The sequence below is a fragment of the Culicoides brevitarsis genome, chromosome 1, assembly GCF_036172545.1.
Source record: "Culicoides brevitarsis isolate CSIRO-B50_1 chromosome 1, AGI_CSIRO_Cbre_v1, whole genome shotgun sequence".
Taxonomy (NCBI): domain Eukaryota; kingdom Metazoa; phylum Arthropoda; class Insecta; order Diptera; family Ceratopogonidae; genus Culicoides; species Culicoides brevitarsis.
Window position 1 is genome coordinate 463940 of NC_087085.1, and position 214603 is coordinate 678542.

The following is a 214603-nucleotide window of genomic DNA, read 5'->3' on the forward strand; positions in this document are numbered from 1 at the left end:
ATTTTACTATTATTTATTTATTTATTTTATTTCTTCTTTAATTGTCTAAATATTTTTTTAAAATTTAATTAAATAAATTTAAATATTTGTAAAAATTAATTTTTAAAAATTTAAATTTGAATATTTAAAATAAATTTAAATAAAAAAATAAATAAAATTAAAAAAATTTTCATAATATAATATCGCACGCGATATGCGGAAACATTTTTAAATAAAATATAGTAAATTTAGCTAATATTTATTCAAAAACAATTTTTTTCTCTCCTCAGTCAACAAATTATAAATTCATCAAAACAGACAATCGCAAAAATTTCTTCAAACAGCTGATTTTTTTTTCGTTGAAATGTGTTAACAACCTTTAAAGAGGTCACAAACAAAGAAAAAAAGCTTCATTAAACACCAACAACAATCAACATCCCACAAAAAATCAAAAAATAATTACAATACAACGTTGCAAGTCCCATTAATAATAAATACTATTTCAAAGCTCATTGCTTTTGGCCAACACACACGAATAGTACGAGTCTTATGTAACTCATACATTTTTTTGCAATTCCTTCATTCCATAGCTTTTCGTAACATTCGCAATGTTGTCTAACCAGGCGTTCGCTGCGCGTCTTTTTCTCACGTTGAGTGCATGCGAAACGGAGATCAGCATAAGTTGAATTACCATAAACGACAAAGAGATGTACCCATCATCGGAGAAAAAAATCTTTGCATTATTAATAAAGTAACTAAAAATGAAAGTTTTTTTATATTATTGCAAAGAAACTTGTTTGTGGCTTGCCGAAAAAAAAATGCAAGATGCGAAGAAGAACGAGATTAGTTTATTGTAAAGTCAGTCGTTAGTCGTTGCGGATCGTGTTTTATTGTCGCTGCATTATAATTTATTATTTTTTTGTTTCTTCTTTAAGAATTTCGACCTAAAATGGCTTTTTTAAGACGTTGTGTGAAAAGTGGGTTAAGATATAGAAAGAATCTCGAGAGCTTTTCTGGGTTAAGTGTCGTTTTGAGTCACAGAAATTATTGCGCAGAAAAATTAGCGTTAAAATCTGAGCCAAAACACGATTGGAATCGTGCTGTGAGTGACGCCGAAAAAATCGTCGGGTAGGTTTTTGTGTTTTTTCACAAAAAAAATTAAAATTAATTTAAATTAATTTTTTTTCAAAAGATATCCAACGTCATTCCTCAGCTTACGTTGTCTATTGAGCGACGAAATTGCTAACGTGGCTCTGCATTTGCGTCAACTTGTCGGAAGTGATCATCCGTTAACGAAAACGGCAAAACACTTGGTCTACAATGGCAAAACTAACATGCAAGCATGGGGATTGATCGTTTTGCTCGTGTCGAAAGCAGCAGGTTGCAGTCCAAATATTCCCGATATGGAAATGGACAAAAGTGCGGGAGTTTTGCATTCGCAACGTGTCATCGCCGAAGTCACGGAAATGATTCGAACGTCCCATTTGTTGCATCAGGGCTTGATAAATTTGCAACCTTTGGAGAATTTCGGAAATGATTTGTCCTCTGAAAGTGACACAATTTTCGGAAACAAAATCGCCCTTTTAAGCGGAGATTATTTACTCGGAAATGCTTCGGTTGAACTCTCAAAATTACGAAATCACGAGTTGAATGCCTTAATTTCGTCAACAGGACGCGATTTAGCTGAATCTAATTTCATTGGCGATCGTGACGATCAAAATATCCCGTTGCCCTCGGATCCGAAGAAGAAATCGCCTGAATCGCAAGATGCCACGAGCGATACAAATTCCATGGATATCGACAATTTGAAGCCAATGTGTTTGAAAGGTGTCATGGGCAATCCCGAAAAGGAATGGGCAGTTCGTAATATCTTGAGTGCGGGAGGTTTGCTTGGAAAAGGATGTCAAGGCGCACTAATGGTTGCCGGTTTGGACGAAGATATGCAAAAACAAGGGTATCTCTTTGGAAAAAATCTTGCGTTGGCATGGCAAGCTTGTATAGATTTGGAGCCTTTTAAACAAGAAACAATTCCCGCGAAGATGCAATTTAGTCTTGTAAGTGCCCCGGTTCTTTTTCACTTGGATCATGATCATAGTTTGTATGAGGAGATTAGAAAGGGACACAAAAGTGTCGATAATATCAACTTTGAATATGTTCACAGCGAGGTAAGAAAGGGGCCTGGATTGGAAATGACTCGGAATTTAGGAAGAAAATACTGTGAAGCGGCGATGAAAGTTTTGAGTAAATTGGAAAATACTGATGCTCGAGTCGCGTTGGAGAATATTATTTTGGCAATGCATGACATGTGAAATATAAGTAGATTTTAAGAATTTTTTATATTTTTTGGCAACTGGTGTGATATTTATAATTGAATTTAAACGGAATTTAATGAATATTTTTTAACAAAATGACTTGTTTTAATTTTTTTCGAAGGTACACGTTAACTTCGTTCTACAAAAATAAATTTTTCTTCTTGCTTCTTGACTCTTGTCAACTCCCGAAAGTATGTAAAGAAGTTTCTGCTAAAATTAATTAATTAAACATTTTTAGATAATTTTTAAGGTTTCACAAATTTTTTCATATTTTAATATTTTTTTGAAAAACTGTAGAAAATTTTTTAAAATTAATAATTTATTTATTTTGATTTAATTTATAAACTTTCAAACCAAAATCAAAAATTATTTTAATAATAATTAAATAATTATTTTTAAAATTCACATAATATAGTTATTAATAATTTTAAAAAATCATATAGATACAAAAAACAATTTTAAAAAAATTGAAAAATTTTTTTGAGAAAATTTAGAAAATTATTAATATTCAGAATATTTTAAAAAAATAATAAATGATTTATTTTAACAAAAATCAAAAAAATTAGTTAAAATTTACAAAAAAAAAGTTAAAATGTTCTTAAAATAAAAAAGTTTAAAAAAATTTACAGAATAAGAAATTATTTTTTGAGAGTCTTCATTTGAACTTTCAAAATTTCATACAAATTTTGACATACAATAACTCAAGTTATTTTCCTAAGATTTTTCTGAAAATTTCTTTAATGTATCAGAATCAGCTATAAGAATGTTTCTGAACAATAATTTTGATGAAAATGTTAGAAAATCTGTGAAAAATTAAGAAAATGTAATGTAAGCTTCATTGCATACCTCAAGGGCATAAAAATTAATTAAAAAAAAAATAAATTAATTGCATACTTTCGGGTGTTGATTTTTGCTTTAAAAAACAAAAAAAAAAATAATGTCTGAACAAAATCTTCAACTCCCCTATATAAATTTATAGATAGCCACGTGTAAATCACTCGTGCCAAAAATTTTGTCCCAAAATCCTTTACGATTGTACTGAAAATAAAAAGTTGTCTGCCGAGGTAGAGATAAAAAGGACCTTTATTACAAGCATGAGTGAGCTAAATATCAATTACCCGCATCTCCATCGTTTTTTACACACGCAAAAAGTTAACCAGTCCCTTCCGTTTACTTTGTCTTGAATTATTTTTTGTGTTGGAAAATCCATCAACAACACGTGAACCGTGATTGAATTTTGATTTTTTTTTGTCCTTTACTTACAGAGCCAAAAAATTAGATGAAGGCAATAAATTTTCACACAAAATATTTTTCCTCGTTAATGGAATTTACGATGCGAAATTTAATTATTGCGTTAAAAAATGTTGGATGATAGGATGAACTCAGCGTGAAACATTCCAACAAAGGCAGCTAGAAAAACTAAATATTTAATGAAACTTTGACACCCTTTTCGCAAAATTCCCTCCCGCATGCTTTATTATTAATAAATAAATTTTTAAAATAAATAAGCAATCAAAACAAATTTATTTGCCAGAAAATTTTAACAGCGATTTTATTAATATTTAGCGTTGTGCGTATGGCGCGCAATAACATCATAATAATAAAAGTCAATTAAAAAGTTTGCCAGCATTAAAAAGTCCTCTTGTCGAGTTTTTAACGACGAAACGTTATCTCAATTAACCAGACACTCAAGCAGATTTATATATTTTAAAATTTTAGTCTATTTAGCTTTTCATTCGAGAATAATTCACACAATTCTCGTCATTTTTTGAATGTTTCGCCGAATGACTGACAGTAACTTGCAACAAGGCGCGTAATTGTTGTCCTATAAATTCCGCGTTGTTTTTTGGATGCTATGCTCATTCATTAACGTGCTTAAAATATTTTTGTTCGTCTTTTGTGAAACGAAGCAGCGATGATGATTAAATTTCTCTCCACTGGCTTTCAATTGAATTACTTAATTTTGTTCATTATTCTCAGTTTGCTATTCTGTTCTGAGTATTAAAGAAGACGAGTTGCTTTTGTCGTTTTCTGTGAAAAGTAGTGAAAATTGGTTTTTAAATGAAAATTTTAAAGTAGAAAATTTGAAAAATCATTTTTTATGCATTTTTATTGAACTTTGAGTAATTTCTATAATTTAATTTTATTAATTTTTAATTTAAAAAAAAATAATTTTATTTATTTTTTATTAAAAAAAAAGTTTGATTTCTTATTAATTTTTTAGTAAAAAAATAATTTTAATTAGGTATAAAATATATTTATTAATGAAAAAAAAACTTAAAAGTGTCTAAATTTTTTAAAAAATATTTAAGATTTTTTTTTTTAAATATTTCAGAATCTTATAAAATTTTATACAAAACAAAATATTTATTTATAATTCATTTAAGTTTTAAATTAATTATTTTTTTTTTCATTTATTTTTATTCAAATTTTATTTATTTTCTAATTTAGAAAATCTTATATTTTTTTTGAATTTTTAAAATTTTCTCAAATTTTATAATTTTTTTTTAGAAAAACTTAGATTGCGATTTACAGTTTTTTAAATCAAAAAATTAAAAAAAAATTATTATGAATAAATTTCAAAAATAAAAATTAATAATAAAAAAAAATTAAATAAATTAATAAATTTTTCAATTATTTTATTTTTTTTCTTTTATTTTATTTATTTTTTAATATTAAAAATTTAAATTTAATCTATTTGGAAAAAAATAAATATTTTTTAAAATTTTTTAAAAATAATTATTTTTCGAATTTATGTGCAGCTTTTAAAATTTTAAATCCAATTTTCGATAAATTTCTCATATTTACCCAGAAATATCATTACACAAAATAATTTCTTGCAACACGATGATGTAAGCACATTTTCGCATTGTCGGTAATAATAATCGCATTTTCCTGCACTTCCTTTGTTATCATCTTTTCAAGCAAATTCAATTCAATATTTTCCCAATCCTTTTCCATTATTAAATTTTGTGTTTACCGAGTCCCTTTCGATAGAACGAAAATCATTAAATTCCATGTGTTTAAAGTAAACATTGTATCAATTTTGCCACAATTTGCTTGATTTACTTTGTTACAAAACTCCGACATTCGTGACAAAAAAAATTTTGTGTTTATATAAATCATAAGACGTTTTGAGCCATTTCACACAAAATCCTTCGCCATTCAGTCAGCAATAATTCAACTGTGTGTGTGTGCTCGAAATGTTGAGTAAAAAGATTGATTTCCTGTTTTTCTTTACATCTGTAATAGTTGCTTGTGTTCGCTCGCCAAACAATAGAAAAAAATGTTCACATCACAATTGAAACCATTTATTTCTCGTCCATTCATCGGTTTTTTTTGCTCTGTTTGCCTCAAGGGTCTGTCGAAGCACAGAAAAAATGTAATTTTCATGGATTTAATCCGGTTTTCATCGAGATCATTGACACACTGAGAGGAAAAATCAATCACGGAACTGAAACTAGCGATGAAACGGGCAATTATTCATTTTTTTTCTTCGACAATAAAAATAACCTTGTCCCTGATACCGATACGATCGATTTTTTTCGTCTATTAATTCTCCATTACTCGCAAAAACGAAAAAAAAAATTTTTTTCCCTTTCTTCGAACATTTAATAAAAAAGGTAATTTAGCAGAATCACTAATCCGTGCGATACGAGACGAAAAAAAAGCATTTGTGTAAGTATGCTAAGCAGTTGGCAGAGAGCAGTGTCAAAGTATTTAGCATTGATATAGGTCTCGGTCTGACATGAATGAAATTTATTTGAGCCACGAAACGAGAGAACGAGAAAATTTTACGCAAATTTGACTTTTAAAGCGGAGTCTGGGTAAGTCATAAAAAAATAATACAATAAAAAAACCCTCATTTTGCTCGTTTTTCGTCTCACTATATCGATAAAATTTGAATGAATTTCCGGCAAGAAAGAGGGAAATTTTCTGTCAACCCATAACCAGAGACTAAAAGCACCTATTCAAGCATAACCAAATGCCGAAGATAAATAAAAGCGATAAAATATGGAGAAGAAATGAAGACGAAGAAGAGAGAAAAAGAGCAAATCTTTTCTATCAATCAACCGTAAAATGATTGTTAATAACGACTTTTTACCTGAGCTACGCCGGAAAACTTTCCAAAAAAAAACATGCGGAAATTTGAAGTCAATTGTACAAAAAAAAAATGGAGACGATTTTTTATAAAAGTGGCCAATTTTTTTTGTCGATGAGATTTTTAGCTTGCCCATTGAAGTGTAATATAATAAGGGTATCCATGGCAAATAAAACTTTCGTAAATAAACTTTTCTTTTCAAGGCAATTATTTGAGAAGAAAAAAAGAAGGAAGTAGAATAGAACGTTGATTACAATCGCAGCGAAGTGAAATTTAAACTCAAACTTGAATTTGAAAGGAAATAAAGTTATTTTTATGACCAGGAAAGGAAAAGAATGAAAAGAAAAGTTTTTTTTGTAGACTTTTTTGCATTAAAATGGCACGCGAATCAATAAAAATTATATTATTTAAAGGAAAAATTGCATATTTAGCTTTGGTCGTTATTTATTTTTCATAAAGTTTTTTCTTTTGTCGTTTTTTTCATTAAGGTATTTAACAATGAAAATCGATTTTTGAATCGGAAAAAATATTTAATGGAAAAATATGAAGAAGTCGTCATTGAAGAAAAATTACTTTTTTATAATATTTATTTTCAAAAAAAAATTTTTTTTTTTTCATTTTTTCATTTTAAATTTTAAATTATTCTTAATTTAATTTTAAATTCTTTTTTTTTAATTTAATTTTTTAATTATCATTTTTTTCATTACCTAATTATTTTTTTTAAATTTAATTCTCTATTTTTATTTTCAAATAAGGAATTGTTTTAAAATTGTATTTTAATTTATATTTAAATTGAATAATTTAATTAATTTTAAAAAATTATTATTTTATTTTAAAATTTAAATATAATTAATTAAAAATAATTCAAAAAAATTTTAAAAATTATTTTTTAACCAATTTTTTTTTAACAAATAAAAAATGTTTTAAATTTAATTCTGAATTTATTTAAATTTTATTTTAAAATTTTAATTATTTTTGTTTAAAATTATTTTTTAAAAATTTAATAATAATTAATTTTTTTTAAAAAAAAAGTTCAACTTTTTGTAAAATATTTTAAGAATATCATATCAATTTTGATTTTTTTTTTTTTGAAAATTATTTTTTATTCTTTTTTTTATTTATTCTGATTTCAATTATTTAAAATTAAAAATATTTATTAATATTTACTCAAAAATATCCTTTTTTAATCTCTCAAATGTGAAATTTTCTCTCAATACTCAAATCCAAATTGAAAAATGCTCTTAACTTCCATCTCACTCACATTACAAAATTTATCGATAACCACAAAACAGTTGACTCGTTCCATTAATTGCTTTTTCCAAACTCAGAGCAATTTCGATGCAGATTAAATGTCAAAATCTCAAAGGATTTTCAAAGCATTTCGCATCAAAAGCATCTGAAATTCATTAAATCTCAAAACTGACACAAATAACAGCCAATAAAATAGCAAGAAAACAAGTCATCGAACGTCACATGCGATGATGTCAAAAACAAACAACAAGAACAAATAAATACGAGTTTTGGTTGAAAATGTTTCATATGGCGAGAAATGCGAAACACAAGACACACACTCAGCGGTATCAAAGTGCCGTCATCGATATTTTGTAGTTGTCATTTGATGTCCTCTTCTAAAAAGAAAAAAAAATTCTAAAAAAAAAAATGAAAAATCAGAAAAATTATTTTCGTACGTGGCTTGTTAAGAGTCGCTTGCAGTTTATTTTTTTTCGTCTCAAAATCACAACAAGCACTGCGTTTGTTATTATTTTTGTCTCTCCATGTCCGTTTTTCGTTCACGTTTTCCTTTGTTTTGTTGATTTTGTCGCAACTAAATTTTGTTTGTTCAAAAAAAATTTTTTTTTTTTCATTTTCACAAAAAAACGAGACAAAACCAGAAATTTATGGTTGATGGTTAACAGAAAAGTCTTCTGCCATAAATCAAAATCCACTTTATTAAAACAAATTAAGTCAGATCCAGGTACGTTGCTTCGTTGCTAATCACTATCGTGTTTGGCCAAAAGCAATCTTTTACGTCAGAGACTTTTCTTCTGTGCATGTTTCACGTTTGGAGTTTTCATAAACAGACGCAGTCAAAAGCAAAACTCTTTGGCCATGTTTTATCTAATTTCATATAAATCACCTGCGGCGAAGACTTATACGAATGACGACGACACGACGAAGAAGAAGGATATGAAATTATTTCTAGCACACACTAATTTTTGGTCTTTCGCACAAACACACACACACAAGATTTATCATATTCATTTATTTTCATTGCAGAAGTGTGTCCAACTGGTTTTTCCTCGAGCAGACATGTTGCGTTCGTGTCGTCATTGTCTTGCATGAGAATTTTCGTTTGGCAGAGATGGAATTATTCGTAGTTGGTTAGTTCATAAAATAATTTTTTTTCGCTTTTTGGAAAATTTTTAAATGTGCATTGGGACAAAATAATTAATTTTGCATTGGGCATCAGAATTTCTAATGAGCAATAGGTCAAAAAATTTAAATTTGTTTGCGCATTATTTTTCTTATAAAATTTGAGATCATTAGATGTAAAAAGAATTAAAAAGAATTAAATATGCATTAGGGTAAACTTTTTTGGTTAAAAAAATTGATTTAGGATGCATTTTCTTTTTATTTTGGGATAATTAGATGAAACAATATGCATTGAGATACAACTCAAATATTCCTTAACATGAAAGTTTGCAATATTCAGTGGGAAAAAAATAAAATTTTGCATTGGGACAAAAAATTTTTAATATTGAATAAAAAAAAGTCAAAACCAAAAAAAATGCATTGGGATGAAACTTTAAAAATGTGTTTTGGGGCAAAATTATTAAAATGTGCATTGGGCATTTTTCAAAAAATCCGTAAAATTAAAGAAAATTGAAGGTGAATGAGAAATATTTCAATATCAATTCCATCTCTGCCTTCTGAGAAGGAGAAACGAGTATCATGTTGTCCTTTATCCTGCTTTATGCGTTGTACACTTTTGCCAAATTGCAATGTTTATGACTCCGAAACTATTTTCATGTTGAATTAGTCCCACGGGAGACATCTATAAGTTAAATTTCCTTTGAAGACTCGTTCGAAGATAGCTTCGGTGCAGTCACTCATAAAACTTTTGCACACAAAATTTACATTTCAGCTCGAAACTAAACCAAAAACTCTGTGCGGTAAATTATTTTGTCCGACATTTATTTGCGTAACTAAGCAAATACCTTCGAACATCGTCTATTTGGGTGTCGTCGTCGTCTCACATAACAATTTGAAATTTCCCTCAGGTGACATTCCAGATCGAAGCGGGACAACGACGACGACGCCAAATTAGAAGAAAACACGGAACACGAAAGACAACACCCAGAAGAGACAATTAAAATTTAATTGTTTATCACATCATTCCATGACAACAACGAAGAGTGACATTGAGCTGGCGAAGTAGATTATATCATTTTATTCCATTTCTCATCCAACATCATCAGCAAGACAATCTCTCGCAAAAGAAACGGTTGTTGATCGATTTTCACATAAAAAATGGCAATTTCAATAAAAATGAAAATGATACATTCGCATCCAATGGGAAAATGTTTGATAGACAATCACTTTGGAATTTATTGCTTGCACTCTTCTTGCATGTGTCACAATACTGTCTCGCAACTCCCATAAATTTATGTCGGAAAAAAGGGAAAATAATTGCTTCATCATAATAAAAATACAAATACAAGAATATGAAAAAGCAGAGCGAAAACAGAGACGAAAGAAAGGAATAAAAAAATAATAAAAAGCGACAGACAATACAAGAAACACTTAATTTTATGATGATTTGATTTAAAGTAATTAATAGAGTTTTATGGGGTGACAAAATATAATGGAATTTGAAAAATGGATGCAAAGAAGATTTCAAGGATTTTCGTTAAAATATTAGATTTTATGTAAGTTGAAAATTTTTTTTGAATTTTTAAAATTTTTAATCAATTAATTACATTAATTAATTTTCAAAAAAACATTTTTTTGAAAACAGAAATTTAAAAAATTTAATTTTTTTTTAAAATTATTTTAATTTAATTTAATTAATTATTTTTTTTATTAATTAAATTTAATTTAACTTATAAAATAAAAAAAAAATAAGTAATTTAATTATTTAAAAATAACTTTTAACTTAAAACTAACTTTTTTCTATAAATTTTTTAAAATTAAAAAAAAATAATTTATTTTTATTTTATTTTATTTTTTAATTATTTGTAAGAAATCAGTGCCAAAATTGTTAAAATTAAAAAATATTTTTTAAAAAATTTTCTAATTTTTTTAACGAAAAATTAATTTTTATAATAAATTTATAATTAATCAAATTTTAAAAAAATAACCAGAAATATCTTTAAATTATCAAAACTAAAAATTAGTAAAATTCCATTTTAAATATTTGAAAAACAAAAAAAAAAGTAAAAACAGATGGAGCAAAATAAAGTTTTTCTCTTCAAAAATATATTCTTCGTTTGTTATTTCACATGAGAAAATACAATATCTTCTGAGAAAAACGTCTACAAACATCTAAATTCACGGAAAATAATTTAATTTAGTTATTTTTCTTGAATAATTCCGTCGAATGATCAAAAACCAATCAACATATCAATAATCATAACATCAGGCACGAAGCAAAATTTTAATTTAAAAGCAAAATCCTATTAGAAAAATTAATTCACTTCATAAAGTTTCGTTTACCTGCTGCCATGCCATCGTAAGCCTCAATCAAAACCATTTATGCCAATAATCTCCAAAGCTTTATTCAATTACATTCTTCAAATATGTACTTGCTCCGTCGTCTTCTCCTTTCTCCGTGATGGAAATGGAAGTGTAAGTGCATGTGTAAATATCTGAAATTCCTTTTTACTTTTTTTTTTTTTTGAAGTTCACTTGTGTTCATCTTCGACACAAGAAGGTAACGACATACTCACCGCACACACGAAATTAAATCTAATATACTGCTACTTGCCTCACATATCGCATACATATTAAATACCTTCTTGGCTCCTCTTACCTTTTATCTTGTCTTCTTCATGTATTTTTCTCTCAAGTAGGCATTTTACCTTCAAGGGTTGCGTTCGCATACACACGTAAAGTGGAATTAAAATGCCGATTTAGCAAATTCTGCCTGTTTTGATGCACGACGACGACGAAGCTCTTTCCCGTACATTAATTGAAAATATTTTCCATCAACAGCTTCTGTAGTACGAAGCAGGACAAAGTCTTTTAATATAATATTTTCAAGTGTTCAGACGATTTAATATTGAATCAATAAGTTAGTATGTGAGGCCATACAACACAGCATGCCGCATATGAAACTAGATAGAGAACGTGATGAAAATTCCAGTCTTGCAACTCTTTTCATAAAATAATAAAAAATAATTTCTGCTGAATATTAAACTTTTTTTTTCATGTTGTTTTTTTTCGTTGCTATTCACAGATTTTATCGATGAACAAGAAAACTTTTCAATTGAATGGCAGATTTCGAATACAGCAAGAAAAAAAACAGGGAGTCCTTGAAAGTATGATGATGCATTATTATTATCATTTTAAACACACGTTCCGGCGATATATCTAACGCAAGCATCCTCCAAATATCATTAAAAAGTTTTTTCTATTACCATTCAATCAACGTGGATTGCCGAAAAATACAGAAAATTGATTTGAGTTATGGGGAAGAAAAAAAGGACATTAGTGCATTTTTAGATAATAAACTTTCAATTTTTTCTGCTCTTGAAGCTCTTCAAGTTTCTCAGCTTTCAGTTTTTAGTTCTTGAAGTCTTTCAGTTCTTCAGATTTCTCAGCTTTTAATATTTTTAGCTTTTCAAATCTCTTAACTTTTTATTTTTTTACAGACAGACTTGTTAATTATTTCCCATTTCCGCAAAATAATTTCTAAAAAAATATGAAAAAAAAATCCTGATGATATATAGATCGAACAATTCCGCATGAAAGTGCCCTAAAATGACTGTTGAACATGTGTGTCTGTTTGCTCTGTTCTCATTCTCTTTCATGAAGCCAAACCGATAAATTATTGCTGAATTTTTTCCACTAATTTCGTGTGTGTAATAAATTTTCCTCCCGTTTTTTTCTATAAAATAATAATCATATTCAACACACACACAACTCGCAGCTCGACACGATTGTTGAACTCTCCTTGACGCTTGTCTAAGCAAGAAAAGCAATAAAACTATAAAATTAACGTGCTGTTAAAATGCGAGCATTACGTATTAAGCATAATAATGATATGTGCAAAATGTGCCAAATTCTCACTCTTTTTTTTATTTCGTCGTTTAACAGTTTTTTCTTTATTTTTGACTCTCTGGGATGTCAAGAAACGTAAATCTCTGTAACGTTTATTGTTATTGTTTCAGGTTTAATTGCAAAAAATGGCGAAATGTGACATAATCCAGAAACGCTAATTAATTCAGAGACAGACAATGGTTGCCCTATTTTTGTTCGCGTTCGAGGAAAATATTCGCTTGGAAAATTGTTAAATTTATTGGCTCGTTACATGCATGCTCCGCTATAATAATATTGCTCATCCGACACATTTAGCCTTTTGTGTGTTTTGTTTTATTGATATGATAGTGAGATACTAATGGTGGGAAAATTTACTTACACACATCCCGTGTAGAGAGAGATTTTGTGTCGACGATCATTTTCTATTAGCAAAAACTTTATTCTGGCAAGCTTTTGTGTATGTTGGCTTATGCTCTGTGGTTTGAAAATTCCTGAATTTTTCCTTTGAAAAAGTTTAAAAAAATTACAATAAAAATTATTTTAAAAAATAAATTTAAAATTTTAGATTTAAAAATTTAATCTGCAAAAATTAATTTATTAAATAATTAACTTCAATTAATTAATTTATTTATTAATTTTTAATTATTTTAATTAATAATTAAATAAATATTGAAAAAATAATAATTAGTAATCTTTTTTCTTAAGTTGAACTTAAAATTTTCTTAAGTCAAATTAAAAAATCTTAAGTTTTTCTTTTTTTTTACTTTAAAAACTATAATTTTTTCCAAAATTTGATCAAAAAGCTAAAACTTTATGAATTCTTCTTAAAAATAAATTTAATTCGAAAAATTTTACATTTTTTATTCAAGTCAAGTTTAAAAAATTTGAGTTTAAGTCTCATAATTCTTTAAGTCAAAACTTATAAAATTTCTTATGAAATTTATGCATGTAAGAATTAAATCTGAAGATAAAAATTAATCGAGAGACTTAGATTTTACTCTTATATAGTACTTTAACTTAAGCTGAACTTAAGCTTTTGACTTAACAATAAGTTTTGTAACGCTATAACTCAAAATCTATTTTATAAATTACTTTGAAGTTTTTTGAAAATAGTTCTAAAAAGCTAAAAGAAGGTTTATGAGTGAAAAAAATTCAAAAAATTAAGTTAAAAATTATGAAAAATCGCAAATTTCAAATGTGAGCTTCATTGCATACTTTAAAGTGTCAATTTTTTCACAAAATTCGAAAATTAGTAAAATTTTCCCATTTTTCAACCACAAGGAAGCAGCTTGCTGCATCGATTCATACGTAATAATAATAATAGTTTAAACACATAATAATATATTGCCTTCGATATATTAAAAGGCAAGTGTCTCTGTGGAAAGCTGGGAAAATAGTGCAAAAAGCGACCGACCTATTAAATACCAATAGAAAATAAATTGTTGTCGTCTCCCATAAATACGTCGCACAAAATTGATATGGCGATGTAAAAACACATTTTGACATTAAATTGTCGACAACGATTGAATAAAGGCTCCGCTTTTTACGTGAATTTCAGGTCATCTCCATAAATAAGGGCGGCAATTAATCCGAATCGAGCATATGATGTTGGCGATGGATAAGAGCGCAATAAATTCGGTTAGAAGTAAAAACATGTTTACTGCAAATTTGAATGAGAATCGAAGGTGCGATGAATAGAAATCGATTTCGCGTTGACAAGTTTCGTCACTTACCTTCTGCGTGATTTTCGGAAATTTTCTGTGATGAAATAAATTTTTTTGCCATTTTTCATTTTCATTTCAGTAAAATGACAATTTCCTGTTTTGCTGAGAAAATTTTGTGAGGTATTTTTGTTATTTATTGTTTTTCTTTTTTTTTTGTTTCTGCTACAAAATGAAGAAAATATGAAATTCCTTAAATTTATTTTTTTTATTCTATTTTTCATGCACTTTAGTACTTTAGAGGACTTTAAAAAGAAATATTAAATTAAATTAAATATAATTTCTGATAAATTTTTCTTTTAAAAGGAATTTTTTGTAATCAGAGGTTCAATTTTAAATATTTTTTATTTAAAAATAATTTTTAAAAATTTTGTTGTAAAATTATTATGAAAATTTTGAATAATAAATTTTTTTATCAATTAAAATTAAAAAATATTTAAAAATTTATTTAATTTATTTATTTAAAAATTTAAATAGGTATTCAAAAAAATTAAATTATTTCAAATAAAAAAAAACGATTAAAAAAATATTTTTTAAATATTTATTTTAAATTTATTTATTTAATTAAATTTATTTAAATTAATTATTTTTTTAAATTTAGTTATTTAATTTTTATGGAAAAAAATAAAATAATTTAAAAATTTAAAAAATATTCAAAAATTAAATGTTTAAATAAAAATCGTAAAAGCGCTTTAAAAAAAATTCAACTTCTACTTTGAAGTCACAAAATTTTCGTCTCACATATGAACTCATGCAACAAAAAAGACTCACGTGAACACAATGAAAGGGAAAAATAACAATATTTTACCTTTTATTCATTCATATATGTGCGAAAAAAGTAGGTTAATGTTTATTTATTTGTGAGTCATGCTCCCTTTTCTCCCGCTTTCTTGAAAAATTTTTCGAATAGAAATAAATAAAATATTTTCAGGCAAATTTTTGTATGAATTATTACGACAAAAACGACGCAAAATATTTTGTTTATTTCCTGTTTACTCGAAAAATTCGCTTTAAATTCCGCGAAAGGTCAAACTGAACCACAGACAATCTTTTTACAATTGAATTAAGCTTCATAAAGGTAGGTTAGTGATGCGGAAAATATTTATGATAAGCCAATTACTTGCAGAAGCACAAATTTCCTTCCGTCGACTGATTTACCGCAAAAAAGAACAAAAAAAGGAAAAAAGTTTATCTGAAATCTCGAGACAAAGTTCACCGAAAGACATTAAAGTTCAATTTTTTTGCAGTGACAGCAGAAAAAGTGTTTTCTTCCTTGCCACTTATGGTTTGAGCCCATTTTTTATTTATATTTCCATAAATAAACCGACACCGGTAGGCATATTTTAAGTATATTAGCTGGCAGAGTGCAAAAAAAGTAACATCAAAGATTCAAATACTCACATGGAACAAACATCAAAAAAAAAAATGAACGACGAAGAGAAAGGAAGCAAAACTCATTGCAATATGCATGAGTTCATGAGTTTTGTTGCAAAAAGTATCTTTGCGAACGAGGGTGAAAAGTGCATGCCTCGAAGGTGCTTCTTTTAAAAAAAAATTCAATGGAGAAGTTGTCGTAACATGAACGACTGAACTTTGTACGCTAATTTAATTTTTTATGAATGAAACACTTTCCAAGTCCAGAAGGTGTTTGGATAAAAGTGCAACAAATGTGCGCACAAAGTAAACAGAGTTAAAGATATGAGTTAATTTGTGTGTTCGTTAAGAGACTTCATTCTCGATTAATTTTTATGTTTGAAGTCGGCGGATGGAAATTAACCCATTTGAAGGGATATTTTTTCTATTTTCTTTCTGTTTAAAGCTAAAATATTCAAATATGATTAAAGATTTTACAAGCGAAAAAATGATTTTTATTTTTAACAGATATTTTTAAAAAGACATTTTAGATATTTTTGCGATAAATTAATTAATAATATTACGTTAAATTTGGGAAATTTTGTTCAAAATTTTTGAAAATTATTTTAAAAGATTTTTTAAAAATATTTTAATAATTATTTTAATTTAATTTTTTTGATTTAATTTTTTTTTTACAAAATTTCAAATATTTTTTTTAAGCTTTTGACGTTTTTCGAAAAAATATTCATAAATTTTTTTTTAAGGTACCTTTTGTCTAAAAAAGTAATTTTTTCTCAAAAACTCTTTTATTTTTTTTCATTATTTAAATAATTAATTAAAATAAAAATTAATTAAAAATTTTCTAAAATTTCAATTCAAAAATTTTCCGTTAAAAATTTAAAAATAATTTTCTCACAAATAAAAACTTTAAAAACATTAAACATGAACAAATTGAAACGAAAAATACCTGTTACTGCCAACAAAAATCTCCTTTTCCATGAAAAAATTTTTAATTGACAATCTTACTTTTAACATTATGTCCAATTAAAGTTTTTCCTCATTAGCATTTAGAACGTTCTCCTTTCCTTCCCTTATAGATACAAACTTACTCAGATACCTCGTCTATCAAAACCTTTTAAAAAATTAAAGAAGACAAAATTTAATTCTCAAACAAAAAAAATATAAAAGGGAGCACTTAATCATCTTGTTGTTTTTTGTCGCGCTGGCTACGCATAATTTTTAAAAAAATATTTAAATTTTTTGCCTTAAAGAGAGACAAACAACATCATTTACCGTGTTTAAGTGCCTTCCATATATTTTCTGTATTGTTAAGATAATTAATTTTTTTTTATAAATTTTTATTTTTGGACCTTTAATTTATTTGGTGTGGTCAGGGATCTTTCTCATGTGCTTCAATTTGCCAATTTTTTGTCGAGTTTTGTTGAGTTTCGAACAAAAAATGGAACAAAAGGTCCAAAAAAACATGCAAAAAATCATGTTTAATGGGGTTTTTGTTTGTTTTTCATTTTTTTTGTTTGACCAACGTGAGAATTGGGGCAAATTTGGGTCTTCAAACATTTTTTTTCAGCATCTCATTAAACGACGCATTAACTTGTAAGTCTCAAATATTGACATTAACAACTTGTATAACAAATAATTGATGTTATCAGTTATTATCACGTTTTGATAACACGCTACTTCAATAAAATTGAACGATTCTTCATTGTTTGCCAAGCTGCAAGTGAGTCAACATGAAAATTTTAACAGAAACAAGTAAATTTCTGCGAAATTTGTCTTCAGTGCAACTTCAAAGCTTGATTGGGAGCTTGTCGTTTGCAATTGTTGCCGTTGCTTTCATCTTCCAATCCATCGATCGGCAATATTATCTCAGTTACCAACTGATTTTCGGATTTTTTGGAGTAATTTTTGTGGGATCTGCATTCGCGGCGATTTATGGAACTCTGAAATTGGGCAAAAAATGGCTTTTGCATCAACTTTTCGCTTCAATTTTGTATTTGGGACTCAGCGGCATGAATTCTTATCGCTTTTTTGATGATTTTACGGGAAGATTTGGTAAGAAATTTTTAAAAAAATTAATTTTTTGATGAAAAAGTATTTTTTTTTTTAATTTTAGCTGTCTTTGTGATAAGTTTTGGATCAGTTTTTAACCTTTTTGTTGAAATTTTACGTAACGAAGCTCAAGAAGGAGAAACTGTGAACAACGATCCAGCTCCTCCATATACTCTTTATGACGAAAGAATAACAGAAAAGTGTTAAGGAAAAAATATTTCTTTATTTTACATAGCAAAAAATACTGTCATCGCTCTTTTTCACACCGACTGCAACACAAACTTTCTTAAAAAATATGAATTTATTGGTAGATTTGTATAAAATTAATGATTAGAAAATATATTTTGCGGTCTTTTGATTAATATAAGTGACCGTGCCTTACAAAACTATAAAAATTTAAGTAAATTTCTAATTCTAAACGGAAAAAAACAAACAATTAAGATGTTTCCATTACACGCTAATCGATTGCGGATTCTTGCTACCCCAAGCACGGAGCAATGTCAAGGTTTTATTTAAATGGTTGCACCATTCGTCGCGTTCTTCCTTCGTGTCAGCTGACAAAAACCGTCTAAAAAAATTTTTTTATCAAAAAAAATCAAATTTTTTCTTAAAAAATTAAAATCTTACCGTGTAACAGTTACGCGATTCCCTCGAGAGTCTTTCATCAGTTCCATCGTGAGCGACTCGTAATCGCCTTCTTGCGTGGGGCGTTTGAATTCAAGCATAAGAGTGTTCATGCGAGCACACATGTCACGCGGGGCAGTTGTTACCTTTTGTGTGCTGCACGATTGAAGGTCGATGGAGCCCATGGGCGCCTTTTTCTTCTCGTCATCGGGATAGAGCCAGAAATTGATGACATTTCCCTTGAGACGACACCAACGACGATGCCATGCCCCGAAACCGGAGACATCTTCGTACATCGTAAGGAAGCCGCGATAATCGATGTTCACAGACAATTCGCAATTGACACGCATATGCACCGAGCCTTCCAATGGACTGACGCCGCCAACCTGAAATATAGAATTTTAGAGAAATTTGTTAGATTTTTGTTTAAATTGATAAATTTTGAACTAATTAATTAATTTTAAAAAATCTTATATTTTATTAAATTTTATCCTTCAAAGGCTCTTTAAAAATTTAAAGGAAAATTTTTTAAAATTTAATTCAATTGGTTGAGATTTTAATTTATTTTATTTTTTTTTTTAGAAAAATTTTTATTTTTAAGAAATTTCATGTAAATTTTTATCTAAAATAATGAGAAAAATTAATATTTTACTTATTATCAAAGATATTTTTAAAATTTTTTTCTTCAAATTTTTTGAACTAAATTCTTGCAATTTTTTTTTTTTTAAATATAGAAAGTGAAAAATTTATTTATTTTTTTTATTTTTGAAACTTAACAACCCTCAAAAAATTTTTTAAAATTAAAATGTTAATGAAATTATTTTTTCCTTCTTATTTTAAGCAATAAAATTTAAAATTTTATCAAAATTTTTGACTACCAAAAATATAAAAATTTAAATTTTTCTTGAAATTTTAATTTTTGAACATGTAAAAAAAATTAAATGATAATTTAAGATGTAATTTCTTGAAATTTTTATCAAAAAAATTGCACTTACCGAGTTCAAACTCCATGTTGTGCGTTGAATTTCTTTCAAAGAGAAGATTATAAATCCATATTGGATCAAAGCTGGTGTCCTAACAGCGTTCGGTCCTGCCGGAGACTGTACTGGGGGCATAACTAAACGATTATCCTTCTTATTTTTGGGTGTCAACATCTTGCTCGAGCCCTTTTTCCCAACAGAAATGTGATATTTGACCTCATGCGGCAAAACTTCGCGTTGTGCTGTCATTCCATAAATTTCCATTGTGATCTAAAATTAAAAAAAATATTTTTTTACAATCAAATTCAACAAAAAATGTTAAAAATTTCTTACCTTGAAGTCAGCATAAACATTATTCAAGGTCAAAACATCGGGAAATTTAACGCCGAGCAATCCAGGCAACGTCGGGACTGTTTTTGTAGCGAGCACTGTCTCATTATATTTCAACAAACAAACGAGATGATGCCCAGAAATGGCGTCTGTTGCCAATTTTCGGATGTAATCTTGCTTCAAAGGAACTGTAATGTCACGAATTGTCAAACGCCCTTTTTCCGTGGGGGCATTTTCGGGTCTTAAACATCCCTCGACTCGCAATCGTTGAACTTCATCCAAACAAGCTTGACGACGATGCGTGGCAACGAGTAAATGACGTTCGCCTTCCACGGATTCCGTTGATCCGCTGAATTCGATTGTTGCGGCGCATAAATTCAGAGCTTGGCTCGTTTGTGAGATGATCGTTTGTTGTTTGCAGACCTCGTCGAGCAACTTTTTGATCTTTTCCTGCACTTGATTGTCGTTGGCGCGTCCATAACAGCTCTCGTCGTCATCGTCGGAGTAATCGTATTCCATTTTTTTCTCCGCAGCATCAATGGCACTGATGGGTTTTGTGATTTTTCGTACCGGAGTCGCGTTTTGCGTTTGTTGCTTGCGATAAAAACTCACAGTATGAACGAGAGTCACCATATTGTTGTCATCCGAGGGATTCACAGTAAGTTCTGACTTGACAGGACTCTTGTAAGACTCGACATTTGACGATGCATCGCTCTCTTCGTCGATTGTTTGGTAATGAACTTGCTTCTTGGGGTTTTTGTCGTAACAGAAACTGTTGGAAGAGATTGAACCTTTTTTCGGGGTTGAATAATCCTCACTTTCGTCATCAGATTCGTCGAGAGCTTCCTCCAAGTATTGATCCATGTCACCGAGAACGTCGGAAATTTCACTTGCGGAACTCTGGAGACTTTGATTCTTGTTGTGACTTGACTAAAAAAATAAATTTTTAATTAAAAAAAAATTTTTATTGAAATTTTTAAGGAAAAAACTTACTCGACGATTGTTTGAACGACGATTTGTCACAGTATGCATCACTTCACGCCCAAGACTGCTGTTACAAATGTTATCGTCGTCGGCATCAGTTGAATCCATGTAACTAAAAAAGTCAGATTTTCATTAAATTATGAAGAAAAATTGAAACCAAAAAAAAAATTGAAGCCCAATAAAGAAAAAAAAAGAAAGAAAATGTGAAAAAAATGAAATGAAAAACATAAACAAATCAAAAAAAAAAATATTTTAAAGAAAAAAAAAAGAAATGATAAGAAAAGTGGAAGAAATGAAAGATCCAGATTAAGAAAAATAACTTTATTTAGAATTTCTTTCAAATTTCTTACAACAATTCTAACAATATGTCTCTAAAACTATCTATTGAGTATTCTTAACTACGAAAAACGAGATTTTTTATATTTATTATTTTCTTTATTTGAGACCAGATTTCATGCGAATATTCGTTGGGGATTGCACTTTAGAGATAATTTTCAACAGACTGAACAATAATTTGTGATATTTAGAACAAATTTAGAATGAGAAACAATTTTAAGTGAATTTTAATAGAAAAATTCGACAATTTTGTAAAAGAAATATTAATTCTTCAAATTTTTTTAGTCGAAAAATATAATTTTTTGATTTAAAATTGTTAAAAATTAAAATTTTAACAAAAATTTTAATATTTTTATACTCTGAAGTTAAAGGAAAATTTTCAAATGTTCTGAATTTCTTAAAATTATTTAAAATCTTTTTTAAAAATTTCCTAACAAAATTAATTTTAATTAAAAAATTTTAAATGAATTATTTAAATGAAAAAAATTTAATAAATATTAAAAAATAAAAAAAAACTAAAAATAAATTTTAATTCAAAATTTCAAAAGTTAAAAAATATTTTTTTAAGAGTTTAAAAGATTATTTTTTTAAATATTTAATTTTATTGTTTTTTAAATTTAAAAAAAAATATATTAAATAATTTTTACGTAAATTTTTCCGTATTTTCATATTCATTTAATTTTTTTCCATATTTTTATATAAAATTATTTTTTGTCAAATTTTCTCGTAAATTTTTTACGTATTTTTTTTTATTAAATTGCATGAAAAAATTGAAATTTCAACAAAAATTAAAATTTTAATATTTTTATTATGAAAATTTTTAGCTTTTAAAAAAAATTTTTAATTTTTAACAAAAATTTTTTATTAAAAAATTTAATTAAGAGACACGAAAAAATTGTTTCTTCACTGAAAGCCCGCCAAAAACTAAACAAAAACGTAATTTTCAATAAAAAAATTCGTTAAATTCCATTCACAATTCGCTTCATTAATATGCGAACCACACATCTGTTTGCCAGAATTCAACGTCTTTTCATATCTCTCACTTTTTTTTTCTTCGAATCTCAAACACGCACACACTCACACGTCTTTTGTTGTGTCAATAAAGAATAAACGAGATAACAAAAAAAAAACGCAAGTAATTCAAAGTCATCAAATTTTAACTCAAAATTCTTCTGAACTTTACGAAATCAAGTCGCAATGGACTACTGGAAGGACAAAATTGCCGTCGTAACGGGAGCTTCTGCTGGGATCGGGGCTCAAATTCTCACGGATTTGGCAAAATCCGGCCTAATTGTCATTGGACTTGCTCGTCGTGTCGAAAAAATCCAAGAAATTGCCGAAGCGAACAAACCGGCGAAGATTTTTGCTCGCGAATGTGACATTTCCGAAGTTGCCTCCATCGAAGCGGCGTTCAAATGGATCACGGAGACCTTTGGAAAAGTTCATATCATCATAAATAATGCAGCGGCGCCCACGAAACCCGGCGAAACTTTGAGTCCTGCATTATCGCATGAAGAAATTACGCGAGCTATTAATACGAATCTCACGGGTTTGGTAATTTGCACTCGCGAAGCTTATAAATTGATGATGAATCACGACGAAAATGCTTATATTATCAACATGAATTCAGTTCGTGGCCATGTAAGCCCAATTGTTCAGATGAATTTCACGAGCGTTTATTCGGCAACGAAGTTCGCAGTGACAAATCACACGGAAACGATCAGACTCGATTTGGGACTTGCGGGAAATAAACGAATTCGAGTGACAAGTTTGAGTCCCGGGCTCGTAAGAACAGAGAGAGCGGAGAAAATTGCGGGTCCCTACAGTGACTTTTACGAGAAAACTGTGCATTTGATGCCCAAAGATGTCTCAGATGCGGTTTTATATTTGCTTTCGACGCCGCCGCATGTCAATGTGAGTCGAAAAATTTAATTATTTACTAAACTTTTAATAAAATTTTATTTTAAGGTCTCGGAATTGACGATTGAACCAACAGGAGAGGTTTATTAAAGCGAAAATTGGCATGAAATCTGGTACTTGGAGTTCAAAACTGCGCCAAATCGATCAACGATTAATTTTGATTTGTTTATGTTTTTCATTTCAGTCTGAAAAGTTGCATTTTTTTGGTCTAAAACTATGTTACGGTGGTTGTTAGTAAACTTTTTCAATACTTTAACAAGTGGTTTTTGTGCTTATACGACTAACTTAAACTATAAATGTGATTTTGTGTGATTATTAACAAGTTTTTATGATGATTGTTGAGAGGAAAAATGTTTTAAATTTGATATTTGAGCATTTTTTTTTAAATTTTTGAAAAATTTGTCAAATTTAGGCAAAAGTTTATTAAAATTTTATAATTTAAGACAAAAATCTTATGAAATTTTATAATTTAAGACGAAATAATTATTAAATTTTTAATTTCAGACAAAATTTTACCCAAACAAATTTATAAAAGTTTTCATTTAGAGAAAATTTTAAAAAATTTTAAGCAAAAATCAAGATTTTTTTACAAAACGTTGTAAAATTTTATCAATTTCAGGTCAATTTTTGATTTTTATTAGAAATTTCATAAAAAAAATTCACATTCATTTTGATAATTTTTTTTTAAATTTCAGTTTTTAAAAATAAATTTGTTGATTTGAGGGAAAAATTTATCAAAATTTTTCATTTTCAAAAATTTTTTAAAAAAATTTTAAGACCTTAAATAAAAATTTTAGAAGTTTTAGACGAAAGTTGATCAATTAATTAAATTTTGTTAATTTCATTTAAAAAAAATTATTATTTTTTTAAAATTTTCAAAAAGAATTATAGAAATTTATGCAATTTAAGATAAAAATTGACCAATTAAGACATTTTCAATCAAAAATCGAAAAAAAATTGATAATTTGAGTCAAAAAAAAACTTTTTAAAATGATTTTTCAAAAAAATTTCTAAAATTTGAAACATTTTTCCTTCCAACATCAGCAAAAAATTCAAAAAAATTACGACAGATCTTTTCCATATGAGTCCCATTATGAGAGCAGTGCACGATAGAAAGCAGTCAATTAGCACAGAAGCAAAAGAGGAATAAGTCAATCAACTTTTCATACCTGTCGTCATCGTAAGTTACTGTCATCGATTGCCGCCGAATAATTTGTTGCGCACTCAAACGATGTTCGCCAACTTGGAACAAATGCTCGCCCTCATCCGAAGCCGAAGCTGTGGCATATTGCTCATTATCTGACTCCGTATTAGCTGACTCGATATCCGATAATGCCGGATAAAGATGCCCTTCCTTCGGGGGAGCGACACGAATTCTCTTAACGTCTTCGAGCGTGGATTTTACTTCGGGAGAAATTGCGTCGTCACCTAAAAAAAATTTTTTTTTGAAAAAATCGATTGAAACTGATGAAAAATGAAAAATTTTACCACTTCTACGTTTATTCAAGCTCGATCCGGGACTGGAAAGATATCCCGCGGGCGGCAATGGAGGAGCACGAGGCACTGAACGACGTTCTGACGTAGGTTCTTTGTACTTGTGACGATTTAAGAGCAAATCCATTTCCTCTTCGCGCTGTTTTCGGATCTCCTGTGAGATTTTCGCCTCGGAAATTGTCGGGCCTTTCGACATTAAGTTAGCTACGGTGCTTAAAACGCCCAATCCGAGTCCTTTCATTTCGCGCGACGATGATCCATCGACTGTCGAAGTACTTTTTTGAACCGGAGTCGGCGCAATTTCCTCTTCTTCATCAATTTTCTTGTTAATTTCGACGCGAGTTTGAACCGTAGTTGGTTTAATTGGCATGGATTTCGTTGCTTTGACGGGAGCTGCGAGCGTAATTGGTGCTTTTGGCACAGGAATGAACTCTTTATTCTTCTCAAAGATCGCCATGCGTTCCTTGAGTGACAATTCCGTGGGATCTTTGCCCATTATGGATTTCCGTTTGGGTTTATCGAACATCGCAGCACGTCCGGAGACGATTCCTTTGCTGGTTGAAGGAGCTGCTTTCTTTTCTGCGGCTTTTGGCATTTCACGTTGCTCGATATAACGTGATGCAACGGATTTTTTCGCATCGACATCGTCTTTTTCATTTTTTTGTTCCTTTTTTTCATCGTTAAATTCGTATACAAGTCGTTGATGTGTCGTATCGCGACGTTTGAATCCCTGTTGCTCCAAATTTGACATCACTTTCGAGTCCCATTCGAGGTTTTTGGTGCCTGCGCCGTATTTTGTGCGTGCATCTTCGCGTTGTTGTTCCGCATTTTTCGAAGAAATGTCAGGAATTACGCGTCTCGGGCTCACAACGGGCTTCACGGGACTCACAAGAGGCTTTTTCGGGCTCGAAGTAGCCACATTTGGAGGCATTGGCGCTGCTTTCTTCTTACCGTAACTATCTTTGCGGGGACTTCCATTCGCATTTATCGTTTTGCGATGATGTTTGTAGTCCGGATGCGACGGATCGTCTTCCCAACTGTTGATTTCGCTCGCCAAAGCAGCTAAACGGGTGAATTTTGTGCGTGGGCGGGACGAATTTTCACTCAAACCTTCGTGAAATTTGTCCTCGTTGCGATGAATGGGCGACGAAATGTCTTTGTCGGCATATAAAGCGCCCAATCTTTGCAAATGCCCGCGAGGAGTGTCGCGAGGAGCAATTGCTTTCGCCTCAGACGACGTCTCGGAAGATGCATCTTTGTAAATTTCGTTGCCATGTTCGTCAACTTCGCATTCGGAAATCTCTACGTCGACCTAAATATAGATTTTTAGGTAAAAATTTGCTTAAAACAACAAAAAAATTAAATTTACCTGCACATTTGAGGGTGCGGTGATATTAATTTCGACGTCATTCTCCTTGCTTCCTTTGTCTGACGTCGAAAATTGTCGCGTAACTTTCGTTGTTGAACGCGGACTGCTGTTGTAGGTATCGACAGTGCTTTTTTTCACTGCTGCATCGTTGTTGCCATTATCGGAATTTGAATCCGTCAACGGAAGTCGCGGCGAAGGCGCTGATAAACCGAGTTCCTTGCTCCGTTTCTCCGCTTTTTCCAACATTCTCTGAAATTTTGACCATTTTTATTGTGTTTTTTTGAACAAAAGATAAGACGCAGGTAGAAAATTTAGTAATTGTCCCTTTTTTCGTGATAAGGATGCAATGGAGAAATTTTTTAAACGGAAGCCCGCATACTCACCAAAGCAAAATCATCCATTTTTCATGTGTATTTCTCAATTTCTGCACAATTTTTTATATTCCAAATATAAATTCGACACTTTACTACACTTTTACGATATTTTCAGCTAAATTATTCGAGTATTTATCGCAAAAATTGCGAAAATTATGAGAGCTCTAAAAAAACGCGTCTTTTCTAATGTTTCAAAAAGTCTCAACGGTTTTTCGGAGGCTCGTGACGCGGATTTCAAAGGATCCCAGTGTGCAAAATTTAAAAATGTGCCTCGGGTCTGTTAAAATTTTCCAATTGTGCACTGAGAATTCTCAATATTTTGCTTGAATTAGCAAAAAGGCGAATTATTTTTATCAATTTCACTCGTCTCGATTATTTACCTCATGAAATCCAGTTATTAACCTCAAAAATATCAACAAACTTCGAGAATTTTCAGAATCTCCCTAATTTTTGATCAAATTTCACTGAAAATCTTAAAAAATAAATTTAAAATAAAATGGCACATTACAAAGGAGCTGCTTCGGAAGCAGGTCGAGCAATGCAATTGCAGAAAAAGCGCGAAATTCAACAGCAAGATGTCGAATTGCGGAAGAAAAAGATCGAACAAGAGCTCAAAGTGAACAATATCGAGAATAAATTCGCTGCCCATTACGATGCCGTCGAAACGCAACTCAAAACCTCGACAATTGGGCTCGTGACGCTCGACGAGATGAAATCCCGACAAGAGGATATCGTTCGTGAGCGCGAACAAAAGTTGGCATTGAAGAAGGAGGAAAAGTTCAAGGAGAAAAATAAACTTTTGGAAGCCAAGGAAGCGTTAAAGAACAAACAAAAACGCCAAATTCAGACACTTTCCTTCAATTTGGACGAAGACGAGGAAGATCCGGAGAACGAAGAGGAAGAAAGTTCGTGTAGTAGTTGGAAAAATGACAAAGAAACCCATGTGAAAAAGAAAATCAAGAAAAATCCCGAAGTTGACACTTCATTTCTACCTGATCGCGAACGTGAAGAACAAGAAAATAAACTCCGGGAGCAACTCCGACAAGAATGGCAAGCGAAACAAGCACAGCTGAAAGACGAAAACATCAACGTTACTTACAGCTATTGGGATGGATCCGGGCATCGAAAGACTTGCACAATGAAAAAAGGTCATTCCATCTACCAATTTCTCCAAAAATGCCTCGAGACGTGTCGTCCTGAATTTACCGAACTCAAATCCGTCACCGCTGATCAACTGATGTACGTGAAGGAAGATTTGATTTTGCCGCAACATTATACGTTTTATGATTTTATTGTCACGAAAGCACGCGGCAAAAGTGGCCCGTTATTCCAATTTGATGCGTTCGATGATATTCGAATAACAAACGATGCGTCGAAAGAAACTGTGGAATCGCATGCTGGCAAAGTTCTGCTGAGATCGTGGTATGAGAGGAATAAACATATTTTTCCGGCAAGTAGATGGGAACCTTTTGATCCGACGAAAACGTATGGAAATCGATACACAATTAAGGATAATAAGGAATAAAAAAGATTTTAAAAAACGGATTTGTGTGTGATAATTTTTGCATTACAGTTAAATTTTTGCTTTGGATAATTTTTTTTTGTTTAGAACATCGCTTCACTTTTACACTGAGGAATTATTTTTTTAAAGTTTACATAATAATTTTGATAATTAACATTTTAAATTTTGGAAAAAAATATTTTTAAGATTTTAGAAAAATTTTTTTTTTTTTAAATTTCATGAAATTAAAATTTTCTTGAAAAATTGTCAAATTTTAACAATTTTTCGGAATAAAATTTTAGAAATGTCATTTTAAAATAGTTCCGTTGAAAATTTTCACAAATTTCTTGTCTTAAGATGAAAAATACTTAAAAATGGTCAAAAATTTAATTTAATTTTATAAAAAAAAAAAATTTAATTTTGAAAAAAAAAAATTAAATTTTTTAAAATGAGAAAAATTTTTAAAATGTAATTTGACATTTTTTTTTTACAAATTTAAGTTTTAGAATTTTCAAAATTTAGAAGAAATATTTGACAAAAATGGCTTTGACACAGTTTTTGATTTAGTTTTGCTCTTGATTTAGTTTTCAAAACCAAAACTATGTCAAAGGAAATTTTTTTTTGCAATTTCAATTTTTTAGGAATTTTAAGTTAAAAAATTATAAATTAGAGCCCTCTGATAGATTTTTATCCATTTGGAGCAAGATTTGACAAAAATGACTTTGACACAGTTTTTGATTTAGTTTTGCTCTTGATTTAGTTTTCAAAACAAAACCATGTCAAAGGAATTTTTTTTCAGTTTCAATTTTGTCAATAGACAAAAATTAATTTAATTTTGAAAAAAAAAAATTTTTTTTCACAAAAATTAGTTTTTAATAAAAATTTAACTCTTTTTATAGGAGTCGAGAAATTAATTTTTTATATTTTTTTTTGTTGTAATTTGACATTTTTAATAAAAATTTGTAAACGTCAATTTAAATATTTTTCGATAAAAAAAAAAAATTTCTAAATTTTTTTAAAATTAAAAAAAATATCACAAATTTTAAGATGAATTTAACAAACGTCAATTTAAAAAAAAAATCCGTTAAAATCTTAAATATTAATTTTTCGTTAAATGAATAATTTTTAAAAGAAATTTTTAACATTTTCGCAAAGCAAAAAATTTAAATTTTAAGAAAAAAAAATGTTAAATATCAAAATTATTCTGCAAACTTGATGGATCTTAATCTAAAGTTAATTCAACATTTGTACATATCGCTATTCTATTCTACGATAAGCCCTTTTCTGTTATGCGTGATAGTAATTGTGCTGTTGCTTGAAGTGTCGCTATCTGAGAATGACGAGAACTCGTCTGTCGTACAACTAAAGAGACTTGGACTGGAAATCGCGATGACATCTAATTGGTCCATAGATTGACTATCGATTGCCTCCGCGTGCACTCGCCGCGGCTGCCCGAGTTCGTGCATTAACGGAGCGCAATGTTGGCGGTCTTGTGCCTCGTCGCGCTGCAGTTGACGTGGTTGGAGCTGTGACTTCTTTGCGGATTGTTTGGTTAATTTGGGTGACGGGAGGCACGACTTCTGTCGTTGCGGGAGGCGAGGGAGATTTTTTAGCAATTGTTGCGGCGATTGGGGTTGGGGCGATGACGACTTCCTTTTGAGGCGAAGGCTGTTTTTGCTGCAACGCGATAACGGGCGATCCTCCGATGGGAGATTGCTGCCGGAAACTTGTTGGGCTTTGCCTTGCGCGATCAAGCGTTGGACTGTCGCGGATGCTTCCCGTTGGTGCTGCGTACATAGTTCCCTCAGCATCGCGGCTCTGTCGCGATTCAACGTAGCCTGATGTGTCAACGAAGTCCGTGTATTGGCTCGCGAGAGCAGATGACGGCATTGGAGACATGTTTTGCTGGGCGTATGTTCGTGGCGATTGAGGAACGTTTTGTTGCTGTTGATATTGCTGCTGCTGAGACATTTCGGGTTGCTGATATTGCTGCTGTTGAGACATTTCGGGTTGCTGATACTGTTGTTGATGCTCGTACTCGGGAATGTATTGCTGTTGTTGAATTTGCTGTTCTGGTTGCATTTGGACTTGTTGTTGTGTGTATTCGGGCTCTCGATACTGCTGCTGATGGAATTGTTGTTGCTGTTGCTCTCCGCCGTAGTCAGATCTGAGGAAAAAAGGTAATTTAATAAATTTTCATGTTTTTATATTCACTAATAATTTATAAAAAAATATAAAAAGTTATTTTGAAACCTAGAATTTAATTTCAAAAAATAAAAAAATTATTTCGTGCTAAAAAATTTTTTTTATCTAAAGTAAATTTCAAAAAATTAAAAAAAAATGATTTCGAGCTGAAAAAATTTTATTTTTAGATCTAAAGGTTAATTTCAAAAAAATAAAAAATAATCTTTCGGACTTAAAAAATTTATTTTTAATTCTAAAAGTTAATTTTAAAAAAAATAAATTATTTTGAACTTAAAAAAACTATTTTTAGATCTAAAAGTGAATTTTAAGAAATAAAAAAAAAATTATTTCGAGCTTAAAAAAATTTATTTTTAGATCTAAAAGTTAATTTTAAGAAATAAAAAAAAATATTTCGTGCTTAAAAAAATTTATTTTTAACTCTAAAAGTTAATTTTAAGAAATAAAAAATAATTATTTCGAGCTTAAAAAAATCATTTTTAGATTTGAAAGTAAATTTTAAGAAATAAAAAAAATTATTCCGAGCTTAAAAATTTTATTTTTAGATCTAAAAGTTAATTTTAAAAAAATAAATTTTAAAATATTTTATTTAAATTCTTCCAAGAGCTGAAAAATTCATTTAAAAAATAAAAAAAAAATAATTTTAAAATTTTTTCGATTATTCAATTAATATAAAAAAAAATTTCCTTACCGATACTGTTGCTCCTGCGACGAAACATTTTCATATCGTGGCTCTTGATATTGCTGCTGCTGCTGTTGTTGATGCTGTTGCTCGTTTTGATCAATTTGATATCCGGATTGCTGTGGGATTTGATCCGAGATATAACCTTGACTTGTTGCTTGCTGATACTGTGGCTGTTGCTCATATCCATATCCTTGTCCCGTTTCGTATTGCTGCGAATACTGAGGCTGTTGCTGGATATTTTCTTGCTGTTGCTGCACATACTCTTGCTGTTGTTTTTGCTGTTCTTGAGGCTGATAGAATTGCTGTTGTTGTTGTTGCTGCTGCTCATATCGTGGCATTGCATTTGGCGGCAAAGGCGGTTTATCGGGACTGAATCGTCTTTCCGTTTCTCGATTGTACTCGTCTTCGGCTTTTTCGTATCCGTAATCTGGTTGCTGTTGCTGCTGCTGCGGTTGTTGAGTGTAGAATTGCTGTCCTTGCGAATAATCTTGTCCCGCGTCGTACGTTTTTGCGACATCTTTTCGCGTTGGCGATTCATATCGTCGATCCAGCTCAGCACGTGACTTTGATCCGCGACGCCCGACGACGTTCTTGATGCTAACGCTCCCATCCTCAAAGGCCACGTCATGCGTATCGCGTTTCTCCATTCCTCCGTATTCCTCTTGTTTGCTGTAGGGCTTCTCGAAGCCCGTAGCGCTCTGGATGGATTCCGTTGACTTGAATCGTTGGAGGGTTTCGCGGGCAGGACTTGGGGCGCGAATTGATGATTGACTCTCGATGCGTTTGAGGGGTGATTTTGTTGCTTTTCTCGGTGATTGTTCGACGATGGAACGTGCTGCGGGTGCTGAAAAAATAAAATTTTCGTTAAAAAATAATTTAAAAAAAATTTTTAACGAATATAAAGCTGAGTGTTTTGTGTTAAAATGAAAAAAAAATTGAGAGAAGAGAGAATTTTAAAAGTCTCCCGCGACGAAATTTCAATGTTGATAAGATTAACAAGTCATTCGTGGAGTAACTTTTGATACGTCAACATCATTCACGTGAGAAATTTCGCCAAAATTAACAAAATGCAGCTCAAATGGGGAATCGCAACAGTTGGAAATATCGCACATGACTTTGTAACTGCACTTTCAACGCTTCCACGGAACGAACACAAAGTTGTAGCGGTTGCTTCGAGAAATATCGTCAAAGCACAAGCCTTTGCTGACTTGCATTCCATTGAAAAAGCTTACGAAGGGTACCAATTACTCGCTTCTGATCCAAATGTCGGTAAGAAAAAAATTTTATCTTAATAAAAAAATTTTTCATGGTCATCATGATTTACGAATTTGATCATAAAAATATAAATTTTTATCAAATTCGAGAGAATTTCAAATGAGATACCTTAAAAAAATGAGAGAAAATAAAAATTTTTTGAATTTTTTTCAGATGTTGTGTACGTTGGAACCGTTAACGCCGAGCATTTCAACCTCTCGAAGCTCTTTTTAGACGCCGGGAAGCACGTTTTATGCGAAAAACCGCTAACAGTCAATTCTCGTGACACTAAAAAGCTTCTCGAGTATGCCCGTTCGAAGAATTTGTTGTTGCTCGAAGGTGTTTGGTCCAGATTTTTCCCCAGTTACTCGTATTTGGAAGCGCAAATCAAATCTGGCAATTTGGGGGATCTCCAATCGCTTGATTGTGAATTCGGATATCCTTTGGAGTACAAATACACGTCAGATGCGAAGATCATGGGCGGCGGAACTCTCTTGGATTTGGGAATTTATCCTTTACAACTTGCTCTTTTTTTGTTCAAAGAATTTCCTGAACGGATTGAAGCTTCTGGGGGTTTCAATGAGCATGGAATTGATATTTTAATGGAATGTACTCTCCATTTCCGAAACGGAGCTTTTGCGAAATTAAAAAGTTCGGGTAAGGAGTTGTTACGAAACACAGCGATCGTGAAGGGAACCAAAGGAAGTGTTGAATTGGCAGATTTTTGGTGCCCAACGTCGTTGAAAGATGTCGATGGAAGCATGAAACAATGGCCTTTGCCAGAAGCAGTTCAGAAATTTAATTATCCAAACAGTTGCGGGTTGAAATATGAGGCGGAAGCAGTTCGACAGGCACTTATGGAAGGCAAAATTGAAGTTCCAAAGATGAATCACGCGGAAAGTGTGAGATTAGCAGAGTTGGAGGACAAGTTACGGGAAATTATTGGCATTAAATATCCAGCTGATGAATAATTTGGTTGTGAAATTTGATGAAAATAAACTCAGGGAGAATAATTTTTGTTTGTGTTTTTGAAAAAAATAAGAAAAATTAACGGAAAAGATTTTGGAATAATTTTGAAAGTTGAAAATTTGACAGAATTTTTATGAAATTTCAATTTAAAAAATTTTAAAGTAATTAATTAGCTGATTTTTTATTTAAATTATTTTGATAATTTTAAAAGAAATAAATTTTAGTAAACAAATGACAACTGTCAAAATAAAATATTTCAATTTTTTGCTTAAATTCACATTTTATGCAATTCTAAAGTATTTTCATGTAAATTTTAATTCAAATTTTAAAAAATTTACATTAAAAAAATTATGAAATTAGGATTTTTAACAAAAAAATTGACAGCTAAATAAAAAAATAAAATAATAAGATAAATTTTCAAAAAATGACAATATTTAAATTAAAAAAATGATAAGCAAATTTAAGACTATTTTGAGAAATTTTGAGTATATTTCAATTAAAATTTAAGAAAATAAACCACAAATGATATTAAAAATTAAAATTTTAACGAAAAATTGACAGTTTTATTGACAGATGTCAAAATTTTCATTAAAATCTCAATTTAAAGACATTTCAAGGTTAATATTTTATTTTTTTTTTAAATCGAGCATTTTTGATCTAAATTTTGTTAAAAAATTAAAATTTCATAAAAAAATCATCAAATTTTCAACTTTAAAATTAATTTTGCGAATTCAGGACAGAAGCAATGCAACAAAAAAGCAACAATTTTACAACATCAAGAACAAACCTTCAAAAGTAGTTGGTTCTTTGACCACATCTTGCGCATTACTAAGCTCAAAATTGCTAGACGAATTGACATTGGAGAACGTCATTGGAAGCGAATAGGTGTCTTTGATGGCACTCAGTTGATTCGTGAGCGAGTGACTGAGACTCGACATGTTATCAACTGTCGTACTTATAATACTATCGTAGAGATTATCAATTTTACTTTTGTCCTGGCTAACGTTATTATTGGAGTTATTCAAGTTACTCGTTAAGTTAAGACTACTGAGAATATTTGATTGTGCAAGCAAAGATGAAGGCGCAGACGTGATGGAAGGATTTGTCGTTAATTTATTCGATAAGGTTTGTAAATTGCTCTGAATGGAACTTATATCCTCCCTAAAGAAAAGAAATTTTGAAAGAGAAAAAAAAAGAGTTCTTATTAAAAAATTGTTACCTATTACCTCGACGGTTTCGTTCGAAGATGCTATGAGAAATTTATTAGAAGAAGATTCGGGGTGCTGATCGTGATTTTGATTGCTATTAGCGAGTAAAGAAGCGGCTGTCATGCAAGGTTTTGTAATTATGTCAGAGTATGGTGTGATGTGATTGTGCTGTGTTTCGGGATTGATTGTCGTCGATGTGAGACTTGGCGTGTCTGTTGATGAAGCTGCGGCAGCGACAGGATCGAAAACGGGATTTATACTTTTATAGCATTCCCAAAGCTGCTTTAAGCGATCCATTAGTTCGATATTTGTCTGTCTCAGACTTTTTGTTTCCTCTCTGGAAAGTTGGTTGAGTGTAAAATGTTGAATGAGATGTATTGTATTTTATGAAAAAATTAAAAAATGTGCAACAAAAAAATCAGAAAAAATTAAAATGTGATAAAATGATGAGAAAATTTTGCGTTTCGAAAGATTTTTTTTTAATTTTCAATGGGTAAGTTTTAAATTTTGTTTTTTTTTTATTTAATTTAAGAAATTTTTTGAAAATTGTTGATTTGAATTTTCTTAAATTAATTTTCTTCAATTTTGTAAAATAAACTTAAAAAATTTAAAATTCAATTTAAATATTTTTGATTAAAATTAAAAAAAAAGAAAATTGAATAAAAATTTTTAAATTTATATCCTTTCATTTTTAAATTCCTATTTAATTTTAGTAGTTTAATTAATTTTTAAATTTATTTTTATTTAAAAATTTTATTTTAATTTACTCATAAATATATTTCTATTTGTTTATTTCTATATTAAAAAAATTAAAATTCAATAACTATTTTACAAGAAATTCTTCAAAAAAAAAAAAAAAATTAAAAAAAATTAAAGAAAAAAAATAAATTAATGCTTTTAACAAAAGTGACAAAAATTAATATAAATTTTGTTAAACAAAATTTTAATAATTTTTGATTTTTTTTAAATAATTTTATTTAATCAATATTGAAAAATGTTTTTAAATAAAATAATAATTAATTTAAAAATTTTTTGAAATTATTTTTATCAAGCAATTTTACGAAATAAAAAATTGCATATTAAAATTTTATTTTTTTAAATTTATGAATTATTTCGAATTTTAACAAAAATTAAATTTAAGAAAAATTTCATAAAATTTGAAATTTTTATCTAAAAAAATTAAAAAATCTAATTTAAAAAAAAAATAATAATTTTAACATTTTTCTTATTCAACTTAAAATAATTTTCTATTTTTGTTAAAAATTTCCCAAAAATTAAAATAATTTTAAATATTTTTTAAAAAAATCATTTCAAAATTTTAAAAAATTAAAAAAAAAATCTTTCGAAATGCAATAAAAAAAAAAACAAATTTTGTCATGAACCAGATTTTTTTTTTGTTTCAAAAGGAAAAAATGACTCACTACCAACATTCAACACTAAAGTAGATGATTGCTGTTTCAATGAAAGCGATGGAAGGTGCTGGAAGATGAGAGTTGCCTGATGAAACTAAGCAGCAAAGTTAAAATCTTGCCGTCGTTTGTGTTCGGTTACGTGAAAAAATTCTTAAATTTGAAATTTGTTGCTTACTAAAGAAAAGGAATCTCGTCATCGGTTTTTAGGCAGTGTCTTGGTCAGCTTGTTCTACTAATGGCGATGATGAGGTGTTCGGGTGTTCTGTAGTAGTGACTGTCTCTTCGATAATTTCAGCAACAACTACTTCATCATCGCATTCATCGAGTGAGTTCTTGGTTTTTGACGACGACGCGATTTCCTTCGGAGCGATTTTAATGTTAACTTTCAATTTACAGGGGAGTGTCATAAATGGCCCAGCGACGTCGGAAGCTGTCATTCCTTCGCTTCCTGAGGGCAGCGGCAGACTCAGCTGATTGAACAGTTCGCGAGTTCGTGCCTCCAAACGTTGTTTGCGTGCCTCTCGAGCCTCCGTCGACATCGTCTCCGTATCCGTTTGAGACGACTGAGGAGTAGTTCGAACTGGCGACGGCACCGTTTGCACTTCCTGAATCGTGCGTTGAACGATAGTCAACGCCGCCGGAGTGCTCGTTACGATTTCCGTCTCGGAGAAACTCTCTTTCGCTGTCGATGATGGTTTCGTTGTTGCTGCGACGCGCTTTCGCGATGCTGGCGTCGTCGTTAGGGTCGATGTCGTCATGGTAGCAGCCTCTTCCAGCGCTTTCATTGAACGTTTTGCATGCATTTGTGAAGCGAACACGCTTTCGCGTCGCTGTCTCGCCTTCGAAGGCGTCGATCCTGAGAATATTTGACAGGTTCAGATCAAAAACCAAGAATTCAGTTACGCGGAAAAAGAACGAATTTCATGCCAAGCCATGCAAAAAATCACGTGCAATCGAAAAATTACGTGCAAGTTACTCAAAATCCAAAAATTTTGATTTTTCAACTACGAAAACTCTTAAAAATCGAGATATGTACTTATGTTTTAACGTGGTATCCTCTAATTTATGTGTCAAAGTTTTACATTCGGCGGTCAGTTTTTCCATGAGCTCTTTTTGACTCGTTATCATTCCCTCGAGTTCATTAACTGTGGATGCTGCGAACGATATAAATTGTAAGAAATCACACACAAAAGTACAGGACGGCATGCTTTTATTTAAAATTTACTTAAAAAACGAGAAAGCACAATAACAGCTCATGGATAAACTATTGACAACGCCGCGCGTCACTTTTTTATTTTTTTTTATAAAAAAATTTAAAAAATATTTTTTTTTGCTGTACAATTGGAAATTTTTCCAAATTTTTTGAATAATTTTTTATTTATTTAATTAAATTAATTAATTAATTTTTTAATTGTTTATTTAATTTATTTAATTAAACAAAAAATTCCGGGTTTCAATAGCTTACCCATAATATAAGTTATAAATATATTTACAAAATAAGCGAATTTTTAAAAAAGAAAAAAAAATAAATTTTGGATTTCAGACTTACCATGTTTGTGCTCCATGTCGCTGATGATGCGAGATAACTCGGGACGATTGTTTGTGTCACGAGTTGCATCACTAATGGCGAGCTGTAATTATTAAAAAGGTTAAAAATTAATTTAAAAGACTTTTTTTTTAATATTTTACAATTTTTCAATCAATTTTTGTATAATTTCTATTAAAATTTGATTTTTTTTTGTTAAAATTTTTAAATTTATCAAATTAAATTTTTTATATTTTATTTTGTCAAAATTTCTAATTTTTTCCAAAAAAAATAATTTTCAAGCTTTTAAGAGCATTTTCCCTTACTTTTGAGGCATAAATTTCATATTAGACCTTAAAAACTTAATCTTTAACGACAAATTTGACATCTGTCAAAATTTTGAAAATTCATAAAAATGACAAATTAAATTAAATTGAATCTCCATATTCCACATTTTTATGAAACACAATTCTACTATTTTTAAATAAAATTTCACTTCAAAAGCTTTAAAAATTGAACTTTTTCTTCAAAAAATAAACTTACCTCCTTCTCAAGAGCGGAAATTTGTTCATTGAGTCGCAATTGTTCACGTCGCGCATGCATCAAATCCGTATCCGCACGATCCAAACGTGAACGCAACGAGGCAGTTTCATTATTTAAACGCGTTGCTTCTACCTGAGCTTGACGATCTTGACGTTCAAGTTGCAATCTACAAAGAAAAAAATAATTTTTAACTCCTTTCAGCTAAAAAATTTCAAAACTTACTTCAAATGATTATTTTCCGATTCAAGAGTGTCACGAATGGCATGCAACTCATTGATCTCCGATTGGAAATTTTTAATTTTGTGACGATACTCGGCCTTGAGATCATCGATATACAAGTTCTTCTGACTTATTTCGCGTTTCAAATCGGCTTCGACACGCTTGTGACGATCAATTTCGAACTGAAGCTTCGAAGTGTACTCCCATTTGGCGCCAATATCGTCGCTGCTTGTATGATGATCGAACTAAAAAATTAAATTTTTGAGAAAATTTTTTTTTAATGAAATTTGGAAGAAATTACTTTATGATGAGTGCATCCACGAAGTGCAGCTTCACGTTCCTCTGCAATGCGACGCGTCATTTCTTGTTGGAGACTTTCATAACGTTCTTTTTGGTATTCGAGATCCTCCTAAAAATAATTTTTTAAGATTTTTCTTCAAGAAAAAAATTTTTTTTTACCTTCAAGCGACGAACTTCGATTTCAAGTTGACTCTTGTCGAAAGTTTTCTCTCCAAAATCGCGATCTCGCAAATTTTTCGAGTACAAGTTGCTTTCGTAAGTGCGCATATGCTCGATTTTATGTTCCAATCGCTTGACATCGTCCTGCAAACGGTTTTTATCTCGCATCAATTCATCGCATTTCCGTTTGTAGGTTTCAACGATCTCCAAACCAGCGCCCGTTGCAATTTTCGAACGCAAATTTTCGTTTTCTTCCTTCAAACGTTTGACATCCAACTTTTCTTGCGACAATTTAGCCTCCAAATCTGCTACTTTCGACTCCAGCATGACCACAGTGGATGATTTGCCGAAATCTCGTTCAGAATCGGAGTCCATGCGTTGCAAATTTTCGTTTTCGTGCATCAATTCTTGCACTTTGAACTTCAAGGAGCTCAATTCCTCGCGATTTGTGTCAGATTCGCGTTCCATTTGCTTGATATAATTCTCCTGACGTTCAATAAAGCGCAAAAGTTCTTGATGATTGGCGTCGTTCGAGGTCGAAACGGGAGCACAGTGACTCGAAGAGGCGACATTACACGATCCCGATGGCAATTCGTGAATTATTGGTTTGTCCGTGGAGTGATTTGGTGCGGAATAACACGTGGCACGTACAATATTGGTCCCGGGAAAGTATTTGCTGAGCTCTTTCAACGACGGGCGACCCGGAAATGTGTGATGATCGTGATGCGACGTGTCAGAGGCAGCGAAGGAACTCTCGTAGATCGGACGTTGATAGATCGTCGTGAGTTGCGCTGAAGGAGTATACGGTTCTGACAGCAAATTCTTCAAACGATTCATCGCCTCGCGGTACGCGTAATCCGTATAACTGTTGTTCGAGGTGATTTTCCGACGCAGAAACGACGAATCGAGCTTCGAGATGCCTGACATCCTCCTAAAAGGTAATAAAAAATTAAAATTAAAAAAAATTTCATTCATAAAAAATAAAAAAAAAAAAAAAAATTTAAAGTGAAGTGAAATTTACGTTGTTGAATCACTAATTTCTGTTTTTGACGTTGACGGTCTCGGCAGATTATAATAATTTTTATTTAAATCCATTTTTTTATTTTTAAGCTTAATTTCTAACTAAAAAATTAATTTTCATTGAAAAAAATCACAAAAAGTTGTCTCCTTGTTATTTTACTTCAAATTGTTTGTTGTGCCTTGACGACCAACAATCACCATTGTCCAAACAAGAAACGCACTTTACTTCAATTCATTTCACTTTTACACATACGCGCCTTGTCATGCCATTCATTCACAGGAAAAAAAGCGTATTATTTACTTACACACAATAAAAATATGTGAATGTCATGGTTCAGTAGCCATAACAACAAAAAACATGGATTATGTCGGCAAATGAAATATTTTGTGTGTAATATGTAATATTTTGCAGGATAAATTAAACTAATTTTAATGCAGAAGGAATGTGTGGCGAATTCCAGACATGCGTGAGTGACTTTATTAAGTATGAAAAATTTTTTAAGTCATTTTGAAAGCTGAGATTAGGATTTGCGGTTTTTTTTTGCCGTTATAATTTTTAAATTTTTTTCTAAATTTTACTTACTTTAATTTAAATTTTTAAATTTAATTTTAAATTTTTAAGATTTAAAAAAAAGTCTTTTGGATAAAAAAAATTTAAAATAAATTTTAATTATTTTTTTAATATTTATAATTAATTTTCAACTTTTCATGATTTTTTAAATTTTAAATTCTTTAAATGATATTTATTTAAAAAAAATTATTAATTTTTTTCTGATTAATATTTACGTTTAATTTTTATTTTAATTTTTAAAATATAATTTTTTTTTAAATTTAAAATTTTCAATTAATTTCAACACTTTTGGATTTTTTTTTAAATTTATTTTTCGATTATTATTTTCATTTAATTTTTAATTTTTTGAATTTTATTTTTTTTTTCATTTATCTTTATAAAAAAAAAATAATTTTTACATTTTTGGATTATTTGTTGTTTTTTGTAGTTGTTATTTGTAGTTTTTTAAAATTTTTAAACTGTTAAAAAAAAAAATTTGATTTAATTAATATTTTTTTTTATTTTAATATTTTTTCTTGATTGAAAAAAAAATATTTTTTTTATTTTTATTTGTTGGAAATTTTTTTTTAATTATAAATTTAATTTAATTTATTTCATTTTTAATTTTGAATTTCGATTAAATAATTTATTTTTTTTTATTTTTATATTTTGAATTTTATTTTATTTGATTTGATTTATTTGATTTGAGCACTATGAGAAATTATAATTTAATTTTTTTTAGAACCCTTTGACTTAACTATCACTCAATTTTCTTCATTTAATAATTTTTGTTTTCTAAATTTCAGTTAATTTTTTTTTTCAACTTTAATCACTAATGGGCGACGTAATTAAACCTCATGTCGACTCCGAATTTTACGAAGACGACGACATCCAAATATCCGAAGAAATCAAGCAAAAATGTCAAGATCTCATCATCACAGACTCCAAAATGCGGGAATTAATGAAAAAATTCCTCTGTGAAGTGCAACGAGGCTTATCGCGTAAAACTCATGCCGAATCTGAAGTCAAATGTTTCGTCACGTACGTTCAAGATCTCCCCGACGGAAGCGAAAGAGGCAAATTTCTCGCTCTGGATTTAGGAGGAACGAATTTTCGCGTTTTAATGGTCGATCTCAAGGGCGAAGAAGACTTCGAAATGGAGTCACAAATTTATTCAATTCCTCAAAGTTTGATGCTGGGAAGCGGAACGCAGCTTTTTGATCACATCGCGGAATGTCTCGCGAAATTTATTAAAACTCACAATTTATCGGATGAATGTTTGCCTCTCGGATTCACATTTTCGTTTCCGTGTCAGCAACTCGGATTGACGAAAGGACTTCTCGTGCGATGGACAAAAGGCTTCAATTGCGAGGGAGTTGTCAACGAAGATGTCGTTCAATTGCTCCAAGATGCCATCGAGAGACGAGGCGATGTGAAAATTTACCTTTGCGCGATCTTAAATGACACAACGGGGACATTAATGTCGTGCGCATGGAAAAATCACAACTGCAAAATTGGATTAATTGTCGGCACAGGGAGCAATGCATGTTACGTTGAAAAAGTTTCGAACGCCGAAATGTTTGACGGACCCAAAAATAACAAACCCTACGTCTTAATTAACACGGAATGGGGCGCTTTTGGTGACCACGGAGCTTTGGATTTCATCAAAACGCAATACGACAAAGACATTGATCAGCACAGCATCAACCCCGGAAAGCAAATTCATGAAAAAATGATCTCTGGCATGTACATGGGAGAATTGGCACGACTCGCAATCGAACGTTTCACCAAAGAAAAACTTTTATTGGGCGGAAAAGGCTCAGAAAAACTCTTCAAACGCGGAGAATTTCTCACAAAATACGTTTCTGACATCGAAACTGACAAACCCGGGCAATTCTGTTACTGCATGGAAGTTTTGCACGAAATGGGCTTGAAACATGCGACGCTTGAGGATTGCGCGAATGTTCGATTTATTTGTGAATGTGTCTCGAGACGAGCAGCACATTTGGTTTCCGCTGGATTGGCAACTTTAATTAATAAAATGGATGAAAAAAGTGTCACTGTGAGTAAAAAATTTTTTTTTTTTAAGGAAAAATTTTAACAATATTTTTTTTAGGTTGGTATTGATGGTTCAGTTTATCGTTTTCATCCAAAATTTCATGATTATATGGTGCAAAAAATGCGACAATTTGTAAAACCAAATATTAAATTTGAAATTATGTTATCTGAGGATGGTTCGGGACGAGGAGCAGCTCTGGTTGCTGCTGTTGCTTACAGAAATGAGCAACGTGAAGAATAATATTTTAAAATAAATAAATTGAAAATTATATAAAATAAATTTTTAAAAAATGATTAAAATATGTGAGAATTTGCAAAAAGTACTCAAACTAAAAATTTTTGAAAAATTTTGAAATTTTAAAATATTTTTAAACATTAATTTTTATTTTATTTTAATTTATTTTTTTATTTGACGAAAAGATGTCAAAAATTCTTAAAACTTCATTAAAAATTTGATTAATTTATGAAAATTCTTAGTTTATTTTTTTTAACTAAATTTTTTTATTTAATGAAAAAATTTTGAAAATTTTCGAAATTTTATTAAAAATTTGATCGATTTTTGAAAATCCTCAGTTTTAAATTTTTTATAATTTTAAATTTTTTTTTATATTTTTCTATAAATTTTTTAAATATTATTTTTTTTACTTAACATTTTCCAAAAAATAAAAAAAATTAAAACTGTCACATTTTTTTTTAATTTACACTTTTCTTCATCAATAAAAATTTAAATAAATTTTAAAACAAACCTTATCTTTATATAAATTTTTATTTTTAAACACTTTATTTTTTTATTTCAAAAATTATTTTTCATTTTAATTTAATTGAATTTTTTTATATTAGGTACTTAATAATTTTCATTAATATTTTTTTTTTTTTGTTATAAAAATTCTTAAAAAATATTTCATTGAAATACTTTACTTTTATAATTTTGTTTATTAATTTTTTTAAGAATCAGTAGAATTATGAAAATATATTTGAATTTTTTTGCTTTGATTTTTTTTTATTGAGTCTCGTTTAATTTTTTTTTTATTATTTTTTGTAGTTAATTTTTTTTCTTATTTCTGTAGAAAAAAATTTTTCTTTTTACTTCACTTCACTTTAAAAAATTTTTTTAATCCATTTTTGTGCATTTTAAATCCTTGCCTTGGTCTCCCTTTGCGACTCCTTCCGCTGATAGACTCCCGATCAGAGCCATGAATCGAACGCGTTGGCGATCTTAAACTCGATAAACCGCGATTAAATCTGAAACTTGTTGTATCAAAATTATAGGTGCTCATCTTTAATTATTTTTTAAATTTTTTTTCAACAGGAATAAATTCTCAAACAACTAACGAACGATAAAAATTTTCAACTTTAACAAGTAACTTTTTTTTTGCAAAAAATTTTCCAAGTCCAAAAATAAAAATTCAAATTAATATTTTTTTAATTTTTTTCACTATCGCGTGCAACTAGTTTAGCGGTTCCCGAGTAAAAAGTTCAAATTTCCAGTTTCCGCTGCCTTTTATAGTGCCCAGCGATGCTTTCCAGCGACAACGACTAAACCTGCGCATTACTGTCGTCAAGTAAACAAGATCCTTTTCGTTTAAGCGAATTTTCGTTAAAAACACTACTTTGAGAACGGGGCGTCACAGCGATGGCTTTAACGAAAGTTAACCAATTAGACGGATCAGCTGAGTTAGGATGCGCTGGAAAATGCGTTCCAACGGAATTTTTGTCCCTCTTTGATTTATGTCACAGTGCCAATATCGGTTGTTAGGTCGAAGTTACATTGTTTCACATCGAGACGTTACATCGCGTGTCTGAACGCGGTAACAAAACGATTCCTCATAGTAAAATGGATGACTGACGAGTAAAATGTATCATCGACATATCTATCTTGATTGTGAGGCAAAAAGTTTTAAAGTTTCAACAATTTACTGCGGGACCGTCTTCGTGCATGTTGATGAACTTTCTGTGTGAATGGAATCGTCTACAACTAGATTTTTTTTTCGAAAAGTTCCTCAAAATCGATTTTGGCGCGTTCAACTTTTCAACAAAAAACAAAAAAAACTTTGCAAAATGCAATGATTTATTTTTGACACCGAGGCACGTACGAATTTATGTGGGAGTTTCATCTTTATTTTAGCGCGCTTTTTGCGAAAATGGAACAATTGTCTATTTTTGTACCTGCCCGTAGTTGTTGGGGCTTATCTACGCGCCAAAATCAAAGTCACGACGCCTTGCAATGCAAATGCGAAGAATTTTTTGGTGCAAACATGACAGGGACAAGTCAACATTGTTGCCGTTAATTTATTTCAAGTGACATTACTTTGATACATGCTTCAGTGATATTCGGAAATTTATAGCCAGCATTTGCGAGTTCGTCAAATGTCACGGAGACATCAACTTTAAATCCCGCCTTTTCAGCAATACGTTGGGATTTTTCGCCTGAAAAATTATTTGAAGTGACTTTCAAGCCCAGAGCTTTGCAAAGGGGGATCCGAGCACGAAGAATTTCCGTTCCAATGCCAAATCCACGGTACTTTCGACTTACAACTAATCCAAAAGCTCCCAAAAAACGATCAACTTTGAACTTTTCCTTGATATTGACACGTTCAGCTACCAAATTATTTGCGTCAAAAACCTTTTTCCATGGAGCTGCGGTCGCTTTGAACTCTTCTCCGCCTGTTTCGATGAAAACGGCATTAACTCCGACTAATTCTTCAGTTTTTTCGTTGAAACAAGCTAATGAAACGCGATATCGGAAGACTTCTAACCAAAGAGAACACATTTCTTCAAGCGATGCGGGATCAGAAGCGATTTCCATTGACTTAGCTACAGGCTCATCAGGTACAAAATCCGATAAAAAGAGGTTAATTGCGGCTTGGTAATGCTCTTCAGTCAAATCTTGGATGCGAAAAGAACAAGAATTGGCTTCAAAACGACTCCAAATGCTTGGATAAGGAAGATTCGCAGGACGAGACATTTTTTTCAATGATTTTTTGTTGAAATATTGAAAAATTTGAATCAAAACAGAGAACTTTTACGAATGAGTTCTCAATAAATACTGAAACTCTCTTTCATTTACGCGTTGAACAACATTGTGAAATTAAATTATGAGAATAAACGTGACGTTTTGTGTAGATAACATGAGAAATAAAGAGAGAAAATATTCGATGGAGGCTTCTGGTTATTCATAAATCATAAAATTTTGCCAAAAAAAAAATTTTTTTATTATGAAAGAAAAAAATAAGGCAAAAAAATGCAATGCCATAAACATCAAAACAAAGTGCAAAACCACTGAAATCAAACAAAACACAAAATTTTATTAACCAATCGACAGAAATGTTGCAATAACTTGAACTGAAATGAAATTCGTTACAATGTAATAAATCATAAATAAACAATTTTCATGCAATTCCATACGTGAGTATCACAATATTGAAGAAATTGAGGAAAAATGGCAAAAATTTCAATGAAAAAAAAAAACAAAAATATAGGTAGAATGGAAGATTTATTGTTGAAGAGAAATAAGGTTAAAGCGAGTCTGTCCTTAAAGAAAAAAAATATCGTTTTTGCGTTTTTTATGTCAATATGAGAAACTTTTTCCTTTAACTTTTTTTGCATGAATTTTCGTTTTAGAAATAACAAATATTGCTTTCGTTATAATAATAATCATACATATTGTCAATTTTATTTGATTGTTTAATGTTAGCTTTTTTACGATAATCTAAATACGGATTTTTTGTGTGGAGAAAAGGGAGCTTTTTGATAAATTTTGAAAATTAAAATAATTAATTAATTTAAAATTATTTTCATAAAAATAATTCAAAAAAATTAAAAACTAATTTCAAATTTTGAAAATTTTTATTTTTTTTAACGAAAATTTTCAAAAATGATTAAAAATAATTATTTATAGTTAAAAAAAAATAAATAAAATTTTAATTTAAAATTAAATAAATTTAAATTAAACTTTAATAAAATAAATAAAATTAAAATTAATTAATTCAATATTTTTTATTTATTTGAAATTGTTTAAAAATTTTTTTTTTATTCTATAAAAAATAAATTTTTTAAAATTAATTAAAAATTTAAATTTATTTTATTTTTAATTCAATTAAACTTTTGAATAATTTTTTTTTTTCATAAAAAATCGAAAAGCCCCTTTAAACGATATTACTTTTATAGGAAACCTTAACAAAAATTGCCTCAATTCTCGTTTAGACTCTGTGCGTTGTCGATTGCTACATTTTGTCATCATAAAGTTTCCGCGAGCAGTTATAAGTAGCTTTGACATATTTTATTTACTTTTGTTTATTTTTTTTTTCAACTTACAAAAATAGATAGTAAGGCAAACAACACGAAAAAGATTACCATAAATTTCGGTTTTGATAAAGATTTTTTTTTATATCGTGCTCAATATATTTTTTCCGTACTTTCTGCGTTTTCTGTTGTCGAAGTAACTGTCGTCGTACAAGTCATATAATAACGTTGAGTTGAGTTAGCGAACATTGGTGCATGGCACAAAACTTTTTTTTTTAGCTTTTTATGACTTTGCGTTGTTGCGTACTAAAAACGAAAAATTTTCGGGGGAATTTCAAGAATTTTATTTTATAATTGATTGTTAACTTTTAGTTTTTACTAATTTTCCCTGTCATATGTTGACATAAAAATGTCTAAAATAATAATAAACTCTTCCTTATGGAAAATTTTCACGTCGACATGCTATGGGAAAGTTTAAATTGTGGTCGTGAAAAAGTTGTTGAGTGCCTTGTCGTTGTGGTTTTTAGCGTTCCTTTCATTAACAAGTCAACAATGAATCGATTAACATAAATCCGAATGTCAAATAATTCAATAAAAAATTGACACAATGTGATAATTCAATTACATCCACGCTTCTGCATTGTGTCGAGCGCCATGCCTTCTAGACGCCATTCACCTTAACATCGCGCAAGAGTTTCGAGAAAAAAAAAGAACAGAGATTATCAACGAATCGTAAATCATAAATGGTGTCCGTGTATGTTACAAAACGAAGTACGAGACGACAACATGATATGCCCACTCAATTTGTGGCGTTCTTTATTGTTAGTTCCTCGAGCATTATTACATTTTATTACTTTTCCGTTAACATTACTTCACTGAGTCAGTCAATGAAATGTATTGAATATGGATGATCGCGAATAATAACAATAAAAAGCATCAGGTTCGCATGTTTTACAACGTTTCACGAGCTAATATAGCTTATAATTGAAAAAAAAAACAAATATAATAAGAAATGTTGCCTCAAGGAAATTTAATCATTATGTCAATATTAATCAAACGATCGCGTAGTACCGAACACCCTGAAGTAATAATTCGTGAACGTGAACAGAACATGTGCGCATATGATTTTCTCTTTTTTCGATGTCGATCGAAATAAAATTGATTTTAATCCAAATTTTGATCGAAACCCTTCTCAGACAATTACATTCTTTGTTTCTTGCGCGATTTTATTACAACAAAATTTTGTAATAAGCAACTGTCAAGTTTCGAATTGGGGCTACTGAACTCCTTTACATTGACATAATAATTTGTAAAACTGTCGAGATTTCGTTTTTTTTTCATTGCGAATTGACGAAATTCTTGAGAAATTTGATCGTGAATAATTTTAAGATGTTTTTGTAAAAATATGGAAATTTTGCTCTTTGAGGGTTTTTGAAATTTTTATGATGTACAGCTTCAAATCAGTTTTAAGTCATGTTTTTCGTAGAATTTTTGTAATAACGTGTTAGTATATCGATAAGTATCTCCGTTTGAATTTTGATGAATTTTAGGATTCTTTTTCGGGATTCTCATGGCTTTAATATCTTCTCATTGAATTTCTTGATGGCATTCATGTGTTGTAATTTTCTAAAACTTTCAGCTTTTTAATGTTAAAACTTTTTGAAATTTAAAGCTCTTACTTCTTCCAAAAATGCGCTTTCATCACTCAATCTTCAATCCCTTCATCAATATCAAAATTGAATTTCGCATGTTGCTCTGTCGACTTCCATCATTCATCCAATGATCGATGTTATTTGAGTTTGCGGTGACTGATGCAAATGCGTCAACTTCAACAATTGAAACAAAAGTTACGGTTACTGCGAAACCTAAAACAAAAATATGTAGGTTAATGTTCTAATTATTGGTATTATTTTTATTGTACGTACATTAGGCATAAAAAGTTTATGCAGAAAAGAGGTAAATTTTGTGTCCAATTTATAAGTCACGAATGTGCAGTTACGGAAAACAAAATAAACAAAAATGGGACCTGTCTGCAGTGTGTAGAGCAATATTTTACCGTATCATTATCCAGACTGCCTGTATTCACTTAAAAAAAAAAAATGTTGTGCTCCATATTATTATTAAAAAATTTTCATAACAGACGACCGACGAATTTGAACTTTGTTCACTTCTCTTTAATATTAAATTTATCAAGATCTCCTTTTGCTGTTTTATTGTTTTTACGTCTCGTACGCGACCAAATTGAATTGCTTGCAATCTCCATAGAAAGATAGAAAGACACAAAAGCGTGAATAAGTAATGCTTGTAAACATCATTTGCACGCTCAATTTTTTCCTTTATTCAAAAATTGAGCGTAAAAATTGCATTATTCTATACTATAGATACGTGACAATATAGTTTCATGATTACTTACCGTTATTTTGTAGGATATACATCAACATTGTTGTTGAGCTTCTGAAAGGCGATCTAATGTTATTACACTAATAATGAAGTTAAAAGACGTCAAGCATCAAGAATTTTGTATGGGAATTATGCAAACCTGAAAAAAAATAAATTGTAGGCAATAATATTAATAAAAAATAATAATGCACCGGTGCAATAATAAAATAAATAAATAATAATGATCATGAGTCTTTAATTTGATCGCGTGCATTTCATTAAAATAAACTTCTACTTTTTTTTATTTTTTTTCAATCAGATTTAATTTTAATTAGATTCACGTTCGTTAAACTTTGAATCAAAATCTCTAAAAAAAAATTCGAGAAATAACGAAATTGATTGTCATTATTGTTAAAAATTGTTCAATTGTGTGTCATTTCCATTTTCAATAAGCCACGAGAAACTTGACACAAATTTTGTCTTTGATCCTTTTATGTCTCGTTTCAATGATTTGTACAAATTTTTTAACATTTTAATTAAAAACAACAATAATACCGTATTTATTACAACCTTAACCTTGATCGAGTCAACGAAAAATCAACAAAGCAACCCATTTGTTTGTTATTTATTTATTTTTAACCAATTATTACTACTAATTTGTTACACCTCTTTTTTGCGCTCTCTTGATGTTTGCTCTTTAGCTTTACAATCGCGAGCATTTCATAAATTTCACACAAATAAAAATTCATCTTAACACGATCTGGCTGAACAATTGCCACTGAAATAACGATCGAAATTGTGCAGAAATTTAATACACATATTTTTTTTGTGCGAAATTAAACGAAAAAGTAAATTATATGATAATATATTTTCTTATTTAATTCAAGGAGAATGTTATTTGCGGTGAGAAGAATGATGATGACGAAGTTGATGAGGTTTATTACAAATATAATCTTATTTTTATGAGCTGTGCCGAATTGCATTGGCATCCAAAATTCAATTTTAAAGTAATTTCGAATGTTTTGTTTTAACATTTTTTTTTATGAGGAACGATAATTGAAGGCTAGACAAAAATTATGCGTGGAAAGAATTTATTTATGTCTTGATTTATTGGCTTTTAACCCCTTGGAGCAATGCAAAAGCAAGCTGATCGCTGGTCAATAGGGTAATAATATAATAACACAACAATGGAAAGGCATTTCAAACGGTATGTGGTGTGAAATAATAATAAAAATAATAAAGTTATTCTATATATTTACTCACCTAACATTCCTATGTGGCAACATAACTTACATGTGTATTATATGATAATGTTGAGGTTATGTAATATTCAGACCCTTTTTGTTAGCATCCTAACTATGCGACTTGTTAAGTTATTATTTTTAAATATCTGTGAAATAAATAAAAAAAAAGATGTAAATCGTTAAAATTGTCAATAATAAACACACATGTATAATAATAATAATCATGTATATTTTTTTATATATATTTATTATGAGCGATCATTAAAGAGTACGAAAAAGTAAATGTTTTAACATAAAATCGCCTTAAACGTTCATGTTTTCTTGTTTTGTTTTAATTTTTTAAATTATATGTATTATTTATTAATGTTTATTATTCATCCTAACATATATAATAATTATATATATTATATATAATATACATTAATATTTTTTAAAATATATATTTTAACAATAAAAATATAATTACATTAATTAATAAAACTAAAATTTGTCGTGCGTTAAATAAAAGTGTAAATTTTATATATATTTTTTATGTACACTGCAAAAAATTGGTGTCTCGCAAAGTGTCTCGCAACCAAAAATATCCGCGAGACACACTTTGCGAGACACTTTGCGAGACATTTTGCGAGACACCATAAAAAATTTTAAAATTTTGTAAATTTTTGAAGGAAAAATTTTTTTTCGAAGTTTTTTGTAAGGTTTTTGATTGAAAATGTTTAGTAGATGAATTAAGCAACTAACATCGTATTTTGACCAACATATGAAAGAAAAATAAATAAAAATTAAATGAGACATTAAGTAGGAAGTTGTTAGTTGATTAAAAAATAAATTATAAAATTCAATCTTTGGTATATTTTGTAAAAAAAAACTATTAAAATTTAATTTTAAATGTTTTGCGCGATTTTTTACATTTTTTACGCATCATCTTTCCATTTTCAATCAAATAATTTGTTTGAATGGAAATAAAAAAAATAAAAAAAAAACCTGAAATTTTTTGTCCGATTTTCAAATTTTCAACAACGACTTATGTTGTCTATCAAAAAACTAATCATCTCAAATAATGAAGTTACAATTTAAAATTGTTAATGAATTTTATAAAAATATAATTTTTTTATATAAAAACATAATTCACATTGCCAATTTCATTTTTTATTTAATTTTTTTTTTAAATAATTCATTTCAATTTTATTTTGGGTAAAAAAAGAAAAAAATCACAAAAAAACTTAGAAATTTTAGTAAATTTTGCACGAATAAAAGCTTACAATGGTTGATTTATTCACCTGTTTACCATTTTCAATCATAAAATTTTACAAAATTTTAAAATTTTGCATGGTGTCTCGCAAAGTGTCTCGCGAAGTGTCTCGCAAAGTGTCTCGCGTGTGTCTCGCGCGTGTCTCGCGGACTTTTTAGCTTGCGAGACACCAGTTTTTTGCAGTGTATATTAATTCATTGTTATTAAATATATATGTTAAAAATATATAAGAAACATATATTTTTTGTCACAAAATCATTGAAGTAGGACCAAAAATGTAAAAAAAAAGTTTTTTTACTAAAAATGTTTTTATTTATAAACAAGAAAAAGAATTTAACAAAAAGGAATATAAATTAGTGACACGCATTCTTTGATAAACATTAATCCCCAATAACCATAAAAAAAATAACAAGTTTTTGTTTTATTTATTTTAATGTTTTTCTTAATTAATTAATTAATAATGATCTTTATTTTTATATTAATTTAATGTTATACGTGTCTAAGGATTTTAACATAAAAATATTTAATTGTATAAATGCCGGTTCATGATAATTAGAGCTTGACGATATTATCATTGTGTATCACCTACACATAATTCATATGCTTACCAATGCGTACCTGGCATGCATTACTCATGTACCTATTGGGAGAGACAATAATGAGAAAAGTTACAAATTAATGCGAATTGTTCTGCGAGTTTGAAATCTGACGAAAAGACTAAGAATATATTTATAAAATATTAAGTCAATGAAGCGTGGCAGAATATTACTCACCGTTTTTTAAACAAGGCGCGCGCTGGCTGGCAATCAAACTAGTCTATTATTAAAATTATTACATTATGAGTTGAAATTGAAAGATATATTAAGATATAACATGCTTATTACAATCAAAAAAAAAATACTTGAAAAATCTTATAAAAAGTAAATATTTAAAAATAAAAATTAAGAATATTTACCTTGACCTGCCATGCCATGTCGGGCGAGCACGAATCTTTCTTAAATATCTTATTTTGTTGGAAAAAATGCTTTTTATTCATGAAATTTTTTCATTATTAATTTTATTAAAATACTTACCAAACGTCCTTTATAGAGTTCCATGTAAATCGTTGTTACATAACTTCAATTGCTCGTTATTTGGAGAGTACCTAACGAGAGACACAAAAGTGAAACAATAAATTATTGAAATTCTTTTGTCTTGTCTCGAAAGTAGTGCACTAAATTCAAATTAGGTGACTGATGCTCATTACCTTTAAAAAAAAAGCAACTGCAGAAAAAAACAAGAGGAAAATAAATAAAGAGATCATCATCAATCTATTAGTGAGGTGAGTTGTTGAACATGAATCAGGTTAGGTCACGACATGCACACTCCGCACACGTTTCGAGTCGCCTCTCGCTACAAGATTGATGATTGACAAGAAGATGCTGCGATGAAGACATAAATGAAGTTGTTTGATACTTCAAAGAATTGCGCCAATTTTTTTTTCGCTGAGCAAGGAACTACTTTGGATATTTCGAAATTTTCACGTAAGTATACAAAATTTATGAACATGCAAATTTTTTAGAATTATTCACGAATAAAATTATTATTGTTATTATTATATTTTAATGCCCGAATAGTAACAAAATGCATTAGTAAGTCCAATTTATATACTTTATACCTATTTTAATGTGAATTTCAGCATAAGCGACAAAACGTGAACGAGAAAAGTTAATTTAATTTTATGTGTTGAAACACTTCTTTACTCGAAAGCTCGCGAGATATGTGACTCATTTTACATAACATAGACAATAATTTTTATTATTTTATTTTCTTCCTTAACCCTTTTTAATATACAACTTCTCTCGTCAAAAAACCACGAGGGCGAGAGTATGTCAAAAAATCACCGTAAACTCATTACTTTAACATTATGCACGATTCTTTTTTTTATAAAAAGCAAAAAAAACTAATGACTTGATATTAGAAATTTTTGCATACTTGGTTAGCATAACAAAAGAAAACTAAAAGTGATCAAACAAAGATATTACTTTATTACATTCTCTCGTTGGCTTTTTTTCGTAAGGAACGTGCCAAACAAGTCCAAATGAAGTAAAATGCAGTTAATGTTTAGTCTAGCCGAGTAATGGAATTGTACTTTAAGGAAATGTAGAAAACATAATTTTTTTATGAACATAATCAGTGTGTGTGTGTTGTGAACAATAACTACGCGCAGTGCCAGTGTAACAAATAAGCACTTAGTATAATCGTGATCTATCGCAAAAATTGAATATTATTGGGGAGATTTATGATTAACGTTGTGAGATTAATCGATTTTTTTATTTTTATTATTTTTTAGGTTTAATTTTTTTTTCAAGGGGTAGATTCTGATTTTGGTTTTGGAAAAATTTTGAATTTATAGACAAGAGTGAAAGCGTTCTGAAGAGCAAATTTCATTATAATTTCTTAAAAGTAAAAGAAGAGTTCATCATAATTTTTCAATAAACTTAGAAACGAAGATCTCGAAAAAATATAAAATGGAGCAAATTAAGACAAAATAAAGCTTAATGTGTTCTAAAGAATATTCAGTTTCTTAAAATACTTAAATTAATATCGAACCCTTATTTTTATACTATTTTTTTATATTTAGTAATTTTTTTTTGTTTTTGTAATAATAATTTAGTTGAGTTAAAATTGTTTTTGTTCGTCATTTTATTTTATTTGTCTATACTAAATCTGCTTCGTTTAGAAAAGTATTTAAACTATTGAAAAAAGGAATACTTCATGTTTCATCTCTGCTAATTCAAAACTTTTATGTTTCACTTTATGAACTCAGATCGCGTGTTGCTCGAAGATATGGGTTACTAAATAACTATATCCCGGATTTGGATTAGCAATAAAAGCAAAATAAAACAAAACGTCATATTAATTATACGTAGTCAATACCAATTAAATTCAATAGGAAGTTACTCTACATATTTCTTTTAAACATGTGAGTGACTCGTCTGTGAACGATTTGAGATGTAGGTCACGAGACTAACGCACGAGGTTAACGAATGGATGATGAGGGACTCATGACATTCTTGAAGATTATGCAATTTAATTTGAATATTGTGAAAGCAATGGTGAGTGGGTTAGTCACACGTTTTTCTCGTTCCTGATAAGATAACTTTTGAAACTTTAATTGTTTAATAGAGTTCATTCATAGATCACTTTGAGATTAGAATCTCCCAAACAACCACATGTGGTTCAATTCTTAGTTTTTTGAATATATAAATACTTTCAAAACGCTCATTAACCTGCTGCTGCTCTTAAATTCCTCCGTATCCAATATATTAAAATAATAATAGAGGCAATAACAATCAAAACATTGCACTGTACAGTAGTGCATAGTAATAATAATCATGATATCTAAAATAATAATTTGTTCAATAGCTGGCAGTAATATGAATTTGATTGCATTTGAACGAGAGACTGTTCGTTTTTTGTTTAAATATTTGAACAAATATCTGCAATATTCATCTCTCTTGTAATATATTTAAAATTATTATGAATATATTGCAAATATATTTAATTTATTACAAACAAAGAAAATTTTACAATAACAACTTGAACGACACCGGTAGTCAAGTACAATATTTATGCTTATCAACTAAACTGCGAGTAAAAGCATAACGTAAAGAACTGACTACATGACTTGGTGCAACTGTCACTTTGTTTTACATGTCTTTTTTACTAAACCAGTAGTAGTTACGCCAATCGCACTCATTAGATAGAGAGAAAGAATGCTTGTTGTGTGGTTGGTAGTCACAGTCTTTCAAATAATGGGAGGTAATGACTGTTTATGGCTTTCTTGATTATTATTGTTATTATTTTGCATTTCATTCGGGGGAGACACCACACTATTGCAACGACATTTAAACACATGTGATGTTGTTTTAATTGTCGGGACAAGATTAATGTTGACAGTTTTCTTTCTGGTTGTTTTGTATGAAATTGTCGATGTAATCGATATTTTTTGGTGTGTAATTTTGTGTCGATTCTTTTGTTGTTTCGCTGTTATGTTTTGTGTCAGTGGTAAAGTAAATGTATGTCATTAGGTCCTATGGTTTTCACTTTTCATTACTTTAATTGTTAAGTAATTTAAGTTAATTGAAGTAGAGTTAGGTGAGTCTTGAAAAGGGAGAGTTTTGATTGTTTTTTTCTTCTAATATAATGAAATTGATTTTTTTTTTTGTTAGACTTCCTGAATATTTAGTTATTTTTTTGTATATTTTTTTTAAATAAATTTTTTATAATTTAATAAACAGATAGAAATTTCCAATTTTAATCAATTTCTTTTTTTTTTATTTAAATATTTAATTGTTTTTTAATTTTAATATTTGTTTAAAGCAATAGAATAAATATTGAAATAATTTAAGAAATGAAAATTTTATAATTTAATCAATTTAATTTAATTTTTTTAATTTTTTAATAAATAATTTTTTTTTAATATTGAGATTTGTTTGAAAAAAAAATTATTTATTAAATTAAAAATTATTTTTTTATGAATTTTAATTAAATAAAATTATTAATTTATAAAATTATTTCTTTAATTTATCAATAAATTTTTCAATTACTATTTCTTGAATATAATTCAGTTTTAATTTATTTTAAAAGTTGTAATTTATTTTTTTTTTATGGAAAAGTAATTATTTATTTTTATTCAATAAATTTTTAATTCAATAAAAAATTGTAAGTATATTTTTTTTTAATTTTTAATAAATAGAAAAATTATTACAATTTTTTAAATTTTTGATAAATTATTTTTTTTTTAATTTTCAAGAAAATTAGTAACTTTAGATTTTTTTAAAAGGATTTATCTCATTTCAACTCTAACATTTATCTAAAACACACAAAAGACTTCAATGCCTCATAGAAAACGAAAAATCATTAATTTTCCTTTGCAACACAATTCTAACATGTTATTTTATGAACAGTGCGAAAATCAATCACAACTAACAAGTCTCATAAATTTCGTGCCTCTACATCCCTTCCTGGTTATGTAATCTCGTAAAACATCTAAATAAGCACTTTTCAATCTCTTACAATTATTTTTATTATACCCCATTATGATATTTTTCCTAATAGATTACTCGAAACACTCACATTTGCTTGTCGGATTGTTAATAAAATGATTATGTTTTAATCCTCCCACATCGTTGAAGGTAACAAGCAGACAAGACAATCATATATGCTGGATGAAGAAATATAGAAAGAACAAATACATGATTGACTAAATAATGTACTTGTTTGCACATATTTTATGTTTTATGTGAGAAACACTGAAAAATCGAGGAAAAAAAATAACAATAGCGGTGTTCTAGTTGTCTGTAGACATGCATTTATGACAAAGTTGTTGAAATCCGAACGAAGGTTAAGAATATCGTGAAAACAAAAGCGTTGCATGTCTGGATTTTCTCTCGACTGCTTGAAACGCATGACGGAAAGGAAAGTTCGCCAGATGTCCATACAAAAGTTATTTATAGCCATTTTCCTGCACACAAAATAATAATTGTTAACACTAAAACGTCATATATTTTGCAATCTTCAACGCTACACACAATTCGCGCTTGTCTTATGCTCACTTTAAATTAATACACCGAGGAACATTCATTCATCGAACGAGCTGCTGTGTTGCTTACCTGTAACAATAGTAACTCTAAGAAAAAAAATCAGTATAAACATCATAGGAGGTAGATACGAAACGGAGACAGTCGCTCGTTGAATGCACATAACAATAGTTGTAATAGAGTGTATTGTTGAATTTACCTTTATTTGCACGGACACAAGTTACACGCGAAAAGTTGTATATTTTTACAATAAAGGAACTATTTTAATATGTTTGTGGTGCATTATGGTTTCGATATTTGTCGAGTGAACATCTGATCCGCGAGTGCAAAAAAATAATAAAAAATTTCCTCATTATTGTCTTTTTATAATTTAATTGTATGGTAAAGAAATAAAAAAAATGTTTTAAAAAATAATAATTAAGTTATTAGTGCAACAAAAATTGTGTAAACAAATTATTTTATTACAAAAATAAAATTTGTCTTACACAAAAAAAAAATAATAATTAAAAATATAAAAAGAATTAAAATTTGTACAAAATAAACTATAGCAATTATTATTATTGTTCACAATATATAATTAATTTAATAAATGAAAAGATACAAAAAAATATTTATAATAATTATTAAGGAAAAAGGGTGTTTGTGATGTGTAACATAAAATTAATTTTTATGTAATCTAAGTGGTATTTAATTTATTATTTTTATTTAATAAAAAAGTAAGAGTTTTATTTTATATTTTCAATTAACTTTTTTTATTTATTTTCTTTCAAATTATTTTTTTTATTAAAAATATTTTTTATTTTTTTTCACTCGTTTCTCGTAATATTCAAAATCATCAAAATAATTTTTCTTAAAAAAAAATTTTTTTTTTTTTATAAAAATATTTTTTTTTATTTTTTATCAGAAAAAATAATTTAATTATTTTTTTTTTAAAGCAATAAAATATATTAAAAAAATTTAGTAAATTAAATATTAATGTTTATTATTTAATAATATTTTATGCTCATTAAAAATTTTAAAAAATATTATATAACTTTTAATGCTATATTTTTTTATTTATTAAAAAAAAATATTTTTATATTTTTTGAAAAAATCCAAAATATTAAAATTAATGAGCACTCCAATTATTTTTTCCATATAAAAAATTTAAACATAAAAATTTAAATTCAACAAACATCAATCATCATAATAATAACAACAACACAAAAATAATGTTAACAATAGTTTTATGTAAAATTATACAAAAACTATATAATGATATATATGATAAAGAACGAATGTTACCGCCAACAAGGTGAGAACTATTCATATAAAAAATAATTGTACCTACTATTTATTATTTTTTACAACCGTTTTATCTTTCATTCATTCATTCAAAAAAAAAAAAATTAGCAACAGAAAACAATTATTATTATTTTTTTTATTATTTTATAAAAAAAATGTTTTTTTTTGTATTTGTTGCTAATTTTTAGTCTTGTGCAAATAAAAAATTAAATAAAGATCATCTCTGAAGAAATATTGTCTCAAAAAAATTCATGTCACTTAATATATTTTATATAAATTCATTTAATTGAAAAAATATGTTTCACACTTTTTTTGTGCGTCACAAAAAAAATAAAACATCAAGATTATTGTTCACGATAAAATCTTGTATTTTTTTATTTTTATTTTATTAGCTTGAATTACATTCGAATTCTTTGCTATTTTATCCGAAAATCGTTCATGCATATCTGCTTAAAAAATATACAAATAAAATTTTTATTTATTTAAAAACCTTGTAGAAAAAAGCCATGTGTGATATTTGTTTATTTAAATTCAATTTTTTCAATTGTTGGTTTAAAGAACGATATTTCCTTTGAACTTGCATTGTCAATTTATTTTGAAAAGTGTTCAAATCAAATCAAGTTCATTTTTCATAATTTTATGTGGCATGGCAGGCACTTTGCTTCAGATCAAAACAAAATGATATCCATTTCAGTTAAGGTAAATTTTAATTATGTTTGATCAAGCGCAGTCATGACCGTTTATGTCTAAACACGATTTAAATTTTATTTTATTTTATTAACATATATCAATAAATGTAACAAAAAATGAATGAGTTTTTTTTATTTATTTCATGAATGGAAATTATTTTTCATAAGGGCCATCAATCATTGAAAATATTAAAAAAATATTTATCTTGAAATTAATATTAATTTATTTTTTATCGTATGTTGAATAAATAATTAATAAAAAAAATTAAAAAAATAAATTTAAAAAAAATAATATAATTAAAATTAAATAAATTACATAAAAAAAATATTTGAAAATATAAAAAATTAAAATTTATTAAAAAAAAAAATTTTTAATCTGGAAAATTCTGTTAAATCAAAAAAAAAATCATTAGAGTAACTTCTGGATTTTTTTAATTATTATTTTTTAACTTGCAATACTTCAACAATTGTATGAGAATTAATGAATAAAAGAAAAAACTTAATTATTTGCTCTAGATAATTATATTATTTCATACAGAAATTTTTCTTTTAACACCTATTCATCTCTTTTTTTGTGCCTCTAACGTTAATTTTTCTATAATATTCAATTAGTTGTTGCAAAAGATAGCGAGACAGCAGTAATTTACTGGATTATTCATTAAAAAAGAGTTAAAGTTAACAATAATAATAAAATATTTGGATTGAAAACCACTCGAAATATCTTTATTATTGCTAATTTTTTAATGTTTTCCAACGTTTACGCGTCGAACATAATAATGTCACTCCAATAAAATATGCAAAAATGTTGAGCAAAGTTCAATTAAGCAGTTTGCTGAAAAAAACATAAAATCGTTTAATCAATAATAATAATAATAACAAATAGTAATAATAATAATGATTATCATTAACAAATTTATTATCTCGCCGCTAAATTACAAATCTCCATTGCACGCGAGAAAAATTTTATTTTGAAAGTATTTGAATTTATTGAATAAAATTTTGCATACGATGCGAACGAAATAAAATAAAATAATTAAAATTAAATAGAATCCATTGAAAAATCAGCCCGTTTTTATTTACGGTTATGAATCGTGAATTACACAAGAAACGCGAGATGAACAAAAAAGACTGAGAATTGCTTTTGTTTAATGATCCGAGCGCAATCTCATCTGAATACGAGAAGCCGATGAACATTCACATGCTTCAAGATGATGGTTATTGCTTGTCTGACACAGTAAACTCGTTTCTCGCCATAAATTGTAGTTTTTTCGTAAAAATATATGAAGAACAGTTTCATTCTCTTTGAAAATTTTAATTTTTCAATTGAATCATTGTTGAGCATGTAATTTATTGTCCTGTCGCGAACTGACATCGCAAAAATGTGAAAATTAATTTTTTGACAAGAACGAGAGTTGTCTCAGCGGGAAGTTTTGTAAAACAGAAGTTATTTTAACTTCAAACGTGGCGTAATTCAATTATTCAATTTTTGTTATTAACACTTCAGTTGAGAAATTTTTTGACTTTTTTGAAACCCTTTACTCGCATGAATCATCGAAAAATTTGAAAAATTGTAATTTTATGAATTTTTAGAGCGAACGCATCCATTTAATAAAAGCAATTAATTTGCTCGGTTGTTTAATGCGTTTTTCGTGAGGTAAAGTGATTTATAAGGAATTTTTTGAGTAAACATTAGCAAGAAGTCGGTTATGTTCATCTTGTTTGGTTTAAAGTTACATGTTTTTATATTGAGCACTCCTCTATTAATTTTAATTTTTTTTTTATTAAATTTAAATATTTTAATTAATTTTTTAAAATATTAAATTCAATTAATTTTTTAAAGAATTTTAAATGAATTTTTTTTTAAATTCTGAATGAAATTTTTAAAATTAATTCAAATTAATTAATTCAAAATTAATTTTTTCTTCGAAATGCGGTAAAAATTGAATACAAAAGTTATTTAAAAAATTTAAAAAAAAAATAATTTAAAAAATTATTCAAATAAAATAAATGAAAAAAAAAAAATTTAATTTACTTAAATTTTTTAAATTTTTTTTTTTAAATTAAAAATCAAATAAAAAATATTTTGAAAAATCAAAATATTTTAAAAAATTTTAAAAAATAATTTTAAAAAATTAAATTATTTTAAAAAATTTTATAAAAATCGATTTTTGCTTGAAAAAATTAAAAATTATTATTAAAATTCGCAAAAAATTCCCCAAAAGCAAAAAATTAACATTTTAATAAACTGAGCCTTCAAAAATCAATCAAAATTCATCAAGTATGAAAATAATTAAAATTTATTTCAATTCTCCGCACGCTTGTATGACAATCTTTTGTGAAGGCGTACCGCTTTTCGACCCACACTTTTCCATTTTTCGCACTACGTCGGCACCGCTGATGACATGACCAAATACCACATGTTTATTATCGAGCCAATCCGTCCTAAAAACAAAAAAATAATTTAAAAAATTTTAATTTTACTCTTCAAGGATCATCTTACTTTGCTGTCGTAATGAAAAATTGCGATCCATTGGTGTTTGGCCCGCTATTTGCCATTGAAAGTGTTCCAAAGCGATTGTGTTTCAAAGTAAAATTTTCATCAGCAAATTTTTTGCCGTAAATTGATTTGCCTCCTGTGCCATTGCCGGCTGTGAAATCGCCTCCTTGACACATAAACTCGGGGATAATTCGGTGAAATGAACTTCCTTTGTAACCAAATCCTTGTTCACCCGTGCAAAGTTGACGGAAATTTTCTGCAGTTTTTGGACAAACATCGTGTCTCAAGAGCATGATAATTCGACCTGCGTCACTTCCGCCTATCCGGATGTCAAAGTAAACTTGAGGATTTTTGTCTTTTGTTTCTTCGGGTTGTTTTGTTTCCGTAACGCCTCCTGTTTCGCCCGCATTGGGAGCAGCTGGATCAGATTCTTTTTGTTCTTTGTCTTTAAGAGTCGCGCCTGCATGTTCTTGTAACCATTGATCATCCTTCCAAACGGGCTTATTGCTATTCAACATATTTCCCATTCGTTGAGGTTTTGCTGAATTTGCTCGAATTGTCCTTCCACACAACTCAGCATTGTCCATGTTATCAATTGCTGCGCCGGCATCTTCACCCGTTTCAAACTAAAATACGAAAAAACAATTTTAATTAAAGATTTTTAACTTTTTAAAAGAAATTCTTACTTGAATGAAAGCAAAACCTCGATGTTTTTGTGTCTCGTAATCGATTGGCATTTGAATTTCCGTGATATCGCCAAAGGGAATGAACGCATCGTTCAATAACTTTTCAGTTACTTCATCAGCTAAGCCTCCAACGTAAATTGTTCGTTTATCGTTTGCCATTTTACGGAGAAAAAACACAATAATAACTGTTCAAAACGTTTGCCGGTGTTTGTTTACAAAATACAAATTCAAGAATCGAAAAGAGGGTTCTGTTCAGAATTTTTACTCAGATGTATTTGACTCAACATTTGAAAAAAATTACGTTAAACTCAGTGGTTGGCGTGAACTTTAAAAAATTTAAAAGGAAATAAATCAACAATAAAGTCATTTAATTATAATCCGCAAAACTTGAAACAACAATAATTGTAACACAAATGTGAGAAGGTCATGGCACAGCGGTAACATGTAATAAGATAATTCCGTTCATAAATCACATTCAAAAGTGTTTGCTTGAAACTTTTCGTAAGTTTAGTCATATAAGCGCTTTTATGAATTTTTTTTAATAATTACAATTTTTTTATAAAATTTTACAAAAATTAATTCGAATAAAATAATTTATAAGAATTTACTTAAAAATTTTCAATCAAAGAGTTTTTATAGGATCAATAGTAGGATCAATAATTGAACTTTTTTCTAAAATGTTACTTTAAACATTCATACAATATAGAACAGTCGCATTTGAAATTATCTTGAGTAATAAGATCAATAAAGCCACATTTTTGTTAAATTTGTTAGTTGTACATTGAACGAACAGAAACCTCTTTCCTTCAACTTTCCTCAAAGAATGCCCTGAAAAAAAAATAAATAATAACATAATTTTCGTCAACGCCGCACTTTAATCTCATATTACCTTTTTTTATCTCGTTTTTTTATATTTTGAATGTTATATAACACTCATGTATCATGTCATTTAACTATTAGCACTTTTTTTTTCGGAAACTCGACATTTGTTTGTTTAAACAGTGCATTACATGTGAAATTGCGTGTGATTGATTATGCATTGTTAATTTTATGGTTGATTCAAAACAAAACTACACACCGCGAAAAGCGAGACAATTATTTATAATTAATATGTTTATGTCTACTATGCAATTTTTAACGATGGATTAAGTAACATTAAATGTAACATAAAAGCTTCTGCTCGCAATTTATGTGTGACTATTCGCAAATACTTCTCAATATTTATTGGAATCATTGTGCAGCGCGTTTTATTATTTTATAATAATAAACATTAAATATGATGCAAACTAATATTTACGACTTTATACTACTTTACATATTATTACAAATTAAAACTGGATGAACACAAGAATAATTTTATAAAATGTGAACAATAATAATAAAAGCATATCAATACAAAGTTAATAATAATAAACGAAAATCTTTAAGACCATATGTAGATATAATGTAATTTATGATAAAATTACATACAATATAATAATATAGTCATTATTACGCCAGATTTGAATGAATGTAAAGCTATCATAAAAAACTCAACTGACAAAGTATTAATAAAAAAGCGGTGATTACAAACATTTTCGAAGCTCACAACGATTAATTTTACACAATGGAGATACATTGCAAAGTGAATGTTCAGCGGATTATCATCATTCTTCAGGTGAGTGTAAAACAGTAATATAATATAAAGTAAATTAAATAATGGTTAATTATTGTATTGAAAAAAAAAAAACATTAATGAAATAGTTGTCTGAAAGCTTTTTCAACGCGAAGTACATATTCGGTAGTATTTTACAAAATTTGTATTTAATGATGTGATGAGAGACAATTTATTGATGGAATGAAGAAAAAGTGTCGTTTGTTGCTTATTTTTTAGTTAATGCGGAAATTTATACATTTTCATTCCGGGGATGTTTTTATTCAGGTGTATTGAAAAAGTAAATAAATATTAAGTGTGAGAAAAAAAAAATCTTTTTTTTGCAATGTAAAAAAAATCTTAAATAAAATATGTTAAATTTTAATTATTTTTTCAAAAATGTTTGTATATTAAAAAATAAATTATAAAATAAAAAAGTTTAATTAAAATTTAATTTTAAATAAATAAAACCAAATTTTTAAAATTTATTATTATATTGAATGATATTAAATTTATTATTTTTTTTTTATTTTTTTTTGCAAATAAAAGAATTAATTTTTATTTTAAATAATTTTTATTCAAATGAAATATTTTTTAAAATCATTTATAAAAATTTATTTCACGATCCAAAATATTTTAAATTATTAAATTTTAAAAATTTTGTTTAATTTAATTTTTAATTTTTGAGTTCTTATAAAATAAAATAAATTTGGTAATAAATTCAAAATATTTTTTTTTAATATTAAATTTTTTTTAAAAAATTTAAATAAATATTTTTCATAAATATTAATTAAATAAATATTAATAATTTTTCATAAAATAACGGAACGTATAAAATGAACAGCAAAAATACATGTTAAAAAATTCCTCAAACAAACTTGCGATTGTGACTGAGGGTTATGTGAGTTGTCATTATTTACATTCACCTGAATAAAAAAAAAAGTTTAACTCATCACTTTTCAACACGAAACATGATCCTCAATTGCATTTGTTCCCGCATCAAATCCATCTTTCTGACATTTTTGGGTCTTTTTAAACGTGCCCTATGTATCATTAATCGACGACGGCCCTCCGACAGTCATTTCGAGCCATTAGAAACAATAAGTATAGTTCGAACGAACAACTACAGCAACACAAAGGTAAGAATTTTTTCGCAATTTTTGACATAAAACTTACAAATTCTTTTTTATTTTTAGGAAAAAGATTGGAATACATGGGACGACACGCCACGAACAGTCGAAGAGCACATTGAAAAATATCGCGAAAAGTTAGCGAAACCCCCAACGCCGACAGAAGTCGCTCAAGAACCGGATTTCTTCGCAATGGAAGGTCTCGTACCGAAAATCATAAAACAGGAAAAAATCTTAATCGCCACAAATGATAATGAAACGCCGCAGAATAATAATTTTTCACGTTTACAAGCTACTGCCGATATCGCTGTGAATGTAAAAAAATTTATTTTTTGATAATTTTTGTTAAAAAAATAATTTTTAAAATTTTTTCATTAATTTTTAGAGCGAACTTAAAGACTGGGAAGAACTTGAGCAACAAGGATGGGAAGAAGCTGATGACGAAAGTACAAAACAGATGATCCGTGAAAAGCGTAAAGAGCTTCGACATCAACAGAGACAGCAACAACAGGGAGCTTATGGCGGGAGACGATAGTTTCATCCTAATTTTAAATTTATTTTTATTCCTACATTCACTCAAAAATACCCTAAAAATCAATTTTTTAGTCAGATACGATGTGCAATTCCATGTTTTGTTTGAAATATGAGAGTTATGTTCACGAATTAATAAATAATTTGTAAAAATATTGAAAATTTATGAAGTTTGAATCTTAACTTTTAAGAAAATTTAAAAAAAAATAAATTTTAATTTTTTTCAAATTTATTTTTAAAAAACATTTTTAAATTTAAAAAAAATTAAATTAAATTTAAATTTGAAATTAAGAAAAAAATATAAATTTTAATTAAAATTTAATTTATTTGATTAGGTTTTAATTAATTTTTTAAAATTTTTTTACAGATTTTTATCGCTGTAACTTCCTCAATCGAAACTCCCGAGCCATCTTCCGTTCTGAGACCAAGAGAATACAATCCCCATCCTTATGAACATGGAGAGTTTGATCATTTGAACAAAGTTGAAGAAAGTATCGACCACAATCGTTACAAATTTTTGGAAAATTTGTATAAGTAAGAATATTTTTTACAAAAATCACAAAATTTTAATTAAAAATTTATTTTTTTAGTCAAGCTCCCATTCAATTTCCGAAAAATGATCCAAGCCCGCCACGAAAACTATCAAATCCTTATGAGAAAATTGCTTTGAGAGAACGCCCACGCAAAACTCATCGATTTTCAGGACATGTAAGTCAAAATTTAGTCGATTTTTGTAAAAATTTTATAATTTTTTGTCATTTTTAGGACAATCAAATTCTTCCAACGGCTTACAGCGCTTTAGCTCGTCACGCAAAAAAAGTTTTGAACAACAAAGTTGACGGAAATCACATCGACGACTATTACTACGACGATGAATTAACATCACAAGCCTCTCATCAACACCCCGACAAGAAACATTACGCCTTTTCTTACACCGTAAAGGACAAAGCTTCAGGCGATGACTTTTCCCATACGCAACAACAAGTCAACGGCGCCGTTAAAGGCAGTTACAAAGTCCAATTACCCGACGGCAGGATGCAAATTGTCAGTTACATCGCCGATCACAACGGATATCGCGCCGATGTCAAGTACGAGAACGAACACGGGCAAATCGTTGAATCGTCAGCAGCTCCCGCAGCGCCTGTTCATCATCATCCGCATCACGAACCGCAAGAATATTCGTACGAACAACCTCAGGAACCGAATCCGACGGCATATTATCATCACACAGCTCCCGTTTTGAACGTTAAAATTCATAGTTATCAAACAGCGCCGCATAAACAGCACATTTTGAACACTCATGCAATCCCGTCGACGCCAGCACCAACAGTTCCTGCCTATTATGGATCAACTACGGGTGTTCCGTTGCAAATTCAATCGAATCATCTGCTTGAAGGACCTTCTACGACGCCAATTCCGCAATATTCGTACCCGTCACAGCCTTCTTACGTCAATAAAGAGTCGCTTTATGACTTTTACGACTACGATGGGGGCAGCAACGGGTATGTCGCGATACAAGAAACTCCCAAATATCGAAGGTCCAGCGAAAAGAGCGAAGGAAAAGTGCTGAAAAAAGGTCGTGGTTTGCTAAAATATAAAGATACGACGGAAAAAAGTATTTAAAATATGTAAAAATTTTAGATTTTTTTTAAGAGAACATTTTTTTTTAATTTTTCGTAATAAAAAACTCATGACAGCCCACTTATTAAGCAGATAAACCTAAACGTTGTTTCTTTTCATCCTGATATTTGAAGTGCAAGTCCATGCAATCTTCGTTACTGATGTTTATCCATCCGGAGGGCTTGATGTGATAAACACGGACGATACCTCCCGAGTAGGCATCGCGATGTGTGGCGTGATAAATCGCACGGCGACCCAAATCTTGCGCTGCTTCATCCGTCAAATTCCATTTGTAGCCCGAATCTAAGACGCCGTAAGCGTAAATCGAGCCAGAACCAACGGAAAATACTTTGCCAGGGGTTCGGGTGCCTTCAGAGTCGATATAGTACAATTGGGGTCCGCGTTTGTCGTAACCAGCTAACATCATTCCCATGCTCAAGCCAGTTCCTTTATAATAGTAAACGATGTTGCTCATGATTTTTGAGGCAGCAGCAACGGAAATTCGCTCTTTGTTGCGCAATTCGAAGAGACGACACTCTTTGGCGAGAACACGATCCCAATAAACGCAGTCAGCGGCGCCTCCAGCAAGGGTTCCTTTAAAGAAATTCTTTGAAAATTAAGAAAAATTGAATTTAGGCTTCAAAAAATAATTATTTACCTAACAAATACTCGTTAATTTCGACAATTTTCTTCATTGATTGCGATCCGATGAATTGTCCGCCAGTTGCGCGAGAGTCGACTGCTAAAATAACTCCGCCTTGGAAGCGAAAACCAAGAGTTGTTGTTCCGTGGTCGAAATCTATCTTTATTCCGTCTTTTTCGCCGCTCGCTTGGAGTTGGGCGAGGCCTTGCATGGGCTGAAAATTAGTTTTTAGTGAAAATTAAATTTAAGCAAAAGTTTAAGGAAAAACTTACATCTTGAAATGGAGGAGCTGCAAGAACCATTCCGTTTTCCAAGTTTGAGGTTGAATTTAGCATTTCGCGTTGGAAATCGTTTGTTTGGAAACCAAATGAAGGGAAGGCTTCACTCGTTGAGAAGCCACAAACGTCAGCAAGAGCCATATTTTAATGATAAATTACAAATTTAACCGGAAAAATTACTTGCTAGCTGAAGAATGAGTTGCGATTTTGTGTTTTGACAGCTTGTTGGAGTGACAAATGACAGAAAAAGGTTGAATTAGGTAGCGAATTTTGTTAAGGTATGTGTTTGTTAAGGAAATATATTGTTTAATTTTTTAAGTTTTTAAATTAAAAAATATTTGTTATAAAAAAAAAATTGTTCTGAAAACTAAATCAAAAACTGTATCAAAGCAATTTTTGTCAAATCTTGCTCCAAATGGATAAAAATTTATCAGAGGGGATTTATCATTTTTAATCATTTTATAACTTAAAACTATGAAAAAATTGAAATTGAAAAAAATTTTTTTTTGACATAGTTTTGTTTTGAAAACTAAATCAAAAACTGTGTCAAAAACTATGTCAAAGCCATTTTTGTCAAATCTTGCTTCAAATGGATAAATATTTGTCAAAGGGCTCTAATTTATCATTTTTAATCATTTTATAACTCAAAACTGCCAAAAAATTGAAACTGAAAAAAAAATTTTTCTTTGACACAGTTTTGATTTGAAAACTAAATCAAGAGCAAAACTGTGTCAAAAACTATGTCAAAAACTGTGTCAAAGCAATTTTTGTCAAATCTTGCTCCAAATGGATAAATATTTGTCAGAGGGCTCTAATTTATCATTTTTAATCATTTTATAACTCAAAACTGCCAAAAAATTGAAACTGAAAAAAAAAATTTTCTTTGACACAGTTTTGATTTGAAAACTAAATCAAGAGCAAAACTGTGTCAAAAACTATGTCAAAAACTGTGTCAAAGCAATTTTTGTCAAATCTTGCTCCAAATGGATAAAAATTTGTCAAAGGGCTCTAATTTATCATTTTTAATCATTTTATAACTCAAAACTGCCAAAAAATTGAAACTGAAAAAAAATTTTTCTTTGACACAGTTTTGATTTGAAAACTAAATCAAGAGCAAAACTGTGTCAAAAACTATGTCAAAAACTGTGTCAAAGCAATTTTTGTCAAATCTTGCTCCAAATGGATAAATATTTGTCAGAGGGCTCTAATTTATCATTTTTAATCATTTTATAACTCAAAACTGCCAAAAAATTGAAACTGAAAAAAAATTTTTCTTTGACACTGTTTTGATTTGAAAACTAAATCAAGAGCAAAACTGTGTCAAAAACTATGTCAAAAACTGTGTCAAAGCAATTTTTGTCAAATCTTGCTCCAAATGGATAAATATTTGTCAGAGGGCTCTAATTTATCATTTTTAATCATTTTATAACTCAAAACTGCCAAAAAATTGAAACTGAAAAAAAAAATTTTCTTTGACACAGTTTTGATTTGAAAACTAAATCAAGAGCAAAACTGTGTCAAAAACTATGTCAAAAACTGTGTCAAAGCCGTTTTTGTCAAACTTTGCTCCAAATGAATAAAAATTTGTCAGGGGTTCTAATTTATAATTTTTAATCATTTTATAACTTAAAACTATAAAAAATGAAATTAAGTTTTTAAAGTTTAATTTTATATTTAGAATTTTTCTTCGGACTCAATTTCTGATCAAAAACAATGTAGAATGTGCATACAACGAAACTTGACATTTAATTGTACACATCATCAGTACGAAAATTTCATCAACATTCACGATTTTTAGGATTTTACGTGAATTTTAGACCACATACTGAAGATAAAACACACGAAAAATGGTAAAAACTGTTCCTTAAACTTGAAAATGTTCAAAAAATTTATCAACTTAATGAATTTTTCAAAATTTCAAACAATTTTAACCTTGACCAAAATCAATTTTCTCATCTTTCAGGTCCTCATTGCATCCGCTGTCTGCACAAAAGCAGGCAAGACAATTGTTTCAAGACAATTTGTTGAGATGTCAAAAGCTCGTATCGAAGGCCTGCTCGCTGCTTTCCCAAAGTTGATGACTTCTGGCAAGCAACACACCTTCGTGGAAACTGATTCCGTGCGTTACGTGTACCAACCGATGGAAAAATTGTACATGTTGCTCATCACAACGAAGGCCAGCAACATTCTTGAGGATTTGGAAACGTTGCGTCTCTTTTCGAAGGTCATTCCCGAATATTGTCGCTCGTTGGAGGAAAAAGAAATTGTCGATAACGCCTTCAACTTGATTTTCGCCTTTGACGAGATCGTAGCGCTTGGATATCGCGAATCCGTCAATTTATCGCAGATCAAAACTTTTGTCGAGATGGATTCGCACGAAGAAAAAGTTTATCTCGCGGTTCGTCAAACGCAAGAACGCGAAGCGAAACAACGAATGCGCGAAAGAGCGAAAGAACTTCAACGTGCCCGCTTGGAATCGCAAAAGAAAGGCTTGGGAATGGGTCGAAGCAGTGGCGGATACACGACAGGATCATCCGAAGGCTTTGGTAACTCGGGCGGCGGCATGTCAAGTTCAAGCGGCATGTCAGGCATGTCGATGGGCATGGGAGAAATCACAAAACCGGCGCCTGCGAAACCAGCTCCGTCACGAAATGCATTGAAACTCGGCGGAAAGAATCGCGATGTCGATACTTTTGTCGATCAACTCAAGAGCGAGGGGCAACAAGTGACGAATTTGACGCCAGCTGCTGTCGCATCGCAAATTGTCAAGCCAAAAGTCGTTTCGGATGTGCACACGGAAGCTGTTCACTTGAAAATGGAAGACAAATTGACTATTCGTACGGGCAAAGATGGGGGCGTGCAACAATTTGAGCTTTCGGGCATGCTTACGTTACGAATCACGGATGAAAAGTTTGGAAGGATTCGTGTGCATTTGGAAAATGCGGATCAGAGAGGCATTCAGTTGCAAACGCATCCAAATGTCGATAAGGAATTGTTCAGAAATCGCCATCAGATTGGCTTGAAAAATCCCGCAAAGCCATTCCCGTTGAACACGGATGTTGGAGTGCTCAAATGGCGTCTCCAGACAACAGATGAAAGTGCATTACCATTGACGAGTGAGTAATTTTTTGCCTTTTAAAGTTGTTTTAGAAGAAAATTTGAGTTATTTGAATTAAAAAAGAAAATATTAAAATAAAATTGAATTTTTGAATTAATTAAAAATTAATTTTTTAATAAAATTAATTTGAATTAGTTATTTTAATTTTTGATTAAATTATTTTTTAAATTGTAATTAAATTAAATTATTCTTATTTAATTATTTTTTAATTTAATTTATTTAATTTAAATTTATTTTAATTAAAAAAAAAATTCAGTGCAATTTTCATTCAAATAATTAAAAAAATTAAATTTTCATTAAAAATTATTTTTTTTTATTAATAAAAATTCACTTCAAGGTTCAATAAAATTATTTTTTTAATGGAGAATTTTTAGAATTATTTTCTAATTATTTTAGAAGAAATCTAAAAATTTTTAACTAATTTTTTTACACAAAATAAAAAACTCTTTTTTTTTTAAAAATCATTTTTAAAACATTTTTAAGTCAAATTAAAAAAAAAAATGAAAATAATAAAAATTTTCTCAAAAAATTTTAGTATTTTTAAAAAAATTCAACATTTCACGAAACAAATTTTGTCTAAAATTATTTTTAAAACGAATTTTTCATAATTTCAGTCAATTGCTGGCCCTCTGAAAACGGCGAAGGCGGATGCGACGTCAACATCGAATACGAATTGGAACACACGAGACTCGAATTACGTGACGTTTCGATCTCAATTCCTCTTCCGTGAGTAATTTCCTTCCCCAAAAACTGAACAAAACTAATTTTAATTGAATTTTCAGAATGAATTCCACGCCATCCGTTGCCGAATGCGAAGGCGATTACACGCACGACTCTCGCAAACACGTCTTGCATTGGAATTTGCCCGTTGTCGATGCCTCCAACAAAGCCGGCAGCATGGAATTCAGCGTTCCCGCATCCATTCCAGCGGATTTCTTTCCGCTCGAGGTGTCGTTTGTGTCGAAAAATCCCTATGCTGATCTAAAATTGCACGACGTTGTCATGGTAGACGACGAAAATTCGGTAAAATTCTCGAGCGAGACTCTTTTGTACACGGAACGCTATGAAATTGTCTAAAAAAAACTAATTTTTTGTCTGCAATTGTATTCTTATCCAATAAAAATATTACTTCAAGTTTATTGAGATTTTTTACGAACTAAAATTTAAACAGTTGGCAAATTGGTCCATATGTAATTCGTGTGTTCTTTACTGCTAATGCCTTTATTTCGTGTCACCGACGGGTATGGCGTGTCTTTTGTCATGTAATAATCACTCGGAGCATGCATCACAAACTCCATCGACGATAATTTTCGCGGAATATCCTCTTCTGGTCCAATTAAATAGGTACACGGATCAAATTGTTCATTCGGATCGGGACTAAACTTGCTTGGGATGAGCCATGTGAGGAAAGCGCTTTTTTGCAAATACGTATCTGTCAAAAATCCCCGAACTTGAGCATAGTAGGTCTGATCTTTGGAGTCAACTAAAGCCACAATGTCGCCCTTTTGCATGTACATGTTGTTGTAAAATATCGTGTCGCTCGTGTAAGTTGTTGCCGTGATGGTTGGCGTCTTGAAAGGAGTCTTTTTGAAGATGCCTAAAAGCAAAAAAATCAAAATCAGGTTTAAAATATTTTTTGAGAGAATGTCTTACATCGTCGTCCCTTCCCTTTGGGCACAGAACTGTTACTTTTGCCAGCTCGAGTACTGCGGGTGGCTTTTCGATTCGTTTTTGTATTGGTTTCTTCGCTATCCGGCTCAGTTTTTTCCGTTTTCTCCTGACTTTCGTTCTTTTCGAAGCATTCCTGACAAAAAACGCCGAGCTCGAGGTTGCGCCAAAGAATCGATTCGGTTTTCTCGCATTGAACACATTTGGGGGGCTGTTTATATGGCATTTTTTGGAAATTTTTATTGAATTTGATGAAAATTTGGATTTTTAGGTACTTGAGATAAACAAAAGTGAGACGAATGAAAATGATAACATTAGGGATACAACTTTCAAAAAAAATTGTTAATTAAAAAATACGTAATTTTTATCTTGAGAGGCCATTTCATGATTTTAAACCTTGAAATTGATCAAAACTTATGGAAAATCTTTGGAGATGGTTCTCCTTAAAATTGAAAAATAAAAAATACGTAATTTTATCTTGAGAGCCCATTTGATGGTTTATGAGAAATTGAGTGCTTTGGAATGGTTCTCAAGCTTAAAAATTGAAAAATAAAAAATACGTAATTTTCATCTTGAGAGCCCATTTGATGGTTTATTGAAATTGATCAAAAATCATACAAAAGTGCTTTGGATGCCTTTCTGATGGTTCTCAAGCTTGAAAATTGAAAAATAAAAAATACGTAAAAAATACGTAATTTTCATCTTGAGAGCCCATTTGATGGTTTATGAGCTTGAAATTGATCAAAAATCATACAAAAGTGCTTTGGATGCCTTTCTGATGGTTCTCAAGCTTAAAAATTGAAAAATAAAAAATACGTAATTTTCATCTTGAGAGCCCATTTGATGGTTTATGAGCTTAAAATTGATCAAGAATCATACAAAAGTGCTTTGGATGCCTTTCTGATGGTTCTCAAGCTTAAAAATTGAAAAATAAAAAATACGTAATTTTCATCTTGAGAGCCCATTTGATGGTTTATGAGCTTGAAATTGATCAAAAATCATACAAAAGTGCTTTGGATGCCTTTCTGATGGTTCTCAAGCTTGAAAATTGAAAAATAAAAAATACGTAAAAAATACGTAATTTTCATCTTGAGAGCCCATTTGATGGTTCTGATGGTTCTCAAGCTTAAAAATTGAGCTTGAAATTGATCAAAATCATACAAAAGTGCTTTGGATGCCTTTCTGATGGTTTGCTTAAAAATTCAAGCTTGAAACGGTTTATGAGCTTGAAATGAAGAATCATACAAAAGTGCTTTGGATGATGGTTCTCCGTAATTTTCATCTTGAGAGCCCATTTGATGGATGAGCTTGAAATTGATCAAAAATCATTCTGATGGTTCTCAAGCTTAAAAATTGAAAAATAAAAAATACGTAATTTTCATCTTGAGAGCCCATTTGATGGTTTATGAGCTTGAAATTGATCAAGAATCATACAAAAGTGCTTTGGATGCCTTTCTGATGGTTCTCAAGCTTAAAAATTGAAAAATAAAAAATACGTAAAAAATACGTAATTTTCATCTTGAGAGCCCATTTGATGGTTTATGAGCTTGAAATTGATCAAGAATCATACAAAAGTGCTTTGGATGCCTTTCTGATGGTTCTCAAGCTTAAAAATTGAAAAATAAAAAATACGTAAAAAATACGTAATTTTCATCTTGAGAGCCCATTTGATGGTTTATGAGCTTGAAATTGATCAAGAATCATACAAAAGTGCTTTGGATGCCTTTCTGATGGTTCTCAAGCTTAAAAATTGAAAAATAAAAAATACGTAATTTTCATCTTGAGAGCCCATTTGATGGTTTATGAGCTTGAAATTGATCAAAAATAATACAAAAGTGCTTTGGATGCCTTTCTGATGGTTCTCAAGCTTGAAAATTGAAAAATAAAAAATACGTAATTTTCATCTTGAGAGCCCATTTGATGGTTTATGAGCTTGAAATTGATCAAAAATCATACAAAAGTGCTTTGGATGCCTTTCTGATGGTTCTCAAGCTTAAAAATTGAAAAATAAAAAATACGTAATTTTCATCTTGAGAGCCCATTTGATGGTTTATGAGCTTGAAATTGATCAAAAATCATACAAAAGTGCTTTGGATGCCTTTCTGATGGTTCTCAAGCTTAAAAATTGAAAAATAAAAAATACGTAATTTTCATCTTGAGAGCCCATTTGATGGTTTATGAGCTTGAAATTGATCAAAAATCATACAAAAGTGCTTTGGATGCCTTTCTGATGGTTCTCAAGCTTAAAAATTGAAAAATAAAAAATACGTAATTTTCATCTTGAGAGCCCATTTGATAATTTTTAAGCTTGAAATTGATCAAAAATCATACAAAAGTGCTTTGGATGCCTTTCTGATGGTTCTCAAGCTTAAAAATTGAAAAATAAAAAATACGTAAAAAATACGTAATTTTCATCTTGAGAGCCCATTTGATGGTTTATGAGCTTGAAATTGATCAAAAATCATACAAAAGTGCTTTGGATGCCTTTCTGATGGTTCTCAAGCTTAAAAATTGAAAAATAAAAAAAATAAAAAATACGTAATTTTCATCTTGAGAGCCCATTTGATGGTTTTTAAGCTTGAAATTGATCAAAAATCATACAAAAGTGCTTTGGATGCCTTTCTGATGGTTCTCAAGCTTAAAAATTGAAAAATAAAAAATACGTAATTTTCATCTTGAGAGCCCATTTGATGGTTTATAAGCTTGAAATTGATCAAAAATCATACAAAAGTGCTTTGGATGCCTTTCTGATGGTTCTCAAGCTTAAAAATTGAAAAATAAAAAATACGTAATTTTCATTTTGAGAGCCCATTTGATGGTTTATGAGCTTGAAATTGATCAAGAATCATACAAAATTGCTTTGCATGCCTTTCTGATGGTTCTCAAGCTTAAAAATTTAAAAATAAAAAATGGTAATTTTCTCTTGAGAGCCCTTATGAAAATTGATCAAGAATCATACAAAAAATGGTTCTCAAGCTTAAAAATTGAAAAATAAAAAATACGTAATTTTCATCTTGAGAGCCCATTTGATGGTTTATGAGCTTGAAATTGATCAAGAATCATACAAAAGTGCTTTGGATGCCTTTCTGATGGTTCTCAAGCTTAAAAATTGAAAAATAAAAAATACGTAATTTTCATCTTGAGAGCCCATTTGATGGTTTATGAGCTTGAAATTGATCAAAAATCATACAAAAGTGCTTTGGATGCCTTTCTGATGGTTCTAGCTTAAAAATTGAAAAATAAAAGCCGCAAGCTTAAAAATTGAAAAATAAAAAATACGTAATTTTCATCTTGAGAGCCCATTTGATGGTTTATGAGCTTGAAATTGATCAAGAATCATACAAAAGTGCTTTGGATGCCTTTCTGATGGTTCTCAAGCTTAAAAATTGAAAAATAAAAAATACGTAAAAAATACGTAATTTTCATCTTGAGAGCCCATTTGATGGTTTATGAGCTTGAAATTGATCAAGAATCATACAAAAGTGCTTTGGATGCCTGTCTGATGGTTCTCAAGCTTAAAAATTGAAAAATAAAAAATACGTAAAAAATACGTAATTTTCATCTTGAGAGCCCCTTTGATAATTTTTAAGCTTGAAATTGATCAAGAATCATACAAAAGTGCTTTGGATGCCTTTCTGATGGTTCTCAAGCTTAAAAATTGAAAAATAAAAAATACGTAATTTTCATCTTGAGAGCCCATTTGATGGTTTTTAAGCTTGAAATTGATCAAAAATCATACAAAAGTGCTTTGGATGCCTTTCTGATGGTTCTCAAGCTTAAAAATTGAAAAATAAAAAATACGTAATTTTCATCTTGAGAGCCCATTTGATGGTTTATAAGCTCGAAATTCATCACTATTTACTTCTTTTTTCTTCTGAATTAATTTTTTTTATTAAAAAAGTTTTTTTTAACAAAATTTATTATTATTTACGAAGTAAAAATATATTTTGTTCAAATTAAATGCTTTTTGTTTCTCGAGCCAACCATTTCAAAGTTAATTCATCCCCAACGTCTTTCAACAACGGCTCTAATGTGTCAAAAACTTGTTTGTGGTACTCGTTCAACACCTGAATCTCCTTTTCAGTCAATAAATTCTTTTTAATCATTTTTGTCTGGATCGGGCACATGGTAATAGTCTCAAATGTTAAAGCACCTTGCGATTTGAACCATTTGGAATTAAATGGTTTTACACAACAAATGTTCTCCAAACGAATTCCAAATTGCCCGTCTTCGTAATAACCTGGTTCGTTTGATAAAACCATGTTTTCCTAAAAAAAAATAATTTATATTAATTTTAATAAAAATTAATTTAATTAAAATTTACCTGTAAACCACAATCATCTGGCATGGGTCGAACTCCAATACCAATTGGTCCTTCATGAACCTAAAAATTCATTAAATTTAATAACAAATAAATTTAAATTTTTTTTTAATGAATTACATTCAAAAAATGACCAACTCCGTGTCCCGTTCCATGAGCATAATTTAAACCTTTGAACAAAAAAAAATTAAAAAAATAATTAAAAAGAAAAATTAATAAAAAAAAAATATAAAATGTTAATTCTTACCGACATCCCATAAGGGTTTCCTTGCAATCGTATCTAAAAATTGCCCTTTAGTTTTAGTCGGAAAAATTGCTGTTCCCAAAGCGATTTGCCCTTTCAACACTCTTGTGAAGCATTCTTTTTCAAATTCTGTTGGCACTCCAAAATGCAATGTTCTTGTCACATCCGTTGTTCCATCTCTAAAAAATTAAAATCAAAATTAAAAAAAATCTTGAAATAAATTTTAATTCCTTACAGATATTGAGCTCCTGAATCACACAAATAAAGTTCATCTTTCGTAATAGGACGTTTTGATTCAGGCGTTGGGTTATAATGAATAATTGCACCGTTGGGACCCGAGCTGCTAATTGTCGGAAAACTTAAGCCCACAAATTTATCCTGTACACTTCGAAGCTCTTGGAGTTTGTCAGCACCCGAAATTTCATCGACTTTTCTGTTTTCTTCCAGTTCTTTTTCTAACCATGCAAAATATTGACACAGCGCAACTCCGTCACGAATATGGCAGTTTTTCATTCCTGCGATTTCAGTGTCGTTCTATAATAAAAAAAATAAATATTAAAAAAAAAGTTAAAAAATTCAATTAAGCAAAAAAAAAAAATTTTTAAAGTTATAATAATTAATTAAAAAAATAATTAAAATAAAAAATTAATTTTAAAATATTTTTTTTAATAGGTACAATAAAATAATAATTTTTTAATTTTAATATAAAAATAATTTTAAAAATATTTTTTTTATAAAAAATTTTAATAAATAAATATTTAATTATTTTCAATTTCACATAATTTTTAAAATAAAAAATTTTAGCTAAACTATCAATTTTTACATCGAAGTTAAAAATTTATTATAAATAAATTTAGTAATTAATTGTCAAACATTTTTTGCAGAGTTAAATTTTTGATTTTTCTTAAATTTTTATAACTTTAACTGTTCTAAAATCGATAAAAAAAAATATTTTCTATAAATATTTTAATATTTTTTATAATTAAAAATTATGTATTTGTATAATTTAAATATTTTTTTAAAAATTATTATTTTTTTTTAACTTTTTATGATTATTTTTTTAAAATAACAAATTCATAATAAAATTAAAAAACTCACCTTAATAGCTTTCATAACTGAAATAGGAGTTTTTTCTTGATGTAATTTCGTTTCACAAATTAAACTCGTGAGTCCTTGTGACGATCCCAAACTAATCCAAACTTTTCCTTCACAATTTTGAGCTTTTTCTTTCAATGTTGGCTTGATGGCATTATACGGTTGAATCGAAACCTCAACTTCATTTGTTTTAAAATGCTCAAAAACTTCTTTGGAAAGTTTATTTTCATCAACAAACAGAATAATCTCATCCATCATAACCAAACAATATGAAAAGAAAACTGGATTGTAATCGATGTCATTTCCGCTAAAAATAAAAAAAAAATTAATTCTTTATCATTTCAATAAAAAAAATAAACACTTACCGCAAGTTCATTAACCACGCAATTTCATCCAAAGCTGACACAACTAAAACCGAGCAACAATTTTCAGTCATTTGAGCTCGAATCTCTTTCACTTTATCTCCGATTTTTTTGCCACAGTGCTCAAGACCTAAAGGAATAATTTTATTTTGCGGGGCTTTTGGTTGTTTTTCAGCCCAAACGAGGTCAATTAAGTTCTCTTCAATGCCTACCAAGGAACATCCATGTTGTTTCAGTGAATTTGCAAGAGGCAACCAATTTCTTGCCGACAATAAATTGGGGTCAACTCCAACTTTGCTTCCTTTTTTCAAGTTTTTACACAAATAAGCATCGAGAGTCAAAGTCGTCGGCAAACCATCCTTCATTAATTTCCAATTTTCGTTCAATTGCTTGCTTGCCTGAAGATAATATCTTCCATCAGTCCATAACAAAGCCTCGTCTTCCGTCACGACACAACTGCCTGATGAGCCATCAAAGCCGCAAATGAATGCTCGACGCTTGTCTCTGTCACAAATGTACTCCGATTGATGGGCATCGTCTGTGGGAATTATGTAAGCCTGAATGGAGCCCAGATTGTTTGGCAGATTTCGCATCAGCGATCTCAAAGTTGACAAAGTCTCGCTTGCTTTAATCATCATTTAGCTGAAATGAATGAAGTTTGGTTAAAGTCTTGCCTGTTACTACCGTCATGAATTGGAATTGAATTATCATGAACTTTAGATTTGTTTATCAGAAAGATAACACTTTTTGATAAGGGTAATCGCGTGATAAAAGAATATTTTGATAAAAATAAAACATGAGAAATATTTACTTGCAAATAATTTTACTATTAAAAGTGAAGAAATTATTTTATTGTGAGTAAAAGTATAAAATTTATTTATTTATTATGACTATGAACTTTTTAGTAAATAAATAGGTATTTATTTATATATTTTATTAAGGGTATTGAAAAAATTTATTTTGTTTTGTGTTATTTAATAATGATAAAATGATAAATGATAAAATAATGATAAGGATTTTCTTTTATTTATATTTTGTAATTATTTAAAAAAATAATTTAAAAATTTATGAAAAAAAGAACAGAAATAATGAATTTTTTTGTTTAGATTTTTTTTTTAATTTTTGAAAAGTATTTCCATAATTTTTTCTATTTTTTTTTTGTCCTGTGTAAAATATTTATATTGTCGCAAAAAAAATTAAAAATTACAAAAAAAATCAAAGAGAAATTTAAGAAAAAAAAAATGAGTAAATAAAGACCTTTCGAAATTAATTTTTTTTTTTTATTATTCAAAATTTAAAATTAATTTTTTTAAATAAAAATACCTTATAAAATTTAATAAAAAAAACTTTTTGAAAAAAAAATTAAATAAATAAAAAATGTTTTCAAATGTTTGTGAAAGATTTTAATGAAAAGTGAAAAATTAATTTAAAAAAAAAGTAAAAAGTGATAAAAATATGAAAGTTTTATTATTGAAAAAATATGAAAATTTTTAGAACTTTTTTATTTTGACTCTTAAATGATTTTTAGATTCTGAAATAAAACGTCTATCGTATGATAAAAAAATCAAATTCAAAATATCATAAAAAAATATTTTGAATATTGATATTTTCAAAAAAAATAATAAATAAATAAAAATTTAATTAATTAAATGAAAATTAAATTAAATTAATTTATATTTTTTTATTTTAATTTTTAAATTTAATTTTATTTAAAAATAATATTTAAGGGACTTAAATTTCAAAAATTGAAGTAAATAACTTAAGACAAAAAACATAATGGCCTAAACATTTGTAACGGCCTAATTTATCAATTTCACTCGTCTCAAAACCCGAGCACAATGTATGCTCGTTTCGTACAATTTGTGCTCGTGTCGTTAACATCCGAAGTAACATGAAAACGACCAAATTTCGCCCATATAAAAGGCCCGTGCAACGGTTTTCTCTTCACATTTTCGTTTGGAAAGCACCATTGTAAGCTACACCAAGCAGAAACTCTCAAAGTATTAATTACACATTTTGTGGAAAAAATCTCATTAAAACTCAATCAAAATGGTAAGTAAAGTGCCTTGCATGCATCAACTGCATTTATTTGCAATAAAAAAACGAGAAAAAGATGAAAAATTGAAAATGAAAATTGTGACTCGTGACGTGGCCCGGTTACTTTGATTTCCGGGTGAAAAATTGAATTTTAAAACGTTTTTAAAGGAAATTTTAAAGATTTGACGCGAAATTCGGGTTTTTATGTGAAAATTTTAAAGTTTTTGATTGATTTTTCGTCAAACGCCACACCCTAAAAATCGAAATGCTCTGGAAAAAAATGTGACTCACCGCTTTAAAAGAAGCGCAGACGCCATTGTGTTTTTTCATAAGCATAATGTGTGAGTGTATGTGTGGTAACCAACGGTTGTTTGTTCAATTTTCATCGATTTCAATGAAACATGAAAAAAAATTCAATTGTTAATTTTCTCCTTTCTCTTTCTCTTTAGCGTGAATGTATCTCAGTACATGTTGGACAAGCCGGTGTTCAAATCGGTAACGCCTGTTGGGAATTGTATTGCCTCGAGCACGGAATCCAACCTGATGGTCAAATGCCATCTGACAAGACCATCGGAGGCGGCGATGACTCCTTCAACACCTTCTTCTCTGAAACGGGAGCCGGCAAGCACGTACCTCGTGCCGTTTTCGTCGATTTGGAGCCAACTGTCGTCGATGAAGTCCGTACCGGAACATACCGTCAACTTTTCCATCCCGAACAACTCATCACGGGCAAGGAAGATGCCGCCAACAACTACGCTCGTGGTCACTACACCATCGGAAAGGAAATTGTCGACTTGGTTTTGGATCGCATCCGTAAGTTGGCTGATCAATGCACGGGTCTCCAAGGTTTCTTGATCTTCCATTCGTTCGGCGGCGGTACCGGATCTGGATTTACCTCGTTGTTGATGGAACGTTTGTCTGTCGATTATGGCAAGAAATCGAAATTGGAATTCGCCATCTACCCCGCTCCCCAAGTCTCGACTGCTGTCGTTGAGCCCTACAACTCGATCTTGACCACGCATACAACTTTGGAGCATTCTGACTGCGCTTTCATGGTCGACAACGAAGCCATTTACGATATTTGCCGTCGTAACTTGGATATCGAACGCCCAACGTACACCAACTTGAATCGTTTGATCGGTCAAATTGTCTCCTCGATCACTGCTTCGTTGCGTTTCGATGGTGCCCTCAATGTCGATCTTACCGAATTCCAAACTAACTTGGTGCCCTACCCCCGTATCCATTTCCCCTTGGTTACCTATGCTCCCGTCATCTCCGCCGAGAAGGCCTATCACGAGCAATTGAGCGTTGCCGAAATCACGAACGCCTGTTTCGAACCAGCCAACCAAATGGTGAAATGCGACCCGCGTCACGGCAAATACATGGCTTGTTGCATGTTGTATCGTGGCGATGTTGTCCCCAAGGATGTCAATGCCGCTATTGCTACCATCAAGACCAAACGTACGATCCAATTCGTCGATTGGTGTCCTACTGGCTTCAAAGTCGGTATCAACTACCAACCCCCAACTGTCGTCCCAGGCGGCGATTTGGCTAAAGTTCAACGTGCTGTCTGCATGTTGTCCAATACCACTGCCATCGCTGAGGCATGGGCCCGTTTGGATCACAAATTCGATTTGATGTACGCCAAACGTGCTTTCGTTCACTGGTATGTCGGCGAAGGTATGGAAGAAGGTGAATTCTCCGAAGCTCGTGAGGATTTGGCTGCCTTGGAGAAGGATTACGAAGAAGTTGGCATGGATTCCGGCGAGGGAGAAGGCGAAGGTGCCGAAGAATATTAAATTCTCAGTCGAAAACATGACGAAAGATGAGCAAAAAAGCTTAAAACAAAAAGGCTTATTCCCGCTTCTTACTGAAAAAAAAAAACATGAAACGCAGAAAATCTCGAAAAAATGATTGAAAAGAGGAATTAATTCCCATTATCTCATGCAACATGTACCTTTTTGTTTTACAAATATACTATTTTTTGCAATTCCAAACTAATTTCTTGCATTTTCCTTTAAAAAATCCTTTTAAAAAATCTTACCATATGTCGAGCTGTCGCATAAACTTTCCAAAAGTCGATTTTGAACGAGAAATGACGCAATCCCACGCCATAAATTACCTTTAATTGAACATTTGGTAGAAATTTTTATAAAGCACTTGCCTACACAGCATCGTCAGAGACTCGTTTTAGCCAAATTTGGGCATGTTCGTACAAATGACCGCATAATTAAAGCACACACGACACGGGAAGACCTTGTATGGCTACATTTGATGTGCTAAGCGACGTTGTTTTGCCGTATGTGGGTTGATGGTGTTGTTATTGATTCGAAAATGAGCTCATTCTAACTTCATTCAATGCGACAAAATGCGTGTTTGTGTGGGTTTCGTCTCAAATCAAAGCTAAATCAGCGTACAATTGTGAATTTATACGATTTTTTGCATGAAATATCGTTTTGCATCGATGATTTTTAGCGAGAAATGGGAAATGGTGTGTTACGAAGAAGCAAATTTGCTTCGAAAAGTACATTTAAAAGTTGAAAATTGAATTTTTTTATGAAAAAACTTCGATTTTTGAATAAAATTTGCATATTTTGAAGCAAAAGCCGGTTTTAAATGATAAAAATTCTATAAGAATTGTCTCTGACGTCGATTTTTACTCTTTAAATAACGCTAAACATTCTTCTGTATGGAAATTAAGCTAAAAATAGATAAAAAGATGCATTGAAGATGTTCATTAGAGTTAATTTTAACATAACGGCGTCTCAACTTTACTTCGTCTGCAGTTCAATGATCTCGTCTTGCAATGAAAGAGTTTCGTTAACAATTCCTAATACTTTGATTTATTTCGTTTGTGGCTTAAATTTAGAACATTTTTGAATTTTTTGCTTAAACTAGATATTTTGATGCATGGAACGATGAGCGACAAAAGTGCTCCAATGATGTAAATAGCAATTACTGTGGTTTCTTTCGGCATGTCACATTTTGATACGGAATGAGTTGTTTTGGTGAATTCAGTCTGAAAAAAATAAGATAAATTTATTTTGAAAATTTTACAAAATTTTAAAAATATCAAAAATTGTTTAAAAATAATTTCCTGATATATTTGAAATAATTTCGAAAATTTTCGAAAATTTGTAATTTTTTTTCGAAAATTTATGATTTTTTTTCGAAATTTAATATTTTTTTCAAATAAAGAATTATATCCAAATAAAGTAACATAAATACTTTGAATAAAATGACTCACCAACAAGAAACTCGGGTTATTTTTGTTCCGCCAACTAAAACTCGCCAACGTATATTCATCCATGTTGTTCATCAATCGATTCCTCAAATGGCAATAATGATGCGAATGCCCGCTAAAACCCACACGAGGCTTCAAAAGTTTGTTTATTAATTTTGTCGCATCTTTCGACAGTACTTCCCATCCTTCCCTGTACTTTTCCATCTTCTCAATATCCGTTTGCTGACATTCCTCGTCACTCTGCCTGTAAAACGGATAATGCTGCAAAATCACAGGACGACTATAACTCCCCTTAATTCTCGGGATTTTGTCACAATTTCCGTTTCCTTGTGCGCATTCGAGCTGATATGAGATTTTAATGAGTTCCCTTTCGGCCCTTTCGCATAACATGCATCCATCGCCTTCCATTGCGACGGAATTTATTGTCACGAAATGCACGTCATTGATGGAAATTAATTGCACGCCCGACGTGTTCATTTCGCGATAAAAGCGTTCTGTGAGATACGGATGAGCCGCGTAATGAAATCCAATGTCATGATTTCCGACGATGCTGTAAAGTCTACTTGTGCTTCCATGTGTGCTAAAAATTCGGAAATATCGGTCGAGATAATGTTGAAATTGGGGATCGTTGACCCATTTGCCTTCGTCAAAGACGTCGCCGAGCAGGAAAATGACGTCGGGATGGAAAAGTGTCACAGCGGATTGGAAACTTCGATGCATTTGCCATTCGCGACGCAATTTGTCGAGCCAATGACCTCGAAAGGGACCCAAAAGATGCGGATCAGCGAAGAGCATTGCGCGAACGGGAGCCGTTGTTGCATTGGGATCTGTGGATGAGGGCCATTTGCACTGAAAAAAGAAGTTTTTATTAAAAAATTTGAAGAATTGAAAGTTATGTAACTTACCTGCCACAGCACAATGTAATAGACAAGAAATTCAGCGAAGAAAATTAGCAGGAAAAGCATTAAAAGGACACGAACAAGGTAAATTTTTAATCGCATTGGACATTATTTGCACTTTTTGACAGGGAAAAATGCAATTTCTAATTAATTGAGTGACAGACTGATTATCTTGTCATTTTTTGCGATTGTTTATTGCGGTTTTATTTCATTCTTTTGATGATTTTTATCAGAAAATTACTTCTTTGGAGATTAGATAACAAGAAATGTAAATAAAAAAATGCAATTTCATTTTCATGTTCCATATTCAACTAAAAATTTCGAGTTTTTTGATCGTTTTTTATTTACATTATTTTTTTTTTAATTTTTAAAAACATTTTTCTTGATATTTTTTATTTTTTTTTAATATAATTTTTTATTATTTTAATTAAATTTTTATTAAAAAAATCGATTTTTTATTTTTTAATGCAATATTTAATCAAAAAATATTTTTAATAATTTTTACATACATTGTACAAGCAAAAATTGATTTGCCTTTCAACTCATCTCGCCATAAACATGACAAAACGCCGTTACGAGGAACAAATTTTCATCAGATTTATGAACCGCTGAAACATGTGTTTAATTAGAACTGTCTATTAATATGTTTTAATTATACACAAAAACCGTGAAAATGTAAATGAACTAAGCTAAACATTGCAAAAACTACATAGAATACATATTCGAGACGATAACACACATAAATTTAACGGAATCTATAAATAAAACTGGTCAGTAGATGTCTATGCCAAAATTAAAATCGAAAAAATATTTGACTCTTCGGAGCAAACAATTTTCATTGAAAAACTATAAATTATGTAAAAAAATATTTTTCTTTTGAATATTTTTAAATTTTTTAATTTATGATGGTAATAATTTTTTCATGCCAAAAATAGTTTTTAAAGAAATATTTTAATTAAAATATTAAGTAAGAATTCAATATAAATTCAAAAGGGAATAAAATTTTGAAAAAAAATAAAATATTTAAAAATTAAAAAGTTATTTAATTATTTTTTTTTTATTTTTAGTTTTTAAATATTTTTATTAAATTTTATATTTTTTATTTTAATCAATTTTAAAATGAAATTTAAAAAGTATTTTTTTTTTGTTAGCAAAATTAAAAATTTTATTTTCCATAGAAAATTTACTATAAAATTAAATCACATTTTTTTTTATTTTTACCCTTATTTAAACCTTTCTGTACAATTTTTTTTAATATCTTAAAAGTTTTTATTATTTAAAAAAATTTTATGTTAAATTTTACAAAATTTCGTTCCCAAAGGGCTAAAACACCCCACTGTTGAAAATAATAATAAAATTTCGTATTAAAATTTCCGTGTAAAACAGTTACTTTATGCGTCTTTATTGATGCGGTCAAGTGTGGAAAATTTCTCATAAATTATCGTAAATTTTCCCTCGAAAAAATCAAAATAATAAAATGGTTTATCTCGAAGACTTGAAAACCTGCAACAGTTGGTTGTGTTGCATTAATTTACGAATCGGGAATTATTTGACGTGCATTTTGAATACTGGAATTTATCTTTATTTCACATTCTTTCATTTGATGGGTAAAAAATATTTAAAAAAAAATATGTGAAAATTAAAGAAAAATACAATAATTAGTTATTTTGTGTTAAAAAAATTAAATAAAAAAATAATTAAAAAAATATTCGTTATATAATGAAAAATTATTGTTTTTCCAGATGATTATCCGATAGCGCGTTGGTTTTTTGCTGCGATAATTATTGCCCAAAATGCATTACTTTTTGTGGGAAATTTTAAGGTAAAAAGTTCAAATTTTAAAATAAATTTTATTAATAAATAAATAAATAAAATAAATTATAAGAAAATAATATTAATTTAATAAAATTTATTTTTTAAATTTAAAAATAAATAAAATATTTTTCAAATAATTAATTAAATTTAAATATTTTATTATTTTTTATATTTTTAAAAATTTATTCATATTTAAAATAAAAAATAATAAATAAAACTTAAGTTGAATAAAAATTAAATAAAAAAATATTTTTTATTATTATTTTAAATAATTAAAATCTTTATGATTTTTTTTATTATATTTTTAGTATTATTATGAATATTAATTAATATTGATTTTTAAAATTTTAATTATTTATTAATTATTTTATTTATTTAATATTTTTCAGAGCAACACATTACTGCTGAAAATTTATTTATGGGCAAGTTTTTGGATTTGGATCATCAAAGGATTTATTTTTATCAAATTATTGGTTACAACGGAATTTGCTTTTGGATCAGGAGACGATGTTTTACACTTTTTGTACTATTTATTAGTTTTAGGCAAGTTTTCATGTCATATTTACTTTTTTCCAAATTTGAATTAATTATTATTTTCTTTTTTTTAGCTGTCGAAGTGTATTTATTTTGCTGTACAAACTCATATTATTTGCAACTAGCTGAGAAAGAAGATTCTCTCGTGTAGTTTTATTCAATTTAATTCAATAAATTCACTGGTCATTTTAAAAATTATTTCATTTCCCGTTGATATTTGAATTTTTTTGAATGAAAAATGGAATTCCGACAGATGTAAACATTGAAGCATTTTTGCGGGTTAATTCGCATTGTTCTTCTCTTCCTTTGTTTTCGCATTTCCAAGTGCATTTCAACATTTTTTCCCTTAAAATCCTTCAAAATCCGCGTAATATGAGCAAAAAATCGTCGCTGTAATGTTTCACAAGTGTGCCATACGATGGAGCAACATCTCAAAAATCAGTCACATTTCGAGAAATCAACGAAGGACGTTTTGCAGCAACAAAAACCTCGACATCAAGCCATCCGACGAAGGACCCATCAGCATTTATAACATCAAAAAAACCCTCAAAGCCGGAAATTATGGAGCGGAAATGCTCGAGGGCTTCACGTGTCTCAAAACGCATTGTCCTGTGTGCGATTTCGACAAACCGGCAAAAGAAAGTGAAAAAATCCCCGTTTTCATCAACAAAACCACGGGAAATTTCATTTGTGCCAAATGTCAGCACGTTACCCAATGGAGTTTGGTTGAAAAGTTTTTCCAATCGACCGCGAGGGCAGCAAAAAATCGCAAAGATCTGAAACAATTTCAAGATTTATTTTTGGCGGCGAAAAATCCTGTAGCTCCAACGCCCGTTTTACCTCAAAATGTAACGTTAGTCAAAGAAATGGACGACGAAATGTATAAAAATTTACAAAACGACTTAGGATTAGAATTAATTACACAAAGTTCCTTCAAAAACATCTCCGTTAGTTACGATAGTGCCAAAAAACGCCTTTATTTCCCAGTTACCGATGTAAATTCTGAAGTTATAGCTTATAAGATCCTGAAAAAAGGAAGAAATGGCGGTTTTGAGGAAGAAATGCTCGGAGAAAAGTCTCGTTATGGGATTGTACTTGCCAAAAATCCTCATGCGAAAGCCAGATTAAGCAATTCTGCGATTTTAGTATTAAATTTAATGGATTTTTTAGCTTTAGGGACTCAAAAAATCAATTGTAAGTAATTTTTTTCCTCAAATTTTTTAAAAAAATTCGATTTTCAATTAATTTTTTTTGTAGCTGACGTCATTTGCCTACCCGAAGGACTGAAATCGTTACCTCAAGAGTCCCTTCCGTGCCTCGAACGCTACGAGAAGCTCATTTTATGGTTCAATTATGACACTGCTGGTTGGGATATCGCTCGAAATTTCGCCAAAAAGCTCGAAGAGAAGCGTTGTCACTTTGTTCGACCCACAGATTCGCATCCAACGCCCTACAAAGCTCTTTTGCAAGACCTCGAACTGCGCGGAATCGTCAATAAAGCTGAACCAATATTGCATAAAGCTATTACGACGTTTACTTCGTTGCGACAAGATGTTTTGTGTGACTTGCAGAACATCGATAAAGTGCAGGGCGTGAAATGGCAACGATTTCCGGCGTTAAATAAATTTCTCAAAGGACATCGCAAGGGAGAATTGACAGTTTTAACGGGACCCACAGGTTGCGGCAAGACAACTTTCATGTCGGAATACTCTCTGGACTTGGCGCTTCAAGGCGTTACGACGTTATGGGGCTCTTTTGAGATCAGAAACACTCGTCTTGCATCGACTTTGCTCCGACAACTCGCTGGAATGCCCTTGGATGAGAATTTGCAGCTTTTTGATCATTACGCTGATGAATTTGAGAAACTTCCGCTTTATTTCATGACGTTCCACGGGCAGCAGGCGATCAAAGTTGTCATGGAAGCGATCGAACATGCGCAATATGTGCACGATATTCATCACGTCATCATCGATAACTTGCAATTTATGATGGGAATGGGCGACGAAGGCAAACACATGGATCGTTATTGGAAGCAGGACTCAATTGTGGCGGCTTTTCGAACGTTTGCGACAAAGACAAATTGCCATGTGACTCTCGTTATTCATCCGCGCAAAGAAAAAGATGCGGAAGATTTAACGACAGCGTCGATTTTCGGAGGCGCAAAGGCTTCGCAGGAGGCAGACAATGTACTTATCATACAAGATAAACGCTTGACCTCGGTGAGGGGAAAGAAATTCTTGCAAATTGCGAAAAATCGGTTCAGTGGCGATTTAGGGATTATGCCGATGGACTTTGATAAGGAGGGTTTGAGTTATGCGCCGAAAAAGAAAGCAAAAGAGACAAAACCAAATAGTGAGGAAGAACAAACAGGAATAGAATCGTAGTTTTTTTAGGATTTTTTTAGTTTTTAGCGTAGAATTTAGGGACAAAAGTTCAATATTTGATAAGAGAAAAATATATTTTTTCAACGAATCAAATTTTCAAATGTGACAGACGTCAGTTTTGTTTACTTTTTTATTATTGGCCAATAGGGTCCTTTGTCAGAGATGCACCGTTCAAGGGCTTCAATAAGGTAATAATTTTTTTGAAAAAAATAAAATTTTCAAATTTTTCTTTTATTTTCTCAAATTTTCAATTTTTGTTTTAAATTTTAAATTTTTTTTTCTTTTAATTTTAAAAATTTTTTCCTAAATTTTTTAAATTTTCAATTTAAAAAATTTTTTTTAAACATAGTAAAAATAATTTAAAAAATTTTTAAAATTAAATTGAATCAAAATAGGTATAATTTAAATAATTTTTTTTTAAATATATAATTAATTTTTATTCTAAATTTTAAAATTTTGCCTAACTTAAAATTAACTAAACGAAATTATTTTTAAAAATTTAAAAAAAAATCAAAAAAATTATTTTAAAATAAATTCAATAACAAATCAATAGGGCTTCCCGATTGCCCATAAACAACACGTCATCCCTGACAGCAACAGGTTAGTTAATAATTCATTGATGTTCGGTTCGTGTGTTTTTCTGCGCTCTCGTTTCGATGACTTTTAGCCGGGAAATCCCGTAAAATAACTGGCAAAAAGTCAAAAAACCTTCATATCTTATCGTGCACCATCAAATTAAGCCATAAAAATGTGAAAAAAGTGGCAAAAATCCTCGCAAATCCGTAAATAAATAAAAAACTGAGACGTCGTCAAAAATATTTTTCTCTTCTCTCGCCATTCATTCTCTCGACGAGTACGCAGTACCGAAGGACATCTACTATCAGTGTAGGAGAAACGTGCGCCGAGAAGCCAGGAGACACTCGTAATTAACAAATAACCGATACTGAATATATACAAAAAGTATACATTATTTATTTATGTACAGAAAAAATAAACAACAACAACTGATAATATTCTGATTCTATCAAAGTGTGAAACGTGTACGGACATTTCTCTACCACGACGACGACGACGACATCGAAGGCAATACACATGCAACTAAATATATCGTTTGTGAAGTACTTTTATATAATCGCTCGCATTGCCAGTCAGTCATTCGGAAGAAGCGAAAGAAAATAGATGTTCGACGCACTTGAAAGACGAAAAAAACTAGAAATCAAGTACTCATAATAATAAAAATATTTCACTCGAACAAGTAAAATACCGAGAAAAATAGCAGAATTAGCCTTAATATCGTGTTATGTTAACTAACGCGCGAACCTGTTTTGACGTGTTTTCAAACATAAAAACATCGGATCGTTATTGATAAATAAATATTTTTATTTTACAACGAAAAAAAAAATATTTTTTAAAAATATTAACAAGGCGAAAATTCCCACAAAAAAAAAATTAAATGCAAAAAATAGTTCAAAAAAAAGGTGACTGAACGTAAAATTATTATCACAAAAAAAAAAAAAATAGGAAAAATAAATTTTTTTCTTATCAATATCAGTGAATTGTTTTGTTCTACAAATTAAACATTGAACAATCGATAGTGAAACAAAAGCAGAGAAATATCTCTCAAGATAGAATTCTGAAGTTCAATAATTCACACACAAGTGATACATGTTCCAGTTCTCCGACAAAATACACAGATCATCAAACAAAAACAAGAATACAAAAAAATTAACGTCAATTTACTACAAAATTGAACCTTGATACGTACGTTTAAAATAATAAAAAATTTTAATAATAATAGAGAGTGCAAAGTAACGTGTTTATTTATATAAAACTAAGAAAAAAATTAAATTTGAGAAAACTGACAAATTCAGTAAAATAAAAAAAAGTGATCAAATCAACGGTATGCTATTAAAATATTCAAACGGGCCATTTGTAGGAAAAGGTGGCAAAGGAAAAGGAAAATTCATTCGAGTGAATGGTAAGTTAATAAATGATGAAATAATAAAAAATTAATTGACAAGTGTATGTGTGAGTAGAATAATTTGTTTAGAATTGATTTTGAGCGCGAATGACAAGTTTATGTGAATTTTCATGTAAATTGAGGAAATATTGTTTGAAAGAATTTTTTTTTTGAATTATCGAATGGGTAAAAAAAATTAATACCAAATTATATTTCTCAGAAATTATAAAAAAAAAATTGAGAAAAATAAAAAAAAAATATTTTTTGATGATTTTTGAGATTTTAAAAAAAATTTAAAATGTATACAAAAGAAGAAATTTAATTTTTTATGAAAAAAAAATAATTAATTTAATTAATTATACCTAATTTTCAGAAATATATAAAAAGGCTTAAAAAATTAAAATAAATAAAAAATTATTTTTTTTTATTTTTAAATAAAATTATTTTAATAGAATTAATAAAATTTTAAATAAAATAAAAGTAAAAAATTAGAATAATAAATGAAATGAATGAATAAATGAAAATAAAAATTTTTAATAGATTTCGAAAAAAATCTTTAGAATGATACTTGCAATATATTAGCAAATGTTCATGTAATATGTAGGCAGTTAAAAATATGCAACCAGTTATTAACGGTATACTAAGTTTTTCCCTTATTTAACATGATTTATTCAGTGTAAGAATAGTTCTAATAGGTAGTTTGCTGTGAAATTTCTATCGCAATTTTATTTTTTTTTTCGTTTTTAAAGAATCTTGTTCAGATTAGTTACTTTTCACGCAAAATTTAAATTTAACTTGTTTCATTTTTTGGTATTTGTTTAATACTTTGTAATAAAATGAGTTCTGTGCTCCATTCCTCAAGTAATTTTTGCTATGAATCAGTTGTTGATCCGTCCAAAATTTTTGTAATTAGCTGAAATGCGTGAAAATATATTCTTTGTTTCATGTTTAGTAAGTCTGGGTCATCCAACATTCGCATATCTGTTTTTTTGGGACAATGACTTCCAATGTTTTTCTGAAAATAAATAAAAAAAAAAATAAAATAAAAAAAATAGAACTTGCCGTAAATCTTCCTTTTGTATATAAATTTGATTTTTTTTAAATTTTAAAACTAAATAAAAAAAAATAAATTAAATAAATAATTAAATATTAATTAAATAAATTTTTAATAAAAAAATAATTAATTAAGAAATTAAAATAAATAAATAAAATAAAAATAAAATCAGAAATTAAAAAAAATAACAAAAACATATCAAGTAAAAAATAATAAAAATTAAAATAAAAAAATTAGCAGAATTTTCTATCGACCTTGACATTTTTTTCAATTTTTTTTTATTTATAAAATGATATATAAAAAAATTGTTTAACTTGTAATTTTTCCCATTTAAATCAATTCCATGAATTACACCTCTGAATTCCGGTCCAATCAAAAATTTGTTTCAGATAAAAAAAAGCTGTTTTGTAACTTATAATTGTGACGTACTTCGAGTATCGGCTCAACAACAAATGCGCGAGAGAGAGAGAATTGAAAGGAACAAAAACGCGGTTAATGCTAATGACACTCATACTCATTTATTTGAGCTTCGTCGCTATAGCATCGTGTTTTTTTTTTGTTTCAATAATTTACCGCGTGTGCATTTATTTAATTATAGGTGAAAAATATACTTGTCTGTGTTTGTATTTGAAAACCGGATCATATAGGAAATATTTTTTTGATAAATATTTATATATTTGCTAAAAAAAGTCTCAATTTTTTTTTGTTCCTAATGAATGCACAAAGTGCGTGTTTTTCGTCATGAAGATGTACCGGCATTCGGCACGTCATGCAAATGTGCTTTGGTTTTGCCTCAGCGGTTGCTCATAATTTATTTTATTCTTTATTCTGGCGAGGAAAGAAAAAATTATTGTTATTATTAGCATTATTATTGGTATTGGCAAGTTTGTGTTCTCATGAATAATGAAGTAAAGTAGCAAAAATTAGTAGCAAAAAGTCGATTTCCCCCTAGGTTATTATTATTTCCAACATTGCTGAGGATTTTTTGAAGAAAACATGGATTGTGTTGTGGTTTTAATGAAAAAAATTTTTTTGTTCTTTTTTTTCTTCGACATGTGTCATTAAAAAAAAATCACTTGGGCTGGTTTTAAACTAAAATATTTCAATGAATTCATTCTTTTCTTTTAAAAAAAATATTTTTTCTAACACTTAACGTTCGCTAATTGATGAAATTCGTTAAATAACTCCTTTTTAACACGAAAAAAAAGTCGCACTAAAAATAACTTCACGACGTCTGTGCAAATAAATGCATGCCAACTGTCTGCTGAGCAGATTTTGAGGTGTTACGAGATCATGTAAAAGCAAACTTAGCAGATGGAAGTCGCTCAGATAGAATTAAATGACACGCAAGAGTGAATAGCTTCACTTAGCAATTCACATCACCGTATTAATTAAATGTTTTATGATTTTAATAAAAATAATTACATTAAAAAAGTTACATGCGTTCTTTACCATTCTACCTTTTTTATTTAGAGACAATTTATTCCTTTAACTCTGGTTCAACATTCGTTTTATTAATTGTTGCTTTGAGATTATTGACCGTACGAAGCAATTTAGATAGAAGAGTTACTCTATTATGTATGTTTTTTACTATAATGGTGCGTTCGAACTGTTTCTTGTTTAATTTTATTTTATGCGTTATAAGCAATTTTTTATCATAAACAACTTTTTTATACCTATGTTGCTCATATTTAAAACGACTTGCGTTTTTTTTTTGAAGTGTTTGATAATGAATATGTTTAAAAAATTTATTCAGGTTTTGCTTTGTAATCAATTTGAGTAACGCGAGACGTGAATGTCTATTTATTTAATAGACAAAATAAACGCAAGAAAGAAAAACAGGTACGCTTTTTCTTTTTGTTCTGTTTAGTTACGAGTTTTTGCTGCGTAACTTAAAAATATCTTTATAATTTTTTCATAAATTTTTTTTTCATATAATTTTTTCTTTATAATTTTTATTTAATTATGAAATTTTCTTATTTCACACTTTTTAGTTCGGTAATTTATTTAAATATTAAACAACGAATTTAAATATTTTGAATAATAAATAATGAATTTAATTTAAATTTATGAAAAAATATAAATTTTTTCTATTTTATATTAATTTTAAAATTTAAAAAAAAATTGAATATTTTCGATCGTATTTTAGAGTCCATACAAATTTTGCAACGCTTTAACTCATGTTTTGCTTCACGATTTTCTTTTAAATTTTTCGTAAAAAATTCTATTAGTTGTTAGAATGTGTTAGAACAAGACATTAAAAAAAATAATTATTTTAATTAAAATATATTAAAAATAATTAATTAAAAACATTAATTAATTAATAAAAAATTTATTGTTCAAAAGAGAAAAATAATTTTTTAGAATTTTAGCAAAAAATTAAATTCAAATTAATTATTAATTTTTTTTTAAATTTTAAATAAAATCTCACAAATTTTTTCAAAATCTTTAATAAACGTGAAAATATGAAAAATAATTAAAATCGAAAAAAAATATAAAAAATTCTATGTTAAGATAAGTTTCTGATTCAAAAGTTATTAAATATGCTCAAATGATTCTTCGACTTTGAACTAAAACTTTTACCATTATTCTTGCCACGAACTTAAACACTTAACAATTCCTTTCATGTTAATCTGTCAATCAAACGTCTATTATTATTATAATTATTTATATAAATAAGCAAAATTTACCTCTATTGTTTCACTAAAATCTGAAAATTTGTTGAATGTTTTTTTTAAACATAGTAATTAATTTCTGCTGGAGACTTCTTTGAAGATGTCTCTTGTTACCTGTTAATTTCCAAGAATTTTTTAAAATATCGCGACGTAGGTAGATGAATTTATGTGTTAAAAATGATAACACTTCGAGTACCTACCTCAATGGTTTTTATTTTGCGCTGCCCATACTTCTTCTTTTTCTTCTTCAAGCGAAGCGTTTGAAATAATTTCGCAAATAAACAAACATTAATATGTATAAAGGATGTTCTTACGCATGACCCACAGGTCAAAATTATAACAAGAAAAGTTTTTTTTCAAGGTTAGTAGCTTCCTCTTGTTTTACTTTTTGTCTTTTGTAAAACAGTAAAAACATCAAATGAGCCGCTGGTTAAGCATTGTGGTTTAAAAGAGGCAAAAAACATGCTTTTTGTATTTCAGCATGAAAAATGGCGACAAATCAGTCAGAATTGTGCTCAAAAGGTATTCATCTCAACTTTTTTCTGACGAGACAATCTGAAGTTGGTAAACATCATGATAACGATCATAAATACATCAAAAGTATTTTTTGTTTTGTTGTAATCTGATAAAAAAATGTTTTTAAGGCTAAAACAATTGAAAAAATGCTTTGAGTTTTTTTCTTAATTTTTTTTTTTTTGAGAAATTATAAAAAAAAATTAAAAAATGTTTGTACAATTTTAATTAAATTTTTCACAAAGTTAAATAAAATTTAAATAAAAAAAAATATATAAAAATTTTTATTAATAAAATTTTTAGTAAAAAAAACTACTGATGCTTTAAAATTGAAAAAAAAAATAAAATAAAATAAAAATTATAAATTTTAAAATTAATTTATTATTATTAAAAAAGATTTGTTAAATAAATGTAATAAATATTTAAAAAATTTTTACGAAGGCAAAATTTATGAAATTCTGAAAAAATATTTTTTTAATATTTAATTTAATTTAATTTAGAATAAAATAGAATAAAATTTTATTTATGACTTGATACTCCCAAAATTATTAAAATTACTAAAATCGAAAAGCATTTTAAAAATTGTATTGACGTAATAATATTGAGATTAGATATAACATAACAAATAACTTATTCCAGAATCCAGCCCAAAAAGATGAAATTATTCAAAATTACAATTCAAAAGTTTTTGTTTTGACAAAATCATTGAACTCCCAAATAATTTTGAATATTTTATACGACTTCAGTTGGAATATTCATGTCTCAAAGGCACATATCTAAAAATAGATACAATTTCTTGGAAATATTGTCATGTAATGCTATCAGTTACCCATGGCATTTAGAAAGACAGGGAAAAGGCAAACTACGTGAAATATTTCCCAAGAAAGAAAAAAGTATCAAATAACAATTGAATTGGGCATTAATATTTAATAAGTTCGGGTAGAAAAGGGAAATTTTATTTCTTTTTTCGTATAAACACGAACTACTTTATCACATCAAGACAACTCTTTTTTTATTGTGTGATAAAAGTTTGGTTAAATTGAAAAAATATTTACTTTTTATAAAAAAATAAACAAAAGAACCGTGCTTTTCGAGTTCGTTTATATCTAAAATATGCGTGAGGCTCTTCATTATTATTAATGTGTCAACAAAACATTGACGATTCTGCTAATGTACGAATGACGGAGGCGCCAATTCGAGTCCGAGTATAAACTGACAATGACTCGAGTGTTTTTGGTATGATACGACTTGGCTTTACGTAACGCTCCATAGATAGATAGATATCTGTTCGTTTTGATGCAAAGTTGATTACTCGTTATTATAGTTATTATTTACACAAACGCTATGAGATGATTTAATTTTGCTTGGTGAGCGAGCACAATAGATTAACTGTCGACGACTGGTGCTTTTCTCAGAACTTTACGACTTATGACTTTCAATAAAATTGTGTCCCGTCGTTTTTTTTACATTAAATTCGCAAATAATCGTGATTGACAATCTTATCGAACACACACATGAACGCACGTGTGGAGTCACAGTTTGAACACAAATTGCCGTCTCCCATTTTAAATGAATTATCATTTGAAACAACTCTTCAGCTATTTTCTCGACAATCGTACATGATAATAATATTGAAAATTGCTTCCTATAATATTCAATAAATATTCAAACACGCTGGAGACGAGCTTTGTAGACACATGAAATATTCATGGCTTGGCGTGTTTTGTGAATTTTTCATAAACAAAAATCAATTTCCAAAGAGAAATGCAACGAACGAATTTTATGATTTCTTAACATATTAACAACTTTTTTTTATTTGCTATCAAAAAAAAATTGAAGCAAAAAAAATCTTTTATTTCATTAATTTTAATAATCATGTTTTTTCATAAAAATTAATTAATAAAATGCACGAGGGAAAGGAAAGCAATGTTTTTGACGTCATTCACCCAATTAAAAGCTGAATAAAAGAAAAAAAACAAATTTGAAACCTAATTTTCCTTTATTTGATCAAGTGTGAGTTTCATTCAGAAAATAAACATCTAGAATTTTATTTTTATGTATCACAGTAATTGGTTGCTTTTGTGGTAAGCGCTTTTTACTCAATTTAATTTTTCTTAATTTTCAATGATAAATTTAGGTTGAATTATTTTTAATGAGTTTTAATTTATTTATGGTTTCGGAGAGTTAATATTTTATCAAAAAAGTGTTTACATTTTAAAAACTTTAATACGAATTTCAGCTTTAAATCGTTGCTATGATAATTCCTATTTGACCTATATTCTTGGAGTAAATGTCTATTTCAATTTTCATTTTCATGAAAAAGCCGGAAGCATAAAAGTAAATCGTTTCAACGGAATTCGTCTATGGCTTAACAGCGTATCCATGGATAAAGGGCTTTAGCAAAAAGATGTCAATATGTACATTCTTGTCAAATACCAAAACGGATCAGATATTAAGGATTGCTCTATATTAAGAAAAACCTTCTAAAAGATCAAAATGTTTAAATTTGTCATTCGCGTAAGAGATTTTGAATCATAACATTTTCTGAATAGTTACTACTTTGAGATTTCATCGTATGAAAATATTTTGAAAAATATTAGATCAATAACATCTTATCTTCGAGACATGAGAAAGTCGCAGATGACAGTCATTTTGTGAAGCCGATTAGTTTGCCCTGTTAAAAACTTGTCAAGCAGCTTTATGGTTTTATCAATTCAATAAGAAGCATTTTATGATTTTTTTATCAGTTGTCAGTTTATTTATTTCTCTGAGCGAATTTTTGCTATGATTGGTGTCAGACAGACACCAAAACGGAGAATTTTTGAAATTCCCTGTAAATGTCAAAAAAATTATGAAAGAAAAAATTTGTTACAAATTCTCTTGTGTAACTAAATGTTTGCTTACCACTCAATAAAAAAAAACACAATTCATAAGATACTTTAGCTTGTAGTCCTTTTCATTCATTCATATTCGTTCTTGTAAAAATACGATACGTTATCATCCTAATAGCTGATTGTTAGAAACACGTGATGCTTCGGAGAAAATTTTCTTCCAGTTAAATAACATCCTTCTTTTGTTTGTTTTTTTTTCTCGTAGCTTTTTTTTAACGTACGGTTGAGTAAATGCCTTTCAGATATAAATTGACCTAATTAAGGTATTTTTATCAATGAAATTGTTCTTCAGAGAATTTTCTTTAAAAATAATTTTCCAAGAATTAATTTTGAAGCAGAAATGGAGAAATCTGAGAAAAATTCCATATTTGGTTGTTCCATCTTCTTTCTCCCTACAAGTAATTTTCTAACTTGTTTTTCGCGCTACATTGTTCAAATATTTGCAAACCTGTTGTTTGTTGCAAAACTCGTTGTCGTTGCGAGTTCATTCAACAGTCTCGATAAAATAACTGCGTTACTGAGAGAGAGGAATGGCTTATTTCCCATATAAAATAATAATTATTTTTTCGCTCGAATGATAATTTTGTGTTAGAATTAGAACTCCGTTTTTTTCATATCGATCGTCACATTTTTCATCGCGTCACAGGAAAATCCAGAAATAAATTTAGTCTAAATATAGATGGAGGTCTGATGATTGAAATGCGTTGTTTTTCTAGAACGCCACAAATAAATTGCCTTTGACAGTCGTTTACCTCACATGTTATTTGCAATGCAAGCAGTGCAGTAAGAACTCTTTATTATTATACAAATATATGCCGCTTAATATTAAAATTAATCACAATTATTATCATTAAGTGATTCATTGATTCAATATCTACTTTTAAAAAAAAAAATAAGTGCACGAAGTAGACCGTTTAAAAAAAGTGCATCTGAATATAATTTACTCAAGCTTATCTCTCGTCGTCATTCGTATGACGGTCGTTTGAGAATGAAATAGGGGTTAGAATAGGTTACTCGATTAAATTTGTAGTATATTGTAATGTGCTCTACAAATGAAATAAAAATTGTTAACTGCATCGTAAAACTAACATGAATAATTGAAAAGAACTTTTTTTTAAAAATGACATGCAATTTGACCAAGTTGTAACTGATTCTCCGTGAAACAAGGTATTTGGAGAGACAACAAAAAGGAGAGAATGAATGTTGTGATTGTGTCTGGACAAATACTGCTTGCACAAACAATTCGTAAAATCAGTATTGAACTTGCGTTAACACGATGAGGAACGTCAATGTTGACGAGTGAAACGAAAAAAAAATCACAAAAAAAAAAAATTGAAAAAAAAGTTGCCCTGAGGTAAAAATTGTTGTTTGCTTTTCCTTTTTTTTTTTATTTATTTTTTGATCAAATAGTAGAAAATCAACAAAAAGAGGAGGTATCTCTAGAACATATGTTGAAGATATCTGTTGCTGAATTTCATACTTGACTAAATAGTGTGACGCGTTTAACAACAGACTTCGTCGAATTGATACCTGTTTAGATAATTTCATGTAATTAATTAATGATTTGAGCGCATTTTTTTAAATTTTTTATAATTCGATATTTTTGATCAATTTAAAATGCGAAATTACGTAAAGAATACATAAATTCTAAAATTATAAATTTTTCTTTGATTTTTTTTTTACTATTATTTGAGCATTTTAAACGATTCTCTGTTTTTCTACGGAGTTCAACATAATTAATTATATACATTAACACTTATGTTCCGTGTCATTTTGTTAAATATTTGATAACCTATTCTTATGAAATCATAAGTTCAAATTCGTTTTTATGTTTAAGAAATTATATAAATAAAAAAAAAAATAAACAGGGTTGCAAAACTTGTAAAGTCAATTAATTTTTATTTATTTTTAAATTATTTATTGATTTATTAAAATTGTTTAACTTAAGCTTATAATTAAGTTAGTTTAACTTAAGTCAAATTAATATATTTTTTTTAAAACTAAGTTCAATATTTTTTTTTTAAATTTATGAACTTTAAAGAAAATTAAAAATTAACTTTTGTAAAAAAAATATTAATTAATTAATTAATATTAATTTTTAATTTTTAGTACTGCAAAAATTTAAGATGTTAACTCAAAATTTAAAAAAATAAATCTAACTTTTTATAAAAAAAATCCAAAATATAAAACATATTAATTTTTTTTTGAACCAAGTAAATTTAATTTTTTCTATTTTTTAAACTTCAAAAAAATTTAAAATTAATTAAATTTTATTTTTAATTTAATTTAATTTTTTTTAAATTATTATATGTTAATTTATTATTGATATTTTTTTTAAATTTACTTATTTTAAATTTTTCTAAAACTCAAGCTTAAGTCAAAATATTTTATTGATTTTCTAACAAATTTTGAGAATTTTTTTTTAATTTTTAATTAAAGTCAAATAATGAAAATAAAAAAAAATTTACAAAATTTATTTTTTTTAATTAAATTAAATTTAATTAATTTTAAATTTTTTTGAAGTTTAAAAAATAAAAAAATAATAATAAAGTTAAAACCAACCTTGGTTAAAAAAAAATTAATATATTCAAAATTATATAAATACTCAAAGGTATATAAATCTTTAATGCTATTAAAATTAGAGCTTAATAATAAAAAGTTCATAAAATGCATTTCTTACCTTTACTCGCCACAAATAAAAAAAATAGTTTAATCTTCCAACTTTCTCCCATAAAAGTACCAAATCTGTCACGGACAGACATCTCATCAAAAACAACTTTTTTTACCTCCATAACATTTTTCTAAACAGTCAATAACAACCGGTCACTGGCTAATGAATGAATTAACTGTCGACATAATACATCAATTATTAATTTATTTTCTTCACTGACTTAACTTATTTTTTTTTTTGCTTGTTCATGTTCAACTATGCGATAAATCCGTGCAGAGCGGCGCTGTGTACCAACGCACGTGTTTGCCATTATTAATATTTTTGTTTTACTCCTTTTTATCTAAACATTCGCATCGTTGCCATGCCTCTCCCCCTACTTCTTATTTTCTCCGCACAAATCTCTCACAAAAACAGACTCAAACTCACAAATTAGTCAAAAAGTTGTTTTATTCTGTATATCTGCAATCAAGTGCAGACACATTTAATTTTTTTTCTTGCTTCGTGTGAATTTTGCTGATATACCTTTATCAGCTGAAAAAAGTGGGTAATGTATATCAGTCGCGGAAGAAACGTAGAGAAGGGAAGTCGCGATAAATAGCAGGACAATTTTATTTATTCATTTACAAAAAAAAAAGGTTTTTGAATAAAAATTTGGAGTTGTTTGAAGTTAAATTTTAAAAAAATGTCAAATAATTAAACGATAAATTTTGTGCAAAAAAGTTCAGTCACCTCGACCTTGATCGAAACGTGAAACTTGTGTTTTTGACAGACATCAAAAAAATTTTTATTATAGTAAATATTTTTTTCACCTAATTAAATATTTGGAAATTTTTGCATCAATAAAACGTCTCTTGTTCTCATTTATTTTTTTTTGTATTTTTCTTTAAAATTCTGAGTGATAAGAACTTTTTTATTTTGACGTTAAAGTGCATTTTAATTGCATTCAATAACAAAAAGAGCTGTGAAACGGTCGAAAAGTGATAATTAATGAAATAAACAAAAATTTAAAAAAAATATGATAAATTTCGAGTGTGAATTATTTGGTAGTAAGGAAAAAATTTTAGCAATTCTAAAGAATTTCTAATGAAAAAAAAAAATTAAAAAAAAAATAATAATTTGAAAAAAATTCTTTAAATAAAATTATTCAATAATAAAAATTAAATACAAATAAATTAAAATTTGACATGAAAATTAAAAAAAATTATAAATTAATTAATTAAATCGAAATAAAATATTAAAAAATAAAATAATAAAAATTAAAATAATTTTTAAAGAATTAATTTAAATAATTTAATTTGACACAAAAATTCCTTAAAAAATTTTTTTTTTTCAAAATTTTAGAAAAAAAAATAAATAATAAGAATAATAAAATAATAAAAAAATAAAAAAAAAAATAATAAAATTTTACATAAAAATTCTTTTAAAAAATTACTAAATAAAATTATGAAAGAAAAAAAAAATGGTGAAGTTGCTAAGTTGCTTTTGAAAAGACTTCCATCTAAAAAAGGACAATTTCGATGAAAAATAAAATGATAATTAATCGTTTATCGTACCGTGAAAAAGAAGGATTAAGTAGTCCCGTAGAAAAATTTCAATTCATTAGCTCATATTACGAAAGAAAATTTACTTACTCCGTCATTCAAGTGGTTTTTGTGATTCTATACAAAGAAGGGTGTTTGTGAAATATGAAGATTTATCTCCATTTCGCGTTACTTTGGAGACGTGCTTATTTTACGTTCCCTTCAATCTGCTTCTGATTGTCATGGCATCTTCCTAATTTTTCTTTGTTCTTTCTTTTTTTGCTTCGCACAGGTGGTCATAAAGTGAACAATTCGATTGCGAGCATAAACCGAATATACCAACGTAGACAATATTATAGTAGATTGCCTGGCAAGCGTCCGAATTTGGGGAAAATACTACCGAGAATTTCTCCGCCTGCACCTAGCGACAGTTCGAACGATAGCGGATTAGGAACGGATGGAATAAATCATTACGCGACGCATCAGCATCAAAATCAACAACAACAACAGCAAAATCATCAACAACAACAAATTTTTCAAGAATTTGGATTCGGCAGTATCATATCGACAGCAACCGTGGCACCAACAATTGTTCAACCGCCGCCAAATTTCTTCTTTTTTAATCATCATAGGCTTGAAAACGACGTCACGTGAGTATTTTTATTAAATTTTTTTAAAACAAGAATGAGACAAAAAAATTTTTAATTAAATCTTTGTTCAATAAATTTTCCAATGTAGGTAAAAAAAATATTAAAAATTGATTTTTTAATTTTTTTATATATAAAATAATCAATGAAATTAAAAAAAAAAATTAAAATCGGATTATTTTTAATTTTTAACTAATAAATTTTTAACTTAAAAAAAAAATATTTAATTTATTTTATTGTATTTAAAAAACTTTTAAATAATTTTTAAATTCAATAAAATAGCAATAAAGATATATAAAAAATAAAAAAAAATTAGTAATAATTTTTAATATAATTTTTTTTTAAATTATAATTTTAATAATTTTTTTTAATTTAATTTTTTTTAATTTTAAAATTTAAATAAAAAATCATTTTAAAAACAAATTTTTTATTTAAGTCATTTTAAAAGTATTTTTTTGTCTCAATTAATTTTTTATTATTTAAAAAAAATAAATTTCATTTGTTGTTTTTTTTGTCATAGATTGAGTGATAGACATCGCATAATTGACGAAAAAGATGAGCATCGGAGACCCAAACGACCTCGCATAGCAAGCATTGCTTTAGAATCGGAGGATGCATGCAGCGACGAGACCTTTATGATGTCGCAACGCACTGCAGGAAGCTCAACCGAGCAGCAACAGTCACCAATTAACTACAGTGCCAAGCGATTATCGGAGCCTGGATCGTCAAAGTAAGCTTTTCATCTAATTTTCCTTCACTTGTTCTCATTTCAAAATTTATTTTTAGATACACTTCGATGTCAAAACGCCTCCAACAAGGTCAAGTTGTTGCTTCAACGTCACAATTCACGGGCGCCGCATCGCATTCGCCGCCCGAAGGAAGTGTTTCGCGCGACGGCAAAGTGCATTTGCAAATTTTGTCGCAACCCGAGCAACAACATCGGGCACGTTACCAAACGGAAGGCAGTCGAGGCGCGATAAAAGATCGCAAAGGCAGCGGATTTCCTCTAGTCAAGCTCGTGGGGTACAATAAACCGGCGAAATTGCAAGTTTACATCGGGACTGATGTAGGACGAGCCGTTCCTCACATGTTCTATCAGGCATGCAAGGTATCGAGTAAGAACTCGACGCCGTGCTCCGAAACAAAAATCGACGGAACTGTCGTAATCGAGGTCGATTTGAGTCCGGAAACAGATATGACGGTGACGTGCGATTGCATTGGCATCCTCAAAGAGCGAAATGTCGACGTAGAATTACGGTTTCCGGATCAACAAACGCCAAAAAGCAAGAAAAAGTCAACGCGATGTCGCATGGTTTTCAAGACGGAAATTATCAACGACGATGGCGAGAAGGAATCTCTCTTCATTTGTTCGCAACCCATCGTTTGCAGTAAGTTTTAAAATTTTTTTAGTGAAAAATTCAATAAAAATTGTAATTTTTATGATTTTTAGCTCAACCTCCGGGTGTGCCAGAAATTTGCCGCAAATCATTATCCGAATGTTCGTGCCTCGGAGGACAAGATTTGTTCATAATTGGCAAAAATTTCGCCAAAGATACACGAGTTATCTTCAAAGCAGTCAAAAAAGGGACTTATAACACGATTTGGGAAGAGACTGTCATTCCGGAACAGGAGTTTTTGCAACAGGTATTTTTTTGTTGAATTTATTTAATTTTTTTTTGTCACAAAAAGTTTTTTTTAGAAATTAAAGGTATAAAAATTATAAAATTCAAAATTTAAAAAAAATGTTTTCAATAATTTTATGAAATATTTTTCTTAAATTGAGTGAAATAAATTTAAATTTAAAATTCGATTAAATTAATTAATTTAATAATTTTTAATAAATTATTAAAATTTAAAAAAATTGAAATTTGAAGTTATTTAAATTAAATTAAATTATTTTAAATTAAAAATATTGAAAATTTATTTTAGAATTTAATTATTAAAAAAAAGTAACATTCAAAACAATTTTTTAAAAAATATTTTCTGAAAATAAATTAAATAAAGTTCAAAATAATTAATTGATCAAAGGTGATAAAAGTAAAGAAATATTAAGAAAAAAAAATATTTTTTTACAAAATTAAAGCAAAACTAAAAAACGATTTAATTAATTTTAAATTATATAATTTAATATTATTTTTTTTTAATTTTTCGAAATAATCAAATAAGACAAAGGACAAAAAAAATGAAATAAATTTTAAAATATTTTTTTTTTAATAAATTAAATTAACTTTTCCTCTCATTTCAGACACATTTAATATGTACTGTGCCTCCATATCTCGACACGACAATTGTCTATCCCGTGAATGTGCATCTCTTCATTATCTCGAACGGCAAGAAGAGTGATTCGCAAAATTTTTTGTACACACCGCAAGCAAGCTCCATCAATACGTTATCGCAAATGAGTTTGACGGCGATAACGGGAGGCCCGAAGGCAATCCAGCAGGCACATGGAAAGCCAGCGCCGCGAGACGGTAAGATGTTGTGCAGGAAATCTGAGAAAACCCTACGAAGGTGTCTTGTTGTTTCATTTCGTCTTGAGTTAGGGTAAAAAAAATTTTCTCGTTATGAGAGACAATGAGACAGGGACCTAAAAAAATAAGAAAAAATGAAGCAACAACCACTTTCAGGTCAAATTGAATGAGCAATTGAATATGGTATTGTCGACCCAACGTCGATTTGCATTGAAACGAGCGAGTTTCTACCGACTCCCGAACAACTCTGACATTATATCTTGCAATTTTCTAAAAAGAAAAATTAAATTTAAAAATTAAATAAAAATATATAACTCAGAGTTACTTTGCGTTATCAATGCACGATTGAATGGAAAAGGTTGGCAATATTATGTTTGACCTCGTTCAGACCAACCCTCATCATAAAAACACACAATCGGTTGAGAGTATAAAAAATAAAATGAATCTGCCAAAAAAGATAAGTATCCTCGATCTCTAAATTAAAATTAATTAAAACAAAAATTAATTTAAAACATTTTTTACAACTTCTTTTTTAATTCATTAAATACAATTGGTCTCGCGTGTGTGAAATATTTAAACAAAAAAATAAAAATTATGAATGAAAATACTCAAGAGTATATATTCTTAAAACTATTGCACAAGTTTCATTAAGACCTTAAAAATTTTATTTTAATTTTTTTTTTCGATTTTTTGGAGATCATCTTAATCTGGCTTGTCGCAAAAGTATTTTTGTAAATATTTAATTAACCTCAAAAAAATTTTTTTTGTTCGACAAAAAATTCTAAAAAAAAAAAAGAAAAATATTTTTTCTTAAATCAAATAATTATTTTTTATTAAAAAAAAATTAAATTTCATTAGAATTCAAAATAAAAAATTAAATTTTCAATTTTTATTGATTTAACGAGAAAATTTTTCTTGTAAATTTTTAAATTTTTTTGTCGAATATTTTTTTTAAATATTTTTTTTTTCGATTCTATTTGGCAGTTTTTATTTTTTTTAATTCTTTCCTAAAAATGAAAAAATGTATGTAAAAGTATTAAAAAATTAATTTTTCTCGTTTTTATTATTTTTTAATTTTTTTCAAGAATTTATCCTCTGTTCCCTAAAAAAAATAGTAAATTCGAGAAAATTTTCAAAAACATAATTTTTACATGCATTTTTTTAAATAAAATAAATTCCACATTACTGAATACCCTTGAAATATTTTTCTTGAATTCATTTGATGAGTGACAGGTGAATTTAATTTAAATTCACATGAGGCTTAATAAAATGTGTCATTTTCAGTATTTTACCGTTATGAATTAATGGTCAAGTGAAAGACTTGACAAAAAATCTGTGTATCAAAAAATTCGCAATTTCTTAATTTTTTTCCCAGATGTTGCAATTTTTGTGAGTAGCGAAGGGTTCGAAACCGACGAAAGTTCCGACACAAAGATGAACGTAATGTTGCCGCCGGCAGCGCCATCAGCTGGCGTATCCCTCATGTCTTTGGATTTGCAAACGGAGCCAAGCGATTTGCAGGCATTGGCTGCTGTCAAAGCGGAATTGCTCGAGGAAACATCTCAATCGTCGTTAATGAGCACCACATCGGGCACAGAATCGTTACAAGCGCATTCGTCCTCCGATACCTTGGCTTTCTCCTCACAAAGTAACAGCAGCAGCGCCATTAAACAAGAGGAAAAAATGGAAATTGGCAGTGAGATGATGTTGCCAGGCGACATGATTGAGATGCAAATCAAGCAGGAAATTGCGCGACGTGGCAGTATGACACAATCCAATCCAACGACGCCCGAATATTCGCAAATTTTGAGTCCGATACTCCCGCAAGTAGTTCCTACGCTCCCAAGTGACGCACAAAAGTCCCAATTACTCATGGAGCACTATCAGGCGAACTTGGTAGCGGCAACGACGACACAATTGTCGCTTCATGGGACACGCGACGTGCTCATGTCTCACGATCCGGCGTCGTTGCGTTCTTCCGAAAACATCATGAACACAAATATCGCGCCAACGCTCATGGTTCCCGCGGTGCATGGCGGCTTGGAAAGCGTTAATCCAATTTTGTCGTCGCCCGTTCTCGCTGGCGTCGATTCCGCAGCCCTTCTTGCCGCGTCAACAGCGACTCCCATGGAACAAGACTCATCGCCGCCCGCACGAACGTCTCCCGTTGCCGTGAAAACGATGATTTTGAATGCCGCCGCGGAAATTCTCTCGTCTCCCGAAAATCCCCCGTCTGCGGAAACACGTTCGACAATCAATGCCCTCATGGCATTCAATTCCGAACTGAGTGCCGTCACGGAAACTCCATCGAACACGACACCGACAAATCCTACCGAAACAAATCCGTCAAACACACTCACCGGATCGCATCTATTGGAGAATGAAATTAGGTAATAAACGACTTTTGCTTAAAAAAAGTCACAAAAATACACAAAAATGTAACACAAACACCCACGATAAACGATTACGTCACATCCGAGCGAAAATCACGAGAACGAAACGCTTTTGGGGTGACATGATCGTTTGTTGCGTACCAAAAAATGCAAGAAAGTGCGTTCGTTGTTTGTAAAAAAGCAAAAAAAAAACAAGCGTATGGAGATTTATGGACGTAAATTTATGTCAAATCCTGTAAAAAAATAAAAGTTTGTAAATAAAAGAGCGAAAAATGAGAGAATTTAGAGAGAAACGGACCACAGTTCATAACTGAACCCGAAAATAAAACGTCCATAAGCGATGGAAATGGAAAATTGATTTAACAAAAATATTACTAATGGAGACTTCTCATCGTTGGACAATTTAAAAAAAATAAAAAAGTGAAAAAATAGTGAAAATGCATGTTTTTAACAGTGGGACGTAAGTCTTTAATTTTTTTTTTTAATTAATTAATTATTAATTAAAAATTTAATTACGCAAGACCAATTTTTTTATAAATATTTTTAAATATTTATTTTAACTTTTAAATTGAAGTGTGAGACCGTAAGTATGATTTTTTTATATCTTTGCTCTTATTTATTTTTTAAAATTATTTATTAATAATTTTTTTTTAATAAAAATAATTTAACTCTTAAATAAAGTGACGATGAGAGAAATCATACGAATGTTCTCTCGACTTCGATTAAAATTTATCTGCTTGACGCCCCTGTTTAATTAATTGTTGCTATTAAAAAAAAAATAAAATATTTTTTTGCCCAAGTACAATTCCCTCTCATACCCGTCCTACTGTAAAAATGTCCATAATTTATTTTTAAAATTAATTTTAAAAAAATATTTTTAATCAATTTTTCAAATGAATAACATTAATTATGGGCGTTTTATTTTATTTCGTTTTCAATAATGTGCTCAATGGGATCGTAATATAAATAAAAAGGCAATTAATTAACTAAACAGGTGACGGTTAATATTAATCAAACAATTTTTTAAGATTTCTTTACAGGTGATTTTAAGAGACAGCTTTCCATCGAAAACTCTCGAAAAATCTTTTGTGTGTTTTTATGAACCCCCTTTTTAACTTTTATAAAATTTTAATTGAAAATGTAAATTTTTTAAAAATAAAAATAATTTTTTTTATTTAAAAATTAATAAATTTAATTTAATTTTTGTAACTTTTAAATTAAATTAATTTTATTAATTTTTAATTAAAAAAAAATAAATATTTTAATTAAAAAAAAAAAAAAAAATAAAAAATTTACATTTTCAAAAATAATTAAATTTAAGTAAAAAAAATTAAACATAAGAAAAAACGCCTAACAAAAAAAAAATCTACTTCAATCTAATACTAGCCTATAAAAAGTAAATAAAAAAATATCTGAGGAATTAGAATTGAGCACATACATTGAAGAATGAGGTCAGTTATTGAATTGTGGTGTTGTCGTTAGTAAAATGTTTAAGGAAAAAAATGAAGTTACGAAAGGTCTTATTTATATGCACTAACAAATTTGGGCTTCTCCCGAATAATTTAAGCAAGGCAATTAAATATTATTTTGTATAAAGAATTATAACAAAGTAATTTTACGAAGACAGGCTTCGCAAGAAAATTAAGACCAAAGTTTTTGGCGTACGTGAAGTGTTTGTCTTTGTGTTCGCATGATCTGCATGTTTAAAAAAATTAAATATTGGTTTTGTATGAAAATGGTTTATTACGCATTTCAGTGGCAAAAATTTTTTTTTTGTATAGATATTTTTTTTTATTTGAAAATATCAATAAATTTTATGAGTAAAAATGTTTCATATTTTAATTTTTTTTTTTTGTAAATAATAAAAAAATAAAATTTAAAGAAATTAAAAAAAATTAATAAAATAGAGATCATTCAAATAAATAGAGATTAAAAAAAATTAATTAAATTACTAAATTAAATTGAATTTTTAATTAAAATTAATTAAATTAAGTTTAATGAATTTAATTTAAATAATCAAATTAATTTAAATTAATTTTAAATTAAAATAATTTTAAATAAAATTGATATTTAATTTAATTGAATTTTAATTAAATTAAAATAATTTTATTATACTTAAATTTAATTCATTAAATATAATTTATTAATTAAAATAATTAATTTTTGAACTAAATTAAAATTTTATTTTAAAATTAATTTAAATTAAATTATTATTTAATGAATTAAATTAAATTAAAACTTTTTTAAAATCACTTTTAATTAAATTGAATTATTTTGATAAAGTGAAAAAAAATCTAATACAATTTTTATAAAAATAAAATTGAAACATTTTTTTCTTATTTTTGGAGTCATGATGCCTCTTAGATGTGTAGTTAAAATAAAACATTGTATTTTAAGTGAGAGATGTGCAAAAAAAGTCGTGCTTCTCACTCAGAGTAGAATGTTAGATGAACGTCGTTGTCATTATATGAAGAAAGTGAATGCAAGAAATTTAGGTTAGGTGAAGAAAAAAGGCAGACAGGCGTAGAGAAATGCATTTTAGGCCCTTGACAGATTCAGGTTCTGCTTCATTCGGCTTGGCACTGATGTTGAAGATACGTGATCCGGTCTTCCCTCCCAAACCTCAAACGATGGCAAAACGCAAGTATATAACCCCCCAATTAAGGCCCAATCACGATCTATCGCTCGTCCATGACGCGAGTTTCGATGTCGCATCTGCCAATACGTGCTGCTAAACCTGAATCTCGCCGTACACATTTGACTAATCTTCGCTCTTTGACTGCTTCTTGTAGGGTGGAAATGAGTTTAAGCTCGTCTTCAGCCGCACATCATCCGCACCACCGAACCGACTCCATGATGCACGTTTCGCATCATCCTCATCATCATTCGCAGCAGCAGCATCATCAACAAGCATCTGTGGGAATTTGCAGCACGGAAACGACGACCACGACGACGTCGCAATTACCGCAAGAGCCACAAACGCAGCAAACTTCATCGCCCTCGGATGCCTCATCTTCATCATCGTCGCAAAATCAGCAAAGTACAACAAACAATAACAATGCACAGACTTCAATTCCTCAGGAAATCGCGACAATGTCCGATAACGACATTATTAGTTTCTTTAATCCCAATGCATTTGATCAAGGTTTGTTTTAATTTTTTTTTTCATCATTTTGGAATCAATTCAAAATTTTTCTTCCTTTCCTTCTTTTTTAGTGTAATTAAGTGATACTGATTCAGGATGTAAACTAAAAAAATAAAAATAAGAATTAATGTTATTTAAAATTCTACGATTTACTATGGAGGACTTCGATGGATTTCTGACTGTTTCAAATTTTAGATTTTAAGTAAAAATTATATTAAAAAATTAATTATTAAGAAAAATGTCAATTTCTCGCCAAATTGGTACTAAATTTTAAGAAAAAAGGTTTCGTACATGTTTAAATGTGCTGTTAAAAATTTTTAAAAATTAAAGAAAAAATTAAAAAAAAAAAAATAAATTAAATTAAATTAACAGTGTCTTAGGTATTAAACCCCTTTGAAGCCCAAATCAAATATTTTTTATCCCAAGAAAATTAAATGCAGGTTAAAGCAGAGCCTTACCTAAAATTTATAATTATATAAAATAAAATAAAATAAATAAAAAACATACAATGAATTTCAAAACAGCCTTTAACATTAAAACGAACTTTAGAAATAGAAATAAATATACGTACAACAGAATTTATTAGGGAATGGTCCAATTATCATTTTTTTTTTCTTTCATTTGAGCCTTAATTTAATTTTTAAGTGCTACTTTCATTAAATATTATTAAAAAAAAATTATAATGTTAAGGTCAGTATAATAAAAAAATATTATATTAGATAGAACCTAAGTCCTAAATCGTTTGCTCATTAGAAATAATTAAGAAAAATATTTTTTTGTGTTAATTTGCGTCAATTTAGCCAAAAGTTTAAAAATTTAAGAAAATTAAATATATTTAGAAAAATTTATATTTTATAATGTCTGTTTAGATATTCGACTACTTTAGTGTTGTGATCATACATAAATAAATTTATAAAAAAATTAATTGTAATAAAAATATAAATTTAAATAGATTTTTAAAAATGGTTGATGGTGTTCAGAAAAAAAAATATATTTATTAAAAAAAATTATGGTAAAAAATAAAATAAAATTATAAAAATGACAAGAAAAATTCAAAGAAAATAAATTTAAGTTAAATGTTTATAAAAAAAAATTATGTGTCCTTATTTAAAAGAGGAAATATATAAAAAATTGAACTGAAGTAAAAAATATGTTTTATTTAAAATAAAAAAATAATTTAAAATATTCAAAGGTAAGTATTGAATTTATTAAAAATTTGAATTTAATTTAATTTACAATCAAAAATTAAAAAAAAATAATTTTAATAAAAATCAATTAAAAATCTAAGTTAAATTTAAATATAAATAATTTTTTTTTATATTTTAATTTAAATAACTTTTTTTTTCGTTAAAAATTATTTTATAAAGTTAAGTCGAGACACTCTACAATAAAATTCATTCACCAATACTTTAATAAAAAAAATCCACACCTGACGTTCATTTTCACATAAATTTTTATATTGTATACCTGTTCTATGGCAAATGTATTATATATTCACCTCTTTCCAGTTTAACATATATTTTTCTTTCGTTCATTCATCCAGTCAGTTGTTAGTCAACTACCGAGTTGTGCGCATGTTTAACGGGCTTATCTTTTCGCAGAGTTTTTGTTTTTAAATCGTGACTTAAAAAAATAATCAACAAACAGACTGTTTTGTTCTGTTATTATATTTATATGGATTAACTTTGGGTACGGTATATATTTTAAAAATAAAAATACAAAAATTTTTGTTACAAAGTAAATAATTGAAAAAATTCGTTAAAAAGTGATTGTTATGATAAAAATGTTAATTTTTCATTAAAATAAAGAAAAATATTAAAAAATAAATATTTAAAAAACAATTAAAAAAAAAAAATTTTTACACACAAAAAATTCTTAACAAGATTAATTAGTTAAAAAATTCTTTCATGAATGAAAAAAATGAATACAATACAAAAATAACAGAAAATAAAGAAAAATAAATCTACATAAAATTATAATTAACGGTAAAAAAAATTAATGTTGGCTTAGAAGTGTGTTGAACATAAATCTTGAAAGTTGTTTAAATAAAAATCTTCTAAGACATAATTTGTTTGTTTTTTTTTTAATAAATAAATAATAATGTTCAATAATGATACATCCGTCAATATTTTTATGACAAAAAAAAACTATTTACTGTAGTAATTTAAAAAAAAAAAACGTCAAGTGCTGAATTGGTACCGTAACTCAACTCATAACAAAAATATAAGATGATAATATTACAAGAAATGTCTCAAAAAAGCAATGAAGTAAGATGTGAAAGTAAAGGAAACGATGATTAAACTGACATTCAACATAAAAATTGGTTGTAAATTTTTATCAACCTCAATTTTTTTTTATTTAAACGCGACTTGATACTGGAGGGCTTGCTTGATACATTTAAGTAATTCATAAAAAAACACGAAAAATTAAACTTGATTAATGTTTTTATTCATTTGTTTAATTTTTTGCAAGTTTCTGCGAGCAAAAATATTATTTATTCATCATCATTTTGTTATTTTTATTTATTTTATTATTTTTTTGAATGAAAGAAAACACGAGCGAATGAAAAGATAATATTTGACAATTTCTCGTAATTTTACCAAAATGCACATAATTCGCAGAAATTATCTCAGTGAACAATGAAAAATGATGAACACGAGCAAGCACTTGTCAGACAATCAAATATTTCTTTGGAAAAAATTCCAGCCTCGCTTTGACGTCATTCTATTCAATATGATCCCTGAAGAAAAAAAAATCTCGACGCGACGAAATATCCTAATCAATTTTTTGTGTGGGAGACAAGATAATTTTTTATTTTTCGTGAAGATAATCAAGCACCGACCCATGTCGAATCAAGCGGCGTCGAGACCAAAAAAAAAAAAAATGAATGAAAACAAGTTTTAAAAACCAAAACTTAAATAACTTCCCTTTAAATTTTCTGTAGGTCCGATAATTTTTTATAGAAACATCTTTTGTCTTTGTTGCCTTTCGGTGTACGCGAAGACTTTCTTTTATTATTTTTATTTTAATATCATTAAAGGTAGACATAGCCAAACAGAAACGACGCATACACTCATAAATGTTACAAAACGCAACAAATCAATTCGTATTCTCTTTTTCTCTCTTTTGAAGTGCATTCCGTGAGCGTTGTGTAGCCCGTTTAACGTGAGAAAGAAGTGAAATTGAGTGTTTCCTTTTGTTTTAAAGCGTCAACAACAATATGGTTATAAAATTTTATCATCATACCCTTTTATTTTTATTTGTAATCATGTGTGATAGGATTGGCTTTTATTATTATTATTTTTTTTTTGAAGAAATTTAAATGAGGCTTTTGTTGTTTTGATGTCTGTCTGAAAAGAATAAATAATGATAAAAAATTAGAAGAAATAAAAAAAAATAAATAAATTTAATTTTACTAAACAAAATATTTTAGACTTAAATTAAAATAAAAAAATGTTTTTTAATACCTAAAATTTAATTAAAATTTTTAATAAAATTAATTTAATGAATTTTATCGAATTAATTTTTAAATATTTAAATTAAAAACTTTAAAATTTATTTAATTAAATGTTAAGATTTTTTAATGATTTTATTTTTTTTTTCAAATAATTATTTATAAGTTTTCTTTTAATTAAAAGAATTTATATAAAAAATAATTTAATGATTAAAATAAAATAAATCAAAAAGTATGAAAATAATAATTTAAAAAAATTAAAAATTTATTAAAAAATTATTATAAGAAAAATAAAAAAAATATATAAAATAAAAAATTAAAAAAAAAAATATGAAAAGAAATATTAAATTGATTAATTTAAATTTAAAAAACTAATTAAAAAATATTTTTTAACAAATTATTATTAATTTTAATTTATTATTTATAATAATTTTTAATGAAATTTAAAATATTTTAAAAAATAAAATAAAAATTAAAATACGCTTAAATTTCATCTCACGCCAACCAAACTTCGTTTCTCATACCTTAAAAATTAATAAATGTTTATTTGTTTATTTTCTTTTAAATTCCAGATAATATTGGATAATATATTCAGGAAATGTTTCTCAGAAAAAAGATGATCATGAAACGATAATTATCTATTATGAATAAATAAAAAAAGGGACTGAAGAGACTCTGATTCAAAATAATAAAAAAAAAATCTATAAAAAAAGACAATTGAACCAGAAGTGAACAATACAACAAACATATATAAATCAGTGATTCTCTATAGAAAAATTTAAAAAAAATCTAAAAATAATGAAACAATAAAAAAAACTTCATTCTGTGCGACAACAAGTACAATTTTTATACGTAATTCACAAACACACGTCAGTCAGGCAGAAACAATAAACAGGATGGGATGTATTGATAACTTAGAATCACAGGTGAGTACAGATTTTTTTTTAAATAAAATTCAGACTCGCGTATCAAATTGAATCAATCAAAAAAGACAGACAGACAATATTTCGCCGAATAATAATTTAAAACCAATTATATAAAAAAAAATGTTTGTGACAGGAAATTAACCCTTAAAAAATCTCTTACTGTACTTTTTTTGTGACTCGCTTACGTAATTCAATAAAATTTGTCAATTTTAGTGTTAATGTATTGAAAAAAAAAAAATAAATAAAAATATAAAATGTAAATTTTTGTATGTTGCAAATTTACAGCAGCATTTCCTTTCACATTTGAATACAATGATGAATATTTTAGACAAGATTTTTTTTAAATAACAAATTTTTAATGTTTCAAACGTATATGTTATAGTTACAAAACTCTTTTCAATGTCCACAGTTTTAATGCAACATTAATATCTATTTTTTAAATCGCCAGTCTGCGAACGAGAAACGTCAATGCGATCATACATGGTAACGTTGCCATGTTAATGACGTGACATAATGTGTAAGAGAATGGCTCATGTGGCAATGTTTATTTATTTATGGGTTAGATAGACCGGAATAATCCCAAAAATGCAAAAAATATTCAAAACTTATAAAAAAAAATTTTTCGGAACAATAAAAATTAATATTCGAAAAACAATAAGACACAAGTTTAACTTTTTCGCGCAAATGTAGCCTGCCTAATAATGTTTTTTAATTAATATAATGATCGACAAGAAAGAGTCGTGCCTCATTGAGCGATTGACCAACTAGATTTACAATTGTATTTTATGGTCATTTCATTTTGAAAATGAAAAAATCTTTTGAACGAGAAAAAAATATAAAGGTGTGTTTGTAAAAAGCCGCTCAATTTACAAAAATATAACTTTTAAATAAAAAAAAGTGAATTTTTAAGTGATTATTCTGATGTATAATTGAGCATTACATGTATATTTCATGTTTTTAAAGAAAAAACTAACCTAACATACATTTCGGGTTTTTTTTAAATTTAAAAAGGGAATGAATTGCATTTTATTTGATTTGATTTTTAAACTTGTTTAATCTAAAGTACTTTATATGGATGATAATTGCTTCTGATTATTTATTTTTATTTGTAAACAAGATATGTTTTTATTTTATTTTTGAAAAAAAAGTTAAATAAACTTGATACGGAAATAAATATTTTCATAATTACGAGTAAAGTTATTGAGAAAATTGTTCCATATTTTTTTTTGTCGATTTTGAAATATTTATTATTTTTTTTTTACTTTTAATTTTATTTAATTTTCGATTTTGGAGACAAAATTAAGAAAGGCGTACGATATTTAAAAAAAAATTAAATTAAAAAAATTATTGGGTGCATTCAAGATCACTCATCGCTTCCATCATGATTTTTTTCTGATATATTTTTTCCATCATAATTGAATTTTTTGATGAATATATTTTACTTAAACGCGTTCAATGAAAAAAAAAATTGGAAACAATCATTGATGTCCATCGATGAGCAATCTTGAATGCACCCATTGAAATTAAAATTTAAAAAATTTAATTAATTAAATTTTTATTTTTCTAATTATTAAAAGTTTAAACTAACTAACATATTAAACAAAAAATAATAAAAAAAATAAATAAAAAATTATTTTTTTTTATTTTTAAAAAAGTAAATTAAATAAAATATTTTTTAAAAATAATTATGTACATTAAATTAATAATTAATAGAAAATATTATTACATAACTTGACAAACCCATTTTTACATTAATTACTTACACGTTAAACGCACCTTTTATTTGATAACACATTTCTTTTTTGTTAAAATAAAAAAAAACTTATTGATTTTTATTTAAACATACATTTTTATATATTGAATTTATCATTAATACAAAATCCATTCACTTGAAATGCATAAAAAAGCGTATAATAATATTAAACTTGTTAAGCAAGTTACTTCTTATCTCTGAAAATGTCTTTAAATAAATACATAATTAACTTTTTTTTAGGTTACATTATTTATTTTATTCTACTTTTAACATTTAATAATGTTGTAAGCTGAAAGTAAAACACATCAGTAACTTTTCAAATTTATGATGATGATACTTCGGCACGACATTTTGCTCAAGATGAATGTTTGATTTATGTTTCTACAATAATTGTTATTGTTACTTTCATGTAAAAAACGTAAAAATAATACTTTAAATAAACGAAAAAAGAAGAAAGTGATTTTAATAACATTTTTTTTTCTTACTAAATAACGAGGCAGGCGTGCGCATCAATGTTTGGTACGCCTTTCTTAATTTTTTCTCCAAAATCGAAAAAAAAACAATGAAGTTTATTATATTTATTATTATTAGTATGTATAATACAAGTTTTAATAAATAAAAAAATTAATAATAAATAATGAATTTATTAATAAATAAATTGCATTGTATATTGTTTTCATCTCGATTACTATCGTGCTCCATTTTTTGCTTAAATCATAAAAAATAGCTTTAAGTATCAATAAAGCCACAATAAATATTTACGAGATGAATTTTTAGTGCAATACTTAATTGGCAGGAAAATTAAAACATTTAAAATCAACATAAATAAAATTATTTAAAATTGTTCTGCTACTGATTTTGTAATAAAAATTCATAATAAAAAAAATTTAATCAGGAAATTTGTAAAAGAAATTAGTTTTTTTCAATGTCGAATAAATATTCAAATTTTTAATTTAAAGCTCATTGCAATTTTTTTTTGTATATTATTAACTTTTACATTAAACTAAGCATGAAATTCGCGTAATTTTTGTGTTCCTAATTTATTATTTTTTTTAGAAATGTTTTTTAAACTACATACGAGATTAATCATAGATACAAATGGAGCATAAAAAATATACATTTTTTTTTTAAATTTGAAGTCACTCAAAAAATAAGTTACGGTTAAATTACAAATTATGCGTGAGAAGCTTTTTCTGTGACTATTTTGGGCGTAGATTTATACAAATGTTATGCTTGTTAGGTTTTTTATGGCACACGATTGACATGCGAGATGAAAAAAATACGCGGAGATGGATGGATGGACAACATAATTTATTTTGTGTTTAAAAAATTTTTAATCTGGGTTCAAATATCAAACATCATATTTATACATCCGCTTTTCGATAAAAAAAAAATCATAGACAATGGCAATGTTTAAGCAGGGACGGGTTTTGTAAATTTTCAGGAGCCCTGAATCAATTGGAATAGATTTCAGGCTTAATTTTTTTTAAATAATTATTTATTAATTATAATTTTTTTAATATTAATTTCTACTTGGTATGAACTAATTGGAAAAAAATTAATTTTTTTTTATTTTTAAAATATTTTTTTTTTAAATTATTTTTTTAAAAAAAATATTTTACTTCGTTTGAATTCATTGGAAAAAATTTCAGGCTTATTTTTTTTAATTTTGATTAATTTTTTTTTTTAATAAAAAATAAAATATTTTTATAATTTTTTTTTTATTATTTTGCTTGGCTTGAATTAATTGAAATAATTAGTTGTATTTTTTAAATTTTTTTTTCTTTTATTTATTTTTTTTAATTTTTTTTTTGTTGAATTCCTTCCCTGCAAAATCACATCGTTGATGATGCTAGAAATATGTTACTGACCATTTTATTTACGATGATCGGTTTGTTGTTTATGGTACTCGCTAGAGGTGAAACAATGACGCTTATATAACAAAGTTTTTAATATTTTAATTTATTCATGAGCGAGAAGATTGAGAATAAATAAAAATGTAAATTATGTTTGCCGCTTGTAAAGTCGATAAATTAAACTTGTTTCTTTTTACTTTTCTCGACAAGTTTTCTATTTTTAAAGTTTTGTGACCTTACGGAGAATTGTCGTTGTCGTCACCATGGCTCTTCGTCACAAGTCATAAAGATAATGTTCTTGTGTATTTTAATTATAATTTCATTTAATGACTTTTATGATGTTTATTCGGGGTTAGTCATGTTTTGCATTGCTTTTGAATGATTAAACACGCAGAATTACGTCTGTCTGGAATTTTCTGAAATGACGCAGTTTTCAGGCTTGAATGAATATTCTAACAAACCGGTTTAATTGTACAAGCAATTATTTTCCCTAAAAGGGTCGTGATCAATTACGGTCATTTTTTTATCAATCGCATTCAATCTTTGTCCGAAAATTTTGTTCTAATGGAAAAATTATCTGATTTTACGTGAATTTCTATCAAAAAAAAAAAATATTTTTTTGGGGTAGTTTTTGTCAGAATGTCAGCAAAGAATAAAGTTGGTCCTCTTCCTGCGACAAAAAAAGCTTTTTTAGAGACAAAAACCCCTCCAAAAGTCGCTAAAAAGCCTCTGAAAAAGCAAAAATCTTTCACTTCTCGTCTTCGTCATTATTTTTTCGAGTCAGTTTCTTACTCCGGGATCCATGGATGGTCTTACATCTTCGAACCGAAGCGACATTGGACCGAAAGAATCTTATGGCTTAGCGTAATTGTGTGTCTCGGAGCTGCCGCAGCTTATTTATGTCTCACAACATGGGACAGATACCAAGCGGATCCCGTCGTTGTATCTCTCGAAAATTACGATAACGATTGGAATGGCACCGTTCCTGCGATAACTTATTGCTACCATGAGCGAATCGACTTTGACAAAGCCGATGAATTTATCCAACGGACTTGGAGTGCTGACGAGAACGACACTTCGTACGAGGATTACATGGAATTCATCGGAATTGTCGTGAATATCTCCTCCGATAACTTGCATCGCTTCGAAAAATTCAAAGATGACGAGAGATTTAGCTCGATTGATATGTTGGAATTAGCGCGGGAATTGCATCCGAATTACGATGACGCGATAACGAGCTTCGATAAAGGCGCTGAGGTGAATTTCGTCGAAGTGATAACCGAAAGAGGAATTTGTTACACGATAAATTCGCCGTTATCGGTGCTGCTGAGTACAATGATCCAGTTGAATGACTTCAAAATTGTGGAGAAACCGATGTCTTGCCTGTTTTCGAAAAATAAGTGCTTTATTAATATTGATTTGTATGATTCGGCGATCTCAGTGAGTCCTGAAAAATTATTTTTTATTAATTTTTATAAAAAAAAAAATTTAGTATGCAGTTCATTCGCCTTACGATTTGCCTGTTGAAAATATGGGCTTTACTGATATGATGAAACAAGATGAAATTGAAGCGATTTATGCCGTTGTTGAAACTGTAGCTGATAAACAGGTTCGAACTTTATCTCCGAAGCAGCGAAAATGTCTTTTTCCGGATGAATCGAGTAAAATGTCTTCTGTAAGAATTTTAAAAAAAATTTTTAGAATTTATAAAATTATTTTACATTTGATTCCAATTAATTTTCTCAAAAATCTCATAAATTATAATTTTTATGATTTTTTTTTTGAAATACATTATTTTTTTTTGAACTAAAATAAATATTGATTAAAAATAAATTTAAATTAAATTGAATTACCTAAATTATTTAAAAATTAAAGTTTTTTTTTAATTTTTAATAATAATTATTAATTAATGATTTTTGTATTAATATTCGATTATATATTTTAATAATTAATTTTTAATTAAAATTGAAATTTTTTTTCTCAAATTGTTAATGATTTTTTTTTATTTTATAAATTCAATTTTTTTAAATTAAAATTTTATTTGATTTTTTTTATTTTATTAATTAATTTTTAAGTTAAATTTATTTATTATTTATTTTATTTGAATTATTTTTTTTTTAAATCAAGTATTTATTTAATTAATTTTTTTTTTATTCATTTAAAATAATGCTAAAAATAGTAAAATTTTTTAAACATTTTTCATAATTTTTCTTTTGGGATCTTGTAAATGTAAAATATTTTTAAAAATTTTCTTGCCTAATTTTAAAAATTTTCTTTAAAAAAATCTTTAATTAAGTTACCTGTTTATGGCGTCAAATACTGCGGAATTCTCTGCAAGGCACGAAAAAGTATCGAACTTTGTGGATGCAAGCCTTTCTATTACCCCTTCATAAACGGTCAAATTTGCACAGTTGAAGGTTTAGCATGTTTGGCGCAAAAAGGATGGCCCGGCAACATGACAGCAAATTGTGAATGCCCAAAACCCTGTACTGAAGTACTTTTTGTTCGAGAAGTCTTCAAACGTCACAGATGGTCTGTCGATGGCTCCGGAATAACTTTTGTGCGGAAAACTGCTTGTCGATGGGAGATTTTGTCACCGAATTTCCGATTGCGACGCGATGTTTTGTTTTCTTTTGAGGATTTGTTGGGTTAGAATTTAATTTTTTGACATTTTTTTTTTGAGAAAAAATATTTTTTAATTTTTTAGTATCATTTGGAGGCATCGCTACCCTCTTCCTGGGCTTCAGTTTGTGGAATTTATTCCGTCTCGGGTACTCGATGGTGCGCCAAGTAATCGACACAATGGAATAAAGACCTGCAATCATCGAAAAAATGAGATCGGATCACACGCAAGATGGAAATTTAAAAATAAAATTACTTTGCGTGTCGTCGCTTTAATTCTTCAATTGCATGACAGTTCCCTCATTCAGCAATTGAACACATAAAAAAGCGTAAATATTTACAAGGAATGGTTACCTCGTTAAATGATACAATTACAATAATTTTGCCTGTGTTCTCGTCTTTTGCCATGGGAAGAGAAGCGACTCGCGCAAAAAAAAAAACAACAACAGCATAAAGCGAGCATAAAATAGAATGAATCACCATTTTTCTTCTGTAAAGTCGTCGTGAATTGTAGATCATGGGAGAATATTGTGAATGGTTGTTACTCTTTTTATTTTTTTTCTTCGTCGTCGACTCTTCGTTAATGGAATAATGTCTTGGCGTAAAAGATGAGGTTGGTAACAACAACAACCGAGCGAATAAGTACTTTGACCTTCTTTTTGTTCTATGCTCCGAGCGAAATATGAGTTTTGCTAATACTTTTTTTTACTTCATCGTTTCGTTTGTTGTCAAATTTCTTGTCAAGTACTTGAGAGAAAACGTTTCTCAATATTTTTTTTCGAAAGAAATCAGGTCAGAAATCGATATGATCGATAGAAACTTTGCCAAAAATTTTACATTAAAATTTTTTTCGGGTTATTGATATTTTTTTAGGTTTGAATTAGCAAAAAGCAATTTTCAAATTTTGCAACTGTCAATTTTTTGAATTATTTTCACAAAAATAAGAATTTTATAATAAAATTTTAATAGTTTAAACTATTTTATGTTAAAAATTAAATTATTTTCAAATTTTAATAAAAATTTTTAACTTGAATTAGAGAAAATCAATTTCTGAACTTTTAACGGAATTTTTTTGAACTGACGTTTGAAAACTTTAACAATATTTGAAAAAAAAAAATATTTTTAGAAAAAAATTATTTTTTTCAAAAATCAGTAATTTTCAATTAATTTTAAGGTTTTCTGAAAAATTTTCCGGTTGAATTAGCGAAAAAGCGATTTACGAATTTTCAACTGTCATTTTTTGAATTGACATTTACAAAGTTTTTATTAAAAATCAAATATTTAAAAAAAATAACAATTACAAATCAAATTTGAACCAAAAATCTTATTTCTTACAAATTATTACCTAAGTATAATTAGCTTTTTGTCTCTTTTTTCAACTCAAAAGTACAATTAAACTGTTTTGAACTATTAAAACAAAGACTTTTCTTATAATTTTTTTCTTCGTGGGTGTCTCTATTGTTATTTTATTCCATTTTATTTTTGAAATCGATTTCAAATTGAATCCAAAACGAACTACGTAACCCGCTGCTTATCGCTCTTTCTCAAAAGTCGCTCGTTTTTCTTATCTTTAATCCACATCTTGTCTATTGAAAGTCTTATTATTACGACAATACTCTACTTTACTCTTAGATAAATATTTTTTTTTTTTTTTTTTTGTAGAGTGGCTCGTTTTTAGCTCGTGCAATTTTCATATTTTACAGTAATTAGGTGTTTGTTCATTCGACTATTGTTTGAGTTTTTTTCTTGCATCTTCTTCTAATTCTCATTTAAAGAGTTACGTTCACTTTAATTCAAGGAAATGAATCGAAAAACACCTCTAAATGGGTTTGTTTACGATAACAACGGAGCAGCGGCATGCATTTAACGCAGAGTTTATTACACTTTGTTTTTCAGTTACACACATTTTACTGTAAAAACTTGCATTAATAAGATGATGTTACAGTTTATAACTTTTATTTTTGCTGTTCATTCTCGTTTTTTTTACGAGTAAATTCTCACCTAACTTAAGGCGACACCGTTATTCCTACGGTCTAGCGACTTTTTTGGGCTGTAATTGAATTAAAAAAGATTTTTTTTAGAATTTAGTCACAAACTTAATTAAAAAGCCAGACAATTGGCATTCCCATATGAATTGTTGCGATGATTGTGCAAGACACAATGGAGATCATGCCAATTTAGTTCCATTCCATCTAAACTGAACTCATGAATGAGCAATAATAGTCGAGTAATGTTAACTTTTAATTCAATATTATTATTATGAATAAATATTAAGAGCTGCATACCTTACAGAAGTTACAAAAGTGTGCAATCGACTTACTTTTAATAATAACAAACTTCGTGTTTTGAATATTTTTTTCTACTACGCGAGATGTTGTCGATTATTGCATTCGATTGTGCTGCTGCATATTCATATGAAATGAGATAAAATTTAGCGCAATGCGAGAATATTGTGGAAAAAAAAGTAGATCGAAGTATTAAAATGTGTAATTTTGAGTAGATAATTTGCACATAACTTGATTGCTGTTAATTTTTCTCGAAAAAGAATTGCAAATGTTTCATTATAAGAGACGATTATTTCGATTAGAGACGGTGTGATTTACTTTTTGTTAGTCGTAGGTTTCAAAATTAATGGTTGAAAATTATAAAAAATTATTATTTAGGTAATTTAAGAATATGTAATTTAAGAATTTTGAGAAATTTTTTATATTCAAAGAGCACAAATTTCGTAAAAAATTGTTAAAAGGTAAAAAATTAAAAATTTTGAAAATCTAAGAAGTTTAAAAATTCTTCAGATTTTCAAAAGCTGAAAAATTCGTAAAACTAAATATTTTTTTGAAAGTCTTAAGTTAAGAGCTAAAAAGTTAGAAAATTAGGTTTTTTTGAGAAGTTAAAGATCAATATTTTTGTTAAAAGTTTTTATAAAATTTGAAGTCTGAATAGTTTAGAATGCCAAAAACTGACAAAATTTGTTCAAAAGCTGAAAATTTAATAAAGAGCTAAAAGTTAGTTTTACGTCAAAGATCAAATGCAAAAAACTGAGAACTTTAAATTTAAAAACATTTAAACATTTCAAAGACTTTTACGAAATTTTGTTCAAGAGCTGAAAGTTTTACATTGGGCTAAAAATTTGTTTTTCCACAAATAATCATAAAATTTTTCCACAAATCAATAAAAAATCAAATTTCAGTTGAAAATAGAACAAAACTAACATTTTCCAATCAAAAACCACTCAATTTTTCAATCAAGTACCTTCACTTTATCGACGTTCTCTTTTTTCAAGTTCTCATTAAAAAGTCACAAGACCCAATTCTCGTTACTACAAATCTACTTGAGAGATCACTCGCATGTCTCTTTGTGGTTTGAAACACTTTTCCAAGAAGAAAACTTTCCCATCAAATGACCTGTAACTTTATTGCTTCACATTCACTCTGCTTGGCTTTGAGAATACTTACTTTGTTTGACTTCTTAATAACAAAAGATGTAGAAATGTGCATTCACTGTTGTTTTGTTATACTTTGTGGTTGCCTACAAACTTGATTGAAGTTGCTCACACACATTCTTTCCTCACTCGTAAATTATAAACTAGAAATAAATGCATAGAAAGAACATCAAAATGCAAGAAATGCACAATAATAATAATATGTTTATTATGAATAAATATCTTTAGTAACCCAGTAACCTGAAGAAGAAGAAGAAAAGTAATCTTGTCTCATCATCAAAACGTCAACTTATTTTTTTTTAATTTAGATCGTTTTAATTTTACGACTGATTTAACTCACACCCACTTTTTTAGCCATTTTACCACGCGCGCGATACTTTCCCATTAATTTTTGAGCGAAAAAAAGTAATTATATTGAAAAGTACGTGATAATTACGAAAAAATGCGGGCTTTTAAAAACATGCGGTGATGTAGCTATCGGAAATAGACGAACAAAAAACTGGGTCTGTATCACAAGTTTACACATTTGGAGTAGCTGTAAAACTTGTATTTCACGTATTTTGCCATCATTACCGCTCTCGCGTGTATATGTTGTGCGTTTTATGTAATAATCGCGAAAAATAGCAAGTAACTACGGAAAACTTGATTAGTTGATATTTTTTTATTATTATTTCTCGGTACAATTGTACAAAAAAGAGGTGAATGATAAACCAGTTGTTGATGTTCAATGCGCGATAAATGAGACAGAGAAAAGAAATGCATCACAAGATTCCGTTGCGTTGACTTACATTTACTGCAATTTAATTATAAATAATTTTTTTTTATAAAACTTGTTTCTGATAAAAATTTACGATAAATTGACCGAATTAAACTTGTTTTTGTGTTCTAAACGTAGATTTTAATGAAAATAAAGTTAATAAATTTATTATATAAGTTTATCATGAATAAAAATAAATAACATTGAAAAAGGACAAATTTGAGATAGAAACAAGTGTTAGTTAACTTGCGTCATAAAAGTAAGAAACAATCACTTTTAATAAGTTAATGTTACAGTTACTTCATAAAAAAAAGAAGTATCTCAAAAAATGTCGTAATAATGATATATTATTATATATGATACAAAATTATAGAGAAGCGCATGTGATTTATTTTTTTTCATCATTTTTTCTTTAATAAAGCAAATTAGTGATAGTTTTGTTAAAATATATAAAATAATTGGTCGAGCGAATCGCGAAATTTTTTACGTAAATAAATTAATAATAATTGGCAGTTTTTGTTTAGTGACTTACATTTTATCGTTTAAAAATATAAAATAAATTAATGATAAAAATAATATAAGTTTTATTTTTTATAACTTGATATTTTTTAATTTTTTTTTTAAGTATAAAAAATAATATTTTTTAATGAAATTATTTTTTTTTTATAATTAATTTTATTTATTTTTTTTTTATTTAAATAAATTTTTTGTTAGAATAAAATTTATTAATTATTTATTATTTAAAAATTTTAATACTTTTTTTTAATTTTTAATATATTTTTTTATTATAGATAAATATATAAAAAATATAAATATATCTTAAAAAAAATTAAACACTTTTTTTTTATATCTATTATTATAAATATATTTAAAATTTTATTTGATTAAAAAAACAATAATTAAAATTTATTAATAAAAAATAAAATAAAATAAATAAATAAATAAAATAAATTTTAAAAATATTATTTTTGTACTTGGAAAAAACTTATACTTTGGATTTTTGGAAAAAAAAATTCTCGAGTTAGAAAAAATATAACTTGTATGTAGGACCAAATATATTTCTTTATTATTAAAAAAATGTATATAATGATAATCTAAGTACATTTTAATGTTTTCCCATATATCTTTCTTCCGCCGAAATTACTGTTAAAAGTTATATGAAGGTTAATAAAGTTAATCACAGACTACTTTTTTTTTTGACCAAACTCAAATTTACGGGCGTGTTACTCATTCACCTTTATAATATACTTGTAATGAACATTTATTTGGTTTTTACTTCCAATTGACCAGCATGTACTTTTTAATAATAATGAAAAAAAAATCTATAAAAAAATATAAATTATAGGCAATAATGTAATTATCAGTAGTTAACTTTGGTTGGTTTCTTTCGTTTCGTGTATCGTGATAAATCGTTATTTTAAGTCAAAATAATGATAACCTTGACCTCTGCTTAACCTTCGATGTTTGATTTGTTAAAGCTTGAATCAATATTTATATTAATTTAAAGGGGGTTACATTAGTTTTGATTGATGCATGATTAGACTTTGTATGAATAAATGTATTGGATTTAAAGGAATTTGAGAGTTGAATAAATATTTTGAGTTGAGGATTTTTTATAAATATTTTAAATTAAAAAAAATAATTAAGATATTTAATATCATAAAATATAATAATAATTTTTAAAAAAATAAAGGTTTTAAATAAAAAAAATAAAAAATAATTTTATTAATTAATTACATATTTTAAATAATTAATAATTTTAAAATTATTTTACGTACTTAAATTTTTTATTATTATTTTTATTTGAATTTTTTTAAATTAATAAAATAAAATTAATAATTTTAAAAATTATCATCAGTAATTTTCAACCCGTATTTTAATTAAAAAATTGATTTATTATTTTTCTTTTTTATTAAAGATTCAATAAAAAAATTTAAAGGTCAAAATTTTTAATTAAAATTACAATTTACGACAAATTTTTATTATGATGCAAAAAGTCGCATCTTCATCAACAATCTCTTGTTGTTGTAAAAAAATATTTTAATAGACTTAAAAGAACAATAAATATTAAATTTTATGTATTTAACGTACATAAAAGTAAAAATCATGCTTCTTCATAAGCAGACAATGTCACTTAATTCTTCATTTAAAACACGTTTAAATGCTTTTTAATTACATGTTCAATGAGTTCATGGCAAGAATTGTCTTTCAAGACCATTAAATTAGTTTCATTGTTTTAACTTTAAACAAATTTTTCGTGTTAAATTTTGGTAGCTTATCAAAGGCGAGACACAAAAATAATTTAAAGTTAAACAAAAGAGGTGTTGTGACAAATTATCGTAAATGCTTATGCAAATGTGACGAATTTGTACAAAAAATTTAAAGAACAATTACCTTTTTTGCTGTATTTCTTAAAAAAAAAAAATGCGATGTTTTTGATTTTTTAAAAGAACAATTGACACATCCTTGAATGCTCGCCCAATGCTTGACGGTTCATAGCTTCTTCAGTGTGTTTTTTGAACAAAGAATCGAGAAAAAGCGTGGTAATTGATCAGGAAGCTCTCGAACAATGCATGTTATAAACTGCTTGAAGGTTCATGATTGAATATTTTTCTCGTAAAGAATGATGATCCCACTGAAAACATCGTTTTTGGAGATTATCTAACATCAAAGCATCACGAAATGTGAATTATTAATTACCACAACGTTCTAAAAATAAATAAAAAATGAGAAAAATGTGCTTACATCATCCTTTATCGTAATATGATGAATTCTTGAAACATCGGCGTCATAACACGGCAACACGAGTACAAGTGACCAGGTTAAAAGTCACCTTCGCCATGTGATATAACAACAAAAACGACGCAACAAAAAGACATAAAAGCGTTTCGACATCAAAAACATTCAAATACAGAGGCTAATCCTTACAATATCTCGTTGTTATTACTTTACTTTAATGCAGCAACAACATTCATTCACATGCCATGACATGACATCCATCGTTGCTGAGATTTTTTTCTTCGAATACAAATCGTGAAGGTAGTCACAATTTAGTCGCGCAAAATGAAGAAGGTTGTAACTTCTTTGTAGCAACTACAAGTACTCAATGTTTTTTTTTACTATTAAAACGTGCCCATATTTTTATTATTTTATCAACAACGCTATTGAGTTTTTGTATTGAAACCTGTAAAATATTTATTTAAGATCAAAAGTTGTAAAACACGTCAAAAAATTACAAATATTAAACATAATTAACTAAACATATTTATTCGTATCGCAATCATATATAAAAAATGTTTAAATAATAAAAAAATTAAAATTTTTATTTTTAAACAATTTTTCATGTTATCAGGTATTGAAAATGATTAAATATCGAATAAGTTTAAATCATTATTCATTAACATAGAACAAGTTCGTTAAGTTATACAAGTTCCTTATAAATAACAAACTATTTTGTTTTGTAAATATTTTGTGTTCTACAAGTGTTTGAAATGAAAAACTTGTATTTTTTGTACAAAATATTTATTTTAAAGGTTGTGAAATTACAAATATTTGTTGGATATTTTTGTTAAACGATTACCGATTTTGAAGTTAATGTTAAATGTTGTTACGCTTCATTATATTAAAATTCTTTTCGATTATTTCCGTATTCGATTGTTCAATTAGTAATGCAATCGTGCTTCTAATTATTTTTTTATATGTTTAAATAAACATAAAAATAATTTAAATGGATTTTTATTATTTAAACATATTATTTAAATTTTAATAGTATTTAAAAAAAATATAATGAAAAAAATAAATATATTTTAATTACAGAAAATTATATTTATTAAAAATAAATAAAAATTAACATATAAAATATAAATTTTATCAAAAAATATTGAAGAATTTAATTTTTGAATTTATTTAATAATTTTTTTACATTTTATTAATTTTTTTTAATTAAAAACTATTTTTCTTTGTTTTTCTTAAAATTTTTTGTCTAAAAGTTATTAAATTATTTTAATTTTTTAAAATAAAATTTAAATGAAATTTTATAAAATAATGATGTTAATATACATTTTTATAGTAGAAGTTAAAAATAAATTTAATATGAAATAAATAAAATAATAAATTATATAATTAATAAAGTTAAAGTAGTATAAGATATATGTATTATAAATATTTTTTTAAATTTCTAATTTTACTTTTATTAATTTTTTTTTCAAACATTATAAAGATACCTAATTATAATTATTTTTAGAAATTAAATTAATTTTTTTTTATCAAAATTTTTCTTTGAAAATATTATATTTTTTTAGAAATTTTAAAAGTAATAAATAATAATGTTTATTATTTTAATTAATTAATTAAAAATTAAATAAAAAAAATATTTTAATTAAAAATTGAATATTTTTTTTTAAATTATTAAAATTTATAAATTAATTTTTATAAAAGCAATATGTACCTATTTTAAATATTTCATATTTTTTTTTATTTTTAATTCAAAGTTTTGTTTTAAATTTTCTACAATTAAATTTAAATATTTTTAAAATTTTTCTTTATTTAAAATTTATAAACAACAGCAAAGAAATTCTATCCAACGGACAATAATAACGTTATTTTGAACTCTAAACTCAATGTTAACTAAACATAATATTTATCATACATAAAAAAAACTAAACATATTCTTAACTTTTATAACATTAAACATATATTATAACATTACCTTGTCTCGTCACAAGAACAAAACGCCTCTAGCGCCATGTTGCATCCACGTAGGTAAAACTTCATCGTGTCCAATTTTCAACGGATGTAGCAACAATTCACGTATAAAAACACAATGAACTCGTAATTTCTCTGCTGTTGCAGCAAAAGGAAATTATATTGGACATCAAAAACCTACAAAAACCATAACGGTCACCGCAAGTAATTTTATTTATTGTTTCTGAGCTGAGGTGTGGATTAGATCATTATTGTAATAAAATAACGACTTTTTTTTATAACATTATTGAAAATTGAAACGTGACTGTGGCAGAAACTTTTACATCACACATGCATGCAATTCGAATCAGATAGCTCCGAGAGAAAACAGGAAATGATCTGAAACAATAAAAAAATGTATAAATTGGTTTAGTTAGTTGTCATAGAAAAAAATTGCTAAAATGATAATGAGCTTTTAATGAAACATTAAAAAAAATGTTTTTAAAAATTCATACAAAATGTCAAAATTGTTATTTTATGTAATATTTTGCTCATTTGCATATTTTTTTTTAAAAAATTAATTTTTTTATAAATAAATAAAAGATTTGAAGTTCATTAACACTAAATGTTAATGTCATTTCACCGCACCGCAGACGTCGGCAATGAAACAGCATTTTGAACAATAATATTGACAAATGTTGAAAATTAAAAAAATAAACAAACAAAAAAAAATTTCATAAGAAAAAATATCAAAATAAAAAAACCGCAAGCAAAGCAGTAATTTTCACTCTAGTTAAATAATTTTTTCGTATGCAGCTCTCGTACGTGATGTTGTCTGTAATTTATAAACAAATGTGTATGAGTTAATTATTCACACCGAGACATGATTAATTAAACATGACCGACAACGAAAATGACTTTTTTTTTCGCACATGTGTGAACGAAACCAAAATCCGATTGAAAAAACTTTCTTTTTTCACATATTTTACGTTATTAGTCACTCTGATTATGTCAACTAAATTTTAAATAATTTTTTTTCTCATTTTAGGGCATGGATGCAAACGCATCATTTCGTTCGAAGCTGCAATCGCAACGGAGCAAGTTGAATCAGGAAATAAACAAAGAATTGCGGTTACGTGCGGGAGCCGAGAAATTGTACCAAGCAACCACAAACAAAAAATTGCGGAACACAATTCAGCTGGAATTGAGTTTTGTGAATTCGAATTTGCAATTGTTGAAGGAACAGCTTGCCGAGTTGAATTCTTCCGTGGAATTGTATCAGAATGACTCGCAAAATTTAATTTTGCCTATGATTCCATTGGGGTTGAAGGAAACGAAGGAAATTAGTTTCATGGAGCCATTTTCGGATTTTATTCTTGAGCATTATAGTGAGGACTCGAATTTGTATGAAGATGCCATTGCGGATTTGACTGACTTGAGACAAGTGAGTATTTGATGAAAAATTTTCTGTTTTAAAATTTTTAAGGCTGAAACAATTAAAAAAAATATTTAATGTTACAAAAAGTATAAAATTTAAAAAATAAAGTTTAAAATCTATTTTTTTATAATTTAATTTTTTTTACATTAAAAATATATTTAACAGTTTTATTAAATTTATTTTTTAAAGTTTGAATTAGCAAAAAGGCGATTCTCAACTTTTTTTTTTATTTATTTTAATTTAATTTATTTTTTTTTGCAAAATTTTCAAAGAGTTAAATTTTTATGTTAATTTTAAATTTAATATAATTTAAAAAATAAATAATTTTAAAGAAATAATTTAAAAAAATAATTAAATAAAAAATTTTAAAATTTTAAAAATTTAATTATTTCAATTTAATTTTTTTTTCTGTAATTAAAAAATTAATTAAATTTAATTTAAAAAAAATAATTGTCTAAAAAAATTAAATAAATTGAATTTAATTTTAATTTAATTTTTAATAAAAAATATTTTTTTTTCGTTTTTCTTACTTAAAAAAAAAATTAATTAATTTTCAACTTAAAAAAATAAGAAAATATGAAGTTTTTGTAACTCGAACCTACCTTAATTAAATTCATGCCACAACTTTGTTATTCTAACCCACTTTCCTCGTCGTTATTTATTTAAATCCGACACAAAATGCATCTTTTGTTGCGACGCATGACAAAGGGCGTTGAATGAATGACAAGCCTTGTCGCGATAATTTCTTCATGCGTCTCGTAGGTAGCTCTCGTAAAGAATAAACAAACATCTTAATTCATATCTGGCAGCATCAACGATTTGTTTATCAATTTTTCTTATTTTTAGGCTTGTCGAACACCGACTCGCGATACACAAGGTGTGTCATTGTTGTTTCGTTACTACAACTTGCTCTACTACGTGGAAAGACGCTTCTTTACGGCAGACCGCAATGCTGGAATTTACTTCGAGTGGTACGATTCATTAACGGGTAAGTAATTTACAAACAAATATTTGAAAAAAAAAATTTTTTTTTCAACAATTGAAGAAATTGAAAGGAAAATGTTTCTCGAGAAATTCCGTTATTGCTTCAATGATCAAAAAATTCAGACATTGCGTAAAAATTATTAACATATCGAAAAAATATGATGGAGGTGAATGTATGATTTTCGAGGTAAAAATTGATAAAAATTACTTGATTGGCAAAACTGTCCCGTAAAAATCAAGAAAGATATAGAAATATCCAACTTTTGATATTTTTGCCTTTTTTTTCATCATTATTATTATGTTATACCGCAACATAAACCTGAGATTTTAATATCATTACCTCACACATTAAAAAACTATATGAATAGAAAATTTCGAATTTCACTTTAATAATAATAAAATAATATGATCGGGTACGAAATATGCGAGACGTGGTGAATATTTGCAAAGTTATCTCTCTATTATTTTTGAACGTATATGTTGATATTGATACATTTGCATTTTTTATGATATATAAAAATATTATAAAATATAAAATTTACTTAAACTTAAATTATGCTAACGATTCGACACGTAATCTGAATATAAAAATGAATCATATTAATGATGTGAAAATGCATCGTATTTAGGATGTATCGTGCGGTTGCTGCGCTCGTTGGAAGAAGTGAATGGGTTGAATATCCTCTTTATTCGCATTTGAATGAAAAAATAATAATAAATTAATTTTAATTGTGGGTGCTTTGTGTCGTTTGGATAACATTGATTCATGATGTTTTTTTTGCATTATTTATTATTAATAATTTTTTATTATTAAATGTGTGAACATCACCTTGAAATATTTTTTTCTTTAAATTTTTATTATTTTAAAATATGATATTTTTTTCAGTAAATTTGATGAATTTAACACAAGATAAAAAAAAAATAATTTTTTTTGAGAGAAATTGTCGATAAAAAATTTATTGATCATTTTTGGAAGTTTAAATTCTTTAAAATAAATTATATTTTTTAAATAAAATTTTTATAATTTGAAAAATAATCATAAATATTAAAAATTGAAGAGAAAATGTTTTTGGAGCTTAAATAATTTTTTTTTACTCTCATTGGTATTTTTTTGATTTCAAATTTCAAAAATTTTAAGCTTAAAGAATAATTTTTTCTAATTTTTATGGATTTTTTTCTGAATTTTAGATTTTTTTAAATTATAAAATATTTAATAAAAAAATTAAAAATTTTAGTTTTTTTTTTTAATTTCGAGCATGAAATAAACACTCTGAAATGCTCTCAAAACACACAGAGAAAAATTAAATTCACGTAATTTTTTTTTTAATTATAAAATGCAAATTGCAACTTTAGTTTTCTCTTAAAGTTAATTTTTGGTATCTTGATGTCACAAATATCACAGAAAATGTCACAGAACGTTAAGTTTAAAATTCTTGAATGACGAATTAAATTAATTTAAGAAATTTGCTCTAAATTTATAAAAATTGGCAATTTAAATAAAATAATATATAAATATAAATAAAATTATAAAATAATAATAAAAAAAATAAATAAATAAAATAAAATTTAAAATAATAAAAAAAATATGAAAAAAAATTAAAAATAAAATTTAAAACAATTATAATTAATTAATTAAATTTAAAATTAATTAAAATGTTGCTAATCGTGCGGTTGCTGCGCTCGTTGGAAAAAATAATAATAAATTAATTTTAATTGTGGATTCTCGTATTTTTCGCATTTTGAAAAATTTTTCTTCTTCACTGACTTAAATAGTTTCTTATTTTTTTAAACAAATTTTTAGCACTTTTCTCCAAATCTCTTAAAAATTTCATTCAATTTTCTTATCTTTCACGTGCTTCAATTCTCATTAACTGATAATGTTCTAAAAATAAATATGTCAAGATATAATTCTCAAAGATTTACAAAAACCTTAATAAATTAAAAGAAATCTGAGTCATCAATAAATTTAAATTTCTGAACTTCAATTAACACTTTTCTTCAAATCTATTGAAAATACAATCTTTCACGTGCTTCAATTCTCATTAACTGATAATGTTCTAAAAATAAATATGTCAAGATATAATTCTCAAAGATTTACAAAAACCTTAATAAATAAAAAGAAATCTTCACTGAGTCATCAATAACGTCATTTCTCCTGAACTTAATTGATACAATTTCTGCTGATAAGTATTTTAGGGTAATTTTTGTGTTTAATCATTGATAGCCGCTCGATAAAGATATTTTTTTTATTGTTATTGCCAATCAGTATAAAAACATTGCTCGAATTGTCCAAACTCACAGTCTTGATAAATCAATCAATTAAAATTGTTCTTTGCTGAAAATTAATAAAAAAAAATTTTTTCTCACCAAAAATGAAAGGTAAATTTTTTAAAAAATTTTTCAAGTCATCAACTAACCAATAAAAAAATTTTCCATAGCCGTGATACTTCTCGTAGCAACTTTATTAGTTGTGGTCAGTGCTAAATCCATCTCTCGCGAGGAATCAGAAGAAATTTTCTTTGATTGTGAACTTCCCAATTGCCGTGTCGAAGACATAGTTTTATATCCGCACAGAAATTTGTCACTTTTCTACCAATGCATTCCCATCTCGGCACAAAAATGGGGCCCAATTGAGAGACCATGCGCTCCAACATTATTATTTGACCCAATTGAACAGGCTTGCACCTTTAACGGATTGGATGTTTGCTCAGCAGTAACGGAAATTCCAACTGAAGAAACGCCAACTGAGGCTTTTGAGGAGTAAATTTCTGAAAATTTAAAGAATTTTAAAATAAAATGTGAAACTGTGTGATATTTCTGAATAAATTCTAACTTTTACGTGTTAATTATCGGAATTTTCCTCAATAAAAAGTCACGTTCTTCCGAATTTATCGATAACTAATCCGCAATTCGCATGAAAAATTGCAAAAAACGAATCAAACATGAGATTATTTTTTTTTATTATTTTACGACGTCTACTTCAGGGCATCGTTGTTGATAAGATTGTGTTTCAATCATTCCGAAAACTGATAACGTTGGTAGTTGGTAACGATAATTGTGATAACTTGAGATCATTTTCTGAGAATTTCTTGATAAATTTAGAATTTGTCATGAATTTTAATCTTTTTTTTTATCTTTTTCTCGTAGGAGAGCCGTCATCTCAACGAAGTGTCGCTTACGAAAAAGCTTGCATATTGTTCAATTTGGCGGCAATTTACACTCAAATTGGCGCTCGGCACGATCGGAAGTCAGAAAAGGGTCTTGATGGAGCTGTTTATAGCTTTTTGCAAGCAGCGGGCGTGTTCAAGCACATTTACGATACTTTTACGAATGCTCCTTCGATGGATTTGAAGCCGCTGGTCTTGGATGTTTTTGTTGATTTGATGCTTGCGCAGTCCCGAGAATGTTTGTACGAGAAACTTCAATTGCAAGTAGAAGTTATGTCGATTCAAGATGCCGATAATGTAAGAAAAATTAATTTTTTTGGGAAATTTTTGATTTTTAATGAAATTTTTTTTTGTAGTTGTATAAAGAACTCGCCGGAGAAGCAAATCAACTGGCAAAAAAGTATACGGAGATCCATACGACAATTCAATCGAACGAAACACACAGTTATTTGCCGGAATGTTGGGTTGGATTGGTGCCCATGAAAGCCGAATATTATAAGGGACTTGCGCATTTTCATGCATCGAAAGCTTCCGGCGAAGGAGTTAGCCAAATTGAGGGATATCCAGCTGATAAACCAATTTCTGATGATTTAATTAGAAGAGCGCATCTCAAAGAAGCCATCGCTAGTTTGGAGGAAGCGAGACGTATTCAACGGATGTGTCGCGATTTAAAGGTAAAATATTAATTAATTTTTTTTTATTTAATAAAAATAAATTTTTAATTAAATTTAATTTTATTTTTCAATTAATTTTTAATTAATTTTTAAATTAATTTTTAATTAAGGTTAATTTAATTTTAAGTTAAAAAAAAATAATTTTTAATAAAATAAATTCATAATAATAAATTGAAATAATTAAAAAAATTGAATAAATAAATTAATTTATTTATTTTAAAATTTAATATTTTTTTTAAAATTAATTTTTAGATTAGTTTAAATTACGTTAATTTTTTTTTAAACAGAACTTGTTTTAAAATTAAATAAAAATAAAAATTTTATTTTTTTTAAATTTTTTATTATTAAAAATATTTTTTAACATTATTTATATTATACAAATCATTATTTTTTTGGACTTTATTTTATTTTTTTTAAATTGATTTTTAAATTAAGTAAAATTATTTTTTAACAGAAATTGTTTTTAATTTGATTTTTTTTATTTAAAAATTTTTTGTTATTCAAAAATTTTATTATTTCTTTAATTAAAATAAATTATTTTTCTTTAAATTTTTATTAAAAATTCAAAATTTAATCTAATTTTTTTTCAGAACAAAGACGGCTTAAGCAAAGTAGTAAAAGAAGCACTTACCGCTGCGGAAGACGAATTTGCTGTAATCGATCGAATGATTCCCGATAACGTAAACGATGACGATCTCGAGTTGTTAGTTGTCAAAATCGAAGCCATTTCCAACGTCACGCTTTCCTTAACGGGCCCCGATTTCACGGCACACAAAGTTGAAGATCCCTTCAAAGGTCTCGGACCAATCGGAGTCTTTTCTGCACGCAAATATTGGACTGCGCCACGAAGTATTCGCTTACAAAAAGGCACGGGAGCAATAAATCCACAGAAGCGCATACCAAAATCATGCCATTGTAAGCCCGGAACACTCATTGCCTGTGATTATTGTAAGAGTCGATCGAATAACGGAAGTGTCAGAAGCGAAAGTACAAATTCGTCGGCAGGGAAGGAACGAGTGATTGACAGTTATGGCTTTAATGTGCGCGGAGATGCGCCAGTTGTGATCTCGCAAGTTGAAAATAATTCATTAGCTGAGGTAAGAAATTTTATTTTTAATTAAAAAAATTTAAAAAAAATATTTTTGGTAAAAAATTAAACTTGAAAAATATTTAAATCAGTTAATTATAAAATTAAAATTAATTAAAATTTAAAATTAAATAAAAAAAAAATTAAATTAATTTTATAATTTTTTTTAGTTAACAAATTTAATTAAAATTTTATTTAATTTTTTTAATTATTAATTAATTTAAAAAATATTTTTATTCAAAATAATTAAACTTAAAATAAATAAAAAAAATATTTTTAAATTATTTTAAAATAAAATTAATTTTAAATATTTTTTTAAATTTTAGCTTGGCGGCTTAAAACAAGGCGACTACATTGTCGAAATAATGGGAGTCGACGTAAAATGGTACACTTACCAACAAGCTGTCAAATTAATCAACTCTGCAAATCACAGTCTTGAACTAAAAGTCGTTACTCCGATGGACAAAGGATATCAATCGCCCATACCAAAAGATCCCTATTGCCCCTACAATTATCAATCACTCGGAAGACTCTCGACAAGTTCATCAATGCTTTCGTCAACACGTTCGACGAGCAATTCCGACACCGCCAAATCACAAAAGACAAAATCTTGCAGCAAACGATCGCGCAGCAGATTGAATAGTTTCACAGCAAGCAGCTGGAATCTGTTTCGAAGGTCACAGAGCATGGGAAAGATTTAAAATAGATTTTATTAATTAGTTTTGTAGGCAAGTACGAAGGAGAAATATTGCAATAATTCACAATAATAAATAATATTTATACGAAAAAATAGACAATAAACGATAAAATAATAATTAAATAACAATGAAAGAATGTTTGCCATAACGTTAAAATTCGTAGATTTGTAAAGTCTTTGTGTTAAGATTGTTTTTAGGTTTTAGGAGAATAAGTTGATAGAAATAACAATAAAACAGATAAAAATTACAATTATTAAATTTGTCTTTTATTAATTATTCGAAAATAATGGAGGCGTCTTGTTTTTTTAACTTTGAATATCCTTTGAAATTTTTGCTAATTTTTGTTTTCAACAGTGTTATGAATTTTTTAATTTTAAAGAAAATTTTTCTTGTTAGAGCCCATTCAGCAAACATTTTCAAGCCATGCAACGAATTTACAGAAGTTAGGCAATCAACATTTCAATTGAAAATGAAATTTTTTATATTCATATCAGATATCTTCAAATATGGGTTCTTATCAAAGTATTTTTTAAAAATTAATGATTGAAATTATGATTGAAATTAAAAATTTTTTAAAAATGATTTAATACAAAAATTTAAGATTTAGGATTAAAAAAAATAAATTTTTTAAAAATATTTTATTTTTTTGAAAAACTAACACATATTTTAAAAATTTTTACATTTCCCGCTCCTTCCAGAAAATATATTTTATATACCTATTTTACATAAAAAAGTAAAACTGTACCTAATTTTTTTATTTTTTTGTATGATTTTAAAACTTACCTTTGTATTTTAATTTGAAAAATATTTAAAAATTATTTTATTTATAGCACTGAATTCAAAATAAATATTTTTATTTTTTTTTATTTATTAAAGAAGCCTCCAAATAATAAAAAAAAAAATTAAAAACATATTTTTTTTATTTAAATTTATTATTATATTTATTCATATATTTTCAAGGACTTTTATATATTTTATACATAACATATATCTTTTTATAATTATTATTTTTCATCATATACAAATATTTTTTTTTTCATAATTTTTCTTTTATTTATTAATCAATAATAATATAATTTTAATACATTTACAAAATAATAATATTATATTTTAATAAATTTTGCCAAAAATAATTTTTTTCCATAAAAATATTTATTTTTTAATATTATATTTTTTGATACAAGTATAACATATATAATATATGATAAACATAAAAATTATTAGAAATATTAATAATTATTTTTTTATAATTATTTTCGCTTTATATAGTTTTAAAATACAAATAAAGCTCTGACCGAATATATTTTTTTTTATTTTCATTAATAATAATGTACAATTTATTTTTTAATGTTATATGTTTATTGGATGGACTCAACATATTTATTCTATAAACTACTCTAAAAACTAAAAAAAAAAATAATAATAATAAATTTTTTTGAATGTATTTTTAATAACTGTGCGTCTTAAATCTAATTATTATGATAACTTTTTTTGATCATGTCTAATTCTATATGGCTTAAATATTTGCTCGCTTCTACATTTATATTGCTTTCTTTCCTGATTATTAATTATTATATTATTAGTTTACTGCTTTTTTTGTAGTTGATTTTAGTATTCAGTTAGTGTTCTGCAAACAAATCAATTTGCTTCCATATTTGTTGAATAATTGAATGAGCGAAAAAAATATGATTTCCTATGGCCAAAAATTAAATCAAAACAAACAACTGTAAAGCGTCTTTCTTTTTTTTTTTTACAATAATAAGGCCATGAATTTCTTACAAGCTATTAATTTAGCACTTTTAATCACTTGGTTAAATTCAATTTTTATTTTTAATATTTTTTTAATTTTTTTTAACGGTTATTTTTGACTTAAATTTAATTTTAACCTAAAATTTTTGCAGATATGTGATTTATTTACCACTCGGATGCTTCGAAGAATTTTTTATTGATGTAACACTGACCAGCGGTTGCGCTAAATTTGTTGTCGAACCTCGATTGCTATGTGTCCCGTTCGTGCCATTGACTTTATTGCGATCCTGCGACGGCGAACGTTGCTTCGACACCGGAATCTTGCTCGGGGAGCCATTTTTCAACGTTGGAATGGAACTCTTGCGCACCGGAATATCCGATTTGTTCTCGAAATTCGATCGGAGTTGCTCAATTTGCGACGATCGTTTCTCGTATGACTTCGAAAGCGGGCTTTCGTACGTGGATTGTGTGAATTTTATCTCATTATTGCGCGGAATGAAGTTCGTTTCGGTATGACGGCGTTCCTGCATCTGAAAACTACCGATTTTGGAGAGTTTGGATTTGGGCGAAGTCTCGCGGTTCGGAGATGGCGACGAGGATGAACTCTTGCGACCATTTCCATTCGTATATTCCGTTGATTTGCCGCGACTTAGAGGGGGTTTTGCCGCTGTTTTACGCATTTCCGGCGAATTTGAAGCACTTTTGTTATTTTCAGCTGGTTTTTTCGTCGATTTCACTGTGATTTCTGTCACATAATTGCCGTTTACTTTATTTTCATCCTCTTTTTTGCTCGTTTCCTCCTTATTTCCGTTGTTCATCTCAATAACGAACATTTCCTCAGCATTCTTGGTAACTGCATCCTCGAGTTTTTTGAAAGTATCGAGTTCAGGATCGTCTTCTTCGTCGGGGGCTTGTAAGGTAAAGTCCAAAGTTTCGTCTTCGATCATAATTATGGATGAGGGTTGCGACGTATTTGATATCATAACGACATTTTTCTTCGTTTCCGTGGGTTTTGTAACGACATCCGGTAGTACGAGGTTCGACGAGATGCTGATGCTGTTGACGCCGTGATTGTCACTCGAGTAAACGGGCGAATTTTGACTACTTTCGGTCATTTCGTTCTCCGAAGCGGGCGTTGTATTGATCAAAGTCAAGCTCACGGGCTGCGGATCCATCGTTACGGGCTTAATAGTTGTAGTTGTTGTTGTTGTTGTAATTTGTACAGCAGGTTCAATCTCCGTCGTTTGCACAAGTTTCTTCAAAACATCGGATTTTGGGCGTTCCAAGCTGTTAAAAGGGTAACGAGAGGCTTTCATGTCATCCGGAACGTTTGTATCGTAATTTCCTGTGATTTTAATTTGATCTGTGTCGTTGGAAGTGTCACCGTTTGTCTCGAGGAACATCGTTTGGGTCTCCACGCGGAAATTATTGACGGCATCTTCCATTTTGGCGCCATTTTCGTTCATCTCGTTGTTGATTTGGATCATAAACTGCTCACTTTGCTTCACAATTTCCTGCACGGGATCCATATTATTGATCGTGACCATGTTATTGTAGTTGTCATTCAGCATCGCAACGTCTTTCTTCTCGATCATGCCGCGAATAATGACGCCGCTGTCAGTTTTACTCGCACGTGGCGGCTTTTCAATGTGATATTTCAAGTAGGGAACGTCTTCGTCGTCACTTTCGCGATCGCTGGTCTCGTCTTTTGCATCAATGTTGTCTACGACGTTCATTACATCGCGCACTAAATCGATTGTTGTCTCAGATAATGGGACATCATGCACACTTCCATCCTCTTTATCCGATGATTTGTCCTCGAAAACGTAATCGGCCAAATTTCCCCATTGATTTGCTGATTTTAAGGTACCGTGCATGCTATCGGAGCTTTTTTCCATCAAACCAAGTTCTTTATTTTCGATGATATCGACGTCTGTGGGTGCCTTACGCTTCGTTTTTGTAACGCTATCGGTAATATCCAAGCTTTGAGCTCTTTCCAGGGTCCCGCTTTCGTCTTGTGCCATCATTTTCGCCTTCGACAAGTCTCCTAAGCTATGAGTTCGACGTCCCGAATCGTCTCCTTCTTCCTCCTCCGAGCCATGATGCACGGTAATATCGCTCGAATTCAGTTCAATACGATTGCTGTCGCTGCCTGTTGTCTCGAAATCCGATTCGTGAGCCATTTGACTCTCAGTATCGCTTGACAATCGCTTTTTACCACTCTCCGGGGTTGAATTTTTCGAGTGATGACCTTCGGGATGTTCACTTGCCTCCGTGAAATCGTTTGTAAAGTTCATTTTTGAAATTTGACTTGTTGCTGATTGAATTGCCTCATCAACTAAAGCTTTTGCGTGATCTGTCATGTCCATATCGATGACAGTATCTTCCGTGGCGGTGCTCGAATCCAAACTTTCAGGCGGCGGCATGGGAGCTTTTCCTTTGGATTTTTGTCGTAAATCGACGCAGGACTTTGGGCGGTTGTCACGTGCCGACATCGCTGCTTGCATCATGTGATTTGGCATTTCCAAGGGGATTCCATCAGAATCGCGACGAATTCCGCTCGATGTGACGATGCCTTGTCGCTCTAAGTGTGCCTCGACTTTTGGCGTGGGTTCAATGTCGATTTTTATTTCGCTTTCTTTGATGATTTCTTCGTCTTTTTTCTGATTTTCTTCCTTTTTCTCCATGTTTGTGTTGTTTTCGTTGTCAGCTTGCATCTTGCTGGGGCTTTTTCCGAATAGGCGATCTCCGACGGCGGGAGGTAAAACGCGAATGCCGAATTTAAGGCCGGATTTTTTGTCGTCGTTTTCTTTGTGTTCGTCAATTGTGGTGTTTGTTGATTCGGATTTTTCGAGTTTTTCGTGTTTTGGCTCAGCGGAACGAGATGAAAGCTTTTCCGTGATGAGATTCTTAACTTGTTGCGTTAATGATGGCTTTTTCTCGTTTTGTACCTTGACTTTGTCAACGGGAGTTGAGGAGCGTTTCTCATCCTTGACATCTGTGTCGGGGAAAAGGGTCTTCTTGGCATTGCGTTCAATCTAAAATTAATAAAAAATTTAAGTTAATTTTTTTTTATCATAAAAAAATATTTCAAATTAAATTATTATTTTTAACAAAATTTTTAATTAAAAAAATAAAGAGAAAAATAAATTTATTTTCAATTATGAAAATTTATTAAAAATAAATTTTAAATTAAGTTGGATTAAAGTAATTTTTAAATTTAAAATAAAAAATTCTTTTACTGATAAAATTTTTAATTAAAATAATTTTTAAAATTAAAATTAGAAAAATTAAATTGAATTAAAAAAAAAAATAAAAAAAAATGTTTTGAATTAAAATAAAAATTGTATTTAAAAAAATTAATTTTTAATTATAAAAATTAAAACAAAAATTAGAATATAAAATTTATTTTTTTTAGAGAAAATTTTTAATTAAAAAAAATTACAAAAAAAAAAAAAATAAATTAATGTTGAATATTAAATGCAAAAAAATACATTAAAATATTTAATTTTTTTTTTTGAAGAAATATTTAATTTAAATAAATAATTATAATTTTTATAAAATTAATTAAAATTTAAATTATTATTTTTTTTTAATTAAAATTTATTTTATTCTTAAAATTTCAGATTTTTCACTCACCGTACTGACATCAGTTTGACTACTTGATCGATACAGCGGATGTTGCAACGTTGATCGCCCTGATTTCGGGCTGCTCGTTGTTCCAATGACCCCCTTGCCGTCGACCAATTCAAGTTTAATGTTGTATGGCGATGCATAGCTCAAAATAGTCATTGCATCCTCTTGTACGACATGTCGAAAATCAATAGTTAGACTCAGTATTCTGTCACCTGTAAATAATAAATAAACACGTTGCGTGATTGAATGTCGACTCAAAAAAAAAATGTCTTCATTTACGTAGAAAAAATCGAAACACGAAAAAAAATGAAGAACGGAAATTCGATTCAATTAACGTACCTGGGTTAACGGTTTCAGCAGCAGGCCCTTGAGACATTACTTTCTTCACGTAAATGCCTTCTTTGAGTCCGCCGCAAAGCTCGATGCCCAATCCGGTAAAATCAGATCCGCGTAATGGCACAACACGAGGAGTTGGAGCAATGAAGCTGTCATCCATGGCTTTTCGACCTCCGTTTAATTTGGGAGTCCATGTTGGTTCGAGCGGAGATGCGGTTTTTGTTGTTTCACCTACAAAATTTTTATAAATATTAATTTTCTGTAATTTTTTACTTTGAAAATTTTTTCGAAAGTAAAAATTTTTCGAGACAAGTTTTTTTTAAAAAAAATGTAAAAGTTTTCATTTGAATTTCAACTTTTGAGTAAATTTAATGTTAAAATTTAAATAATTTTATTGAAAATAATAAAAATTTTTTTTAAATTAATCAGTAGTTCAAGTTTCAAAATTTTAATTAAGGCAAAAATTTAACTTTTGAATTTTTTTTAATTAAAATTTTATTATGTTAAAATAAAATAATTAATTTATAAAATTAATTCATAATAAAATAAATATAAAAAAATAATTAAAAATTTATAAAAATTAAAAAATTATTTTTTAATGAAATTAATTAAATAATAAAATTAATAAAAAATAATTATTAAAATTAAATTTAAAAATTAAATAAAAAACTTACCTTTAAAAGCTGGATTATCAAAAGCATATTCATCGACATTTTCCGCATCTTTCTTCAACATCAATTGTGCTTCTGTAAAAAAAAAACAATAAAATACATAAATCAATAAATCCGCAGCAATTACATTTGAAATTAATAGCATTTTAATGACTTGGCGATTGATCGACATGATACGAGTTTCATTTAAAAAACAATTAAAGGAGCAAAAAAAATTTAATGTTTCTCCAGCAGAACAATTAAAGTGCAGCTGATTAATTTTTTTGCCTCAAAACCTGATTTTATTTATTTAAAAATTCAAAACTTGATGAATCATCCCGTGTGCAGCACCCACATTGCCGCGGCGTAATTTGTTATTATGACGACGATGAGACTGGACTTGCTGTTTTTGGAATTTATTCAAAAATAAAATAAATAATTTTAACCTTGAATCGCGCATTATCTTTATTTTTATTTCGTTTGAATATTCTAAATAAATAAAAATAAAGAAAAAAAATTGCAAGCGAGCAAAAATCACGCGATAATGGTCAATTTTCAAGTCACATTAGGCTTCTGGGTGATATATTACAACGCGATCGAGCTTTAGAAAGAGAGCTAAAGGGCGAAAATTAAGTCACATTATTCATGTCTGTCTTCTTAGATAAAAACTCTATTTAGAAAAATATTTCGCGCTGCATGCGAAATAGACAAGAGAGCGTGCAATGTCCATTATTTATTAGAGGCGTGCGCCGTCTCCAATTATTTTGTGCAAGCAAGAGGTGTTAAAGTATTCAAATATTTTTTTTTGTAACTTTTCCAACGAACGATTTTAATCGACGAATAAATCACTCGTTGAACAATTTAAGTTTTTGTACCGTAAAAAACTGAAAAATGTTCATAAAAAAATCAATTTATTACGTAGATAATTAACTAAAAAAGTATTTGTCAAGGTCTGCATGAACATCTCGTTCTCGCCATATTTAACGCGCTTGATTGCCCGACTTTTTTTTCGTTTTAAAGAATTTGATTTTTTTTTCTCTCCAAAAATTCATTGAAATTGAAAGTGATGCGCTCCAGTTATTTTTTTTTTAAGAACAAAAAAAAATCGAATTATGGTTGGTCAGTTTTAAATTAAGTTTCAAGGACAGAAAATAGAGCAAAAGCTCATCCATTGGCACAATTTTTTCTCTCGAAATGAAAAAATACAAAAAAAAAACAATTATTGTCGATGTCAAAGTGATGACCGTTGTTGATAGCAGTTGAAAGAGACACACTGTGCACGATTTGTAAAAAAAAAATCAGAGAAAAAGTATAACAACAATCCATCAACAGTAATTACATAATAGCAACAATAATAAAAATGTAACAATTACCGGTACAAAGCACGGAATGACATTCATCATCGAACGTTCTGAATGATATTATTTTGTTGTGCCGTATGTTTAATTTAGTATTATTACTTTTTTAATGCGTTTTTTGTTGGAAATTGTAAAAAAGGGTTGATAAGTATTTAGTTTTTATTTAAAATAAATTATTTGAAAATTTTTTAATAATTAATTAATTTTTTTTTTTAATTTTTTTAAATAATTTTATTGAATTAAAATATTTTAAGAAAATTAATTTTAAATTTATTAAAAAAAATTTAAATTTATAAAATTTTAATTAATTAAATTTTTTAAAATATTTATGAAAATTATTATTTTAATTAAATTTTATTGAGAAAAAAATTTTATTATTTTTATTTTTTTTAATTTTTTATTTAAATATTTAATTAAATTAAATTTTAATTTTTTGTTTATTTAAATTTAAATTGAAAACATAGAAAAATAAATTCTTTTGCATTAAAATAAATTTTATTTCAAAATTTATTTACTTTAAATAAGTATATTTTAATTTTTTTTTTAAATATTTGTTTAACATAAAATAAAATTAAAATATTAATAGAGACATTATTTATATATTTTTAATTTTTTTTTTATTTTTATTTTTTATATAGTTTTACTTTAAACAATATTCAAAAGTTTTTTTTCAGAAAGACTAAAAAACGAAAAAGAGACACAAAAAATTACTTTTTTTTAGTTTGACATTGAATTAAATTTAATTGAAGTTTGTCTGCCTAACTTTTGTGATTTATCAGAAAATCGTTTATATTTTTTTTATTTAAATTTTTTTTTTTGGCTTTACTTAATTTCTCTTTACCTAAATAAATATTTTGTTTCAAAATGCGCCGCCGTTTCAATGCAACGATTTCATGTAACAAAAATTGTTTGTTCATAAAAAAAAAATATACAAAATTGACATTTACAGCAATGAATGAATGAAATGGAAAGCTATGCGTGTGGTATTTATTTTTGGTTAGTTTATGAGTTGGTTTTGATGTTAAACCAAGTGTGAAATCATTGTTAAATGCGCGTGCACGCGTCGTTTTACGTGGCTTCAATTTTATTTTTTTTTTAAATTGTCACCGGAAGAAAAAATAAAATTTATGAAAAAATGTAATTTTTGACAAAATTTATTTTTTTTTGTACAGTTGAATAAACTCGTTACATAAAAAAATGAAAAATAATAAAATTTTTGTTTAGAATCAACCGCATAATTTATTGCAATTCCTTTCCTTTTTTGCTACAAACTTGCAAAAAGTCGTTGGCACATTCGCAGTAACATTCGCAGCAACGGAAGACAATTAATTATGGTAACTCGCTATTTCATTATTTCATTATGTTGCCCGCCGCGGAATGATATTCACTTGTATTACTCATAATAACATACCATCACTCAATTATATGCTCTTTTTTCTCCGCAACATACGCACGTAAAACAATTTTTCACTTTAATAATCACTGCATTATTAATGGGATGTTCGTATAAAAATCTTGCGATTGTTGGAAAAAAGCCACTTCGTCTCGGGAATCTCGGGCGAAGCAAAAAAAAAACATCTACATAAATTATAATAAACGTACAGCGGGAATTAACAATATGTTTTATCACATCACAAACATGATTATTATTAAAAATTTCTTGTATTCTTCTTTAACTATTTCTAGCTTTTTTATTAGTTTAAAAAAATGCAAGTTCCGAAGAAGACTTTTTTTCGCTCAGGTTAATATTAATGGTAACTCCAAGGTAATTATATCCATCTTTTGTACATATATCTCTTGTGTATGTTTAATAATAATATTATTATTTATTATAATAATAATAACAAAACAAGAAGAAGAAGAAGCTTGGTTGGGAAAATTCATAGACATAGAGAATGATGAAAGGCCGCAATAATAAATGCATGCACCGTGACGTCTATTATCTCTTCTACCTTTCTTTACGACAAACACGACGACGACGACGACTAAACAAGTTCAAATACTTTGCGGAGTTAATCGACTTGGGTTTTTCTGAATTTTTCATTTAAAAAATTTCTGAAGTCAATTTTTCTCTTAATTACTCAAAAATAACACAATTTTTTTCTTTACTGATTTTTAATTAAAATTTTAAGAGCTTTAATTTGATAATTTTTTAAAAATAATATAATAAACAAATAAAAATATTTAAATGACACAAAAATTTCTTTTCAAAAAATAAATAAATTTAAGAATATTTATAATTTTGATAAACATAATTTTTAAATAAAAAAAAATAATTTAATGAATTTTAATATAATTTAAATAAATTAAAGAATTTTTTATTCATAAAATATTTAAAAATATTTTTTTTTTCAAATTAAAAATTAATTTTTAAATAATATTAAATAAAAGGTAAAGGAATTAAATAAATATTCAAATGATAAATTAACTTTTTTTTTTTAATTTTTTATATTTTTATTTTATTTATCTTCAAAATTAAATGAAAAATATTTAAAAAAAATTTTTTTTAATGAAAAATGTTTGAAAAGTCATTTTGATTTTTTTTGTTCATTTTTATAAAAATAAATAAAAATTAGTTAAATTACTTAAATAAAAATAAAAAAATAATTTACGTCAATTTTTCATCTCCTACACTCCGCCTGATCTGAACACATCTGATGGGAAAAATATTTCTATTAAAAGCGAAACAAAAAAAGTGAACTAAACGAGCGTTGCGAAAAAGAAAACAAAAGTGTGTGTAGTCGTTTTAAATGCGCCTGCAAGCAAGACATGACTATCTTCATCTTTATTTATTATTTTTTTTTCATATAAAGACGTTAGTTTCCACATACCTCCGCGCTTTTAGAATGCTTTTTTTATTGCATCACACACTTGAGCTCGTGAAAAAAAAGTGTGATAAAAGAATCTTTAATTGCTTACCAGATTCCAGAAACAAGCAATCAAATGTGTCGATTCAGGCGCATGACACTCAATTTCATTTAAAATTATTTTTTTATAACAATAAATTCTACGAGAGAGGAAAAAAACATGAAAATGCATTACACGTTACACGACAAGCAGCAATTGATGATTGCAATTTAAAATGATGAATTATCATCTCATGAACTTTTTTTTTGCTTTATTATTTGTTTGTTTCTTGCAAAAGTATTTATGTAACGTTATGTTAGATCATTTATTATTTTATTTTTTTCCTTTTAAAAAAATAGAGACTTTAAGAAAAAATTCATGCTAATTTTGGTAACTTGCGATCGGCACATTTTTGAAAGGTTGACGTTGCTTTTTATGGAAAAACGGTCAAAATGTATGAAAAAATATATTTGGTAGTGTCGAATTCCTCAAGAGTTGTTTTAACAGCTGATTCTAAAAATTTAAGAATTGTCAAGGGATTAAATTAACGGTTTTTACAAAATACTTCAGAGTAAAGGAAATGTTGTAAAAAATGCCTTAAGGTAAATTTTTAGATGTCAAAGCCACACAAGAATTTTAAATAATTATTTTTTTTTACATTTTTAAATAGAAGGAAGCTCAAAGAGAAATATTCTAATTTTTAAACGAGGCCAGTATGAAGGCGTCAATTATTTTTTTGTTAAAACAGGTGAGTTACTTTTACTTTTTTTAATAATTATTTTTATTTTTCTTATAGCGGATTTTTTCATTTACTTTGAAAAATTCTTCTAATTAAAATTAAAAATAAATTTTAGAAAAATAAAAAAAAATTAATTTAAATTTTTTAAATAATTTTGAAATGTGAGGAATTCTATATTTTTCCGATTTAAAATTATTAAATTTTTATTTAAAAAAAAGATCCAAATATTAGAATTTTTTGTTTATTTTCAAATTATTTTTCACGAAGTCTTTTATATTTTCTCTAAAATGTATCAAATTTTTTGTACTTTTTATTAATTTATTTATTTTAATTATTTATTAATTATTATTAAATAAAATAAAAATTAAAAATATTAAAAATTAAAAAAAAAATTACAAAAAAAAAAAATAAATTTTATATTTGCAAAAATCAGATTTTATAAAGTGTATTTTCTGAATAAAAAAAATTTTAAAATATTTTTTTAAAAAATTATTTAGGTATATTTAAATTGATATAAAAAATTCAAAAATATTAAATTCCAACTTTAAACATTTTTTTTTTGTTAACGAAAAATCATAAATTAACTCCTGAATTCCAAATGCCATACAAATATTCGAAATAAATCAAAAAATCTTGTATCAACATTAATAATAATTCATTACAATCAAACAAACAAACTTTCATCAAATACAATGTAATTCTTATTAAAAACCCAACTGGATTAGCCACAACTACTTAAATATTCGTCGCACGTTTTCACACGTTTTATTTCGATACATTTACGTTTTTGGTGTTGGTTAGTTCATGATTTGCGCACCATCATTAAGGCGATCGCCATAAATGTTGACGACGGAAACAAAGCCAAGAATTGGCTCATCAAACGTTTTTTTTTTATTTTTTTATTAACAATATAATTTTATTTTATTTTAAAATAATGATGATAGAATCGCGGTTTCGATTAATTTTTTTTTGGTTCTTGATTGAAATTGTTGAATAATTTTTTCAACGATGAGGGTTCTAAGGAAAAATTCCTTCACATTTTCTATAAAATTATTTAAAACCACAAATGTCGTAAAAGTCAAGTGCATCTAGCTTCTCAATTGTTCTTTTTTTTTCTTGTGTGAAACTAAAAAAAATAGGATTTTTTCTTTTACATTGTATCTTCTTTGCGATGCGCCTTCTTTTTTTACATAATAGCCGATCGCGACGTAGCAGCAACGAAAACGAAAACTTGTCTTCTTGTCTTGTATGCAAATTTATTTTTTTTTCTTGCTACTTGCATTAACATTCGAGCATCGTAAACGCAGTTTATCATTTACTCATCGATTTTATTGTTCCATTCCTCGGTGCTCCCATGGAATTTATGATTGTCGGAGTGTTGATTTGAATGCAAATTCAAAAAAAAAAAAACTTTAAAAAAATTTACATAAAATATTGATTATTTCGCTTCGTAATAAAAACAAAGCATTTTTTATCGTGTCATTGGCCAGTGAATTGTTTGATCAATAAACATTTAGCATTACAGAAACACATTGGCACGTCACGAGTTTAACATCATTAGGCATTTTATTTTTTTTTAAAGCGAAGAGTTCAACAACAATGAAAAACAAAAGTAACTCAAATGAATCATGAAACGAATTGAGGTCAAAACTTGTTCCTACATTTTTTGACAATACAATGGCAGGGATTATGAGCGCGCAAGTGCAGGTTCAATTCAATTATTGCACGACTTACAGGTGATTTTCTGTCAGATTAATCAATATTATTGATGATGTTTCGTTGCATTTTTGTTGTTATTTCCATAAATTTTGTGTAACCTTGATGGTATCATCGCTTTTTTTATTTTTAACGAACTTTCTAAATATTGCTCTTGAATTAATTTTTGTAGAAAAAAAATATTTTCTAATGTATTTTATAACTTTGAAATTTATGCAAATTGACAAAGGAAAAAACTTCACACACGTCCAAAGTGAAATTATCGGAGGCGATTCGATGACTTTCGCTTTCAAAATTTATGTAATGCGTCATGTTTATTTTTCGGCACAAGTGCTTGGCTTTTTAAATTGTTTCTTTTTGTTTGTTTATCATTATTTGTTGTTACAGCGCCGGTTGTCGGTGTTTCGAGACAATAATAGAAGATAATTACTGATGAGATTTGAGAAAATAAAAATCCCATCGTACTGATATGTTGATGGAAAATTATTAAATATATTTTTATTTATTAAAGTTTTTATTATTAAACGTAGTCGGAAAGACTCAACACTTCCTTTTGTCGTTTAAAATTATGAACGCGATGTTTATCCGATAAAATTAATGACAAGAAATCCCTGTTAGCTACAAATTTATGTTTTATTTCCATTAAGGTTCTTTTGTTGGCATGATATTACAATTATTTACTACTTTTAAAAATATTTACAAAAAAATGAAAGGAGTGGATTTAAATTACACAATTACTTGTTGTAATACCGTAAAGTAAAAAATTTTAAGAGAATTATTTTTTTTCTATTTTTGAAAATAGAAGTTAAAACTTTTCTTGATATTTTTGTTTAAAACTAAAAAAAGAAATTAAATTTTAAAATTTAATATTTTATTTCAATTTTAACAGATTTTTTTCTCTTAACATTTTCAACATTACGGTAAAAAAAATAATATTTAATAATAAAGAACAAAATAGAATTTATTTCCAATGCATGATGCAGCTACTTTTTTTCTATCATCCGACAAGAATTCTCGATTAACTTTAAATGCAGCCGAATTCTATACCTCTACCTTTTAACTATCAATTCAAGTTATATAGAAAAGAATTCAACAAGATAAAGATCAAGAAAGTTTCAATTCATTGCCGTTCAACTATTTTTTTTTTCTTTTCAATAAAGCTAATTATAACAACATCGACCAACCACTTAATTTATTTGCCTTGTTTACTTGTTTATTTGCTCAAACAATATAAATTCACTTTTGATGTAATGATGTGTAAAATTTAATGTGCAGTTTACACATTTTATACATTAATGCAATATAAACTTATAGAAAAAAAATTGTTTATAAAAAAACATGAAAGTGAAAGAGCAATGTTTTTGTTTTAACTTTTGTTTTTATAAATATAGTTTAACGATAGTAAAAAAAGTAGTAAACTAGCAGAATTTTAATGGCCAACAGCGAAATGTACAATAAATAATAATAAAATAATAAATAAATAATATAATAAAAAAATGTAAAAAACAAGAGTAGTTAAATTATTTATATTTATAAATAGAGAGCATTAAATAAATAATAATAATGATACTTTTACTATCGGTAAAAAATAAATAATAAAAATTTATTAACAAAAATCAATTTTTATTGTTAAATGTATTGTTTGTAAATTTTGTATTATATTCATGTATAATGTATTATAAAAGGATTAAAAAGTATTATTTATGCTATTTTGTATTATATATGTTATAAAGACAAATTTATTTAATCCAATTTTATTATTTTTTTTTTCAAATAAATCAATATTTTTTTAAAAAATAATTTTAATACATATTAGATAATATTTTTAATTACTTTTAAAACTATAAACATTAAGATATATAATCTTTATAGTTTTCTTAATAAATACTTATTAAAATATTATCAGTCAGTAAATAATGTTATATATTACATTATTATGATTATATTAATGTATAATATATATTAAACATATATATTATTTTATTAATATAATGATTATATCAAAAAAATATTATTATTGTTATTATTAGTGCAAATAGTCTCACGGAACATTAACTTTCCTTCGAGTAATGTACAAAGTAAAATATCCAGAAACCAAATCCGATTACATCAAATAAAAAAATATAACATTATCCAAAAAGTAAACACTTGTCGATCATTCATTCACTTTCAATTATCAATTTTTACTATTTTTTTTATTAAGTTGTACGTGCCAATGAAAGTGCAAAAAGTAACTAAACATATGTTTTGAACATATTTTCTAACGAACAAAAAAAAACTTATTATCATACGAAAAGCCGCGACTAATTTATAATTTTTTTTATATAATAATCCTTAATTGAATTTTGGCATTTTTCGTATTAATAATAAAAATAATAATAATAATGATGATCTTTGAGCACTTTATTTTGTCATGTCGTCATTCATCATGGTTTGGTAAAATAATAAAAAATAAAAGCTAAAAACAACAAATTACTCTCTGACTGATCAATTTAATAATAAATTTATCATCATCGGTCGTGCGAATGTGCAAAACTTTCATCTCCCCGAGCGATTCCGTAATGTGTGTAATTCGTATTGATAAAAAAAATTGTTGATTTGCATTGATTTTATTTCGATTTTACGTTTTTTTTTCGAGTAATGTGAAAATTTGTAGTTTTGAAAGAATTCAAAAGCGCCACGAGGGATTTAATTAATAAATTATGTTTTTAATCACATAATATATATGAATAAACATGAATTTTTATAAAAAAAAATTTAAGATAAGATTTCGAGGGTCCTATTGTTTTTTTATAAACGACAAGTGGCGTGCATCATTAATCAAGTAATTTTGATGGCTTGTCAGTTTTCGTAAAATTTATTGATTTCTGATGGCGAGTAATATTTTTTTCTCTGCCGCATCTTTCTTCGTTTAATTATTATCGGTGTGTGATATCTCTGCCGCAGTAAAACGGGTCACATGAAGGAATCTCTCTCATGTCATTAAAAATATCGGTTGTATGGTATTTTTCGTGGAATTTCACATAATCATCATCTTCAGCAACTCTCGTATCGTATCGCATCGAACGATTATTATAATGTACTTACATGGCAATTCAAACAAATTATTCACCGTTACTTTACGTGGGGACTTGCATAAGAAGAGGAGCGCAAAATGTGAATGCATATTATTATTACGAGAGGTTTTTGCCAATATGTGCTGATAAAAGACGTTAGATGGACTACGAATTAATTGCACGTGTCATCACTTTTCAATGCATATAGTATCGCGCATAATGGGTTGCATAACGCGACGAGGTCTTGCGAAAGAGATGTTTATGAGCGATGGCGTGTCAAGTCGTCGCAAATGATCGATTAGAGCATTTTTCTGGGCTAGCAAGTGATGAAACATGTAACGAAATGATATAACGTTTGTTACTTTGTTTTTAAAAAAGGATAATTAAAAACAAGTTCTATGTTGTGTGAGAAATTTATGTTTCGCAACGGAAATATTCTGCGAGAAATTGACGAGATATAAGGTAAGAACTTCTTGAAGTAATTTTTTTATTCATTTTTTTTTGTTTCATTTTTTAAGTTTTTTTTTATTTTAGGAAACACAGGAGCGAATTTTGAAACCTATTTTATTTTTTTTTTATCGAGAATTTATGAGTTAATGTGTTTTAAATTATCTATAAGGCATATCACATTTTCTTAATAGAAGCTTATATTTTTTTTTAATTTTTTAAAATTATTTTTTTTTAAATTAAGTTTTTTTTCCTTCATTATAGTTTTTTTTTATTTTGTTCGAAATTTTCAGAAATAGATATGAATTTAATTATACAATATTTCGCAAAAAAGTTTCGATTCGCGAAACGTCAATTCTTCACAATGAAGCATCAATACAATGTTTGCCACAGTTCATAGTTTAAGCATACAAAAAAATACTTTACATGTTATTTTATTTATTGGATTATGAAATATTCGCTGTTGTTGTTTCGTTAAATATTCGTGCCTGTGTGTGAATCGAAGTGCTCATGCCTTGTTAAAATGTGGGACAACAATTTTAAGGCAAAGGCAACATGCTGTTCATTCAATACACAAAAAAAATATTGAGTATTATTTACCAACGAGCGCCGTTTATACGCACAATAATAACATTAATTGGCGGTGTGAAAATAATTTTTTGTTGCATTATCCGATGCGCGGAGGTCGATGCTCGAAACACGTGTAATACTAATTGAACTATTATTGAATTTAGGAAGTCGTATAAAATTTATTGCAGAAGGGGAAATAGGCTAATCCTCTGATTCATCGGATAAGTTAAAGGTATTATTGTCGCAACGTGTTTTCTTTTAATTTTTTATTATTTATCAATAAAAAATTTAATTGCCATCTCGAAAGCGACATGAACTGTCAAAAAGCTCATCATTGAATAAGAAGCGGCAATGCGGTGTCAATATCACTTCATCGCAGCTCAATTATTCAAAGTCGTCTGTCGTTGTCAATTGCAGGAATGGCACATGTCACGGCTTCGCTTCAGCATGTGTCACTAAATAATTTCGAGAGACATGTTAGAGATGTGAAGATGACTTATCACATGATGTCGTAAATCACTCCGTATAAGGAAAGCTACCTTAAGAGATTTTCTAAAAAAAATATTTCTAATGCTGAAATTTTTTTAAGAAGATTCGTTAAACGAAAGTGGGTGTTGTAACGTTGTAAAAACCGGTTAGAACGCGCGTTAAAATTGACCAAAAAGTATCAATTTACGTTCTAACCGCATTTTTGTGTGCGACGCAAAGGTATCAATTTCTGCCTACGTGAATACTTGACTTTGTTACAGACAATTGACAAAAAAAAGAGCGATTGTTATTTCAAAATAAATATTTTTCTCTCATTTGAATGAAAATGAAAAAAAAAATGGAGAGAAGAAAAGAGGCCAGGCATTTCATTATTATAATATTTATTAAAATATTATGACTTTGAACCATTATGCCATTTATCTTATTTTTTTTTGTTATGTTCTCTTATTGTGGACAAGACAAGTAGTTGTAGGTCATACGGTCCATGAACTCTTTCTACTCATTTGCACTGACATTTGCAGTCATCCATCATCGCGCAATCGAGAAAAACAAAAGATTTCGAACAAGAAACGAACCCTGATGTCGGTCGGTGTCGACATCTCGTGCGATGTACTAAAACTGATTTCTTGACACGAGTTTATTATTATAGTTTTTTTTATTCAAATCGTTTCGATTAATGAAGCGGGATTTGTCTGCGAAATGCATTCAAGGTCTCTTGCATCATTATTAACATTATTTTAATGCGCGAAGATCTTGTTAGTGTCGCACAAAAATTAATTTTGCTGCCATTTTTATAACATTATGTGCGATAAGGATCTTAACATCTCGTCTAGCAAGGCATGGATTGATCGTTACAGCAAGCTTGAGATAAAGCGACGAATAAAGTGCAAGAATGTCAATTTATGGCGAGTCGTGAGTTAATTGCGTCGTAAAAAGTTATGAGTATGAGTTGTTCATTCGAGATTCCGGAGGATGTGTCGCGTTAAAATATATCACATCGTTAATGTCATTTTGTGACTATTCTTTATTAGCCATTACCGCAAAAGAATGTTGCAAAATTATCATTAGTTGAGTTTGAACAAAAATGACAGATGTCAAAATTTTTACTAAAATTAGATTTTTGAGAAATTTGTGTAAATTTTTAGTTAAAAAAATTTTTGTTAAATTTCTCAAAAATCTAATTTTAGCAAAAATTTTGACATCTGTCATTTTTTGTTCAAATTCTTGTTGAATAGATGGCGCTTTGTTTGTTAAAGAAAGTTTTTCTTAATTCAAAGCGTAAACTTCTGATTAAACTTTGTGAAAGGTCAAAATAATTGTTTTGTTACTTTTACAGATGTCAATTTTTTTTTTTTAAATTTGATTAAAAAAAAAAATTTAATCAAAAAATTTCTCAAAAATCAAATTTTAACTATAAATTTTGACAGCTAATTTTGACAGGCAGGATACCTTTTTGACCTCCCATAAAGTTTTATCAGGAGTTATTGATCCGTTTTAGCTTTCAACTGAGAAAAACGCTTTAAATAAACACAGCGGCACCCAATCAACAAATAATTTTGCAAAAAGACAATTACTTGTTAAATCGTTTTAAATTGCTCACGACTTTGATATTTTGGATCTGTTTGTATTTGCACTTTTACTAACACAGCAAATCGATGCCTTTCAATACAAGTAGTACTAAGGCATTATGATGAGAATAATTGGACCAGACTAGATTCGCACAGCAACAACATCGATTTTCAATGTAAAATGGAAAAATGCTGAAGAATGTTTGTGGAATTTCAAAAGTATTCCTTTGATGTACAGATTTACATGAAGATTTTATGCAATAGCACCTGTCAATGCTGTCTATATTTCGTTTTTATGTAATGATGCGGTAATGGTTAAAAAACTGCAGCAAACGAGTCGATGAAGGATTGGCACGTGAAATTATGCCTTGTAGAAGTTATTATAATGAAGACGTGCAAAAGTAACATTGTTAGCTATGAGATTTATGTCAAACTGTGGAAAAATGTTGAATCGCTTCAGCTCTCTTTTTATCGGTAAGTTTTTTAAATTAAATTTTTTAATGAAATCCTATGAAATTTTCTTTGAAGGTGTGATTTTAACGCAAGTTATTCTCGCTATGGAATGCGTTCTCATTGAAAATCCTCCGGAAAATGTTGCAATGGCTAACAATCGAACGATTTTGAATCCAATAACTGTTAAACAAACCCAAGGACTTTCAAGTTCGACGAATCCAACGCCTCTTTCGGACAAAGCTAAAACCGAGAAAACGACGCAGCTTCAAAAACTGATTCAACAACTTTATTTAGCTCAAGCTCAAGTTCAGCTCGAAGCAAATGAAATCGCTAAAGCTCAAGCTGTTGCAGCTGCTGGTCAAAAAGATCTCGAAGAAGCCACAAATAATGTTCGGATCATCACTTCGGGGCTTCATCTTGCCCAACAAGCAGTTGCTCAAGCGGCTCTTCGAGCTCAAACCGCTCAACTTCAACTTGCGGCTCATGATCAACTTCTCTTCACGGCGCGACAAAAGGTTGACGCTTTATCCGCTCAAATGGTTGGATTGCAAGCTGAAGTTGGAATTGAAGTAGAAAATAACTTGCCCGTGAATATGAAAGAACTGCTTCAGAAGTTGCGTGAACCGTTGAGTGAGAAGGAGAAACCAACGCCCATTCCGACATTGATTAATGGCGGCAATAAAGAAGAAGATACGAAGTCGCCGCGTAAGCGAGAAAATCCGACAGAATATCTCTCCGATTATGATCCAATTTATTTCTCGAATGACGACGAAAGCGACGACGATGACGATGATGATCGACAGGAATGAATTGAACGCGCGAGATAATCCTATTAGAATGGTTTAGAATTACTTAAATTCCTTCGAATAAAAAAAAAACGAAGCTAAATTAATCTGGCGCTTGTCTATGACGTATATACATCGGAGGCACACCCGATCGAATACTCATGTCATGTTCCGTCGTTCTTTTCTACCTTTTAATCTGTTAAATAAATCAAAATAATAGATCGCTGTGTGTCGTTAGGTATTTAGCCATTAGACGGGAAAAAAATAGTTTTACAACAGGAAAATCGTGAATTACTTATGACAGGTGCTTGCTCACTTTGCTCTCCAGTTTCACATTTTAATTCATATTTAATGAGCTGCGAGCATTAATCCAGCATGAAAGGTGCTGATATTTAAATTTGTTCGCGAATGATGGCAAAAAAATGTTTTGAATCAACAAAAGGCTCGTTTTTTGTTGAAAGTAACTCGCGCGTGTTTGAGAAGTTCATCAATTTCAAAGGAAGCTAAAAACTGGATCAACTTCAGAAATTGGCGACGATGGTAAGTAAATTTGAAAAATTTTTAATTTAAGATTCGGATTGAAAAATCAGAATTTTCAGAAGGCTTCATGCTTTTCCACACAATGCACTTTGAAATAGCAAAGACTAAAATCGACACGATCGGATTTATCCAGAGATGTATGGTTCGTATTACGACGATATCCTATCAGAGAATTTTCGAAATAATCTCATTAAGGCTCTTGAATCATTTCAATTATAAAATGCAGAATGGATCTCCTTCAACGAAAATTATTCTCGGTTGAGAACGTTAATTTAGGTTAATGTGCATTCCCAAATTCACCTGAGGCAACAACTTGTGGTTTGCCAAAAACCAAACCGCACGTAGAACGATCAAAAATGACGTTCACGTGACCTTGAATTGCGAAGAATTTTTTCTTTTGTTCAAATTTCGCCTGAAAACTGTTGTGGTCCATTCCAACAGTCTCTCGGCAAACTCTTAAATAATAATAATAAATAACAGTTTATAATAACACATTCAGTCAAATAAATGAAGGAACAGGTTCTGTAAGGCAAAAAATTAGCAGGAAAAAAAGTACGAGACATGGCAAAAAAAATCACAAAAATAAACATGAACAAGTTACTTGTACATTCACAAGTTTAAGTCAGATGCTGAAAGAGAGAACGATGAAGAGAAGAAATCTGGGTAGCTACAAAAGAAAACGATTATCTCGACTTTTTATCTGGATTTCAATTTGTCTTGTGCAAATTCTCGCATTATTTTCGCCATGCAAGTAATTAAAGGGAGAGAGAGAATTGTCGAGGGACGTTCACTGCTCTTTTACAACGTCATGGCTTGGCTGTCGAATGAAGCACAAAAGAGGAGGTGCACATGCGATGCACAATAAATAAATAATAAAATGTAATCATTTATGTTGAATTTCGATGATTGTCAAAGATAAACAATTTACCTCCAAAGCTCTCGTTCGATCGATCGATCGCAGGAAATTAACAAGGAACATTCATCACGTGAACAACTTTTCTCTCACCGAACCTACCAACTGTATCATTATAAACCTATTTATTACGAAGCTCATTAAAAGCAACGCAAAACGCATGCAATCTGAACAAATTGCGTAAATAATTGAAAAAAAAGTAAATAATTTTTTTTCGCATTCGTTCCACGCATTTTACATTAATCGATATTTCTTGCACACACAACATGGCGCTCGTGCTACGAAATTTTTTTTCAAAGAAATTTCATCGAACGCGGTGTGATATGATTTAATTATCTGCCATTTTTATCTGGCAAAGTGCAATGCACCCGACAAAAATTTTAAAATATTTTTTTTAATTAACGAAAACTTGACACTGAAATTGGCAGGTTTCATGCTAATTTACATATTTATTAAAAAAAAAATATTTTTTTTAAACATTGACTATTTACTCCGGACGCTAAAAAAATTTCACTATTTCGAAAGTAGTGTGTCATATCGACATTTCTCTACAACATGTTTCACATGAGAGTGAAAAAAAAATGCAGTGACAAATATTTTTTTTATTCATTAATAAAGTTGTCCATATAAACTTGACTTATTATCGATCTCGATGATCGGTCATGATCGAATGTTAATCAATATGCGTTCGACGGGGTGAATGACTCCATCTGAATAGGAGTTGCATCTGCAAGTTTTTCTATTTTTTTTATTATCTAGGTGAGTCGTAAAGTAAAGTGTTTCAATGGAAAAATACACAAATGGAGAGAAAAATGAAAGGTGTTAAGCTTTTTGTCAACCTTCATTAGACACATAATCACTTTCCATTGTTGTTATTAATGTTCAAGTACTTTCATTGTTAAATTTACTTTTTTTTAGGTTTGAGGAGATTTTATTTTTTTTTGTGACAATGATGACTTGGAAGGCTTTTTTAGTTGGAGGAGATGAAGTTGCAAGAAGTTGTGTGGGATTATGAACAATGCGTCAAGAGTGCTTGTGCATAATTGAGTAATTTTATTGTTAACCAAATTATTTGTGGGGATATATTTTTGAGTGACGTGGCGTTTATTTGATGATTTATTGTTGGATTTTTTTGATGGATTTGGAATGGAAACAGGTTTGAAATGCAGTTTTGGATTAAAAAAAATATTTTTAAGATAGTTTGATAAAAAAAATATATTTTTATAAAAAATATATGTCGAAATTCTTATTTTTAAAATTATTAAATTTATTTAAATTAATTATCCTAATCAAAAAGTTATTTACCTAATTTTTAAAAAAATAATTAATTTAATTAAATAATAAAATAAATTTAATTAATTCATGAAAGTTATATTTTAAGTTTTAAAACAATTTTAATTAAATGATTTATTTTGATAAATTTATGAAAAAATAAATAAATTAATAAAAATTAATTTATAAAAAAAATTAATTTCTGAATAGTTTTTATTGATAATTTTCAAAATTTAATAAATTATTTAATTTAATTTTAATTTTTATTTTCAAATCAAACATATATTTTTTATTAATTAATTAAAATTATTTTAAAATTAAAAATAAATATTTTTTTAGTATAAATTAACTTAAAAATAATTAAGTTACATATTTTTAATTTTTATAAATTTTTAAAATCAATTAATAAAATTTTATAAAATAAATTTTTTAAAAAAATTCCCATGCACTTTATTACCAAAACCAAAACCCACTCTCAGTCTCTTTATACAAAAATAAAACCATTACCACTATTTATTGCAAAAAATGCAGCCACTCGCGATCATTATCTACTTGATGCATGCAAAACTGTCTCAGCAGATATTTGTCTACAAAAACAGGATTTAACTATGGCAAACAACAAACAACATAACTGTACCTCCATCCATAGTTTTTGTTGTAAAACTTATCTCCTCTCTTATTAATATTAATGCGTTAAAAAACAAAATGTTACAAATATGACGCAGTGCACATTTCCCATCGCCGCAGAGTTTCGCGGGAGAGATAACAAATTAAGAAAATGCATTGAACGTGAATCGAATCGCAAAACTACAAATTGGTTTTAAATGATTGAGCATTTAAGCATTTTTCGCGGCGTATAAATAATTTTTTGTGTCTATTTAATATTTTATTGAAATATATTGAGAAATATATATGAATATAAAATCTCCGTGAGCAAAGGAATTCGAACAATTTAATGTAATGAATTGGCAATGTTAGTAAAGTCTCAACACATATCGATTTTTTTGTCGGTCTATTGGTTGCAACGCGGTTGTTTGGGTTACTTGGCAAGTTAACCACACATATTGACAACGACGTCGCTTAATTTGTTGAAAGGGTAATAAACTTTTTCTAGTGCAAGCGCAAGACTTGTTTGTCGTTCGTTCATAAAAAAATTAAGAGTCATAGGTGAGAAATGCAACGAAATTTGCCCATCCTTATTCTGGCTACTGATTTGCCGCAGGAGAGAACAGCATTCCAAAGACAACTTTTTTTTACGTGTTTAATTCACTCCAACGAACATTTATCATCGAAATATTTTTAATAATAATGATGATGATTTTCTAACACCTGTGCATACAAAAATTCCATCGTTTTGATTTTTTTCTCCTTTTTCTCGTGTAGGACGTATTTCTACGAGAAATGCACCCAAAAAAATCTTCCTTTGTATCTTGTCTTTATTTTTTCATTCGTCTCACGTTTTACTCACACATTCCTTTCGTAGTTGGTCGTTCACGAAACACAGAGCTTAACAATAAAAACATTTTTTTTTCGTTTCGTAAATAATCACTACCCGACGTCAATTTAAAATTTATTCTTCATCCGTATCGGACAATGTTTCGTTGGTCCCCAGAAATAAAAAGTTAAATTACAGAGCATCGCCTCCTTTTCGAACAGAAAGAAAAAAATTTATAAAAAAATCAAAGTATAAGGAAGAATCGAAATTGAATTCATTTTTTTATGAAACGAGTACCTGCTGATGTTATTATTATTTATTTTTATTTTTTTGGTTGATGTTTATGTTTTTATTTATTTTTTCTCTCTCTTCTCGTTCATGAACTGAAAAAAACTTTTTAAAAAATAAATAAATAAATTTCGTCTCTTCTTACACACTTTTTGACGTCGGCTGTCTCTTTTTACGGATAAAACGCATTTTTTCTGCATGTTTCATGTGCAAAAAGTTAGAAAGTTTGTTTTAACTTTAATAAAAATTCATCATTCTATTTTTTTTTATTTTATTTTTCATTAACAAAATGGAAGTAAATAGAAATGGAGTTCAATGATGGTAAAAAAGGAGAACAAAGGAATTCTTTCATGGTGTTCGGCAACAATGGATGCACCATGCGAGTAATTACCGCTGCTTTGAAAGTCGTAAAAAACATTAAAAAAAGGTTAAGGAAGAGAAAAAAATGTTAAGATAATAATTTGAGAACATTAAGATTGAGCGAGCATCATTGTGGGCAATAAAAGATGTTTCTCATCACTCACGGGTAATCATATCAACAGGAATCTAAGGTAATTATGATTATTTATTTTTTGGGTTTCTTTCATGTTTTTTCAAAAGTTTTATTGATGGTTTTTGATGTGTTTAACAGACAATTTTTAATTTTTTATACAAAAATTTTTTGAAATAATTTTTAGAATGAATTTTTAAAATATTTTTTTTTTAATAATACAAAAAAATATTTTTATTAATATTTGAAAAAATTATTTAAAAAAATTAATTTAACAAAACAATATTTTTTTATTTTAAAAATTGAACTTTGAACAAAAATAATTTTTTTAATTTAATTTAATTAATTTTAACTTTAAAATAAATAAAAATTAATTTTATCTAAATTAACTAATTAAATTTAGTTTGAATAAAATTTAATATTTTTAATTATCTTAAATCAACAAAAATATTTATTTATTAAATATTTAATTTATTATTATTAATTCATTAATAACTCTCAAAAAATTTCAATAATTAATATTTTTATTAAAATCCCTTACTTTTCCAATGAGAAATTACATTACACATTACAATCCGGAAATCAAATATTTATCTAACAAACTTTTTTTTTCTAACAACTTACTTTACAAAAAACGACACAAAATGAAAGGTACTTCATTCATTTACAAATCATTCGGATTCAAAATAAATAAATACTCGAATAGAAATCGCCTCAATCCACAAATTCATTTCATTTCATTATAAAAACGCATAAAATATCAATCAATGGTGATAATTTCTCAGAAGCTCTCGACTGGTTTTGCATCTTCAACATTTTTTTATGATTAAATTTCTAGGTGTAGGTCAAATAAAAATTTCCATACACATGACAAACCGAAAACGAAAGAGAGAGAGAAACATTACGCATGATGACGATGAAAAAGAAATTAACTGTACTCATCATCATCATGGGAACTCGACTTCATGTCATAAGAAATAATCGTTTTTAAATTTTTACAATAAAAAGGGCAATAAAGTGCATTTATTATGTTCCGATAAAAAAAAAAATATTGAGAGAAAAAAGATCCTTTGACGGCGTATTTTTAAGTAATTACTACAAGTTTTCACTTTAATTCAACTTTTTGATTTCATGAAACACGAAAGTGAGAAATTATTACTCAGTCGATAAATTTTACGATTCACAAGTCTCGAATCGATAAGGAAACAAATTTATATTTTTTTTGCCTCAAGCAAAATTATGACCCTTTGCGATTTTTTTGATACGAAATTCAAGCAAATTATTGTAATTTTCTATCGATAAATCACAAAACGCGATTAGAAATGTTGATAGCTCTATTTTGTGATCCCTTTTAAATCGCCCATATTAAAGAACATGAAAAGGCGTTCCAAGAGCATAAAATAAATTTTTATCTCTGTAAATGATAAAAAGTGACAGCTCAATACACTCTCTAAGATAAGTTATGGAGTTTTTAAGCGTCGCGACGTAAATTGTGACAAATATCTGCTTATTATTTGAAAAATTATTTACTACCATCGTTAAAATCGCGCAAGTTGCGTGTGTGGCCATTTCAGAAAAAAATAAAATTTTGTTAAAAAAGCAGTAGAAAGTTCCATTTTATTGCATTTTGTGCGATTGCATGCAGTTGAATTAATTTTTTTTCCTGAAAAATCGTCGTTAGTTGCATGTTAGTTAGATTAAAAAAAAATGTTTTGCTACCAAGAGACGCCCAATAAAGTAAAATTTTGTCTGTAGGAAGCGTGTTTTGACAGTTTAATGACCGTTTTTACGGTTTCACGGTCGCTAATTGGAACGTTTGTGTGAAAAATGTGTCAGATTTTGAGAAAGGTCTTCATTTACGATGCTTTAGAACACCTTAAAAGGTAAGAATTTTAAAAAATTAACTTGCAAAATGCATTATGAGTCATTTTACGTGGGATTTTTACAAGGTATGGCCTCCCAAAAATTATTTCATAATTATTTAACATAATCCTACAAATTTTTGCGTGCAATTGAGCCTACGTGACCTTTTTATTTTTGGGACAATGCAATTCTAATGCTCTTGCTTAATAAATTTTGTGGGCTATCTTCAAATGATTTCATCATAAAATTAATTAACAAGACGTCTCCATCGCAGTAAAAAATCAAATTATCATGAAAAACGCTCTCAGGTGGTCAATTAACTTAATGAAGCTGCAAAAAATTTCCTCTGCGGTTTTAATGCACGTCGACTTTGTTACTTTTAAATTTTATTTTTAAAACGTAATTACGGCAGATAATAATGATATACATTTATCATAATTTAAAATTAATAAAAAAAATTGTACATTCTAATTATAATTGCCCGCGTCAATCCGATGATTATCACACGTTGCGGTGACATATTCGCTCAGTGCGGAAAAAATGAATTTTAAACGTGTTTTTTACCAACTCGAGTAAACAAAAGTTACGTAAGGCCCGACAAAAACACTTCCAAGTAATTGTTCATTTTTTTTCATTCATACAATTATTTTTTACACAAATGAATGTTGAATATGGATAATAATAAAAAATAATAAATACGAAAAAAATTAACTTGTTTAGTTTTTTTTTTGTATTTATTTATTTTTTCCCATATAGATCGAGATGATCGCTAATTTTAACACAGTTGGTATTAAATTGCAATTATATATTTATATTATTTACATTTAATTGGGAATCCATAAATTTACTCAATATGAGTCGTATGTTATAGAATTATAGATAATAATAACTAAACAATAATATTTGAACAAAAAAAATGTATAATAATAGTTTTTTGTGTCAACTTGAATAAATATCTTACGAGTTTGCACATCTAGTTCATTAATTATTTATTTTTTTATTTACTTTAAATTTATTTTTTGTATAATGTGAGTTAAATTTGAAAGGTTTGAATCGTTCTATAACAATTAAGTTTTTTTTTGTACAGTGAGATTAATTATTTTTATTATTTTATATTTTTTAAATAATTAAAAAAATTATAATTATTATTCAAAAAAATTAAAAATTAATTTTAAAAAATTTTATAAAAAAATAAATTATTTGTATGTTATTTATGTTAAATAAAAATAATTTTTATAACATTACAAAAAATAAATATAATAATATAATAAATATGAATATAATAAAAAAATTGATCAAAATAAAAAAAAAACTTAAAGTGAGCAAATTAATTACATATTTATTTATTTTGTTTAATATAATTATTTTTAAAACTTTAAAAAATAATACAATATATAGCTTGAAATAAAATATTAAAAAAAAAATTTAAATTATTTAATTTAAATTTTAAATTTAATTTATTTATATTTAAAAAAAATATTTTTTTTAATTTTGTACAAAATAATCAAATTTAATTTTTTTAAAGAATTTTGAATACTAATTTTAAATAATTATTTTTAATATATTTTTTTGTATAAAAACTCTTTTATAAAACAAAAAAATTAAAATAAATTTAATTATTTTGTACAAAATTAAATAAAATATACTTTTTGAAATACATATAAATTAAAAAATTAATTTATCTTTCTTTATTTTAAAAAACACTCATCAATTAATTTATTTTTATAATTTTGTGCAAAAAAACTAAATTAATTTCTTTATAAGAGAAATTTATCAAGAAAAAAAAATTAATAAAAAAATAAATAATTTAAAAATACTTTAATAACAAAAATAAATATTTTTAATAATTTTTGTAAAAAAAAAACAAATAAAAACTCTGTACATTTTAACTAACATTAGCTTAATTCAATTAACATTGTCACTCAAATTATTTTATTTTATCATGCTTGTTAATGTTCAATATTTAACAAGAATCGGATCTGACAAAAAAAAAAATTTGCGGCAAGAATCTCCGCCAGAAATATTTTTAAAGCGACTCAACGAGTTGTCAGGCGAGATTGCACAAAAACTTGCTCATAAGTAGAACAAATATTGAGAGAAGAATTTTTATTTCTTGTGTACTGTTCAGTTCATGTGTGTATTTTATGATTAAAAGTGTGGAATTTTCGTGTGTATTTAAGCAATAAATAAATGAATAAATAAATAAAGTGCGGAGATTGAAAAAAAAATTAAAAAAATTATTAAGACATGAAATTAAAATGTGGTTTGGTTTGTTTGGTGTCTGAGATAAAAATGCATATTTATTAGAATAGTTTCTAGGTCATGCACGAATGCCACAGCGATAAAGTCAAAAAGTTAGTAAAAGGTCATTAGAGGACAAACTTTGCATTTATTTGATGTGCACTGATCATTTATTATAATCCGATTATCGAAAAAAATGTTTTTGAACTTTGTCGGACATCAAAAAACAATTACATTAGACATGCAAAGTCAATTTAAAGGTCACTTTCATAATCTCCATCCAAATTAAGTCGGGTATTCGTAATGTTTTTCCTTTGAAACCACTTGATTTTATAAATGGTTCATCCGAAATATTTTGACAAGCGAGTGACGATGATATTCAATCTCTTTAAGTATCTCTTTTTGAAGGTATTTGAACGTAATGACAAGTTTCTACTGATGCATTGCGACAGACGAGGCTTACGAAGCAAAACAAAGATAATTTTTTTTCGAGGTACACAACGCAAGCCCACGCTAAGATTTTCTAGGTAAACATAATTTATAATATAATAAGGTTTGAGTGCAGTTGTTGCCTTTGTTTAGTTTGAAATAGACAAAAAAAATAAAGAAGAGACACAAAAAAGTAACATTAAGGTGTGTAACTGTGTCATTCTTGTTCAAATAAAAAAATGACTTCCTTTTAAAAAGAGTTCACTTGGGAGTCGATAGTCTAATTTTAATTGTTAAAAAATATGATAGATCTCATTTTTTTTAATTAATTAAATTTATTTTAAGTTATTTAAACTCAAAAACTAAAAATTTCATAAAATCTATTATATTTTAAAATTAATTTTTTTATTATTTTTTTTATTTAATATTTATTTAAGAAGCAATATTTAAATTATAAAAAAATTAATATTTGCTAAAGAATTCTTTAAAATTAAATATTTTTTTTTATTTACTTTATTTTACTTTATTAAATGATAATATATGTATATTCAAAAAATTTTATTAAATTAAATTTTTTTTTAAATTTTAAAATAAAATATAATTTTAATTTTTTTTTAATTTGCAATATTTTTTAAGACTCAAAAAAAAATTTCTCGTCAAATATAAACTCGTATCATGTCACAAAAAAATCGTTTTAGGATAAAAAGAAGAGTTTTCACTTACCTCGACGTTTCTTATTGAGATGTTTGATGTAGAGCCAATAAACGACGGCTGCCGTTATGACAACAGCGATGAGTGTGCCAAATATGGCACCGGCTATATCGCCTCCATTAAAACAGGTTCCTTCTTCCATATTGCTACGCACGTAGAGTTCACTCGTATTATCGCTTAAATACTCTCGTTACACAATTTAAATAAAATTTTTCTTGAATTGCACCGCGTCAAGTCTCCTCAAATTGATGCTAAATACGAAATATGATTAAACTGTAAAATCATGTATTTTTTCGGGCACAGTTTGATTTTTTTTTAATATTTCGAACCCACTTTTTTATTACATTATATTTATCAAACAATCACTCCTCGCATGTTTATTCTTTGTTGTTTCTCTCTCTTGGCGGATTATTGCACAATAATTTTATTTTAACAAATAAAGTGTTATTCAATTATTATATTTTAAGCGGAGTTATGCGTTGTTTTGTCGTTTTATTGTCGTTCGTTGCTTTTTCGTGTTACAAGTTGCTTTGCTTGCTTGGCTGGTTGCAGTTGTTGTTCCAAAAAAATAATAAAGTAAAAATCTGTAAAAAATAGAAATGAAATTAATTAAAAAATTTGTAAATATTTAACAAACGTCAAATTTTTGACAGGAGGATTATTATTCATTCACCCTACTCGTTTTGGAGCGTTGTAATAATTTTTTTTACATAAACGAAAGTGTGTACAAGTTACAAATAAACAAACAAATGGATTGTTTGCTGAAGTTATGGGCAGGCAGCAGTTAACTATGTATGTTTGAATGCAATCTTTCATGACACACTCACATAGTTGTTGTTTGAATTCTTTGTGCAGTGGCGTGATATGTCTTCATTTTTAAAGTTTTGCAAGAAAAATTACTTATTTGAACTGAATTTCTTCACAAAATTTACAAATGAGTAAAAATTTGATGAAAATTAAAAAAAATAATTATTTAAAAATTATTAGCATAAATAAAAAAATAATAAAATAAATAATAAAATTATTTTATAAAAAAAATATTTAAATAATTATTAAATTTTATATTAATTTTTAAAAATAGTAATTGTAAAAAGTAAAAAAATTTTAACTAAATTATTTAAATTTACTAAATTAATTTTTAATTATTAATGTTTTCAATTATTTTATGTTTTATTTAAAAAAAAGCAAAAAAAAAAAAATAATAAAATAATAAAAATTTAATTAAAAAAATTATTACTTAAATTATTAAATTTTTTTTATTATTGAACATTAATATTATTTTTTTTATTATTTAAATTAAAATATTTAGAAAAAATTTAAAAAAATATTTTTTTTCGAATAAATTATTTCCAAAATTTATAATTTTAAATTTATTTAAAGCAAAAAAATATTTTTTTTTATCTAAAAATAATTTTAATTCAAAAAATTTTTTTTCAGCTTCAAAATAAATTTCTTTGCCCATCACTTCTTCAAACCATGCCATGCATTGTACACAAAACACTCAATAACCAAACAGATGACTGAAGTTTAAATGCGATATTTTGTTAACTTTTTCAAGATGGGAAGTGAATCGTTGTCGGCGGAGACCTACTTTTGCCAAACACCATGCTTACGCTTTTTTTCGAACAAAATAAACAAACAAGAGAGACGACGTGTGTAAGCGCAGTTTTTTTACGACGATAATCGTAAACACATTTGCATGAAAAATGCATTGCAATTATTACATTTTAATGAAGAAAAGAAATAAAAATCATTGAATGGGGCATGAATGGATTACGCGAGCAAGCAAACTACGGAAACACCTTCTTCGATCGTATAATTAATATTGTCGGTCTGCTCAATAATACAAATACAAACTGCTAATTGCAGAAAAAAAGTAAATGGGTTTCCAGTTGGATTTCAATTACGATTTGTAATTCGTTTTATGCATAAATTTTAGCTGGATTAGATCATCATCTTCAGCTGCAGAGACAATTTTTATTATGGGAAAGTTTATTTTTGGCAGGTGTATTTTTTTTTCTTAATTTCAAAATTTTTCAGGAAAAAATAAATTATTTTAAATAAATTTTAATTTATTTTTTTTAAAGATATTTTAAAATAGAAATTTAATTAAAGTTTAATATTTTTTTTTAAATTTAATTAATTAATTTACTTTTATTAATTTATTTAAATTTTTAAATAATTTTTTTTAATAAATTTTTTAAATAAATTAAATTATAATTAATTAATTATAAATTAAATGATTTTTTCCATTAGTTTAATAAAAATTTAAATTAAAAAAAATATTTAATTAAACAATTTTTTACATTTATTTTTGATTTTTTATTTAGATTAAATAATTTTTCATTAATTTTAAATAAACAAAATTACAATAAAAAAAAATCTAAAATTTTTATTATTTTTTTTTTTGCAACAAAATACTTTCTATATTTATTTATCATAAATGTAACCCGCATCTCATGCACATTTTCTCTCGCTCTGTTCCGCACAAGTAAAAGGCATTTGAACAAGAATTTTTGTGAAAGGATTGGCAAAAAAAAACCAAAATCGAGGTTATTTAAGGTTAAAACATTTAAATTTATGTAACTCTGAAATTCATTGCCGTTAGTGCCGTTTGATATTTAGAAGATGCGATGATTTTTGCGCATTTTTTATCTCATTTTACACAAACCGCTTCAAGTGTTTTTGCAATATTTATTGTTATTGAAAAAAATAATAATAAAAAAGCAAAAAAATTATTATTCAAAAAAAAAACTTTTTCCTTCAATAACAAAATTTATGGCTATTTAAATCATAATTACCAAAAATAGGAAGCGAGTTCGGTGAAATTATTTACACTTTCCAGCGAGCAGCATTCGGACACTGAACCAAAATTGGAAGTGTTAAATAAATATTTGTTAGACGCACACTTTTCCCTTTCTACATACCTACATTTTATTTTTTTTTTCTTTTAAATATTACTCAACATCGCCGTTTATGACTTGTGTCGAATTTTCGACGGTTGATAAACAAAAAAAATACATTTTTTACATGATTTTCGACGAAAATGATGAATCAACAGGTGGGAATTACTGCATTTCATTAATAATAAATTAAACAAATAAAATTCATAAACTTTCATTCAACATTTATTCTTTTATTTTTGTTTAATTTATTCATTCATAATATTTTTTTTAACTTTAAATTCGTCAAAAATTGAATGGAGAAATTTATCAATAACAACAAAAATTCATGATAATTAATACAAATTTTTTTTTTCTCAGAAAAATAAAAATCCGGACGCCCACAAGCGATAAAAAATAATAATTAGCATCGGATGTTAGAAAAAATGTCCATCAATGGTGAGAGAAAGAGAGAGACATTTTTGTGACATGAACAAAAAAATTTAAAAAAAAATCTTCCGCATAGGTACATTAAGATTAAAAAAAAAAAAACCGAGTTACAAAAAGGAGGAGGAAAGTATTTGCAAACGCAAGAGACAACAAGAAAGAAACAAGAACCAAAAACAACAGAAAAAAATAAAACAAAAATTGAGAAGAGAAATTACAACAAAACTACAACACACTTTTTACTTTGAACCTGTTGTTGTTGTCTTGTTCACTTGCTTGCTTACTTGTCGTGCATGCTCGAGCTGGACTTGCCTTCAATATTTAAAAAGTTGGTAATGTGTAAGATACGAAGTAGTAATAATAATAATAAACTGAGAAACTGGTTTATTTTATATCAACGACACATCGAGAGTGTGGTTTTGGCATTTTGTACCACATTTGTACTTTTTTTTGCTTTTCTTGTGACCTTATCTATCAACATTCATTGAAATTGTTAAAGTCACAGCAAGAATTTATCAGAAAATCAATTTTTGGCTCACGAAAAGAGATTTAAAAAGATTTAAATTTTTTCTTTGCTAAAAACCCGACAAACAGCTTTCTGGACGCCACAAAATAAGCAAAAATCATCAAGTTACTTTAACAGTTTAAGCACCATTTCGCCATTTCATGATGTGACAAGTTTTTGAGCAAATATCATAAAGAGGTGCGAAAAATATGAGAAAGCAAGTTCTTTAATAAAAAAATAAGAGATTTGGGCAAAAATCGTTCAAGTAAGGTAACTATTAAAAACAACAAAATAAACATTTACATGAAAGAATTTTAAATAAAAAATAAAATTTTAATTTTATTGTAATTTTTTACCACATTTCATAAGTTTTTTCAATTTGGCGTTCTTGACAATAATTATTTTTTTCTTCAAAAATTTATTTTTTTTTATACTAAAAAATTCTGTTTAAAATCTTTAAAAAAGATTATTTTGTAATAAAAAATATTTTAATTTTTTTTAATTAAAAATTTAAATAAATAAAAAAAAATAAAAAAAATATAATTTAAGAAAATATATATATTTTTTAAATTTCTTATATTTTATAAAAATCTATAAATTATTGTTTTTAAAAAATTTAAAATTAATTTTTCTAAATTATGATTGTTCTTAATTTTATTTAAATTTTTTTTTTTATTTTTTATTATTAATAAAAATTAATAAAATTAGTTTTAATAAAAAATTTGAAAACTGTTTTTTTTAATTATTAAATTTTTTTTAATAAAAATATTTAAAAAAGTTTTTTTTAAATTATTCTTTCAATACTTTGATAATTTAAAAAAAAACTTTAAAAAATTTTCATTTCAGTAAAGTTATTTGATGATGCAACAACAAACCGAAATAAGAAAAGGGAGTGCATTCCTCATTTTTTCTTAACTTTTTTCAATGAATGCAAAAAATAAACTTTATGCAAATGCATTTCAGGTAAATTTCATGATTGTTTTTATTTTATTTTGTTATTCCAAATATTCTTTTATGTTTAAAGGTACACGTCTCGTCTTCATCAACATAATAATAAATAACAATAATGAGCATATTTAGCGACAAGACATGCAAAGTAATTCCTGAAACTCGCCTCTTTCACAAAAAATCGTAAGTAAGTGCACTTTCGACTCAAAGACTGACAAAAAAGCCATTCAATGCTTTTGTCTCATGCAAAAAAAAAAAAAAAAAAATTACGGCGTGTCTCTGATTTACATGTATTTATCATGTTGTCAATATTTTTTGTGTCGAATGAATTGAACCTTTGTTTCTGTCTTGAAGACGACGCGTCGATGTCGACGGAAGACACACACATGAAATAAACAAGAAAATAGAGGTGTTTGACACTTTTTTTCTTTCTCAATTATTATTGCCGTGTCTTATATGCTTCGAAAAAAATGCGTATAATAAAAAAAAGTAAATATAGCCGGCAAATTATAGTGTTTGTCGTTTTTTTATAACTTTACAAACTGTAAGAAGAAGAAAATATATGCAAAGGAGTGTCTCTTTGGAAAAAATTGTGTGTGATATTAAGTGTTTTATATCCATCCATCGAAGATGTTTAATCTTGGGCGATAAAAATACTCATCATCGTCGAATAGCTTTGAAAGCTTAAATTTTTTGATGGAACGTGCGGTCTAAAATAAAAATAAAAAAAATATTTTAATAAAAGGTCTCTTTGATGTTGTTACTCAATTTGGATTTGGCAAAGAGGAAGTCGTTCGTTCTTTCACATGGAAGAAATTTATTGTATTCAAATTTTATTGGTTTTTTGTGGGACATCCATCGAACGATTACCGTTCTCTAATGGCTCACACAAATCATACTGATGAAGTGAAACTTGATGCAAAGATAAAAATTATAAAAAAAATTTAATGTGAAACTCAATATACTTCAAACCTGTCGACGACTCGTCAAAACACTTCAAAAACTAAAAACAATTACTTTTGTGTGTAATAATTAGAAATCGTCGATAAATAAATGACAAGTGGCAGTTATTAATTAAAAGGTGAGGTGATGAGAAATTACTCAATGTTATTTTTTAGAGGAAGTTCGTTTAAAACCGTTACTTTTTGAAAATTATCGAATATATTTTTTATAGATTTTAAATTTAATTTTTTTTTTATTTTAAATTTTGTTTAGTCTTTATTTCATTTTTAAAAAAATAAAAATAATTGTAAAATTAATTAAAATAATAAATGTAGGTTAAAGTTAAAATTTTAATCCCTGCACTTTTTAAAGGCTTAACTCAAAATGACAGTGAAAATGCATTAAAATAAATATATTGAAATTTCACAAAAACAAAAATCACAAATCATAATTCTTTCTGTCAAAATAATTTTATTGACTGTGAATGATGCATTTTTTAAAAAAATATCGATTTCCGATGAAATTATCATAAATACTTAAAAAGTCCATGAGAAAATTATATTTATAGCAACAAGAAAGAAAAAAGTGTGGAGAAAGTGTAACAAGAAGCATACGCAGACGTTCCTTGCATGCATATGTGCAACAGACTAGAGAGCTAAAATAGATGGAGTGGTCACTATATACTTTTAAACGAACATATTTGTAGGTACAGACATGCACGTTTAAAAATATGCACGTTTGTTATGCATTTTTGTTTAGCTTTCAATTTTCAAAGCATGTGTTATGAACTTTTTACTTAAAATATTTTTAACTACATTGTTAGAAACTCCATGGCACTCCAACTCGATTATTATTATTGCTATTGCTATTAGCGGCACACAAAATTGTGCATTTTAACTCGTTGCTGCTTGGAAATTAACATTTTAAATTTTTTGAAGCATTAAGGTATTTTTCGAATGCATTTTATTTTATTTTATGTACTGAAAAAGTATGTTATAAAATATTGTCGTATTATATTGCCCGTTTGTTTTCAAAATAAATAAAATACAGTTTCACAAGAGATTTATCTAGCACATATTCTCAAACTCACATTTATTGTAATAATAAATATCTCTCTGTGTATGGTGACAATAAAGACTTTCAAAAATATTTATTTTATAAGCTTGTCTTGTTACTTTTGTGTATTTGTTATTTTTTTTTAAGTTTAAAAAAAATTAAATATTTTTGTAAATTTTTTTTTCGCACTAAAAAAATAAAATAAAATTTTTTAAAATTATTTCATTTGAAAATCCTCCCAAGATAAGTCTATGGAGAGATAAGGCGAAAGATATTTTAGTAATAATAATGCGATTATCATTATGAATAATATGATGGTTATGCAAATGAGTACAATCATCGTATGTATGGTTTTTAAAGCGCGTTCTCTTTAAAACTGCTTTTAGATAATAAAATAAAGAATGAAAAATTTATGCATTATTATGAAACTTTTTAATCACCATAGTAACGGATAAAAACAAGACAATTTATGGAACTGCGCAGTTTTTTTGTGTGTAAGCTGCGGCGTCTGACACAAATTATCACATGTTTATTTAATAAAAAAAAATAATAATAATGTTATTAATACATATATGAATATAATATATATCTAATAGATCGATGCTTTGAACAGCTTGTTTTTGTAATAAATTATTTTTTTTCGTACTTGTCTTAAATTGATTGACAAGCTTTATTTATTATTTTTTTTATATATATTACAAAAATAAAAAAAATATTAGAACCACTATTTTACAATTATATTTTTTTTTAATAAGAATTTATTATTATTTATTATTTTTTTTTTTAATCATTAGAACCTCTATTTTTAATTAATTTTTTTAAATTAATTTTTTTGATTAATTTTTAAAAAATATTTTTTTAATTAATATTTAAAAGAATTTTTTTTCAAAACACATCCTCGATTTATTTTTTTTTTTATTATTATTTAATATTACATAAAATATTTATTAGAACCTCCATTTTATTATTATTTTTCTAAATTAATTTTTTTTTATTAATTTTTAAAAAATAATTTTTTTAATTGTTTTAAAAATTTATCAAAACACGATTTTTAATTATTTTTTTTATATATAATACAAAAAAAAAATATTAGAACCTCCATTTTACAAATAATTTTTTTTTTTAATAAAATTTTTTTCTTAAGAATTTAAAAAAAAAATCAAAACACATCCTCGATTATTTATTTATTATTATTTTTTTTTATTTTTATAAAAAATTTCTTGTTTAATATTCTTCTTATATCTTTTTCTAGTTATATGCATGTTATTCATGAGAGACGCTTATTTTTGTCTTGTCTTGACTATTAATTATTTTTGAAACGTATCCCATTCAATTATTTTTGTCTCGAAGTTAAACATATAAAACACACATGAGTAACTTGGGGCAGAGAAGAAACGATGATAACACTAAAGAATTTTAATACTTTTATAATATTTATCATAATAATATTATATATACATACACTGCGTTTCTTTATATTCGTTTTTTTTATCTTTATAAAAAATATCCAACGTTAATTTATCTCCTGATTTTTTTATTATTTATTTTTTTGTATCTCCAGAATCTTCGTTCTATTTTGTTCTATATGTTACACAATTCACAGTTTTTTTTATATATATTTTAATTTTTTTTATTATTTTTTGATTCACAATAAAAAAAATCTTAAATCCTTTATTCAATAATAATTATTTTAGGTCCACATGTAATGTAATATATATCAAAGGATTTGTATATGTTGTGTATAGTGTACACATGTAAATAATATTAAGTTTCAGATCGAGCAGCAAAAATATGAACGTCTACTTGTACCAACGTCTAAACATTTACTAACACCTTTTCGAAAATGTTTTTCAAGAGAAACCTGTCTACATTTACCTTTTTACCTACCTGTTGCTTCGGTTCACTCGTACCCGTCGTGCCTGCCATAATAATAAACATATGTTTAAAAGTTTGAGCGGCATACCTACACAGCAAGAGACACACAATTGTATACCGAAAAATATAGTACAACGCGTCGTTCGGAGAGTTGGAGAGCTGCTGCATACCATTGATATTATTTTTTTTATCTCTATCGATACCCGGCCTGTGTGTATTGTTGTCATGCATGTTAGTTGTACAATTTTATGAAATATAAGGAAAAAACGTAGAACAACAAAACTACAGGTATTTATATTATTATTATTTTGAATGAAGCACCGTTGGCGGGCGGTAGTTGGAACAAACCTTTGGCAAAAAAAAAAATTAAATTCAGTGAATGACTTTTGAAGGCGAGACAATAAATTCCAGAATTCTTGTCTCCGCAAATGTCGAACAATTATTATTAATAATAACAAAAAAAAAATAAATTTAGATCAGATAACTTCTTATATGTTATTATTCTCGTTTCGAGCAATTTGCATAAATATTGTAAAAGGAGAGGCATTGCCAGTTAACGTGCGTCTGTGAAGCACACAAATGTGTGGTAAAGTAAATATTTTTGCTTATTAAAATAGAAAATATATATGTTGCTTAGCTAAATATTTAACTTGCACAAGGCATGATGTATGTCGTTTTTTTCTTATTTTTTGTTTGTATATTAATTTTTCTTGCTATGCGCACTGGACTTGCATCTTACACAGATTTACATATTTATTACTTGACTGCTGTGTTGATTTTACAAACTGTACCATTAATATACTTCACTTGATTTGCATGTTCATTTTTTTGTTTTTATTTTGCTTCTAAAAGGAAAATGCAATGAGAAAAAAAAATTTTAATTTAATTAATTTTTTATCAAAAAAAAAAAATAAATAAATAAAATAAAATAAAATAAATAAAATTAAATTAAATTAATAATTAATTAAATAAAAAAATATATTAAGAAAAAATATTTCATTAAATTATTTTAAAAAATAATTATCTTTCTTTCATACAATAATAATAAAAATTTTTTCTTCGTTTTCCAAATAAAATAAAAAAAATTAAATTAAAAAATAAAAAAAAATATTAAAAGTTTTTGTTAATTAAGAATTTATTTTTAATATTTATTAAATTAATATTAAAATTATTTTTGAATAATTTAGTATTAAAAAATTTAAACAAATATTAAATTATATTAATATTATTACTGAATTTTTCAATAATAAAATTTTTGTTTGTTTTGCTATTAATTTTTTATTTTGTTTTAATAAATAAAACTTGATATATTTTTTTTAAATTAAAAAAGTTTAATTAAAAGTCAAATATATTTTAATTTTAAGTTTAAAAATAAATTAAATAAAAAAAAAACATTTTAATTGAAAAAAAAATAATTTTTTCATAATTATTTATTTTGAATTAAATTTTTTTAATAAAATAAATTTTAAATAAAAATTTTATAAATTTTATTAAAAATTAATTAAATTAACTATAAAATAAATTTTTAATCATATTAAAATTTTAACTTTAACATTTTTTCTCATTGCTTTAGCCTTCTAAAAAAAATAAATAAAAATATGTTGAAAAATTGCAAGCTACTCCATTCTCACTCAACTAACTCGCGAGATATATTTTTTAAAACAAATATTTTGTGACATTTCATTGTGCACTTGCTCGAGATGGTCATATCACGGTTAATGCGACCCAATTAATGTTGTCATTATTATTATTACATCTAAATATATTCATATGTGTAGTTGTCATGAATTGTTATTACTGGTCTAGTTATTGTAACAATAAAATTTTATGTTTACTAATAAGCATGTCTTATTACCTTTTAAAGATCGCGGCGTACGTGAATGTCGATATGGTAAGGTTAATTTATGAATGATTTATAAGCTTTCTTTGTTTTGCATTTGCTCAGACATTTAACAAGTGTACCAACAAAAATGCTCATAATTTTTGACCTAATGATGAGGTTGTTTGACTTACAAAGTACGTGACGTGTGAAAATTCCCCATCTGCGTTTAATGAATTTTGATTTATTTACAAGTAAAAGTGATTTATCATACAAATGACCATCTTCGAGTTGCTTTTTAAGTCTGAAAGTTGTTTTTTTCTCTTAATTATTATTTGGATTTTAATTAAAAGCAAAAATTTAATGGCAAATTAATAAATAAATAAAGTTAAGAGGTCATGATCATTTTTCACATTTTTTTTAATGGCTGTGCTGAAATACGAATCTCATAAAGGTAAAATATTTGTAATCGCTTCAATTATAACTTGAAATTCAGGATAAAAATTACAAATAAATTTATCTCTTGATTATGCACAAAATAACATTATAAACCTGTGTTTTGTTGTATAAATCGCAGCATGTGGCGCAGTAGCAATGCAAAACGGTTGTTGACTGTATGTCGCAATAAACATGAAATTAAATGTTCTCGAGACTTGGTGTGTCTAAAAAGTTGCATGGAAAAATTTTCATATATAATTTGCTTACTTATTGAATATTTAGCTGATCCTTTTCAATACGAAAAAAAAACTTCTAGAATAAACACACCTTTTATATTATGTGCATACGTGAAATTCCAATCATTTTTATACTTTACAATTGATATTGTATGCTATTTATTGTCAGCAAGTATAAATAAAGCTCTTTTTTCTATTTATTGTTACACCGAGTAACAGGTTGTTAATAGATTTTCAAATATACGACGCGAAGTTATACAAAAAAGTATAACATCATTGATTTAAATATTATGGAAGTTGATTCAAACAAAGTTGTAAATTTTTGTACATTTATTAATTTTAACTTAACAAAACTTGTTTAAAATAATCACCAATTTTGTTGCCTAACTTTATCGTTAATTTCCGGACAGATAGTACTCAAATTGAAATTCGTTAAGGAGTTGCTTGTATTTTGGCTGTGACTGTTGTTATTCCCGCCATTATTATTACTACTGTTCAAATTGCTGCTCGGAAGGCCTGTTACCAAATTCTGCGATTGTGAGTTCTGAAGTATGTTTTGTGAATACGAACTATTCACATACGAGTTTGTGTTACAACTATTTGGATGCATCGAGGGATACGGTTCTGTTGGCGTACTTTTCCAATCGTGCGTCGAAAAGTAACTCAAAGATGGCGTAACAGGAGGCACGGGGAAATCATAATTCATGATGAGACTATGATGCGATGTCGAAGAAGGAACGTGATGAGATGAAGATGATTTTGAAGATTTTTTATGAGATGTTGATTGGTTGTTAGAACGAGATGAAATGGTATCCATGTTTGTTGATAAAGGATTGATACTTTTGCTTGAGGATGAAGACGAAGCTGATGGTTGGGTATGCGAATAGTAATGTTGCTTCTCAGGCATTTCATGATGCGGTAAGAATGAGTTCATGCTGTTGCCTAAACTGCTTTGATGGTAATCGAGAGTTGGCGTTGGATTGTTTGTTTCTCCAAATGTGAACGGTTGAGATTTGCTAAAGTTGTGATAATTTTGCGAATTGTTGGAAAAGGAGTTATCCACAAATGACGTAACATAATTTTGTTTGAAGAACTTGGGATCATATCTCGTCGTCGAATAATTGTATTGATTCTCAGCTGTTGGCTCCATTGCGAACAACGGATTATTTTGATTTGCGCTCTCACCTGAAGTCATTGCATGACTTGATTCTGTATGCCAAGATTTGTTTTTCGATCCGTGTCTTGGATTGATCAGAGATTCGGCGGAATAAATGTTCGATTTTGGATTGTCGTAAGGATTAATGTCACTTGAAAAGGTATCAACTTCTCCTTCTTTACGCCCTGAACTTTTGCGTTTCACGCATTTGTCGTTGGTTGGTACAGTTGTTGACTTATTAGTACTTGATTGATTGATATCGACCAATTGTCGCACTGAAAAGCTGTTATTTTGTTGTGATTCGACATTATTGCTTATTCGTTTAGATTCTTTTGTAGCAGAATATGATGCGTTGTATGACGATAAACTCGAAGATTTTGTCGGTGTCTCAAATATGCTGCTTGGGCGACTTGAGTTTCCTCCGGATAAAGTATTCAATCCTAATTCTCCATGTAAGTTAGGGAGAGTAGATGAAAAACATTGATTTCCGCCCAAATGTTGTGCATCTAACATTGACATTCGACTCGGAGACCATGGAAGATTTTCTTCACCCGGCGGATGAGCAAAGTACAAATCTGATGTTTTACGGTTGATTTCAAAGTTTGAAATTGATGATGAATAATACGAATTTTGGTTCATCGTAGAAGACTCGAGCGATGGAAATAGTTGAAAATCATTCGTACTTGGCTTGATTTCAGACGAAGACATCCAATCGACATCATAACGCGACGACATTTGTGGTTGTTGGGTTGAACTAATTGAAGAACTTTTCACATTTTTGTTAGAAGTTGTTTGTTTACTTCCAGATGGCAATTGTTGCTGCGATTGTTGAGGATATCGGGCACAAGATGAATTATTTGAAAACACGGGTTGATTGTATGTCAACTTTTGAACGACATTCGATTTCGTACAACTTGGAGCATCTTGACTCAAATAGAAAGGCGTATCGTTTTCCTTGTGATTGTCATATTTGGAATTTAGTCGTGCAATTGAATGAGAAGTAACATTTTTTACTGTGTTGTTTTCCGTTGAATAATAAGTAGAACTTTTTGAAGTGAACTTTTTGCACGGCTCTTGTATATTTGCTGCTTGTGCCGGAATCATATTTTGAGATTTTGTTCCTGACGAAACATATTTCGCATGGGACTTTGCAACACTTGTTAAAGAAAACGTGAAATTGGTTGACGGTTGATCAGCATAATATGGTCTTTGAGACTCATAGCTGTTAGAATAACTCGATGAAATAATATTATTTGGATGTTGATTGTTATAAAGCTGCTGTAAACTTGTATTTGAATTTGAATAGTATCCGCTGTAATTGATATTTCCTGAATATGTTGAAACAGACATTGTATAAGTCGTAGAAGAAGTAGAAGTAATATTTGATTCAGAAACAGCTTTTGCTCGTGACTTGTCTTGGGATGCCAAAGAAAGTGCGAAATTTGGATAGTTGTTTGACTGACTAGTTATCGACAAGGCATTGAAATTATTATCAAATGAAGACGTTGTTGGAATAAGCATCGATTCTGCTCGTCTATCCATTGAGCTATGTTCATTTGGTATTTTATGTTCACTTTGTAACAGACCTTTTCTAACTTGAATTGTTTCTCTTGGTTTTGTTTCAGGAAGTTTTTCAATTACATTTGATTTTTCTATAGATTTATCTTTGGAAGCGATTTCTGCAGGTAAGTTCATTAATGAGCTATTCTTTGAACTGCATTCTAAATCTTTATCTTCCAAAATTTTGCCCAGATTACTTGACAAGTTTGTATCATTTGCATCGATACCCGATAAAATATTGGCAGTAAGAAGTGAAAAGTTATCTATATCCAAGTTACTGATACCACTCGTGTCATTAATGTTTGATGTATCTTGTGCATTTAACAGTGAAGAGTTTGAGTCGAGTCGTTCAATTAATTTTCCAGATGATATTGGAAGAGGAGTTATTGGCAAAGGAATTTCTTCCAAAGGTTTATTGACAACTTGTTCACTTTCTTTTGGAAAATCTTCTTGCTTTCGATTCACCGTGATGATCTCTGTATTTATTTTAATTTCTTTTTCCATCGAGTTTTGATCTTTTCCTGTTTCTGTTTGACTCTTGTTTTCCATATTTTCTCTATTACTTGCTTGTTCGTTTGAACTATTTTGATTTTCTGCTTCTTTAACAACCTTTTTCTTCAGTATTCTCTTTTTTCGAGGAATTTTCTTAACAGCAACTGTCTTTTTCAACGGAGGTAAAGGTACTCGACCATTCGCAGATTTGCTAGCAACTGTTACAACTTTATTCACTGTTGTATTAACTTCTGTTTTATTATTAACTATCAACACAGGTTGCGGGATTTGCGAAACAACAAACGGATAATTGGAGATGAACAAACTTGGCGTCATAATGGGCGTTGAAATTAGTGCAGGAGTCATTCTCATCGTAGTTGACAAATGTGACGTAGCAATCGATGATGTTTGAACCGATTCAACTGAATTTGAGGAAGCTGAAAAAGGAACTAATGCCATGCTATTAGGTTCAGAAGTTTTGTTTGAATCAACTGTTGGATTCTCATCGTTTTTCGTGACTTCTGATGTTTGTGTCTCCGACGATGAAACATTCAATTCGTTTGATTCTGCAGGTAATATCTTCTTTTTCTTCTTCTTCAACATATTGACTTGAATTTTTTTATGCACAATTTTAGGTTTAATTAGATTTTCTTTATCCTCAAAATCCGTGTTGCAAGCAACATCTTTAATTTCAGGAATAACTTTGATCTGTTCAGTTTTATCATAACTAACATTTTGATCCAAATCTTGTAATTTCTTTCGTAAGTCTCCAATTTCTTTAATAGCAGCTACCAAAATTTCTACTTTACTCATTTTTCCGGGCGGATCTTTCGGCGGAAGTAACAACGAAAGATCATCAAAAGTTGTGTTTAGTCGATCACGTCTATTCTTCTCCCAAACTTTTCCATTGTTACTATAAAAAAGCAAACAAGAATTAAAGATAAGATAAGAAAGTTAAAAATTTTACTTACGCCTTGTTATCGTATACATAACGAGCCCTCTTCTTTTCTGGATTTTCGATTTTCTTCTTGTATTTCTTCGGTTTCGGCTCTTTGCCATCTTCCTCATCTTTCTTCTTTCGCTTCATTTTGTTTCTAACTAATTTAAAACTTACTTTATGGACAATACATATTAAAATTTTACTTTTTTTCAGCACTATCACAACAGTGGTTGCAAAAAATATTGTTTGTTTACGTTTTGCCCTGTTGCTTTGGAGATACAATATGGAACTGATTCAGAAGTGCTTCTTTGGGGTTCATCAAGAGCGCCATCTATAAATTCAATAGAGTATCAATTGTTTTTAGATGAAACACGAACCTCATTCTATCGAGAATTCTTTAGGTAAGTCTTTTTGTGTTATTTTATTGTTATTACTATTAAGACATCGCCGCGGTATATTTTCGTTCTTTTCCGTGCAATATGTATCTATAGCGGATTCTCGTTTTGGATAGATGGATGGATGGATACATATAGAAAGAAATATAGTATTGAGGTACAAATACAATAGAAAATGTCGCATTGACAGAAAATAAATATACGTATTTGTTTGGACAAGTGCCAAAATATTTAATAGTTATGGCTCAACCGCGTATATAAGTTTAGTACAAACGGGCAAACAAAAGACGTGTCTTTTAACAAACATACAAACATAACAATATAAAAAGATGAACAGTAGTAATAATATAAATGAGACAAATGTATCACATAATAATATAAATTCACAAAAGAAGGAAAAAAATAGTTAATATAGTATATAAGTGGGTAGAAATGAGAGCATGTCAATACAATGAAGATATACAAAAAAAATTAAAAGAATTAGGCTCAGTGCCATCATTTTTTGTATTGTTGATACTTTTTTCTACCTTGTCGAAAACGAAAAAAAAGACACTTACCCACGTTTTCCATATAGAATTTCATTTTTGTACAACTTTTTAAGGCATTTTAAAAAATATCCATATTTTGTGGTTATTTCATTTCGCCAAACAGCACAGACCAAAACAAAAATAAGGGTGTGAAAAAAATATGTTGTTCGTGGCAAATTCACATAATATTCTACTTTATGCATGCAAACGCGAGGCTCGCCTTTCTTCTTCGCCATCGTACTTGAGGACACCGTTACTGACATTGTTTATCTAGAATTATGTTTCACATGTGTGTGTCTTTTTTTTTTGCTGTGTTGTGAAACATAATATATGTCCATTTCCCATGTTATTTGACTTTTTAAAGCTCGCGCAAAGGTAATGAAATAGTTTGGTATTGTTTCCATGCAAATTTTCGGGTGTGAAAGCCTCCGTTGACAGCAAAACTTTGAAAGATATCCTTTGAGAGGGACATGATTAAAGACCCAAAGTTAAGTTCTTAAATTAATTATTAGCAGTACACCGAAAATTTTCATTTTTATTCCCTCGTTGTAGGTGCGTGTCATTTACTCATTTTGAGCAAAGTGTATTCCTTATGTGAGTTTTTTTTTTTTTGATATTAAGACAATCCACGTGTTATACCTAAAAAAATGAAAAACTGTCATTCATTTGATTTTTTTTTGTTTAATTACTCGTCGTTGAACACGTGGTTTAATGGATGACGTGTACTGAAATTGAACAAATTAAGAGATTGCAGAGCTTAATATGCGAGGAGAAAAGAGTCGTTCGTTATCATCATCCATGTGTTGATCATTAACCTAGAAACAAAAATTAATTTATTATAAAATATTTATTAAAACTGTATTTTTTATGTGTTTCTCTGTGTGTTTTTAATGACTATAAAGAGTAACGATTTGTCTTCTTTCGCCCATTCTTTCGAAGTGAAGCTATCTACAAAGTAATGGAAAAGAAAGAAAGAAATTTAAAAAAAAATATATGAAGAAGAAAGGTTATCAAAAGTGAACCAAATCCATATTTTTCGCTAGATAAGTAAATTTTATGTCAAAATAGCTCATGTTTCAAATGATATTTAAAAATTTCTTATCTCCATTCGTCTTCAATATTGTTTGCTCGTAAATCATGAACAATATTAGAAATATAAATAAACCACTTGATAAGCTTATCTGCAAGTCTTCTTTCCTTGCGAGAAGGTCTTGCATGGGATCAATTGAAATCTGTAACAAAAATTGATTAAATTTTATTTACTTAAATCCATCTTGTTTGCGATAAGGAAACTAGATTCTTCAATGATGCCAATCATTTTTTTTTTGTTGTTTGAAACTTTACAACAAAAGTTTGTTTGAACGCCATCTTCAACTCGGTTGACGATGATAAAAATACATTTTTAAAATACTTTCTAAAATTATCTTCTTTCGAGCGTCTCTCTCGAAATTTAATTTTTTCGAAATGTTTCTCACTTTACTCGGCGACGGATTGTGTCCGATCAAGAATAGAATCCGGGGATCCATTCTATTTATTGCGGAAAGAACATGCAACAATTCTTGTTGTGTGATGTTTTCGGCTCCTACACATTTTTTTGTGTGTCTTTCTTCGTGTCTTTTGAAGTGAAGAGCAGTATCGTTCATCGTAAATTACATGGTCCATTGAGTTCTTAATATAGCTTGACTTGACAATGATTCGATTTTTCGTGCGCTATTTCAAGTATTTCTCTGCTCTGCAAAAAAGAACTTACATCATGCTCGTTTCCCACAAGAGATTCTCGAGAAACATGATCTCTTAAACTTTATCAGAGGCCATTTATAAAACCATAAAATTGATAAAAAGGCACCACATGTTACGAATAATCTACAAACCAATATTTTGTTCCTTTTTACGACGATAACCGATAATCCGCAGTAAGAAATCTTATCTTTTGGGTTGTCGATAAAAAAAATTGTAGAATGTGGTTGGTGAGAAAATTCAGTCAAAGTTAGTGTTATAGATAAGATTTTCGGTTTGGAAACCTTCATTTCCGATAAAATGTCGTGACTCGCCTTGTGAATATGTAAAAATGGACTCAATGACCTGGAATTACGGCGATAAATGTTGACTCGACCAACAGGAAAAACATTACGAAATAAAAGTAAAATATTTGATGAACTCGTTCGTGACCTTCCTTTCGGCAGAACAGCATTTCTCCATACCTTTTTACATTTTTTTTCGCTATTATACAAAGTAAATGTATGAAGCCATACTAACCGCTATGATCCTGTTATGTGTTTGCATTACAAGTCTGAGCTGATTGAAAATCACTTAAAATCGAATCAAAACGAACGAAAAAAAATGTAGAACACGTTTTTGCTGAAATGCCAAATGAAATGAAACTTTTTGAATGACATTGTATGAACAACAACACTCGTTTACATTTCTTATCAGCATTAACCTTAAAATAAATTCTAATTTCTATTTGCGTTATCAATTTTCCATTTCATGTTTCAAATGGATTATCGGACATTTATGGATTGACGCCATCATCGAGATTTTTTGCAGACAAACAACAACATCCCCTTTAATCAAAGCGATTGGTACAAAAACAATTTTGCATCAAATTGCGCAACTCGCAATCTTTGTTTCCAGCATCCCAATTGGTTGGAGAGGAGAGACGTGAGCAAAGACGTAACAACGTGTTTTTTTTATGCGTTCACTGAACGACGATTCACAACATGGGAATGTTGGAACGACATGAAGTTTTATGTATTTGGAGAAATTTTCATGTTTCAACAGGAAGTTTTGTGCGAAGGCATAATGCGAGAAAAATTTTGATTTTTTTTTAGAAAATTTGAAATAATAATTTTTTTTAATTTTAAGGAGTTTTTTGAATATTTTTTTTTCTTTTTTTTCAGCAACTGAGCTTTAGAGAGAAAAGGAGATTTTCAAATTTCAAGCAAAAAAATTCTTTTAACTTACAGTTTTTACAAAACGAAGAAAAGTAATTCATAGAAGTCTTCATGGGATAAATTTTAACTGAACTTCATCATTTCAAGAGTTTTATTAGAATTTTATTTTTTTTTCATACCGTAATGTAGATAATTTTAAGAGAATTTAAAAATTTGTTCTCTTAACGAAAATAGAAGTCAAAGATTTTTCTTAACAATTTATATTTCAAATTTTAATATTTAAAAATTTTCAAGCGAAAATTCTTAAATTTCAACTAATTTTTTATTTTTATGAATTTTTATTTTTCAATTATTATTTGAATTATATTTTTGATAAATATTTTATGATATTATTTTTTAAATCTTAAACTTTTGATATTTTAAACTTAATTTTAATTTTTTTTTATTCAAATAATAATTTTTTCCTTGCCTTTTTTAATTGTAGAAAAAACTATTTTTAATAAAGGCAAGGAAAAAAATTATTATTTGAATATATATATAAAAAAAAAATTAAATTAAATTGAAAAATTTAAAAAATTTAAGAGAATTTTAAGAAATTAAAAAAAAAATCATTTCATTTTTTTTAACTACTTTAAGATTATCTACTGTACGGTATTAAAAAAAATTAAAATCAAGACAAAATCTTAACTTTGAAAATTTTTTTTTTGCGAGACTTTTATTCTTCACAGCTTAAGTAAGTGAATAATGTGCATCATGTCGACGTCATAAAAAGTATTATTTCGGGAATTTAGGGTATTTCCTGTCTGTCTCTCGTTTTTTCTTCGCATCCAACTTTCTGAAGTGCAATTTTCGTACCAAAGAAAGAAAACAGAGAGAAAGAAAAGTTAAAAAACCGCGATTTCCTCACACACAAACAAAAAACTTTTCTCGGTTTAAATTTTCCCTGTCAATAGACAAAATCGATGTTGTTAACCAATGTTCGTCAGACACTTTCGAAATTCCTTTGTTTCCACGTTTCTTCGTTTTTCCTCGCATCATCATGCGATTTCAATTGTGTTGAAATGATATTTGCCTGATGTTTGCAGACAGACCAACATTAATACTGAACTATATTGCTAGAAATACAAAAAAAGAGGAAAAAATATAATAATAATAATATTTTAAATGATAGTTGTTGGTTGAAAATTTAGGAAACACTCAAAATAACGTCATGCCATTTCCTTGCATGCAGTCTTCGCGTTTGCTTAGATTTTTGTCTGTGTCTTGTCTGAATGTTTATGAATGCCAAAAACTATTTTCAAATAATTTTTTCTGTGTTTTGCCCGTGTTTTGTTGTTATTAAAGAGACGAGTGAATGCACCCCGTCCTGTCCCGTACACGGAACTCGACTTTTTGGAGTATTTTATTATTGCATATAGCGCGTTTTTTTTCGTCTTTCATAAATAAATACACGCGAGTGTGTAAAAGAAACCAATATTTAAAGTCTATATATAAATAATATGTACAATATTAAAATAAAACAAATTTTATTCGAAAAGGAAATTTCACAAGAAAAAATATGTAAAAATATTCAGGTTATATAAGGTCAAATTGAATTCAAATAAAGTATAGAAAAAAAAATCGAAACAAAAATAAGCCTTCATTCAATTACATTCTAAATATATATTTTTTTCAGTAGACGGGATATTTTTTATGAAATAGATAATAAATGCTATTTAAAAAAAAAACATCAATAAAACGAGAACAATAAAAAAATAGACAAAAGTTGACAAACGTTTTCACATAAAAACAAAGGACTTTTTTCAAAAAAGCGAGGAAATTATTTAGTTTAAATGTCAACCGAATAAAAAAAAATTAAATGATGACAAAGAATGAAAGAAAAGGATACATTTTATTATCAATAAATTCCGACAGATTGTCATCAAACCGCTACCTGGTTGACATTTTTCAAAAAAAAAAAAAAAACATAAAAAAATAATTTCAATACAAATAAAATAAAAAAGAACTTTCTGAATACAATACAAAATTTATTTGATTTTATTCATTTTATTCTAATTTGTGTTAATAGCACTCGGATTTGATTTAAAATTGAGCACTCGGCGTGTTAGTTAGTGACCTACATAAATGCACTTTAGAACATTATTTGAGGAAATTTGAGTTGTGGAAAAATTTAAAAGTCAAAAAGTCCTGCTTAGCATACGAGACTTGCGTAATCAAAGTGACACACGAATGTTGACGGAGATGAGTGACGCAAATAGCATAATGGCAACATTGTTTTTTTTTGCGTTTTTTTTTTGGTTGAATGATCTATTGGAAGGTGATTTGAGCGAATTTTTAATGGGTTTGGAATGGAAAATTTGTTTTTGTCAAGAAGATGTAATCAGATCGGTATGGTAATTTTTCTAAACGAGCGAATTGAGTTGGAGAGAGATAACATGGAGATGTAGGAAAGAGTAGTTGACAATAAATCTTGAACAAAAGTTGTTTTACATGGAATTTTGTGTGTTTCAGTTTTGTAACAGTTTGCTTTAAAAACTGCTAAAAAATATTCAAGAAGATGGCAAAAGTGTTTTTCGTTTTCATTGAATTTTTTTTATTTTTGAAAAAATCTTGGTATTTTTTGATTCAAAAAAATATGAACTCGAAATCCTCAAAATTTTATATGAAGTAAATTTTTTTCAAAAAAAAAAAAAAAAAAATTTATCGAAATAATATTTTAAATTTATTTTATAGTCATGGATACAAAAAAGCTAATTTTTGAATCATATACTTATTTAAAAAAAAATTAATAAAAAATAAAGAATAAAATTGACTTAAAAAAAATAATTTTATAATTTTATTTATGAAAAATGAACGAAATAAATTGATAAAAAAATAATGATGTAATTGAAAATAAAAAAAAAATAATTTAATTAATTGAATTTTTAAAAAATTTTTAATAAATATAAAATATATTTTTTTAAATTAGGTAATTCAATTTATTTTATTTTCTTATAATATTTTCGATTTTATGCAATTTTATAAAGAAACAATTTATAAAATTTGAAGAACTAATCTATAAATTAAAAAATTTGACAAACTTTCTAAATATGAAGAAAATTTTGAAACTTTTAAGAAAAACTTTGAAATTCTTAAGGCTTTTTTAATTAAAAAATTTAATACAGACAAACATCAAATAATTAAAAATACGATTTTTTTTTTTTTGAATAAAATGCATAAAAAAAACAATAAAGAAGCAGCAAGAAACTAGACTTGTAGTAAAAAAATACCATTTTAGGCACAATTTTAAGTATGTTGACATCCATGAAAAGGTCCAAATCACTCTAAACGTGTTACTTTATGGCACTTGTCTTCGCCCAGCACGCATCACGATACACGTTAACTAATTCAAAAGTCATAAAAATTTTAATACATAAAATATTGGGAATAAACTTTGGAATAGATTTATAAATTTATTATTGGTGCTTTCTAATATTCAAAACAGGTACACTTTGAAAATCGATCGCTTACCAAAGTTAAGTTTTTGTGCGTTTTGTTTTGACTTTTTCGCTCTACTTTCTACCGAAAAATATTTTTGTTGAGAAGTTTTCAGGAGATTTAGAATTTTTGTATTTTACGATAAACACGTGGTCTTAACACTTGACGTACATTAAAATAATAACTCGTTAATGATGATAAACAAAAGTTTAGACGTTAATAAATTTCTTTCTCCCTTGGCATGAAAATAAAAAGTACAACGAAGGCCAAGAAGAGCTCTTTTTTGGTGTGAGAAAACATGTGTGGAGACTTTTCAAAAAAAAATTTTAATTTTTTTTTCTACCTAAGAGATCAGAATTCCTCCATCCGATTGTATTTAGTGAATGAGAGAAGAACTTCCATCATTATATTAACAGCTGTTTATACTTTGTTACATGATAAACTCATCTCAATGCGGACATGGAGATAGAAAGATATTTTTTTGTGTCTTTGAAATTTGTTCTTTAAATATTTTTCGATATTTTTTCGAAGTAAATTTGTTTGATATGACGAACAAAAAACCGAAAGAAAATCCATTTGAGCAAATAACAAAAAAAAAGTAAAAAACGTGGCAGTCGAGAAGTCTTTCATATGCAAAATCATCATCATGTGGAGTTTTATTATTGCTGATGGCAACAAAAATTGCTTACATGTGCAAGTATTTTGTCTGGAAATTTTTTGAGGCATGTAACAGTCGGTTTGCGATTTATAAAATTGCATTAAATTGAGAAATTTTAAAGTTTTTTGAACAAAAATTCAATTAATTTATTAATTATTGCTTAAATTTAATTTTTAATTTTTTATTGCATTTTATAAAAGAAATTAAAATTTTAATTTTTTTTTAAATTTAATTTAAAAAAAATAATTCAATAATTTTTGTAATATTTAATATATTAAAATAATTTTTTAAATTTTTTTATTAAATTTAAAATTATTAAAAATTAAAATGCAAAACGAAATTTTAATTTTTAATAAAATAAATAAATTAACAATTTAATTAATATTATAAACTAAAATAAATTATTAATTTTTAAATAAATAATTATTAATAAAAAAATCAATTAAAATTAATATTTTTAAAATAATTATCAATTAATTTTTTTTTTTTTATTATTTTATTATTCTTTTTTTTTTGGGTTTTTTTTTTAAATAATTTGATTAAAAATTTTTAAAATTTTATGATAAAAATTAAAATACCCCTAAATTTAAAGAACTTAAAAAAAATGTTTTTTTAAATTTTCAATTAAATATACTAAAAATTTTAATATTTGGTTCAAAGACAAGCAAAATAAAATCAATTAAAAAATTTTTCAATAATAAATTTTACCTTTTTAGTCAAATTTCTTCACAAAATTGATCAAATTTTGCATTGCGTGCCTCTGAAACATCAAGAAACATACATTTTTATTGTCAAATCATCTGGAAACAACAAGAACATATCAATGAGGTGATCAATTTATTATTTTATTGACATTTGCCATATACAACAAAATTATTTAAATTGAAATATTTTTTCGCACAATTAACTTCGATGATGCACCTTTTTAACCATAAACCTCTTTAAACGTCGATACTGATCAAATTAAGTCCAATCCTTTAATAAATAACAAAAAACAATAAATTCATAAAATTATCATGCAAAAATGTGGGTCAAACAGCAGCGACATGAATTTTCGATTATTTGTTTACTTTTGATGCTTAAAAAACGATAAACACTTTTATTTTATTTTTTTAGGAGAGAGAGAATTTCAAATTAATTCTCATGAATACTAAAATTTAGTTCAAATTCAATCAGAATCGAATTTTTTTGAAAATCATGGAGCTACTGAAAACAATGTTGTGAGATTTTTACCTTTTTTAAAAGATTTAAAAGATTTTATATAAAAAAAATAGAAAAAAAGCGTTTTGTTTTATGTTAATTGGTGAAATTTTTTCCCTAATTTCTTTTTTTTCTTCTTCGTTTTTTTTTTGTCTGAAACCGACACAGAATCACATTTAATTTAAGCATGACTAGATTAATTCATTTAAAATCAGAAAGCTGCTGATCAACGTTATCATTTGAATAATATGATCATTATTATTTTTTTTTACTACAGCCATCTTCTTTATTTATTTTTTTTTAATATTGGGTGAAAAAATAAAAATAGGAGCGCGATTCCATTTTGAATACAAAATTAAACTTTTTTTTTATTTTTTTTTAAATGAAATAAAATATCTATCATAATAATAATAATAAAAATACAAAAAAAAAAATATATAGACCTCGTTTCTAATTAAAACCGTTTTATTACACAAACGAAGACGCGCGACGAAGCTGTTTAAACAAGTTTTCAATTTTTTTTCCTTTCTTTTTTTTTTTGAGCTGTCTCTCGTTATCAGCATCTCCTCGAGCAAGTTTTATATAATAAAGGCGCGCGATAACCTTTTTTTCACGAGATACCCTCCTGACATTTGCTCCAGTTTTGATGCACAGTAATCAGCAAAAAGGCGCACACGAGCGCACATTTATTTTCGAATTTATTGCTGCCAACGAATATGTTGCAGAAAAAACAAACGCGGAGAATCACCAAGGAGATTTTTTTGTCGTTTGATGTCGATTTGAGATGCGCAACTAATCTCATCGCAAAGTTTTTTTTCGTTCGTTAGAATTTGATGTTTGTAACAGAAACTGTGATAATGCTAATAAAATTTTATGATATTATGAATGGAATCAAGTTTTGGACGATGATCACATTCTTTTTGGTGACATAAATTTTTTTCCTCATTCGTATTTTTTTTTTTTGAGGAAAGAAGATGCATAAAATTGAAAAAAATGAAACTAAACTTCAAAAGAGAAGTTTTAATTAATGGAGTTTAATGGGAAATTAGCCAAAAATGGAAGTCTTTTGTGAAATTATGTGATTTTATTGAATGAATTTTTAAAATTTTATGCAAAATATTTTTGCAAAAATTATAAAAATTTCTCCAAACTAACAAAAAATTATTGTAATATTTTTTTTAATTTTTAAATTTTTTAAATGTTTTGTCACTGAATCTTTTGTTTAATTTTTTAATGAAACTTTTTGATATAAATACATAATTTAAAAATTTGAAAAAAAAATTAAATTTTGATTAATTTTATTAAAAATTTAAATAAAATTTCTTTTTGGATTACAATTTTGAAAAAATTGGAAGTTATATAAAAAAAATAAATGTTATTAAAAATTACTCAAAAGTTAATTTTAAAATAATTTTGAAGCCAGAACTTGACACTGATGAATAAAAAAAATAAAATTTAATTAATTAATTTTAAATTTAATTTAATTAATATTTATTTTTTTTTAATTTTTTTTTTAAATAAAAATAAAATAAAAAATTAATTTAAATATAAATAAAATTAAAATAAATATGAAAATTGAACTTAAAATGTAAAAATTTTATATTATTTGCTAAAGAGGGTCAAAAAATTACCAAATTAGTTTAAAATTAATTAAAACTATTAAAAATATTTTTTTAAATACTTTTTAAAAATTAATTTGATTAATTTTCATCTAATCGTTACATTCCATCGTAACAAATAGGTCTTTTACAAATTTTATACAAATTAAATACTAACATAAAATATCAACAAAAAGAAATCTTTTTTTCTACAAATGACATTTATTTATGTGTCTTCCCCAAAAACTAAAAAAAAACATACAAAATCTTAGAGAAAGAGCGAATTAACAGCTATTTATATACAATTCGCTTTTATATATAAAATAAAATAAAAAGTGTAGTCAGCAAGCAACTTTTTTTTCTCTTTGCTTAATATTATCGAATTTTTTAGCATTTTTAAACAATTTTTTTCATCATCTCCCATTTTTATTTAATATTTATGCGTTGTGGTGTGTCCAAATCCAAATATACTTAGCTCTTGTGAGCAAGCACGCATTTTGTGTTGAAATTGGCAAGATCGACCAAATTTATTAACTTTTATTTATGAAGAAGAAAAAAACGGTAGAAATATTTTTTAAAGTGTTAAGAAGGTGAATCGTCGGGCGTTACTGCCGTTCTTAATACTACCGCAAATATTTTTAATGATGAAGGAAAAAGTTATCATAATAACAATAATTTTTTTAATTTCATTAAAAATTTAAAGACGAAAAAATGAGAAATCTCGCCAAGAGTTAGACAATATCTGAAATCTACCCGAATCAATTAGCATGAATGTAAAATGTGGGTAATTTTTCTTGCATGGCTGCGCGATCAAGGTGTACTTCGCATATATGTACAAAAAATTTAATAATAAAAAAAAGAATATAACGTTCGTTGTTGTAATAAAATAAAAATGAACGAAAAATTTTATAATTTATGCATCGAATCATTGAACAATCATACCATTTAATTTAAAAGCTAAACACAATTATTACCAAGCTATAAAGTTTTCTTCTTCGGTAAATGTTTATGTTTATTTTATTCAAAAAACACCAAAGTTACCGAAGACGGAACTCAAGTAAAGAATGTTTCTTAAACGCGATTTTTCTTAACAAGCAGAGCAAGGGGAGGACATGAAATTATTATTAACAAAGTATCATGGTTTGTATCTAATTAATCAATTTATGTAGGAAAATTTTTCATTTTTTAAACATGAAAATGTTTTAAATAAAAAAATAATTTTTTAAACATTTTTTTTAATATAAAATTAATTAAAATAACATGAAAATATAATTTATAAATAATTTAATGAATTAAATTAAAAATATTTTTTTTACTTAAAAATTATATTTTTTTAAATATTTTATTAAGACAATTTTTTTTAAATTTTTTAAATAAAAAATTAAATAAAATTAATAAAAAAAAATAAATTAATTATATTTAAATCAATTGAAAATAAATTTGGTAAAAAAATTATATATATATTTTTTTTAAAATAAAATTTTTTATCGAAAATAAAAAAAAATATTTTTATAAAAATTAATTTATTTTAAAATATTAAAAATAATTTAATTTAATTTTTAATTTATTTAAAAATTATTTTAATTTTATTTTATAAAAAATTCTTTAAAATATTTTAAAAACTTTTAAATAAAAACGTGTCAGAAATAATTATAAACTTTCATGAATTATGTTAAAACATTTTATTTAAATATTGAACTTTGACCTTTTCCCATTAATTTAATTACATTTTTATGTGAAAAAGTTCAAATTTTTGTCGTTAAATTCAGTTTTAAATTTCAATGAATGAATTTTTTAAAATAGTGAAATTCAATAATATTAAAAAAAATAATTTGTCATCAAAAAATAAAATTATTTGAATAATTAATGGAATTAATTAATTAATGGAATTTTTCATATTAATTTTTAAAATTATTTAATTTATATTTTTTTATTTTGTTAATTATTTAAGTATTTTAAAATAATATTAAAATATGAAAATTCTTCATTTTCTTTAAAAATTCTGAAATTCAACATTTTTCTAACCTCACAAAAAATCCGAGGACAAACTTTTAATCCATTTTCACGGTTAATTCCCCACTAAAACCGAAGGTCAACACATTTTTTCTATCACGACATTCTTTCACACACTTGACCATCACCCGTTTGCTACTTTCAGCGAATTCCTCTGCGACACGAAATCATCAAAAAAAACAACATTTTAATTTATTTAATATTTTTTATGTGTACAATAAATTTGATGATAATAAAAGGTCAAGTTACAATAAAAATAAAATTTAATAAATAAAACTAGTTTATTAGCAGCTATTTTTATTTTCACTTTTTTAATGTATTTTTTTTATAGAAACGAAAAAAAATCGTTGAAAAAGCAAAAAAAAAAAAAATGAAAATATTGCAATAAATTAAAAAAAATAAATATTTCTAAAACCATCCATCCGTACATGAAACAAAGAAATATTTAAAATTAAAATATTTAAGTAATTGGTCTTCGCACATACACAAACACACACGAAAGTACAGAAAAAAACTGGAAAACTTACCTCCTCAAGCAAAGTAACGCGCAACGCAACGTGTCGGTGTGTGAAAGTGTGCTTCAAATTTGTTGCATTTTTAATTAGCTGCTGAACTAATGTTTTAATTACAAATATCTCTCGTTTATTACAAATGGACTTACCTTAAAGTACCGTTTACGAGAGTAGGAGAGAAATGAAAAAAAATGATGATTTCACTTTCTAAAGTATGTGTGAAAATAAAATAATAAAAAAATTTAAATTAATTGGACCATTTCCAAATGAAAATGTTGCTTCTCGGCGTCGTCTTCTTTTTTTTTTTTGATGACCATTGTCTTCCGTACGTCTCGTGTAAATTTTTTTTTTGTAGAACAATTTCACTTTTAACCGTTTTTTTTAAATTTTAATTTTTTTATAAATAATTAAATTTAATTTTTTTTTGATGTAATTGGGTTCGGACGACATCTTTACCTGACAGTATTAGAAATTTCGTATAAATCAATCTAATGCTGCCCGGTAAGATGTAAACAGACACCCCATAATCTGATGAGAGTAAAAATTATTTAAAACACGTGTTTCCTTTTTTTTTAATTTTCCGGCGATTTCATGTCAATGGCTTCATTTTTTCCATTTTTTTAGGGTGCAGAATGGAGATTTTTTTATTGTCTAACATTTGTAGTAATAAAACTAATTAAATTTCAGCACACACACCCATCGCCCAGCGCAGCAGCGATTACACAAGAGACGTGTGTGTGTGCGCGATGGACGACAATTCTCCTCGTGAACATCATGAATATCATCGATGTATGAGGTTAACACAAATTTTTCTTCGTTTTTTTATATTTTGTAATAATAATAATATATATTAAAAATGTGTCGCCTCCACGTTGTCACAATGTTAAATTTACTGCTCGCCTTTTTTTGAACAAGTTTTTTTATATGTATAATTTTTTTTTTTGTTTTTTTTTTATGATTATATTGTACGGTTTTACTGTTATTTGGTACATTTTTTTAATTATTTTACGCACTCTTGGAGGACAATTTTATTGTTTTTCACCCGCACCATTGTGGTCAGCGAATTAGTAATAAAACTGAAGAATAGCACGCACATTTTTTTTATTTTTTTCTTTTATAAATAATTTCGCAAAAATTATTTAATAAAAAAAATCACTTTTCACAAAAAAAAAAAATTAATAAAAAAAATTTAAACACTTTTTTTTATAACATTATCAAATTAAAATAAATTTTAATAAAAAAAAATTAACCGGAGCATGTCGAAAAACACGTCTTAACCACTCGACAGAACAACCTAAACTAAATGGATTTAGAGAGAGAAATTAGTTTCGATGCGTCAATCGTGTGTCGTGTTTATTGCTTATTTCATTTTATATACGAAAAATTTGTGTGTGTGTTTATAAATAAAATGCTCGTTGTTTTGTAGATAAGCGTACCTCATCGTCGACGACGACGACGACATACATAGGTACTAATCCTGTGCATTTGTGTGTCGACGTCGTCGTTCGTCGCTTACTAACTCAACTCTAAACACACAGAAAGAAAAAAAAATATCAACCAAGAGAGTGGCAGACCAAAAATTTTGTACAAATACTTGTTTAGTATTGAAATAATAAAATAAAAAAAAGTTTTATATATGTAAAACATCTGTCAACGTTTCCAAACGTGGATGGGGGGCTTCTCAATTATTGGTGACTATTTTTTTTGAAGTTTGACTGAAATTTGCATTAGCCTGAGTTTTTCTATGTGTTTGTGAGGAACAGGAATATTACTTTGTATTTCAATTATAGAAAAATAAGATTTAATTTTAATGAAAAGAATTAACTTTATCGCATTTTAATGCTAAAAAATTAAAAATTTCACAATTTCTTACTCCTCAAAAATTTTATACACATTTTTATACTCCTTAAGAAGTTTTCACATTTTTGTACTCCTCATGAAATTTTTATAAAATTTTATACTCCTCATTTAAAATTTTTTTGCTTCTCATGATAGACAAAAATAACTTAAAAATCCATCAGTTTCAGATTTTCTTATGTTTTTATATAAAATAATAAAATTTTCACTTTTTTGTACTCCTCAATTAATAATTACATACTTTTCTCTTTGATTTTCTCATTTATGTACTCCTCACTTTTTATTTTTTTAGCTTCCCATACTCTTAAAAATTATTTTTTAACACTTTTATTGTAAAAATAATGTTTTTTTTTAAATAAAATTTGATTATTTATTTTTCAATTAAATTAATTAAAATAAAATTTTAATGAGTAAAAATTTAAAAATTTCACATTTTGGTACTCATCATTCACAAATTTTTACTCCTCAATAAAAAAAAATTAAATTTTTCTCTATAAATTAATTTTTAAGTTCAAATTTAAATAATCTTTTTTCATTATTTCAATAAATTTAAATAAATCTTACGGAAGACATTAACGTTATAAAATCGCATATTTTCTTCGAAATGCGCTAAAATACAAAAAAAAAATCACAGTTATAAATTTTATTCTATAAAAAAATAAATAAAATTTCTTCGTGAAAAAGATGTTAGTTCCGTTTCTTCACGCAAAGTCAGGAGACTTAATATGTGACAAAATTTATGACGCCACGTGGTTTTTTTGATGACTTTACTTTTCGGTCAAAAGTTTTGTGCGCACACGTGACTCCGGTAGACAGAGACAAGACATCGTCGTATAAGGGAATCGATCCGTTAATTCCCGTACATATCTTATCATATCAGTGTGTCATGTCGCACACAGTAGATATTCAATTATTAACAACAATAAAGTTGATACAATCTTCCATGGCGCATACATGGCAGTAAATGTCGCTCCGCTATCATGTTTAACATGATAAAGTAGTGGCTTTTTGTTTACTAATTGTCAAACAATAAACAGAATTGTACAACAAATTAATTGCCCCCGACGATGATTAAGCCACATTTTCTGTTTATTCGGATTTTCTGATTCATAGTTCAGATACACGACGAAATGTTTGTTCACTCGAGTTGCGGTCATGATCACCAAATAAATATCACAAACACAGAGACTTTGCGATAAAAAAAAGTACGATCCAAGCCCATTAAGAGCAAGCAAACACTTACTACTATCAATACAAACATTATCGATTACAGTATATTTTATGAACGTCTCTCTCTCTCTCTCGCTCGCCCGTCTAAAGTCTATGCACATGTTTGATAAGGTCTTTTGCTGGACTGACTTGACTTGTTTATATATGTGTTTAACATATGCTAATCGAATGTGTGTGTCAACAAAAAAAAACGGTTAAATATTGAAGTTGTTAATATGTTTGAATTGGAAAGAGAGTCATATTATGTCTTATATTGGCATTCGCGTGCTGCGAGGGAATGTCAAAAATTAGAATGCAGCAAATCACATTTTTAACGGAAATTTTGAGATTTTGTGCAATTTACTATTTTAAAATTTTTAATTATTAAAAAAATTAAACCAAAAATTTAAAAAATTATTGAAAATTTATTTTTTTTAACTTTTTAAAATTTTTTTATTAATTAATTTTTAATTTTTGTAATTAATTAAATTTTTTTATTTATGAAAATTGGATAAAATTAAGGAAATTTTGATAAACATACATGCAATTAAAGTTTTGAAAGATTTTTAATTAATTTAAAAAAAATTAACCAAAAGTACACAAAATTTAATTATTTTTTTAAGTAATTTTTTTTAATTTATTAATTTTAATTTAATTAATTTATTATTAATTTATTTATTAATTTTTATTTTATTAATTTTTAATAAAATTATTTTAATAACTTTTTAAATTTTTAAAGGCGGTATTAATATATAAATATAAATATTTTGTAACAAAGTAATAAAAAAAACAATTACCCGAAAACATGTTTTTCCATCAAAAATGGTTCAAAAGCACAAACCATGAGGGCAGATCCACATTTGGCTCTATTTTTATCCATTTTTCAAGTCCACCCAGCAGCGTTTCAAAAGTGTAACTCATCATTAATGCGATACTTTATGGTTATTATACTCGTCAAGTACTCCTCGTTTTATTTTTTATATATCTGTGCAATATTTATTACACACACACCCATATTACTCCTCTAAAAAAAGAGTATATTTCCAAGTTAAAACACAACAATAACATTTATTAATATTATTGTTATAGTTTCCTCATCATGCATATTTTTCTGTATGTGGCGCGCGCGATTACTGTGTCAAACTTTTTTTATGTATTTTTTTTTTTCATATTATTGATATTAAAACTATTATATGTCGTGTTATTGTCGTTCATAGCAAACAGATTATTGCCACAGAATAAGTACATAAGAAAAAAAAAAATGTGGTTATAAAATTTTTTTTATCGACACGTCAAAAAATGCTCCAAGTACTCCAAGACATTTTTTTTTCGCAAATCGATAGAAAAAATCAAGTTTAATGAACTTGTTGTTAGAAAATTTCAAAACGAGACACAATTAGCACCTAAATTAACCAAATGTTCGACGACAAGACGAGACCGAAAATAGTTTGCACAACAATTCAAACAAAATTGAAAGTTCTTGCAAGTGAAACATTTTAAAGACGTCTCTATAAATAATGTTAATTGAGTGATGATACTATTAATAGATTGATTCGGTGTCGTGGCGTGTCGTGTGTGTAGAAATAATAAAACAAAAGATGAGACGTGTCGACATCGCATCGACATGTTTCTAATAAAATGTGCTCCATTCATACTTTTTTCCAATGCACGCGTAATTTATTTGTTTTTAATAAAAAATGATAATAATTCAATTTCACTGAATCCGAAAACAAAACGAAAAATTCGTAACAACCCAATTAATCAACAGAAAGAAAAAATAACGAAAGGAAAGAGTTTTTTCGACACGAAACATCCATTGATTGAATTGATTCCGAAATAAATGAAAGTTACAGGTAAAATACTCAGAAAGAAGAATAAAATAGAAAATTTTCCATGTTAACGATTGCGTGCAAGAATTTTTCTTGCCTCTACACGTTAAGACAAAATCGGAACAAACAACCATGATTGAGCTTTCTTTTTCGACTGCTACTGTTTTTTTTTATTTTGTTTCAAGTACATGTCATTAATTTTATTTTTTTTTTTTCATTCATGTCCGAAAAAAAATCTAGACCAAAAAAGAATATTCAGTTCAATATGCTAAAAAAAAAATTAAATTTTAATTTTTGAAGGTTACGAGACCTCACCTTGTGCATATAAATGACTTTAATGAAGTATTTTAATTAAATAAATATTTAACTGGTCATTGTCTCGGTTATTTCTTTAGTTTTTATTAGTTTTGTGGTTAATTGAAGAAATGAGGTGAAGAATTTATTTCACACGTTTCCGGCGAGACGCATCCCTTTTTTTCTTTGCATTCCATTATTATTAGCATTTTACATTGCACAGCACATAATCTGCATATTATAAACATTGCACATTATGATGGTCTCGGCATGAACAATCTCAGTACGGAATAAAACTGCCAAGTTGTAACATTAAAAACACTTTAAATTCTCGTTTAATTTTATTTTAGACTCGAACGAACAAAGTATGTATTTAATGAACAAAAAGGAGAAAAAAAAATACGATAAGGTTGAGAGGCAGAGGTGTGAAATGTAGGAGTTTTTAGGGTCTCAAAATGAACGTCGTTAAATTCTTGAGGTCTTAAAATAAACTTCATGATTTTTTTTGAGGCTTTAAAAATAACTTCATGAATTTTTTTGAGGTTTTAAAATAAACTTCATGAATTTTTTTGAGGTCTTAAAATAAACTTCATGAATTTTTTTGAGGTCTTAAAATTAACTTCATGAGTTTCATGAGGTCTTAAAATTAATTTCAAGAATTTCTTGAGGTCTTAAAATTAACTTCATGAATTTTTTTGAGGCTTTAAAAATAACTTCATGAATTTTTTTGAGGTCTTAAAATAAACTTCATGAATTTTTTTGAGGTCTTAAAATTAACTTCATGAGTTTCATGAGGTCTTAAAATTAATTTCAAGAATTTCTTGAGGTCTTAAAATGAACTTCAAAAATTTCTTGAGGTCCTTAAATGAACTTCATGAATTTCTTGAGGTCTTAAAATAAGCTTCATGAACAGAATAAAGTCTTCAAGCTAATTTTTTTTTATTTTAAGACCTTAAGAGATTCATTAAGTTCATTTTGAGACCTCAACTCAAAAATTCTCCCCTAATTTCTCGCCTCTGCATGAACTCTGTGTATAATTACTTTTCAGCATGACGCGTGTTGCATATTTACTTACAATTTTCAAACAAACAAGTAGCAGACAATTATTATTATTACAATGAACCTGTTTGCTCATGTCAATATTTCATGCATAAAAGGTGTGCAAATGCATGCGAACTTCTCATCATCGACGTTGCTGCTACTCGTTACGTTAAAATGTTACGTTTTATTAGCGCCAAGTAATTAAGATTTTGACCAATTTTCAAGTTTCAGTGTCGATGTCTATTCATAAAACGTAAATGGATGGCAATTAATTAGATTTAGAGGTGGTTTTCTGTTGTTTAATCATTTCAATTTTGTGAATACTTAATTGACTTGCTGCAACTGGCTCGCATGAAATATGTGCGTGACTGCATTCGGACATTTATTAATTTATTATTACATTATGCTAAACAGGTATATATGTTCATTTTTTATAAATAATAATTTTTCAGAATATGGTTGGTGTCAGTGATTACTTTGTCCTATCTGAAAAACTTGTTTTTTTCGATGTTTGTCGTTCGTCGTTCGCTCAGTGAACCTGCAATGCGCGAGGCTCGATAATCAATTTGTATGTTATTAACACTCGTAGCGCGACATGAACGGAGCATAAGCGACATTGGGGCGCCAATAATTAATTTTTTTGATAGCTTCGTTGATGATATTTGAAGTAATTAATTGACTTGCGACGCAATGCAACGTGTTCATTTCTCCTGATATTTGTCATTTTCTATTAAAATCGCCTTCGACATCATCCGAACTTAGATAAAAGTTGTTCAACAAGTTCAAGCTACTTGATACAATTTTTGGTTAGAATTCTTCATTGTCATAAGTCACAGTGCGGTAATGATATTCAATAACGATGAACGCCCCCAAAATTAAAACGATACATGCGCTCTTTGCGGAGTGGAAACTGTGACGAAAATTTTTCAATCATTAAAGAAAACACTCGGTACTAAAATAATAACAAAATGTCACATTTTATGGAATGTTGCTTTAATTAGACAGAAATTAAGCGTTGAGTCGATGGGTTTATTTACTTTGAAAACATAGTTAATGACAACAACAATAACATCATTAGTAATGTCTATGTCGATTCTCGTAATAAACCTTACAAAAGAAGGATAGACAAAAAAATGATTGATTAACTGGACACCCCTTTGACTTCTGATATTATGAAAAATTCATGTTTCTCAATTTGAAAAAAAATGCGAGAAATGAAAAATAAACTTTTTTTTTGCATGATATAGCAAAAATTTGAAATTAACCTATTTTAAATAAAAATTAAATAAATTACATCATTGAAGTATTTCCAATGATAAAATACTAAAACAGACAATTCTGATTTATAAAATAAAATAAATATAAAAAAAAATAAATAAATATAAAATAAATTTTTCTAAAAAAAAATTGAATTAAGCATGAGAATTTTTTTCATTTTCTTGAGTATTGAACTCCCTAAAAATACTTGAAAATTTTTTTAAATTTAAATTTTTTTTATTATCTCGCAAAAAATTTTCCATCTGCGAAACTTGAACTCATCCCAAATTATCTTGTCTCCCAAACATTCGCGTGTAGATTACATAATAATGAACACATAAAATATTTGTAACACTTTGAATGAATGAATTGATGGAAGGACGAGGGTCATTCACTTAATAAATAAAAAAAAATAAAATACAAGACGAAAACGCGGAGGAAATCAATAAAATTTTACGAGTTTGAACTTGTGTGAGCGAGAGACTTACTTCCACAGCCGCGAACTTTTTCGATGTTAATTGATTTTGACTTGAACTCGACTCGCACTCTCGAACCCGCGTGGCAATTCACGAACAAAGAAACATTATTTTCATGCCTGTCGTATAAAAATATAAAAACATAATATAACCATAAATATTTCTAAATACATCCGTTTTGATAAAAAAAATCGTACTTTTATTCAAGAGAGAAAAAAAGTTTCAATATTATTTTTATGTTTGTTCCAACAAACAATCCATTCACGTTTTTTTTTCTTTTTTTTATATTTTTGGTAACACAGAGAAATGTTTTATTGATGTGACTCAATTATGTCTCACTCAGCCAAATAAAAAAAGTTACAATTATAAAGTATATTCACACCTCGATCGACGAAAAAAAAGTTTTTTTTTATGTTTTGATTTTGATTTGTGACAAAAAAGAGTCAATTTCATGTTAAAAGTTGACATTTTTTTTGTATAAAAGCGCTTTTTTAATCAATTTTTGCTTATTTGATGTTTCATTCGCATTTTTTTTAAATTTGCAAAATTGTCAAAAATGTTGTCGCAAAAACTTGTCAAAATTTAATTTTTGATCCAAACATCAATCCCGGAATCAAAAAAGAAACAAGTCAAACATTAAATTTTTAATTTTAACGTACGCAGGACACTTTCACCTAATCAGTATGCAATAATATCTAATTTATTACCAAAAAGAAAAAAAAAATTGTCGACCATGATGATTTTTAAATGAAGTTTCTTTTCTGCTCTTCACACGAATTTTAATCTGATATTATTTTTAGAATTAAATTCCATTTTTTGTGTATTTTATATATATTCGTTGTCGTTTTGTTGTTGTTTTTATAAATTTATTATATTTTGAAATGTTGTAGATATAGGAGGAATTTAAAAACACAACACCAGCAAAGCAAGAGGAAATAAAAAATGCGACAGTTTTTTATGACACAGAAAAAAATGTCACAACATTCGAACACGAGCGTTGATTGCTGTAGTACAAATTGTACGAAAGTTCATTGAAAGAGTTTTTTTTTTCAGAAATTATTTTATCTGTTTTGTGGTAAAAAATAAAAAAAAAATCAAAAAAATAAAAATAGAACTTTTTTTTTATTTAGGCTAATTTTTGTTTATTTTTTTTTTCTTTTACTGAGTCACAAGATCAAAAAATGCTAAAGATGTTGCAACATTGAAGTTGACGCCAGAAGAGTGATTTAATTTATATTTTATTCAGTATTTCAAGAAAAAATATCAACCGTTAATCCTCTAACGAGCTTCGTACTAACGAGTTGAACGTGTGCGTGTTTGTATATGTGCTAAGTGCTGTCACTCGATTTATTGATAAATTTGTATGTATGATGCCCACAAAGTTATTTAATGGTTTCACACTTTTTTTGGGTAACCAAACCACATATTTTTGAGCTAATAAAAATAAAATGACGATAAGAATTTAATTTAAAATTAACCTTCAAATGGTGTGTCGGGGATTGAAATGTCTTGTCAAATATTTTAAATAATTTTTGATGTTTGATTTATTAAAAAAAAATATTTATTTTAAAGAAAATTTTTTAAAAAATTTTTAAAAATAAAAAAAATTGACAGGTGTCAAAAAAAAAAATTTAAATTATTTTATGAGTTTTTTATTTATTTATTTAATTTTAATTAATTTATTTTTTGTCAAAATAATTTTTAAATTTTTAGTTACCTGTAAGTTTATTTTTTCGAATATAAAAAAATAATTTGGAAAAAGAATTATTGAAAAATTAGTATTTTTTTTTAAATTGATTTTTATTAAATTTATAAAATTTTATTAAAAAAAATCAAATAAAATTAACAATTTTTATTAAAAAATTTTTTAAATTAAAAAATATGCTTAAAAAAATAAAAAAAAATTAAAAAATATAATGATGCAAAAAAATCCTTATATAATATTTTTTAATATTTTTTTTAAATAAAAAAAAAATTAACAATTTTTAATTATTCAAAATTAAACATCAAAAATTATTTTAAATTTTTTTAATTTATAATAATTTAAAAATAATTTATTTTTTTTTAATTTTTAAAAAATCATTTATTGAAAAATATTTTTTTAAAAGATAACCCAAAACTCAATTTTTTGGTTAAAATTTTCATAAGCTTAAATGTTAATATTTTACTGACTTCCCTTTTCCGTTATCTTTACAAACACAAAAAAAAAACTCAAAAGTCACGTGTCACTTATTGAAGAGCAAAAACCACTCACACACGTCATTTCCATTCAAGAGGACCATTAACAAAAAGCTAATTTGTATAAAGATGTCAAATTGAGTATGATTTACTACATAATAGCATATTATCGTGGTAGTTAATTAGATAACTTTCGTGCGTGTCGTTTACCGTGATATCAAAAAAAAGTAACTAAAGTCGCCGCACAGTGAAAAATCTCAAGAATATTGCATGTTGAGCGATTAGGAGAGGTGACCATTATTCCATGATATGAGCTCATTTTTATTCGTCTCTCGAACTAAATTGTTTGTATTTATTATTGTTATTATTTTATTTAGAAGAAGAAAAATATGGAGTTGGAACATTTTCCGCAAAAGAGGAAAAATAAAAAGTCAGGGAAAAAAGGGTGAAACGAAAAATTTTATTTGAAAAATCGATACAAAAAAAGGCAAGAAATGGACTGGCTAACGAAAATGAAAAAAAAAAATGAAAATATTATGCTGGCAACATGGAAACATCATGCTGGCAGTGTGGCATGTCGATCACCCATAAGCAAAATTTACATTTTTCGTGTTTTTTTCCTTGTTTTTTTTTGTACGTTTATGACATCTGTAGCGAGAAATATTGTTGTTGAGTGAAGGCGCGCTATTGCTGCACACCTTCCCCAGTTTTGCCATATTTGACGAGAATAACAAAAGTAGCTGCTGCTGCACTTCCATACGCGACGAGTATCGTACTTTAAATACTTTTAAAAGGCAGTTACTTGCTTGAGCTATATATAAATTATAAATAATTGAAGAAAAACTTTTTTTTTTGTAGAAAGGGTGATCATTCCATTTAACAAAATAAAATAAGGACATGTGTCGTTTCGCTTCATTTGTGAAGAAAAAAAAAAATTATTCAGGGAATTCAGTATGAAATTCGACCTCGATTGCATTAAAAAAATTAAAAAATCGTAACTTACCGAATTTTTTTTTTTGACATTTTTCGCAGAAACGAAAAAATTGTTTATCTTGTTGACGACAAAAAAAAATTAAAATTCTAACGGAGGTAAGTAGCTTCCGAACGCCATTTATGAATTGTAAACACACAATGTGGTAAATAATAATCGAAAAACGCTCGATAAAGAACAATTTACGCAAAGTCACACTAAAAATGTCTTCTTCGTTAATTTTTTTTGTATTAATTTGTGTGCATGACACACACAAAAAAAGACAATAAAACAATCAAACTAATTTAATTTGACGCCAATTAATTGAAAAAGCGACGAAAATTCAACAATTTAATTAAATCGGTAAAAAAAAATAATTATATTCGTGACTTAAATAAATATATTAAAATATAAACGGGTTCAAAGTATCAAAGTTTTAATACTAAATGATTGCACTTTTTGTTGTTGTTGTTGTTCTACTTGGATTTTTGTTCTTGGTGCACTTCAAGTAATAGCGCACGACTTGGAAACTAAATTGAAACTGATTGTGAAAATGTTGTAGAAACTAAGCTCTCTTTGTCATTTTCTTGTGAATTCTCTCGAAAGGGGCGGAGGCAGAGAGTAACTGAGAGCGAGAGAGAAGATAAAAAAGAGTGAGAAGGAGATAGTAAGCATTTGCTTTCAAACTGCTTGGAGGAATGGGGTGCAAAAGTAAGCAGTAAGCGAATGAATAATTATTAATGTAATTTTTAATTAATATATATTATTAATTTAATAATTATTCATTCGCTATTATGATATGATAACATATATGTTTTGTATGTTATTTATTTATTTTAAGGGATGAAATAAAAAAATAGTGTTAAATTATTTTAATTAAAGTTTTTATTTTACTTTATTCTTTTCTTTGTTTTTGAATAAGTAATTTTTAATAATATAATATTTTTCTTTTCTATTTTATTCATTATTATTATTTTTTTTTTGTATTTTATTTTTCTTTGTTATTTGTTGTATAAAAAATAAGAGACATGTTCTACGGTTTGTATGTTGTATACATTAACTATTTTTTTCCCTTTTTTTGTATTTATTTTTATTTTATTTATTTTTTGAGTTATGTTTTTTTTATTATATATTTTCTTGATTTTTTTTATTATTTTTTTTTAATATAATATAATGTAACAAATTTTTATTTGTTTTTTTCATAAGTTATATATTTATTACATTATGTTATATTTTTTTTATTACTATTTTCTTTGATGATGAGTACTGGTCTATTTTTATCTATTCATAGCAAATATTTTTTACTATTTATATTTTTTTATGTATGATGGCTATTTTACATGTTTTTGTATTAATTATTAATTTAATTAATAATAATAATAATAAATATTTATTTTTTTGGTATGAAAAACGAATAATAATTAATAATAACTTTTTTTATACATAAATACAGGATATAAGTCGAAGGATGTTGTTTATTGTACCACATAGAGCTTAGATAGATATTCTTCTTCATTATATATATTTTTATTTTTTTGTTTTATTTATTTATATATGATGGTGTGACATTATACTTTGTTTTGTGTGTTTTATACAGATTTTTCGATAGAGATATAAGTACATAGTTTTTTTTATACATCATTATTAACATGTATTGCATAGTATTTATAAATGTTGTTCTAAAAGATGTGAATTTTTAGTAATAATAATAAAATTCTTGTATTTTTTGAACAACGATGTTTATATATTTTTTGCTCTTCACTTTTACGTATTTAATTGCACACTTTTTGTATCCGTTTTGAACAGAAAAGATTTTAGGTGAAAATTTCTAATATTTAATTTTTTTTCATTACATTGATAAATCGTTGATATTATGTTTTTAGTGTCCATCTACGTATATTTTTATATATGTTTATAATATATATTTTTTTGATAATTAATGTACAAAATTTTAAATGTAATTTTTTAATAAAAAATTATTCTGCCAATTTTTTAATTTTAATCTTAAAATGCAGTAAAAAATAGTCTTTTTTCCTTCTTCCCTCTCATTACGTGTGTGTTATGCTATTCTTTAATTATTGTGAACTAATTTTTTTTTACATCTATCGTTAATTACACTACTAAACGTGTGCTTTTCATCACCATGTTACATCGTCACTGATACATTTTCAACTAAGTCTTTTGTTTGCCAATCATCTTTCGTTCAATACGTGGTTAAATATTTTTATTTTAAAATTTTAATTTTTTTGATTCAACATTTATTTTTTTAAATTTCGATTCGAGTTCTACTGATAAATTTTTAATTTTATTGCGATAAAATTTTTTTGAGAGAAACATTGAAAGCAAGTTTAGCCAACGTGCTATTGGAAGCCAATGTCGGCAGTTAATCGCTTTGAAAGTGAAAAAACAAAAAACGAATGAAAATGGCAGTGATCATTCTAAAACTTTTGAAAAAAATTTAGAAAAAATCTACTGAATTGACGCGATATTTTTTTCAAATGTAAAACATTCAAAAATCGAATAAATGCAAGTAAGTCGTGAAAATATTTTTTTTTTGTTCTCAGATGATTTTTGTTTGTTAAATGACAAAATACATTTATAATTGCACATAAATATATATTCCAACTCACATTAATTTTCCTCGGCAGTGGCTTTTTGTATGATTCTCTATATTTATTTATGATTAAATATTTTTTTGAGTGATATTTACATATTTTTTGTAATTTAATATAAATGTTCTTTGTTAATATTTTTAACAGTTTTTATTAAATTTGAATCATTTCTTGTACTATTTTTTGTTTTTTTTTCTTGATGTTTTCAAAAATATACAAAAATGTTAATTTTTAGAAATTTTTTATTTACTGTTCTTTATATGAGGTTGAACATTGTTAATCATTTATTTGTATTTTTTACTTTGTATCTGCTGCTGTTTCTGTTTGTTATTTGTGTTCTTTGCTTATTAAAAGGTACGCTCGCCATTTTCTGAAACACTATGTTGTTTTAAAATTGTCGTGTAAATTTTTAAAAATATTTAAAAAATATTTGAAATCAACCAGACGTTTCCACATTTAAAGAAATTTCTAAAAAATATATAAAAATACGAATTAAAATTAAAAATAATTATTTTTATTTTAATATTTAAAAATATTTTTTTTTTAATATTTCATTTTTTTTTTAATTTTTTATTTCTATAAATTAATTAATAATCAATTTGAAAAAAAAAAAATAAAAAAAAATTACACGACGAAAACTCACCCGAAAAAATATTTTACTTTTCTGATGTAAAGTCCATTCATATTCCAACAGGTACCTTCAAGGCATAATGGTTATTTGTTTTTATTATTTATATATTGTTATACATGATTATTTTCTATTGTTATTAATTTTTACTCATTTCTATGATTTGATTTGTTTTTTTTTTACTGATCTGAGATATAAACATTTTTTTGTAATATATATGTTATTAATATATAGAAAATGTATAAGAGTTAGAATTATTTTTTGTGCATAATTTTGTATTTTATTAGAAGTTGTTGTTGTTGTTTTGTAAGTTTTTCTCTACCAAAATCACAAATAAACATTGAAAAGCACCACTGCGTTGGTCAATAAATTTGATTATATTTTATGTTATATATTCGTCATTTTGTTTGTATTTTTTTACTTTCATATATATGTTGTGTATGTTATATATGATTAAATATTTTCTAGAATCTTTAATCTACAAACACTTTAAATTATTTCTTTGCATAATATTGAAGATGTGAATGCCTTATATATTTTTTTCATTATTTTCGTTTTTTATTTGTTTATTTTTTTATGTACAATTTGATTGAATTTTCTCGTAAATAATTAATTTTGAAAATTATTAATATTTAAACTCGAATCGGTGCCTTCTCGAAATGTCGAATTGTAAAAAAATTTTTAGGAGGGAAATGCTTATTCATTAAATTTTGAATGACAAGGCACCTCTTTATAATTAATTTCGTTTCGCTACAAAAATTTTGGTTGCCAATCAAAAACGTTAAATTGAGGAAATCTGTTGTTTTGAGAATTTTTCATAAAAAATGCAATAATGACACACAATTTTTTTTGCCTAAATGTCTTTGAAAAAATTTTTTAAAAAATTTGTGGCAGTTTTATTTTTTTCGTAAACATATATTTATGCGTGTTTTTATTGCTGTTCATTGTTTTTCTCTTACAAGGCTTTGAAGAAGCAAAATTTGTGTTGAATTGTGTCAGTAATGGGACTTAAATGCCTTCATTCAACTAAAAATTTTGAAGTTTTATTCCAAAAAGTATGTTAAATAATTTTTTAAAAAATATAATAAAATATATATAAAAAAAACATAACTTTACCTCTTGTTTACTTACCCAAAAAATAAATTTAAAATAATATATTTTTTTTAATCAAAAATTTTCCCATTACCGCAACTTTTCCGCAGAAATATAAATAAAATAAAACAAAAATTATAAATATTTTTTTATTTCTTGAAACTTTGATGAGTTCAGTTCTTTATTTTTATTATTATTTTTAAGTATATACGTAAAAGTGTTGTGTGTATGTGTGCTTTAAATATTATTTTTTAAACATTGATTCATCTTTTTCAATACAAAATTCAAATTTTTGTTTTTTTTTTGTTTTATGTACATAAGCATTCAAAAATTCTTTTCCATAATTTTTAAGCTATATTTGACAAAATAAAATCGCAAATTCTGATAAAAAGTTGGAAATGCTTACAAAATATATGTTTTAAGAGAATTTTTGTTTATTAAAATAAAAATGTAGAATTTGCGATTTCAGTAATTGTCAAATATATTTTTCAGTCCAAACGTGTTTTTTTTCTAATAATTCATCTCCTAAATAATTTTGATAGTGATAATTATAATAATAATAAAAAGAAAGTGTTGCGTGTCATCATCGTTTTTTTGTTTGTAATTTTTTATTTTACTGTTTTGTTTTTTTAAATTCTATATGTATGTAATAATATAATAATAATAGTTTAACTTGCATTTTAGTTTTATGTAATTATTATTATTTAATATTGGGTTGTGTTCTACCTTATATATGTTGTATCTTTTAATCATTATTATGTATTTTTTGTATTATTATTTTATTTTTTAAAGTTTGATAGTATTTTCTTCATTTTCATTTTTTTAAATGATTAATTAATTTCTTTATCTCCTTAAACTTATTTTTTATAATCATATATGTTTTATATTTATAATAATAATATTTAATAATATATAATAATAATAATTACTATTAATATTATATATGTATTACCGTCATCAAATTAATGTTATATATGCAATTTTTTCTTGTTGTTCTAATAATATTTTGTTATTATAATTATAACAATAGTCACAGCCAAACGATAGTGGAGCCTATCTTATATCTTAAACCTCCTTAAGCTACTATTAATTCTGACCAGTCTCCTTTATGTTTTTTTTATTTTCAATAAATATTCAAGTTCTTTCGTATTTTCTATATTATTTTTTTAAACCATCATCATTACTCATTTAATGCTGTTGTTGTTTCACATTCTTATATTTTTTTTATAAGATTAAAAAGGCTCCATGTCAGTACTAATAAACTAAAATCTTCTCTTTTTTTACTTTTCTAACTTTTCAC

General features: G+C 27.5%; 24 protein-coding genes and 2 long non-coding RNA genes across 31 annotated transcripts; 16 read left to right on the forward strand and 10 right to left on the reverse strand.

Annotated features, from left to right (window-relative positions):
* The first annotated feature begins 928 nt into the window (after window positions 1-928).
* LOC134828166 (all trans-polyprenyl-diphosphate synthase PDSS2-like) lies at window positions 929-2288 on the forward strand. The gene is made up of 2 exons (XM_063841158.1): window positions 929-1107; window positions 1172-2288. Exons 1-2 carry the CDS (start codon window positions 929-931, stop codon window positions 2286-2288), a joined length of 1296 nt encoding a protein of 431 aa, XP_063697228.1.
* Window positions 2289-5727: 3439 nt separating this feature from the next.
* LOC134827696 (tubulin alpha-1 chain) lies at window positions 5728-82353 on the forward strand. Of its 2 annotated transcripts, none has more exons than XM_063840460.1 (3): window positions 5728-5739; window positions 80349-80367; window positions 80802-82353. In XM_063840460.1, the coding sequence occupies exons 2-3, from the start codon at window positions 80365-80367 to the stop codon at window positions 82149-82151; spliced, it is 1353 nt and encodes a 450-aa protein (XP_063696530.1). In that variant the 5' UTR covers window positions 5728-5739; window positions 80349-80364; the 3' UTR covers window positions 82152-82353. The 2 variants fall into 2 exon arrangements, with proteins under 2 accessions (XP_063696530.1, XP_063696531.1); XM_063840461.1 differs by lacking the exon at window positions 5728-5739 and adding an exon at window positions 60745-60755.
* On the reverse strand, window positions 18226-26356 carry LOC134827915 (anillin). Its single transcript, XM_063840803.1, has 9 exons — window positions 26219-26356; window positions 25836-26084; window positions 24461-25778; window positions 24142-24400; window positions 20726-20828; window positions 19736-20662; window positions 19418-19672; window positions 18426-18808; window positions 18226-18366 (listed from the first exon to the last, which is right to left on the reverse strand). Exons 1-9 carry the CDS (start codon window positions 26234-26236, stop codon window positions 18249-18251), a joined length of 3630 nt encoding a protein of 1209 aa, XP_063696873.1. The 5' UTR covers window positions 26237-26356; the 3' UTR covers window positions 18226-18248.
* On the forward strand, window positions 22172-23242 carry LOC134827916 (farnesol dehydrogenase-like). 2 transcript variants are annotated; one of them, XM_063840805.1, is made up of 3 exons: window positions 22172-22966; window positions 23021-23085; window positions 23157-23232. In XM_063840805.1, exons 1-2 carry the CDS (start codon window positions 22250-22252, stop codon window positions 23060-23062), a joined length of 759 nt encoding a protein of 252 aa, XP_063696875.1. In that variant the 5' UTR covers window positions 22172-22249; the 3' UTR covers window positions 23063-23085; window positions 23157-23232. The 2 variants fall into 2 exon arrangements, with proteins under 2 accessions (XP_063696875.1, XP_063696874.1); XM_063840804.1 differs by having other exon boundaries at window positions 23021-23242.
* LOC134836959 (protein FAM50 homolog) lies at window positions 26622-27831 on the forward strand. The gene has a single exon (XM_063852252.1). The coding sequence runs from the start codon at window positions 26706-26708 to the stop codon at window positions 27732-27734; it is 1029 nt and encodes a 342-aa protein (XP_063708322.1). The 5' UTR covers window positions 26622-26705; the 3' UTR covers window positions 27735-27831.
* LOC134828173 (rootletin-like) lies at window positions 29127-39407 on the reverse strand. The gene is made up of 13 exons (XM_063841174.1): window positions 39367-39407; window positions 38187-39117; window positions 38029-38136; window positions 37731-37972; window positions 37509-37674; window positions 36990-37071; window positions 36477-36594; window positions 34047-34365; window positions 33608-33977; window positions 30997-31441; window positions 30859-30917; window positions 30604-30787; window positions 29127-29877 (listed from the first exon to the last, which is right to left on the reverse strand). Exons 1-13 carry the CDS (start codon window positions 39405-39407, stop codon window positions 29127-29129), a joined length of 3816 nt encoding a protein of 1271 aa, XP_063697244.1.
* LOC134828517 (trans-1,2-dihydrobenzene-1,2-diol dehydrogenase-like) lies at window positions 31601-32962 on the forward strand. The gene is made up of 2 exons (XM_063841500.1): window positions 31601-31866; window positions 32026-32962. Exons 1-2 carry the CDS (start codon window positions 31665-31667, stop codon window positions 32820-32822), a joined length of 999 nt encoding a protein of 332 aa, XP_063697570.1. The 5' UTR covers window positions 31601-31664; the 3' UTR covers window positions 32823-32962.
* Window positions 33872-42055, forward strand: LOC134828177 (hexokinase type 2-like). The gene is made up of 3 exons (XM_063841178.1): window positions 33872-33945; window positions 40563-41818; window positions 41873-42055. The coding sequence occupies exons 2-3, from the start codon at window positions 40592-40594 to the stop codon at window positions 42053-42055; spliced, it is 1410 nt and encodes a 469-aa protein (XP_063697248.1). The 5' UTR covers window positions 33872-33945; window positions 40563-40591.
* On the reverse strand, window positions 43880-44844 carry LOC134838108 (uncharacterized). Its single transcript, XM_063853565.1, has one exon. The coding sequence runs from the start codon at window positions 44777-44779 to the stop codon at window positions 44099-44101; it is 681 nt and encodes a 226-aa protein (XP_063709635.1). The 5' UTR covers window positions 44780-44844; the 3' UTR covers window positions 43880-44098.
* On the reverse strand, window positions 60769-61896 carry LOC134827697 (peptidyl-prolyl cis-trans isomerase E). The gene is made up of 3 exons (XM_063840462.1): window positions 61673-61896; window positions 60990-61612; window positions 60769-60931 (listed from the first exon to the last, which is right to left on the reverse strand). Exons 1-3 carry the CDS (start codon window positions 61829-61831, stop codon window positions 60787-60789), a joined length of 927 nt encoding a protein of 308 aa, XP_063696532.1. The 5' UTR covers window positions 61832-61896; the 3' UTR covers window positions 60769-60786.
* LOC134826901 (uncharacterized) lies at window positions 64195-65114 on the forward strand. The gene is made up of 3 exons (XM_063839405.1): window positions 64195-64444; window positions 64502-64750; window positions 64821-65114. The coding sequence occupies exons 1-3, from the start codon at window positions 64277-64279 to the stop codon at window positions 64968-64970; spliced, it is 567 nt and encodes a 188-aa protein (XP_063695475.1). The 5' UTR covers window positions 64195-64276; the 3' UTR covers window positions 64971-65114.
* Window positions 65051-66589, forward strand: LOC134828179 (uncharacterized). Its single transcript, XM_063841181.1, has 4 exons — window positions 65051-65089; window positions 65334-65500; window positions 65557-65674; window positions 65732-66589. The coding sequence occupies exons 1-4, from the start codon at window positions 65051-65053 to the stop codon at window positions 66587-66589; spliced, it is 1182 nt and encodes a 393-aa protein (XP_063697251.1).
* Window positions 66616-67730, reverse strand: LOC134830887 (proteasome subunit beta type-5). The gene is made up of 3 exons (XM_063844501.1): window positions 67502-67730; window positions 67245-67443; window positions 66616-67180 (listed from the first exon to the last, which is right to left on the reverse strand). Exons 1-3 carry the CDS (start codon window positions 67646-67648, stop codon window positions 66672-66674), a joined length of 855 nt encoding a protein of 284 aa, XP_063700571.1. The 5' UTR covers window positions 67649-67730; the 3' UTR covers window positions 66616-66671.
* On the forward strand, window positions 69250-71764 carry LOC134827695 (coatomer subunit delta). The gene is made up of 4 exons (XM_063840459.1): window positions 69250-69357; window positions 69471-70623; window positions 71240-71351; window positions 71408-71764. Exons 1-4 carry the CDS (start codon window positions 69355-69357, stop codon window positions 71700-71702), a joined length of 1563 nt encoding a protein of 520 aa, XP_063696529.1. The 5' UTR covers window positions 69250-69354; the 3' UTR covers window positions 71703-71764.
* LOC134827698 (GATA zinc finger domain-containing protein 1) lies at window positions 71758-72565 on the reverse strand. Its single transcript, XM_063840463.1, has 2 exons — window positions 72279-72565; window positions 71758-72222 (listed from the first exon to the last, which is right to left on the reverse strand). Exons 1-2 carry the CDS (start codon window positions 72517-72519, stop codon window positions 71789-71791), a joined length of 675 nt encoding a protein of 224 aa, XP_063696533.1. The 5' UTR covers window positions 72520-72565; the 3' UTR covers window positions 71758-71788.
* On the reverse strand, window positions 76175-79245 carry LOC134830482 (xaa-Pro aminopeptidase ApepP). Its single transcript, XM_063843988.1, has 8 exons — window positions 79127-79245; window positions 78319-78957; window positions 77957-78260; window positions 77094-77392; window positions 76862-77037; window positions 76735-76784; window positions 76618-76677; window positions 76175-76561 (listed from the first exon to the last, which is right to left on the reverse strand). The coding sequence occupies exons 2-8, from the start codon at window positions 78951-78953 to the stop codon at window positions 76250-76252; spliced, it is 1836 nt and encodes a 611-aa protein (XP_063700058.1). The 5' UTR covers window positions 78954-78957; window positions 79127-79245; the 3' UTR covers window positions 76175-76249.
* Window positions 82354-83182: 829 nt separating the features above from the next.
* Window positions 83183-84745, reverse strand: LOC134837122 (metallophosphoesterase 1 homolog). The gene is made up of 3 exons (XM_063852453.1): window positions 84502-84745; window positions 83600-84445; window positions 83183-83371 (listed from the first exon to the last, which is right to left on the reverse strand). The coding sequence occupies exons 1-3, from the start codon at window positions 84595-84597 to the stop codon at window positions 83183-83185; spliced, it is 1131 nt and encodes a 376-aa protein (XP_063708523.1). The 5' UTR covers window positions 84598-84745.
* Window positions 84746-85912: 1167 nt separating this feature from the next.
* Window positions 85913-86828, forward strand: LOC134827515 (uncharacterized). Its single transcript, XR_010161796.1, has 3 exons — window positions 85913-86102; window positions 86238-86317; window positions 86700-86828. It is a non-coding gene; the product is annotated as an uncharacterized LOC134827515 (long non-coding RNA).
* Window positions 86829-87142: 314 nt separating this feature from the next.
* LOC134836898 (mitochondrial DNA helicase) lies at window positions 87143-89315 on the forward strand. Its single transcript, XM_063852170.1, has 2 exons — window positions 87143-88038; window positions 88102-89315. Exons 1-2 carry the CDS (start codon window positions 87240-87242, stop codon window positions 89226-89228), a joined length of 1926 nt encoding a protein of 641 aa, XP_063708240.1. The 5' UTR covers window positions 87143-87239; the 3' UTR covers window positions 89229-89315.
* A 504-nt stretch (window positions 89316-89819) lies between these two features.
* Window positions 89820-111738, forward strand: LOC134836481 (nuclear factor of activated T-cells 5). 4 transcript variants are annotated; one of them, XR_010162303.1, is made up of 11 exons: window positions 89820-90150; window positions 90214-91206; window positions 102805-103162; window positions 103680-103889; window positions 103946-104547; window positions 104610-104803; window positions 105405-105630; window positions 107006-108020; window positions 110816-111168; window positions 111240-111340; window positions 111545-111738. XR_010162303.1 is itself a non-coding variant. In XM_063851686.1 (10 exons), the coding sequence occupies exons 2-10, from the start codon at window positions 91131-91133 to the stop codon at window positions 111242-111244; spliced, it is 3039 nt and encodes a 1012-aa protein (XP_063707756.1). In that variant the 5' UTR covers window positions 89820-90188; window positions 90259-91130; the 3' UTR covers window positions 111245-111738. The 4 variants fall into 4 exon arrangements, 3 of the variants coding, with proteins under 3 accessions (XP_063707756.1, XP_063707754.1, XP_063707762.1); XM_063851686.1 differs by having other exon boundaries at window positions 89820-90188; window positions 90259-91206; window positions 111240-111738; XM_063851684.1 differs by having other exon boundaries at window positions 111240-111738.
* A 995-nt stretch (window positions 111739-112733) lies between these two features.
* LOC134836944 (rhophilin-2-A) lies at window positions 112734-138942 on the forward strand. The gene is made up of 8 exons (XM_063852232.1): window positions 112734-112857; window positions 115195-115548; window positions 131710-132105; window positions 132946-133087; window positions 136231-136547; window positions 136607-136924; window positions 137515-138021; window positions 138338-138942. The coding sequence occupies exons 2-8, from the start codon at window positions 115519-115521 to the stop codon at window positions 138710-138712; spliced, it is 2085 nt and encodes a 694-aa protein (XP_063708302.1). The 5' UTR covers window positions 112734-112857; window positions 115195-115518; the 3' UTR covers window positions 138713-138942.
* On the forward strand, window positions 119797-121968 carry LOC134827913 (uncharacterized). Its single transcript, XM_063840800.1, has 4 exons — window positions 119797-120597; window positions 120650-120832; window positions 121454-121805; window positions 121865-121968. The coding sequence occupies exons 1-4, from the start codon at window positions 119797-119799 to the stop codon at window positions 121966-121968; spliced, it is 1440 nt and encodes a 479-aa protein (XP_063696870.1).
* LOC134838474 (uncharacterized) lies at window positions 135358-135929 on the forward strand. The gene is made up of 2 exons (XR_010162355.1): window positions 135358-135462; window positions 135522-135929. It is a non-coding gene; the product is annotated as an uncharacterized LOC134838474 (long non-coding RNA).
* A 1659-nt stretch (window positions 138943-140601) lies between the features above and the next one.
* Window positions 140602-177867, reverse strand: LOC134827257 (uncharacterized). The gene is made up of 6 exons (XM_063839839.1): window positions 177533-177867; window positions 169303-169874; window positions 145105-145176; window positions 144434-144661; window positions 144098-144306; window positions 140602-143496 (listed from the first exon to the last, which is right to left on the reverse strand). The coding sequence occupies exons 2-6, from the start codon at window positions 169430-169432 to the stop codon at window positions 140620-140622; spliced, it is 3516 nt and encodes a 1171-aa protein (XP_063695909.1). The 5' UTR covers window positions 169433-169874; window positions 177533-177867; the 3' UTR covers window positions 140602-140619.
* On the forward strand, window positions 158314-159132 carry LOC134827914 (uncharacterized). Its single transcript, XM_063840801.1, has 2 exons — window positions 158314-158344; window positions 158399-159132. The coding sequence occupies exons 1-2, from the start codon at window positions 158314-158316 to the stop codon at window positions 159130-159132; spliced, it is 765 nt and encodes a 254-aa protein (XP_063696871.1).
* A 2929-nt stretch (window positions 177868-180796) lies between the features above and the next one.
* Window positions 180797-184826, reverse strand: LOC134828184 (uncharacterized protein DDB_G0283357-like). The gene is made up of 2 exons (XM_063841188.1): window positions 184618-184826; window positions 180797-184559 (listed from the first exon to the last, which is right to left on the reverse strand). Exons 1-2 carry the CDS (start codon window positions 184731-184733, stop codon window positions 180806-180808), a joined length of 3870 nt encoding a protein of 1289 aa, XP_063697258.1. The 5' UTR covers window positions 184734-184826; the 3' UTR covers window positions 180797-180805.
* Window positions 184827-214603: the final 29777 nt, after the last annotated feature.

Bases quoted from the DNA above. Each gene is read 5' to 3' on its own strand.
- LOC134827913 (XM_063840800.1), top strand. From the start codon at position 119,797: ATGTCAGCAAAGAATAAAGTTGGTCCTCTTCCTGCGACAAAAAAAGCT. The intron at 120,833-121,453 runs GTAAGAATTTTA...TCTTTAATTAAG, and splicing joins AATCGAGTAAAATGTCTTCT to TTACCTGTTTATGGCGTCAA. The intron at 121,806-121,864 runs GTTAGAATTTAA...TTAATTTTTTAG, and splicing joins TTCTTTTGAGGATTTGTTGG to TATCATTTGGAGGCATCGCT.
- LOC134828166 (XM_063841158.1), top strand. From the start codon at position 929: ATGGCTTTTTTAAGACGTTGTGTGAAAAGTGGGTTAAGATATAGAAAG. The intron at 1,108-1,171 runs GTAGGTTTTTGT...TTTTTTCAAAAG, and splicing joins GACGCCGAAAAAATCGTCGG to ATATCCAACGTCATTCCTCA.
- LOC134827695 (XM_063840459.1), top strand. The intron at 70,624-71,239 runs GTGAGTAATTTT...TCATAATTTCAG, and splicing joins AAGTGCATTACCATTGACGA to TCAATTGCTGGCCCTCTGAA. The intron at 71,352-71,407 runs GTGAGTAATTTC...TTGAATTTTCAG, and splicing joins TCGATCTCAATTCCTCTTCC to AATGAATTCCACGCCATCCG.
- LOC134827915 (XM_063840803.1), bottom strand. The intron at 25,779-25,835 runs GTAAATTTAATT...ATCTATATTTAG, and splicing joins CCGCACCCTCAAATGTGCAG to GTCGACGTAGAGATTTCCGA. The intron at 18,367-18,425 runs GTAAGATTTTAA...AAATTTTTTTAG, and splicing joins AATCGCGTAACTGTTACACG to ACGGTTTTTGTCAGCTGACA.
- LOC134827697 (XM_063840462.1), bottom strand. From the start codon at position 61,831: ATGGCAAACGATAAACGAACAATTTACGTTGGAGGCTTAGCTGATGAA. The intron at 61,613-61,672 runs GTAAGAATTTCT...TTCGTATTTTAG, and splicing joins GAGGTTTTGCTTTCATTCAA to TTTGAAACGGGTGAAGATGC. The intron at 60,932-60,989 runs GTAAGATGATCC...TTTTGTTTTTAG, and splicing joins TTTTTCATTACGACAGCAAA to GACGGATTGGCTCGATAATA.
- LOC134827916 (XM_063840804.1), top strand. From the start codon at position 22,250: ATGGACTACTGGAAGGACAAAATTGCCGTCGTAACGGGAGCTTCTGCT. The intron at 22,967-23,020 runs GTGAGTCGAAAA...TTTTATTTTAAG, and splicing joins CGACGCCGCCGCATGTCAAT to GTCTCGGAATTGACGATTGA.
- LOC134828517 (XM_063841500.1), top strand. From the start codon at position 31,665: ATGCAGCTCAAATGGGGAATCGCAACAGTTGGAAATATCGCACATGAC. The intron at 31,867-32,025 runs GTAAGAAAAAAA...AATTTTTTTCAG, and splicing joins CGCTTCTGATCCAAATGTCG to ATGTTGTGTACGTTGGAACC.
- LOC134828173 (XM_063841174.1), bottom strand. From the start codon at position 39,407: ATGGTGATTGTTGGTCGTCAAGGCACAACAAACAATTTGAA. The intron at 39,118-39,366 runs GTAAAATAACAA...ATTACCTTTTAG, and splicing joins GGCACAACAAACAATTTGAA to GAGGATGTCAGGCATCTCGA. The intron at 37,072-37,508 runs GTAAGTTTATTT...TAATAATTACAG, and splicing joins TTTCCGCTCTTGAGAAGGAG to CTCGCCATTAGTGATGCAAC.
- LOC134836898 (XM_063852170.1), top strand. From the start codon at position 87,240: ATGTTTCACAAGTGTGCCATACGATGGAGCAACATCTCAAAAATCAGT. The intron at 88,039-88,101 runs GTAAGTAATTTT...TTTTTTTTGTAG, and splicing joins AGGGACTCAAAAAATCAATT to CTGACGTCATTTGCCTACCC.
- LOC134828184 (XM_063841188.1), bottom strand. From the start codon at position 184,733: ATGAAGCGAAAGAAGAAAGATGAGGAAGATGGCAAAGAGCCGAAACCG. The intron at 184,560-184,617 runs GTAAGTAAAATT...GCTTTTTTATAG, and splicing joins TATGTATACGATAACAAGGC to TAACAATGGAAAAGTTTGGG.
- LOC134836959 (XM_063852252.1), top strand. From the start codon at position 26,706: ATGGCACATTACAAAGGAGCTGCTTCGGAAGCAGGTCGAGCAATGCAA.
- LOC134828177 (XM_063841178.1), top strand. From the start codon at position 40,592: ATGGGCGACGTAATTAAACCTCATGTCGACTCCGAATTTTACGAAGAC. The intron at 41,819-41,872 runs GTGAGTAAAAAA...TATTTTTTTTAG, and splicing joins TGGATGAAAAAAGTGTCACT to GTTGGTATTGATGGTTCAGT.
- LOC134827914 (XM_063840801.1), top strand. From the start codon at position 158,314: ATGTTGAATCGCTTCAGCTCTCTTTTTATCG. The intron at 158,345-158,398 runs GTAAGTTTTTTA...TTTTCTTTGAAG, and splicing joins CTTCAGCTCTCTTTTTATCG to GTGTGATTTTAACGCAAGTT.
- LOC134836944 (XM_063852232.1), top strand. From the start codon at position 115,519: ATGGGATGTATTGATAACTTAGAATCACAG. The intron at 115,549-131,709 runs GTGAGTACAGAT...TTCTCATTTTAG, and splicing joins TTGATAACTTAGAATCACAG to GGCATGGATGCAAACGCATC. The intron at 133,088-136,230 runs GTAAGTAATTTA...TTTTTCTCGTAG, and splicing joins GTGGTACGATTCATTAACGG to GAGAGCCGTCATCTCAACGA.
- LOC134828179 (XM_063841181.1), top strand. From the start codon at position 65,051: ATGTGCAATTCCATGTTTTGTTTGAAATATGAGAGTTAT. The intron at 65,501-65,556 runs GTAAGAATATTT...TTATTTTTTTAG, and splicing joins TTTTTGGAAAATTTGTATAA to TCAAGCTCCCATTCAATTTC. The intron at 65,675-65,731 runs GTAAGTCAAAAT...TGTCATTTTTAG, and splicing joins CTCATCGATTTTCAGGACAT to GACAATCAAATTCTTCCAAC.
- LOC134836481 (XM_063851686.1), top strand. From the start codon at position 91,131: ATGCTATTAAAATATTCAAACGGGCCATTTGTAGGAAAAGGTGGCAAA. The intron at 103,163-103,679 runs GTGAGTATTTTT...TTTTTGTCATAG, and splicing joins AGGCTTGAAAACGACGTCAC to ATTGAGTGATAGACATCGCA. The intron at 108,021-110,815 runs GTAATAAACGAC...TGCTTCTTGTAG, and splicing joins CTATTGGAGAATGAAATTAG to GGTGGAAATGAGTTTAAGCT.
- LOC134837122 (XM_063852453.1), bottom strand. From the start codon at position 84,597: ATGCGATTAAAAATTTACCTTGTTCGTGTCCTTTTAATGCTTTTCCTG. The intron at 84,446-84,501 runs GTAAGTTACATA...TTCTTTTTTCAG, and splicing joins ATTACATTGTGCTGTGGCAG to TGCAAATGGCCCTCATCCAC. The intron at 83,372-83,599 runs GTGAGTCATTTT...TATTTTTTTCAG, and splicing joins ATAACCCGAGTTTCTTGTTG to ACTGAATTCACCAAAACAAC.
- LOC134838108 (XM_063853565.1), bottom strand. From the start codon at position 44,779: ATGTCTCGTCCTGCGAATCTTCCTTATCCAAGCATTTGGAGTCGTTTT.
- LOC134830887 (XM_063844501.1), bottom strand. From the start codon at position 67,648: ATGGCTCTTGCTGACGTTTGTGGCTTCTCAACGAGTGAAGCCTTCCCT. The intron at 67,444-67,501 runs GTAAGTTTTTCC...ACTAATTTTCAG, and splicing joins CAGCTCCTCCATTTCAAGAT to CCCATGCAAGGCCTCGCCCA. The intron at 67,181-67,244 runs GTAAATAATTAT...ATTTCTTTAAAG, and splicing joins AATTAACGAGTATTTGTTAG to GAACCCTTGCTGGAGGCGCC.
- LOC134827257 (XM_063839839.1), bottom strand. From the start codon at position 169,432: ATGGAAGAAGGAACCTGTTTTAATGGAGGCGATATAGCCGGTGCCATA. The intron at 145,177-169,302 runs GTAAGTGAAAAC...TTTTTTTTACAG, and splicing joins TCTCAATAAGAAACGTCGAG to AAGCACAATTGATGTTGAAG. The intron at 144,307-144,433 runs GTACGTTAATTG...TATTATTTACAG, and splicing joins TGCTGAAACCGTTAACCCAG to GTGACAGAATACTGAGTCTA.
- LOC134826901 (XM_063839405.1), top strand. From the start codon at position 64,277: ATGATCCTCAATTGCATTTGTTCCCGCATCAAATCCATCTTTCTGACA. The intron at 64,445-64,501 runs GTAAGAATTTTT...TTTTATTTTTAG, and splicing joins ACAACTACAGCAACACAAAG to GAAAAAGATTGGAATACATG. The intron at 64,751-64,820 runs GTAAAAAAATTT...ATTAATTTTTAG, and splicing joins CTGCCGATATCGCTGTGAAT to AGCGAACTTAAAGACTGGGA.
- LOC134827698 (XM_063840463.1), bottom strand. From the start codon at position 72,519: ATGCCATATAAACAGCCCCCCAAATGTGTTCAATGCGAGAAAACCGAA. The intron at 72,223-72,278 runs GTAAGACATTCT...TTTTGCTTTTAG, and splicing joins CAAAGGGAAGGGACGACGAT to GCATCTTCAAAAAGACTCCT.
- LOC134830482 (XM_063843988.1), bottom strand. From the start codon at position 78,953: ATGATGATTAAAGCAAGCGAGACTTTGTCAACTTTGAGATCGCTGATG. The intron at 77,038-77,093 runs GTAAGGAATTAA...TTAATTTTTTAG, and splicing joins GATTCAGGAGCTCAATATCT to AGATGGAACAACGGATGTGA. The intron at 76,678-76,734 runs GTAATTCATTAA...ATGAATTTTTAG, and splicing joins GAGTTGGTCATTTTTTGAAT to GTTCATGAAGGACCAATTGG.